The following is a 288358-nucleotide window of genomic DNA, read 5'->3' on the forward strand; positions in this document are numbered from 1 at the left end:
CATCCACTTTATTCTACTCATGAGAAGCAAGTCACTAAGGTCAATCTACACCGAAGGGGAGGAGAATTAAGCTTCACCTATTAAAAGGAGTATCAAACAATTTATGGACATATTTTTTAAACTACCAGTCTTGAGCAAAAACATGATTGAAAAGTTAGTCACTGAATATGAAAAAACTGTTTCATGTATATTTTTAATGTAATACAGGAGTGATATATGAGAGAATATCTGTTTAAAAGTTTAATAGAGCTCTTTCGTAAGTGTTAAAACTTTAAAGCGATACTAAAGCATTCTGTTATAGTAATTGGAAGGGTTTTTGAAGTGATATATAAATTTATATATATATATATATAAAATAACCAATCATGTCTTAGATTTCAGTAAATAGTTTGTAGGCTTTTAAAAATCACAGAAGATAAAATTTTGGAAGCAATCACCATGACTGATCTAACAAACCAGCTGTAATAGTTAATCCTCCTTCCTCTAATTCACCTTTTAAAATTGCTGAAGACATCACCATCTGCTGCAGCTCTATCTTACACAAAATTTTCAGGAATTTTTTCAATCAGGCCTAACTATCTTTAAGTGAAATGACTTTCCCACTTGCATTTTCCTCTGTCTTAATAAAATGTTTATGAAACTGCTCAGGATTTTTCATAAAATTTCTCAGCAATTAAAGGGTTGTTTGGGGAATTTTTCTATCCATACATTGAAAGTGTGGAGTGTAAGCCCACATGTCTGGGGTTCATTCACATTCAGCTGGGACATGAATATAGCCAACTGGTCATTAAAATATTGAGGTAATACCATACCAAGAGGTAAACAGCTTTTCTGGTTCCTGATCCCCTTACCACCCCATGACCTCTCCAGGATCCAGCAACTAAAAGAGCAATGCCTGGTACCAGTGGGGTGCTATGAGGATGTGGCGGGGTATGGGGTGTGGGGGTAGAGGGAAAGAGAGGCTCTGGACACGTCCTCCATTCTGTGTCACATCCCTTCTGATTGATGGATGCTGTGCAGTGTCTATTTAAAACATTTTGACTGAAACCCCTGTATCCATGATAATGAGAACTGTAATTACTTTTATATTATTTTGCTTAAGGGGAATAAACTGAACTTGGAATAGAGTAACTCAGCTTAATATCTAAATCTTCTTTGGGTGTTGTAGATTCTTGAGAATACAGCAGTGTCCTCTGGATTCACAGGCTGGAGGTATTTTAGACCAAGTAATAGCTCAGCTACAAAAAAAATTAAAGAGGTAGAGTTATTTCATGTTTTTAAAGATCATAATTATTTTGGGAATATTCTGAATAATACCAAAGTTAAAAGACATATTTTTCTTAGGAAGAGACATAAATCTGATCAATATTTCCATTAGAAGAAAATGTATAAACTGAAGAAAAAGTATTTTTAAAATTTGAATACATCCTCTGGTTATTATCACCTCTTTTCTCATAGTTTTAATTCTTCAAAGAATTTGTCAAGAACCTGGATTCAAATAAGGACAATATTTAAAAGATACTATTTTAAAAATATTTTTTAAACAAGGTAGCACTTCATCTAAAAATACAAAACAGTATGTTCTACATCTTATATCTGCAAAATGATCAATTAATAAAATTCTTTGGTAGGTTTGCCCTTTTATGCATTTCCTTTTTTATGTCAAACTCTACATTTATAATTTGACACAAGAATAAAAGTACTCCCAGTTACTTATAGAATTGGTGAGCATATTTAACTAGAAAGTTGGTATCACTAGTATTTTGAAACATAAACAAGAAAACAAGAGAACTGAGGATCTTTCCATAGGACCCCAAACCCTGTTTGAGTCATGATTTACTCCATAAAAATGAGTATTAAAATAAGGTTATATATTATCATCAGAACAGGGCTTAATTTTCTAAGTTATCTTTCTGTCCACATAATTATAGAAAGTGAGAGGAAACAATACAAAAGCATAGTAACTCATAAGTTTGATTGTGACTTACGAACTGCAATTAGAAATATATGTAATGCTTCACCGAACACACACACACATTGCATATATACATATATGAACTTGATAAAGAATATGCTAACATAAAGAACGCTTCAAGATATAAAAAATTATGTTGTAACCATTTACAATATTCCTGAACTGAGTTGGAAACTTTTTTCAGTTAGCTTACTGTTTGCCTTTAAATTATTTTCCTCAACAATGGTTTTCAAACTTGTTGGAATTACCAAACACTTGGAAGCCACGATGCCCTTTGCAAAGCACCATGAATTACTGATGTATTTAATTCCAGCATAAAATTATACAAGCTAGGAACAACTTTACTAGCAAAAAATATAACTTTATTATGGCTTCTACATCTCAAAATAATACTACCATCAATAAAATATTTATTAAACCATATTTCATAGCAGGATAATAAATAACACAATTTAAGCCAAGCCAACCATCTAGAAAGGCATGATTCAAAGACAAATGGGTATCAGAGACAACTGCTCAAGTTTAATTTCCTCTTCCCTGTAATTTGCTTCTGTCTGATCTTTTCTCCCAGGGTCAGACCTCTTGGCTTTTGAACTCTGACTTGAAACTTCTTTATCTTAATTTGGCCCAAGATCTGAACCTTGGCTCCTCCCTATAGATGCTGGCTTAACGCACTCCCATCCCTTGGAGTGGGACAAGAGGATCTGCAGGTGCTCTAGAAATCTAGCTGAGGTAAGGATGCAAGAAAGCAGGAAGAATGCAGAGAAGAGGAACTGCATCCCTTTTGCCTGGACCTGGCACACAACAGGTGCTCAAAAATGTATGAACTTATTGGAAAAAGCATCTCCAAAGGTGAGCTTTGGAATGAAAGGGGCAAATCAGAGTTAAGAACAGGATCTGAAGCCAAGGTAACAGTTAAACTGACAAGGCAGCTGCAGGTAAAGAGCTGAAGCTAGCCAGAGGTGCTTCTGAACCTGGCAGGGCATTAAGCCAGTTTGAACAATTTGTTTGTATCCTATCACATTTCCAGAGAACCTGAAAACCTAAGTGAAAGTAGTTCAGAACTCATAAATGTACAGCAACATATTATTCTTTTCAAAACCAAGTTCTGACAGAAAATTTGTCTAGGATAAGAAAACCTTGGGACCTTAAATTGCACATTGTCGTTTTGTGACTGCAATTTGGTAGGGAAATGAAAACAAGGGGAGTACTTTTGCCCTGTAAGCTTTGGTTATACTAGATAAGTGCCTGGCACAAAGTGGACACTCAGTATTTGTTCAATGAGTGGAGACAAAAATACAAGCCTATTAGTCATTGTTATCATTAAGTCCTGTAGAAAATTAATGTCCAGAAAAAGAGAAGTAGATTAAAATGCAGTTTTATGGAAACCATTGGTACAAATGTTTATACAGAACTTATTTTTAGGCCATGTGTCTACATTAAGGCTTATCTCTAATTTCTCGTGGTTTTCCTTTCAGCAGCTTTAAAAATAAAATATTTTGAAGTTTGACCTCTTAACCCAATCTAAATATTATGTATCTACAATGTCACACATATATATTATCTATATAAATGTATTTAGGATTCAGTTCTATAAAAGTATAGTTAAGAGTAACTTTAAACAAAGGTACAGTTATGCAAAGAAATTATAAATTGTAGGTGGGGGAACATTGCTCCCTTGAAAATTTTTTACTATGGTGAAATATTTTGTTTTTATGGAACATTTCAAATACTATAAACCCATGTGGAAATTGTGCTTGTCACCCCATTTTTCTGGTTGACTTTACTAGGGAATGTATGATGTACTTAACACTTGGGTATCTACTTAAATGGGCAGAATAGTGATACATGATTTCTCATGAAAATACCTTTTCTGCTTAAAGATAATGGATTTTGTCAGTATGGTCTAATTCATGTATCACTAATTCAAATTTTATTGTAAAGATTTGCTATATGTATATATGTACATGCACATATAATCCTTTTCTGGGCCAAGGTATTACAAAACAGCATGTTGATTTTTCCCCCCTTTTATACATGAAAACTTGGGAGTATAGTTAAATTCTGAAATCTAGTAACCCTATACATTTCTTTTCCAGCAGAAATTACCCTAGCATTGCCAAACTATGACCTTAGACAAAAACAAAGGTCTACAAAATCTATCTTCCTTTTTTCCTTCCCTCCCTCCATACCTCTTACTATCTGCACTTGAGATTACTCTCAGGTATCCAAAAATAGATTACTTTACTGCCACCTGTTACTAAGAGGAATACAGTCTAAAGCATATGTTAATTAGCAAATCTTAAAGGAATGGGAATATATGTCTTAAAAACCCCACTACACAATTACAAGTTGATTTGTAATTTCGCTGCCCACAATTATCGCTTGGGCAGTAAACAGATGACTCAGATGTACTGATGCACAAAGTTATTTCACATTTCTTGCACATACCTTAAGTCTCTGCACCCCTTTAAGTAAGCATCTGAACTTTTAAATAACAAGCTATATTATCTATTTTTCCTGAATTCTGGAAGTTGCCATGAACAGTATTGCATACCACATATATTACAGTATTGTTCTTAGCAGTGCTTCAACTTCCCTAACATTATACCGAAGGTTTTATGTCAACAATCTATGATAAAGTAAAAAAAATTATTTTATGGTATTTTCTTCCATTCATTCTTCATGATTATGTGAAGTTCCTAGATGTCCAAAAATCAAACTGGTACTACCACTTAAAAACAAAAAAACAACACAATGAATTTTTAATTTTCTGACTCTATTATCCCTTTTACACAGCATCATCCTGATACTTCCAAATGTGACTTTCTCAGGTAAATGAAATATACATCTTCAGCTTTGATATACACATCTTTTGAAAAATGTATTCCTTACTGGTCTTGTCAGAACAGCATAAATTTAACTGTATCTTGATTCACAATCATCATTATAAACATGTATTATTACACTAAATTCTAACAAAAACACGTCTTTACCTTAAGGCTTTTCAGTACAAGGCAGTCCACCCACATAGTGTATATAACCCCTGATAACTCTTGGAGTCTTCCACCAGTGAGCCACTATGCTTCCCCTGCTGCCTAACATACCCAGCCCTCACTTTGCTCTCTCTAATCTGGCTTGGACTTGGAAATGTGATGACTGAAGTTGTTACAATAATGTACTCATTATGTCAGTATAATTCTTTACAGAATTTGCAGGGGTCTCCCAGGAGGAAAAGACAACAGCTTTGGCTTATGGGCTTTGTGGCATCTATGTGGCAACAATTCTAAGTGTTTCCATGAGCTTAAATGATACCTTAATTATGTTTTCATTTTTAGCTGTTCCTACAATTTCCTAACTAGATCGTTTTAATTTCCATAAATGTCTACAGCAATGGCTACAAATTAACATGAAATTTGAATTGGTGTTCTTTGGCAGTATGTTCACAGAAAAGGTGACCAGATCTTAATATCAGGAATTACGAAGAGTTGCTGATATGTTTTCTAGGGAAAAACACTTACTATCCAGTGTTCACTGTGATAAAAAGGTTGATAGTTCAAACAATTTATTCCTGCTTTATAGTATACATAATTAAATGAAGAAGCATGTTAAACTCAAGGGAATTTTTAATCGGTTACTTGCAATTGTTATTGCAGGCAACAACTTGAACATGATTTTATTTCCAAATCCACAAAAAACAAATTTTATACAAATCAGCACTGTAAAAATGTCAATTACAGCCCCAGAGGCTTTGCTGGCAGAATAATTGTCTAAATTCTAGGATATGGGAAACAGGTTTTTTCTGGATTCATCTTTTTTTTTTCCATTTTCTTTTTTACAAAAAAATTTACAAGTGAAATGTTACTACAAAACTTTTTATAAGGAATTTTTGCAAAACATTTACATTTTACCATCAACTATTTCTGTTTTAAAATCATTATGTTGATTTAATACCCTATGCTGCACATCAATTTATGTGGGATGACACCTTAGTGACATGCATAAAAAAACACCACAAGGCATTAAAATGAAGACTTAAATACAAATATTGTTGCAATAAAACAGTTATAAAATTGAAAAATAGGACCTAAACACCATGCTTATCTAAGTTAGACAAATTAACTTTTTCTCCTAGATTACATACTTTTATTACTGCTCTCATGAGTGTGATAAATAATGACTTAACATCAAGTTCTAATGTAATCAGCAACACATACACAAACCTAACCAAAGAAAGTATACTGTAAGAAAAAACTATTCTAACACTGGAGTTCTACCATGATAAATACATAGCTTTGCACTGATAATTACAATAAAGAAAATTTTTATAACGGCGGCAAAGGGAATGAACAGTGAAATGCCATTAAATAAGACTCTACTGCACATCTGTGCCCTATTACTTATAACAGCTATATCCCACTGAGTCAAATAAAGGACACTGAAATTTATGATTCTTATAAGACAGAAAAGTGAATTCAGAATGGTATGCAGAACAGACTGTCAAAATATTTCCAATTTCCGTGGTGAAATGTGCACCTGCTAACACAAATTAATGTATTTTATATGCTATAAAGCTATCCAGATTCAGTTTGTTAAATTTATAATAGGCCTCATTGTTGATTAAAAAATAACTTCCACTTCTGATGATCATATATAGGTATGCATTAAAACTGGTTCACAGAATAATGGTGCAGAGAGCTCATACTTGGTACTAACAACAAAAAAAGTGTCACTCTGAGGAAACATGATTCAAACATTAGGCAAGTTTCTTTGCATAAAAAAATTTATAGCACTGATTGTGTAGCATAATGATAGATAAAATATATATTTGATGTTTCAGCTTCTATATAATAAAATTAAAATTAACACTACCAAAGGCTCTTCTGTACCAAACAAAACAACAAACTGATTCTGATGTTTTAAAGCCAGGTACATCAGTTGTTAAGAGTACATTAAATAAAATATACAAAACAATTTACAAAATCCAACTAAAATTTAAAGACTTTGTTACAAGTCTACAAAAGCTTTAAGAAACTTGAAATTTAAACCACAGTGTAAAAATTTTTTTCCTTTAATCTCAAAGCTTTTTTATACAAACTGAAAGCACAAAAGACCTTCAGTTTTATATAACGCTACAAAGGGCTGGCCTAAAGTGTACATAGTGTAAACAGTGAGCATTACAGTATTTCTCCTTCATTAAAAATATAAGAAACATCACAATTTTGGAAGAGAATTCACATAAGTAGTACTTTTCCTGAAATAATAGAGAATGCACAAGAAAACATGTATCTATATTTAAACAGTCCCCAAATCAATAATGTTAATAAACCAAGGAATTATAAACTTTAGTTTTCAAATGGCCAATTTCAATTTCATTACGATTCTGTATAAATACATTTTTAAAATATGAAATATCTTATTAATTTAAGCTATTGGTATAATCCAAATTCTTTTCATATGAAACTTTTGGCCATCTTTCCTATAAGATCCTTGCATAAACAATGAAATACAATTTCTTTTCTTTACTTACTTGATGGAAAATTATACTGATTTTAAAAAATAATTTTTGCTTCATAATATCACATCTGTTATATATTTGTTAGGCTGTCTGTTTAGGGAAAACTCAGTAACATAAAAAGACATTTCTGTTATAAATTCTTAATTAGCCTTTTATCACAATACTAGAAATAAAATGCAATTGGCTTATTTTTAATAGAGAGTAAAATGAAAATCGTAAAGTAGTTGAAAGATAATTTTCTGTTGGTCTTAAAAAAAAGTGTTATAATTCTTTCTTTGGCTACCAAGTCAAAGCATAAAGAATTTTGCTCATTGTCAATATAACTCATATTTACAGAATATGAAACTACAGAATGATTTATACTCTATGCAAATATTTCCAATATAAATATTTAAGATCAATTTGGTGGTTCAACCTAGGGTTAGGAATATAATCAATCCTAACTTCAAAATCTTACATGTTAAGTTGCCTGACTTTAATTTTCTGAAGCTATTATGGATTTTGTTTTAACCATTTCTTACCCCAGTATTTTCCTAAGGTTTCAATCTAAAATTTAACCTAAGGTTTAGTTCAAGTTCCTTTTGTCTCTCCATATGGAGAAGGTAATTGGCCTTCACTGATTGTCTGCATACACACTACTATAATGTAGTGGTAATAAAGATCTGAGATGCTTCTCAGATTACTTTTTTGGAACTTAACCTAATTCAACTGTTGAAGATTTCCTAACATTTAGAAAAGACGGCCAAAACTCTTTTCAGTTAATTTTTAATAATTCAAGCTAAAGAAATATAAAGTATATCCCTATCATCATCACTTGTCTGTTTTCTGTGCTACAGGAAAAAAAAATCCACATAAATTATTACTGACTGAATTTGTAACAAAATACTTTCAAAGAAAACAAGTCCAATTAAGGTCCAGCCTGCAAACTACTGAGGTCTGTGTTTTTAAGCATTTTAACACATGATGTTAAGGGAGAGGAAAATTCAGTTTATAGATTGTGTGACATATTCCCAAATCTACAACTTATAGTATGGAGGAAATACTTTTCTATCTGTTTCCAGTATATTAGTTTGCTTTTCTTTTTTTGTATTTTTAAAAATTCAACACTTCACACGTTGACCCAAAATCTTGGAATACTTAAAGAAGCCAAGAATGAAAACATGTTTTCCTACTCTGTAATCCACTTGACCAGCCCATTTCCAGATTTTCAAAGGTGTGTAAACTTAAGTGCAGCACTAGAGGTCTCTGTTATGAATAGCTCTCAGAATTCTTCCATGTTGGTTGAAACATTGGGAGTTGCTGGATTCGAATCTTGAGAAATGGCTGCAACTGTGACAATTCTTGGGGAGCCGAGCACCTCTGTAACAGATGAGTCCAGTTCTCCCGAGGTAACAATGGCAAGAGCTGTCCCACCACCTTTCTTATTCTGGTGCGTTTTGACATGTTTGGAGAGATGATCACTTCGCATAAACCTTTTAGAACATTCCGGGCATTCAAATCTCTTTTCACCTAAGCAAAAAAAAGTAAATGAAGTCATGCACTTTTTATTTAAATGAAATTATGATTTTAAGTAACCTATCTTCTGGTCATACCATACTTCTGTTTGATTTTTGATTAGTTGCATATTCCTTGTGTTATTTTAAAATGCTATCAACAAGCAGTGTAGTAGAGGAGAAAGAGCATGTGACTGGGAATGCAAAAGCTAAATTAAAAAGCCCTGCTTTTGTTAGAACTGGAAATAAAAGCGGGGGAAAGTAAAATCACTCTGGGGTTCAGTTTCCCTATCTATGATATAAGAGGGTTTCTAACAGGTGATCTCAAAAATTTCTTGTAGGTATAACAATATATAATAACTTGTAAGGCTCATCTCCTTTCTTCCTTAAAAACCACTGTCTGGATTTTGGTTATAAGGCCTAGAGGCATGAAATATTTATCTTAGAACTGTTTCAAGTAAAATCAGGTAATATTTAAACAGTGTGTTCTGTTTCCTCACAAGGCAAAAATGAGAGTCAAATACCACATTTCAAATTTAATAAAGTGTTTAGGTCTCATAAAATAAGGCTGTCAGGTTCTGGTATACAGAGTGATCCATAAGTATTCTCTCTTTTTAAGATAGCAAGATAGTTCTACTGAAACTAACTGTTTCTCTGTTTTGGAATAAAAGTGAACTAAATGTTAGCTAAAAAGGTCAGTTCATTTTTGTATATAATGGATGGGGCACATAAATATTTGGTTATTTGGTATATCATGATATCCATAATGTATCGACTATTACCTTTAATCCTTCCCTCTAATATTGTTCCTTAAGGCAATGAAATAATGTTTGACCAGTCTGATAGAACTTACGTAATAAGAAAATTCAGTTCAGCTGGCTTCTTTATTCATCCCTGTTCTTGACTTACCAATAGAAAAATCTATGAATTGAAATTTGTCCGTGTCAGATATCTTGCCCTTTCTTTTTTTGAAAATTGCATCTGCAGTATCTCATTGAAATTTTTTCTTTTTCAGTCTTGAAAAATTAAATGAAAGGATAAATAAATGGTTTAGATAAAATTCTCAGACATAGGCAGTTATGCTTTAAGGTAAAATGACTTGCATTTTATGAACAGTGACACCTACGTAAGGGCAAAAACAACTAAATGAGGGTTTAAAGCTGGAAGAAATCTTAAAGACCTTACTTTACATTTTCATTTTATAAAGTGAGTAAGTCAAGGCTCAAAAATTAATTAATTTGCTTGGGGACCATACAACTTATTATTATCAGAGCAGGATTCAAGGCACTAGATTTCTAGTTTGGGCTTTTTATGCTACATTACCAGAGTGCAACTGGAGAACTATGTTCTTTTATAGCAACAATGGCCAAGAATAATAATAAACCAGGTAGTGATAGTATGAAGGCATGAGATCATTCAATAAGCACTGAATCAATGGGTGATCAACCTGTACACAGGGGTGTTTTAATAAGTATATTTTTTAGGTATGAAATGTTTCTGAACTCAGTCATTTTTCAACAAATATTTATGGGACATCTACAGTGTGTCAGGCACCTGTGATACAAAAATGAACAAATCAGAGTCTCTGCCTTTAAGAAACTTTATTTTGAGAGTCTTTAGCAATCACTTGGGGCTACCAATACTAATTAAGAAAGAAATTCAAGACCCCAGCTACTGAGTGGCACACTGTGAGACATAGGAAATGATGTGTGGACTTTCTAGTCTGTCTGTTCTAAATCATTTGGATGTCCAGTTAATTTCAAGCAATGAAAATTGGCCAGAATCTCAAAATAAGTAAATTATGTTATAAAATAATCATTAGGAGAATGACTTTTCAGTTTATTATCCTTTTCCATAGAGAAGTGTGTTTTCTGTGGTTTCAGATAATTTCTGTATTTCCTACTTTAAGCAAACATTATCATTACACTTTACCTCAAGGAGGTACAGACTTCTTATAATTATATATACTACATATCTTTTTTACACTTATAATTACTTCAGTTATTTTTATAATTATTTCTTAGTAGGTTAATACTTTTTATAATTAATGGAACTAATCACCAAAACTGTTAGTAGAAGTTTCTTATGGTAGGCAGAATGGCCTCCCAAAGATATCCATGCCCTAATCCCTGGAACTTGTTTTATTACATGGCACAAGAGATGTAACTAAGGTTACAGAGGTTAATATAGGGAGATAATTCTGAATTATCTGGGTGAGCCCAATCTAATCATACAAGCTCTTAAAAGCAGAAAACTTTCTTCAGCTGGAGTCAGAGAGATGCAGCAGGAGAAATCAGAGAGATCAGAAGTATGAGGGGGACTTGGCCAGCTATTCTTGAAGGGGGCCACCTGGAAAGTATGAGAAGGAATGCCTCCAGGAGCAAATACTAGCAACACCCCAGCCCCCGCCCAAACCCCCTAAAAGCAAACAAGGAAATACAAATCTACAGTCTACAATGGGAAAAACTGAATTTGGTTGACAGTGTGAATTAATTTGGAAGGAGATTCTTCCCCAGAGCCCTTGGTAAGGAACCAGCCCAGCGAATACTTTGATTTTGACTTTATGAGATGCTAAGCAGAGGACCCAAGCCAAGCCTACTCAGACTTCTAAAGAAACCATGACATAATAAATGTGTGCTGTTTTAAGCTGCTAAATTTGTGGTGGTTTGTTACGGCAGCAATAGAAATCAAATAGTTTTAACAAGATATAGCCTTGGAAAAAAGCCTAACAAGAAAATAAATTATAGCTTATTTATTTATTACATGGTTGAAAAGCTATGAAATATCTTCATTGTAAATATCCAAAGCATGTCAAGGGCAAACTCCAAATTTTATCTAAGAAAATCTCAGGAATGTAACCCAAATAATTTTGGTTCAATAAACTAAATATAGAAAAATAAAAATTGCCTCTTTCACCTACATTATTAAAGAGAATGCCATGATGTATTACATGATTATTAAAATATGATGGTTTTTTAAAAGGATTTAAGTAGAAAATTCATATTTAGAGACTACATTAATTATCCAAGCATGACTCTTAATAGTCATTTCTCTCAGAAAAAAAATTGCTTAGCTTTTCAAATGGAATCATAGATTTGAATGAATCAATGGAATAAATCAGATCTTTTAGGCTTTATTTATTCACAAAGTCCATCAAGAGCCAATTATTTAGCTGTTAGTTTTGTCTATAATCTAGTTTTTAAAATGTTCACCTCAACTCTATACAGACACAATATATAAGGCACAGTTTATGAATCATTAATGTTATATCTAAGTTTGTTATTTGATAACAAACCTCTGCATTTATAAATTAAAAATTTCAGGAACAAAGTAACTGTATTAGTTTCCTAGGGCTTCCATAAGAAAATACCACAAACCAGGTGGCTTAAAACAACAAATATTTATTCTCTCACAGTACTGGAGGCTAGATGTGCAAAATCAAGGAGTCAGTAGGGCAATGTTCCCACCAAAGAATCCTTCCTTGCATCATTCCAGCTTCTGGAAGCTTGTGGCAATCCTTGGCATTTGTTGACTTGTAGCTGCATCTCTCGAATCTCTGCCTCTGTCTTCACAAGGCCTTTCCCTTATATTTCTGTGTCTTCTCCCTTTCTAACACAGATATCAGTCACTGGATTTAGGGCCCAACAGGTCCTAAATCCAAGGCATTAGGCATTGTATGACCTCATCTTAATTCATTTAATCTACAAACTTATTTCGAAATAAGGTCACATTCATAGATACTGGGGATTCAGACCTGAAAATAAATGTTTGAGAAATACAAATCAATACACTACTGGGGCATTTTTGATTGTCTAGTATTTGTTATAGCTAAGTAAAAAAACACACCCTTTGCTCAATGAGTAACTGACCAAATGTCTATGCATAGCATATATACAATTTCTTACTAAAAATTACCAGGTTTTTAAAGATGACCCACATTGAAGAAATCATTTTTTATTTATTATAAGAAAACATAGTTATTCAAACTGAGACCTGTAGTCCCTGGATTGCTCCAACCCTTCCCTCCAATGCCTCAACCTATCAGTCCCTCCTGGACACTCTTTCTTATCTACCCCAGCCTAGAATATCTAAGCAAAACTTTCCATGAAGACCCTCAATTCTCTATCATTGCCTATCGATAAAAGTAAATTATAGAGAGGGATGATAATTTGAGAGTAGTCATATGGCTTAAATTTTATTAAAGTAGCAAAGATTGGAAGGAAAGGGAAGAAAGATGAGGGGGAATGACAAGGGAAATAAGACTAAAGACGGTATAGATAATTATTAAGGTCATAGTTCTCCCGGGAACTGACAAAAAAAAGAATAGGATTAGTAGGCTGTTCTGAGAGACTGGCTGAAATTTGAGACCATAAATTTATAGGGACACAATTTGCATAATGAGTTATTTTTCATTTCCTCTTTTAGCAATTATCTATTCAAATACAGAACCTTTTGATCAAGCTCATTAAAATACTTTTTTGGGGGCAATCTTAATCTATTCCAATAGCTTTAATTATCATCTATAAATGAATGACTATATCAAGATCTAGATTCCTAAATTTAACTTTAAGTTGACATCTTCTAGATGTGCCAGAGACAGCAACATGTCACAAACAAAACTCAACAACTCTTTCATCCTTATAATTTTTCAGAAGTAACAAGGGGAAAAAAACAAAAGCCATGAGAGAGGTAAAGTCAAAAACCCCAAAATTCCCTTCTCTAGGAATCAGAAAACTGGTAGAAAAATGATAAAAATTAACCCTTTCTCACTCTGGAAATTAATCAAGGCTTGCATTAATTCAATGAGTGGTTATTAAGAAAAATGACTGTGTAAGAACAGCAAGTTTCATGGTGTTTTCACCTTTGTGGTTTCAATTTCTACTTTTTAGCATCCTGGCAGCCACCAGAGCAAGCAGAAGAGAGCATGTGTTTCAAAACCTCATTCCCAAATAATTGTCATTATTTGGCCTATGGCAGACCCAATTTAAAAGACTGTTGTACTTGAATTGGAGGCAGCCCAATGCAAAAAGTCTTTTCCCAGGGGCAGAGAAGGCTTATGTTCATTTAAAACAATTATAGGCAAGTGTTTTATCTTCCTGGATGCCCAAGGCAATAATACTTGGGACAAATAATAGACTAAACAAAAAGCTTAAAAGGAAAAGCTGAGGATAACATATATATAGGGGCTTTGAAAAGTTCTGACTTATTCTTTGAAACTAGAAGGCCACATGCCTAGGTGAGCCTGCTCAGGAGAGACCTGAAGGGCCCAAACTCTCACCTGTACCTAATCTTTGAAGTACTGCTTATGCAGGAAGTGAAGGCTAAGGCAGAGTTGTCAACTGTCTAGCTGAGAGTTGGAGGGTGACGCAACATGTACACAAAGCCTCTCAGCCAAAAGGAGAGAGTTTTACTGGTCCCAGGTATTTAAAGAAAGAATATATGAAGAAATGCTAGTTGAAAATTCTCCCAAATTTGATGAAAATCATTAATATACAATAAAAAGATACACTAAGATACAGAATAAACTATTTTAAAGTTAGAAAGAGAGAACCAAGAAAGAAGTGACTTATCAACCAAAAGGAATCATCAATAGGAATAACAGCTGACTTTTAAATCAGAGATGATAGAAGCCAGAAAGCAGTGGAATGATACAGAGCATAAAGAAAGAAAATCTTGTCTCAAGTATATTGCAATTAAAAAAGAAAAGAAAAAACCTGTCAGCAAGAATTATACATAGAGCAAAAATATCTTGCAAAAATAAGGAGAAATTAAGATATTTCCAGACATCACTAGCAGATCTGCACCTATAAGACATACTAACAAGACTCCATCAGGCTGAAATGAAGAGACACTAGACAGTAACTTTAATCCACGTGAAAAAAAAAATTACATCATATTAAGGTAACTACACAGTTAATATAAAAGACAATATAAATGTGTTTTTGACTTGTGACTCATTTCTTCTCTTTTCTGGTTTAAAATACCACTGCATAAAGCAGTAATTTTAAATTGTGTTGATGTATACACAATGCACAAAGTTTTAACTGGTGAAAGTAACAGTAGATAGGGAGGCACAACTATATAGGAGAAAAATTTCTGCATACTACTGAAATAAAGTTGGTGGTAATCCAAACTAGGCTGCTATAAAATGCAAAGTGCAATCCCCCAATGACAAGCAACCACTAATAACTAAAACAACAAAACACACACATACACAGAGTAAAAGAAATGAAAGATAAATTAACACAGTATTTATTTAACATAAAATGTCTATTGAGGAATAAGGAAACCAAAGAGATACAAAACATAAAAACAAATATGAAAATGGTATAAGTCCTTATCAGTAACTGCATTAAAAATGAATATATTAAACTATCCAATTAAAAGACAGATATTGACAGAATAGTTATAAAAAATTATCCAACTATATGCTAAGAGAGACTCACTTTATACTCAAAGACACACACACACAGGCTAAAATGAAAAGACAGAAATAAGATGATGTATCATGCAAACCCGGAACTGGAATAGCCATTCTAATACTAGACCAATAAGGTAAAAACTGTTATGAGAGACAAAGACTTTATAGTAAAGAAAGACTCATTCCCATCAAGAAAATGTAACAAATATAAACAGAGGCAACTAACAATAGAGTCCCAAACTACAAGAAGCAAGCTCACAGAACTGTAGGGAAATTCTTTAACATTCTTCTCCTGTATTCTCCACTTCAACTAGTAGTAGTAGTCATTAGTACCGATAATTTTTTCTCACATTTAATAATCAAGTCCTGTCAAACATCACTTACCTGTTCCAAATACTCATTACACCTTTCTGTCCACCAGTGTTAGTTAGGACCTTACCAACAATCCCTACTGTCTTTGCTAATTGGTCTCAAAATTATTCCCTATAAATCTGTTCTCCATCTGTTCTCCATGTGAACACCAAATGAAAAGGTGACCATCTGAATAATTGCTGAAAACTTTCAGTAGTTCCCTATTAACTATAGTTACAGAAAAAAAAATCAAATAGTATGTAACATCCTACAGGAACTGACCTCTGCCTTTTTATCTATTGCCACAAAATGATTCCAAAACACTGTACTGCTTCTGGGTCCTAATATATCACATTTTATTTGTGAGTTGGATTTATGAGTTCAGGAAAAAAATTGATTAAAAAAAGCATGTAGAGCAGTTCTGGAACACTAAAAGGGCTCAGAAATGCAAATTGTTACAGTTTATTGCCTGTGTGAATGTATTTATTCTGCAGCTCCCATGGTTCATTTTTACTCATCACTCATCACTCAACTTGGCTCAAGGAACTAAGTTTGGGGCCTTGGTAAAGAAGTCAACCAGATTCTCAAGATGGTGGCGAGAGTAGGGTGGTGGAAATCACCTCACAAAAACATATATATTTTGAAAATACAGAAAATATAACTATTTCTAAAAGAACAGAAGATGCAGTACAACATCCAGGCTACATCTACATCTGCAAGAACTCAACATCTCACGAAGAGGGTAAGATACAAAGCCCTGACCCGGCACTCATGCCAGCCCAGCTCACTGGGAGGAGGAAAAGAATCACAGTGAGGAAGGAGTGGAAGCATAGGACTACTAAATAACCAGCCCTGGTGATCTGTACCAGGAACACAGACACACATTGCAGGGTGTACTGGATATTAGAGAAACAGAAAAGCAAACTCTGAGACTAAGACTGCAAACAGGTTCCCAGAGCTGGCTCCCCTGGGACAAAAGAAAAGTGGGCACTTTAAAAGTCTTAAAGGGACAAGGGTTTAACAAGTGGACAAAATTGTCCTGGCACACTCAGCTCAGCAGGCTGTGAACTTTAAGGAATTTCAGGCACCCTAAGCCCCTGGGTGGCAATGCAGTTCTGAAGCCCCTCACAATGATAAGCAGCATGATGTTCATTCCCCCCCACCTCAACCCGCTGGCACTGCAAGCAAACCAGCTGACCCGCCACTGCTACGGAGCATTAGGGGAGCAAAACCACCCACAGCAACCACACAGTCTTCTACCAGCTCACAGCTAACTGGGCCAGCCCCAGAGGTTGGCCCCTGTGCGCAGCTACCCAGCACAGACTGCGGAGACCAGGGCAGAGTCCGAAAGGCACAAAGGGGCTTTATTCACGTGGCAAACACACACTGCTTGCCTGCAACCCCCATCAGTGCCCTAGGGAATCCCGAGGGCTGCCCCGCCCACGGCAGCTAAGGGATTAACCCAGGAGCTGTCCCGTGCATCTGGTTGACTGGCACAGGCAGAGTAAGCCAGCGCAGAGTCCAGAAGGCATGTAGGGGCTCTGCTCTTGCAGAGAACACACGCTGATGACCTGCAAACACCACCAATGCCCTAGGCTATCCCGAGGGTCACCCCGCCCACAGCACCTCAGGAGATTAACCCAGGAGCTGTCCCCTGCATTTGGTTGACTGGCACAGGTACAGTAAGCCAGCACAGAGTCCAGAAGGTATGTAGGGCCTCTGCTCACACAGTGAACATGTGCTGATCGCCCACAACCACCACCAGTGCTCTAGGCCATTCAGAGGGCCACCGTGCCCACAGCAGTTCAGGGGATTAATCCAAAGGCTGTCCCCTGCACACAATACCCAGCACAGGTAAAGGAAGCCAGTGAGGTGCCAGGAAGCACATAGGAGCTCTGTTCTCGCGGCAAACACGCGCTGCTTGCCTGCAACCACCATCAGTGCCCTAGGATATCCCGAGGGCCACCCCACCCACGGCAGCTCAGGGGATCAACCCAGAGGCTTCTCCCTGGGTACAGTTGCCTGGCACAGGCAGCGGAGACCAGCACAGAGTCCAGAAAGCACGAAGGGGCACTGTTCTAGCAGAAGAACACACACCACTCACCTACAACTCCCACCAGTGCCCTAGGCCATCCTGAGGGTCAACCTGCCCATGACAACTCAGGGGATTAACCCAGAGGTTGCTCCCTGTGTGTGGATGACCAGCACAGGCAGCAGAGAAAGGCAAGGCAACCAGCAAGCAGGAAGGGACTTTGTTCTCCCAACTGACACATGCACCACCTGCTGGCAATCACTTCTATTGCCATGAAAAGGCAGAAAAACCTGGTTCAGTCCAAAATCCCCCTAACACCAGAGGACCTGGTGAAAACAAAATCACCAATTGTTCTGAAAAAGAATTTGAAATAGAAGTCATCAGCATGCAGATGGAGCTACAGAAAAATATGCAAGAGCTAAGGGATGAATTCCGGAGGGGGATAACAGAAATGAAACAAACAATGGAAGAATTTAAGGGGAGAATGGATGAAGTGGAAGAGACCGCAAATGGAATAGAAATCAGAAAAGAGGAATACAGAGAAGCTTAGGCAGAGAGATAAAAGGATCTCCAGGAATTAAAGAATATTAAGAGAACTGTGTGACCAATCCAAACAGAACAATATGGGCATTATGGGGGTTCCAGAAGAAGAAGGAGAGAGAAAAAGGGATAGAGATAGAAAGTGTCTTTGAAGAAATAATTGCTGAGAAAAAAGATCACTTACAAAGGAAAACCCAACAGGCTATCATCAGACTTCTAAGCAGAAACCTTAAAGGCCAGAAGAGAATGGCATGATGTATTTAATGCAATGAAACTGAAGGGCCTTGAACCAAGAATACTGTATTCAGAAAGATTATTATTTAAATTGGAAGGAGGAATTGAACAATTCCCAGATAAACAAAAGTTGAGGGAATTTACCTCCCACAAACCACCTCTACAGTGTATCTTAAAGGGACTGCTCTAGATGGAAGTACTCCTAAGGCTAAATAGATGTCACCAGAGAAAATAAAATCACAGCAAAGAAAGTGAACCAACCAAATACTAACTACAGGCAAAATAAAATCAGCTATCCACAAAATCAGTAAAGGGAAACACAAAAGAGTACAGAATAAAACACCTAACATATGGAGTGGAGGAGGAAGAAAAACAAAGGAGAGTCATAAAGAATCATCAAACTGTGTTTATAATAGCATAATAAGTGAGTTAAAGTTAGATGGTTAGATAGTAAAGAAGCTATGCTTGAACCTTTGGTAACCACGAATCCAAAGCCTGCAATAGGAATAAGTACGTAACTATTGATAATCACCCCAAATGTAAATTAACTGAATGCACCAAAAGACAAAGAGTAATAGAATGGATAAAAAAGCAAGATCCAACTGTATACTGCCCAAAAGAGACTTACTTCAATACCAAAGACATACACAGACTAAAAGTCAAGGGATAGATAGAAAAAGATATTTTATTCAAACAATAGGGAGAAAAAAGCAGGTGTTACATACAGTACTCAGATCCCACAAAATAGACTTCAAAGCAAAAAATATAACAAGAGATAAAGAAGGACATTACATAATGATAAGGGGTAAGTCCAACAAGAGTATATAACATTACAAATATTTATACACCAAACACAGGAACACCTACATATGTGAAACAAATACTAACAAAATTAAAGGAGGAAATAGGAAGCAATGCATGCATTTTAGGAGACTTTAACACACCACTCACCCCAAAGCACAGATCAACCAGACAGAAAATAAGTAAGAACACAGAGGAACTGAACAACATACTAGAACAGATGGACCCCACAGACATCTACAGAATTCTGAACCCAAAAGCAGCAGAACACATATTCTTCTCAAGCATACACGGAACATTTTCCAGAATAGACCACATACTAGGCCACAAAAAGAGCAGAAGTAAGTTCAAAAAGACTGAAATTCTACCAACCACCTTCTCAGACCACAAAGGTATAAAACTAGAAATAAACTGTACAAAGAAAACAAAAAGGCTCACAAACACATGGAGGCTTAACAACATGCTCCTACATAATCAATGGATCAATGACCACATTAAAACAGAGATCAACTAATATATGGAGACAAATGAAAACAAAAGCACAACGCCACAACTTCTGTGGGACACAGCGAAGGCAGTTCTAAGAGGAAAGTATATAGCAATCCAGGCCTATTTAAAGAAGGAAGAACAATCCCAAATGAAGTCTTAAGTCACAATTATTTAAATTGGAAAAAGAAGAACAAATGAGGCCCAAAGTCAGTAGGAGAGAGATAATAAAGATCAGAGAAGAAATAATTAAAATTGAGAATGAAAAAATAGAAAAAAATCAATGAAAGCAAGAGCTGGTACTTTGAGAAAATAAACAAAATAGATAAACCCCTAGCCAGACTTATTAATCGAAAAAGAGAATCTACATACATAAACAGAATCAGAAATGAGAAAGGAAAAATCATGATGGACACCACAGAAATACAAAGAATTATTAGAGAATACTATGAAAACCTATATGCTACCAAATTTGATAACCTAGAAGAAATGGACAACTTTCTAGAAAAATACAACTTTCCAAGAGTGACCAAGGAAGAAGCAGAAAATCTAAACAGACCAATTACCAGCAATGAAATTGAACGGATAATCAAAAACCTACCTAAGAACAAAACCCCCAGGCAAGATGGATTCACTGCTGAATTTTATCAGACATTTAGAGAAGACATAATACCCATTCTTCTTAGAGTATTACAAAAAATAGAAGAGGAGGGAATACTTCCAAATTCATTCTATGAATCGAGCATCACTTTAATATGGAAACCAGGCAAAGACACCACAAAAAAAAGAAAATTACAGACCAATATTCCTGATGAACATAGACGCAAAAATCGTAGCAAAATATTGGAAACCGAATTCAAAAATACATCAAGAGGCTCATACACCATGATTAAGAAGTATTCATCTTAGGGATGCAAGGATGGTACATTTTAAAATCCATCAACATCATCTACCACATCAACAAAAGGACAAAAACCACATGATCATATCCATAGATGCTGAAAAAGCATTTCACAAAATTCAACATCCATTCATGATAAAACCTCTCAACAAAATGTGTATAGAGGGCAAGTACTTCAACATAATAAAGGCCACATAGGACAAACCCACAGCCAACATCATACTTAACAGTGAAAGCTGAAAGCTTTTCCCCTAACATCAGGAACAAGACAAGGATGCCCACTCTTCCCGCTTTTTCAACATAGTACTGAAGGTCCTAGCCATGGCAATTAGACAAAACAAAGAAATACAAGGTATCCAGATTGGTAAGGAAGAAGTCAAACTGTCACTATCTGCAGATGACATGATACTGTACATTAAAAAACCCTAAGGAATCTACTCCAAAACTACTAGAACTAGTATCTGAATTCAGCAAAGTTGCAGGATACAAAATTAATACACAGATATCTGTTGCATTCCTATACACTGACAATGAACTAGCAGAAAGAGAAATCAGGAAAACAATTCCATTCACATTTGCATCAAAAAGAATAAAATACCTAGGAATAAACCTAACCAAGGAAGTGAAAGACCTACACACTGGGAACTACAAGACACTCTTAATCTCTTAATTAAAGAAAACACTAATAAATGGAAATTCATCCCATGCTCTTGGGTAGGAAGAATTAATATTATCAGTATGGCCATCCTGCCTAAAGCAATCTACAGATTCAATGCAATCTCTATCAGAATACCAACAGCATTCTTCAATGAACTGGAACAAATAGTTCTAAAATTCATATGGAACTACCAAAGACCCTGAATAGCCAAAGCAATCCTGAGAAAGAAGAATAAAGCAGGGGGGATCTTGCTTCTCAATTTCATGCTCTACTGCAAAGCCACAGTAATCAAGACAATTTGGTACTGGCACAAGAACAGACCCATAGACCAGTGGAACAGAATAGAGTCCTGATATTAACCCAAACACATATGGTCAATTAATATATGATAAAGGAGCCATGGACATACAATGGGGGAAATGACAGCCTCTTCAACAGCTGGTGTTGGCAAAACTGGACAGCTACATGTAAGAGAATGAAACTAGATCATTGTCTAACCCCATACACAAAAGTAAACTCAAAATGGATTAAAGACCTGAACGTAAGTCATGAAACCTTAACTCTTAGAAAAACACATAGGCAAAAATCTCTTTGACATAAACATGGGCAACTTCTTCATGAACATATCTCACCAGGCAAGGGAAACAAAAGCAAAAAATGAACAAGTGGGACTATATCAAACTAAAAAGCTTCTGTACTGCAAAGGACACCATCAATAGAACCAAAAGGCATCCTACAGTATGGGAGAATATATTCATAAATGATATATCCAATAAAGGGTCGACATTCAAAATATATAAGGAGCTCACACACCTCAACAAACAAAAGGCAAATAATGCAATTAAAAAATGAGCAGAGGATCTGAACAGAGACTTCTCCAAAGAAGAAATTCAGATGGCTAACAGGCACATGAAAACATGCTCCACATCACTAGTCATGCAAATTAAATGCATGCAAATTAAAACCAAAATGAGATATCACCTCACAACAGTTAGGATGGCCACCATCCAAAAGACAAACAACAACACATGTTGGCAAGGATGATGTGGAGAAAGGGGAACCCTCCTACACTGCTGGTGGGAATGTAAATTAGTTCAACCATTGTGGAAAGCAGTATGGAGGTTCCTCAAAAAGATCAAAATAAAAATACCATTTGACCCAGGAATTCCCCTCCTAGGAATTTACCCTAAGAATGCAGCAGTTCAGTTTGAAAAAGACATATGTACCCCTATGTTTATCGCAGCACTATTTACAATAGCCAAGAAATAGAAGCAACCTAAGTGTCCATCAGTATATTAATGGATAAAGAAGATGTGGTACATATAAACAATGGAATATTATTCAGCCATAAGAAGAAAACAAATCCTACCATTTGCAACAACATGGATGGAGCTAGAGGGTATTATGCTCAGTGAAATTAGCCAGGCAGAGAAAGACAAGTTATCAATGATTTCACTCATCTGTGGAGTATAAGAACAAAGAAAAAACTAAGGGAGCAAAACAGCAGCAGACTCACAGAACCCAAGAGTGGACTAACAGTTACCAAAGGGAAAGGGACTGGGGAGGATGAGTGGGAAGGGAGGGATAAGGGGGAAAATGGGGCATTATGATTAGCACACATAATGTAGTGTGGGGGACATGGGAAAGGCACTATATAGAGAGAAGACAAGTAATGATTCTATAGCATCTTAGTACACTGATGGACAGTGACTGTAATGGGGCATGTGGGGGGTACCTGATAATAGGGGAATCTAGTAACCATAATGTTGTTCAAGTAATTGTACATTAACGATATCAAAAGAAAAAAATAAAAAATAATACAAATAAACATAAAAATAAAATACATAAAATAAAATAAAAAAGAAAAACCTTGAAAAAAAAAAGAATGCAGGAGCCCAGTTTCAAAAAGACACATACACACCTATGTTTATTGCAGCACTATTTATAATAACCAAGAAATGGAAGCAACCTAAGTGTCCATCAGTAGATGAACGGATAAAGATGTGGTACGTATACACAATGGAATATTATTCAGCCATAAGAAGGAAACAAATCCTACCATTTGCAATAACATGGATGGAGCTGGAGGGTATTATGCTCAGTGAAATTAGCCAGGCAGAGAAAGACTAGTATCAAATGATTTCACTCATCTGTGGAGTATAAGAACAAAGCAAAAACTGAAGGAACAAAACAGCAGCAGAAGCACAGAACCCAAGAATGGACTAACAGTTACCAAAGGGAGAGGGACTGGGGGGGATGTGTGGGAAGGGAGGGATAAGGGGGAAAAGGGGCATTACAATTAGCACACACAGTGTAGGGGGGTGGCACGAGGAAAGCAGTATAGCACAAAGAAGAGAAGCAGTGATTCTATAGCATCTTACTATGCTTATGAACAATGACTGTAATGGGGTATATATGGTGGGGTCTTGATAATGGGGGGAGTCTAGCAACCACAATGTTGTTCATGTAATTGTACATTAATGACACCAAAATATAAAAAATTAAAAAATTAAAAAAAGAAGTCAATCAACTTCTTAAGACTTCAGTTTAGTTCTTATTTATAAATAGACAGGGTTGCACAAAATCATTCTTAGGAGTTCCTCTGGCTCTAAACCCTAGTATCCTTGGTAGAGTTAGGAGTAAGTTCCATGATACTGAGATATACACATTGACACCAGAGAGAAAACTGTTTTAGATTCTTAAACGAAAATTAGAAAATCTTCCTTTTTTAACACTGCAATTTCTCAGATGTTTGAGAAACAAAGTCTGTCTCACTTTTAAAAAGTTAATTTTAATTTATAAACAGTGAAATTCACTTTTAGTATATAGTTCTATGAGTTTTCACAAATGCTTTGTCATGCAAGCCATCACCAAACTAAAAATATAGTTACCACTTTCAAAAATTCTTTCACAATTCTTCGTTATAGTCAAAATTTTCCCTCCTCCCTTTTGCCTAGAAAACACTTATCTGCTCTGTCTGTATAGTTTTTTCAGTAGCATAATATAAATGGAATAACATATATAAATGGGTAGCCCTTTGATGCAGGCACATTTCACTTAGCATAATGTATCTGAATTTCATCTATGTAGTTATGTGTATTTATAATTCATTCTTCCACATTGGGGACTAATATTCCACTGTATGGATACACACTGGTTTGCAAATTGGCCCTATACACAAAGGGCAGGCACAGAGCAAATTAGGAGGCAGCCCATTCCAGATTGGTAGGTGAGTTTTTAATAAGGAAGAGAACTTAACAGGGCTTGTCTTGGGTGGCTCCAAGACCATGAGATTTCTATGTCCACCCACCCATCAAATCTTAAAAGTTTATAGAGGCCTTAAGTGGGTTCAGTCACATATACCACCCAGAGAGTCTCAGCACCACCATAGTCTCGCAAGGCTATGTCCTTGAAACAGTTCCCACTGTGAGAACAGTGAACAGAATATATACTTCAAGGACAGGGGAAAGGGGGATGAGGAGCCTCTGGCTGCCCAAGTCCAGCTTACAGGCCAACCAGCAGCCATGTTCTCTTGATAATGTCCCCCAAGAATGTACCACAATTTTTTGCCCATTAATCAATTGAAGGACATTTGGGTTGTTTCAAATTTGGGGTGATGATAAATCTGCTATAAATATTCAGAGCTTTTTGTGTGAACAGTATTTATTTCTGTGGGGTGAATACTAAGAAGCAGATCGTTAGGTCATATGTTAAGTGTATGTTTAACTTTACTAGGAAAATTCCAAAATGTTTTCCAAAGGTTCTATGCCATTTTGCATTCCTACCAGCACTGTATCAGAGTTTCAGTTCTGCATTCTCACCATTACTTCTAATTATGAAGACTTTGGTGTTCTTGCTTTTAATTTTAGCCATTCTAATAGGTGTATATTGATATCTCATTGTGATTTTAATTTGCATTTCCCAAATAATAGATGATGTTGGACATCTTTTCATGTGCTTGTCACATGTACATCCTCTTTAATGAAGTGTCCCAATCCTTTGCTGATATTTTATGCTGATTTTTTTACATTTAGGCTGTTTGTTTACCTATTGGAGAGTCTTGAGAATTCTACATATATTATCTTGTGTTCTCATTCTCTTAACAGGATCTTTCAGAGAGCAACACTTTTTAGTTTTTATGAAGTCTAACTTATCACGATTCTTTTAGTATGGATTGTGCTTTTCATATTATATTAAAAACTCAAGCCTAATTTAAGATCACCAAGATTTTGTTCTATCTTTTATTCAAAAAGTTTTTAAAGATTCAGGTTTTAGATTTAGGTCTGAATGATTTTGAGTTAGTTTTTATAAAAGATACAAGGTATGTAGGTCAAAGTTCTTTATTTTTTTGCCTGTGGCTGTCCAATTCTTCCACATCATTTATTGAGACTACCCTTTCTCCACTAATTGTTTTTGCATTGTAAGTCAGTTTCTGGACTCTATTCTGTCTTATTTTTCACCAAAAATAGGTTTGTATTTCAACAAAAATAATCACAGTGTTGATTATTGTAGCTTTATAGGAAAACTTGAAATCATGTAGTTGAATCAGTGAGCTTTGTATTTCTTTTAAAATTGTTTTGGCCACTCTTAATTATTTTTGCCTTTCATATAAATTTTAGAATCAGTCTGCTATCTATAAAATGCTGCTAGGTTTTTTAAAAGGATTGCTTTGAATCTGTATATATATACTTGAGAGAACTGATACCAAAACAATATTGGGCCACCAAATCCACTGATAAGTCTCTGTCTCCTCATGAATGTAGGCCATCTTCAATTCCTTTCGTCATTTAATTTTCAGCATACCTATCTTGTATATGTTTTGTTAAGATTTATAGCATAGTGTTTCACTCTTTCTATCCTATTTTAAATAACACTCTGAAACTAAGTATCCAGTTGTTCATTGCTAGTATTTAGAAACACAATTTACTATGTATATTCACCTTCTATCTTGTACTTTTGCCAAATTCACTTATAGTCCTAATAGCTTTTTTGTAGATGCCATGCATTTTTCTAAATAGAAAATCAGGTTGTTTGTAAATAAAGACCTTCCCTCTTGATCCAAGGTTTATTCAGAAATGTGGTAATTTCCAAATATTTGGAGATTTCCTAGATATTTTGTTATTGACTTCTTGTTTAATTCCATTATGATCTGAGAATACATTTTATATGATTTTTATTTTTAGGGTGTATCTCATGGTTCTGAATATATGGTCCATCTTTATGAATGTTCCATATGCTCTTCAATAAAATATGTGTTATGTCACAAACAGCTAGAGTACTCTATAAATGTCAGGGCAAGTGGACAGAAAATGTTCTATATACTTTCTGATATTCCATCTACTTGTTCTATCAATTAAGAAAAGGGTATCTAAGAAAAGGGTATCAATTCTACAAGAGTAATTAGGGATTAGTCTATTTTTCCTTTCAGTTTCTGCTTCATATATTTTGGAGCTGTGTTGTTAGATCCATATTACAATTAGAACTGTTATGTCTTCATGTAAAGTGACCTATTCATTATTATGGAATGTCCTGCTATATCTAGTAATTTTGTTTTATTAAGTCTATTTTGCCTGCTATTAATATACCAATTTAAGCTTTCTTTTGATTCGTCTTTGAAAGTTCTATTTTTTCTACCCTTTTTAATTTATCCATATGATTATATTTAAAGTGGGTTTTTAGTAGACAGTATATAACTAGGTATTTTTAAATGCAATTTGACAATATCTTCTAATTGCTATGTTTAGATCATTTATATTAAATGTAATCACTGATTTAATTAGATTTAAATCTATCATTTTGTTGTCTGTTTTTGATCTCTGCCCTCTGTTTTTTCATCTTTCTGTTCCCCTTTCCTCCTTTCTTTTGGATTATTTGAATACTGTTTAGTAGTCTATTTTAATTTATTCCCACTTTGCCTGAATCTCTGTTTTTAGTAGTTGATATAGGGATTACAATATACACTATCTAAATTTTCACAATATATATGGCAATTTCTATATTTTCACAGTAAAACAAAGAAGCTTTTCAACTGAATAGGTTTCATTAGTTCCCTACTGTTATATTTACTATATGCATTCAAAAAAAAAAAATCCATCAGTGTTAAATTTTTACCTTAAACATATTTCTAAAAATTTAAGCACAGGAATAATAGCCAGCTATATCTACCAAGGTATTTACCATTTCTTTTGTTCTTCCTTATTAAATGCCAAATTTCCCTCCGGTATCATTTCCTTTCAGCCTGAAGAACTCCTTTTGGCCTTTCTTTGGAGCAGAGCTCATGGCACCAAATTCTCTTAGTATTTTTTCTTCTGAAAAATCCTTATTATTTTTTTGTCTTTGTTATTGAAGATATTTTCATTAGATATAAAACACTGAGTTGACAATCCTTTTCTTTTTCTGGTCTCCACGGTTTCTGAACAGAAACATTCATCATTTCAATTTTTATTCCTCTATATGTAATGTGTCATTTCTTTTCTGGCTCCTTTCAAGTTGCTTTCTTTCCCTTCAATTCCTGAGAAGATTATGACATATCTGGTCCTGGTTTTCCGTCAGTTCCTGTTTGGGATTCAATGAGCTTCTTAAATCTAATTTACTCTTAATATCAGAAGTCTTAGTCATTATTTCTTCAAATATTTCTCTACATTAATCTTTTCCTCCTCTCCTTCTGAAGCTTCAATGACACCAATTGTATTACTGTTCTACAGGTCCCTGAGGCCCAGTTCATTTTCCCCCCAATCCTTTTCTTCTTTGTTCTTCAGACTATAACGTCTGACTTCAAATTCCTGACTCTCTTCTATGTTATCTCTTCATTTGCTATTGAGCTCATCTAGTGAACTTTTAACTTTGAATACTGCATTTTTCAGTTCTAAAATTACCAGTTAGTTCTTTCATTAAAAGTTCCAATTTTGCTGCTGAAAACTGCCTTTCTTCTTATTTCAAGCATGTTTATAATAGTTACTTTCAAGTCTCTGATAATCCAACATGTAGATCATCTTGACACAATTTTACTTGGTTCATAATACATTGAATAATTTTGGACTGTATCTTGGACATTTTGGATATTACTGTTGTGGTGATTCTGGGTCCTATTACAAATCCTCTAGAAAATGTTAAGTTTTTGTTTTAGCAGGCAATCAACCCATTTAAGTTCAGACTGAAAGTTTTATTTTGCCTTCTCTGGACAGTAGTTCCAATATTAGTTCACTTTCAAAGACTTTGTTATGCTGTTTGGGTCTGCTCAGCATATTGGGAATTAGGTGGTGCTTTATAAGAGAGTCAGTATTTTAAGGGCTTTGTCATGGTTCTCTGAATCTGTTCTATACATGTGCAGCTCAGGAGTGAGACCAGAACTTACTATGTTCTATACAGAAAATTAAGAGTGACCTTTTACAGATGTCTCCAAAATTTCCTTCAGGCTTTCCAATCCCCTTTCCTGGTTTTTCTGGTATCCCTTTTCCTGGTTCTTCTGGCCAGAAAGCCAGAATTCTTGAGCCTTCCTGTAACCATCCTGCACATACACATTATTGGCATCACCTTCAGAGTAAAATGGCCAGGGAAAAAAATTAATGGTGATACTCCTCACATTCACTAGAAAGCAAAGGGCCCATTTCCTAGTTCCTCTGGCCAGGTAGATTTTCTCAGGCTTTAGACGCCTATGCTGCCCCTATTGCGGTGCAACCTACAAACAGGGCTGGGCTTTGAGGCATAGGAGCTCCTTTCCCCTTTCCTCGTTTCTCTGGCTAAATATACATGGTTTTTCTCACCATGTTTGCTACCTACATCTTCTATTCAATGCCCACAGGGTCAAAGCTGGGAGACAAAGGAGGGAAAAAAAATCTTGTGAAATTTACTTTTGTTATACATACATTGTTATACAAGTTTTGATTGTATCAAATTTCTGCAAACTAGAATAGAGATTATCAAGGAAGAGGATATATTCTAGAAGAGAGCCAATCTGTTTTCCATAGAACTCTGCAGAAGTCTGGGACTCAAAATGGGAGAGCGGAGGCATGAAATATAAAACAATATAATTAAGGCCTATACATGGACTACTAACCACATATCAAAAACTAGGTGACACCATATGAGGATTTGTATTCTAAATGTGGTCCCACTGTGTATTATTGTATTTTGGTAATTAGATATCTTCCGATGTAACACACAGTGTCTCTACCCAGTTGCCTAAAATGAAAGCTACTACTTCATAGAGCTTTTATAATCCTTCACTTATAAATGTTCAACAGTTATCATTATTAATGTGAACCAAGGATCACTGCAAAGTTCAGGGAAGACTACAGCATCAAAAACGCAGTATACAGACAAAAAAATGATACTGGAGGAAAAAGAAGTATTAAAAAAAATTCTAGCCAGAAAATACAGATTTTCAGCAAGCTCATGCAGCTACACACTAGGAACAGGATGCAATAAAAAAGAAACAATAAAGGAAAACCCCTTGGAAATTAAAAAAATTCAGTAGGAATAGTTGAAGACAAAAGATAAGAATTTCACAGAAAATAAAGTACAAAGACAAAAAGACAAAAAAAAGAGAAATGCTTTAAGATTAAAAAAAAATCAACACAGTCCAACTTACATCTAGTTTCAGTCCAAAAATAAAGAATAAAAAGAAGAGAATAAGAGAGGGGGTGAAGAGTAGGTGGAGGAGGATCCAGAGTTGAAGAATCTAACCAGTTCTCAAAATAAATGAAAATCTATGCCTACATACATATTTATGAAATTAATATAACATCAAAGATTAAAACAAGCTCCTATAATTAAAAAAAACAGGATGGGACATGTCAAAAGAACAGAGGAGGCAACATAAAATAACTTCAAATGGACAAAGATGGAATAATTTGAGCAAAAAATAATATATTGAATATAACCCCAAAAATAAAATACTCATGAGTCCATATTTAATATAAATAAGTGACTGAATAAACAAATAATTGGGGAAGAAGGTATAAATCTTCCTTACAGGAGCGTCATCACCAAAAACTGTTCAAGCAATTCAGGATATAACAAAATGACCTTTAGAATGCCACAGTAACTGCAGCAGGCAAGGAACAATGAGGAATGCTAAAACTGAAATGTTAGCATTTTCTTTAAAGAGAACAGGATATTTGCATAGACTCAAAGAACCCCACCCACCCGAAAATATTTACTAATTATTGTGGTTGTTTCAATCTATGTCCACTAATTCTTTGCTACTTCTCCCTCCAGTAGGTGGAGCTTAATGTACCTTCCCTTTTTTATCTATGGGCTGGACTTAATGATTTGCTTCTAATAAACAGAGTACAGAAAGAAAAACATAACTTCACAGTGGAGATACCTGGTATAGACTGTCTTAACCAATTCACCAAGGTCAACATCAACAATAAGAAGACATCAACATCATGATACCTGATCTGATGTGATGCAAAAGGCAATGATGTCTTTGATAGTCTTCCCAATAATAATTCATAACATCAACCTTATGAGAAAATATCAAACCCAAAATTGAGAGAGATTTAACCAAATACCTAATCTTTGTAAGTATAAAGGAAAGATAAAAAAATTTTACAGATTTCAGGACACCAAAGAGCTATAACAAATGCAATGTAGTATTCTGTACTGAATCTTGGAACAGTATTTGTGGAAAAGTCTGTAATTTAGTTAATAATATTGTACCAATATTAATTTCCTAGATTTCATAAGTTATTGTAGTTTGGAAAGGGTTAGTATTAGACGAAGCTGGGAGAAGGGTATATGAAAACCTTCTGTTTTATCTTTGTAATTCTTCTGTCATATTATTTCAAAACAAATTATAAGTAAGTAAATAAGTTATTAAAAGTTAAAGGGGCAAAATTAGGTCACCTATAAAAAAGCAAGAAAAGAGTAACAATGCACTTCTTATTAGTAAAAGAGAGGCAAGAAGGCAATAGAGCAGTGCCACTGATGCTTTCAGTGAATATAATTTTCAATTTAGAATTCTATGTTGGCTTAAACAACTATGAAGGGCAAAGCAACATAAAAACATTGTCAAAGCAAATTTACATCCCAATGTTCTATTGTAGGAAGCATTTCAGAATGTTTTCCAGAAACCAAGTAAACCAAGAACAATGAAAATGTGAGATCTGGAGAACACTGGATCTAAACCAATGAGCTGGGGAGAGATGTCTGAAGATTATTGCTGTGCAGCAGCCCTAGAGAGGAATCAGACTGTGATTCCTCCAAGAATAAGAAGCAATTGGATGGAGTTGATACTATTCTTGAAAACCTGAGTAACAAAGGAGGTGAAAAAGTTAGCCAATACAAGGGGTTGGGAAAAAGCAATTAGAAACTTCAAGAAAAAACAAAAACACAGAAAAGGGTATGTAATCACAGTGTATTATATATTCATAATATAATTATTACTTACCAGTTACTAAGCTATTAAAACAAGGAGAAAGTGCTTATTGAAGATAATGTAAGCATTTTAACACCAAGAGAGAAAAAGACAGTAAAATTTTAGATGAGAAGCTAAGGTGAAAGGGACTGGAAATAAAGGTCAGAAAAACTAATATCCATATCACAGGGTGATGAGAAAAGAGATAATATCTGGCCTGCAAACAGTTTTTTGTTTTTAAAAATTGCAAGTCATCAGATATTGCAAAGTGAGGTAAATTCTTAACTCTCAATGTAAGAAATCAATACATGGTGTCTAATATTGATAGATCAATAAGTATCAATAATAAGCCTATTAGTTATATGACATTTAGCATATTAAGTAGAAGAAAAACATAAGAATAGTTAAAATATTAAATATGGTTTTCTCTGGGAAGTAAAACAAGGGGCGGAACAAAACAGTGCTTAACATGGAAATCCCTTCTATATGATTTGATTTTTAAACAGCATATACATGTTCCACTTGGAATTTTATTTTATTTTTCAAAAGCAAAAATTCTGTAGTATTTTCAACACAGAATAAAAACAACTCATTGACTCATTTATAATAAGATGCTGAGTTTCTGGCTTAGTGTAGTGGCTGAGAATTAAATAAACATGGTTCTTGCCATGGATGGCCAAGGCTTTCAACTTAACACATTAAATGCTTAATCAACACTTATTTGTTTCAGAAGATATGGTTTCATATTCTTTTCAACAACTTTAATAAACACTTAAAAGTTATTATATTAAATCTTTAAAAGTAAATAAATATACTGACATTTAAGCTTAACATTTTTCAATTTTGTGTATGATGTATTCAAGAAATTTGAAACACTGAAAGTAAGCTTGAAGTTATATATGATTCTGAATTATTCAACCCAGTAGCAGATAATATTGGTATGGATAATTTTTTTTAAAAGAGAAGAAAATATGTGCTCCCAATCATTAATATTTCATTTTGAAGTATGTGTGTATATAAATCCTTGGATAAATTTACTTTGTTTATCTATGTGAGTATGGAGTATGACTAAGAGGCTTTAAAACTCATATTTTCTTAAATAAATTATGAAATCACAATGTGAGATTTCATAAGAAATCATTTTTCAAGTCAAAGAAATCATTTTTCTTGGCTTCCCTAACCTGTCCCACTGCTAATCCACAGTGAAAATACTGCATCCTCTTATGATGACAAGTTTTTTTCAAACTAGGAATCAACATTGTTACATGAATACTCACAACATATTTGCCAGTTTCAATGGTAAAATGGCATTAGAAGCTCCATTGTGGTCCCACACAGATACATTTTAAAACTTTTATTTTTTAGCATAATGCTAACTCAGGGATTGAAGCCAGTAGTCTAATACTCAACTTCATCTCTAATTTATGTACATATTAAACTAAATTTTTTACTTACGAGTTTTAATAGACAACTTTTTTTTCTGAGTCTACTTTCTAATCTGTAAAATGGATTTAATTTCTATCTCAGAGTGTTACTACTGTTAGAATCAAATAAGACAATATATTTGAAACATCTGATCTATGGTAGCTGACAATAAATGTCAATTCTATTTCCCCTTTTGTCCCACATGTACGTACCTTGGCAAAAAGTGAAAGACTAAGTTGAAATTTATCCAAATTATTAATTTATTTATTAAATACTGAGTTCCAAATATTTTTCAGACATATTCTAAATAGGACAGGTGTTCCACGCAGAAAAAAAAAAAAAGAACACTGCCCTACCAAATATCAAGACTTAATATAAGCCTCTGGTAATTAAAATAGTATTGTATTGGTATAGGAACTGACAAACAGATAAAAGCTTCAAAACAGCATCCACAAATTAAACCACTCTTAAAGGGGCTTTTAATATATGAGAGAAGTCTCATTATAAATCAATGGAGAAAGAATGAGCTATTCAAGAAATAGCTTTCCACATGGAAAAAAATGCAATTATATATCCCCATTTCATCCCATCATCATTAAAAAAAAAAAATTCTAGACTGACAAAAGGCCAAACTAACAAAAACAAAACTTTAAGCCATTAGAAGAAAATATTTTTTAAAATTTTAGAATCTTCAGATGGGAGAGAATTTCATTTAAAAAAAGAAAGCAAAAGAAAATACAAAACTTCCATATTATAAAAGATAGCACAAAAATAAAAGATTAGCAATATACAGGGAAACTGTAACATATAAATCATTAAGAAAAACAAGAACCCAAAAAATGAGCAAGGAAATCATCACAGAAAAAGAAATATAACTGACCAATAAACAAACATGAGAAAATGCTTAATCTCACTGATAATAGGGAAAATGCTAATTAAAAAATGAGAAATTATTTTAGATGGACAAAAGCCTTCAAAGTCTGATACTATGGAGTATTGGTCATCACAGAGCAAACTGGAAACTCTCAATAACTGCTAGTGAAAAGATGGTAACAGCCACTTCAGAGACTCTTGAGTGGTTACCTAGCAAAACCAAACACACACCACACTCTCTATGATCCAATGATTTTTCCTTTCATACATGTTCACTGTATGTTTACAGAAGCAAAGTTTGTGATAGCAAAAACCTAGCAATAATCTGAACAGTATAGCAAATGGATTAATACAAGTTTAGTAGAGTCATATGATAGAACACTATATAACAGTTAAAAGAAATACACACATATATACAATGTGTACATATATATGAACTCGGAAAGATCTTAAAACATAATTATAAGTGCAATTATGCTGTAATATGTATCATTTATGTAAAATTTCTTAACAAAAACACTTTTACATATATATCCATCAACAATATATGTAAGAGTATTAAAACTGTACTGAAAGCTTACACTTCAATGGTAACTTCTCTTTGAGAAGCAGTAAGACAAAGATGTCAACTTTATATGACTTGTTTATTAAATGACATATTAACAGCTGTCAGTTCTGAGTGAGAGTTAGGTGGGTATTTGTTTTCTTACTCTTGATACTCCAATTTTCTGGATTGTAAAAAAAAAAGCTAATAAAGGACACCAAAAGGATCATAATTAAACATTCTTTTAACTATTTAAATACTGACAAAATGTAATATGTGAATTCAACATACTAAGAATACAAGATAAGCAAATGAAATAAATTTCAGGTTATGTATTTATGCTGATAAAATCCATAAAAAGTAGAATATGTCTTGGAAATGAGGCAAAGAATTTTGATCTTAAATATCCTCCATTTAATTGATAAAGCAAATCCTCTCTTTAATTTGTCCATTTGAAAGCATTAATTTACACATTTCCAATTTGATAACTTAAACTATTGCTAAAATTTTCATCTAAGCACTGAAAAAAATAAGTAAAAAGTACAAGTCCTAAAATAAACCAACTAACCTGTATGGGTTCTTCTATGTCTCTGAAGCTCATCACTCCTTGTGAATCTTTTGCCACAAAACATCCAGTTGCACACAAATGGTCTTTCTCCAGTATGCCAGCGAAGATGTGCTCGCAGGTGAGATGTTTTGCCATAAACTTTTCCACATCCTTCAATATGACAGATATGCTGTTTCTTTTTTCCTGGTTCATTACTGCCTCTAACAAAAACAAAAAAATAAACATTAATTACACTCCCAAACACCAATCTTATAATTATAGAAAAATAAAAGAGAATCAAGTTTATTAAATGATGCTTTCTGAATGGGTTTTTTAAATCATGATGCTGTAACTGTATGTATAACTGTAAGTATGAACTCAAAACTGCTATGAAAACACATTAATCTCAGACAGTTCATCTTCTCCCTTGGACATCATGTTCCTTCCCTAGTAGGTTTTTCCTTTGGGAAAAAAATCTCTTTACGATTTTCAAGACACTTGAAAATTCTTCTCTAAAATACCAAAAGGTTGGTAATCCCCATTTGAAAGTATGAGACACCGAATTTCATTTACAGCAAGACAGCTTGAAGATTTCCATGGACCTACTCCCCTTTACTGCTGAAAATTACAAAAACAAACCTAACAAATACCACTTCAGTCTCTGGAAATGACCCTAAAAGCACATAGCAAATAAATGTTTGTTCAAGAAAATCAAATTGAATTTGGTAAGAATGGTGACAGTCTGTGGTATCTAAATCAAAACCTAAGCCCTCTCTCCCTTCCACCTACCCCTTGATACCGACACACTACAGACTGGTGTAGCCAAGAGGAGGTCTCCTTCTCCTCCCACCTTCCTGTTGGTGGGTTATCCCTCTAGGAGGGGCAAAACACCATCATTTCTCATTCTACCCCAGGCTATCTGTTGCTGAAGCTAAGTTCCAGACAAGTATGGCTGACAGGCACTCCCTTCTTCCACCCAAACCTAATTCCTGAGACATGAGCTCTAGCTTGGCTAGGGCATGATGAAATTACTGGGGATCAGATCACCCTTGACACAGCTCATTTGAGATTCATAAGTCAGGGGTTCCAAGCAAGGAGAGGCAAGCCAAGTAAACCTGAAGCTATTGTTGCCTCCTGCTACTAAGTACTCAGCTTTGAGAGAAGGGATGTCCTTCAGAGAGAAATGTGCCACACTACCCAACCCTCACTTCAAGGGCCATGACACAGAGTTTTTGGCCAACAGGAAAGCACACACAACACAGAAAAAGAGTCCCAAATCTCTTCCCAAAGGCAATGACTTCATTTGCAACCAAGTGTAGAGAAGTTCAAGCCTAAGGGGTGCGCTTAAAAACAGTGGAGACTGTTGCAAAAGGCAATTAGGAAGAGACTTAGATTCACTGAGTAAAGGGCTAAACCGTAGGCTGGCTAAGTTCCCAGAGAGTATGAAGGAAACAGTAGCTGGGAGGAGTCAGAAAAAAACTGAAGGAAGGAGTTATCTAGCTCTTAAAAGGAATCTGATTGGATCGGTCTGTGGAGCAATATGTGCTTCAGAGCTTTGTTGAAAATAATAGAGCAATCAGTTGACAATTACTAGAGCTTAAAAGATGGATCTGATCAGTGACAGGGCAGTCAGAAAGAACCCTCTGCAAACTGCTGTCATACCAAGGTTACAAGGTCACAGTCAGCATATCCAAGTCTGCACCCACTGAGGAACAACATGCTTTGGTAGGGGAGTGGGGGAGGCATGTTGGGAGGGAAAGAGGTGTTTGAGGGGGGAAGGGAGGGGAGGGTGAATGATTTCACTAAAATAGTCCAGTCAGTCACTAAATACACAAGCAAACAATATAGTAACGAGATGGGGGTGGGGGGAGGACAGGTGGACAGTACTGAGTTACTACAATATATAATTTAGACTGTCCAGTTTCTAACAAAAAATTGTGAGACATACAAAAAACAAACAAAAAACAGAAGAGGAAAGGATAGCCTATACCCTTGAAAAAAAGCAGACAGGAGAAACTGCAAGAGCAACCAGATTTAACAGGAGTTCAAAGTAACCATTAATAAATATGTTCAAAGAACTAAATGACACCATGACAAAAGCAGCAAAGCAAGGTATAATGACAATGTCACATCAGAGACTATCAAAAAAGAGGTGGGAATGATTAAAAAACACAACTGGAAATTCTGTAGATGAAAAGTACAACTGAAATAAAATCACTAGAGGGACTCAAGAGAAGGAATAAATAGCAAAAATGAAGATGGATCAATAGAGATTATGCAATCCAAAAAGAGAGATGAAAAAGAACAAAGGTAAATGACCAGTACCAGAGAAATGTGGGACACATTAATATAAAAGAGGGAAGGGGGTAGGAGGAGAGTGGGAAGGGAAAGTATGAAGAAGAAAAAATATCAAAGAAATAATGGCTGAAAACTAAAATTCACTGAAAAACATTAATCCACACATGCATAAATTTCCACAAACTCCAAGAATAATAAATGCAGAGATCCACAAATAGGTACTTTGTTCAAAAAAATCCTGAAACCCAAAGACAAGGATAAAAGCTTGAGAGAAATAAGAGAAAAATGACTCATCACTTATAAGGAAACCCCAGTAAGATTAAGAATGAACTCAGCAGAAAAGCAATGGAGGTCACAAGAAAAGTGATGGGAAATCATTCAAGGTATTCGAGAAAGCTATCTTTCAAAATCAAGGTGAAATAAAGACATTCCCAAATAAACAAAAACACAGAATTTGCTGCTAGCAGACCTACCTACTTTTCAAGAAATACTGAAGGAAGTTCTTCAGGCTGAAAGCAAGTGAACCCAAAAAGTAATTTAAATGCACATGAACAAAGAAAAGAGAATCAGCAAAGGTTATTATATAATTATAAAGGATGGTATATTTCTTCTGTTAACTGATTTAAAAAGCAATTTCATAAAACAGTATGTAAAAGTATACTGTCAAGCCTATAACATTACACAAGTGTAATTTTTAACAACATATTTCCCAATAACAGCACAAAGGAGGTGGGCAGGACCAAAGCTGTATTGGGCTAAGGAAATGACCCCAGATGGTAACTCAAAATCATCAGAAACAAATAAAGAGAACTAAAAGTGATAAAGTTAACACAGCAAAAGTTTGCCTCCTCTCCACTTCTTTAAAAGATAAAATTATGCAAAGTAATAGTTATAACAATGTACTGTAGGGTTTATAACATAGATGTAATATATGTAACAATAATACCACAAAGAGAAGCAAAAGGGACTAGACCTATATAGAGATAATGTTTATACAACTCACTAGAATCAAATTACTACAAATTTTAAAACTAATTATGAAAAATTAAAGATATACACAGTAAGGCCTAGAGAAACCACTAAGGACATAAAATAACAATGAAAAAATCCTTAACAAAAATGCCACATTACAAATTAAAATGCTGTATTATATTCACTTAATGCAAAAGCAGTAAAAGAGGAATAGAAGAACAAGAACAACAAAAAGCAAGACATGGAAAACAAAAGTAAAATGGCAGGCATAAATTCAAAAAAATCAGTAACATCGAATGTGAATGGATTATACAATCCAAACAAACAGCAGATTTTGTCAAATTGGATTTAAAAGATCCAACTATATGCTGTCCACAGATGTCACACTTAACATTCAAAGACACAAAGATATAGAGAGATTGAAAGTAAAAATATGGAAAAAGATACTGTGCAAACAACAACCACAAGAAAGTTGATGTGGGTAAAATTGTAACATTTTCAGAGTATCTTGCCTGGCTTTAGTGCATTTGCATATGCTCAGGGGTGAAGTTAATCTCCACATCAATGGGTAAAATACCTGGGAAACCGAGGGCATCTGAACCTAAGAATTTAACTGGATGGGCTGGCTTGCTTCCTCAGGAGCAGAGGGGAGAGACGGCCCTGGACTGCAGTTTGTAAGCAATAAACGGGATTTAAACTTTATTTCTCCCTTTGACCGATTTTGGTTTTTAGAAGTATTTTGCCCTGGGATTTCCTTTACCCGGACTTACATCTGGCAGAAGTCAGCAGGATGCCTCTGAACCCAAAATCTGTCATAATGGGTGCAACCTTCGGGAGGGCTGCTCCCATGAATGGTGGGGTGGCCCCAGTGGATGCAGTGGCAGAGGATGCTGCTTCACCTGTTATTATACATACCCCCAGCTGTGGGGCTTCCAAGTTGGGAACCCCTAGTGGGGAATTGGTCTAGGGTAAAGTACCTCTTAGAGGAGTGGGGCATTCCCCAGAACTGGGGAAGGGTGGAAACACCGTATTATTAGCCCTCAGAGTTGGAAGTTGGAAGACTGCTTGGAGACCTTAGGAGGTTGTGTAGCAGCTGGCATTTTAGGTTTTCTTTTTATTGGGATAGTGGAAAATGTTATACAGGAGAAAGAGAGGATTATCGAGAGGGTTAGCGAGGAGAGACAGGGACTTAGGTGGGAGAGAGACACACTTCAGCATCTCTTGGAGGAGCTGGGTGATAACCTATGGGATGCTATTGAAGAAGAGAGAGAGTTACTGAAAAGACAGGTCACACTCCTAGAAGACTCCTTAGCTGCATGTGGGGGTGGGGCAGCAGGAAAAGCCGCATTGCAGAAGGCCATGGGGGAGGGGAGGAAAGAGTAGTGCCTTCAGCCCCAGAAATCGTGGAGGAGGAGCCAATGGTGGAGAAGCCTAAGGGAGAAGAGGAGGAGGTGAGGCTACTGGCAGATCTGCTACCCAGGCCACCACTAGAGGTACCATCTTCTCCTGTTTTAAAGTCCCATCCAGCTGCAATTAAGAAAATAAAAACAAAATGATCGTGGGCTCCTCAGCGGAGGGGCAGCCCCCTCCCCAGGTTGTGGAGCACTCCACGCTCCGCCCCTATACCCAGGATGAGCTGGTGGACATGAGCATCCAGTAAAGACAGAGGTCATCAGAATCTCTGCCTACATGGCTTTAAGTCTCTAGGATATGGGGGTGGAAAACACTGTTGTGTCGGGAACTGAGATGAGCAGAATGACTTCGCTGATGACTCAACCTTCCCTCCAGCAGAGAATGCAAAATGCCCATCATAGCTCAGGGAATCAGATACTCCTGGAATGGCTGACAGGATAGTTTGGCCTAATCAGGAAGACTTACCATATTTTCCCAGTAGTTGGGAGCTCCAACAGGTACTGTGGGAATTGGATATGAAAAATATCATCTATAATATGGACCCCCAGGGCCCTGATGAGGAGGTGTTCACTATAGGAATGAGAAATCTGATGCCACATACAGCTCCCACATCTCTCTTTGGGTCCCTAGTGAATACTCTTGCCCACCCACCCCCACCTAGGGCAACCTGTAAGTGAGGCTACTCATACTTTAGCAGATCTGGGGGAGGTTAAAACAATAAGGGCATAAAGGGAAGTACGGGCCACGACTGAAAGGAGAAGTGCAGAAGGCTCTGTGAAGGTCTTAAGGACCCAGATGTGGGTTGATTTGATAAAGGCAGGGATAGTGAAAGAAAAACTCGATGGGCAGTTCAATAGAATACTGTTAGAACTGTGGTACCAATTAAAGCCAGAGCAGCAGTTCCAGCCACGACGTCCAGGACACAGAAACCAGAGTCAAGGCCTCATGCCCAGCCTGTGTCCCTGCAAAACTTCATGGGAGACAGTACTCAGGATTCACCTGAGCCCTCACCCCCACAGGATGATGATTGGGCATCACAGTTCAACTGGGAGGTGGGGTGGGGGGGAGGAGACCATCAAAGTCTCCACCTTGGGGGACATGGTGGGGACCAGAGACCACATGTAGAATTAGTAATTCACTGGTCCCGTGAATGTACAACGTGGCACTGGTGGACACAGGAGCTGAGTGTTCTTTGATTCATGGCAACCCTGAGCATTTTCCCAGGACTCCTGCTGTGATAGATGGCTATGGGGATAAGGCAATTAGAGTGAAGAAAGCCCACATCTCATTGGGGATAGGGTGTCTACCCCCAAAGGAATATACTGTGAACATCTTTCCCATCCCTGAATATATTTTGAGGGTAGATATCCTGCATGGCCTGTGGTTACAGACCACTACAGGTGAGTTCAGAATGAGGGTATGTGTGGTAAAGGCAGTTCTGAGGGAACATGCTAAGCGCCCACCTGTAGCTCTGCCTGTACCTTGGCAGGTGACAAATATTAAGCAGTATAAATTGCCTTGGGGTGGGGGGGTAGGCACAAGAAAATTGGAGAAACTCTACAGGAGTTGGAAAGGGTGGGCATCATAAAACCTACTCATAGTCCTTTTAATTCCCCAGTGTGGCCAGCGAGAAAGCCAGATGGCTCCTAGCATATGCCTGTAAACTACAGGGAATTGAATAAACTCACCCCCCCCTTTACATGCTGCAGTCGCCTCTATGGCAGACATTCTGGACACCCTCAGCCATGAACTGGGAACGTATCATTATGTAGTAGACCTTGCTAATGCTTTCTTCTCTGTTGACATAACACAGGAAAGCCACGAACAGTTTGCCTTCACATGGGAAGGCTGGCAGTGCACATTCACTGCCCTTCCACAGGGAATTCTCCACAGTCCCACCATCTGTCATGGACTTGTAACCCAGGACGTGGCCACATGGAAGAAACCACAAACAGTGCGATTGTATCACTACACTGATGATATTATGATCACAACTGATTCTCTTTCAGATTTAGAAGGGTCAGTTTCTAGACTGTTGCAACATCTACAGGAAAAAGGATGGGCTGTGAACAGCACCAAGGTTCAGGAACCTGGTTTGTCTGTCAAATTCTTGGGGGTTATCTGTGTCGGGTAAAACTAAAGTTGTTCCTGAAGCAGTTATAGACAAGGTATAGGCTTTCCCCACCCCTACCACTGTGGCAATATTACAAGAGTTTTTGGGTCTTTTGGGCTACTGGAGAGTGTTTCTCCCACACTTGACACAAATTCTGAAGCCCTTATACTGGTTGGTACGAAAGGCCATCAGATGGGACTGGGATGAGACATGTGCAGCTGCTTTTACTGCTGCCAAGCAGGCAGTCAAGGCCATACAGGCCTTGAATGTAATGGACTCGTCAAGGCCCTGTGAACTAGATGTTCATGTAACCAAAGACAGTTATGGATGGGGTCTTTGGCAGCAGCTTGAATGGCCATGCCAAACTATCGGATTCTGGTCACAACTATGGAAAGGAGCAGAGGTCCACTACCCCCTGACAGAGAAGCAACTGGCTGTTGTGTACCATGCCTTGCTGTCTATGGAGCCCACAGCCAGAACAGCTCTGACCAAGGTAATAACCACCTATCCCATTGCAGGGTGGGTGCAAGACTAGACCCAAAGGCCATGGAGTGGTGTGGTACAGATACCTACACTGGCCAAATGGGGCACATATTTACAGCAACGCAGCATCCTCTCTACTAGCACCTTAAGTGGAAAACTCCAACACTTATTAGGGTCAGTAACCTATACCAGTGGAAAGCAGATAGAACTTGCTTTTCAGCCCTTGGTAGCCGAGACTCCTTATCAGGAGGGAAAAGCCCCTATACCTCAAGATGCTTGGTATGCAGATGGCTCCAATTGTCGGCTGCCCCCACAGTGGAGGGCTGTGGCTTCCCATCCTAAGACTGAGACAATATAGATGGAGGATAGAGAGGAGAAGAGCAGTCAATGGGATGAGCTATGGGCAGTATGGCTCGTGATCACCCAGGAGCCCTCCCCCATAGCTGTCTGCACTGACAGCTAGGCTGTCTATCGGGGCTTGACCATGTGGCTACTGACATGGTATCATGCCAACTGGATGGTCGGTCACCGGCCCCTTTGGGGGCAAGAGTTGTGGCAAGACCTATGGGCCTCTGGTCAGATTAAGACTGTTACTGTCTATCATGTGACTGGCCATTTGCCTTTGGTATCCCCAGGGAATGATGAAGCAGACACATTGGCCCAGGTGTGCTGGCTAAAGGAAAGCCTGCCTCTGATGTGACCCAACAGCTACACCAGCGTTTGCTGCACGCAGGGTAAAAGACAATATGGGCTGTAGCCCATCAGTGGAGCTTGCCACTGATCTTTGAAGAAGTCAGCAGAGCCCAGAAGGAGTGCCTTGTGTGCTCTAAGAGGAACTTATACTGAGTCCCACAGCAACATGGGACAACAGTAAGGAAGCCAATACCCCTTGTCAGGTGGCAAATAGACTATATTGGGCTTTTGCCCATATCAGAAGGTTATCAGTATGCCATGACTTGTATGGACAAGGCTACTGGACTATTGGTTGCTTTTCCTGCATGTCATGCAGATCAGCAAACCACCAAGAGGGGCCTGGAGCGTCTCTTTGTAGCCTATGGCCAGCTGCAGGTGATTCAGAGTAATCAAGGCACCCACTTTACTGAACATGCATTACAAGAATGGATGCAGCAATTAGGAATAAACTGGAAATTTCATGTACCATATAATTCTATCGGGGCAGGCATGATAGAGAGGTACAATGGTTTGTTGAAATATGGCCTGAAGTCTGACACTAATAGTCTATGGGGTTGGTCAGTTCGCCTATGGACAGTGTTGTGGCATTTGAATGAGAAGACACATAAAGGAGCTTTAAGCCCTGTGGATATGCTCATACACCTTGCTGCCTCTCCTATACAACTGTACGTCCAAACCAAAGAAGAGTTATTGAAGCCAGGATATGGCCAGCAGAGTAACATCCTGCTGCCAGCCCCAACTGCATTAAACCCTGGAGACACCATTGAATGGACCTGGCCCTGGACATTTCAACACATGGACCAGCAATGTCTGGCCCTTCTGGCACCTTGGGGGAAAGGCCTGAAAGTTGGCCTTCTGTATATTCCTGGAATAACAGTTGAATGGCCCCAAAGGTCATGGTAGTGTAACCAAAACATCCAGGAGGTAAGAGCATCTTGAGGGGAAGTTTTGTTTTATCTTTATGGCCAGTGCATACACCTCCCATAGCCCTGTATATTGACCAATTTGTGATTCCCACAGGGAGGGGAGTGAAAGTCTGGTATACTAGACCAGGATGAGATCCCACTCCTGCCACTGTTTTATCACAAGACCACTCCCTTGCATGTATCCTACCTGATGGACAAGATTTGCCTATGCTGGTGTCATTAAAACATGTATCTATCACCCTTAAGGTTATTTTCTCCTACAGTCCTTGTGGCCTGAATGTGCCCCCTGGCTGCAGCTGCCACATGATGAGTGCTCTGAACCCTCAGCTACTGCCTGCCTATGGAATGGAGGAGCTATGGACTTAATCTGCATAAGACTTTGAACCTAGCTGAATCCTCTGGCTTGAGGATTATCATCATTTTATTGCTGTTGCTATTATGTCATTAGTGTGGTCACAATGCTCATTTTCTCACCAAGGGACCATTGCAGAAGAAGGGGAACAAGTAGATTGTAAGGTGAGATTTCTGGAGGGGTGGCCTGTGGATAAAATTGTAACATTTCCAGACTATCCTGCCTGGCTTTAGTGCATTTGCATATCCTCATGGGTAGAGAGAAGTTCATCTCCATGTCAATGGGTAATTACCTAGGCAACCGGGGGCGTGTCTGATCCTGAGAGTTTAAGTAGAGGGGCTGGCTTGCTTATTGGCTTGCTTCTTCTGGAGCAGAGGAGAGAAATGGCCTGGACTGCAGTTTGTAAGCAAAAACGGGTTTTAAACTTTATTTCTCCCTTTGACTGATTTCAGTTTTTAGAGGTATTTTTGCCCCAGGATTTCCTTTTCCCAAACTTACAGTTGGAGTGGCTATACTAATATCAGACAAAATAAAGTTTAAAAGTAAAGGTGTCATTAGAGATAAAGAGGTAGATTTTATAAGGTAAGTGGGCCAATCCATCAGAAGGTATTACAATTATAAACATATGTATACTTAAATAAAAAAGTAACAAGAGGGCACCAAAACAGATGAATTAAAAACTGACAGAAATGAAAGGAGAAAGACAATTCAACAATAGTTGGAGATTTTTAATACTCTATTTTCAATCTTTTCATAAAACAACTAAGCAGATCAAAAAAGAAAGGGAAGACTTGAATATCACAATAAACGAACTAGATAAACCTAACAGATATCCCCAGAACACTCTACCGAACAACAGCAGAAAATAGACTGTTCTCTAGAACACACAGAACAGTCTCCAGGATAATTATGCTAGGCCATGAAACAAAATTCAATAAATTTAAAAGAAGAGAAGTAACATGAAGTTTGCTTTCTGCCCACAATGGACTGAAAGTAGAAATCAGTTACAGGAGGCAAGTGGAAAATTTACAAATATCTAGAAATTAACACACTCTTAAATAACGAATGAGTCAAGAAGAAATAAAAAGAGCAATTAGAAGATACTTTGAGATGAATGAAAATGAAGATACAACATGGCAAAATTTAAGGGATGCACTGCAAAGCAATGCTTAGAGGGAAATTTTTGGTGTAAATGTCTGTTAAAAAAGAAGATATTAAGTCAATAACCTAACCTTCCAATTTAAGACAATGGATAAAGAACAGCAACTTAAAGCTAAAATAAAGCAAGCAAAAAGGAGGAAATAATAACTAAACAGAAACTAATGAAAGAGAGAATACAAAAACAATGCAGGAAAAAAAATCAGTGAAATTACCAAAAGCTAATTGTTTGAAAAGATCAACAAAATTAACAAGTTAGGTAGACTGACCAAGAAAAAGACTCAGATTACTAGAACCAGAAATCAAAGAGGGGTCATCACTACCTACCTTACAGAAGTAAAAAGGATTATAAAGAAATACAAAGAAGAAATGTATGCCAATCACTTAAATACTTAGATGCAATGGACAAATTCCTAGAAAGACACAAAGTACCAAAACTGACTGAAAAACAAATGATCAGAGAAACTTGTAAGAAGCAGAGATCGAATTACTAATAAAAAAATATTCCCAAAAGAAAATCTCAGCACCATTTTCACTGGTGAATTCCACAAAACATTTAAAGAACACCAGTTCTTTACAAACTCTTTGAAAAACTAAAACTGGAGGGAACATTTCCCAACTCATTCTATAAGGCCAGTATTATCCTTACCAAAAGCACTCAAAGATATTAAAAGAAAATTACAGACCATTATCTTTCATGAACATAGATGCAGAAACCCTCAACAAAATACTGGCAAAATGAGTACAGAAACATATAGAAAGAATTATATACCATGACCAAGTTGGCTGTATCCCACAAATGAAAAATACTTTAAACATTACAATCAATTAATGTAATACACCATACTGACAGAGAAAAAAAAAACTACATGATCATGACAACAGATGCAGAAAACCATGTGACACAATCCAACATCCTTTCATGGAAGAAAACACTCAGCAAAAGCAGGAATAGGAGTTTCCTCAACTTGATTAAGGGAATGTATGAAAAACTCAGAGCTAATATATCATACTTAATGGTTAAAGTCTGGATGCTTTTTCCCTAAGATCAGGAACAAAACAAGGATGTCCACTTTGACCATTTCTATTCAACCTTATACTGTACAGTCTAGACAGAGCAACTGGCAAGAAAAAGAAATGAGTTATCCAGACTGTAAAGGACGAGGTAGAATGATGACCTCTATTTGCAGATGATATGATCATATATATGTGTGTATATATATATATACATATATATATATAGAGAGAGAGAAAGCCCTAATGAATCGATTAAAAAAACATTCTAACTAATAAGAGTTCAAATAAGGTTGCAGGATACAAGATCTATATACAACAACTAATTGTATTTCTATACACTTACAATAAACAACCAAGAAAGAGTTCCTTATAATAGCATCAAAAAGAATAAAATACAGGAGGTGGAGCCAAGATGGTGGCATGAGTAGTTCAGTGGAAATCTCCTCCCAAAAACTTATATATATTTATGAAAATACAATAAATACAACTATTCCTAAAAGAGACACCAGTGGATACAGTACAACAGCCAGGATACATCTACATCTGTGAGAACTCAACATCACATGAACGGGGTAAGATACAAGCTGTGGCCAGGCGGGACCCGAACGTCCCTCCATCCCAGAACCTGGCAGGAAGAAAAGAGTTGGAACGGGGAGGGAGTGAAAGCCCAGGACTGCTAAACAACCAACTCTAGAAATCCACACCTGGAGCGCAGACACAGGGTGCACAGGGTGCTGGATATTAGAGAAATGGAAAAGCAAAACCTGCAGGCAGTTCCCCACAACCGGTGCCCCTGAGACAAAAGAAAAGCAAGTGCTTTTTGAAGTCTTAAAGAGACAGGGACCCCACAGCTTGACAAAGTCGTCTTGGCACACTTAGCCAGCAGCTGGGAATCCCAGGGAACTTTAGGCGCCCTAACTCCCCGGGGCGGCAGCACAGCTCTGAAGCCCCTCACGGCACTAAGCAGCCTGCCAGTCGTTCCCCCAACTGGCATGGAATACGACACACCGGCCCAGTAGTGAGAGTGTGGCAGTGTGCCCTGGGGGCAGCAGCACTAGGGGGACCAGGAGCGGCCCGCGTGCGCCAGCAGCAGCAGCGCCAGAGGGGCCCTGGAGAGGTCTGCGTGAGCCTGCGGCAGCGGCGACCAAGCAGCCTAGGAGCAGCCCGTGCATGCCAGTGGTGGTGGCGCCAGAGGGGCACGGGAGAGGCCCGCACGCACCTGCAGCAGTGCCAGAGGGAGCAGCCGTGCTCCCAGCAGCCGACCGGAATCCCAGCCCGATGCACAGCCACCCAGGCCAGACGCAAAGGCCACTGCTGGTATATAGCTGCCCGGCAGGGGCACCACTATCACAGAGGAGCACACCTGGCATGCCTGCCACTCCCCGCAGCGCTCTGCGCTGCTCTGACAGAGACCCCGCCCACAGAAGCTTAGGGGATTAACCCAGTGGCTGCTCCAGGTGTGCAGGTAACCGACACACACAGCGGAGAAGGGCAAGGCATCCAGCAAGCAGGAAAGGACTTTCTTCTCCCAGCTGACACACCTGCAACTTGCCTACAGCCACCACTATCACCATGAAAAGGCAGAAAATTTAGTCCAGTCCAAAATAGTCCAGACATCCCCTGAGAGAGGATCTTCAGAGACAGACCTAACCAGTCTCCCTGAAAAAGAATTCAAAATAAAAATTATAAACATGCTGATGGATCTGCAGAGAAATATGCAAGAGCTAAAGGAGCAAGTACAGAGGGAGACTACAGAAATAAAACAATTTCTGGAAGGACTTAAAAGCAGAATGGACGGGATTCAAGAGGCCATTAATGGACTAGAAACCAGAGAACAGGAACACATAGAAGCAAATGTAGAGAGAGATAAAAGGATCTTCAGAAATGAAACAATATTAAGAAAACTGTGTGACCAATCCAAAAGGAACAATATCCGCATTATAGGGGTACCAGAAGAATAAGAGAAGGAAAAAGGGATAGAAAGTGTCTTTGAAGAAATAATTGCTGGGAACTTCCCCAAACTGGGGGAGAAAATAGTTGCTCAGACTATGGAGGTACACAGAACTCCCGAGAGACGGGATCCAAAGAGGTCAACACCAAGACACATAATAATTAAAATGGCAAAGATCAAGGAAAAGGACAGAGTATTAAAGGCAGGCAGAGAGAGAAAAAAGGTCACCTACAAAGGAAAACCCATCAGGTTATCATCAGACTTCTCAACAGAAACCTTACAGGCCAGAAGAGATTGGCATGATATATTTAATGCAATGAAACAGAAGGGCCTTGAACCAAAGATATTGTATCCAGCATGATTATCATTTAAATATTAAGGAGGGATTAAACAATTCCCAGACAAGCAAAAGTTGAGGGAATTTGCCTCCCACAAACCACCTCTACAGGGTATTTTAGAGGGACTGCTCTAGATGGGAGCACTCCTAAAAAGAGCACAGAACAAAACACCCAACAAATGAAGAATGGAGGAGGAAAAATAAGAAGGGAGAGAAATAAAGAATCAGCAGACTGTGTTTATAATAGCTCAATAAGCAAGTTAAGTTAGACAGTAGGGTAGTAAAGAAGCTAACCTTGAACCTTTGGAAATCACGAATCTAAACCCTGCAATGGCAATAAATACATATGTTTCAATAATCACCCTAAATGTAAATGAACTGAATGCACCAATCAAAAGACAGAGAGTAAGAGAATGGATAAAAAAGCAAGATCCATCTATATGATGATTACAAGAGACTCACCTCAAACCCAAAGATATGCACAGATTAACAGTCAAGGGATGGAAAAAGATATTTCATGCAAACAACAGGGAGAAAAAAGCAGGTGTTGCAGTACTAGTTTCAGACAAAATAGACTTCAGACAAAAAAGAAAGTAACAAGAGAGAAAGAAGGACATTACATAATGATAAAGGGCTCAGTCCAACAAGAGGATATAACCATTATAAACATATATGCACCCAATACAGGAGCACCAACATATGAGAAAGAAATACTAACAGAATTAAAGGAGGAAATAGAATGCAATGCATTCATTTTGGGAGACTTTAACACACCACTTACTCCAAAGGACAGACCCACCAGACAGTAAGTAAGGACACAGAGGCACTTAACAACACACTAGAAAGATGGACCTAATAGACATCGACAGAACTCTACTTCCAAAAGCAACAGGATACACATTCTTCTCAAGTGCACATGGAACATTCTCCGGAATAGACCACATACTAGGCCACAAAAAGAGCAGAAGTAAATTCCAAAAGATTGAAACCCTACCAACTGACTTTTCAGACCACAAAGGTATAAAACTAGAAATAAATTGTACAAAGGAAACAAAAAGGCTCACAAACACATGGAGGCTTAACAACATGCTCCTAAATAATCAATGGATCACCAACCAAATTAAAATGGAGATCCAGCAATATATGGAAACAAATGACAACAACACAATGCCCCAACTTCTGTGGGATGTAGCAAAAGCAGTCTTAAGAGGAAAGTATATAGCAATCCAGGCATATTTAAAGAAGGAAGAACAATCCCAAATTAATAGTCTAATATCACAATTATCAAAATTGGAAAAAGAAGAACAAATGAGGCCTAAGGTCAGCAGATGGAAGGACATAATAAAGATCAGAGAAGAAATAAATAAAATTGAGAAGAATAATATAGAAAAAAAATCAATGAAACCAAGAGCTGGTACTTCGAGAAAATAAACAAAATAGATAAGGGACTCATATTTAGAAGTCTCTGGCCAGAATTATTAAGAGAAAAACAGAGTCAACACACATCAACAGAATCAGAAATGAGAAAGGAAAAATCACGACTCCAAACATTAACCCAAACATATATGGTCAATTAATATATGATAAAGAAGCCATAGACATACAGTGGGGAATGACAGTATCTTCAACAGATGGTGCTGGCAAAATTGGACAGCTACATGTAAGAGAATGAAACTGGATCACCGTCTAACCCCATACACAAAAGTAAACTCGAAATGGATCAAAGACCTGAATGTAAGTCATGAAACCATAAAACTCTTAGAAAATAACATAGGCAAAAATCTCTTAGACATATACATGAGTGACTTCTTCATGAACATATCTCCCCAGGCAAGGGAAACAAAAGCAAAATGAACAGGTGGGACTATATCAAGCTGAAAAGCTTCTATACAGCAAAGGACACCATCAATAGAACAAAAAGGTATCCTACAGTATGGGACAATATATTCATAAATGACAGATCCGATAAAGGATTGACATTCAAAATATATAAAGAACTCACAGATCTCAACAAACAAAAACAATCCAATTAAAAAATGGGGATAGGAGCTGAACAGACAGTTCTCCAAAGAAGAAATTCAGATGGCCAACAGACACATGAAAAGATGCTCCACATTGCTTGTCATCAGAGAAATGCAAATTAAAACCACAATGAGATATTACCTCACACCAGTAAGGATCACCACCATCCAAAAGACAAACAACAACACATGTTGGTGAGGTTGTGGAGAAAGGGGAACCCTCCTACATTGTTGGTGGAAATGTAAATTAGTTCAACCATTGTGGAAAGCAGTATGGAGGTTCCTCAAAATGCTTAAAATAGAAATACCATTTGACCCAGGAATTCCACTTCTAGGAATTTACCCTAAGAATGCAGCAGCCCAGTTTGAAAAAGACAGATGCACCCCTATGTTTATCGCAGCACTATTTACAATAGCCAAGAAATGGAAGCAACTTAAATGTCCATCAGTAGATGAATGGATAAAGAATATGTGGTACATATACACAATGGAATATTATTTAGCCATAAGAAGAAAACAAATCCTACCATTTGCAACAACATGGATGGAGCTAGAGGGTATTATGCTCAGTGAAATAAGCCAGGTGGAGAAAGACAAGTACCAAATGATTTCACTCATATGTGGAGTATAAGAGCAAAGAAAAACTGAAGGAACAAAACAACAGCAGAATCACAGAACCCACAAATGGACTAATAGTTACCAAAGAGAAAGGGACTGGGAGGATGGGTGGGAAGGGAGGGATAAGGGCGGGAAAAAGAAAGGGGGCATTACAATTGCATGTATAATATGGAGGGGGTATGGGACGGGCTCTACAACACATAGAAGACAAATAGTGATTTTACAGCATCTTACTACGCTGATGGACAGTGACTGTGAAGGGGTATGTGGGGGGGGGGCTTGGTGAAGGGGGAAGCCTAGTAAACATAATGTTCTTCATGTAATTGTAGATTAATGATACCAAAATTAAAAAAGAAAAGAAAAGAAAATACTTAGGAATAAACTTAAAAGAAATGTAAAAACTTATATTCTGAAAACTACAAAGCAGTGTTGAAAGAAATAAAAGAAAAATCTAAATAAATAAATACCATGTATATGGATCAGAAGACAATACTGTTAAGTTAGCAACATTCCCCAAATTGATCTAAAAATGCCACCCTCATTTAGAATCCCATCTGCCTTCCTTGGACAAATTGACAAGTTAATTCTAAAATGCACATGGAACTGCAAGTGTCCCTGGATAGCCAAAACAATATTGACAAAAAATAACATAATTCCCAACTTCAAAAGCTAGTATAATACTGAAGTAATCAATACAATGTAGTATAGATATAGAGACAGACATATAGATCAATGGAACAGAACTGAGAATCCAGAAATAATCTATGTGTCTATATGGTCAACTGATTCTTGACAAAGGTGCCAAGACCATTCAATGAATGGAGAAGGGATAGTCATTTCAGTAAGTGGCACTGGATAGACCCTTACCTCATACCACATACAAAAATTAACCCCAAAGTGATTAAAGACCTAAATTTAAACCCAAAAGCTATAAGACTCTCACAAGAAAACTAGGCATATTGTGACCTCAGATTTGGCAGACACCAAAAGCAGAAGCAACCAAAGAAAAGACTTTATCAAATTGTAAAACTTCTGTGCTTTAAAGTTCACGAATAAGGTAAGTGAAAAGGCAACTAACAGATGAGGAGAAAAATATTTGCAAATCATGTATTTGATAAGGGACTCATATTTAGAATATATAAAGAATGATTACACTCAATATAAAGACAATCTAATATAAAAATGGGCAAAAAAACCCAGACATTTCTCCAAAGATACTCAAATGGACAAAAAGCACATGAAAACATACTCAACATTAGTAGTAAACAGGGAAATGCAAACCAAATCACACTTTGATACCACTTCACATCCACTAGAACAGCTATAATCAGAAAGACAGATCATAACTAATGTTGGCAATGTTGTGGACCCTTATACACTGCTGGTGAGAATGGGACATGGTATAGCCACTTTGGCAACAGTCTGGCAGTTCCTCAAATGGTTAGACGCAGAGTTACCAAATGGACCAGTAATTCCCTTCCTAGATATACATCCAAGAGAAATGAAAACATATGTCCACACAAAATTTTGAATGTATATAATAGCATTAGGCCAACAGGTGGGAAAAATCCAATGTCCATCAACTGATGAATGAACAAGTAAAATTGTATATCCATTCAATTAAATATTTATTCATTAAAAAGAATATAGTCCTGACACACGCTATAATATGTATGAACTTTGAAAACATTATGCTAAGTGAATGAAAACAGTCACAGAAGACCACATATTGAATGATTCCATTTATAATCAATGTCCAGAATGGCAAATCTATATATAAAGACAGAAATTAGTCTAGTAGCTGCCTAGAAGTGGGAGGGGTGGAGGATGAGGGGGTGATGGCAAAAGAACACAGGGTTTCTTTTGGGGGTGACAGAAAATGTCCAAAAATTGACTATGGTGATGGATGCACAGCTCTGAGAATATATTAAAGAACCACTGCAATGTATACTTCAAATGACTCAATTATATGGTATGCAAATTTTATATCAATAAAGTTTAAAATGTTATAATAAATTTATAAAGAAAACCATTTTTTAAAAGTGTGAGGGACAAGAACCACTGAAATGTTGTTCTTAGAGTGGCTCACTTTAATTCCCTTCATAACAATATTACATTTCAGCTTGACTACAAAGGTAATGTTGTAAGGATCAAAATACACAGCCAATGGCTGGGTTTTGACCCTATTTTATGCCTTCCAGAGAGATTAAGAGTTGATAATAGAGCATTTACCTTCCTTCTCCTTCCCTACAATTAGGACAGGAACAGGCAACTCTTCGAAGCCTCTTGCCAGGCTGCACCTCTTGATCAGAAGCTTGCTGGCCTTGCTGCAAATGCACTTGTGTGAGTTGGTCAGGACTAACAGCACCTATCGTTGCATTAGCAATTCCTCCAACTGCTACAGTTACGGGAGCTATCGTAGCTTGTTGGACTTTTACACCATCTTGTCCTTGCTGCTGACCTAAAAATTGGGGGGAAAAGAGTATTATGTTTACTACTCCTAAAGAAAGGATAAAAAAATTTCCATGTGGACATTTTTAAAGCGACCATATTTGTTCTAATAGATAATCTATATAAGAAACTACAAAAACAAAGGGGGTTAATGATTTACAGTATGCAAAACCTAAAATTTAATATTCTTAGTTTAGTAGCTCAGACTGCCTCTGTACTTGGTGGTGGGACTATACATAAATCATTTAACTTTCTTGTGGCTTATTTTCTCCTTCTATAAAATGAAGACAATACTTGCCACCTATCTGCCTCACCAAAGTGCTACAAGGATTCATGAGATATTTTTTAAAAAACAGTTTGAGATCCTGAGATGAAATATGATAGGTAAATACAAAGCATTGTTATTACCATTTCCACAGTTAGCAACATATTTCATTCACTCCGAAAAAATACAGGAATGAAAAGTAACCAAACAATTAAGTTTTATGAACATTTCTCATTCCTAAATACTTTATGCAAGCATCTCTTTATTCATGAGTATAAATTACACGTTTTTTGAGATAAGTAGTTTTTTAAAATGTAAAACTACTCATGATTATTTAAAAATAAATAAATAATATAACCACTCATGATTATTACATATTGCCACTATGATCATAAAACAGACATTTAGAATACTACTTTAATTCGCTCATGTTACATAGCACAGACTTCACCTCTCAGGTCAATACATAATATCAACTTGGCTTCTTCACTCAAGGAAAAATATGATAAATAATACATATGACAAAAAATGTCTATTCACATGGTTAAAATTGATCCTGAAGCATATGTGAGTATGCCTTATAATCGTTTTCTTTCAACACAGTTCATTGTGAGAACAGAAAGTATGTGAACAGACAGAAAACACCAGTTTGTGAAGCAATGCCCTCACCTCACAGAGCTGATGTAAGAACTAATGTTAACTTTTACAAACCCCTTACAATAGTGCCAGACACAGAACCATTCATTACACGTAAGCTATTATCACTAGTCTGCATGGATTTGGTTGGCAATACAAGAATAAAACATGGTAGCAGAAACAAATGTGTGTACTGGGTGTAAAATAAAAGGGCTTATTTTAAAGCTGCATATGGAGTACTTAAAATATGTGGAACAACTAAGAAACAATAAAAATTCACAAGTGAGAAAATAGCACACATTTTCTAAACAAAATTAAATCTCTGACTCTCCCAGTCAAAGTCAACCTCACTCTCCTCTGTGCATTCACAGCACTCTAACACCTTTGGTAGCACCCAAAAGTACAATACAAGTTTTAAAATGTGTACTTTTTCACTATTTTACTAAGGATACACATTTTAGTTCTCCTGAAGTTTACATTTTAGTCTACCTTTGACTGAACATGGCATGATAGGTAAAGCAACACAAGTAATCAAAAGTTGCAAATCTGTGTTCCATTCGGTGACTGTGCACTTGGAGATCTTCAGTTTCCTCACTTCTAATAATGCTGATATCTCTAAAATCCCTGTCCCCTAAGTACTTTAAAGAGTTGTTTATAAAGACCAAGTTAATTTTCTAATGGATAAAGGCTTTGTAAATGGTAAAGCAATACATAAATGTGAAGTATACCTATTAGGCCTCAATATACATTTTTTAAAATTATCATATCATTGATATACACTTATGAAGGTTTCACACAAGCAACACTGTGCTTACTACATTCATCCTTATTATCAAGTCCCGCCCACACTCCTTTGCAGTCACTGTCCATCATGTAGTAAGATGCCACAGTCACTAACTGTCTTCTCTGTGCTACACTGTCTTCCCTGAGATGCTCACCCCACACGATGTTTGCCAATCATAATACACCTCAATTCCCTTGCCCCTCCATCCCCAACACCCATCCTCATTCCCTTCCCTTTGGTAACTGCTAGACCCTTCTTGGAATCTATGAGTCTACTGTTGTTCTGTTTCTTCACATTTGCTTTGTTGTTACAGTCCACAAATGAGTGAAATCATTTCATATTTGTCTTTCTCCATCTGGCTTATTTCAATGAGCATAATACCCTCTAGCTCAATGCATGCTGTTGCAAATAATAGGATTTGTTTTCTTCTTATGTCTAATATTCCATTGTGTATATGTTCCACTTCTTCTTCCATTCATTTTCTGATGGAAACTTAGGTTGCTTCCATATCCTCATTATTGTAAACATAGGGATGCCTATCTCCCTTTGAATCAGGGATCTTGTTTTCTTTGGGTAAATTCCTAGGAGTGGAATTCCTGCATCAAATGGTATCTTAAGGAACCTCCATATTGCTTTCCACAATGGTTGAAACTAAGTTACATTCCCAAAAGCAGTGTAGAAGGTTTCCCCTTTCTCCACATCATCACCAGCATTTGTTGTTCCTTGTCTTTTGGATGTTGGCCATCCTAACTGGTGTGAGGTGGTATCTCATAGTGGTTTTAATTTGCATTTCCCTGATAAATAGCGATGTGGAGCATGTTTTCATGTGCCTGTTGGCCATCTGAATTTCTTCTTTAGACAACTGTTCAGATCCTCCATCCATTTTCTAATAGAGTTGTTTGCTTTTTGGGTGTTGAGGTGTGAGTTCTTTATGTATTTTGGATGTTAACCCCTTGTTGGATAAGTCATTTACAAATATATTCTCCCATACTATAGGATGCCTTTTTGTTCTGCTGATGATCTTTGCTGTATAGAAGCTTTTTAGCTTTATGTAGTCCCATCTGTTCATTTTTGCTTTTGTTTCCCTTTCCCCAATGTGTTCAGAAAAAAGTTGCTCGTGTTTATATTCAAGAGATTTTTGCCTATTTTTCTTCTAAGAGTTTTGTGGTTTCATGACTTGCATTCAGGTCTATGATCTGTATCAAGTTAACTTATGTGTATGGAGTTACACAATAATCCAGTTTCATTCTCTTACATGTAGCTATCCAGTTCTACCAACAACAGTTGTTGAAGAGGCTGTCATTTCCCCATTGTATATCCATGGCTCCTTTATATTAACTGACCATATATGCTTTTGTTTATATTTGGGCTCTCTACTCTGTTTCATTGGTCTATGGGTCTGTTCTTGTGTCAGTACCAAATTGTCTTGATTACTGTGGCTTTGTAGTAGAGATTGAAGTCGGGGAGCATAATCCCCCCAGCTTTATTCTTCCTTTTCAGGATTGCTTTGGCTATTCAGGGTCTTTGGTGGTTCCATATTAATTTTAGAACTATTTGTTCTAGTTCATTGAAGAATGTTGTTGGTATTTTGACAGGCATTAAATCTGTAGATTGCTTTAGACAAGATGGCCATTTTGACAATATTAATTCTTCCTATCCATGAGCATGGGATATATTTCCATTTATTGATTTCTCTCATGAGTGTCTTGTAGTTCACAGGGTAGAGGTCTCTCACCTCCTTGGTTAGGTTTATTCCTAGGTATTCCTAGGTATTTTTCCTTTTTGATGCAATTGTAAATGGAGCTGTTTTCCGGCTTTCTCATTCTGCTAGTTCATCATTAGTATATAGGAATGCAACACATTTCTGTGTGTTGATTTTGTATCCTACAACTTTGCTGAATTCAGTTATTAGTTCTAGTAGTTTTGGGGTGCATTCTTTAATGATTTTTTATGTACAATATGATAGCATTTGAAAACAGTGAGAGTTTCACCTCTTCCTTACCAATCTGGATACCTTTTATTTCCTATTTCCTTGTGTTGTCTGATTGCTGCAGCTAGGACCTCCAGAACTATGTTGAATAAAAGTGGGGAGAGTGGCCATCCTTGACTTGTTCCCCATCTAAAGGAAAAGTTTTCAGTTTCTCACTATTAAGTATGATGTTGGCTATGGGTTTGTCATATGTGGCCTTTATAGAGGTGCTTGCCCTCTACCCATTTTGAGGAGTGTTTTTATCATGAAAGGAAGCTGAATTTTGTCGAATGCTTTTTCAGCATCTATGAAGATGATCATGTGAATTTGTTCTTATTTTTATTGTTGCGGTGGATGATGATAGATTTTCAAATATTGTAACATGCTTGAATCCCTGGAACAAATCCCATTTGATCATGATGGATGATCTTTTTGATGTATTTTTGAATTGCTAATATTTTGTTGAGTATTTTTGCATCTATGTTCATCAGGGATATTGGTCTGTAATTTTCTTTTTTGGTGGGGTCTTTGCGTGGTTTTGGTATTAGAGTGCTGCTGGCCTCACAGAATGAGATTGGAAGCATTCGCTCCTCTTCTTCTTTCTGGAAAACTTTAAGGAGGATGAGTATTAGGGCTTCTCTAAATGTTTGATAGAATTCAGCAGTGATGCCACCTGGTATGGGTGATTTGTTCTTAGGTAGTTTTCTGATTCTGTTTCTGTGTGTACACTCTCTTTTTTTCTTGATAAGTCTGACTAGGGGTTTATCTATTTCATTTATTTTCTTGAAGAACCAGCTCCTGGTTTCATTGATTCTTCTGTTTTATTGTTTTTTATTTATTCATGCTCTGATTTTTATTATGTCCCTCCTTCTACTGACTTTGGGACTCATTTGTTCTTCTTTTTCTAGATTCATTAATTGTGAGTTTAGACTATTCATATGAGATTGTTCTTCTTTCCGTACGTAAGCCCGTATTGCAATATACTTCCCTCTTAGCATGGCTTTTGAGCAGCCCACAGATTTTGTCGTGTTGTTACTATTTTCATTTGTCTTCATATATTGCTTGATAACTATTTTTATTTGGTCATTGATCCACTGATTATTTAGGAGCATGTTGTCAAGCCTCCATGTATTTGTGGACTTTATTGTTTTCTTTGCATAATTTATTTCTAGTTTCATACCTTTGTGTTCTGAGAAGCTGGTTGGTACAATTTCAATCATGAATTTACCGAGGCTCTTTTTGTGGCCTGGTATATAATCTATTCTGGAAAATCTTCCATGTGCACTTGAGAAAAATTTGTATCCTGCTGCTTTGGAGTGGAGTGTTCTGTAGGTGTTTGTTAGGTCCATCTGTTCTAATGTGTTGTTCAGTGCCTCTGTCTCCTTTTACTCTATCTGGTTGATACATCCTTTGGAGTGACTGATGTGTTTAAGTCTCCTAAAATAAATGCATTGCATTCTGTTCCCCCTTTAATTCTGTTAGTATTTGTTTATATATGTAGGTGCTCCGGTGTTGAGTGCACATATATTTATAATGGTTATATCCTCTTATTGGACTAACCCCTTTATCATTATGTGTAATATCCTTCTTTGTTTTGAAGTCCATTCTGTTTGATACAAGTACTGCAACCCCTGCTTTTTCCTCCCTATAAGTTGCACAAAATATCTTTTCCCATCCCTTCACTTTTAGCCTGTGTATGTCTGTGGATTTGAAGTGAGTCTCTTGTAGGCAGCATATAGATGAGTCTTGTTTTTTTATCCATTCAGTGACTCTATGTCTTTTGATTGGTGCATTCAGACGATTTACATTTAGGGTGATTATCAATAGGAATGTACTTATTGCAAACGCAAGCTTTAGATTCATGGTTACCAAAGGTTCAAGGGTAGCTTCTTTACTATCTAACAATCTAACTCATTCAGTATGCTATTTTAACCACAATCTAAAGGTTCATTTTGCCACCCTTCTTTTTCTTCTCCCTCCATTCTTTATATATTAGGTGTCATATTCTGTACTCTTTCTGTATTATCTGACTTTGTGGATACTTGACTTAATTTTACCTTTGCATAGTATTTAATTGTTCTATTTCCTCTACTGTAGTTTTATTTTCTCTGGTGACAGCTATTTAGCCTTAGGAGCACTTCCATCTACAGCAGTCTCTCCAAAATACACTGTAGAGACAGTTTGTGGGAGGTAAATTTCCCCAACTTTTGCTTATTTGAAAATTGTTTAATCCCTGCTTCAAATTTAAATGATAATCTTGCTGGGTAGAGTATCCTTGGTTCTAAATCCTTCTGTTTCTTGCATTTAACATATCATGCCACTCCCTTCTGGCCTGATGATAGCCTGATGGGTTTTCCTTTGTAGGTAATCTTTTTTTCTCTCTGGCTGTTTTTCGTACTCTGTCCCTGTCCTTGGTATTTGCCATTTTAGTTATTATATGTTTTGGTGTTGTCTTCCTTGGGTCCCTTGTGTTGGGAGTTCTGTGCACCTCCATGGCCTGAGAGACTATTTCCTTCCCCAGATTGGAGAAGTTTTCAGCAATTACCTCCTCAAAGACACCTTCTATCCCCTTTTCTCTCTCTTCTTCCCCTATAATGCAAATACTGTTCTGATTGGATTGGTCTCACAATTCTCTCAATATTCTTTCATTCCTAGAAATCCTTTTTTCTCTCTGTGCCTCAGTTTCTTTGTATTCTTGTTCTCTAATTTCTATTTCATTTTCTATTTCTGCTACTTCATCTAATCTGCTTTAAAATCCCTCCATTGTATGTTTCATTTCAGATACTTTATTTTTCAACGTTTCCACCTCTTTCTTAAATTCTTCCCTGAAGTCTTATATATTTTTCTGTAGCTCTGTGAGCATGTTTATGATTTTTATTTTGAAATCTTTATCAGGAAGATTGGTGATTTCAATTTCACTTGGCCCTCTTTCTGGTGCTTGTAGGATTTTGGTTTGTACCAGGTTCTTTTGACATTTCATAATTGTAATGAATAATATGTAGTAACAACTTTGTGTAGGCTGTGCCCTCTAGTGCCCAGAAGCTCTACTCTCTGGAGCTGCCCAGCACCTAGAGCAATGGTGGGGGTCACAGGCGTGTGGTGCTAGTGCCTGCTGAGAGGAAGTAGCTGTTCCTGCTCCCAGCTGCAGTGCCTGCCTCCACTGCCAGGGCCTGTGAGCTTAGCGCACAGGGAGGAGACTCTATGCTATGCCCTTGTAGCCGCCATAGGTGGGGCTGCCCTCTGGCTGGCCTGGCAGAATGGTGGGAAGCAGCAGGTTTGTGAGCTGGTGCCAGCCGGGAGGAAGGTGTGGCAGGCTGCATATCACATTATGAGGCCTCGGGGCTCTGTTGCCTGAAGCTTCATAAATTTCCCAACCTGCTGAGCTAAGTGTGCTGTGACAATTTTGTCCTCCTGTCTTTTCTCCTGAGCAGCCAGATCTGTGCAATCCTTGCATCTTTAGCAGCCCTCTTGCTGTTGGGAAGTCTCTCAGAGTGCCCACCTTTCTTTTGTCACAGAGCAGCCAGTTGTGGGTACCTGTTCTCCACAAGCAACTGGAATCTCAGTCTCTCCAAGTATTCTGCCTATCTTAGCTTCCCAACCCCACTAGTCTCCAGAGCACCTTGTAATGTAGGTTCGTGCTCTCACAGCAGATCTCCAGGGCTGGGTGTTCTGCAGTCCTAGCCCTCCACCCCTTCCCCACCAGTAAGCTGGGGTGGGGAAAGGGTTTGAGTCCCACCTGATTGCTACTTTGCTACTTTACTCTTTTCCCCAGATGTAGGCAGTCTGTTGTAGTGTTCTTACCTGTCGCTCATTCAGGATTAGTTGTATTTGCTATATTGTCATATTATATGTGGTTTTGGGAGGAGGTTTCTGTCTCTCTTCTCATGCCACCATCTTTAAGCCCCTCCCCTCTCAATATACCTTTTGAGCACATATAAGTGTTACATATTCAGTAAACCCAGATTCCTCACGGATGACCATGGCTTGCAAACTATTCAAATTACTTGTGTATCCAGAGGCAGAGTGATACCCCAAATCCCTGTTTACTGTGAAAGATGCATTTCTGGAAATGGGAGTTCTATATGAAACAGCACTACACAAAAGTTTTTAGATTGATCCCCATGGAGATACAGGTATTTTAAGTTGGCAAGTATTCTTCACATCCCCTGTAGTCATGAGATATTTCTGGCCATAATTTTTCCAGCTACTATTTATACAACAGTGGGTTATTCCTTTCACGTTGCAATATTTAAGCTGCCCTTCATTACGTAAAAGAACAGCTGGAGATTTCTGATTGGTAGCTGATCATTCCCCTCAGATCCCTTGACCATTTCCTTAATAGACTCCTGAAGCCTCCATCTTATCAGCATTTGTTAAGTGCCTGAACAACCTGGCAAGTTTTTTCAATGAATAATTTCAAGCAAATTTTATTTGAATGTCTATACTCAAGCCTGACAACTCTTTTGACTTCACCTCTAAGACCCAGACAATTCAAGTTCAAAATAGCTCAATACTATTTTTCTTTCATTTCCACTGCTACTGATCAAGTACAAGCCACTGAATTCCTCACCAAGGCCTCTAGGGTTCTGCTTAAGTTTAACACTACCGACCTCTCAGACCTCATCATGTATTAGTTTTTCCCTTGCTCACTCTTCTCCTGACACACTGGCCTTTGTTTCCAGCCCTCAAACAAATCAAGCTCATTCCCTTCTTGGAACTTCTGCTCATATTCTTCAGTCTGAGCAGGAATGCCTCTGCACAGCTGACTCCTTAGTAATATCCTAGTCTCAGTTCAAACCTCTCCTCTTTAGAAATGCCATTTCTGACCATATCAGAACGCCATTTTCTAAAAACCCATATAAGTGCAATCAGAAATAAAATTAATCAATTTTCCATAAAGCTACTAGCTGATCAACATGTGAAGATCAGCCCAGACAATTCCAAAAAAGTAAAATAGTAGAATAAAGGTCAGAAAGCTATAGTAATTAAACCAATGTGGTAACAGCTTAGAAACAGAACTAACTACATGGTCTAAAACTGATGTGTGTATATGTGAAAATTTAATATATAATAAAAATGGTATCTCAAATCAGAAGAAAAAGAAGGCAATGATCAAGTGTTCTGGCTTGGAACTATTGACTTTCAGGGTGTACATGGTGTAGGGGTTGGGCAATTGACTTTTAGATCTCAATCTCATCTCACAAAAGTAAATTGCAAACAAATTAAAAAACCAAAACTATAACAAAACAAAAAACAAAAAAAATTAGAAGAGAATACAGAAGAACTACAGGATCTTCTTAAACAAGAATCCAAAACAAAGGACAAAGGAAAAATAATGACAGATTTGACCATTATCAGATTTTTAAATTTCCTAAGCCAAGTATAATATTCCACCTTTCAACTGTTTAGGTCAAAATGAGTGCCACAATCCTTATTTTTGATATCCTATCTTTCTCTCATACCCTTAACCTACCCTGTTGACTGCTCCTTCAAAAGAGATCCAGGATCCACCACCTCCACTTCTTGCATCTTAGTTTAAGCCACCATTTTCCCTAGTTTGAATACTGCAATTCCTAACTGGTCTCCTTGCCATCAATGCTGTCCACTATAAATCTGCTCTTAACATAGTTCCCAGAAGGATCATTATAAAATGTTAAATCAGATTATGTCATTTTTCAGCTTAAAATCCTACAATGGTGCCCCATTTCATTCATTCGATTATAAAGCCACAGGCTTTATAATTGCCTACAAGGTCAATTATATAAATGGCCACTCATCATCTCTCCAATCTCGTCCCCTCCCCCCCCCCCCTTCCCCCTCCCCCCCCCCCCTCCCCCCCCCCCCCCCCCCCCCCCCCCCCCCCCCACCCCCCCCCCCCCCCCCCCCCCCCCCCCCCCCCCACTCCCCCCCCCCCCCCCCCCCCCCCCTCTCCCCCCCCCCCCCCTGGCTCACTCAACTTCAACCATGCTGGCCTCTCTACCATTCTTTGAACATACTAAGCATAGTCCCAACTTAGGGTTTTTGCATTCTGTTCTCTCTGCCTTCTTAGAATGGTCTTTTCAAGTATATATATGCTCAACTTTCTTACTTCCTTAAAATCTTTGGTCTAGTATCATGTTCTTAATGTGTCCTATCTACCCTGATTGCTCTATTTAAAAGCTAAGCCCTCACCTTCCCAACAATCCCATTCTCCTTACACCCTGCTTAACCTTTCTTTTTCCACAGATTATGAAAGGATAAATACATTGCAGTAATTTCTTAACAGTAAAAATTCAGAAACAACCTATATAACTGTGAATTGGGGGATAGCTGAATAACTATGGAATAGTTATACAATAGGAATGCTCTGTAGTAGTTTAAAAGAATGAGAAAAATCTATGTCCTAACCTAAGATAGACCTTTAAAACATATGGTTAAGTGAAACAGTCACTGATGTTTACGTTATGATATATTCCACTATAGGTATTACGTATTTCCTGCGATGATATTTACATGTAGCAAATGGGAAAAATCTGAAAGGATAGATAACAAACTGATTACAAGTGCTTCCTTCTAAAAAGAGATTAAAGTGTAGTCAGCAGGAGGAACTTTAGCCTTACTTGTACTATCTGTACTTTTTATTAATAAGGAAAATGTTTCCATGTATTACATTAGCACATTGATGACTAATTTTAAAAGAAAAAAAGTTGGTAATTATTGGACCCAATATGGCTTTTCATTACAGCTTTTGTCTACATTTATTTGATTCCTGTTACAGCTAAATATGTTTATCAAATGTTTTTTGGCCATTTGAATACTCTTTCTGAATTCAGAAATACATGTCCTTTGCCATTTATCTATTAAGGCTCAGGTCTTTTCTAATATGCAGCTCGATTTAAGGACACTGTCTTAGTGGTTAAAAGTATCTTCTGTTGTGTGTAAGTTTTAACCATACATTAAAAATGAAATCTAGCTTGGCCAACCCCTATAAAATCATCTATAAATGACATTTTAAAAAATTCTGACACCTTAATAACATTTAAACATAATGGGAACAAGGAGAAAAGTAGAATAAAAGATGAAGGTATAACATTATTATCCATTTCCTTCAACTATTACTGATTCTTTTAGCATTTCCTAACAACTTTGAGGTAAGTAGGACAGTTATTATTTCCATTTTATAGATAAGAATACAGACTCAAGATAAGTCCTTATTTCTTCCTAAGGAATAAATGATTTAAAGTTTTTTTCTTAAGTGAGTAGTCTGTTACATTGTGCAGGTAAAATAAACCCACAAGTTTGAAAACAAAACAAAAACTATTATTACTGTAAATAAACTAACTCAAGTACCAACTCACTGAGAATGACCTATTTAATAATAGTGAGGCATCAGGTACAAAGTACTATTTTAGCTACATGTGTTTCATAATTTTTTTTACACAAAAGCTTAGGAAATAAAAGTACTTACTAGAACTGATGAGGAAACAAACAAACAAAGCCTACTGATTTCCAGTATGTAAAACTTTCTGTGGAGGTCCAGAAGATCTTCTTACTGTTATGAATAATGCTAAAATGATTCTTAACTCAGTCTATTTAGGTTGATTTATTTCCTCTACAGATTAAACTTGGAAGTCTGCCTCAACAAATGTCTGGGCCTCTGAAGGTATACACAGGAAAGAATATGTCTCCTTACAATGTAAGTAATTTTCAATAAGTATACTCTTACATAGGATTTCATATGCTTTATATTTGATTTAAAACAAACAAGGAGGCTGTATATTCCTAAAATTAAAAATGTAACCAAGAATGTCTAGGGCTTAGGGGATGAGGTGTAGAAATAGGGAGTGACTACTAAATGCATCCAGGGCTTCTTAATGAGGTCATGAAAATGTCCTAAAATTACATCTTGGTGATGGCTGCACAACTCTGTAAATAAACTAAAAGTCTTTGAATGTAAATTTTAAATGGCTGTATTGCATGGTATATGAATCATACTTCAAAAAAGCTTTTCCAAAAAAAAAAAAGGTAACTAACAAAAAGCACATTCTACTTTTGTTTGTTTTACATCTCTTTAAACTAGTGGTTCTCAAATGGAGGTAATTTTGTCTTTCAGGGGATATTTGGCAACATGTAGAGACATTTTTAGTTGTTACAACTTGGAGGATTATTACTGGTATTTATTGGCCAGAGGCCAGGGATGCTGCAAAACATCTTACAATATATAGGACAGGCCCCCCAAATACAGAATTAGCTGGCCTAAAATATCAAAGTGCTCAGGTTAAGAAACTTTGCTTAAACTGAGCTTCTAAATAACTAATGTTCATGGCTCTTATCTGTTCATACTATCAACCATAACCAAAATTAAAATTATGAAAAATTAATATATGGTACATTTGCATACCTAAAAAAATTATAAACTACCTGAGTCTCTACAAAAAAACAGAAACTACATGACTCTAAATTAAAGCCTTTATGAAGAGATGAGTATAAATTTGGGAATAGGCTTTGGCACCTTTGACAGATATATAACTTGGATAAATTCCATAGTACAGCGGTAGTAAAAAGAACAATATCCAGAGTTTGGAAGTAATGCTTACTAATTACAAAATATCTCCTTGCCTTATTTAAGATCTATGACTTTGTGTTTTTTCTACAGATAAACCATAACCTGAGAATATTAAGAAATAACTGAGTGCTTTGCACTTCATACAGGAAGGTGAACTGTATTAGCTGGTAACTTCCAAGACTGTTTACATGCCATGGGTCACGTACAATTTGTAAATCAATATTAAGTTACTCAATAAGCACAACAGACAGTTTAGCAGCACCCACAGATTAAACAGAGCTTTGGGGTCAGGCAGATTTCTGTGTTTTAGATCTTTGGATGAGATCATAGTATACAAGTGAGATTTATTCATTTAGAAACATTTCCAGAGAACAGGCATACCTGAGATACTGCAGGTTTAGTTCCACACCACAATACAGAGACTATTACAAACAAAGCAAGTCAAACCAATTTTTGGATTCCCAGTGCATATAAATGTTTACATCATAACGTAATCTGTTAAGTATGCAATAGCATTATGTCTAAAAAACAATGTACATACTTAAAAAATACTTTATTGCTAAAAAATGCTAACCATCATCAGAGATTTCAGTGAGTCATAATCACTGATCACAGATCAGCATAACAAATATAGTCATAATGAAAAGGTATGAAATATAGTGAGAATGACTAAAATATGACACAGAGACAAGAACTGAGAGAATGCTATTGAAAAATGGTGCAAACAGACTTGCTTAACACAGGGTTGCCACAAACCAATATGTAAAAAATGATATATCTGCAAAGGATAATAAAGTCAAGCAGTAAAATGAGGTATGTGTGAGTGAACCTGTTATGTTGTCTTGCCAATGGGTTTCAGCCCCAGGCAAGTTCACTATGGACTCAATTGTGACCAAAGAAATTGACAGCAAAACGTTCTTTGGGGTGAAAAGGTTTATTGCCCAGCTTGTTCTCTGGCGGTAGACCAAGCACTAGCGTCTCTGCCTTGGTCCAGAGCAATGGGCCGAGCTCTCTACATAGCGCAATAATAGCTAATAGCTTATTGCCTAAAGATGTGGAAGCGAGAGCCCAGCAACAGGCCAGTTACATCATCAGGTGGTTTAAGTTCAGTGAGGATCCTGGCCATAGGAACTCCAACTTCCCCACATACGTGCTTAACACTGCTAGGAAAAAAAAGGATCAACAAGATCTGCCCTGAAACTCTCTCTCACCTGTAAAGGGGAGACAAACAATTGTAGTATATGCAACAAGAAAAGCATGCATAAGATGCGTAAGTACAGGGGAAAGTGACTTACTATCAAGAAGAAACGATGAAGGCTTCAAAGAGGAGATGAAACCACTGACAAGTGAAAAGGGTAAAGGCAAATGAGAAGGCGATGGGAGGGTCTATTTAAAGGTGTAACTGAGAGCGAATACTACTGGAGATTAGAGTTCAAGCAAGTGAGGGGCTAAAGACAGGGGTAGAAGGATAGATCAAGAAACACCTTATTAAATTTCTTACAGCAGTGACTTTCTGGGGTATGGGTGTGTGTGTGTGGGGTGGGTCCTTGTTAAGGTACCCTGCCCATCCTCCTCTCACCTTCAATCCAGAGAATAGCTGCCATATAATAATGACTTATGTTTATTGGATTTACTAAATCCAGAAGTGAACTCAACTACTTTACACTTACACTTTGTTATCTAATGCTCTCTCCCAAGGCTCTGAGTGGTTACATAAATTACCCGGGGTTACACATTTGCTATGAAGTAGCAAAGCCAACATGTGAACCTGGGTCAGTCTGAATCCAGAGCCCTGAGTTCTTTTCCAGTTGGTTATAGTATCTCCCTGGGAAACCAGGGGTATTATTTGGGCTTTGGAGGCAATAAAGTTATAAATGGTTTTTAAGTAAGAAATTAATGGGTTAAAGTTCATATTTAGGATACAACATGCCATTTACTCTGAATATTATTGTGCAAATTTTATTCATAATATTTGAGTAAGATCTGTCGATCTATCAGATCCTCCACAACACAGTATAAACATGTTTAAAACAGTGTTATGACATGACCCCTACCCAAATTAGATAGGAGAATTGCAAAATTGCTTGCCTTGACCAAAACACACATAAATTTAAGACTTAGGTTTTCATTACCTTTTATTAAAAAAAAAATTAGGTCAAGCTTAGTTTACAAATCCAAACACCTCTTAAAATGGATCAGAAATTCAGCAATGCCTAATATACACTAGGTTGTATACGTAGAGCAGGTATCTCGGGGCATACATAACTAAAGCTTGGCTATCAATTTTGATGTTCGAAAATGCTGCTCTTTCGAAGCTCCCTGAACTAGGAAGGAAAGACAACTGCAGCCACTTACAATCTGCTATTGATTGGGCATTGCAGGTGATACTTAATCTTTTTTTCTTCCCATTTAAAGTCCCAGAGAGGTTGCCATTATTGACAAAGACAAGATGTGGACCATGAAAAGCAGATGTGGAAAACACTTTTAAAAATGTACTGTGAATTTCATGAATTATCCAATACCTACTAAATTCAAGAAAGTGTGAGGAAGAACTGACATATTCCTACAAAATGATGATACTTCCTAGGAAATGCATCTAAATAGAATTATGAAGCAAGCACAGACAATGCTGACTGAAACACCAGTGGTCTTCAACTCTATACTATATAAGCCTATCAAGGTAAAAATACATTGACTTCACAACCTACTATATTTATTTATAACAATATGCATACAGTAAATGAATATCGATGCATAATTAGAAAACACAAGAGGACATTTTTAATTATCTTATTAGAAAAATGAACTCTAATGTTTTCTCTTGTTTTCTGTTTTGAAGATCAATGCCTTTGAAAACAATATGAATAAGACAAACATGGAAGTATTAAAAAATAAACAAAACCCACCTGGACACTAGTAAACATTTGCCCATGGAAATTAAGAGCTCACAACTAAGTTTGCTCAAAACCCACTAATGATAAGGTTTGAGATAGTTATAATTTGATTTGGGAATCTATCTAAAATGCTTTTTATATATTAAGAAGACAAGGCAGTACAATCAATCACAGGAGACTGTGTATTTCTCAAAAGTGTCACCTCAAGATTTGAGTACACTAAAAAACATCAGCATGTAGAACTATTTCTGACAAGAAGGAACATTAGATTAAAAACTTCATTGCAAAAATAATTTTCCCTATAAAAATCTTATATGTAGAAGTCTAACTAATGTTTAATTAATTTTAATATGCTCAGCTTGAGGAAATCTAATGGCATTTTTAATGTTCAATAGAGAATATGGAGAAAAAAGTGAATAGTAGAATTTATCACTATTCATCTAGAACTATTATATTAAAAACCAGACATTAACTGGTAGGCAACAATATTCTAGTTACTAAAAAGTGAAACTCTATACAAGGGTATACAGCATCTTCAATCCCAAGAAAAATCATAAAAACCATGTTGGGCACCGTGTTAGGCCCTTTCACATACTTTACATATAAACCTGCTGATACAGGCTATTACTCCAAAAGACAATCTACTTTCTAATACTTTGATTCCATACTCACCAATTGATTGATTATTATTTGGTTCTTCAAGTATCTTGACACCAGGAATATAAGATTAAGATCATTCCAGTAATTGGAAAGACTTATCTCTAAGCTTATATTAAAGAGAAAAAAACAGTATTCTAGTTAATAAATCAGCCTCTTGTGAATTCTGATTTTATAAACCAATTTCTCTAGGATCAGAACCTGAAAACCAGTTCCTGACACTGCAAGCGAGAAGCTAAATCACAAAGCTATTTTGACACTATCAAGAACATTTTACGAACCCATTCTCTAAAATAAGAAAACTACCTAACCATCTTAAACATAAACATCAATAATGCAATGAAAACAAATTTAAAAGGGGGCTGACAACTTTTAGAGCTTATATGAGCAAATATAGCTTGCAAATTATGCAAAAACATACAAAAATACATTGAGTCATAATGATTCAATGTGCCTGTTTAAGAACTCTGGGAAAACAGTGGTAGAGACCCCAAAATTAATGCCCAGAGATTGACAATATCCTAGTGTCATGAGGAAGTTAACAGACTTTCATAAATGCCTAGTTTAAAAAATATGGAGTAGCCAAGATGGCGGCGTGAGAAGGGCAGCGGAAATCTCCCAAAACCATAAATATTTTTGAAAATACAACAAAACAACTATTCCTAAAAGAGAGACCAGAAGATACAGTACAACAATTAGGCTACATCTACATCTGCGAGAACTCAGCACCTCACGAACAGGGTAAGACACAAGCCGCGAACCAGCAGGACCCAAACACTCAGGTGAAAGGAAAGGAGCCAGAGCGGGGAGAGGGAGGGAGCCCAGGACTCCTAAATACCCAGCCTTAGTTATCCATACCAGGAGTGCAGACACACAGTGCATGCTGTGCTGGATATTAGGGAAACGGAACAGTAAAACCTGCGAGTGGGTGCCGGCAGCCGGCGCCCCTGGGACAAAAGTAAACCAAGCGCTTTTTGAAAGTCTTAAACGGACAGGGCCTCAAAGCTGGACAGAATTGTCCAGGCACACTTGGCCCAGCAGGCTGGGAATCCCGGGGAACTCTAGGCAACCTAATACCCTGGGCGGCAGTGCAGCTCTGAAGCCCCTCAGGGCGATAAACAGCCTCCCATCCATTCCCCCTCCAGTGCAGTTGCGCCACAGCAGCCGCCCAGGACAGACTCAGAGGCCCTGCTGGCGTGCGACTGGCCAGCACAGACACAGGAAGCTGGGACAGGGTGCAAAGGGTCGCCGTTCTCCCAGGAGAGCACACCCAGCACTCTTGGAACTCCCCGCAGGGCTCTGAGCAGCCCAGATGGCTGCCCGGCCTGCGGTGGCTCAGGAAATAAAACCAGAAGCTGCTAACCATGTGCAGGTAACTGGCACAGGCAGCAGAGAAGGGCAAGGCGACAAACAAGCAGGAAGGAACTTTGTTCTCCGACCTGACACACACGTCAACTGCCTACAACTACTTCTATCGCCATGAAAAGGTAGAATTTGATCCACTCCAGAATTACCCAGACAACCCCTGAGAGGGAGCCTGGGGAGACAGATTTAATGAATCTTCCTGAAAAAGAATTCAAAATAAAAACCATACTGATGAACCTGCAGAGAAATATACAAGAGCTAAAGGATCAAGTTAGGAGGGACAATATAGAAATAAAACAATCTCTGGAAGGACTTAAGAGCAGACTGGATGAGGTGCAAGACACCGTTAATGGAACAGAAATCAGAGAACAGGAACACAGAGAGGCTGACACAGAGAGAGATAAAAGGATCTCCAGGAATGAAAGAATATTAAGAGAACTGTGTGACCAATCCAAAAGGAACAATATTTGCATTATAGGGGTACCAGAAAAAGAAGAGAGAGAAAAAGGGATAGAAAGTGTCTTTGAAGAAATAATTGCTGAAAACTTCCCCAAACTGGGGAAGGAAATAGTCTATCAGACCATGGAAGCCCACAGATCTTCAAACACAAGGGACCCAAGGAGGACACCACCAAGACACAGACTAATTAAAATGGCAAAGATCAAGGAGAACAGAGCATTAAAGGCAGCAAGAGAGAGAAAAAAGGTCACCTACAAAGGAAAACCCATCAGGCTTTCATCAGACTTCTCCACAGAAAACTTACAGGCCAGAAGAGAATGGCATGATATATTTCATGCAATGAAATAGAAGGGCCTTGAACCAAGAATACTGTATCCAGCATGATTATGATTTAAATATGGAGGGATTAAACAATTCCCAAACAAGCAAAAGTTGAGTGAATTTGCCTCTCACAACTCTACAGGATATTCTAAAGGGAATGCTCGAGATGGAAGCACTCCTAAGGCTAAATAGATATCACCAGAGAAAATAAAATCACAGCAAAGAAAACAGACCAATGAAATACTAACTAAAGGCAAAAAATAAATTCAACTACTCACAAAAGCAGTCAAAGGAAGCACAAAAGAGTACAGAATAAAACATCTAACATATAAAGAATGGAGGAGAAAAATTAGAAGGGAGAGAAATAAAGAATCATCACACAGTGTTTATAATAGCTTAATAAGAGAGTTAAGTTAGATGGTTAGGTAGTAAGGAAGCTACCCTTGAACCTTTGGTAACCACGAATAGAAAGCCTGCAATAGCAGTAAGAACATATCTTTCAATAATCACCCGAAATGTAAATGGACTGAATGCACCAATCAAAAGACACAAAGTAATAGAATAGAGAGAAAAGCAAGACCCATCTATATGCTGCTTACAAGAGACTCACCTCAAACCCACAGACATACACAGACTAAAAGCCAAGGGATGGAAAAAGATATTTCATGCAACCAATAGGGAGAAAAAAGCAGGTGTTGCAATACTAGTATCAGATAAAATAGACTTCAAAACAAAGAAAGTAACAAAAGATAAAGAAGGACATTACATAATGATAAAGGGGTCAGTCCAACAAGAGAATATAACCATTATAAATATATATGCACCCAATACAGGAGCACAACAAGTACTAACAGAATTAAAGGAGGAAATAGAATGCAATGCATTCATTTTAGGAGACTTTAACACACCACTCACTCCAAAGGACAGACAGAAAATAAGTAAGGACACAGAGGCACTGAACAACACACTAGAACAGATGGACCTAATAGACATCTACAGAACTCTACACCCAAAAGCTGAAGGATACACATTCTTCTCAAGTGCATATGAAAAACTTTCCAGAATAAACCATATATGAGGCCACAAAAAGAGCCTCAGTAAAATCAAAAAGATTGAAATTCTACCAACCAACTCTTCAGACCACAAAGGCATAAAACTAGAAATAAATTGTACAAAGAAAACAAAAAGGCTCACAAACACATGGAGGCTTAACAACATGCTCCTAAATAATCAATGGTTCAATGACCAAATTAAAACAGAGATCAAGCAATATATGGAGACAAATGACAACATCAGCACAAAGCCTCAACTTTTGTGGGACGCAGCGAAGGCAGTTCTAAGAAGAAAGTATATAGCACTCCAGGCCTATTTAAAGAAGGAAGAACAAACCGAAATGAAGAGTCTAAAGTCACAATTATTGAAATTGGAAAAAGAAGAACAAATGAGGCCCAAAGTCAGCAGAAGGAGGGACATAATGAAGATCAGAGAAGAAATAAATGAAATTGAGAAGAATAAAATAGAAAAAAAATCAATGAAAGCAACGGCTGTTCTTTGAGAAAATAAACAAACAGATAAGCACCTAGACAGACTTATTAAGAGAAAAAGGGAATCTACACACATCAACAGAATCAGAAACAAGAAAGGAAAAATCATGAGGGACCCTCCAGAAATACAAAGAATCACTAGAGAATTCTATGAGAATCTATATGCTAACAAGCTAGAAAACCTAGAAGAAATGGACAACTTCATAGAAAAATACAACCTTCCAATACTGACCAAGGAAGAAACAGAATATCTAAACACACCAATTACCAGTAACAAAATTGAATCAGTAATCAAAAAACTACCCAAGAGCAAAACCCCCTGGGCCAGATGGATTTACCGTGGAATTTTTTCAGACATACAGAGAAGACATAATCCCCATTCTCCTTAAAGTTTTCCAAAAAACAGAAGAGGAGGGAATACTTCCAAACTCATTCTATGAAGCCAGCATCACTCTAATACCAAAACCAGGCATAGACCCCACCAAAAAAGAAAATTACAGACCAATATCCCTGATGAACATAGATGCAAAAATACTCAACAAAATATAGGCAAACCGAATTCAAAAACATGTCAAGACGATCATACACGATGACCATGTGGGATTCATCTCTGGGATGCAAGGATGGTACAACATTCAAAAATGCAACATCATCATCCACCACATCAACAAGAAGGACAAAAACCACATGATCATCTCCATTGACGCTGAAAAAGCATTCAACAAAATTCAACATCCATTCATGATAAAACCTCTCAACAAAATGTGTATAGAGGGCAAGTACCTCAACATAATAAAGACCATATATGACAAACCCACAGCCAACATCATACTTAACAGCAAGCAGCTGAAAGCTTTTCACTTAAGATCAGGAACAAGACAGGGATGCCCACTCTCCCCACTGTTATTCAGCATAGTACTGGAGGTCCTAGCCACGGCAATCAGACAAAACAAAGAAATACAAGGAATCCAGTTTGGTAAGGAAGAAATCAAACTGTCAGTATTTGCAGATGACATGATATTATATATAAAAAACCCTAAAGAATCCACTCTAAAACTACTAGAACTAATATCGGAATTCAGCAAAGTTGCAGGATACAAAATTAATACACAGAAATCTGTTGCTTTCCTATACACTAATGATGAACTAGCAGAAAGAGAAATCAGGAAAACAATTCCATTCACATTTGTATCAAAAAGAATAAAATACCTAGGAATAAACCTAACCAAGGAAGTGAAAGACCTATACCCTGAAAACTATAAGACACACCTAAGAGAAATTAAAGAGGACACTAACAAATGGAAACTCATCCATGCTCTTGGCTATGAAGAATTAATATTGTCGAAATAGCCATCCTGCCTAAAGCAATCTACAGATTCAATGCAATCACTATCAAAATATCAACAGCAGTCTTCAAGGAACTGGAACAAATAGTTCTAAAATTCATATGGAACCACCAAAGACCCTGAATAGCCAAAGCAATCCTGAGAAGGAAGAATAAAATGGGGAGGGGAGATCTCACTTCCCAACTTCAAGCTCTACTACAAAGTCACAGTAATCAAGACAATTTGGTACTGGCACAAGAACAGACCCATAGACCAGTGGAACAGAATACAGAGTCCACATATTAACCCAAACATATATGGTCAATTAATATATGATAATGGAGCTATGGACATACAATGGGGAAATGACAGCCTCTTCAACAGCTGGTGTTGGCAAAACTGGACAACTACATGTAAGAGAATGAAACTGGATCATTGTCTAACCCCATACACAAAAGTAAATTCGAAATGGATCAAAGACCTAAACGTAAGTCATGAAACCATAAAACTCTTAGAAAAAGACATAGGCAAAAAATCTCTTGGACATAAACATGAGCAAATTCTTCATGAACGCATCTCCCTTGGCAAGGGAAACAAAAGCAACAATGAACAAGTGGGACTATATCAAGCTGAAAAGCTTCTGTACAGCAAAGGATACCACCAATAGAACAAAAAGGCATCCTACAGAATGGGAGAATATATTCATAAATGACAGATTCGATAAAAGGTTGACATCCAAAATATGTAAAGAGCTCACACACCTCAACAAACAAAGAGCAAATAATCCAATTAAAAGATGGTCAGAGGAGCTGAACTGACAGTTTGCCAAAGAAGAAATTCAGATGGCCAACAGACACATGAAAAGATGCTCACCATCGCTAGTCATCAGAAAAATGCAAATTAAAACCACAATGAAATATCACCTCACAGCAGTAAGGATCACCACCATCCAAAAGACAAACAACAACAAATGTTGGCAAGGATGATGTGGAGAAAGGGGAACCCTCCTACACTGCTGGTGGGAGTGTAAATTAGTTCAACCATTGTGGAAAGCAGTATGGAGGTTCCTCAAAAAGCTCAAAATAGAAATACCATTTGACCCAGGAATTCCACTCCTAGGAATTTACCCTAAGAATGCAGCAGCCCAGTTTGAAAAAGACAGATGCACCCCTATGTTTATCGCAGCACTGTTTACAATAGCTAAGAAATGGAAGCAACCTAAGTGTCCATCAGTAGATGAATGGATAAAGAAGATGTGGTACATATACACAAGGGAATATTATTCAGCCATCGGAAGAAAACAAATCCTACCATTGCAACAACATGGATGGAGCTAGAGGGTATTATGCTCACTGAAATTAGCCAGGTGGAGAAAGACAAATACCAAATGATTTCACTCATATGTGGAGTATAAGAACAAAGAAAAAACTGAAGGAACAAAACAGCAGCAGCATCACAGAACCCAAGAATGGACTAATAGTTACCAAAGGGAAAGAGACTGGGGAGGATGGGTGGGACGGGAGGGATAAGGGGGTGGGAGAAAGGGGGCATTATTATTAGCATGTATAATGTTAGGGGGGTGGGCACAGGGAGGGCTGTGCAACACAGAGAAGACAAGTAGTGATTCTACAGCATCTTACTACGCTGATCGACAGTGACTGTAATGGAGTTTGTGGTGCAGACTTGGTTATGGGGTGACTCTAGTACACATAAGGTTCCTCATGTAATTGCAGATTAATGATACCAAAAAAAAATATGACACTGGCTCTTAAATAAGTTTAAGTATTAAGTATATCCCATTCATCTTTTAGAGCCCATGTTCCACAGAAGTTCTTATGTTTTCTTATACTGTGGCAGTATTGTTACTATAGTCTATCTCTGGAAAAATGATTTTTTAATGATGAAAATATCTCCAAAAACTTCTCCAACTTATTTAATGCAAAAAAAAGAAGACATATTTAAGTGTACCCATATTGCTCAATATTATATTTTCATAATAAAAGTTCATGTTTTCATCTACAAGTATTTAGTTATAGAATATTACTATGCTGTTCTCAGGGTTACGAACCAATACCCAGCTCACAAATAAAAGAACTTAATTTGTATGTGTTTTTCCTCCTCAAAATTTAGGAAGTTGACAAATAAACCAATGTATAATACAGCTCCATTTCATGTATTCAGTTCCATTCACTACAGCAAGTGCTTATTGAGTGGCACCAATGGGTTAGAAGTATGTAGTTGAGGAAAGAACTGGGGAGAAAAGTTAAGTCAAAACAAAGACACACACATCTCTTTGACTTCTATTTCTACTTATTCTAGGCTTTATCTAGATTAATGGTTAACTCTTTTCCACTCTTTGCCTAGATATGTTGAAGTTTTATGCCATAAGAAACCCTTTCCAAGAGGCAAACAACTGAACCCAAAAGGATCTGAATAGTTCCTTTAACCAGAACTTCATATGAAAAAAAATTTCTAATTTTCCACATTCCATTCATTCTTTAACTATACTAAGTTAAAGAGACAGTGGGGGGAAAATATATATATACACACACATATATATGAAACCTGACTACCTCTATGTGGAATTTCAATTATTTTTAAAGATTTAAAGCTTGTTTTTCAGTTCTCTAGTAGTGAACAATCACCATGGATAGTCCTGAACTGCTAAGGGCCTCTATCACAAACTTTACCCTATATTAGGCTTTCTCACTTCTTAAAAAATGAAACATATTAGCTTCAATAACTTGATAAGTATGCAACTGGAAACTTATGAAGGTTCTGAGAAAGGAAAAAGGACTGCATAATCAAATCTGAGTTTTAGGAAAACTCTGAAATGTCAGGTATGTGACAGAAAACCTAGAGGCAGATAAGCCAGTTAAGAAGCCGCTATTTTACCTTCTAGTCGATGAGGTCCTGAAAAAGAACACTGATAAAATAAAGGAAGAACATGATGTAAGAATAATAATTAGAATAATAATATATGGTTGCTAGCATTTAGTGAAAATGTTCCTGTATTTTAAGCACTGTGCATATATTATACCACTAAAGTCACATGATTATTGCCATTTTACAGATGAAGAGAGTCAGATCTAGAGAAACACATGATCAAGATTTTAAGTGGCAAAAGTGAGACTTCCATCAGGATCTGTCTAATTCCAAGGTTCAGGCATATAACTGCAAACTTCAGTTAAAATCACTATGAAGATCAAATCAGTCTATAAGAATTCTGATCTGGTTCACAAGGAGGAGGATGAACCCCTTAACTGAGACAAAGGAACCCAGGAGGGGAAGCAGGTTTAGGAAGGAAAATTGGTTCTACACTTGAGATGTCTGCCATTCTCACTCTCAAAACATTTGAACTTCATCTTCATCCTCACCTTGTTCTCTAGTCATCTGACTCAACACAGACTCTCAATCCAACAACTCTGCTCTAGTTTCACTTGGAATCTTTTGCTCATCTCTTGCCTCTTTGAACTTCTGCCATATCTGGTGGCATTCTCCTCAGAAACACCTCAGAAAATAATCTGATTTCATTTGTGACTACTGCCTCAGAAAACATAGTGTTTCCCTTTAGTCTTTCTCTCCAGTCTTTCCCTCTCTACTAGCTCTATATTCCTATTAAACCAATCTCCTAAAAACCAGATTAGCCTCCTTTCATCCATGGCCACAATGTGCAATCTAGAATGTAAATTTGACCATGATATTATACTTCTTAAGGTCCCACAGCTTTCAGGATACCATTTAAATTCCTTATTATGGCAAGGGGAGAATTTAGAGCATGTGAACTCTTGGTCTTGCACATGAAATTATCAGTAGATCCCTGATCACATTTTGCTATTATGTGACTCTCACCTTATGCCTGGAATATCCTTTCTCTGCCAACCTGGCTAATTGCTGATCATCCTACCTGTGTTACTCTGTATCACTTCCTCAAGGAAACCTTCCTCACAAATACCCTCATTTGATTATACAGGTGACCCTTGAAAAACATGGGGTACTTAGCAGTGCCAACCCCCTTGCAAAGTAAAAAATCTGTGTATAACTTTTGACTCCCCAAAAACTTAACTACTAATATAGTCTGCTGATGGGAATCCTTATCATTAACATAAACAGTCAATTAACACATATCTTGCACATTATATGTATTATATGCTGTAGTCTTACAATAAAGAGAAAATTGTTGCAAATTGTCACATATCTTCAAAAACTTCAACTTATTTATTGCAAAAAATACGTATTTAAGTGTGCCCATATTGCTCAAGTGTTGAACAAGTATACTTTCGTGTTCCCACAGAAGACAGGTCCTTCTATTTAAAGCATTATCACACCATATCATAACTAATCTGATTTCTAACCCCCAAACATCCCTGCTCCAGTTAAATACATTTTAATGCCTTCTTTAGCACTGTGGTATCTACACCTAGCACAGCAGTTGGCAAATAATAGGCCTTCACTAAATATTAACTAAATAAATGAACATACTCATAGTTTTAGAAAGCCTTTATCAGTCTCCAAGATACTGTCCTCTTTGTGTTTTCATCAAACTTTTCCAAAGTATATCCTGCACATGCTAGGTCAGTATCTTCACCACTCACTCATCCATTTAAATGATTTCAGTTTTGCTGTAGCATTCCATAAGCTTTACAAAGCAGCATTATAAAGCAGCACTGTCGTTTAGAAACTTTCTGCAATAATGAAAACATTCTGTACCACAGTTGTCCAATGTGGCAGCCTCTGGACACATGTGATTATTGGCTATTGAAATGTGGTTAGTGCAACTGAGGAAATGAGCTTTTAATTTAATTAATTTTACCTTAAATAGTTACATGTAGCTGGTGGCTTTCATACTGAACAGCACAGTTATCAGGTCTTACAAATGATTCAAACATAAAACTCAGAGAACTTTTCCCAATAGTCACTTTCTAAGTCATCTTTTTAACCTTTAACACTGTTTGAGATTAGCTGTAGATATACCACCCTGTTCTCTATCTGTGACTGCTCTCACTTCTTGACTCAACTTTTTCCTTTTGTGTAACCCTAAGCCTAGTTCTCATCCTTCTGCACATCAAACTAAAAATTGTCTCTCTCATCAATTTCACATACTGCCATGATTTCAACTGCCACATCTATGTAGAAGACTTCCAAATCTAGAATGTCAACTATGATCACTCTTCTTAGATCCAATCTCCAAATACAAACTAGGTATCTCCAATGGAATGTTTTAAATTAACTCAAACTAAACAAATAACAAAATTCAAATTCATTGCCTTCTTTTTCTCAATGCCATTTCTTTTCATGATGCAATCACTCTCGTGGTCATCCAAGCTCGAACTTTTAAGAATTACCCTTACGTTACTTTTCTCTCCATATTCATGCATCAAATTTAGTCTATTGTTTTCTGAAAGCCTCTTGAATCACATACTTTATACCCAAGTTCAGATTTCCCATTCACTGGTATCTTAACTAACTTTATAGTCTCAAAACTGGCTTTCCTGTTAAATAATAAAACTAAAACACTACTTTATAAGTGAAATTCCCTTCCTTAATCATCCAAAAATAGCACACATTCACACACTCCTTCAATGACTTGTCACCTGTGCTTTTTCTGATAGTCATTCTATAACCAGACTTCTACCACCATTAACCACTTCACCTTCTACCATTTCCCTCAGAGCCTCCACTAACTTAAATGGTCTATCAATTCTTCCTTAAATATGTAAAGCACACTCCACTGTCCTCTCTTTTATACCTATTGCTTCTTCAGCCTATAAAGCCTTCCTTCTTTATTCATGATTTTTGGGCTTATCTTTCCTCTAAGAGTAAGTTCAAGCCTCCTAGGTACATATCATGATGCCTTATGCCTTTCGTTTCTTCCCTGGCTTTCAGTGGCTTCTTCCTGCTCTTCATTTCAATAATACTACTTTTTACCATTCAGTTTGATTTTAGTATATGCAACTGTACATTATTTCTGTTACTATCTTTAATTTTAATGAACATTCGGTTTCTTCAACCCAAACAGAAGCTTTTAGAAGGCAAAGACTATGTTTCATACCATCTTTATGTTCAAGGAATGTAGCCCTGTGCCTACACTTAATAAGAACTAAAGGAATAATCACAAAATACAGATATGTAGTTGAGAAGTTGTTAATAAGAAAAAGAGAGAGATCAACAACCAGGGACCCAACTAAATGGGTAAAACAGGAAAAGGGAGTGGGAAAAAAGCAATTTGACATGAGAGCAGAGAATATGGAAAATGGCAATGACAGAATCAGGCATTAGCATACTAACCATCTAAAAATAGCAAAATCTTCTAATCATCATCAAATAACTCAGGATTTTTGTTTTACAGGCAGTTCACCCAAACGAGCAATGTTCAAAATAAATACATAAACCATAAGGTTTTAATTATCTTTCCCCTACTACAGTGGCATTTATTTTAATGAAATCTGATGTATCAAGACAAGCTAGTGGCTTGTGCAGGTGGGTATAAGAATTCCTAAAACATTAGGATGATGGCTTTAATTGCATAGAGGCTTATAGCTATCTGCCCAGCCCTGAAAATACAGAACTGGCACTAAGTGCTACAAGGATACAGTATGACCTGTTCTTAAGGTCACACCTTAAAATAGTTTGGCAGTTCAGGGCCAAGATAGGCTGGGCCAACACTGGTAGGCTGTCATGGATTAGGCTAACCCCATAGACGGCTATTTTAAGCTATGTCTCTGAACAGCAAATTGAGCAACCAGGAAATACAAGCTTTCTGCTTTCAAGTGTAGATCAACTAGCCACAGAATCTCTGAAAACATAAGGGGGTCATTGTAACTACTTAAGAACCATCCTACATCCTCTACACCATGTTATCTAGTCCCATATTCAGTTGTAGGGAGTTCAGTTCTAGTTACCTCTCTTCACTTCCAATTAAGATGAGCAGAGTATGGCCACACCTTGGGGAGGAAAGAGGATTTAAAAAAAAAATCATATTGATTTGCTTAGACATGAAGTGTTTGGCATATTGGTGGCAGGGAGTGTCTTAGAACACAGGCAAAGAAAAGGGCTTTTTACTTTTTACTAACATACATGAATTCACAATCTAATTACGGTGTTTTTTTTTAAATTCATTTACAGAAATCAACTTTAAGAGACAGGAAAACTGTGCAGTTGATGGAAGAGACTAATAATTTAATTAAGCTTTAAATAATTTAAAGATATGTACAAAGAAAGGAATGAACTTCACTGTACAATTGTAATCAAAGCCTAGGTCATTTAATAAATGATCTCCACATTTCCTCTTCAAAATAGTTATAAAAACTCTTTACCTATTTTGTCCTTTTAATTTCATCACAATAAAGCTCCATGAATTTACAATGCTTCTATTACTGTTTTTAAACACAAGTGTTCATTTCATTAATTGCTCACAGCTAAGATATCTCAAGATTATTTCCACACATGTGCTGTTAACCATGATATATAGCAATAAATGGGAAATAAATAATATAAAGTAAAATAACTAATAGAAAAAGAAAACACAATACTGGATCACACATCTTTTTCCCATTTGTCACTTAAGGGAGTTTATTATTTTATATTTTTATTTTGCTCTCTCCTGGAAAATTCACGCTGCTTTATCAGCTTGGGAAGAGAAATGATGTATTCATTACCAAAGAACACTCCTGCCTGCTTGCCACTGATGATTCTGAAAAAGAAAGGAACATTCAAGTCTTCTTATTTCTAGACCTTATAATAAGTACTGCATAAACTTAATAGCTTTTTTAAAAAAACTGCATTTAATTATATTTCTTAGAAAATCTAAGAGGTTACTAACTTAAGTTCTTCCAAAGGCTGCCAGTAGATTAGTATTATGTAAAAATTTTAGTTTTAATTAGTAACAAAAAATTGTGAATGATTTAAAAAATTAAAAAACAAATAATAATATTTGGCCAGATTTACAGTATCTGGAGTCCAGGTGAGTATCTAACATCTCAGTATGAAAAGTAACTACAATGCTAAAACACAAGAAAAACTTAACTGTTTAACGTAAGCTTTATTAGCAGTTATAAAACACAAAGTCAATATGAAACTGATATATGTCACTGAATCTAATCAGATTTTAAACTATTACAGATTTTTGAGACTTTCATGCTACCAGGGGATTAATAAAATGATCATATTTTATTCAGTTAAAAAGGCAAAGCATTCCAAAAGGTGAAATCCAAAGTTTCTGTATGCTTACTACAGCTGAAATTAGTGTTTGTCCTTGAAATAACAGCAAGTTTTCAAAAATGCCCACATACTAATAGAAAATGGAATCAATTAATTAAATATAAAGCTAATTTTTTCAATACAGTTGCATATCTACTCAGTCAAATCTTTACTAATCATCATCTATATGCAAGGCACTATCAACTGGAGGAAGCCAAGATCATCACAGTACTACTGGAAGCAGTATAGCCAAACATTACTTAGCTCCCATTCGTATCAGTTTATGTTCTATTACAAAGGCTGAAAATAAAGCAGACCAGGTTTAAGAGTTGGTAAGAAAAGGATAGATGTGAAATCTGGCAGGGAATGGAAAAAAAATTTTAAATCCACGAATTCCTAAATGAACCTGACAGATTATTTTATATCATCCCTCCATAATTTAAGATTATGTATAAAGAATAAAGTTAAGTGCTTTATTATATTATCAAAATCTATAATTTCTCTTATTTAGAAAATCAGAGGATCCTTGCAGGAGCAGCTGATACGCAATTCTACAAGCTTGGAAGTAGGTAGTATATGAAATATTTTCAGGGATAGAAATCTAACATTCTCTGAGTAAGTCATACCCTTAAAAGTTTAATTACTTACATTATTAAGAATTTCTTTAACATAACCTAAATTTCTCCCTCCGATGTAATTATTTTACATTTTGTTCAGTTTACTGAGGAACTATCATGAGGGTTCATATGGAGGACCAACTTAAAGCAACTTCTTAGGCTTCTCCTCTTTCCCTATTTCTTCAAATGTGGAAAACCAAGCTTGTTTCAATATTTATATAAAGACCCAGCAATAGAGAACACAGTACAAAGCTATTACCACAAATCTTGTTTTTTTATCTCTTAATGTCTACCCAAAAAAAAGCAACCCAAAACACTCACTGAAAAACCCACTAAAAGTCTTAACTCATTTTTGGGGTCACTATAATTCATTTATCTCTCAACAATTTCTTACCATATTATCTTGGTTCACAATTTGACCCAAATTTATCACAAATGCACAAATAATAGAAAGTGTTATGTGGTGGAGACTTGATAATGGGGGTAGTCTAGTAACCATAATGTTGCTCATGTAATTGTACATTAATGATACCAAAAGAAAAAAAAAAGAAAATGTTTCCATCAAAGTACCTAGCTTAAAGGCTGCTACAAGATTCTAAGTTTGGGGATCTACACCAAAAACAAAATTATGAAAAAAAAACAGAAGACACGAGATACAAAATGGGTGAATTTGGGACATAAAATATCTGGATCCTGCTAATAAAAATATTTCATGGAATAAAACTTAACTGTATTAAATTTTAGTTTTGCTAGATGAAAATACACTGCTAAATGGACCAATTACTTAGCAACCAGACCACTGCCACTTGGGACAGGAGAAACAAAATTAACTTTAAAACCTCATTCCCTTGAGGAGAGAAGCAAGAAAAACTTGGCCATAGTTTTCTTCCTAATAAAAAAGCTTGTTAACACTTGCATGTCTACTTAGGCGTCAATGAGTTTAGACCTAGGTATCCTGGCTTTGCTGGCAACTGTAAGTGTGACATGGGCAAACTACATATCCACTTTGGTCCTTAGTTTTTTCACTTATAAACAAAAAAGCTGAACCAAAGATGTTTTGTAAAGGTAGCTCAGAGATAAGAATTTCTGTTATCTTTTGGTGAGGTTAAAAAAAATTTTTTATACACATATATACATGTACATACATGCACATATGTATTTATTTACCTACAAATACATATACCTCCATACCATTCTGAATCTCTCAAGTTAATTCTAAAGAAAACTTCAATATTTAATACTATTTCTTAATGATAAGACTGTGCCATGAGGTTATAAAATAAATTACAAGCCCACTGTTTTAAAATACAATGCTTAATAGAAAATCTGAAGTATATTCACAGTTCTTAAGAGAAGGGAGCATGCTTTGTCAAAAGGAGCCACATAAGAAGCACCAGGTTTGGTTAGGAGACAGAGGAAGGGGAGGAATTATAGGCAAGAACCTTTACTGTGATTTCCAAAGGAAGGAAGTGTGGAGGCAGGGGAAAAGGTGTGGGATTGGCTAATCTGAATAATTTCAGAGGGTTCTAAAGCCTAGGCGCTGTCCCTAGCTGTTTGATACCTAGCCCCAGAGTAATCAGGGTAGGTAGTGGCCTGATGTGTGATGGCTGATAAAGGATGTGGTTGAGGAGTGGGTTCTGGATTGGTTGATTTGTATCTGAAAAATGCAGTCAAAGGGGAGTTGTATATAATCTCTGGGAACTGGTTAACCCTGGAAGTGGGAGTCCCTCTAGGTTCAGCAAAGCCCCAGATGTCAAAGCATCAGACTATAAAAAATAACTATAGTTAACACACCAATTAAACTAAGTAATAGAGAAGTTCTCATCTCTGCTGGATACGTATTGAACAGTCATGATTACCAACATTGTACTATATGCTACAGGCACAAAAATAACCATGTAATAGAAAATGAGACTACAAAATGCTAAACACATATACATAAATTTAGAAGAAAAGAGTACGGGTAAATTTATATTTACTAACAGTTTTCATTTTTCACATGTTATTCCACTTAATCCTCAGCAAAACCCTGTGCAGTAGGCAGTTTGTTATCTTCACTTTACAGGTGATTATGACTAAGGCTCAAGAAAGCTTAAGGACATACCCAAATCACAGATAGTAACTGACAGACCAGGCAACTGGAGCCGGGTCTTGATTTCTGTCCATCACTATTTTCACCAGCACCACAATGTCAACTTAATTTTAAGTTAAATCTATACTATTATAAGTAGAAAAAATAGCTATTCCTACCTACTGAGGATTGAATGATCAATAGCCTTTACTGTAACTGGGCTAAAATACTGAGAAGCATGTAAGGTTCTTAATAACTAATGAAACAAATTCTTTACAAGGGGTACTAGTAGGTGGTATTTTGAAAGCACAATTCTTTTTTTTTAACTTCTGTATAAAAGCAGAGTGCTAGGCCTCACATAAACTAACACATGATTTCCAAAACAGCTTTTATTTCTCAGTAATGAGTAACACCTACTCTAAAAGTGCTTCTAAAAATTTATATTCACCTACCAAATGAAATCAAGCAAATATTATATTAAAAACTGCTTCTGAAAATCCTGTGTTTAAAAATAAATTCGTTTTACCATCATCTAATAGAAAAAAAAATTCTTCACAGAAGTCACCCTATAAATGCATCGTGACATTAGTTCAATCCAGCATTTAAAGAAGTACAGTTAAACTTTGAACAACATGGGTTTGAACTGTATGGGTCCATTTATACACAGATTTTTTCAATAAATACACAGTATCTGTAACTGGATGTAATAAGGCATGCAGATTCCATGGGTGATGTAGAAAAGTAAAAATGTTGGTAGTAGCCCAAATAGGGAATGAACCTATGACCTTGGTATTATTAGCACCACAGTCTAACCACAATGAGCTACTAACTGGCTGCTATCTGGACCTGGACCAGAGAAAAAAAAGAATATTTGAGTTAACTGACCCTTTTCATATACAGTAGGCTATGGAAATTAAGTTTCTGGGGAGTCAAAAGTTATACATGGATTTTCAACTGCACAAAGGGGTCAGCTCCCCTAACCTCCATGTTTTTCAAGGGTCAACTGTATTTTCTTCCCAAAGCAGCAGCTGGAATCTGACATTGAACTCCACCAGTGACAGGAGTTGTGAGGCTGAATACAGTGCTCTCCCTGCTTTAATACTTCCAGCAGAAAACTGTAAAGTTCAGCATATGAAGACACTAGCGCTCTTATGTGACCTCTTTGGACTACACATCAGGTATCATATTCTTCACCTGCTAGAATTAGTATTAAATAGTTTTCTCCTTTGAAACTGAGAACAAAGATTGACCTAACAACTCTTCTACCTCTAAATTTCTAGATTTACAATATTTTCCCTGGGGCAGGCTGACCAGAAGTCTAAATTATGAGGTACTAAGGTAATAAATAGGTAGGTTGGGATGGATTATTGTAAAGTTGAAAGATCAAGAAGGCAGCAAGGACTACAGTAAAGTCTTTGGTCTGAAGATTAGGAACTAGCTTTTGGAAAGGTTAGGAGATAATGTAAGATAAGATACCTCTGCACAAAGTTACTATGGCAATATTTATTCTCACAAGGCTATCTACGCTGATTATTAGCTAACAAAGCTGAGGCCCAACCAAACATGCTGCCTGGCTTAAAGGGCAGCTGGTCTCTGACCACATTTGCAAAGCCTATTTCCACTGTCAAGGGCATTTTGACTAGTGAGATGATGTCCCAGATGGCAATCTGAATGCCCAAGCAGACAGGCCGTGACTCACCTTTGCTTTTGCTGAAGGTTGGACAGGTGCCTAGTTTAAAGGGATGGTGTTGAATCATCTTCTAAAATATTCTACAAATCCTTAATAATGACTCAAACCTAGGTGATCTTTCTTTTAAATTGAAGTATAGTTCCTAACGATCTTATATTAGTTTCAAGTATACAAAACAGTGGTTCAAATTACCCACATTTTTAAATCTTCATCCCTACTAGTGCAGTTACTATCTGTCAACATGGAAAGATGTTACAGAACCAGTGGCTATATTCTCCATGCCATACTACCATCCCCATGACCAACTTACATTATGATTGAGAATTTTTGTGCCCCTTTATCACCTTTACCCTCCCCATCCACCCACCCCAATCTCTCCCCTATGGTAACCACCAATCACTTCTCAGTGTCGATGAGGCTACTGCTACTTTGTACATTGTGTTTTTAGATTCCTCAAATGAAATCATGGGGTATTTGACTGACCTTCTTGAAAGGACAAAAGCATTAGACTCAATATTAGATCTCGCTTCAGAGATTTGCCAATCCAAAATCAAAACCTTAAATTTTTGGAAATACTGACATATCTCAATCACAGTTTAACTGAAAAGTAATCAGTGTGATTTAAAAACTCAAAATATGGTGGAGCCAGGACGGCGGCATGAGTAGAGCAGTGGAAATCTCCTCCCAAAAACACATAGAGCTATGAAAATATAACAAAGAAAAATCTTCCTAAAAGAGAGACCACAGGACACAGGACAACATCCAGACCACATCCACACCTGCAAGAACCCAGCACCTTGCGAAGGGGGTAAGATACAAGCCCCGGCCCGGCGGGACCCGAGCGCCCCTCCCCCCGGCTCCTGGCGGGTGGAAAGAAACCGGAGCAGTTTTTTTTTTGGCGAGTGCTTTTTGGAAGCCTTAAAGGGACAGGGACCCCGTTGCTAGGGAGGGAGGGTGGTGGGTCCGGTGGGCGGGTGCCTGGGACCGGCGCCTGAGTGCCTGAGACCGGCGCCTGAGGACGGAGAAAATCGTGCGTTTTTCCCCCTTTTTTTTTCTCTTTTCGGCGAGCGCTTTTTGGAAGCCTTAAAGGGACATGGACCCCAGTGCTAGGGAGGCAGGGCGACAGGACTGGTGAGCGGGTGCCTGGGACCGGCGCCTGAGGACAAAGAATATCCCGCGTTTTTCCCTGCAGGACCAGTGGGCGGGTGCCTGAGACCGGCACCTGAGGACGGAAAAAATTGCGCGTTTTTCCCCTTCGTTTTTTCTCTTTTTGGTGAGCGCTTTTTGGAAGCCTTAAAGGGACAGGGACCCCGGAGCTAGGGAGGCAGGGCGGCGGGACTGGTGAGCGGGTGCCTGGGACCGGCCCTGAGGACAAAGAATATCCCGCGTTTTTCCCTGCGGGACCGGTGAGCGGGTGCCTGAGACCGTCACCTGAGGACGGAGGAAATCGCACGTTCCCCCCACCCCTTTTTTTTTTTTTGGCGAGTGCTTTTTGGAAGCCTGAAAGGGACAGGGACCATGGTGCTACGGAGGCAGAGCAGCAGGACCGGTGAGCAGGTGCCTGGGACCGGTGTCTGAGAACAAAGAATATCCCATGTTTTTCCCTGCGAGACCGGTCGGCAGGTGCCTGAGACCGGCACCTGAGGACAGAGGAAATCGCGCGTTTTTCCCCCTTTTTTTTCTATTTTTGGCGAGTGCTTTTTGGAAACCTTAAAGGGACAGGGACCCCGGTGTTACGGAGGCAGGGTGGTGGGACTGGTGAGCGGGTGCCTGGGACAGGCGCCTGAGGACAAAGAATATCGCGTGTTTTTCCCTGTGGGACCGGTGGGCGGGTGCTTTTTGGAAGCCTTGAAGGAAATGGAAATGGCGCCTGAGAACAACAACAAAAAAAAAATCACGTGTTTTTTCCTTTTTTTTTTTTTTTTTTCTGTTCCCTCTCTCATTGTTGCTGTTGTTTTGGTTTGGAGAGTGCTTTTTGGAAGTCTTAAAGGGGCAGGACAGGTAACTGAGACCAGAGGCAGGGAATCTGGGGATAGCTGGGCACTCTAACACCCTGGGAAGCAGGGAGCACAGAGGCCCCTTACAGAGATCAATAGCCTCCCGGCGGCTCTCCCTCCAACGGGGCTCCACCATTTTTGAGCAGCAGCCCGAGCCAGGCCACCCCCACCGCAACAGTGGAGATAAAGTCCATAGCAGCCGGGCAGGAAGCAGAAGCCTTGTCTGCGGCCAGCTACACAGCAAAAGCCACGAGAAGTCGCTATTCTCCCAGGAGAGGAAGGCCACAAACCAACAAGAAGGAGAGCCCTTCCAGCTGTCACTCGTACCAGCTCTGCAAACTATCTCTATCATCATGAAAAGGCAAAACTACAGGCAGACAAAGATCACAGAGACAACACCTGAGAAGGAGACAGACCTAACCAGTCCTTCTGAAAAAGAATTCAAAATAAAAATCATGAACATGCTGACAGAGATGCAGAGAAAAATGCAAGAGCAATGGGATGAGATGCAGAGAAAAATGCAAGAGCAGTGGGATGAAGTCCGGAAGGAGATCACACATGTCAGGAAGGAGACCACAGAAGTGAAACAATCCCTGGAAGGATTTATAAGCAGAATGGATAAGATGCAAGAGGCCATTGAAGGAATAGAAGTCAGAGAACAAGAATGTATAGAAGCTGACATAGAGAGAGATAAAAGGATCTCCAGGAATGAAACAACACTAAGAGAACTATGTGACCAAGCCAAAAGGAATAATATTCGTATTATAGGGGTACCAGAAGAAGAAGAAAGAGGAAAAGGGATAGAAAGTCTCTTTGAAGAAATAATTGCTGAAAACTTCCCCAAACTGGGGGAGGAAATAATCGAACAGACCATGGAATTACACAGAACCCCCAACAGAAAGGATCCAAGGAGGGCAACACCAAGACACATATTAATTAAAATGGCAAGTATCAAGGACAAGGAAAGAGTTTTAAAGGCAGCTAGAGAGAAAAAGGTCACCTATAAAGGAAAACCCATCAGGCTAACATCAGACTTCTCGACAGAAACCCTACAGGCCAGAAGAGAAAGGCATGATATATTTAATGCAATGAAACAAAAGGGCTTGAACCAAGGATACTGTATCCAGCACAACTATGATTTAAATAGGATGGTGGGATTAAACAATTCCCAGACAAGCAAAAGCTGAGGGAATTTGCTTCCCACAAACCACCTCTACAGGGCATCTTACAGAGACTGCTCTAGATGGCAGCACTCCTAAAAAGAGCACAGAACAAAACACACAACATATGAAGAATGGAGGAGGAGGAATAAGAAGGGAGAGAAGAAAAGAATCTACAGACAGTGTATATAACAGTTCAATAACTGAGCTAAGTAAGGCAGTAAGATACTAAAGAGGCTAACCTTGAACCTTTGGTAACCACGAATCTAAAGCCTGCAATGGCAATAAGTACATATCTCTCAATAGTCACCCTAAATGTAAATGGACTTAATGCACCAATCAAAAGACACAGAATAATAGAATGGATAAAAAAGCAAGACCCATCTATATGCTGCTTACAAGAAACTCACCTCAAACCCAAAGACAAGCACAGACTAAAAGTCAAAGGATGGAAAAACATATTTCAGGCAAACAATAGTGAGAAGAAAGCAGGGGTTGCAGTACTAATATCAGACAAAATAGACTTCAAAACAAAGAAAGTAACAAGAGATAAAGAAGGATACTACATAATGATAAAGGGCTCAGTCCAACAAGAGGATATAACCATTCTAAATATATATGCACCCAATACAGGAGCACCAGCATATGTGAAACAAATACTAACAGAACTAAAGAGGGAAATAGACTGCAATGCATTCATTGTAGGGGACTTCAACACACCACTCACCCCAAAGAATAGGTCCACTGGGCAGAAAATAAGTAAGGACACACAAGGACTGAACAACACACTAGAACAGATGGACCTAATAGACATCTATAGAACTCTACATCCAAAAGCAACAGGATATACATTCTTCTCAAGTGCACATGGAACATTCTCCAGAATAGACCACATACTAGCCCACAAAAAGAGCTTCAGTAAATTCCAAAATATTGAAATTCTACTGACCAATTTTTCAGATCACAAAGGTATAAAACTAGAAATAAATTCTACAAAGAAAACAAAAAGGCTCACAAACACATAGAGGCTTAACAACATGCTCCTAAATAATCAATGGATCAACAAGCAAATCAAAATAGAGATCAAGGAATATATAGAAACAAATGACAACAACACAAAGCCACAACTTCTGTGGGACGCATCGAAAGCAGTCTTAAGAGGAAAGTATATAGCGATCCAGGCATACTTGAAGAAGGAAGAACAATCCCAAAAGAATAGTCTAACATCACAATTATCAGAACTGGAAAAAGAAGAACAAATGAGGCCTAAAGTCAGCAGAAGGAGGGACATAATAAAGATCAGAGAAGAAACAAACAAAATTGAGAAGAATAAAACAATAGCAAAAATCAACGAAACCAAGAGCTGGTTCTTTGAGAAAATAAACAAAATAGATAAGCCTCTAGCCAAACTTATTAAGAGAAAAAGAGAATCAACACAAATCAACAGATTCAGAAATGAGAATGGAAAAATCACGACAGACTCCACAGAAATACAAAGAATTATTAAAGACTACTATGAAAACCTATATGCCAACAAGCTGGAAAACCTAGAAGAAATGGACAACTTCCTAGAAAAATACAACCTCCCAAGACTGACCAAGGAAGAAACACAAAAGTTAAACAAACCAATTACGAGCAAAGAAATTGAAACGGTAATCAAAAAACTACCCAAGAACAAAACCCCAGGGCCGGACGAATTTACCTCGAAATTTTATCAGACACATAGAGAAGACATAATACCCATTCTCCTTAAAGTGTTCCACAAAATAGAAGAAGAGGGAATACTCCCAAACTCATTCTATGAAGCCAACATCACCCTAATACCAAAGCCAGGCAAAGATCCCACCAAAAAAGAAAATTACAGACCAATATCCCTGATGAATGTAGATGCAAAAATACTCAATAAAATATTAGCAAACAGAATTCAACAGCATATCAAAAGGATCATACACCATGACCAAGTGGGATTCATCCCAGGGATGCAAGGATGGTACAACATTCGATAATCCATCAACATCATCCACCACATCAACAAAAAGAAAGACAAAAACCACATGATCATCTCCATAGATGCTGAAAAAGCATTTGACAAAATTCAACATCCATTCATGATAAAAACTCTCAGCAAAATGGGAATAGAGGGCAAGTACCTCAACATAATAAAGGCCATATATGATAAACCCACAGCCAGCATTATACTGAACAGCGAGAAGCTGAAAGCATTTCCTCTGAGATTGGGAACTAGACAGGGATGCCCACTCTCCCCACTGTTATTTAACATAGTACTGGAGGTCCTAGCCACGGCAATCAGACAAAACAAAGAAATACAAGGAAACCAGATTGGTAAAGAAGAAGTTAAACTGTCACTATTTGTAGATGATATGATATTGTACATAAAAAACCCTAAAGACTCCACTCCAAAACTACTAGAACTGATATCGGAATACAGCAAAGTTGCAGGATACAAAATTAACACACAGAAATCTGTAGCTTTCCTATACACTAACAATGAACCAATAGAAAGAGAAATCAGGAAAACAATTCCATTCACAATTGCATTAAAAAGAATAAAATACCTAGGAATAAACCTAACCAAAGAAGTGAAAGACCTATACCCTGAAAACTACAAGTCACTCTTAAGAGAAATTACAGGGGACACTAACAAATGGAAACTCATCCCATGCTCGTGGCTAGGAAGAATTAATATCATCAAAATGGCCAACCTGCCCAAAGCTATATACAGATTTGATGCAATCCCTCTCAAATTACCAGCAACACTCTTCAATGAACTGGAACAAATAATTCAAAAATTCATACGGAAACACCAAAGACCCCGAATAGCCAAAGCAATCCTGAAAAAGAAGAATAAAGTCGGGGAGATCTCACTCCCCAACTTCAAGCTCTACTACAAAGCCATAGTAATCAAGACAATTTGGTACTGGCACAAGAACAGAGCCACAGACCAGTGGAACAGATTAGAGACTCCAGACATTAACCCAAACATATATGGTCAATTCATATTTGATAAAGGAGCCATGGACATACAATGGTGAAATGACAGTCTCTTCAACAGATGGTGCTGGCAAAACTGGACAGCTACATGTAGGAGAATGAAACTGGACCATTGTCTAACCCCATACACAAAAGTAAATTCAAAATGGATCAAAGACCTGAATGTAGGTCATGAAACCATAAAACTCTTAGAAAAAAACATACGGAAAAACCTTTTAGACATAAACATGGATAACCTCTTCTTGAACGTATCTCCCCGGGCAAGGGAAACAACAGCAAAAATGAACACGTGGGACTATATTAAGCTGAAAAGCTTCTGTACAACAAAAGACACTATCAATAGAACAAAAAGGAACTCTACAGAATGGGAGAATATATTTGTAAATGACAAATCTGATAAAGGCTTGACGTCCAAAACATATAAAGAGCTCACACGCCTCAAAAAAAAACAAATAGTCCAATTAAAAAATGGGCAGAGGAACTGAACACAGTTCTCCAAAAAAGAAATACAGATGGCCAACAGACACATGAAAAGATGCTCCACATCGCTAATTATCAGAGAAATGCAAATTAAAACTACAATGAGATATCACCTCACACCCGTAAGGATGGCTGACATCCAAAAGACAAACAACAACAAATGTTGGCGAGGCTGTGGAGAAAGGGGAACCCTCCTACATTGCTGGTGGGATTGTAAATTAGTTCAACCATTGTGGAAAGCAGTATGGAGGTTCATCAAAATGCTCAAAACAGACCTACCATTTGACCCAGGAATTCCACTCCTAGGAATTTACCCTAAGAACGCAGCAATCAAGTTTGAGAAAGACAGATGCACCCCTATGTTTATCACAGCACTATTTACAATAGCCAAGAATTGGAAGCAACCTAAATGTCCATCGGTAGATGAATGGATAAAGAAGATGTGGTACATATACACAATGGAATACTACTCAGCCATAAGAAGAGGGCAAGTCCTACCATTTGCAGCAACATGGATGGAGCTGGAGGGTATTATGCTCAGTGAAACAAGCCATGCGGAGAAAGAGAAATACCAAATGATTTCACTCATCTGTGGAGTATAAGAACAAAGGAAAAACTGAAGGAACAAAACAGCAGCGGAATTACAGAACCCCAAAATGGACTAACAGGTACCAAAGGGAAAGGAACTGGGGAGGATGGGTGGGCAGGGAGGGATAAGGGGGGGAAGAAGAAGGGGGGTATTAAGATTAGCATGCATGGGGGGAGGGAGAAAGGGGAGGGTGGGCTGCACAACACAGAGAGGACAAGTAGTGACTCTACAACATTTTGCTAAGCTGATGGACAGTAACCGTAATGTGGTTGTTACGGGGGACCTGATATAGGGGAGAGCATAGTAAACATAGTATTCTTCATGTAAGTGTAGATAAAAGATTTAAAAAAAAGAAAGAAAGAAAAGGGGGATTACTCTTTGATAGGATAAAACTAACTGTAAATCAACGAATAATGCATGCTTTCAATATCCGTAATTTTGATCACTTAAAGGGTGTCAGATGATCGGCTATGGAGGTACACTTTTCTGATAATATTCCTTTCTGTTAAAAAAAAAAAAAAAGCAGTTCCTGTGTGGTGACCTCCAATGAGTTCTACACAATGGTATAAAGGGCATGTCAAAGTGTGGGCAAAGGGTCTGTTTGTGTTTATACAGAAGATCAAAGCCTAATTTGGCTACCCAGAAAATAAACTAAGATACGATATGAAGAACTTCCAACATCAGCACTCTCTGGAAGACTCCTCACAGAAGATGACCATCAAAAACCTCCACAAATATCCAGGCGATGCTGCAGTTGTAGCTGCATCCATCCCACCATTTCATGGACTTGCCATTGGAATGAAGAAGGAGATATCTAAGCTGGCCTGTGCATACAGTAAAACAACAAATTTGACTGGATCTATACTGTTGGAATTCAACCAGGAATTAGGAGAAGTGCAAGTTGTAACACTCCAAAATCTTACAACTACAGACTATCTACGGTTAAAAGAACATATTGGATGTGAACAGTTCCCAGGAATGGGTTGTTTTAATTTGTCTGATTTCTCTCAGACTGTTCAAGTACAGTTGGACAATATCCATCATATCATAGACAAATTTTCACAAATGCCTAGGGTGCCTAACTGGTTTTCTTGGCTTCACTGGAGATGGCTGGTAACTATAGATCTGCTTTGGTTATGTAACTGTATTCCTATTATGTTAATGTGTGTGTGCAATTTAGTTAGTAGTTTAAAACCTATACATGCTTAAGTTACTCTACAAGAAGATATGTCAAAGAAATAATAAATCCTCCAATGTTTTCTTCCATCTGCTACCTCTATAGCTTTTCTTCTTCCTTCCTAATTACAACCCTTAAATAGAATTCATGCCTCATATCGAATTTACCGAGTATCATAATTTCTCCAAGTGGTAAAGATACCTCAAGACAAATGCTGGGCATAGAAGCCACAGGGCATAAATCTGCAAAGAAGTAAAAAGCTAACCTTTTCAAACAATATGGCTTCTCTCTCACTTACCAACTTTACATCTCCCTGTATGGCCCCGGAAGATGACTGGTTAGCCAGAGATGGGTAAGATTCCTCAAGGGAGGAACAACCTAAGACAGGCACAGTCGCACGGGGGCCATCAGGTGAGAAATCGGGGAACAACAGTGGTGAAGCTTCGAACCTCCCCCCCCTCTGTTTTGAGAGAAATCTTCTGCATCTGTGGATGTTTTAATGCCCTTGTCTAGCTTGGATTAAGACATAGTCTACAGGCACACACCTGATCATCTACAATTGCTCTCTTACAACACTATGTTTTCTACCTTTATCTTGCGTCTACCTACCACTTCAGCATTTTATTAAAAATAAAAATAATAATTATAATAAAGGGAGAAATGTGAGATCCACATATAAATCAAGTATAAAAATCAAATGAATATTCTTATTTGACCTGATTGTTTATAGCTCATAATGCGTGATCAAAACCGAAAGTTTCTGTGATAACTGCCCTTGTACTGTTCACCATGTAAGAACTTATTCACTATGTAAGAATTTGTTCACCATGTAAGAACTTGTTCGTTATGCTTCAGAAGATTGGAGACTGACGAGAATTAGGCTTGAGATGGATTAATGATTGTGCAATGAGCATTGACTCCCCTATACAGAATTTTATTGTTGTTAACAACCATTTGATCAATAAATATGAGAGATGCCCTCTCAAAAAAAAAATATATATATATATATATATACATTTGAGAATTTTATTAAATACCTTTTCTGTCAAAAAAAAAAAAGCACTGAAAGCTGTCTGGATACTTTGATTTCAACAATCAAGTTTTCTTTGTGACTTGGGGTAGTAGGAGTTTGAGTGTGAGGAGTTGTGCTAATTTTTTAGAATTACCCCAAAATGGATTGGTATCCTTAATTATAGGGTAGTGTTGAGAGAACAAGGAAGGTGATGAGTAGGCCCACATATGTAGAATATAATCCTCTTAAATTTTTACTCAATATGCTTATAGTGAGTAAATGTATATATGTAAATGTGTACACACACCCACAAACTTACAGACAAAATTAACTCAACTACACCTTTTGAAAATAAGACTAAATTTATTTATATACTATAAATTTATCCTGGTATATCTATCTCTTATAAATTGTAAATTGGTCTTTAATTTTATTTGGTGTTCATTACTTTAAAAAGCAGGGAAAAAAACTTCTAAAACTTTTCATGGAAACAGATTTCCTTGGCCCCAAGGAATCCCAGTTCTTTTCCCAACATTCCTATGTATTAATTCTGTAACACTAGGCAAATTATTTAACTTTTTTGAGGCTTGATTTTCTCATCTATTAAAAATATCAATAATCTAAGATTGAGATAAAACAAAAACTAACATAGGCCCCATGAGTAGAGAACATGTCTATTTTTGTTTCCCCAGCACCTAGAACAATGTCTGGTATACAGGTACAGACACTCAAATATTTCTTGTTTATTATTTACCCACCAAACAACAATAATGAAGTTAAAGCACCATCCCTGTCAACTGAGTTAATGTGACATAAAAATGATATGCAGGATTATCTGAAAAATACAAATTCTTTACATAAAATTCTTTTTGGTATTTATTGTTAAAGTCATTTCTTAATGACATTTCTTTCATAAAGTAGGTAAATTCATATCTACTGACATGTCACATCCTGATCAAGAAGCAAGTCATGAAATATAGGCCTCATAAAATATATACTTTTTCATATATTTGACCATTTTATTAATTTTTATGAAATGGTATATATAAATATAACAAATATATGTTGCTTAAATTTATGATTGCTTAATTTAAATATTAGTATTATTAATGTTTTATAAAGATTAATGAAAACGAAATACAAAACTCTTCAATGGCTTATATACTTAGAATCTCTTTATAAAAACTCTTTCAAAATCGATTTGTGGAAAAACATATATTTAATAAAGAAAATGTTCTTACTGGCCTCATATTTCCCAATCAACAGAGGATACTGCAAAGGAATAAAACCTATTTTACTCTAATTCTCTGTGGCATGTAAGCAAGGGAGATGGAGAGTAGAGTGCTCAGCTAAAGATACAGGAATGAGAGCTTTATTGAATATATCACAGTAATTACAGTAAGATATTTAAAATAGTATTGCTTGGCTATAAAGTAGGTGACAGGCCTGTTCACACAGACCAGCCTTTTAACTTACTAGCCGCCTAACATACTGGTTGTATAACCTTGCACAAGATGACAGCCTTGGTTTCCCATTCTATAAATTAAAAGGTCACTATCATTAGGATTACAAAAATGTATTGAGTTAATATATATATAAAATGCTTAAGCATAGTGTCTGACACATGAGACAAATAGTAAAGCAATTCCATAAATGATCACAGGAAACACACACTGTAGTACACAGAGAGTACACAGTGAGGGTAAAGTGTAATGGTGTGGGGTTACAGAGCGAGAATGTATTTCAATTATGTGGCCTTGAGCAAGTGATTTACCACTACCACTATAGGCTTCAGTTTTTGCACCTGAAAATATTTAGTTTTACAGGGTGTTCTGGAGAGTGAATGAGTGAATATATCCAGTGGTGTACACAGTATCTAGTGTACTATAAACATGCAGTTAATATAGGCCAAAATATAAAACAAACATAAGGGTTAAAGAAGCCTTTAACTTGTTTCATTCATGACAGAAAAATGAAAGATTTCTTTCCCCACTAGAACATTATGGAAGTGGGACTTTAGTCCCATATTACTCAATCTTATAAGGAACACATCAAGCCTCACAATACAGATGCTGAGTACCTATTTGCTGACTGAATTTATGGATGCCGTATGCCAACAGGGAGTCCAGGAAATGGATGGAAGTCTATCAAGAGGTTACTAAAACCATTCACCGGCCCTATCAGTAAAATCAATATAGTACTGACATAGCACCTATGAGGAAAGAAGGTGAAAGAAATTCTGGAAATTGAAATACAATGTGTTTTAAACTATATTAATAAAATCACAATCAAATTACTGCTTCAACATATTACCATAATTTGTAGTATTTATGACAAGTATCTGCAAATGTTAAAGTTTCAAATGGTATATATGTAAATTTAAATATATGGGAAAACATGTAGGATTTACAAATTACTTTAAATATGATTTTTTCTTCTATATAAATTCAGTTAGTATGCATCATCAGGGCATCTAGTCTTTTCATCTTCCCTCTCCTCCCTCCTCTCCCTGGCCTAGAGACCCTCAACTACAACCAGATAAGGATTTCCCACCCACTCCCCTAACCCTGAACCAGGCACAGATACCCACATACCACAGATCACTCTTTGGTTCCTACACTCCTGTGCAAAACCAGCTCTACTTCTGTGAACAAAAAGCTGCGGTGACTTGACTCATTATTTACAGAACTGTACTAAACCCTCCCTGACTGCCACATCATGAGACACCTACTTAGTAACTTCAGAGGGATAGAAACAACCTGGAAACTTTAAATACCTTCAATTTCTCCTCAAAACTCCCCTTATTACTAAGATTATTACCTATAACTGTCTACCAAAACATGTGAAACAATTAGATGTTATTTTTATTTCATTTTACTAATCACCTTTCCTTTTATGAGAATAAACTTTCATTCCTTTTTAAGTATACATCCTGAACCTACTTCAAGGAGCTGTTCATTTCATTCTCCTATGAAATCAAGGTTGTCCACCTGTGTCCTTTATCCTAGTTCAGGATCTCAGGTAGTAAAGCAATGTTCACCAATGTGTGAGACAGAAAAATACTGCATGACATAGCCCCTGCCTATAGGTTTACAATTCAACTTTAACGTGCACTAATATTCCTTGACCCAAACCTGAATTTTGCAATGATTACAGAAGACCACATAACTGAGTTTCTAAACTGCATGTAAAATCTAACATAACCTGAAATGGCCCTCCTCATCCTGAGCTGGCAAACTTTTAGTCACCTTTTGAGGCCCAGCTCAGCTATCATCCTCTCCATGAAAGCATTCCCAGAACCCTGCAAACAGAACTAGTTTTTCTTTCCTCTGGGCTTCTATAATACATTACTAACAGCATTTACAAGCCCAATGCCATGCTGCAATTTAACTATGTATTCATCATATTCATTATCAATCTAAGATGCAAATGATCATAAGAAAACATTCCACTAATTGAACTATGACACACCTTTGATTATAAGGTGCATTTTAATTTCAAGGATGTTAAAAAAAAATTTTTTTAAGTATTTCTTAGAAGCAAAGAAATACAATGTCTCCACAAAATTATATATTCTGTGAAGATAGCAAACATGTCTCACTTCTTCTTTGGTTTCTCAATATCCATTATCATACTTGATACAGAGCAGAGGAAAAGAGCCAGCAAACCTGATGTTTTTATCTAATCCCTTACCACATGTTTCCTGTCACCATTCTATATACTAAGGAGAAATTTGACAATCTGTTTTATTGTATTAAGCAACTTCACTGCCATAGCCTTTCCTGAGACCATTGTAAATTCATGATTGAATTACTCCAACAATATCCTTTTTACTGGGCTCCTTATTTCTAACTTTTCCACACTTTCATCTATAGAGAAACACTTTAAAATAATATCATAGACCTTTCCATTCTATCCCTTCCATCCACTAGATTCATGTTTTTCAAACATTTTTATTATTATTTTGACAGAATCTCTTCCTCAAACAAAATGTTAGGCAACAGTCTAACATAAACACACAACTTCTCTGGCTGAAACAGAGGTGGCAGGCTGTTCCCCTTGGTGTACCCTGAGCTCTGTGAGACCACTATGAGACTAGCACTTCCCTGTGTTAGCCTACCTTCCACATGAGGGCTTTATGCTTTTCATTCCAAGTTCAGCTGCTGTTTGGCTCAAGACATCCTCACTCTTCACCTCTCTACCCTCTAAATTTCAAATGTCCACTTTCCAAACCAGTATTTGGCCTGTTGCAAGTCCTATCTTCACCACAGAAAGCATTCCTTATTTACTCCAATCCACTTGTCTCTGGAGTTCTCATACTCATTTTCCATACCTCACAACTACTACTTGAGTGTAAACCTTCATAAGCAATGAAAGCTGTCATGTAATTGTGCCAAGTATGTAAGACTTACCTCCCCAACATCAGCATTCTTTAAAGACAGATGAGTACATTCAGAGCCAAATAGAGACAGAGCACATAGCAGACATTTAGTTTACTATACTGAAACACCCTGCTTCTTTTCCACCTATAGATACACCTCTCTCCATATCCTTGGTTGCACTTCAACGCTTTCTGATATTCCTTTTATACAACTCTCTCATTTACTTCTGATAGCTTAAGCTAATATCTGTATCTAAAACTACTCATTCCCCTACTTTACTACTTTACATTCTTCTACAGTGGGTGTGTCTCACTATGTAAGATTCTACCTCTCTTCACCTATGTATAGTTTTTTTTACTTCCATGTGTAGTTTTTTTCATAATACTCAAGGCCTTTTTATACATATTATCTCATCTGATTTTTTGCAACTCTGTGAGGTATAGAGACAAGGAATTAATACCACTACTCTACAAATGAAAAAAGGAATGAACCTCCAATTATAATGTTGGAGTTCTAATTCTTAGTTCTGTTATATAATAAATTTTAAAACATTATTTTTTTTCCCTGCTGCCTTAAGGTCCCCACAAGCAGGGTCTTAGTACCCCACCCAGGTAATCAGAGGCACAGTGTGATAAGGGAGGCTCCTTCCATGAGTCTCCCTTCCTACCTTTCCCTGGGACCTAGTAACAGTTAAATGAAATCTCTTCATGCCCTTCTGTGTACTCGACCCTGAGCCCCCAACAGAGGCACCTGCCCACAGGTTCTTGATCTCTCACTGTTCCCTACTTACTTGGTTGAGCTAGCTCTCCTGGTGCTCCCTCCCATGTATCACCCTCTCGATGTACAGTGACTGTCTCTCTAGCATGAGTGAGTACAATAAACTTTTTTTCCTGTGCCTCTCCTGTGTCTCCTCTTGTGGCCACACCTGACTGGCCATTACCTAAAAGAATACAAAATACCTGTGCTCTAGGAGGCTTCTCAGTACATATGTCTGCAGTAATAATAAACCTACCACTTGAACTACACCTCTGGTCAAGCACACATACTTCCTACTCCCAACTTCAGTACCATATGTAAGGAAAAGAGATCCTTCATGTTATTTGAATTATCACTTTTTCTATTCAAAGTTTCTTCGGTCTCATATATTTTTTTAAAAGACACCTATATTCTAGATATTCTGAGCCAAACACATACTGGATTTATTTACTCCACAGCATAAATTTTCAAATTTGAAGATGTGAGTGCTTCCCAGAATTTGAACACCACAAGGATCCTACAGTTTCCAACTGCTCTCTAATTCCAGTCAGGAAAAAAGTAATCACATTGTTCATACTAAAGTAACAGCATCAGAAACATGACTATGATTAAAGAGCTACTGAGATAAAAAATCCTAACACAAATTCAATGTTGGGCACTGAACTGTATGTTTAAAATACAAACGCATTGGTAGTCACCAATAAAAGCACAAATGACATAGCAAAAACTGCACCTAAGAGCACAGTAGGTCTAACAAATAATGAAGTCTATTAATTTATGAATTAAAGCACTGCATTTACTGCTTAATAGAATTCACCTTAATTATACTGCCTTTGTAATAAGAAAAGTGGTAAATGTGATCCTCAAACTGCCCTGCCCCCAAATATCCCTAAATACTTAGTGAATCATGTAAGTTTAGGACTTACAGAGAACTCTGACCATATGCTGGATAAAGTACCCAGAAAAGGACCATGTACTCAAACATTCATAGAATCTTAAATTTCAGAATTAGAAGATGACTTGTATTTATTCAACTGATTTATCCAATCCAAATCCAAAACTTGATTTATCCAATCAACCTCTATACAAGAAATTGTTCCACATTCTACAGTGTCTCTGATTGACGGACATCCAGTCTAATAGGAAGATCACTACTTCATAAAACAAACCATTCCATTACTATACAGCACTAGTCCATCTATGTGTACATGGAAATATTCTACTAGTTTTCCCAGGGCCCAAAACCAGAACTATTTCAACTTCAAAACACAAAAACAAAAACCAGCTGTCATATACCCAAAGACAGCTGTCACACTTTCTCTAGTTTTAATAATAAAAACCCCCACTCTTCAATTACTGTTATTATGAAATGTTTTCCACTCTTCATCCTAAGAATCCTTCTTGATATGCTTGCCAGTTTGTCAATCTCCCGATTAAAATGTGCCACATTGAGTACCATGAACAATATTGCAGAATCGGTCTGACAAGAACAAAATACAGGAGCTTTACTCTACTTAGTCCATAGTAAGTCATAAATCCTAAATTATCTTCACATGTTCTACTGCCACGCCAGGTCTTGCATCTGGGCATACAATCCCTATACCCTCTTTAAATACCCTCTTTAAAGAGGATCTTATCTGTTCTATTTACCTTGCTAATTCCACCAAAGTATTCCAGCTTAATAAGATTACTTGGAATATCCTATCATAATTATTAGCAACCTCTCCCAGTTTTGTCTAATCTTTGAATTCAATAAATATCCTTCAATATGGTATTTGAAAAAAATGTTCTACAGGACTGTATCAAGGAATAACCTTTATGCCCCCATACCAGAAGACCTCTATTGAAGTAAACAATCAACATTTTTCATGTAATTGGGCAACCAGATATATGCCTTTAAAGAAATTGTGACTATCACTGTTGAAATCAAGATACATTGTTATTTCCTTTGCATACTCATCTGGAAACCCTAAAGAAAGAACATCTGAACCTGGTTTCTTAGTTAACCCATAATGGCTCCCAATAATACCTGAAATTTTTTAAATGCACAGATGCTTACTTGGTTATTCATTCAAGGATATTGTTAAAGATGGTTATCAAGCTCATTTGTCTGCACTGTAGAATGTTTTGAAAAGTGAGGTGCTTATTCATGCTATTTTTTCATGATATGGGTTTCAGATACTTAGTTTCAGAAACTAAATCTGAAAGTTCCTCCTGATCCTAGGATCGGATTCATCTGGATTATCCTGACTTCCAAAAAACAACTAATTGTACCTTATCTCCTCACTTGCCTTGAACAAATATCTAGTCATTTCAGCTGGAACTACGTTTGCCTTGCTGGTTAACTCTAGCTGAGTGAAGTCTGCCCGTTCTCTCAAGCAGTAAGTGTCTCTTGATTTGATTTAAAGCCTTACAAATTATTTAAAGTAATTTTAAAAGCCTGACTAGAGTTTCTGCTTTCCTGACATTATTCTTAAAATGTCACACTGCTTTTAATTCTTTACCCTATATCCCTCTTTCTACCTTCCATATACAGTATTTGTAAATGTGAACTTAACTTAGAGGTCCTATGCAACCACACTTTTTCTATCCACCACTTCTTTACTACTTTGAGTCATAATTGTCTGTCAGTGCCATAAATATTAGGGCTAAAATAAACCTTAACTGCATAGTCAGTATTTCAATTTTCAAAAAAGCTTATCCTTTAAGGGATTTAAGTATGTATCAGACAGAAAAGGGTAAAAAATAGCCTCTATCTGTGGACTTACCTTTTTACCTTATGTGTCATGAACAAAAGCGTTAGAATCAAAGATGACTTTAAATCATGGCCCTACGACTTACGGGAGGGCAGATTTTCTTAAACTCAAAATTAATAAAGCTCAATGAGGTTATCTGTAAAATGGGCACAATAATACGAATTGTGCAAAGATGCTGTGGATTTTAAGGAGATAATATAAACACCTAGCCCAGAATCTAACACACACATACATGTTTGTATAACACAATAAATGTTTGTATTCTTCCTCCACAAGTCTCATTAAAAAAAAATCCTTTTATAAGTATTGTTTAGAAAAAGATACAATATCTCAACAGCCTGAGGATCTGCTTAACTACATACAGAATTTACTAATCTCTTTAACTCAGAATTTGTTCATTCAAGAAAGGAAAAAATAATACCACTGAGGTTCCACCATTAAATCCAATACCAAGGTGCCTTGCCAATGGGTTTCAGCCCCAGGCAAGTTCACTATGGATTCAATGTGACCAAAGAAATGGACAACAAAACATTCTTTGGGGTGAAAGGGTTTATTACCCAGCTTGTTCTCCCAGCAGTAGATCGAGCACTAGCTTCTCTGCCTCCTCCCATAGCACTGGGCCAAACTTTCTATATAGCGCAATAATAGCTTATTACCTAAAGGTGTGGAAGCGGTAGCCTAGCAACAGGCCAGTTACATCATCAGGTGGTTTAAGTTCAGTGAGGATCCTGGCCATAGGAACCCCAACTTCCCCAAACTCCACCCCTCCAGGATTCTCGCCTTACAATCTACATGCTTTCAATCTTCCCCAGTGGTCCCTGTGTGAGAAAGCTGGAGAACTCTAACCAGATTCCACAATAGCAACAGAGGATAACAACAACTTAAAGATACTAAAAATTAAGATACAGCAAGATTTTTATACAGGTAACAAAAATTATAATAATCCTCAAGCCAGAGGAGGTTCCTAATAACAAAAAATTATAATAATCCTCAAGCCAAAGGAAGTTCCCAATCCACAAAGACTTTAGGGGCGATAAGACACATATTTTAATGACACCAACATAGGCAAATTTTGTCCATCAGGTAGGATGCATGCAAGACAGTGGTCCTGTGATAGGACTGTAGCAGGAAGGGGGTCCCTTCCAGGTCTAGTATACCATACTTTTAATCCTTTCCCCGTGGGGGTTACTGAAGGGTCTATATATAGTGCTACTGGAGGTGCATGCACTCGCCATAATGATAAAACGAAACTCCCTTGTAAGATGCTCCTACCTTCTGGCCATTTAGGATATACTACTGTGACCTTTGGCACCCACTCTGTTGTTATTATTCCAGGAATACACAGGAGGCCAGCTTCCAGGCCTTGTCCCCAAGGTGCCAGGAGAGCCAGCCATCGTGGGTCCATGTGTCGAAAGGTCCAAGGCTACGTCCACTCAATGGAGTCTCCAGGGGGTTCAGTGCAGTTAGTGCTGGCAGCAAGATGTTATTCTGGTGGCCAAACCTCGGCTTCAGTGATTCTTCCTTGGTTTGTACTTGCAGTTGTATAGGGGAGGCAGCCATATGTGTTAACATGTCTACAGGGCTCAGGGCTCCCTTTCGGAGTCTCTAGTTCAAATGCTGTAGCATGGTCCATAAGCAGACTGACCAACCCGCAGACTATTGGTATCTGACGTTAGTCCAGATTTTAATAAGTCATTGTGCCTATCATGTCTGCTATAGTAGGATTATATGGCACATGAAACTTCCATTTGATTGATTCCCAGCTGTCGCATCCATTCTTGCAGTGTATGTCCAGTAAAATGGGTGCCCTGATCACTCTCAATTACCTGTGGTCGGGCATAGGCAGAAAAGAGACGCTCCAGGCCTCTTTTGGTCATCTGCTGGTCTGAACAACGGGTAGGAAAAGCAGCCAGAAATTCAGTAGCTGTGTCCACACAAGGCATGGCATACCGATATCCTTCTGACACAGGTAGAGGCCCAATACAGTCTATCTGCCACCTGAGGAGCAGTATAGGCCCCTTAGCTATTATCCCATGTGGCTGTGAAACTCGGTGCAAGTCCCTTTTGAGCACACGACACACTCCTGCCAGGCTCTACTAACTTCTTCAAAGGTCAAAGACAAGCCCCACCAACGGGTTACAGCCCACATTGTCTGTTGCCCAGCATGCAACAAACACTGATGTAACCATTGGGCTACATCAGAGGCAGGCTTTCCTTCTAACCAAAGTATCTGGGCCAATTTATCTGCTTCATCATTTACTGGGGATGCCAGTGGCAAATGACCTGTCACATGGTATACTGTAATTATTTTAGTCTGACCACAGGCCCATAAGTCTTGCTACAATTCTTGTACCCAAAGGGGTCGGTGACCAACCAGCCAGTTGGCATGGTACCAGGTTGGTAGCCACAGGGTTAAACCCCGTTAGACAGCCCAGCTGTCAGTGCAGACAATTACAGGGGAGGGCTCCTGGCTGATCACAAGCTCAACTCTGCCCATTGGCTGCTCTTCCCCTCACCATCTTCCATCCTTATTGTCACAGTCTTAGGATGGAAAGCTATGGCCCACCATTTTGGAGACTGCCCATGGCTGGAGCCATCTCTGTACCATGCATCTTCGGGTATAGGGACTCTAATGGCTCAAAAGCAAGTTCTTCCTGCTTTTCACTAGTGTATGTCACCAGCCTCAATAAGCGTTGGGAGTTCTTCACTCAAGGGACTACTAGAGAGAATACTACACTGCTGTAGGTAAGCACCCCACTTGGCTAGTGTGGGAGTTTGTGCCACACCACTGCTTGGCTTTTGGGTCCAGTCTCATATCCACCCCAAGATGGGATAGGTGATTATTACCTTTATCAGGGCCATTCCAGTGATGGGTTCTGTAGCCAGCAAGGCATGATACATGGCAGCCAGTTGTTTTTTTCTATCAAAGTGTATCGTACCTCTGCCCCTTTCCAGAGTTCTGACCAGAATCCAACAGGTTGACAAGTTGTTTCAAGCCGCTGCCAGAGACCCCAGCCTAAACCATCTTCAGTCACATGAACATCCAGTTCACAGGGCCTTGATGGGTCTATCACACTCAAGGCCTGAACGGCCATGACTGCCCATTTTGCTGTAGTAAAGGCTGATGCACATGTCTTATCCCAGTCCCAGCTGACACCCTTTTATACCGACTGATATAAGGGCTTCAGAATTTCTGCCAAGTGCAGGATAAACACTCTAGTAGTCTAGAAGACCCAGAAACTCGTGTAGCAATGCTACAGTTGTGGAGGTAGGAAAGGCCTGGACTTTATCTATAACTGCTTCTGGTATAACTTTGGTCTTACCCAACCAGACAACCCCAAAAAATCTGACAAACCAGGTCCCTGAACCTTGGTACTGTTCACAGCCCATCTTTTCTCCTATAAATGTTGCAGCAGTCTAGGTGCTGCACCTTCTAGATCTGAAAGAGAATCGGATGTGAGCATGACATCATCAATATAATGGTACAGCCACAGCGTTGGCGGTTTCTCCCATGTAGCTAAGTCCTGGGCTATAAGTCCATGAGAGATGGTGGGGCTGTGGAGGTATCCCTGTGGGAGGATGGTGTAAGTCCATTGCCATCCTTCCCACATGAAGGCAAACTAACTGTTCCTGACTTTCCTGCTCAATGTCAATGGAAAAGCAGGCATTAGCAAGATCTACCACAGAATGGTATGTTCCTAGTTCATGGCTGAGGTTATCCATCAAGCCTGCAACAGTGGGGACAGGAGCATGCATAGGGGTTATGACTTCATTCAATTCTCTGTAATCCACAGTCATACTCCAGGAGCCATCTGGCTTTTTTACAGGCCACACTGGGAAGTTGAAAGGACTATGTGGGCTTTATAATACCCACCTTTTCCAGCTCTTGGAGAGTTTTTTCAATCTCTTTATGCCCTCCAGGCAGTTTGTATTGTTTGGTATTAGTCACCCGCCAAGGCACAGGCAAAGCTTTGGGTGGGTGCCTAGCATGTCCTCTCAGAACTGCCTTCACCACACATACTCTCAGTCTGAACTCACCTGCAGTGGTCTGCAACCATAGACCCTGCAGGGTATCAATCCCCAAAATATACTCAGGGATAGGAGATATATACACAGTATGCTTTTTTGGGGGTAGACGTGATATTCTCAAAGGGCTTGGGCTTTTTTCACTCTGATAGCCTTACCCCCATATCCATCTATGATACTGGGAGTCCCAGGAACTGCTCAGGGTTACCATAAATCAGTAAACATTCAGCCCCTGTGTCCACCAGAGCCAGGACACGTTGTATGTTCACTGGGGACCAATGGATAGCTATTTCAACATGTGGCCTCTGGTACACCCTTGGTCCCTCAGGGCAGATACCTTGACCTTCTCCTGAGGCAAACTGTGTTCCCCAATCACCTTCCTGTGTGGGCTCAAGTAATGCTGGCTCGCTCTCCAGCAGGAAGTTTTGCAAACACACAGGCCAGACTCGTGGTTCTGTCTCTGATCTCTGCCTCTTTGGTCTTAATGACTAGAACTGCTGCTCTGCTTTCAGCTGTTGCTATAGCTCTAGAAAGATCCTATTTCACTTCCCATCTAATTTCCTTCCATCTGCTCCTGCCCCTATTAAATAATCCCATATCTGGGTCATCGTAACCTTCATGGCGCCGTGTAAATTCTTCTTGTAACAGATCTTATTTCTTTCCGGGTTCTCATTTCTTCAGCCTCTCCTAAGGCTGCTACTCTATGTGTCACCTCACTAATGGGATGCCCTAAGTGAGGGGAAAGAATGGCCACTAGGGACCCAAAGAGGGATGTAGGGGCTGTTTGAAGTACAATATTTCTCATCCCAGTAGTGAAAATCACTTCATCTGGACCATAGATGGCATTTCTTATGCCTAGCTCTTGTTATTACCTGTTGGAGCTAAGCAAACATCTGCCATTTAACAGGAGAGGATGGTAGATCACCCGGATTGGGGCACACAGCACAAAGTGCAACCATAAGCCAATCGAGGAGGAGTGACTCCCTGGTGTCTGATGTGCATTTTGTAATCGCTGCCTCAAGGCGGGCTGCACTGTCAGGGAAGATAGCTTTCCCATCTCTGATCCCGACAGAACAATTCCATCCACCCCTAAGTCCCACAGACGCAGGAACCAAGCTGATATTGACTCCAAGGGCTTCTGCCTAAACTGGGAGCCCAAATCCACCAGCTCAGCCTGAGTATAGGGGCTGAGCATAGAGTGCTCCAGGACCTGGGAAGGGGGCTGCTCCTCTCCTTGGAGAACTTTCAGCTGCTGGGTCTTTATTTCCTTTACAAACCACTGGGCATGCTTTCAATACAGGAGGCGCCAGTGCCTCCAGCACCACCCCTTCATCCTTCCCCAGCTCCTCCATTTCTGGGGCTGATGACACCTTTCTCTCCCCTCCCCCAAGTGCCTCTTCTGCTACAACCTTTATCTTTTCTACTGTGCCTCGCAACAATACTAGCTCAGTCTTCAGAAGCTCTCTTATCTTCACCTCAATGCTTCGCAGCTGATGTTCTCATGCCACCTCTGCCAGTGCTTCATCTTTTTCCTTGATGGCCTCTTCCTCCTTCAGAACACCTGGCAGCACTGCTGTCTCATTCTGTAAGGAATTGTCTACCTCTCCAATAGCACCTTGCTGCCAGTGTTCTCATGCTGCCTCCTCTCACATCAATGCCATTTCCTTCTTCAGGGAATTCACAGAAATTTGCAGCTGGCATTTTCATGCTGCCACCTCTTGGGTATCTTCTATAGACCTTTTTAATACTGTGAGAAGCAGCCAACCCACAGTCCTGGCTGTCTCACGAGCACTCTGTTTCTCAAAAGACCTACTTACTCTACCAAGGGCCACCCCTACAGCCTCAGGTGTCACATCCACTTGCCTCCAGTCCTGGGGTGGGGCCCACCTCAGACCATATATCCACTGGGGGACAATCTACTGTCTCCCCATTCACAGGGCAGCCCACTGAAGCACCCCTCCCATAAGGGCAGCCTGTCTTTTTTCCTTGGTCAACAATGAACCCTGCTGACTTTCGCCAATTGTCTTGCCAATGGGTTTCAGCCCAGGGGCAAGTTCACTATGGATTCAATGTGGCCAAAGAAATTGACAACAAAATGCTCTTTGGGGTGAAAAGGTTTATCACCTGGCTTGTTCTCCCGGGCGGTAAGTTGAGCACTAGCATCTCTGCCTCCACCCAGAGCACTGGGCTGAGATCGCTATATAGCGCAATCATAGCTTATTGCCTAAAGGTGTGGAAGCAGTAGCCTAGCAACAGGCCAGTTACATCATCAAGTGGTTTAATTTCAGTGAGGATCCTGGCCATAGGAACTCCAACTTCCCCACAGAAGGAGACACAGAGAGTTGTGTTTTTCATTAGTAAGCCTGAAAATCCAGTGACAGTAGACACAAATCTATCTGGGAGAAGAGAAACTCAAGCTGGATACTCTCCCTCTCTGGTCTCTATAAACCTCAGTTATATTTATTCATTTACTAGTAAAAGATTTGGATAACAAAGCCAGAAATACAGAGAAAAGACAAACAGCAGAAATCAAGATTCTAGTCCTCACTTTGCCACCAACTACAAGTAAGTCACACAACTTTCTGGGCTTCAGTTCTTCATTTCTAAAATACCACTAAAGAATGAGGGAGGGGAGAAAAGCTCAGTTATCTCTAAACTTCCTTAGTTAACTACCATTTGTTAAGTCATTATCTCACAACTTATATAAGCAATTTTTGGTTCAACAGGTTTCTTTTGCCACAATTTGCTTATTCACTAGGTAGCAAAATGACAAGCATTATGGTCACCCAATCCAATCTTATCCCATACCTAAATCAAAAGAGTACAGAAGAGCTCACATATACACATGGTCTGGTATCAGGCCAGGTCCCCCTTTTATTTTCAGTCCTTACTGTGTCATCATCAAGTATTTAATGAAGCACTGAAACCTCAAACCCATGTTTCTACTTTCACTTATAACAGTAATTAACACACTAATTCCTTTAGACTTTAGCAGCAATAGCAAAAGGCTACAACTGGTAAGCAATAATCTCAAGAACCTTGCAAATTCAAATGTTATCACTTTATAAATTTGTTATTTCTTCAGATCTATGTATAGCACCTTTTCTCTATCTTCCTTCTTGATCAAGCTTCCTTTTTCTTCTCTTCAATGTGCTTTTATGCCTGCTCCAGTATCCCTTAAGTATTATTTGTTAGACATTACCTGACTTAAGATTTGGAAAGTAGATGATTAAAACTCTATTTTCCCTTGCTCCTCTATCCTGAAATCCCTTTCAAAGATGCCCTTTTAAAAAATTAATGTGACTCTATATTGAGTACTTTTTCATCTTCCATGAAAAATAAAAAGAGGCAACAATATTATGTCATCAACAAATTTTAAAGATCATGCTATACATCATCAAATGGGTAAAACCAACTTGGTAGTTCAGAAGCTGAATCATTTATACAGGAGACAAATTTAAGTTCCTCATAATGAATTCCAATCTATAATAAACACTATTAGAAGATTTTAGAGAAATAAAGTCACAGGAGTAAACCTGACTTCACTGAAAAAATAAATAACCAAACAAAGGAGGTATATGTGTGTGTTCATACACATAGACATGTATTATGTGTATATACATGCACTGTTTTAAGTGCCTACTAGAGAAATCCAAATTAATAGGCCATATATGGCAAAAGAAAACCATATTAGTATTAAACTTTGAGTCAGTTTTCTTTTACTAGCTCTGGAAAAATATCTGGTATACGAGGTTGATTCTACTGGATTAAGTTAGGTTGTTAAGTTAAATATAACTGTCAACTAATTTTTTTGGTCCCCATTTTCACCAGTTAAAAAGAACTGCCTTCCCCCCAACCCAAACAATTTCTGGTTTTGTTACACCAGAGGTTTCATACTTTAAATCTCCAAAGATGTAAAGGAAGGTAAGAGAATCAAGTTCTTGAAGGGCCAACATCATCATCCTCAAGTCTGAACTTCCTTTGTGTGAAAATTATCATAAAAATGTTAATTTTCACTAAAACTGACAAACATCCATCAAAGCAAAAGCATGATCTGTTACTCCAGGTGATTAGGACCAAAAATAAATCAAACTGCTGGCCAAATGAAAGTTAACTTCAGATTTAGTTATCAATGGTCCCTACATGTTCTAAATTCTTTTAAGAGATTTATCTCCTGAAGTTCATTTTATTTAGGGCTGTTTGGCTACCAGAATACATTATGGTAACAGGTAGTTTAAACATTTTCCACTTTCACAAAATGAACTATAAAACTCCCTACCTTCAAGAACTTGTGTCATTTGATTTATCCTGTATGACTTCTTTTCTTTGCATATCATCCACACCTTTCCCATACCTCCTGAAGGATGGGACATAAGGATGTACGGTGGAGAATGCTTAGCTCTTTGTTTTTCAGCTAACCAATACATTCTGTCAAAGCTGGTTACTCATACTTGTTCAAGCCCTGGTACTAGTTGTTGTGAATATTTAGAGAAAATCTTATTTCCATAAGTGAAATAAAATTAATTCCATTCTCTGGGAGGGCATGAAATAATCAAAAAGTACTAAAAAGGAAATGGGGCCACAGAGTGAAAGATATGAACTGCCAGGGCTCATTTATAAAAGGTATATATAGGAATTACTACTTGTTCTCCCTCTTCTAAAGATAGAAGTACCTAGTATCAAACTCTTAATGTCTTAAAAACTCAAAGCCAAAAGAAATTAATGAAAATAGAGCTACTTCATTAGCTTCATTAAACTACTCTAGGTCATTGCTATCTTGTCCATCACCTTCTATGGCTTAATTCAGCAAACATTTGTCAAGCACTTACTCTGCTGGGAAATAAGGTAAAAATGTATAAACTAGGCCCAACTACACTGATTTGTTGAAATCAGGATAAATTTCTGGTCTTTGACACATGGCTATCTTCTTAAAATAACTGGGCATATCTATTAGAACATATCTTTTCAACATCAACCAAATTTAAAATCTTTGGTTTCAGAAGAAAAATAATCCGACTAAGTAAAAAATTCAAATTACCTCATACAGGGTGATGGTTACATGAGTGCATACAAGTCAAAATTCATGAAGTTGAATAGCAAGATCTGTGCATCTTATTATAGGTACCTCAATAGAAAAAAGTTTAAAATGAAAAACAAAAATTTCCTCATTTAGTGTCCTCCCCAAATTATGCAAACTCTTTCAATAAAAAAATTATCCCTGAAAATGAAGTACTGAACACCTTATTGGAAGTGCTAAGCACACAGCTAGTCAACATATGCTTACAGAATAAAAACTATAAATTGTATTTGCCATAGAAATCCATTTTCTAAGGCACATATGAATTAGCTTGACACCCATCTACTCCATAATTTGCTTCGTGGTTCTTGGCAGATGACTAGACCCTTGGTTCTCAAATTTCAGTGAGATTTAGAATCACCTGGATGTTTGTTTGAAAGGCACATTCCTTGACCACACCCTCCCAAAACTGTAGTTCCAGAAACTGGATCCTGTATCTATGCCTCATTCAAGTGAATCTGAGCTAGGCAGCCAGAAGATAATACTCTTTTTTAACATTGGTTTACCTTCGCAATGGACAAGGGAAAAACTCTGGGTTATAACTGTATCAATTAGAAAACAGAAGAATTGACTATTTCTAACCTAAATTATAAATCACTCAATTCTGTTAATCATAATTCACAAACTGATGCTTAATAGACAAGATGACATAATTTTTGCTTTGACAATACAAACTGTCACTCAACTCACTGATAACAGACATTTTTCTGAAATACGTAAGATATTGTCAATGTTTAAAAAAAAAGAGTAGGAACAAAGAAAACTAAGGATTGTAATCTAACTAAACACTTATATAATTGTACTGTAATAGTTTTAGAGGAGAAAAAGTACCATACTCAAAATGCTCTTTGACTAGGTTACTGTGCTGTCAAATACAGCAGCCACTAGCCACATGTGGCTATTTATATTAAAATTAAATAAAATTAAAAAGAGTTCCTCATCTGCATTAGCCACATTTTAAAGTGCTTAATAGCACTATTATCATGTGTAGCTATTATTACATTTGGCTACTGGTTTAACATATTGGATAGAAGTGATTTAAAACATTTACATCATCACAGAAAATTCCACTGGATAGTTCTGGGTTAGAGGTAATGTGTATCTAAATAAAACACATAAGCTCTGTATTTCTGAATCAGAGAGCTGTACCTGGCAATTTCCAATTTTATATATACACCTATGTAGGTATTTACTGTAAAACTAGACTCCTAGCATAATTTTTCTGAAACTTGTTTCAAGAAAGGTCATTTTAAAGTGATATGATTATGCATTTCAGATGATCAAAATAGAGATATTTAAAGAAATCTGAAAGTATCAAAGGCAGTAAAATCACAATGAGGTTTTCACCAAATCATAATCAGTGAAAGGTAATTACTAGAAAACAAAGGGATTAGGTAAAATAAGACTGGTTGAGAAGGATTAAAATATTTAATAACACTAATTTTCCAAATACTTCGTAAGTATTCATATGCATAAACAATAACTGCTTTGTAATTGGTTTTAAAACAATCTTACCACAATTAATTCAAATTAATGACATTTTACTATCTTCATTTTTAATTGCTTTGCACCAACTTAACAATAAAAATATGTAGAACAAAACAACCGTAAGATCTACTTCAATAAAATTTTATGAGTTAAATTTTAACTCAAAATCCTAATTCTGGTGTAGCAGAAAAGCAGCCAAAAAAGTTGGACAATTTGCAACTTAATATTGTATCTCTCAACTGTGTCAATATTTAGTTTAAAACAACACTGTAGAATAAAATGCAAAAGCACAGCCAACAAGATGCCTAAGTACAAAAAGTAACTTCCAATTTAAGAAAAAGCCTTATTACAAAACTTCAGACTCACAACTGTACACTGATTCAACTTTAAACCTACTTTCTCTTAAAGAAATATAAACATCGTTTTGATTACTTTTCAGAAGTGTTTAAGTGTACTCAAATATGATTTCTAAACTACAGAAGACAATTATGACTCTAATCAGAAGTTTTGCCCTATGGAAGAATGATTTTATGCAACTGTCCATCTAACAAATTTAATACACAAAACCTAATAGTAAAATATACAAATGTGAATGGGTCACATTCATGGTTATAGAATTATGGTAGTATAATATTCCTATGTATTTTAGATTTCTTATGATTGTTTACTTGAGAGATAGAGATCAAATCTAAGAGTTAAAAGCAATAACCAATTGTTATTAAAAACTGTGTAAAAGGCTCTTAAAGGGAAAAGACTGTAGTAACTTACCTGCAACACTAGTGATTGTAACTGGAACTCCTTGCACTTGAACACCTGCAGCGCCCAGGTTGGCAACGCTCACTGTCTGAAGATTAGGCACTGATGCAAGCTGGGCAGTATTCAAAGTTATTGGGGCACCAGCAACAGCCACAGGAGCAATTTGTGCAAGAGTTGTGCCACCACTTGAAGACACTGGGGTGATGGTTAATTGTTGGGATAACCCAGCATTCTGAACTTGCAAATTTGACAGGCTTTGAATATTCTGAACCTGTACAGTTTGCCAACTGATTTGCCCTGAAGGTGTTAAAGTTGGAGCCCTGATAAGCACCTGAGTCGGATTTACTGCTTGAAGTTGAACATTCTGCAAAGGCTGCTGCTGGATGGTCTGAATTGTCTGCCCTGACTGGAGCTGAAAGGACTGTGGTGGAATAGCCTGAATGATCTGTTGCTGAGGCTGTTGGATCTGGATCTGCTGTAAAATAGGCTGGCCTACAATCTGTACCTGCTGAAGAGAATTCGATTGCTCCTGTGCATTCTGTATTCCATTAGACTGAAGCTGACTGGAACTCTGGGCTTCAGACTCAGTAGCAGCAGGTGTTTGAGATTCTTCAATAGTGCGTTCAGAACTACTGGCTGATGTGCTTGCATACTGGCCCGTATCTGCTGAGCTCACTAACGTGTCACTGCTTGTCAGAGACGTGGAAGCAGTGGTTGTGCAGGTAGTGGAGGAGGAGGGGGATTCCGGCATGGTACTGGCAGCAGTGGTGGTGGTGGGTGTGGAAACCAACTGACTCCCATTGGAAGTCCCACTGTCAGTAGTAGTAGGAGGCTGGCCAACCTGTCCAGTCCCTCCTCCAGCAGCCACATTGTTTATCACTGGCAAAGCTAAAGTCACTCCTCCAATGTTAATTGGTAGGGTTGTTACAACTTGAGCCTGAGTACCCGGAAGGGTCTGTAATTGCAGTGGTATTGAAACACCAGGTCTAATTTGGACTGGAACTGTCTGATTTGCCAGGTTTTGAGCAAGTATATTCCCAGAAGCTGTCCTGTTAGCAGCTGTGAGTATAGCTTGATTATTACCTGCAGAAATGAGCTGAATTTGACCCTGCAAATCTTGTAGAGATGAACTACTAGTTGGATTGATTTGAATTTGCTGGCCTTCCACTGTCTGAAGTTGTGGAATCACTTGGTACTGTACACTACCACTTGGATTTTGTACTTGTATGACTTGAAACTGACCAGGGGTAGAAGAATTACCTGATTTAGTTTTTGTAGGAGATGCACTCCCGTTATTACTGCTGGAAGAACTAGATGAACTAGAAGCTGGTTGAGAAACGTTATTTTCTTTTGAAGCAGGAGTGGAGGCAACAAGTTGCCAAGTGTTTCCAGCAAGTTGTGTTGTTACCAGTTCTAGCTGTTGTGGCTGATTTTGAAGTTGCACCAATCCTTGGCTTGGATCTATAATAATCTGTTGTTGTCCAGTTGCTTGATTTTCACCAGGAGTCCCTATTTTGCTGCAAGTAGCTGCCAGTAAAGCCAGAGGAGAGGGCTGAGAGTCCTACCCAAAATGGGAAGGTAAAGGAGAGGGGGAAAAAAAAGTGGTGGATTTAGTGGAGGCCAGTAAGGTGGGAGGGGTTTGTTTATTTATTTATTTATTTATGACAGATCTATATTTCAGTACTCAGGAAGTGCCAGGAATCAAAAAGAAATATTAACAAAAGCAGTAAGATAAAGGAATATGGAAACAGATCCTGTAATATAAAGTTTAAATAAAAGGAAATTTCTAACAAACTTTCTTAAAGTGCTATTTTCCTAAACTCAACATGCCCTTGGGAAAATAAACAGCCGTTTTCTAACAGTCTGAGTTCCTGATGTAATATTAAATGAGGTTATCCCTCAAACACGTGAAACCTTTATGAATTTACAATTTAACTTCCTCACTCTCAGAAAGATGTTTCAAGTGGATAAACATTTTTATTCTGTTCTTTAGTTATGGGCATTTAAAGGGCATAAGTCCCTCTTTCCCCTTATGTTTTGTGATTTTTTTTTTTTTATGTTTGCTTTTACCTGGGAGCCTGAGGTTTTGGGTTTTTTATTGTTATTCTCTGGCTCAGAGGTTTTCCCTCCTTCTGCAGCCATCGCCGCCGCCGCCGCCGCCGCCGCCGCCTCCTCCTCCTCCTCCTTCTTCTGATCTGCAACAAACCCCCCCCGCACAAACACCACGCGACAACAGGTTATTAGGATTATCATTATTCGTCTCCCTCCTCTCCTTTGCTGCCCCTCCCCGCTAACAGTGATCTGCCTAAACCCGCCATCCACGCACACCGGCAGGGGGTGGGGGAGAGGAGGGAAGGGAGGAGGGGGTATCACAAAACGTGGTTTGAAACCCGACCCATCGGCTCCAGAGCAACACCCAGAAGGTTGTTCTCTCTCAGACATTAAGACAAAACACAACCCTCTTTCCCTCCCCCTGGTACCCTCCCTCCCTCTCCTCCTCCCCTTAGAGCATCTCAGCGGCCCCGGGGGAGGGGGAAACCGTGCAGGGTCTGGGGAGGGAGGGGGGCGGTGAAGGAGACCGAGGGGGGTGGAGAATACGTACCGCTCATCCCGCATTAACAGGACAAACCCTCAGACGGAGACACTGGGATAGAGGTGGGTGGGGGTGGGGGCGAGGCGGGAGGAGAGGCCGGTCCCGCCCGCCCGCGGTGGCTCGGAGGAGGCTGTAGCTGGCACAGGCTCTGCCTCTTTTTCCGCGAATGGCCGCCGCTGGGCTGTGGCGTAGCAGCTCCTCTCTCCGCCCGAGCCCGGCTGACTCGCCCTTGATTGACAGCGGCGGCGCGGGGCGCGGGTGGCGGCGCGGGCCAGGGGCGGAGCCAGGGCGGTGCGAGCCCGGCCGACTCCCCACCCCCCTCGGCCTCTCTCCGCCGAAGCCGCCGACTCTCCACCCCTTCCCCCAGCGGATTGGCCGCCGACCTGCCGGGGGCCGGGGCGCTGGGGCCGCCTCCTCTCCACCCCCTTTCCCGGGGTAATTCGTTCAGCAGCTTTTCTTATCCTCCCGTGGCTCCTCCGGAGCTCTTTCTCTTAGCGTTCTAGCTCAGACGCGCTGCCGGTAGGCCCTCCATACAGCCAAACTTGTTGTCTCAGGATATCCCGCCCCCTACTCATTTCCCAGCGCAACCCCCCAAAAAAACCCGCTCCAGCATCTCTCTCAATTGCCACTAAAGAAAAAAGTAGGGCTGTAGCTCAAAGGAAGCGAGAGAAGCGGCAGAAGAAGCGCGCGGAGCACCAACGACTCGCTACCCCGGGGAACTAGCCGCTGCCCCTGCGCAGGGAGCATGGCTTTCCTGAGGCTCATCCGGACCCGGGCGCCCTTTTTCCCTGGCTCGGTCTCCATTGGCTGAGCCCCTGGTGACGCGCGCTCAGTGGTGGGAGAAGGGGGCGGGGCGATGCCGCAGGGTCTGTTGGCCCTTGTAGTTTCCGGAGACCGCGGCGGCCGCTCCAAGGCACCGCCTTCCCTCCCGCCCCCAACCGAGGCCCCGCTGCCGAGCGGTCTGCTGCCCGAGGGGGCGGTGGCGGCAGGGCGTGGCCGGGGCCGAGTGGGAGTTGAACTGAGCGAGGGGGAGGGGAATGGGTGTTGTTTGTCGGGGCCTATCCGCCGAGCGGGGCTGCCCCAACCACCCAGCCACCGCCTCCTCGGCTCCAAGCCGCTCCCCGCAGGGCGAGCTCACACCCGGAGCGCTCGGCGATTGAGCGGGCGGCGACGTGGGGAGGCGGAGTTTGCTGTCCTCCGGGTTTGAAAGAATCCGGCTTCTAGGAGCTGCTCTGTCGCCTTCCCTTTCTTTGCCCACCTCCCTCCGTCAGGTCCGTACTTCAAATCCAAGGCCTGCTTTCCCACAGAGAAGGATCTTCCATTTTATTTGCCGTCTCTGGCCGGCCGCTGTATCTGAGCAAAGACCCTCTTTCCAAGGTGGTACCGTGCTGCGCCGAAGAACCCGCGTAGTTGGCGGACTTCTCACTCTTACCAGTCTCACAAGATTCCCGAGGCGAAGAAAAAGCCCAGCTCCACTTGGGCCAACCGGGGTCACAGTTCAGCATATGCTTCTAGGCAGATGGAATTCACATCTGGCTGCACAAAACATTTTATTATCGAATGCACTTGAGCAGTCGCCTGACCCCAGATTTCCTCCAAAGTCCTGAAGTAGGGATGATGCCAAGGAATAGAATAAGCGCCTGATTAAGTATACTAAATAAAGGTAAAAGTGAATTGCTAATGTAAACACTGGCCTTGGGGACAAGGCACCCTTACACCCAAGTTCACAACCACCCGCACCCTTTTTACCTGGGCTCCACACAGCCTTGAGCGTTTTTTGTCTCTGCCTGAGGCCTTGTATGCTGTAAGAGTGAGGAGGTCCCAGGTGCTGCACTTGACTGGCGTTTCCTTTGCTTGTTAAAGTAATTGCAACATTGGCTGATGACAAAGCCAGCAGAGCATCGACAAAGCAATTCGAATAAAGAATTACGTAGCATTCTCTAACCCTTCTTAAAATATGATCCTAAGATCCATAAATAATCTTTCCCCACACCACGTACAATACAGAAAGCTCAAAAGTGCTTTTTGCATTTACAGATACACTATCCTTGTTTTGTTTTGTTTTTTGTTTTTCCCAATTCTCTAAGATGAATGAAGGAAGACATTTTGCAGTCTTATGAACTGGGGAATTCCTTGTAGTTTTCTTACCTTAACAAAACCTGCTTTTGTGGGGCAATATAGCTCTGAATCAAAAGTTGAAAAAAGAATGCTTATCTACTCAGTATGGATCTACAGTTTCCGAAATACTCTGCTCTATAGATAAATGTTAATACTGGTATTTGTGAAACATAGTGTAGAGGAGGGAAAATAATTTTTCCTCTTCCCTCCTGAGTTCTTAGCTGAGATCCCTTTAATGAACGATAAACAAGAGAAAAAAAAATGTATTAACATGTATACCTACCTCATTAATCTATTAACATGTATACATGGGAGAGATTAACTCTCCTAAGTGGCATAGAATTCAGGCTTAAATACCATTTTAATAGAGAAAGCGATTGGATGTAGGCCTCTTACAGGAGAGTAAATAATTTTTGGGAAAGATGAATGGGTCTATAGCAAAATAGATGGGACGTATGAGTTTGTGACAAAGTTGTCTGGGTGTGGTCTAGACTTCTAGTCTGCTCTTTATGATAAGACTCAGTCTTCCCTGGTTGATGAAACTCCCTGCCAGGGGATTTATGACAATTGGGTTCTTTTTGGAGGATCTGTCTTTAGGCAGTTAAGGTAAGTTCAGAGAAAACCTCTTTCTGCATTTGCTGTTTTTTAAATGCCTACAACTAAAGTAATTAATATGCCAAAGTAGCCTATTTTGGAGGTGGCTACCCTTCAATAGTTAACAAGCCCTGCTTTTTATGGTGGACCAAAAGCTTCTGATCCCTGGGTAAGCCCAAAGACCTGGGGCAGGTGACCTAAATGAATCACTTCTCAGACACCATCATTTTATCTGTATAATAGAAGGTTTAACTAGATGAGATAGTTTCAAAATTACAGTCATTCTTACACCACCTTCCTAATTTAAGCTCTGTACCACCTATACTATGATTTAATGTTTCTCTTTAAACAAATTTACTCTTATTCCTAACAAATTAAGAAATTGGTATCACCATGATAGATGGAAAGCCAATACCATTTTTTATGGAGGTAAGTATAAATATAAATTCAATAATATCCTCAGCCTCATACCTGGTGGTCCCAGAGGAAGCATTTGGTTTAAAAAGGTTATTTCTACACTCATATTACCCACAGAATGGTCGCTTTCAACCTTTTAATTTTAATCATGACCTAAAAGAATAGATGTATTTTAGATCATGACTACACACACACAGAGAAGAAATGAGCATTTTTACTCAAAATATTTAACAACTTTGAGCAGTGATCACTCAGATCAAACACTGCCTCCATGCTCCAAGAGTATCTTGGAGGCCCCCTGTCATGCATTACCCTTGAAGTTGCTGGATGGAGAGCTCCAGAGGGTGTGGAAACAATGTTGGGCTTGTGGATGGGGCTCAGACAAGAGTCATTTGTCCAGGGGTAACAGCTTTTAGAGCCATATCAATATGCATTAGTTGAATATAAACCAATATGTTAACTGAAACAGAGTTTCAAAAAAAAATTCTTCTTACTGCCCTGTCTCTCCCCACTTAAAGAAAAGAAAAAAAAATACTAGTAACAACCCAGAGTTTGAAAAAAATGTCCTATGGACTTTTTTTTCTCCCTTCCACCTTTGTGGAGCAGGTAGTTCATATTTCTAATGATACTGCTGAACAAGTCTAGAATCTAGGTAGATTTACTGTGCATTGCTTTGCATACCTAAATCAATTCTCAGTCTCCTTGTGGAAAAATGCTGCTGGAATTTTTCACAGATCCCTTTCAGATACAAAATACCTCCTGGTCCACACTTTCTAGGACCTAGCATTTCTCAACTGACCTTTCATTCAGTCAACAAGTCTTGAATGTTCATATAATCATGTTGCAACCACCATTCCTTATCCCCCATTGCAAGCCCTTAGCTCTTTGAGGGGTAAAGAAAGCCAGGGCTCTTTATCTCCCAAAATGCTGAGGATACATTTAGTCAGATGTAAATAAACATGCTTATGGATGAATCAATGAAGCAACTCCAGAGGATATTTAATATTATAGAAGAAAATGAGGCCCAGACAGATGACTTGAATAAAAGAAAGGTACGAATTTTGAGCATCTCCATGAAGAAGCTACTTGTGGAAATAATTGTTAAATTGCTTCATTTTGTTTTGGGGAAGCAGAAAGCAAAAGCTTTGGAGAGGCTACAAACCAGGGAAAAGTCAAAGTTTAACATCCATCTCTGCTTCAAAGTGGAATAACTGCAAGTGTAGTCAACCTGGAATTGGCTCAGTGAGCATTTTTTGTGTAGAACAAGCAGCTTTATTAGTATATCTAAGAGCCCATGCATAGTTCCTATCATAAAAAAATCAGTGTATAAAATTACATTAAAAAATAAATTATTTAAATACCAACAATAATTGTATTCAGGAAGCAGAGAATGTTTTATACATTTAATTGTAATGTAATTGGCACCCAAATATAGAACAATTATATGAAAATAGATAAAAGAGGTGACCATATGTATAGGCCTTTAAAGAGTTATTAACAGTATTTGTAACTGACACTGTCAAATAGTGCATAAAGAGCCCTTCAGACTGCTGTGTTTCTCCAAGAAGAGTTGATGGCATTGCTGTTCCTCATACATACTTAGCTCTTTCATGGATTGTTCATGTACAACTTCAGGTTTAATTCATAATTTTTAAATGTGTAAAGCTGATGATTTTAACCCAGTTACATTTATTCATTCATACTAGAACATAATTAATAGCTGTTGGTGGTTAGCAGGGCATAGTATAAACGACCTATTCAGTATTTTATATCAATTTATATGTGTCAAGGAGTAAATTGAGGCTCATTGTTGCCACAAAACAAAAGATATTTGGTCACTGTGGAAGTTGAGACATAGATACATTAATTTTCCTTAGACTATATACAAAATTAATGATTAAATATGAAGATATAAAGCACAAATGCCTGGTGTGTTTGCCAGTGTAACTTTCCAAAAAATGTCAATTGTATATGCCCAATTTATTATATTTTCTATTAATACAGGACACTTTCATTAGGTTTTTGTTTAAAGAGTATTAACACTGGAATCAAACTAGTTGGATTTAAATTCTTGTCTGTTATTAAACGTACAGCCTTGGACAAATGACTTTAACCCCTTTGAGCCTCATTCCTTCATCTATAAAATTATAAAGATGATAATATTACCATCTCATGGGGTTGTATGAAGAATCAGATGAGATTATAGTTAGGATATTCTCTGGCATGTGGAAAACTCTCATTAAATGTTACCTATCATTTTTACCATTATTATTTATACTATTACTAAGATAGTAGTTGCAACAAGCCAAACACAGAGTAAAACCCTCTCTTTCCATCCACCTCTATTCTAAATATTAATAGCAACTGATTGACAAATTCTTTCTCACTTATATCTGGTTTACACAAATTGTATATGCAAATTTGCCTTTTTTTACTTAATATATAATGGGTGTGTCTCCAGGTCAAAAAATATAAATCAAAATCAGTATTTTCATAGCATTTACTACTCCATGGTATGAATACATTAGTCAATAAAAATACCCTTCTTGATAACCACTCAAGTTGTTTATTCTCTTCATCCTGCCATTAATAATTTGCAATAAACTTACTTGATTCAAATATATTCTTTTATGTTACTATTTATTTTATTTCCAACTGTGGTTTTTAGTAGAAAAATTTCCAACAGTAGGACTGCTTTCACCAAGGGTATGCATATTTAAAATGTTCACACATACAGTAAAATCACTGTAAAAAAAGTTATTTCATATATTCACTTGGTAAATGGAGTGTGCTCATTTCCCTGTAATTTCACCAGCACTGATTATTCCTGACCTTGTGAATTACTGAAGATCTGATGGTGAACAGTGTACTCACCTGACTGCCAGAGGTTGAGCCTCTTCACATTTGCTTAGTGGCCTCTGCATTTCCCAATGCCGCAAATTAGCCATTCCTATGCTTGCCTCTTTCATTTCTTATGGTTTTCTTTATCTTCCCCTAATCAATTCCTAGGAGCTGATTATAGTGATAATATTAAACCTTTGCTTGTCATTTGTATTATGGTAATATATTTTTCCCAATCTATTGTTTTCTTGCCATTTTTCTGCTAATACACTTTAAACTCTATTTCAGAAAGCGTAACACCAACCTAAATGAATGCTTTTTATAGTTTAGTAAAATATGTTTATATACATGGATAAGTACCTTTTACACTATTCAGGTAGAAGTGTTTTCTCCACTGGAGGAGTGGATTATCTCTCTACCTACCCCTTACTTCTCCATAACCATTCCTCCCCTGTCTTTTACACACATAATCTGAAATGCCTACAAGAGTGCTTGGACCATCAAGGCATTCAATACATATTTATTAAGTCAACAAATTTTCAATATACAGCTATACAAATAAACTACCCTGTCAGAGAAAAATGGCTGGAGTTATATCAAATTTGGAAGCTATTTGGAATGGTCTGAATTAAAACATAAACTAATTAATTCACCAGGAGTGCAAGTGGAAGCATGTACACTCAAGGGAGCACCCCCAAATATTATAAGCAGTTATCCTCCCTAACAGCTGCAGGCACTGATTTGTAATAGTGGCTATGGATTCTCTCAACTATCCTAAGGAAAGCTGGTAATAATAATATTCAGGTCTATTTCCTTATTTATTTTCATTGATAACATTTTTCCTTTCACAAGGAGCTGAGTCATATGTGATAAAATAGTAAAATTTAAGCTGAACTTATAAAAATCAGGGCCAATGAAAAAGAGAAAACAAATATGCTCACCAATAGTGTCAACAGATTTATCTGAGCTTTAATTTTGACTCTAAGCTTCCTAGCAGCCAGAGTAAATAAACACAATTGGCTGTACAGTTCTCAGTATCAGAAAAATGCCAGTTTCTCAGAGAAAGTAAAGCTCTTCCAAGCTCCAAAGACTGATAGCTATCTTATGAATGCCACTTGCAGGTTAGGGGAGTGGCTTTGCCTATTTCAAGCATTAAAATGCTTAGAAGAATTAACTATATTTAATTTAAGAATATGGTTTGAAGTAGTTAATGAATTTAAATTAATTTTCTATATGAGATTATTTAGAAAAATGTTATGTGTTTTTAAGATTACTACAGCATTAATCAACGTTCAGGTAATTTTCTTATTTTATTCAAATACCTCTAGACTTAAAACTTGCTCAAGAAGACTTGACAATTGGACTTCAAAGCTTGAGGAAAAAAATGTGACTTTAATAAATTGAATGTTAATTTAAAACCCCAGAATATTTAAATCTATTGTTCCAAACTGTCCAAAAACCCCCTTTGGACATTTTAAAAATCACTCTAACAACCTTAAGATAACTAAATGAACCAACTCAAAACTAGTTATCTAAGAATTTCTGTTAATGCCAAAGATTTTAGTTGCAGTCCTTTCTATATAATGAGGAATTATATACTGAGGTTAATCTGTTTTGTGATAACCAAAGACCAAGAGCAGGCTGCCCCAAGATGTGCGGTTGTGACATGCAGATTATTTCAGAGTTGAGAACAACCAAGACTCAAAAAGACTCAGAAACGTTGACCTCCCACCTGCATAAAAATCATTTAGATAGAGGACATGCTCTAGGAAGAGAGCGATCACATTAGATAAATATATTATAACATAAACTAGGTGTGATAGACAGGGAGGGATGTGGCTAAGTCTGTTAAAATTCCCATTTGTGCCCCCTCATTGTTTTTGTGTGGAACAGCAAACATTTGTTTATCTAACTTTTACTCTTTTCATATTCCTGTGAGTTGCTTCCCTTTTCCTTTGAAGTCTCGGATGCCTACTCCCTTCTCCTTTGCTCAGGATGACAAGTATACTTCATTGTCCCTGTCTGTCTTCGGAAACCTTGTCTATGGCTTCCCCACAAGTACATATTTGAACTTTGTTTTTTGCCTCTGTTAATCTTTCTCTTGTCAATTTGAATCTTAAAGCAGCTACAAGAACCTCCAGAGGTAGAGGACATTTCTTCCTTTCCAACACCACTACATCCTTAGTGTAAGCCTATTCATTAAATAGTGAACTCAGTTTAAAGATTGGTGTAAAGGGGGGAGGGGGGACAAACAAACAAACAAAACCACTAAATAAATAAATAAACAAACCAAAAGAAAAAAATGAATAGAAATAAATAAAGAAGAGGGGAAGGATATGAAACCCAGCACTTGTTTTAAATTGTTCAGGGTTGTTTTCTGGCTTATCTTCCTGCCTGTGGGGCTATGAAAATGCAGATTTATTAAATAAGACCACCAATAATAGAGTTCTTGCAGCTTGGCTAATAGCCACTCTAGAGTGAATGAAGTCAAGTAGAATGAGCTTTGGCTTCTCTGGAACCTGGCAAGCAAGTGTTCCCACCTTAGCTCCCAAGTAGGTTATTTAACTGTAAAATCTTTATAATAATTCATACCATGTGGGTAGGAATTAGAGGAGGTAATCTCCATGGCAGGCATTTAATAATTAATTTGGATTTCTTTCTTTTCTGGTTCATAGTGTTTGTATTATCTTTTGTGAAAATTAAATCTTCATTTTACTTCTCTCCTAGTTCTAAAATGTAGTGAGCAATCTAGGAGAGTGAAAGGCGCTTTTCTGAGAAAATAATAGCTTCTGGGGTCATCGTGACCTTTTTGGGTCTCAGCATCTATATGAATTTAATGTTTTAAAGCAGTTTGCTATAAAGCTTATAGGAAGTTATTTAATAAAAATTTAATGGGGAACAAAAGACTCCAGTTATCTCCAAAAAATCTGAACTCTGAAATTTACCAACTTCTGTACCTAAAAGACTGAGTAAAGAGTTTGCCCAACAAAAGGAAAAGGCATAAGGGAGATGTAAAAGAGGGTTTATTTGGTATATATAAGATGATGTGGAAGAAAACTGGGGAGACAGGAAGGACAAGGAGAGTACCAAGGCTGAAGCCAGCAGGAAATACACTATTTGGCTTCCCTCCAAAAGGTCACATCATCCGTGTGTGTGATGGCCTCACTCAGTGTAGAAATGCACGAGCTGGGGGTGCTCCTCCACCCCCACATCACCAGAGAAGATGATGAACTTCTTGATGGGACAGAGGGAATACTGAAAAGAAGAACCTAAAGTCAAAAGTGTTTAAAGGAATTCATGGGGAAAAGGATATACATAGCAAATGTGACAAAAGAAAAAAGAAAAAAAAATCATAATTACCCTAATTCAATGACCTCTTCCTATAGTTTTTTTCCAGATGTGGTCAGTGGCTTGGGAAAACCTAGTCAAGAGTGTAGTCACAAAGTGGGTAATATGGTATAATCAGGTCAAGAGGTTTAGATACAGTCATATTATGCAAGGACAGCTGTAGGTATGCTGTCTTCCCTTAGCACAGCCTGGAATGTGCAAGGAAGCCTTCTTGCTAAGTCCTGCCAAATTCAACTCCTGACAGATCATGTGATATGAATGATATCACCACAGGAAAAGTAAGAGGCATCTCTCAAGACTATGAATTCTGGGGTAGGAAACAAAATATGGGTACAGCATGATTGTGCAAGCCGCAACAGTGAATGAAACATAATAGCAATGAATGATAGATTTCCACAGTAATAAATGCAGTCTTCAACAAATAAATATAGCAAGGGGGTTGCTTTGTTCTCTGTCAGTCAAGCCAAACCTGGAAAACTCTTTAAGAAGGATATTAACAGTTGGAAGAGAAAGTAGGCCAGTATGGCAAGAGATAAGGAATGGTTGTAAGCACTGAGGATGATTTGGAAAAGGGTACTGTAACAGCTTTCAAATAGTTTCAGACCTATTAGATGGAGAGGGATTAGGTTTCCTTTAGGTAGTTTCAGAGGGCTAAACTAAAATCAGTAAGTGGATGTTGTCAAGAGGTAGATTTTGGCATGGCATCAAAAGAACTTCTGAAGAATTAGAACTATCTGAAATGAAACACACACTCTGTAGGGTGGTGCATTCCTCTTGGTTGGAGATATTCAAGCATAGACTGAACTACCACTTACCAGGAATTGTTGTAAAAGAGGATTTATGTACCTGAGCAAGAGAAACAGGGCCAGATTTTGTGGCGCCCAAAGTTTTTAGATTTGGGGAGCCCTTTTTAAAAACAAAGAATACAAAATTATGCATAAAAATTCAAAGGCTTTGGAAGACACTTTAAGTGATGAATCCTCCAAACTTAAGCATCATGACCTTTGTAAATTCATATCTTGGGAGTCTATTGACATCAAACAAACATGAGATTTGAATTTGCTTTTAAATAACTCAATTTTGAAATAATTATTTTTTTATCTATGTGGCAGCATTGAGGTAGTAGAAAGATAGGAGCAGCAAAAATTAGACACCTTATTTCCTAAGGTTCTTAGAGTTCCTAGCTGGCCTCTGTGTTTTCATAGCAGGATAAATTTGGGTGAATTACTTAACCTCTCTGAGCCTCAATTCCTTCATCTGTAAAATGGAGGTGATGATCTCTATCTTGACATATTGTCTGGGAAAGACTAAATAAAATTAGGTATGTAAAATACTGGCATATATATATATATATATATATATATATATATATATATATATATATATATATATATATGGAAGTTGCATAATTAATGACAGCTAAATTGAAGGACTAATAAGATTTGGGTAATCATGAGGAAAAGGTTTTTAAAAATGCCATTTGGAGTTATCATCTGTCACCCTGAAGACAATGAATGACATTGTTCCACACCCCCCAATTTAAGGCATAAGCCAAGAGTTCGTGAAATGTCACCAAGCTACAATATTCACATTAGACTTATTTCAGACAACTCTAGCTTGTGAACAGACTTGAAAAGTCATCCCAGAATGGATTTGCCAAGATAAACACTTTTGTCCTCTTTGCCCTTCTTCACTCCTTCAAAGTTTGGGGTCAGAATCTAAGGACTGGGACATTTCTTGTCACTCTACTCCCCAGAAACAGTGTGGCCAAATCCAGCTATAGACACATGCACCACACTATCTAGAGGGTAGTAACTTAGCAGAATTTCCTGTGTATCACACATCTCTAGGTCACTGTTCATCTAGAAGACTTTTGCTACACTAAGGAGGTCCTCAGCCTGCAGCACTAGCATCCCCCAGAAGCTTGTTAGAAATGTTAAAATCTCAGACGTACCCTTGCATTTTAACAAGATCACTAGGTCATGTGCTGCACAGCAAGGTTTGAGAAGTGCTGATCCAGACTACACTGTAAAACTGGCTTTCCTGTCAGTGGTGTATAGTTGAGGTCCCCTCCTTCGGGCTCTCGGAATGCATTTTATTTTATGAGGTTAGAGAGGTGAAGAGCATGGGGCCTGACTGCTCTCCCTAGGGAGAAGGCCCAGTCCACCCATTTCTCATTGATCTTTCAGTCTTTGGGTTCTCTTCATTTTGTGCAACTCATGAAATAGGACATTTCAAACTTGAGATGACAAGTTAAACTGGCAGAAGTTCCAGCCATCTCTCTGTGGCTACCACATTTCTTTTTAAGAGGTGGAAGAGAAAAGATGGGACCAGGGATTAGCTCCTACTCCAAAGAGAGACCCAGTCTCTCTAAACCACTTTTCTCTCTTTCCTTTCCTGCCCTCCCCTCCCTCTTCTCTATCAACTGCACGAAATAAGCTGGGGGCAAATTCTTTAGGAATGACTTCTCCAGTCGTGGGAAGACCTAGGGTGGCAGGCCCAACCGGGACTGGGAACAGCTCTATCTTTTTCTAATGGTGTGTTCTGGATCCACCTTTCCCAGTCTTGGCTCTGGCCTTACAAAAAAGGGGAAAGAGGAGGTGAAACCTACTAGGCCTAAACCTCTAGCCTAGACAAAATTTGTACTCCATCTGTCCCAGTGCATTGGCTTTTGGGAAGGCTTATCTAGTACTGAAAGATGCACTTTGCTGACACTGACTCTGTCCATATATTAGTACTAAATACTTATTTAGCACTCACTATGCAATATATATAAGCACTTTACACATGTCAACTCATTTAATCCCCTAATAATCCTCTAAGGTAGGTACCACAGTTGTTCCCATTTTACAGATGTGCAATTAGAGGCAATCAGAGATTATAAACATTTGCAAGGTCACCCAGAATAAACTGGAAGAGAGAGGACTTGAACTCAGGCAATTTGAGCCAGAGATCTTATTCTTAACCTGCCTCTGACACATTTACCTCAGGAACCCTGTAGGGAGGGGTTTGGGTGTTCGCACACTCTAGCCAGTTAGCATCCTAATCGCATTACCATTCCCTACAGAGCTTCTTTGTCAAAGTATGCAACAGCAACAAATGTTAAACCACAGAGAGGTGTATGACTGTGGTCGTTTGTTTAGCAGACCTACCGGGCTTTACAAGAGAAAAGGAAGCACATCATGGACTCAGAAGGACTTCCTTCAGCACTGGTAGTTAAAAAAAAAAAAATGAAGGCCGTATAAGATAATCAGGATAATTCAATCAAAGTGAGAGAGTTAATCTTTCCTGAAATGATTTTCTAAGGGTAAGCTTTTTCAGGACAGAACCGGTTAATTTTGTTTCCTGTTAACCACAGTTCCTCACTTTGGGTAAAGCAAGCCTGCCATTTACAAAGTGCTTTCACAGATGTTTGCTCCCTGATCTTGACAGCACCCCAAAGAGGTTGAGTGTCTTGCCTAGAATAACACAAGAACTAAGTGGCGAGTTTAGACTGCAGCCTGGTCTCCTGAGGTAGACATAGACCAGAGCACTGTTAGCTTACTGCCTGCTCTTTTCCTTAGTGATAAAAGCAGAGTGGGAAGAAGTATGAGAGCATCACCCTTTAAATCTGGAAGTTCCCAGTCACCCAGAAGTAGCAGCTAACAAACACTAAAGACTTTATTCATGCACAAATGCCAACCTAAGAATGTCACATAGTATAATTCATCTAATTCCCACAACAAATCAATGAGAAGCACGGTATTACAATCCCCATTTTGCATATGGAAAAGTTAAATAACTTTCTCAGACTCACCCTTTTAGCAAGTGGCAGAGCCTATATTCAAACCAGTACATTTGAATCCAGAATTATTCTTTCACCCACCAATGTCTCTGGCCTCTGCAGAAACATTAGGATCAAATTGTTCAACAGAGCATCTAACAGCCTCAGCCCTTGTGAAGCATCTGTGAATGGAAAAGGGAGAGTATGCAGCATGTTTATGGTAAGAAAAAATTTTATCACAATACTCTCATTATGTTAAATCATCATTTGATGGCAAACAGAGCTCTTATCTGGGTGTCAGCATAGAATATTAATGATTAATAAATTGAAGTGTATCAGTTTATATAATCCGAACACCTTCCCTGTGAAAGGTCTATGTTTGGTAATGGGGGCTCCAAAGACAACAAACGTGCCCCTGCCTTTGAGAAGCTGAGAGAAGCTTTGAGAAGCCAGAGAGAGACAAGGCATCATCACACAAAAAAAAGGGAAGCTAGAGAGACAAGGCATCATCATACACACACACAAAAAATGTGATATATATATCACACTAAACAGAAAATATAAATAAGAGCTCAGTGCAATCACTGGACAGATGTCATAGGGCAGTAGGTAATTAAATGCTAAATGAATTTTGCAGTTGAAAAACTGCTGTAGGAGTGTAAGGCAAGGAGCAATCCCCCCAGGCTGGGGTTGTAAAGGAAAACATTGTCAGGTAGACAGAGTTTGAATTGGATCTCAAAGGATGTCAAATATGTGAATGACTCTAGGGGAGGGGAAGGCATTCCAGACAGAGAGAACAGTGTGAGCATAGGTGGGGAGGTAAGAAAATGCTGGAAGTGCACGTTTGAGGTGGGGACAGTAATCATGAAGCCTGATGGGACCTGACACCATTGCTGGGCCAGCCCCTCAGGCCTCAGCGCTGCTGCTGTGGAGAACTCTTGGTAAAGGGCCCTGGCACTTACTGACACCCAACTATCCACCTGCACCCTGCCTGCCAGGGAGCTCTTGGGAACACACCCGTCCACAGGATGGGCAACTCCTTCCAACAAAGCTTCTGTTCCTCCCATACACAGTGACTGCTTTTGTTTCTCATGCAGATTCCTTCAGAAATACAGTCCACAGAACAGTCCAAGGCCTGTGAGTTCTAAGTCTTTGGGAACTCTAAAGCCAGCAAATGCAACCACACCTCCTATCCCTGTCACTGACTGTGGAGGCTTCCTGAAATGCAAGTTCCTCCAGTCATTTACCCTTGCTGTCTTTGTGTTTTTCCCATACTGCTCCAGACATGTTCTCCATGACCGGGGCCTGCTGCTGCCCCAACATTCCCCAGAATTCCCACTGGAATGCCACTGTGTGGCAACAGCTCCCCAACCTTCTCACACTCTTCCAACTGTACCTTTCTCTGCAGTTCATGCTTCACACAGTTAGGGCCAAGGTCCTTCTCACAACACACTGCCACTGCCTTGAGTCAAAAAAAATGTATTTATGCCTTCTATGGGATATAGCAGTGAACAGAATAGCCCCAAATCCTGCCTTCAAGTTCTTGGAAGAGGGTTGCTAGGCAAAAAAGTAAACATGTAAACTTGGATGCTGATGACTCTAGGAAAAAGCAGCACAGGTATAGAATAGGAAATCCCTTCCACAGTGGGCACAGGAGGAGATCAGACAGGCCTTACTGAGCAGATGAGAGTTAAGCAGAGATCCGAAGGAGATGAAGGAGCAAGCCACTGGGAAAAGGGCTTTTCAGGCATAGTAAAGAGCAAGTGCAAGAGCCCTGAGGCGGGGACAAGTTTTGCCATGTTTGGGGATAATAAAGAAGCTAGTGTGGCTGGAGGAGGATGGGAAAGTAGCAAAGTGGTAAGAAATGAAGTCAGAGAGGAGAGGGAGGCAGGTAAGACAGTGATGGCCCTGGTGAAGATGTTGGAGTCACTCAGAGGGAGGTGGGAAGCCATGGGAGGGTTCTGAGTAGAAGAATAACATGATCAGAAATACATTGGGGAAAAAAATTAACCCAAGTGCTGCATGGAGAATAGAGAATGTAAGCAGGGAGAGTTTCTGGATTTTTCTTCCATTCTTTTGTAGAAAGTGTGCATCTTTTAGGGTCATGTCACCCAGCTGTAGCCTCTTCTTCACCTGACCATCAGCTCCATAACTCTACTTCCTCTCTGTCATTCCCTGAAGACTTTAACCTTAGCTGTTCTTTCACAGTCTCCCTAATACCTGCCATCAGCTGGGGGCATTTAGTGCACACCTGGATGCTTGGATTCTCCATTTAACTGATCGACTTTTTAGTTTGTTGACTTCCTCAATTCCAATTACTCTCACATCATTTTCCCAATTAGCCACTCAGTCCCATTTCTAGGCAAGACCTTATCATCTCCTGGGACTAATCTGCTTCTGAAATCATAAATGCTCAGTACATTCCATTCTCAAATCCCAGTCTTCTATTTTTACAGCTTTCTTATTTATTTACTCCTAGTTTAGCTGGTCCCCACATTGATGGAAAACACCAGTTCATTTGCTGTTCCTTCAATCCTTCTACACTCATTATGACTATTTTAAACATTCTTCATACTCTGCAAACCATCTACCCTCCTGCTTGCCCCTCACTGACTATGGAAATTAAGTCCCGAAATTCCTGCTACCCTATCCACCACCCCTATCTTTGCTTCTTCCTTCAAATCCCACAGGATGAGGCTAAAGCTTTAGCCTCATTCTCAGCCTCTCCCTCCCTAGGCATCTTTCTCCCATCCACTCTTGACTTTTGCTCCTCCCCTTCAGCATTTAAATTTGCTCACATCTCTTTTATCTTAGAAACACACACACAAACCACCCCAAGCACTGCCCCCAGCACAGGCCTCCTTATGCCTCTTGCCTTATCTTTCTCTCCTTCTTCACAGCCAAACTTGCTGGGAAAATATTCTCTCCCCTTTTGTGTCCACTTTTTCAACTCCCATTCAATTTGAATCCTACCTTATTCACTGAAGCTTCTCTGTCACATTCACCAGATTCCTTCTCCAAGTCTCATCTATCTGCTCCTAACCTTACTGAAGGGCCCACAGACAGGCCATGCTCATGCCTGGGAGGTTCTTCCTTCCACTACACCCCTACTCATCCTGTTTGTTTCAGGAACTCTTCTGGCTTCAGGAAAGCCATTTCTAACACACTCCACCTTCTATCGCCACAAATTGCTGGGTGAGATGTTTTGTCTGCTGGTATAGCATCTTGTGCTTAATCCTTATGTATATTTATCACATTGTATGGAAATTTCTCATTTACTTGTGAGCTTCCCTTGCTAGACCATTACTAGTTGAAGTCAAGATCGATACCTGAATCACAATTCCTCATATGTTCTATACATGCTCTTTTGAATTAAATTTACAAAGAAAGCTGAATTATGAATAACAGCATATAGAATTTGAGTTTTCATCTCTACATATTAAAGAATAATTGAAAGTTGTCAGCCAAAGTTGTGACTTGGTCAAAGAGGTAATTTATAAAAATCTTTTTCACTTCCCTGTTCTGTCTGCATCTATAAACTTCTTATTTCATAGGGCCCTATGAAACCACTATTCTACTGTGTACAGAGCTGAGCTGACTCTCAGTCTTTCTTTCCGTTTTCTAAGATAGGGAATAAAGGATGATAAGCTGAATGGAGAAGGGGTGATCTTTGGCATTTGAATTTGAGACATATGTGGGACAACCAGGTGGAAATGTCTAGTGGGCAGCCAAACAACTGGGGTTGATGCTAAGGGAAGGTCTGAGCTGGGGACACATATTTTGCCTCAGCAAAATATGCAGGTCCACTGAAGCATCAGAGAATGTGTGCTCACCAAGAGAAAGCATGTAAAGCAGCAAGAATAGAGGGCTGGTACATCACATGGAGCCCCTGAGAACAGAGCCATTTGAAGGTTGGACAATGGAAGGATGGCCAGAGACAGGAGACGAGAAAGGAACCATCAGAGAAAAGAGAAAGAAGCCCAGGAAGGGCATGCGGTGACTGAGGTCGGCACCTGACTTTTAGCCCCTTGGGGCAAGTCCACCAGCTATTTCCTTTCCCTGCCCTCCAGGCTCTGAGCTGAAGAATTCCGCTGTTGCTGACTTGATACTCCTGCACCTGCGCCACATTTAGTTTTCATTGTTTCTCACCACTGGATAGAAACAGTTCAGTTTTGGCCAGTTCCTACCACATTTACCCCAACAGCTATCCTAAACCTTCACTTTCCAAAGGACTCTACTCATTCTCCACTCTCACTCTTTTCTCAGTAGCAGCTTTCTGAGATATAACCATTCAATTCACCTAAAGTGTATAATTCAATGTTTTAAAGTATATACTTAGAACTGTGCAACCAACAGAATCCATGGTAGGACATTTTCTTATGCCAAGGAGAAATGCTGTATGCTTCAGCCATCACCACACAAACCCTATCGCCTAGATGCCCAGCCTGAGGCAACCACTAATCTACTTTGTGTCCACAGATTTGCCCGTTCTGGGTATTTCATATAAATGGAATCATACAATATGTGGTCTTCTGTGACTGGCTTCTTTCTCTCAGCATAATGTTTTCAAGGTCCATCCATGTTGTAGCATGAATCAGAACTTAATTTTTTTAATGAAGATTATGTATCTGAATAATATTCCATTGTGATGATACATTACATTTTATTTATCCACTCATCAGTTGATAGCCATTTGGGTGTTTCTACCTTTCAGCTATTATGAATAATGCTTCTACGAACATTTGTGTACAGGTTTTTGTGTGCACATATGTTTTATTTCTCTTGTGTATAAATCTAAGTGTGGAATTTCTAGGTATATGGTAGCTCTACATTTAATAATTTGAGGAACTGTTGGACTCTTCTCCAAAGACTGTCCCATCCTAAATTCCCACCAACAGTATAGTATATGAGGGTTCCAATTCTCTACATCCTTGACAACCCCTGTTGTCTCTTTTTGATTCTAGCCATCCTAGTATATATGAAGTAGTATCTCATGGTTTTGATTCTCCTGATGGCTAGTGTTACTGAACATCTTTTCATGTGTTTATCATTGGCCATTTGTAAACCTGCTGTGGAGAAATGTCTATTCAGATCCTTTGCTTATTTTTTAATTGGATTGTCCTTGTACTTTGAAGTTGTGTGCTAGTCTGTTTGGGCTGCCGTAACAAAACACCATAGACTGTGTGGTTTAAACAGCATACATTTATTTTCTCACAGCTCTGGAGCCTGGAAAGTCCAAGATCAAGGTACTGGCAGGGTTTGGTTTCTGGTGAGAGGTCACCTCCTGCCTTGCAAATGACTACTCTGTTCACATGGTCTTTCACTGAGGGGAGGGGAAGTTTTCTGGTGTTTCTTCTCTTTCTTTTATTTTTGATTTTGGTATCATTAATGTACAATTACATGAGCAGCATTATGTTTACTACACTCTCATCATCAAGTCCCCACCACATACCCCATTACAGTCACTATCCATCAGCATAGTAAGATGCTATAGAATCACTACTTGTCTTCTCTGTGTTGTACAGCCCTCCCAATGCCCCCCGCAACATTATGCCTCCTAATAGTATTGCCCTCTTTTTTTCCCCTTTCACAACCATCCTCCCCAGTCCCTTTTCCTTTGGTAACTGTTAGTCCATTCTTGGGTTCTGTGAATCTGCTGTTGTTTTGTTCCTTCAGTTTTTTCCTTTGTTCTTATACTCCACAGATGAGTGAAATTATTTGATACTTGTCTTTTTCCACCTGGTTTATTTCACTGAGCATAATACCCTCTAGCTCCATTCATGTTGTTGCAAATGGTAGGATTTGTTTTCTTCTTATGGCTGAATAATATTCCATTGTGTATATGTACATCTTCTTTATCCATTCATCTACTGATGGACACTTAGGTTCCTTCCATATCTTGGCTATTATAAATAGAGCTGTGATAAACATAGGAGTGTATATGTCTTTTTCAAACTGAGCTGCTGCATTCTTAGGGTAAATTCCTAGAAGTGGAATTCCTGGGTCAAATGGTATTTCTATTTTGAGTTTTCTGGGAAACCTCCATACTGCTTTTCACAATGCTTGAATGAATTTACGTTCCCACCAGCAGTGTAGGAGGTTTCCCCTTGCTCCACATCCTTGCCAACATTTGTTGTTGTTTGTCTTTTGGATGGTGGCGATCCTTACTGGTGTGAGGTGATATCTCATTGTGGTTTTAATTTGCATTTCTCTGATGATTAGTGACATGGAGCATCTTTTCATGTGTCTGTAGGCCATCTGAATTTCTTCTTCGAAGAAGTGTCCAGATTCTGTGCCCATTTTTTAGTTGACTTATTTGCTTTTTGTTTGTTGAGGTGCGTGAGTTCTTTATATATTTTGGATGTCAACTCTTTATTGGATATGTCACCTATGAATGTATTCTCCCATGCTGTTAGATACCTTTTTGTTCTATTGATGGAAACCTTTCCTGTACAGAAGCTTTACAGGTTGATATAGTCCCACCTGTTCATTTTTGCTTTTGTTTCCTTTGCCCGGGGAGATGTTCATGAAGAAGTAGCTCATATTTGTATTCCAAGAGATTTTTGCCTATGTTTTTTTCTAAGAGTTTTATGGTTTCATAACTTACATTCAGGTCTTTGATCCATTTCGAATTTACTTTTGTGTATGGGATTAGAATGATCCAGTTTCATTCTCTTACATGTAGCTGTCCAGTTTTGCCAACACCAGCTATTGAAGAGGCTGTCATTTCCCCATTGTATGTCCATGGCTCCTTTTTCATATATTAATTGACCATATATGTTTGTGTTAATATATGGACTCTCTATTCTGTTCCACTAGTCTGTGGCCCTGTTCTTGTGCCAGTACCAAATTGTCTTGATTACTGTGGCTTTGTAGTAGAGCTTGAAGTAGGGAAGTGAGATCCCCCCTGCTTTATTCTTCCCTCTTAGTATTGCTTTGGCTATTCTGGGTCTTTTGTGGTTCCATATGAATTTTAGAAGTATTTGTTCCAGTTCGATGAGGAACACTGTTGGCATTTTGATAGGCATTGCATTGAATCTGTAGATTGCTTTAGGCAGGATGGTCATTTTGACAATATTAATTCTTCCTAGCCAAGAGTATGGGATGAGTTTCCATTTGTTGGTGCACTTTATAATTTCTCTTAAGAGTGACTTGTAGTTTTCAGGGTATAGGTCTTTTACTTCCTTGGTTAGGTTTATTACTAGGTATTTTATTCTTTTTGATGCAATTGTGAATGGAATTGTTTTCCTGATTTCTTTTTCTGCTAGTTTATATTAGTGTACAGTAAAGCAACAGATTTCTGTGTATTAATATTGTATCCTGCAACTTTGCTGAATTCCGATATTAGTTCTAGTAGTTTTGGAGTGGAGTCTTTAGGGTTTTTTTATATGTACCCTGTCATATCAGCTGCAGATAGTGACAGTTTGACTTCTTCTTTACCAATCTGGATGCCTTGCATTTCTTTGTTTCGTCTGATTGCCATGGCTAGGTCCTCCAGTACTATGTTGAATAACATTGGGGAGAGTGGGCATCCCTGTCTTATTCCCGATCTTAGGTGAAAAACTTTCAGACTCTTGGTGTTAAGTACATTGTTGGCTGTCGGTTTGTCATATATGGCCTTTATTATGTTGAGGTACTTGCCCTCTATACCCATTTTTTTGAGAGTTTTTATCATGAATGGATGTTGAATTTTGTTGAATGCTTTTTCAGCATCTATGGAGATGATCATGTGGTTTTTGCCCTTCTTTTTGTTGATGTGGTGGATGATGTTCATGGATTTTCAAATGTTGTACAATCCTTGCATCCCTGAGATGAATCCCACTTGATCATGGTGTATGATCCTCTTGATGTATTTTTGAATTCGGTTTGCTAATATTTTGTTGAGTATTTTGCATCTATGTTCATCAGGGATATTGGTCTGTAATTTCCTTTTTTTTGTGGTCTTTGCCTGGTTTGGTATTAGAGTGATGCTGGCTTCATAAAATGAGTTTGGAAGTATTCCCTCATCTTCTATTTTTTGGAAAACTTTAAGGAGAATGGGGATTATGTCTTCTCTATATGTCTGATAAAATTCAGCAGTGAATCCATCTGGTATGGGGGTTCTGTTCCTGGGTAGTTTTTTGATTACCGCTTCAATTTTATTGCTGTTAATTGATCTGTTTAGATTTTCTGTTTCTTCCTTGGTCAGTCTTGGAAGGTTGTATTTTTCTAGGAAGGTGTCCATTTCTTCTAGGTTTTCCAGCTTGTTAGCATATAGATTCTCGTAGTATTCTCTAATGATTCTTTGCATTTCTGTGGGGTCCATCATGATTTTTCCTTTCTCATTTCTGTTTCTGTTTATGTGTGTAGATTCTATTTTTCTCCTAATAAGTCTGGCTACAGGTTTATCTATTTGTTTATTTTCTCAAAGAACCAGCTCTTGGTTTCACTGATTTTTTTCTATTGTTTTATTCTTCTTAACTTTATTTATTTCTTCTCTGATCTTCATTATGTCCCTCCTTCTGCTGACTTTGGGCCTCATTTGTTCTTCCTTTTCCAGTTTCAATAATTGTGACTTTAGACTCTTCATTTGGGATTGTTCCTCCTTCTTTAAGTAGGCCTGGATTGTGATATACTTTCCTCTAAGAACTACCTTCGCTGCATCCCACAGAAGTTGGGGCTTTGAGTTGTTGTTGTCATTTGTCTCCATATATTGCTTGATCTCTGTTTTAATTTGGTCATTGATCCATTGATTATTTAGGAGCTGTTGTTAAGCCTCCATGTGTTTGTGAGTCTTTTTGTTTTCTTTGTGCAATTTATTTCTAGTTTTATACCTTTATGGTCTGAGAAGTTGGTTGGTAGAATTTCAATCTTTTTGAATTTACTGAGGCTCTTTTTGTGGCTTAGTATGTGGTCTATTCTGGAAAATATTCCATGTGCACTTAAGAAGAATATGTATCCTGCTGCTTTTGGGTGTAGAGTTCTGTAGATGTCTGTTAGGTCCATCTGTTCTAATGTGTTGTTCAGTGCCTCTATGTCCTTACTTATTTTCCATCTGGTTGATCTGTCCTTTGGAGTGAGTGGTGTGTTGAAGTCTCCTAGAATGAATGCATTGCATTCTATTTCCTCCTTTAATTCTGTTAGTTCTTGTTTCACATATGTTGGTGCTTCTGTATTGGGTGCATATATATTTATAATAATTATATCCTCTTGTTGGACTGCCCTTTTAATCATTATGTAATGTCCTTCTTTATCTCTTGTTACTTTCTTTCTTTTGAAGTCTCTTTTGTCTGATACAAGTACTGCAACACCTGCTTTTTTCTCCCTATTGTTTGCATGAATATCTTTTTCCATCTCTTCACTTTTAGTCCGTGTATGTCTTTAGGTTTGAGATGAGTCTCTATTAAGCAGCATATAGATGGATCTTGCTTTTTTATCCATTCTATTACTCTGTGTCTTTTGATTGGTGCATTCAGTCCATTTACATTTAGGGTGATTATCAAAAGATATGTACTTATTGCGATTGTGGGCTTTGGATTTGTGGTTACCAAAGGTTCAAGGGTAACTTCTTTACTACCTAACCATCTAACTTAACTCTCTTATTAAGCTATTATAAATACTATGTGATGATTCTTTATTTTTCTCCCTTTTTATTCTTCCTCCTCCATTCTTTATATGTTTGGTGTTTTATTCTGTACTCTTTTGTGTTTCCTTTAACTGTTTTTGTGAATAGTTGATTTTATTTTTTGCCTTTAGTTAGTATTTGGTTGGTCTGCTTTCTTTGCTATAATTTTATTTTCTTTGGTGAGATCTATTTAGCCTTAGGAGTGCTTCCATTCTAGAGCAGTTCCTTTAAAATATCCTTAGAGGTGGTTTGTGGGAGGCAAATTTCCTCAACTTTTGCTTGTCTGGAAATTGTTTAATACCTCCTTCTTATTTAAATGATAATCATGCTGGATACAGTATTCTTGGTTCAAGGCCCTTCTGTTTCATTGCATGAAATATATCATGCCATTCTCTTCTGGCCTGTAAGGTTTCTCTTGAGAAGTCTGATCAAATAGCCTGATGGGTTTTCCTTTGTAGGTGATCTTTTTTCTCTCTCTGGCTGCCTTCAATACTCTGTCCTTGTCTTTGATCTTTGCCATTTTAATGATTATATGTCTTAGTGTTGTCCTCCTTTGGTCCCTTGTGTTGGGAGATCTGTGGGCTTCCATGGTCTGAGAGACTATTTCCTCCCCCAGCTTGAGAAAGTTTTCAGGAATTATTTCTTCAAAGACACTTTCTATCCCTTTTTCTCTCTCTTCTTTTTCTTGTACTCCTATAACGTTCCTTTTGGATTGGTCACACAGTTCTCTTAATATTCTTTCATTCCTGGAGATCCTTTTATCTCTCTCTGCCTCAGCTTCTCTGTGTTCCTGTTCTCTGATTTCTTTTCCATTAACAGTCTCTTGCACCTCATCCAGTCTGCTCTTAAGTCCTTCCAGAGACTGTTTCATTTCTGTCTGAAGTAGGTTACCTCCCTCAGACTTCATCCCTTAGTTCTTGCATATTTCTCTGCAGGTCCATCAGCATGGTTGTGGCCTTTATTTTGAATTCTTTTTCAGGATGATTGGTTATATCTATGTCCTCAGGCCCTCTCTCTGGGGCTGTCTGAGTGATTGTTGACTGGACCAGATTATTCTGCCTTTTCATGGCAATAGAGGTTGTCATAGGCAGGTGGCACATGTGTCTGCTGGGAGAACATAGTCCCTTCCTGCTTGCTGGTCACCTTGCCCTTCTCCACTGCCTGTGTCAGTAACCCACATACAGGGAGCAGTTTCTGGGTTAATGTCCTGAGCTACCATGGCCTAGGACATTGCAGAGGGTTGCAGACACTCCGAGTGTGTTTTCTGTGAAAACAGCACTACTTTGTGCCTTGCTCCAGCTTCCTCTGTCTGTGCCAGGCAGCTACGGACCAGCTGCAGCCTCTGGGTCTGTCTCACATAGCTGCATGCTGGGAGGAGACTCTGGGTGGTTGCTGTGGGCAGGGCTGCTCTCTGGCTGCTCTGCCGCTGTGGCGGGTCAGCCAGTTTGCTTGCAGCGCCAGCCAGGGGGAATGAATAGCAGACTACTTATTGCCATGAGGGGCTTTGGGGCTGGGTTACCCCCTGGGGGTTGAGGCACCTGAAGTTCCTTAGGATTCCCAGCCTGCTGGGCTGAGTGTGCCAGGATGATTTTGTCCAGCTGTTAAGTTCCTGTCCCTTTAAGACTTTCAAAAAGCACCTGCTTTTCTTTTGTCCCAGGGGAGCTGGCTGTGGGGACCCGCTCACAGTCTCCATCTCAGATTTTACTTTTCCGTTTCTCTAATATCCAGTACACCATGCACTGTGTGTCTGTGCTCCAAGTGCAGATTACTAGGGCTGGTTATTAAATAGTCCTGTGCTTCCACTCCCTCCCCACTCTGGTTCTTTTCCTCCCACTGGTGAGCTGGGGTGGGGGAAGTGCTCCAGTCCCACTGGATCATGGCTTTGTATCTAACCCTTTTCGTGAGATGCTGAGTTCTTGCAGATGTAGATGTAGCCTGGCTGTTGTACTGCATCTTCTGGTCTCTCTTTTAGGAATAGTTGTATTTGTTGTATTTTCAAAAATATATATGTATTGGGAGGAGAATTCCACCGCCCTACTCACGCCACCATCTTGAGTCTCCCTGGTGTGTCTTCTTATAAGGACACTAATCCTATGGTTCAGGGTCCCCTCTTATGACCTCATTTAACCTTATTATATCCTTACATGCCCTGTCTACAAATACAACCACACCAGGCATTCAACATATGAATTTTGGGGGACACACATTCCATCTATAACAGGTTGTAAGAATCTTTATATGTTCTAGATACAAGTCCCTAATCAGATATGTGACTTTTAAATATTTCTCTCCTTTCTTCAGGTTGTTTTTTCACTTTCTTGATGATATTCTTTGAAGCACAGATGTTTTAAATTTTTATAAAGTCCAGTTTATCTAATTTTTTTGCTGTTGGTTGTGCTTTTGGTGTCATATTTAAGTAATCATTACCTAATTCAAGGTCATAAAGATTACTCCTTTGGTTTCTTCTGTGTTGTTATACTCTCATAATTTGGTAGTCAGGGGCTTCCTAACTTCAAAGTAATGACATATTGGGTTTGAGCTGTGACTCCTCATTTACCAGTTGTCTAACCTTTGGAAAATTGTACTCACTTTTCTAAGCTTGTTTCCTCTTCTCTGAAGTGGAGTGAGATAATAAAAGCAACCTATTGCATAGGAAAGTTTTTAGCCTGCACTGAGTTACTGTTTTTCAAAGCTCCTGACACAGTTTATGGCACATATAAGTGCTCTACAAATGTCCACTGTTGAAGACTGCCAACTGTAGCTCCTCCTCACTTGTAGCTTAAACATCTCTGTTTTCTTCTTCACTTCTAATATCAGAGCAAGGGTGCAACTGACTTTCAAGCTATTTATTGCTAATAATATATCATCACAATTATATTGTTTAATGTACAACGTATTATCTAAAGCTGTGAGTAATACTGCCCAAGGTCTAACTTTTGGGTACATTCCTATATGTGTGTTTTGCAGGATGTCACACTATATTGATCATTTTAGCATTACTACACAAGCTGTGTTTTTCCAGAAATGTAATTATGGCAATTTTACATTGCATTATATAAGTCAGAATGTAATACAACTATTAATTTGGATAACAACACCCTACTTATATAGAATAGATGAAAAACTCACCAAAACATTTTGTTGCCATATAATTATACAGTCATTTATGGAATAAATGACCAGCTAACAGTATAATGTACTCTAACACCATGATAATTCTTTATGAACTTGGTTGGGAGTTATTCACAGCTCCTTTGGGAGTTATTCAGAATAATAATTCCATTTTCTTCTGACAGGTCAATAATGTGAATCATCATAAAAGGTATTTCAAGAGTCTGACTAGTGACCTTCATTTCCAGTTTGCCCTGGATCAGTGGTTCTCAGACTTCAGTTCCATTAGAATCACTTGGAGGGTTTTAAAAACACAGATGCTGGGCCCCATCCCCAGATTTTCTGCTTCAATAGTCCTGTGGGAGGCCTGAGAATCTACATTTTTAACAAGTACTCAGGTGTTACTGATGCTGCTGGTTGGGTTCTGCACATTGAGAACCACTAGTTCGAGTATGCAGTTAACAAGCCCTGAGGCTATCTAGCTAGCATTTCTAAGTTGGCCAGCATCTAGGGAATTCCATGAGTCTTCTAGATGCCCTCAAACTCTGCTGGAGCTCCCTAAAGGATCCATGGAACTCTAGACATCTCACAAATCCTTTACTTCTAGATAAAGACAGAAACACTTGAAAAACCTGTGGAATAGCATTTCTATATAGAAAAGCTTCAGTCCCTTGGAAGCTCTCCTGACTGTTGAGTCCAGACCATAAGGTTATCCTCCAGTCTAACTAATTATGTGCTTGGTCCAGTTTATTTTGTTTTGACATATTCCTTGTAGCATAGCAGACCCTGTAACTGGTTTTTAGCATCCCACCCATGTTCAATTATTTCCTTATAAAAAAACAGGTTCTATATACACTTCTAAATGTACAGCCATTCCAGTGAGTTTTATATTAATTGTCGTTTGCTTTCTGGTCCCTCTCATACTAACATTTTTGGCTGATTAACAAGTTTTCTTCCTTTCCTTTCTTCAGTACTTGGTTTTGTTTTTTCTGCCAACAGAGGTAGGTGTGTGTCTAATACTTGAGCATTTCTCCTGGTCATGCTTTAGAATTGGAGTACAACCATCCCAAGTAAAAATTAGTGGGGCAAGATTCACTTTCATATGGACTCACAATATGGAAAATTATAGTTTCAAGGCTGCAATATCTCTGCAACACGCAGAAGACCAAGGCAGAAAATAGAGCCAATAGAAGAGAACTTGATAATATTGTTGAGCATGGATTAAATCATGTCCGATAACAAATATTCTTGTCATTCTGAATTATTTGAGTCAATAAATATCTATTTTAAATAAGCTAGTTTAAGTTGGGTTTCTGTCATTGCTAAAAATTCTGACTGTATACTTCCTGAAATTAACTACTGTATATGGAAAAAACACTCCTGGGTTTCTCCTTCTGGTCACCAAATGTGTAGGAATTTTTCCCCTGTACATAGCAATTCTCTGATTCTCCAGATACCAGCTGAGTATCCTATAATTTAACTCAATTCTGACATTATATTTAGTTGGAGTTAGCATTAGATCCCACAGATAATGGTTTCAGTCCCACAAGACTATTCCTTAGACTCAGGTCCCAAACAACTCCTGTCACCTGGGCTTCTGACCTTTTGATTGGTTATGAATCAGAGGTTTCCAGGACCCCTTCATCAAGTTCAGTTATTTACTAGAATAGTCAAAGAGCTCAGGGACACTTCACTCAACTACTGCCTATTTATTACAAATGTTCAAAAGAAATAATAGGCCAAAAATAGAGTCACTTGCCCCCACAATAGCAAACCAAGACTTCATTGAGGGAATGTGATCTTAACTAGTGTAGCTATGGCCAGAGGGGTTCCCCGCTCCGGGCAAGTTCACTCTAGAGACTCTTTGACCAAAATATAACTGCAATATGTGGCAGGGTGGTGGTATAAGGGTTTATATCAAGCTTTATTCTCATGGTGGCAGGTTGAGTGCTAGAGTCACATCTGCATCAGCAAGTCCCTCTCTGTCTCCATCTCTGTCTCTGTCTCTGCCTCTGCTCCAGTCTCTGCTCTCAACTCCAGCCTCCGGTCTCCTGCTCTCTTGCTCTATTTCTGGCACTAGGCAGAGCTCTTTATATAGCAACACCAGCAATAATGTCTTACTGCCAATGGGTATATAAGCATGCACCTGTGCAGTAGGCTAAACATTACATCATTGCACATACACAGTGGGCAAGTATATTAGGATCAAGTGAGGATCCTGGCCAGGGTAACTTCCATTTTCCCTACAACCAGTCAATGTGGAATTTTCTGATCAGCACTAGTGAGGTAATCTGCATGACAGACCCACACTGTCCCCCCAAAGGAAGGTGGCCTTGCCTGAAAAAATCATTTATGTTCTTTTACAACAAATTCCTTGTCACACCGTTTTCTTCCTGTGAATGTCTTCCATTTTTGTATAGCTCCTAGGCACTCCTTTCTATTTGCTAGATGAAATGCTGCCCTATTTATGAAGTGTTGAATAAAACCAATTAGATCTTCAAATTACTCAGTTGACTTTTTTTTTTTTAACACAAAGGATACTTCAAAGGATACCAGTGAACATCCTGAGAGAAGAGATGTGTATGGCAGGGTATAGGGGAAGGGGCTGAAAAAGATTCTTTGCTTGAGTAAACTTCAGTCAGGCTCCCCTGAACCCTCTCTCCAGCAAGACTCATCCCTGGTGCTGTACTTCTTCATAGAATACAGTTTTAGCAAGAATCCTGCTAAATCCAGTTTAGAGAATCCCCCATCCTTGATATCTCATTGCCCAAAGGAACAAATTCCTCATCCCCATTATTTACCCTGGCAATATCTGAACCACCCAGGCCTGCCTTTAGCAAGAATCCCCCAGACTTGATTTCCCCTCTTACTAATTTTTCATTCACCACTGCCCCACACCGTAATTTGCAGTTTGGATATAAATCTCTACCTGTTCTGGTTATATTTGGAATGAAACCCAGTTTTATACTAGAGTTTCTCTTCCTCTATTACAATAATTTTTTAAATAAAAGGTATCTTTACCCCTTTAACTTCTGTTCCAGCTTTTGTTCTCTTTAATGGGACAAAAGAACTCCCATGGCCTAAGTACACTACCACTTCAGCACTTCTGTGTGTTGAGCAATCTAGAAGCTCTCTGAGCCATTGTCTTTGTGTGTTCTTCTGGAGGCTTTATTATATGGGCATGATTGGTTAAATCTTAGCCACTGATGACTAACTCAAACTCCTGTTCCTCCCCACTTCCCAAAAGTTAGAGCGTGGGGCTGAAAGTTCCGTTCTTAGTTCCCCTGAAAAGCAGAGTCCATCCTAGGGAATTTCCAAAAGTCCCGTCATTAACATAAACTCAGGTGTGGTTGAAAGGGGCTTATTAGGAATAATAAAAGACACTTTCATTTTTATCTCTCTGGAGCTATTTCAGTAACTGAAGCTATCTGAGGATAAAAGACCAAATATTAAAGCAAAAGATGCTCCCATTGCTCTAATCGCTGAAGAAATTCCAATGGTTTTAGGAGCTCTGTGCCAAAAATGAGGGATGTAGATCAAATATATATTTCTTATAAATCACAACATCACAACTACTAATCAAAGATAATTTTTCATTGGAAAAGGTTAAATTATGTACATACATTATAACCCTATTACATTTATATTCTTCAAATGAAATATTGGCTGCCATATTTTGAGACTTACTCAGTTACTAGTATTATTAATAACAAAGACATCTAAGTAGCTTGGCCATGGTGGCAAAAGTCATGAAGAAGGAGCAAAAGATCTCAAGAGCGTCATTGATTTATTGTCATAATTGTTAAGATAAATATCAATATGACTTTCCTAATATACCACTGACAATGACTATGAAAATTAAGGGAAACATCACATTGGGAAGCCTGCAGGAGAAACTCTCATGCTCACCACTCCTAGTAAACCTCAGATGCCATTGGAAGATTCAAACACCATACTATTTTAATTACTTTACCACCCAGCAGGAGGAATAAGGCTTCTATCTTTCACCATAGCCCAGACAATGAGAGATGGTCACAATTCAGCCCATGAGAAGCCGTGATACTTGGGCTTTCCAGTTTACTCCAATGGACATTTTCCTTACAACAGCCCTCCTAACTCAGCCCTTTCCTCTATAAAAGTGTTCCTCTCCTTTGTTCTCTGGACATGCCTATGGTTCTGCTATAGCTTCCATGTCCTGGACTGCAATTCTCCACTTATTCCTGAATAAACCCATTTTTGCTGATAAAATAACTGACTTTTATTTTTAAGGTTAAAATAACCCAAGATGGCATTTGTAATATGGAATTCCTCATAGGGTAAAAAAAAAAAGTATATCCTCACAAAGCTCTTAGTTACATGCACCATTGTTTAACCAATGTAAATTCATACTGCTTATGGAAGTGTGATTGGGGTATTTACATTTATCTTCATAACAGTGGACCACTTACCTGAAGTATTCTGAAGAAATTAGAGTTAAGCAACTTGCAACAAATGGCAGCTACATGTGGTTCATTTGAGACTGATGATAGCACCTACCTTTGAATTTGGCTTTTCAAGTGTTCTTTCATGAATTGCCAATATTATATATTACATACCCACATAATGAACAAATCAACACAACTGTTTGTACAGAGGTTAAGCCTTAATTTTTTTTTTGCTGTGTAAGTGAATATTTTCCATTTTAGCTTGCAGGTCCTCTCATGATACCCAGTCCTCTGAACCCAGTCTCACAGCCAGCTGCATACAGAGCCTAGTACCTCTGTGATATTTAATTAAGGGAAACCTCACTAGCATGGTGTCAGGAAGCCTATAGGAGTAGGTCTCATGCCTACCACTCCTCATAAATCTCAGATCCCACCAAAAGAGACAGACACTGTACTGTTTTAGCTACTTTAACACCCAGCAGGAAAAAGGCTTCCTCCTTCCACCTAAGCCTAGCCAGCCAACAGAAAATAACAAGAAATATCAGTCAAAATTTCAATTGTTGATATTTAAACAGTAGGTGAAAAAAATAAGGAAAAATGTCTATATAGTTTTCTTCTTTGATTTTAAGATATTTAATAGTAAATGCCACAACTCATCTGCATGTCTATTTATAAAATGAATCAAGAGCCTATTATTTTGGTCCAAGGTGTACACCTCAACAGATAACTATGTCTGGTTTTTAAAGCTAAGGAGAATTTGTAGATTTAAGAATTGTACATGAAGACTCCCAGAAAGAAAAGCTAAATACAGTAGAGCTTAAAACTAGGAATGTTGAGCATTTCTCCCTTCCCCACCCCCACCAATGTGACTCATGTAGTGTTAATGAGTCAAGGGCTTAGCATCACCTACAGTGGATGGAAGCTTTCCTTCTTTCCTTTTGATAGGGCATAAAGTCACCAACCCCCGCCCCACCACAAACAACCGAAAAGCAACTCATCATTAAGAATTTATACCAGGAAAGGCAAAAGGAGAAAATATCAAAGAAGTTTTGTTCATTTGCCCTAACATCTATAATTATGTCCTGGTCCAGTTAATTGGGGTGGCAGAATATTTTGAAATTAGCTTCCATTGAAGGGACGGCTCACCATTGCTTTAGTAGAGACATGGTCCAAATATTCAAATTATAGGTGAAAGATTTAAAAGAGGTAGACTTTAAAATAAGCTCTAAAATAAGGCATGGGGGAACTTCCCTTTCAATGTGCATTTTTCATTATTTTTGCAAGGGAATTAGGATGGCTTAAAATGTTTTACGATGAATTCTTTGTCAAGGTCAAAGAAAAAAATGCAATATTTATACTCTTAAAAAGTAACCTCTTCATAAGTGTTGTGTGATTTCTGAAGATAAATACTCTGAAGATACAGATAAAATCAAATATTCTATAAGAAAATCTAAGATTTTGACCTACATTTTGCCATAATGATGGTATAAAATAGCAGCCAAAATGAGGTTTTGTTGTTGTTTTTGGTATTGTCATAATTTTAAAGAATCTGTAAGTATTATTGAAGTTTGCAACTAAAGGTGGGGACTGTAATTTCTGTGCGGAATCATCACTAGCATGCCAAATGTATAGTCCCACAAATTAATTCTTTCCTGTATTAAGTTTTGCAATGAAGTCCACTGAGTAGATTCTTTTTCTTTCAAATACATATTTAAATGACTAACATTAATAAAGGGAAGCAATTCATTATATGAAATATTACCTTACAGAAGACTTATCACAAATGCATTCATTTCCTAAACTGAAAGCCTCTATAATGTTTTATAAATATAACACTGATTGTATTTAATTATTTTAATTTGGTCAGCAAAATATTTTACCACTTAATACTATTTGCTGTTTTATAATATAGTTACTTTCTGGGTGATTTCTTTCTTGCATTTACCAAGATGGGGGTGCTAACTGTAATCCTGGCCTATTATTATTATATTTATTTTAATGCATAATATGTGTCTAGGTGGCTACTCTTTCCTTTTTGATAACATCCGATTTTGCTATGTGCCCCGGTTCTAAGCCCTAACTTTTTGGACACAAAATAGCCAGAAGTGGAAAATGTAAACAACTTTAACCATTTAAGTTTCTATTTAATAAATACACCTCTAATTTAATACTCTTATGATGGTATCTATTTGTTGATAAACCATCATCTAACCTGAATACTTCAGTTCTCTTTGTTTCATGTTGATTTGCTTAATTCAACTGAACTTATTCATGCCAGTTTTTAAGTTATTTCTTTAACAAGTGGGTGAATTAAAGGTCAAAGAAAGACAGCAATCCAGTCACTCAAAGGTACAATAAAACCATAAAACCATTAAGCAAAGTAGTTCCAATACAAGTTAACAACTGAGGTGGCCAAGAAAAAATTAGGTGCTAGGAAACCTAGTCTAGGGGCAACTGTTTAAATATTCAGTAGTAAACTTGACTCTGCACTCTGGGGCCATCCAATAGAAAATGGAACTGTAATGTGTCATGGACTATATGTAACTGTGTGTCAAAATGAACAAACTTCCCTACCTTGTACTTTGGTAGCTGCATATCCCACAGAGATCTTAATAGGTATAATAAAAGGCATTCAGAAGTTATTTTAAGGGGAGGACAATTTTATCCCACTAAAAGTTTTATCCTAATGAAGAGCATAAAATGCTAACTCATGGTTCTGTGAATTTCCTGTAGGGAACTACTGTCATCTGGGTTGACAGATTACCAACTAATTGCCTTGTACAGACAGAAAGTTTAAAGAGTCTAGAGTATCGGTTTTTAGACATTTTTCTTCATATAAACCCTAAAATAATTTTGAAAAATGACACGCCCTTGAACATATCAAAATACCTAAAATTTTCCACGAAAAGTAAAAGGATGTAATTTTTAGCAAACTTTAACTATTGCATTTTTAGATTGATGCTTTTACAGTACATTTAAAAGTATAAAAGATAATTTAAATATCATACAGATTTGATACCATCATTATTCACTTAAATTACATGCACCAGGTTTTCTTCAGTAGTTAGAAATTTTACCTTGTTACTTATTTTCTTTGAACTCATATGTCAATTCTACTTCCTCCATAGAATTATCTTTGGGGATGAATTATCATTGAAATAACTATTGACATTCAATTACTCAAAGTTCAATTGTATAGATATCTTAAAATTATTTTAATTATAATTGGTAAATATGGCTGTCTCTTTTCACTCAAACTGCCTTCCTTCATACTTCCGGTTGTGTTGGGTATTTTTGGTGTGGTTGTGGGCATTTTGAGGGAACCAGCTAAAAGCAAGTTGAATTGGGGACAAGTTTGGTGTATGTTTAATAAGTTATATATATATGAGATTGACAATCATTTCTGCAACAGGTAAGTAAACAACTAGACATCTCAGAGTGGGAGCAACACTTAAACAACTCAATCAACTCACCTGGAATCTTGACACAAAGGTTCAGGGCTAGAGGTTGAATGATGGTATTGAGTATAGCACTAGCACCAGTAGCCCATAGGTGGTTGAAAAGAAACAAAACTTAGAATTAATGGAGTTGGAAGCTACTCTGTGTAAAACTGTTAGCAAAGGATTTGGTTTTCTTAAACACCTGGTCAAAACAGAAGTTCTCACTTATCAGAAATATACTTGATAATACAGTGAATTATAGTTTTTCCCCACTTTTTGATAAAAGTCATACAAAATAGAATTTCTTTGTCACAAATGTGTAGCAATGCTACAATCAGCATTTACGTGGGTGAGAAAAGTCAGTCTTATAAATATAAATGTGAATAATTTAAAAAATTGATCAAGAATGTTAGGAGAAATATCAAATTATATTCCTACTCTTTCCATAAAATTAATATATTGAAATCATTATGTAACAAAGAGGCCATCAAAGAATATGCAGGAAAAAAATGTTTATACTTTAAAAAATTTAGAGATGTGTAAGGCACTGCTCTGATCTGAATATTTGTGTCCCCCAGTGTTCATAGGTTGAAATTCTAATGCCCAAAGTAATGGTGTTAAGAGGCAGGGCCTTTTGGAGGTGATTAGGTCATAAGGGCAGAGCCCTCATGAATGAATTATTATTCCCATAAGAGACTCCACAGAACTTCCTAGTTCCTTCTACCATGTCAAGACACAGCCAGAAGGTGCTGGCTATGAACCAGAAGAAGGCTCTCATCAGAACTTGACCATGCTGGCATCTTGATCTTTGACTTTCTAGACTCTAGAACTGTAAGAAATTACTTCTGTGATTTATACGCTACCCAGTCTGCAGTATTTTTCTTATAGATCAGACTGAATGAACTAGGGCTGGCACTTAATTAAAATATTGTAATATTTCTAGATTTAGAAATTTTGCATCTCAGTATAATATTTGTAATGTTTTATAATTTTCCATTCCAAATAAATACTCATATCCATACCTAAATTTTTATTCCTTTTCTTGACGAGCCCATCCTCCCCCTCAAATTTTATAAGCCTCAAACTTCATAAAAGCTACCTATACTTTGCTCTGGTTTTTGTGCCCCACGGGTGATCAATTATTTCTTTATTTAATTATTTTTTTAATTTCTAAAATTCACATAATACAAATGTATCAAAGATCTCAAGAGGATGATAATGTTTTATAGTTACCCAATTCTTTCTGTAGAAGGAACACCATTACCAGCTTCTTTTTAACCTTCCATGAGTACTCTATTTAAAAGTGTGTAGGTTTGAATGCACATTTGGTCAATTTTTAAAAATATAATATGAAAGATGTGTGTTTTATTCTGGATTTAGTCATATTTGGTCTAATTATGTGCATTATATTTGAAATTCTGTGAGTTTTGAAAAAAAGGCAAAAATATAATTTTGTATTGACAAGAAAGAACTCAATTGGAATTTTTTATTAAAATTTGGATTCACGCTTAAACAGTGGTCAGGCTAAAATAAAAGAGGTTCCTACAGCATATCTCAATCCAGAGTATCCCAAAATGTACTAGAATAGTCTTTCTTCATGTACAAAATTAAGGAATAAAGCATCAGAGAGAGCCTTGATTAGGGATGCTTCACAGATATCAATTATTTTGGGCTTATGAATGTTTTTTCTTTTCTCTCAACTTTCTAACTTGAAAAATTTCAAATGATTGTGAAGATTCCATGTGGAGAACAATGAATATTCATTTATCCTTCACATAGATTTATCCTTCACCAAGATTGTTAACATTTTACTCATTTGTTTTCTCTCTCTTTTTCTAATTAGTGAGAATAATATTAAGTTCATGTTATTATATTATTATTATTCTATTATTATTAAATGCATATTGCTGAATCATTTGAGAGTAAGCTGCAGAGCTATACCACTTGACAAAACCCTCAAGGTCATAGACAGGGCATTATAGGCTTTGTTGAATCATGAGAAAATGTTATTATCTCTCACTGCCTCACAGAAGCCATTGTGCTTAAATGTGAAAAAGGTTGCTACCCACCTCTTCGCTCAGTGTGCTAGAAAGAGGCTCAATTTTTATCTCATTCACAATTTTCACTATTTGGCTTAACTCTGAATTAAGATACAGAGACATATTTTTACCTTCCTGCTGTTCTTAATTGAGAAAGCAGCCTGGGGATTGGCCCTTGGGTAAAAGCCCCATATATTCATGTACCAATGTGCTTTCTTGTAGCACATGTCATGAGTGTCTAGCATACACTTTCCAGTCCATATCATGGTTTAAAAAAAATAATTAAAACAAAACAAAACAAATCTCTTCTCCAACAGCATGATGAGCCAAGGGGGATCCCTGGATAATTCTCCCCGGAAATGACCATCTGCTACTGAGCGATCCTCCTTTCATCTGCAAGATGAACTTAACACACTGTACCTGGCAAATTAGAATCATTAGGCTTTGGGGTCATTTCCTTGCTAAGAAATAACTTCTGTGTATTTCAGCAAGAGTATGGAGCAACTGTATAGGGTTATTTTTCTCTTTCAATACTTAAAAGATGTCACTTCACTGCTCTTTGCATAGAAGCCAGAGGGTAAGTCTACTGTAACTCTTGTCCTCTTTCCTCCATATGTGTTATGAATTGAATGTTTGTGTCCCCCTGCCCCAAATTTATATGTTGAAATCTTAACCCTCAATATAATGATAGTAGGAAGTGAGGGCCTTTGAGAGGTAATTAGATCATGAGCAAGGAGCCCTCATGAACAGGATTGGTACCCTTATAAGAAGACAGGAGCGCTTGCTCTTGCTCTCTCTGCAACATGAGGATACAATGAGAAGATACCCATCCCTAAATGAGGAAACAGGATCTCATCAGACATCAGGTCTGCCTCTAGAATTTTGAGAAATACATGTTAAGCTACTCAGTCTATGATATTCTGCTGTAACAACCCAAACTCACGAGGGCAGTATATAATGTGTCTTTTTTCTCTGGCTGCCTTCAATATTTTCTCTTTACCTTTGATGTTTATAAGTTTGAATATGAAGTTTCTAGGGCTGTGTGTTTTGTTTTGATTTATTGATTTATTATTTATCTGGCTTGGGGTTTTCTGATCCCTTTAGCTTAAGGCTTTTGTCCATAGGGGCCAAGTGCTAGTAGGAATTCCTGTCATTCCTAGAGTGGTGACAACTCCCCTCATCTATACCTGTATCCCAAGTCAGGCTTTCACTGGTTTCCTGCCATGTTTCTAATCTTTCTCATGAACATCAAACAAAAGTAGATCTATGAAGAAGTGCTGATGAATGGGTGTGCATAGAAGCATCTGCAACTTCCATGGGTTTTAAAATACTATGCTAGCCAATTCTCATACTTGAACATTTTATAAAAAAACTGTATAGAATTCTTCTTACCTATTTATATGGCAGCCATATATTTCTTTTGTGCCTGGCCCCAGGTGAGTCAATGCTTGCATCCTGAATCTTCCTGTATTTTCCTGTCTTTCCTTAAAGAGTTCAGACTAAATGGCTGTCTGAGATCTTGACTCTAGAAAAGTTGTGATTTTGAGAATTGTCCAGCTTTTATTTTTTTGTTATTTGGCTAGAGTGATACTTCTTCCATCTTTCAACACTCATAGCAGAAAACTGAAGTCCAAAAATCAAGAGAAATTGTGCATTCCAAACAGAAAAGGATTTAATAATTTAGCTAATATTTTACTATTGAGAATAAGTATTCTCCTTCAAAAGTGCTGACTTTACAAAAGTGCTATAAATTTAAATTTTAAAGGATTTTTAAAGAAAAATCTAAGCATTTGTTTTAAGTATTTTTATCTTAATGTTTCTATGAAAGAGGATTACTATTTAATACTTTTAGATGCAAATATTCACTTTCTATTTTCCATAATTTGATTGATGTGATCATAGTATCAATATATGTATTAGTGAGGTTTTCAAATAAATATCTGCAAATCATACACCAATAGTGATCATCAAAATAAACTGTGAGGGAAAATATGTAAAAAAAATTACCTCATAACAATAGAAATAGAACTTTCTTCTTAGCATCATTCACAGCTACTTCATTAAACTTTTTTTCTCCTCCAGAGATCATTGATACACTTTCTATGTGACTTTCTATTTTAAATGCATTTATTGATAAATTAGATAAATGAATATTCTATGACATCAGTACATAATTTTTGAAGCTTATTCTATTGGACATTCGTTCTGTGTTCCCATTCAATGAACATTCAGTGGTTAAATCAATTTGTCCACTTCTAGGTTAAAGAACATTAAACAGGTTTGTTGTTTTTTAAATAATGAGACTACTCAGAGCGTTAACATGTGATTATGCATTGTAAATCTCATAGGCTATAACCTTCAGAGTTTCCAAACTGTATGTAATCTCCACATACTCTGATAAATGCTGCATATCTTTAAATAGAAAAAAAAAATTGATGGGTTATGTTGCTCCTTTACGGAGCAAACATTTATTTTCAAATAGATTCCATTCTTTTAAAAGAAAGCAGAGAATCATTATTTAAAAAAATACTTGCTTCATTGCCATAGAAATTAAATCATTTTAAGTATAAAATATATTAAAACCTAAGTAGCAAAGCATATTTTAAAAAGTATGAGTACAAAAAGGTTAATATTATATAAAAATATGAATTTACAAGACAAATGCTAAGCTCTAGGAGTAATTGAACAAAGGATATAGATAATCCACATAAATAAAAATATTATTTAAAACTATTGTCCCTAGTAATCAAAGTAACATTTTGGTACTATGAACATGAATTTGCCCAAATTAAAGAACATCCAAGCAAACAAATACAGTTCTGATCAGTTGTATTCAAACAAGCTTTTTTGGAGAGTACTAAAGGCAATACTTATCAATATCCAAAATCAAGTCCATCTGCTCACTGAGTAATATTATTATTGGGAATTTTGTCAAAGGCAAAATCCAACAGAACAATAAAACTATGTTCGTGATCAAATACATGTTCACTGTGATTTTCTTTATAATACTAAAAATTAGAAACAACCTCAATTATAATAGGCAATGGTAAATTGAATATTGTTATGCTAATTTAGTGGATGATTATAATTTCTATTGTGCATCTAACGTAGACAGCTCAGACTTTCTGAAAACAATGATAAAAATGAGGTTAATTAGGTGTGCTTCAGTGGGTTTACAAAACCCTACATCAACTATGAATAATACTTCATGTTTATGTGGAAAAGATTGTTATTGGATGATTAATTTGGGTGGGCTATGGGTGGCCTTAGGGTTGGTGGCCAGATAAACTAGCTGCCCCCAAGCTGTGACCTAAGTAATAATTTTGATAAACTAACATGGAAACAATGTTGTCTTGCACTGGAGTATAGATCTACATAATCTGTTAATAACCTATTATACTGTTAGAAGGATAACTACCAAGTAGTGGTCAAGGAAATAGATAATTAGTAACATAAAAAAGGGTGGTATAACCATGAAGAGGGTACAAAATTCAATGGACTCTAATTAAAAGCAATTAGCTAGATTCTATGCAATTCCATCTAAATCAGTCAATAAAAGGTCAAAAAACATTGCATAAAGGTGAAATATGAAGTATACCCAGATAATACATTTTAGGGTGTGTAAAACTACACGGTGGCTAAAAGCATGCTTTTGGGGTTCCTGTTGATATGGCAAACAGCACTGACTTGGAAAAAGCAGAGATCTGATCCCACATTTGAGTCTCCAAATTCAGCCCAATTACCCAGACCTGTAGCTGTATCTTAATTTTGAATCTTTACCCAAGGAACCTGGTACTGCTAGAGACTAATTTTTCACTTTTCAGTTGAACAAATGACTTTGTAAAACCAGAAAGTTGTAGAAACAAGTGTAGAGATAATGAAATAAATCTGTAGAAAGTGTCAATACTGAAGTTATCAGTTTATGTGGAACATGTTTTAAATCATAATAATTTATATTTCTTATGTGAGATTTTGAAATGTTCCAGAGATGCCACGTTAGAGAATGTCTGACATGTTAGAAGGTCTAATTATTTGCCTTGTTCTTTTAATTAGAAATGCCTGATTGATACTTTGACTTAAATTTGACATGCATTAGAGGATGTAATTAATTAAGATTATAGACAGTATTTGAATGCTTACCAAAGTTGCAAATTGTTTTATTTTTAAAAGCTGCTTAAGAATTTATAAAGATTTGTAAACTGGTCTTATTAAGAATGTGATATATTTGAGAAAAAAATATTAAATTTGCATATCTAAGATAAATGCTTAACAGAATTTAGCAAGGTAAGTTTTTAAAATGGGTTTTAATAATGACATGAGATTATCTAATATACTAAATTTACTAGCTAAAAATTAAACAGTAAGGGTAATTATGCATATTTTTAATAAAAATTATGCAATTCATAAATCAAGTACCAAGACTTATAAGTTGAAGTTAGGATTTAAGCAAAATTTAGTGTTTTAATTAACTACAGTTACAAATTGCATATTTAGACAGCTCTAAGTGGTTCATTTTGCATATAAAAGCCCTCCCTTGGACATTAAAATATTCACTGACATGCTAAGCCCAGTGATGATTGTCAATTGAACATGACAACATGACAAATGTATAAGTCACTCTGGAAAACCCATTCCATTATACCATTTGCATTTAAATAGTGACATTTCTTGCATTTTAAATAAATGTTAAATTAAAAAGTACCATATTTACTATAGAAAAAATTTAAGATAAAGAAAAGAAACAAATAAACATTATTGTAACTTGCCAAAAAATAACCACTGCTAATACCAGCTCTTAGTCTTTTTATATATTTGAGCATTAATGAAATTAGTGACCTACCATATGACTGTAGTTGTGGTTTTTTTGTATGTTGCTTTTAAATTTTTAACTTTTTTTAATATGACAATGTTTGCAGATTTTATATGTCAAGAAGAGACAACAAGGAGGCTTGGGTGACATTTGATGCTATGTGATGGAGGAAGCATGGGGTTTGCTGTTAAAAAGGGAGTTAAATCCTGATTTCAATGTTTACTAGCTGGGAAGACCTTGGACAAGTTTCTTAACATCCCCTAGCCTCAGTTTTCATACATGAGGTGGAGACAATAATAATTACCTAATTTGCTCGTTGGGGAAATGAAATATTTATACTGAAAGTATATTGGGTAGCATCTGACACTCAACAGAAAATGGTCATTTTTATGTTTGGTATCCTAGAGATTGGTTTCAGTAGTGATTTTGGGCTAAATCTGTGCTCTGAGGTGCCTCTGAAGCTGAGGAATGTCAGTCACGGAAGAATTCTGTGTTCTCTTAATTCCACTTTTAACTAGTTAGAGCTGTGACTGCCCGCATGCTGTAATAGCTACACAATGAGAATACAGGCTGACTCAAAGTAAGAAATTCAAAATAAAGAAACAAACCGAGGAAAGAGAGGTTAGGGAGGATAATAATACCTGGGTTTATATAAAAGTATTTGTTCTAACCACTTTTATACATAGTCAGAGACAAATAATTTAAAAGGACACAAACAGGTGCTCTGGAAAGCTCAGCAAGCCCTGAGGGACCTGGAGAGTAATACTAATAGAGTGGCCTTCAGTTTTCAACAGGAAAATTGGAGGCTGTATTTGTGTGAGTCCAATTAGTACTGCTAGTCAAATTTTCAAATTGCCGAATATAAATCAGTTTTTAAAAACAAATTATTCATGTAATCCTAATAATTTTCCATGTCCTGTTGTGGTTGAGAAAAAACGCTTCCCATTTCCTTAGAAGAGCAGCAGTTTTTAAAAGACAAATGAGCCTCACAAAAAGGCCTCCTAGAAATGATGAGGAGAAGCCAACTTAATCTCCACAAATACATTTTTATTTACAACTGTTCACAACTACCACCTTTGCTGAGAAACTCTTGTACACTCTACCTGAGGCTACACTCATCCAAACTCTTTTGACAAGCTTTTGGCTCTTACTTATTGTGCTTACATCAGTGTCTGAACATTGTAGATTGTGCTGGAAAGACTGTGTAATTACATGGGCTTGCTGAGCTGAGTTACCTCACCTATTTCATCACTATTCTTTTCTAACAGGGGAAAAGGAACTCAAGATATAAGACATCAGTGGGAAATTGACACTGTGAATATTAGAGAACCAATGACACTATATTAAATTTCAGAATGAAAGAAGGATACTGATGGCAAAATTCACTTGCTTCCACTTTCAAAGGTCAACAGGTAACATCCTAGGAAGTAGAGTGATTTTTCAAGTGATCCGTAAATACTTCATGTGTTTAGAAATGAATGTTGTAACCTAATCATTTTGGTGACTATAAATTTTCAGACATCATTGCCCTCTGTCTTCCCTCTTATATTTGAAAATCTGCACAATGTGTAGACTACAATAGGTTTACAGCTAAAGCAGACTATCAAAGTGAAGCTTCTGCATTTTACTTTATTAAATGTCATGACACAATTTTTACTATATGCAGATTAAAAGGATTTAAAGAGAACAGAGTTTTGAACACAAATATATTCCTTTCTTATTTAAAAACAATATTTACCTTATGAAGTCCAATAAGTTGTTTCCAATCAATTAGTGTAACAGGGCTAAGTGTTGAAAGAAAAAAGTGAGAATGGTATTAAAATTTTAAAACAATTAATTTTGGTATCAAATAACATTCTTGAGGTAATCTGATGTCTTCACTTTTGAAACTTCTAAAAGCAATGCCTTTTCTACATTGACATGCAATGATTCTTTATAAAAATTAAGGAAAAAATAAATACATTAAAAATTATTAAAGTGTGCAAGTCACATGATTTTAATCTATTAAGCAGTACTAGGGCTGCTTTAAAAATGTTGCATGATTAGTAACATAACAAAGTAATAGATTGTTTTCTCCTAGGTAAAAGTCCTTTTGAAATCAATGGCTTTGCCTTCCCTCAGATCAGTAAAAATAATTTTCACTTCATTAGTTAGAGATAGAGAATTTATTATTCTTACTATTGTGATTTTGTCAAAGGTAGCTTACCTTGGTCAACTCTCAGGTCATCAATTTCAGTGGATGAGGTTCTGAAGTAAATTAGGGATTCTAATCTTTAAGAGGTTTCAATGGACTGGGTCAGTCTACTGAGAGGTACCTTCCAATAAAAAAATACATATTTTCAAACATTCCTTTTTAAAAAGTTCCCTCTTAAAATCAGAACATTTTTGTTTGCCTTGATTTCTATTTTGAGGAATCAGATGTGTTCTCAGAGGTCAAGCACTCATGTTTGTCTTCTGAAGATGATTTACTCAAGGTCACATGATCTAACTGGTTAGCTGAGTGAGTCAAGCCCAAGGGTTAAACCTGTGCTAGAGCCAATACACTCCATGAAGAGAAACTGACAGCCCAGGGCCATGTGCCCAAACACTAGCACTTTAACCTGTGCTGTCAGCCACTAAGAAACCAGGGAAATGAAATTGAAGGCTTGGTCGATCCTACCAAAAAAAAATGGAAACCAGCCCATGTTTCTCCCTAAATGTGTTTGGCGCAGAGCAGTCATTTTCATACACACAGGACAGCACACTCATACATGCAGTTCTAGATCTGCACCTGCTAAAGCCCCGGGCCTTGGGATGGACTGTCTCAAGAAAGAACTATAGCCCCCAATGAATGAAAGTGGTTTTCTTATCTTTTACACACAAGGCAACATTTTGACTGCACAGCTTAGTTGAGGATTGAAATAAAGAACAAAAGTGTGTGAGGTGAAGAAAGGAGAGAAGGAGCATAGTCAGTAGGAGTTGGCAGACTATGGCCTGAGAGCCAACTACCTGTTTTAGTAAAAGTTAAAAAAAAACTGTGGTAAAATATACATAAAATGTACTGTTTTAGCCATTGTTAAGTGTACAATTCAGTGGCTTTAAGTACATGCACAATGCCATACAGTCATTACCACGATCCATTTCTAGAACTTTTTCATCATTCCAGACGTAACTCTGTATCCATGAAGCATTAACTCCCCATTCCTCCCACCTTCAGTACCTGGTAACCACTATTCTTTCTGTCTCTATGGATATACCTCTTCCAGATGCCTCATATAAATGGAATCATACAGTATTTGATCATGTCTAGCTTATTTAACTTAACATAAATGAGTTTCATCTGTGTTGTAGCATGTGTAAATAAAATTTTACTGCACCCAGCCAGGCCCATTTTTTTACATATTGTCTATGGCCACTTCCACATTACAGTGGCAGAGTCAAGTACTTATGCCAGAGACTTTATGGCCTGCAAGGCCTAAGATATTCACTATCTGACACTGGAAAAAGTTTGAATGGTCTGAACTGCTGGTTTAGATAAAGAACCATAAACACCTCATTCTTTAAAAGCCAGTTTATATTGTCACTTGCCTATGGCAATTTTGGCTCTTTTCACAGTCTGATAAATATGATTAATGAACTGTTTATAATACTGTTGTCATTAATAAACAACCCCACATGTCAAGATTTAAAATTCTTCTTTCCTCAGGACTGGTTACAGCGAAAGGGCTCATTTTCACATTTTGCTGATACACATTTTACGTAATGAGGACATGTGAGACAGCTGATTAGTGAATCTTGGTGAGAAAGTTCTCAAACATGATGGACAGTCACAGAAACTAAAGTGCTTAATGTTTCCTTGGCTTTGTCCTCTCTAATTGTGACTTTGTATGAAAGATCACAATGTTTATGCAACACGTAATGATAAGAAGCATATGTTTTTGCTTGAAAGTCTGAAAAATTGTCTTCAATGTGAACTGTGTGGTATTATTCATTATTTTATTGGGTTACACTAAAAGTGTTTAAGAGTCTCCTAACTAGTGCCACTAAATTATGTGTTGATAAGTTCAGGCTATCCTGAGAAGGATATTTTTTCTGTTACCAAAGTAACCAGGAAGGAAATTTATATTGTAGTTGTAAAGTACAGATGAAGTGGTAGGTAATGCTATTTCCCATGAGGTTAGGATTTGATGATCAGTTCCAGGTTAGCAAAATGCTGTGTTCTTGGGCAATACTAGAGATAAGAAAGCACCCAGTTTTATCACATATGATGAAAATGAAAAGATCTGAGAGCCACTTTATGGAAACCATCAAGATAATAATAACAAAAACAGTCACAGCAACATTTACATGTGTAAACAGCAAAAGCATTATATGATGCTGACTGTGCCAGGCACTATACCAAGGACTTTACATTTATTAACTCATTTGATCCTCAGGCAAACCTGTGAAATAGGAACTATAGTTATTGGCCCCATTTTACAGATGAGGTATTTGAGGTATAGAAATGGATATTTATGATTTTACTATTTGGTTGGAGGTGGAGGATGGATATTGACCAACTGCTGTGCTTATCCTGTTTCAGTAGTCACTTGTTCCATCCAGAAACCCAGAGGGTCCAGTTCATAGGGGGAGGGGCATAAAATGGGGGAAGATCTTGACTAAAGTGACAGGTTGGTGACCCTTCTCTCATCCTGAGTGCCCCTGTCCCTGTGTCTGTGCCTCTAGGGTTGTCTCCATCTACCTCACAAGGTATCTTCACCTTGTAACTCTGGCGCCAACTTTTGTCCCTCCTCCCCTCCCCCAACATATACACCTCACTGCAGTCACATCAGACAACTTGGAATTCTTCCCATGCACCTTTCCTACATGACTTCAAAACCATGTTTTCATTGGTATGCTGTGAGGCTATGAGCAAGTTACTAAACTTCTTTCTTTTTTACCATCTCTTTTTTCCCTTTTAAAATATTTTGGTAAAATATACATAACATAATATTTATCATTAGTGACATTTAGTACATTCAGAATCTTATACAGCCATTGCCACTAGCTAGTTCCAGACATCTTCATCACCACAAAAAGGAAACTCCAAACCCTTTAGGCAATCATTTCTCATTCCCTCCACCCTGTAGCCTCTGGCAACCGCTGATCAGCTTTCTGATTCTAGGGTGATGTTAATTTCTTCATGGTGATATTAATGTGGCAAAAATTGTTCTCCCCACTTTAAGTGGGGCTATGAGGATATTTCTGCCTGGCAGAGGTAAGAATATATATAGGTAAGCTGTTATTGGTCTATATGTGAGAGAGAGCCAAGATGGTGGAGGGACATATGCAGTAAGAATTTTCAAGGTCAGGAGACCAGAATGCATTGGGATATGAGTGAGGGTTAAGGATGAAAGGATGTGGCCAAAAATGCGTCATCTGTGAATAAAGGTCCAGTCACCTAGAAAAGATAACATGGTCTAAAAAAATGGTTACTCCAGAAGGACAGAAAACTTTCAAATGCAGAGCCTCTACATTTTAGAAGAAAACCACTTTGGCTTGGATAATAGAATGGGTCCAGAACCTGATGAGAAATTCCCAAGGATACTCAATTCTCAGGGTTGGGAGAGTCAACAGTGGACAAGGGAAAGAGAAAAAGGAGTACATGGTAAAAGAATGAGAGATGTGTAAAGCTGCAAGAAGAGCAGGAAAATGACATGGCACCTTTGTTAAGTTGAGTGCACATAGTTTATGGCCCATATACATCAGCAATGAGAGAATCTGTGACATGTTGAGAACCAACAGATAAATGCTAAGCCTGAAAAAGGAAAGTTTGTATTCCCAGGGGGGGTGTGTAATGATAGGAAATCTTCTGAATGGAGATACCTGCCTGTTTACTAATTTAATTTGCACATAAGTCAATTACCCAAAAGTGGTCTTTTACTTTGTTTATATCAGGGTGGTTCAACTCTGAACCCCACATAAAACCATAGATCATGCCTAGAAATTTCCTTCATATATCTTCTAGCTTTGCAGTACAGCTAAAATAAACCCTAGAATGCTTCTCTGACCCTCAGCCACTGTGTTGGGAGTTACTATAATATGATGTAGAGAACAGTTTTTGTATCACAGCTATAGATTTGAAGCCAGTACCACAAATTACTGGCTCTGATGCTTTACACATATTTCTGATCTTCACTGAGCAAATTTCCTCTTCTGTAAAATGAAAATGGCAGAACAGTAATACTTATGATCGGTTGGTGGTTATTATTAGTGATAATTTATAGAAACCGTCTATGGTAGTGCCCTACAATATTCATAAGCAATGCTATCTTTAGAAGTCTTTAAAGATGTCCATTATTACTACAAAACTCATTATTGTCTTGTTGTTTCAATGTGCTATTTTCTCTCCTCCAAGGAATCAGTGGGAAAAAGAATTCTGTCATTCTTCACCTTTCTTCAGCGAGTACAGGGTAATATTTCGAAAACAACTTATTATGAGGACATCTGACTGTTTTATGGTATTTTTATTTTCTTTTTCCTTCTTCTAGTGGTATGGAAATAGGCTGAATTTTCTCATTTTTCTTTTTTGAGTCCAGTCATTTCCACCTGGCAGGTAGGAGCAAATGTTACTCACTTCCCTGGAATAGAACAATAGATGACCCGCACAGTTCCACTAAGGACTATTTTAACTTGTCCTTCAGGTTCGTCTTGGATATAAAATATAAAGGCAGTAACAAAAAGTATCTAAGAATGACAGCTGAAAATGTTCTCTTCCTTATTCAAAGAGACTTCTTGACTATGAAATCTCAACCATCTATTCCTATTAGAACATGTCAGACTACTGGTTGAAATAATAGATATGAATTAACTCCCATTTAACTGCATCGCTTTTTGATCAAGTTTTTCACTTTTAATATAGTGACTTGTGGCAGTCAATTTTGTGAATGATTTTTATGAATCTCTTCTCAGCTTCAAGAAAAGAACTACCACTTTACACTGCTCATATTTCCCCGTCCTCTTCCTCAGTGACTGAATGATAGTTTTTAGAGAGAGTTGTTATTTTGAGTGCCTCATGCAGATTGCAATAATTCACTTGTGAGGTGCTTACATGGGGAAGCTGGCAAATCACAAAATTCTTCCCTTTCCTCCAGGAATTAGCTCCTGAAACTCAGGAGGGAACTGAGATTACTTTCTGATACCTCTTGGAATTATGTGGCATCATACGTGCTACTCCTCAGGGGAGAAAGACAAACAAATCCCTACATCTTTTGTGGGGAAAAGAGCAGATGCATGAACAGACTTCAATCTAGCTAAGAATACACCTTGATTTACAACCTTATATACATATATATTTTTAAAACTTCACAACACACATATCCAGTTGCCTGACATTGAAGGAGTTTCTCTAGGAGTCAATTTTCTGTACTTTGCAGGCCCCAATAACTTCCCTTTTCTTCATGCAGCCCCACAGAAGCTCACAAAATGGATTAGACACTGAGTAACCTAGATCTTTCAGCCTCTGCCAAAGAACTGCAGGACAGTTTCCACGCAAAGGCTGAGTTTCTCATAAAGGTGGCTGATGACTCTGCTCTAACTGGTTGTGGCCATGGGTAACTGCTGCTCTGAGAGCAAGAAGGAAGCCACAGTTCATCTGATGTGGCTTTTTTGCTGAGGAACATGTTAGCATTGACAGATGGCAAACCACTGTGCAAAATCCTAAGTTGCTTGTGGCTAGAGAGCCATCACTTCCTCTGATGTGTTTCTTCTGCACTGTTGAATGCAGAGTATGCCAAAACATGGAAAATTAGGATCAGGTGATTGATTTCTTTACAAATGGAGACTACAAACCCCATTATGTATTATGTGTATGTGTGTAGATATATACACACACATACACACATGTAAAATTGGGTTTATGTGTGTGTGTATATATGTATGTATGTGTATATATATAAAATGGGGTTTATGCATGTGTGTGTATATACATATATATATATATATACACGTTATATATATATATATATATATTTTAAACTATGGTTTGCTATGGTTAATTTAATCATCTATGTTCAAATTATAGGTACCATAATTCTTTACTCTTAATGCTTCCTAATTCATTTATATGTATGCACATGCACACAAAGATGTATTAAATCCCTACTATGTGTAAACCATAGACAAAGAACTTTTCAGGAATCAGATATAGTCCCTGACCCCAAAACCATGGGAAGAGGTTGAGGCAAGAGCTAAAAAAAAGAGCTGTGGAGTGTAGAAGTCTGAAATCAAGGTGTCTGCAGGCCATTTCCCAAAGGCTCTAGGGAAGAATTCTCTTTTGCCTCAGCTGCCGGTGGTTGCCAGCAATCCTGGGAGTTCCTTGGCTTGCAGCTGCCTAACTCCCATCTCCACCTCTGTTCTCACAGGGCCTTTTCTCCTATGTCTGCTCTGTCTGTCTGAACTCTCCCTTCCCTTTCTCCTATGAACACACCAGTCATTGCATTTTGGGGCCTACCTTAGACCTCATCTAAACTAATACACCTGCAAAGCTTATTCTCAAATAAAGTTGCAGTCTGAGGTTCCAGGTGGACATGAATTTGTGGGAGATGCCATTCAATCTAGTACAGTCATCTAGTATAAAATGTGGCTCTGTAGAATATTCCTTTACCGGATAATATAGACATGTTAAGCATTATGATCAACATATTTAGTAAAATTGCAAAAAATGCTATTGATATGCTATAGAGAAAAATGAATAATGCAAGAGTTAGAGTTTGGAGAGCTAGTGTGCTATTCTTGGAGTTCACATCCTTTGTGCTTCAGTCACAGGCACCAGTTAAGCTACAACTGGAAAAGCCTTACTTTGAACTCACATGAATCCAGCTCTTTCGCAACCACTTGTTCCAAAAGACTTAAGGCAGATGAAAATCTGCCCTTTATTGAACTTACAGTTTAGCAGAGAAGTCAGGTATCAACCATTAATTATGCAAATAACTATTAAGTATGCTTCTAATACATGCTTTGAGGGAAGAGTACAGGTGCAAAATGGGTGGAGATCTAAGCAGGCTCCCTTGAGGAAGTAATGTCTAAGCCAAAACCATAAGAGAGGTTAGCCAGGTGAGTCTGTGCAGGCTGGGCCCTGTACATCCCCAGGGGGCATCTTATACCTGGTAGTCTAAGTGAATGGCTCTCTCTGGGTTTTTGCAGAGCACAATCTGTAAAGCTGAACATGGTAGCCCTGTTTGATAACAGGTAGGAATTAGATGAAGAATGTTAAGCAAAAGTGGTCGGGGTGGTGACGCTGCTGAGAAAGCAGATAGACACTCTAGGGAGAGGGAGAAGCGTGTCACAACACTGTGACACGAGAGGGTGCTTCAACCTTCCTGGCTACCTGACATGGTAGAACTAACTCAACTCTCAAAATCTCAATTGTTTTATTGGTAAAACTGAGGATAATAGTGCTCAACTGGCAGTTCTTGTGAGGCATTGATGGTCTGTGAAGTAGCACAGTGCCCAGTACAGAGTAGTATTTAGTGTGTTTCCTTCTTTTATTTCCTAGAAACATGGTGAACTTGGGGGTCACCAATGTGCTATTTAATAAAGAGTAACTACTTAATTCACACCTCTACCACCAACACTCGAAGTTTTAAGACTACCAATGACTGCTAAATAAGGCTTGCTTTCCAGGCAGCCTGTGTGGGAAATGAAGGCCACATCTGGCCAAAATGAACACGTTACTCTAGGTCTGAGATGACCCAAAAGAATCAGGACACTGCCCCTCCTACTGCACTGTTCTCCTCGCCCACATTTGTCGATCTTACCTCCTGCTCAACCTGATGCTTTGATCTTTCAGAAGGCGGGTTATGCTGTTCTTTTCCTAGGTTCCCACTCTATTTTGTTTCAACATTTTAATTTATTTTATTGTGGTAAAATATACATAACATGGAACTTACGTTTAAACCATTCTAAGTGTATTATTCAATACTACTAAGTTCATGAACAATGCCGTGCAGCCATCACCACAATGCATTTCCATAATGTTTCCATCATCCCAAACAGCAACTCTGTAAACATTAAACAATAACTCCCCGCTTTCTCCTCCCTCGGCCTCTGATAACCTCTATTCTACTTTCTGTCTCTATGAATTTTCCCATTCTAGGTACCTCACAGAAGTGGAGTCATACAATATTTGTGCTTTTGTGTCTGGCTAATTTTGCTGACATAATATCTTCAAGGTTCATCCATGTTGTAACATGTGTCAGAATTTCCTTCTTTATGACTCAGTATTTCATTATACGTACATATTGCATTTACCCCTCTTTGTGCAGTTATCTCATTTTAATGTGATTGTTTGCCTGTGTCCACTAGATAATGAGCATCTTGATGGCAGATGCAGTAGGCAAAATTTCTACAAAGGACTTCCACAAATGTCTGCCTGAGTGCCTGGGATATGTGAACATTGATGAGCTATCACTCCTGAGATTGCTTTGTTATACAGGAAGATTAATCTGCATTAGCTGGGGATGTCCAATGTAATCACATAAACCATTAAAAGCAAAGTTTTCTCTGGCTGGTAGCTGAAGAGGAAGGCAGAGTGGTATAAAACCTGAGGGGTATCTGACATACTGTTGCTGGCTTAAAGATGGAGGGACCATGTGAAAAGAAATGCAGGAGTCTTTAAGAGCTGAGAGAGGCCCTGATGACAGCAAAGAAACTGGGACCTCACCCGTATAAATGCAAGGAACTGAATCCTGCTGACATGAACAAACTTGGAAATGGATTTATCCTCAGAACCTACACCTGAGATCCCAGTCTGGCTGACACCTTGATTTTGGCCATGTGAGATGCTGAGCAGAGATTCCTGCCATGCCATGCTAGACTTCTGACATACAGAGCTGGGAGCTAATAAATGGGTGTTGGGTTAAGCCACTAAATTTGTGGCAATTTGTTACTGAGCAACAGGAAACCTCTAGCAGGTACTCTGCCTCTTCATGTTTAACCCTCTGTAATGCCTGGAACTGATTAGCTTCCCAGAAAATACTAACAATATAATTGAGTGAAGGAGGAGGTGGGAAACAGAGATGACAGAGAAGGAGAAAATGGAAAAAAAGGATGGGAAATGGAGAGAGCTGAAGAAAAGAAAGATCAGTTATTGGGGAGAGCATTTGAAAAGGGTGTTTCACTGAGAAGTACATGATGGAAATGTGTCCAAAAAAATCTGCATTTTATCCTTCACCTTTTCCAGAAATTCTGAGGTGTCAAGGCTGTCTTTCCTTTTGCTAGCTGTTTTGATTATTTGTGTAAACCAGCCATTTGTTTAGTGTCCTATTGGCACAGCTTGTGACCTGAATGAAAAGAGATCATAAACAGATTTTATTTTAATTAAGAAGAGTTTAGATTAAAGGCATGAACAGTCATTTTCTGATCTCTTATGCGTGCCCAATAGTAAAGAATGGCCTGCTGGTAAAAGTCCCCAAGGGCAGTAAGTCAAGGGAAACTGGGACATTAATGTGTCTAGAGTTTGAAGGAGCTTGGCATAAATAATTATAAATTACTTTGGTGAAAATATGTGCCTTGTTCAACTCTAAGAGATAATGAATTGATACCCCATATGACCACATATTTGGGTTTTGAATAATGTTAAGAGAGGTACCTAACATATCACTTTTACAGGTCCTCATGTGAATAGGAGGATAATTTCCTTGACGTAAAATATCTTCCTTATCCACATACTAGGCCTTGTCACTTCACCATTAGACATTCATTTATTTAAACATTGATGCTAACCTTTATGAAATACAGCTATATTAATAGAAAGAGTAAAATGTAAGTCCATTACCCTTAAAATATTAATAAAGTATATCAGATGATTTTTCTCTCCCTTGAACATAAGCAATGAGAACCTGTTTGCATGGGGGAACACTACAGAGAACTAGCATTGAAGTCAACTTTATTTTTTATTTTTTTGAATACTTTGTACTGCAAGCCCTAGATGGGAAGATTGTAATTGAGTTTCAACTTAAATTTCACCACCTGATCTGCTGCATGTCCAAAGGCATATTCAGATGTCTAAGCAAGGAAGATTGCTATAGAGTTTAGTCACTTCCTTTATCTAATTAGATACACATAGTGATCATGCTTATCAAGATGTTTATTTAAAAATTTTTTTTCTTTTACCATCAGTGCCATTCCTTTATTTCCTTATTCAAAAATTGTAAACCATATTTTTTTCCCACCATTATTGAGGTACAATTGACAAATAAGATGCTTATTTTTCACATGGACAGAATGACAACTTCATCTAGCTAAAGAAAAATAGGAGCATCTTCAGGCATGTAAGTGAAGAGTCCAGAAGGGCACAGACTTCAAGCGAGGTGGAGGGCTCCTGTGTCCAATGCTCATAGAAACCTTCGTCTCTTTGCCCTCCCCTCTTTCTTCCTATCAGCAACTTTCTTTCTTCTTTCACTCTTACTCTATTCACTCCCACCTCCAATCTCTTCTCTCTCTCAGTCTTAAATCTCTTCTTCACTGTGTTGGCATTAATCTCTGGAAATTTCTTTCACCTGTATAACAGCTGGTATCCCACAGTGCTCCAGGGATATATTTTGCCTTATAGTCTATAGTTTCAGAGAGACAGGTGCAACATGAGTACTGGGATCAACTGGCCAAGGTTTGCCACCTTTCCTGTCCCTGAACGGGGAGATTGGTTTCCTGTTTTCCACATGAGAATGAGGTTCTATTACCAGAAGAAGAGGGGAAAGAAAAATGTCCTATAAAGCTGCAACTTCTACAATCTGTTTTCTGGAGTCTTTTTTGATTCATGGGACTAATCAACACTTAGCTTCATTTCTTTATAGCAGAGAACAAAGTTTCTATTTCACATTGATGTTACATTCTTTCAACACTTCTACAGTCGAAGTAGAAGAGAAGAAAAAAGATGAGGGAAAGCAGTGCTGAAATTTCATTGTCATCTCTTTAAGAATAAAACTGCTGAATCACTGTCCTTCAAATAATGAAAACATATTTTCAAAACTAGAAGCATGCACTGTTTTGATGAAGTTGCAGTTCCGAATTCCAATTTGATAGCTGTATTCTTAGAATTAAAAGGTAGTTACAGAGAGAAAGGCAGAGCCAAGATGGCAGCGTGAGTAGAGCAGCAGCAATCTCCTCCCAAAACCACATATACCTATGAAAATATAACAAAGACAACTCTTCCTAAAATAGAGACCAGAGGACACAGGACAACATCCAGACCACATCCACACCTGCAAGAACCCAGCGCGTCGCGAAGGGGGTAAGATACAAACCCCCACCCAGTGGGACCTGAGCACCCCTCCCCCCAGCTCCCGGTGGGAGGAGAGGAGTCAGCAGGGAGGGAGAGGGAGCGCAGGACAGCTGAACACCCAGCCCCAGCCATGGAGATAAGAGCGCAGACACAGTGCATGCGTGGGGTCCTGGACACAAGGGAAACAGGGCGGCAGGACCGGTGAGCGGGTGCCTGAGGCCGACGCTGGAGAACAAAGAAATGGGAGGGGCCTTTTTTTTTTGGCTAGTGCTTTTTGGAAGTCTTAAAGGGACAGCGACCCTAATACTAGGGAAACAGGGAAGCAAGACCGGTGAGCGGGTGCCTGAGACTGCTGCCTGAGGACAAAGAAAATTGTGTGTTTTTCCTTTTTTTAAAAAAAGTATTTATTTAATTTTTTTTCTATTGTTGTTGCTGTTGTTGTTTTGGTTTGGAGAGTGCTTTTTGGAAGTCTTAAAGGGGCAGGGCAGGACACTTAGTCCAGAGGCAGGGAATCTGGGGATCTCTCGGCACTCTAACCCCCTGGGCAGCAGGGAGCAGGGAGGCCCCTTACAGAGATAAATAGCCTCCCGGTTGCTCCTCCTCCAACGGGACTGCACCATTTTGGAGCAGCAGCCCGAGCCAGGCCACCCGCACAGCGACAGCAGAGATAAACTCCATAGCAGCTGGGCAGGAAGCAGAAGCCCTGTCTGCACACAGCTGCCCAGCACAAGCCACTAGAGGTCACTATTCTCCCAGGAGAGGAAGGCCACAAATCAACAAGAAGGAAAGCTCTCCCAGCCGTCACTCGTACCAGCTCTGCAAACTATCTCTATCACCATGAAAAGGCAAAACTACAGGCAGACAAAGATCACAGAGTCAACACCTGAGAAGGAGACAGACCTAACCAGTCTTCCTGAAAAAGAATTCAAAATAAAAATCATGAACATGCTGATGGAGATGCAGAGAAAAATGGAAGAGCAATGGGATGAAGTCCAGAGGGAGATCACAGATGCCAGGAAGGAGATCACAGAAGTGAAACAAACCCTGGAAGGATTTATAAGCAGAATGGATAAGATGCAAGAGGCCATTGAAGGACTAGAAACCAGAGAACAGGAACGTATAGAAGCTGACATAGAGAGAAATAAAAGGATCTCCAGGAATGAAACAATACTAAGAACTATGTGACCAATCCAAAAGAAAAAATATCTGTGTTATAGGGGTACCAGAAGAAGAAGAGAGAGGAAAAGGGATAGAAAGTGTCCTTAAAGAAATAATTGCTGAAAACTTCCCCAAACTGGGGGAGGAAATAATCGAACAGACCACGGAAATACACAGAACCCCAAACAGAAAGGATCCAAGGAGGACAACACCAAGACACATAATAATTAAAATGGCAAGGATCAAGGACAAGGAAAGAGTTTTAAAGGCAGCTAGAGAGAAAAAGGTCACCTATAAAGGAAAACCCATCATGAACATGCTGACGGAGATGCAGAGAAAGTCATCAGACTTCTCTACAGAAACCCTACAGGCCAGAAGAGAATGGCATGATATACTTCATACAATGAAACAGAAGGGCCTTGAACCAAGGATACTGTATCAAGCACGACTATCATTTAAATATGATGGTGGGATTAAACAATTCCCAGACAAGCAAAAGCTGAGGGAATTTGCTTCCCACTAACCATCTCTACAGGGCATCTTACAGGGACTGCTCTAGATGGGAGCACTCCTAAGAAGAGCACAGAACAAAACACACAACATATGAAGAATGGAGGAGGAGGAATAAGAAGGGAGAGAAGAAAAGAATCTCCAGACAGTGTATATAACAGTTCAATAAGCGAGCTAAGTTAGGCAGTAAGATACTAAAGAGGCTAACCTTGAACCTTTGCTAACCACGAATTTAAAGCCTGCAATGGCAATAAGTACACATCTCTCAATAGTCACCCTAAATGTAAATGGACTTAATGCACCAATCAAAAGACACAGAGTAATAGAATGGATAAAAAAGCAAGACCAATCTATATGCTGTTTACAAGAAACTCACCTCAAACCCAAAGACATGTACAGACTAAAAGTCAAGGGATGGAAAAACATATTTCAGGCAAACAACAGTGAGAAGAAAGCAGGGGATGCAGTACTAATATCAGACAAAATAGACTTCAAAACAAAGAAAGTAACAAGAGATAAAGAAAGACACTACATAATGATAAAGGGCTCAGTCCAACAAGAGGATATAACCATTCTAAATATATATGCACCCAACACAGGAGCACCAGCAGGTGTGAAACAAATACTAACAGAACTAAAGAGGGAAATAGACTGCAATGCATTCATTTTAGGAGACTTCAACATGTCACTCACCCCAAAGGATAGATCCACCGGGCAGAAAAAAAGTAATGACACAGAGGCACTGAACAACACACTAGAACAGATGAACCTAATAGACATCTATAGAACTCTACATCCAAAAGCAACAGGATATACATTCTTCTCAAGTGCACATGGAACATTCTCCAGAATAGACCACATACAACCCGCAAAAAGAGCCTCAGTAAATTCCAAAATATTGAAATTCTACCAACCAATTTTTCAGAACACAAAGGTATAAAACTAGAAATAAATTCTACAAAGAAAACAAAAAGGCTCACAAACACATGGAGGCTTAACAACATACTCCTAAATAATCAATGGATTAATGAACAAATCAAAATAGAGATCAAGGAATATATAGAAACAAATGACAACAACAACACAAAGCCCCAACTTCTGTGGGACGCAGCGAAAGCAGTCATAAGAGGAAAGTATATAGCGATCCAGGCACACTTGAAGAAGGAAGAACAATCCCAAATGAATAGTCTAACATCACAATTATTGAAACTGGAAAAAGAAGAACAAATGAGGCCTAAAGTCAGCAGAAGGAAGGACATAATAAAGATCAGAGAAGAAATAAACAAAATTGAGAAGAATAAAACAATAGCAAAAATCAACAAAACCAAGAGCTGGTTCTTTGAGAAAATAAACAGAATAGATAAGCCTCTAGCCAAACTTATTAGGAGAAAAAGAGAATCAACACAAATCAACATAATCAGAAATGAGAATGGAAAAATCACGACAGACTCCACAGAAATACAAAGAATTATTAAAGACTACTATGAAAACCTATATGCCAACAAGCTGGAAAACCTAGAAGAAATGGACAACTTCCTAGAAAAATACAACCTCCCAAGACTGACCAAGGAAGAAACACAAAAGTTAAACAAACCAATTACGAGCAAAGAAATTGAAATGGTAATCAAAAAACTACCCAAGAACAAAACCCCAGAGCCGGATGGATTTACCTTGGAATTTTATCAGACACACAGAGAAGACATAATACCCATTCTCCTTAAAGTTCTCCAAAAAATAGAAGAGGAGGGAATACTCCCAAACTCATTCTATGAAGCCAACATCACCCTAATACCAAAACCAGGCAAAGACCCCACCAAAAAAGAAAACTACAGACCAATATCCCTGATGAATATAAATGCAAAAATACTCAGTAAAATATTAGCAAACAGAATCAAATATCAAAAGGATCATACACCATGACCAAGTGGGATTCATCCCAGGGATGCAAGGATGGTACAACATTCAAAAAACCATCAACGTCATCTACCACATCAACAAAAAGAAAGACAAAAACCACATGATCATCTCCATAAATGCTGAAAAGGCATTTGACAAAATTCAACATCCATTCATGATAAAAACTCTCAGCAAAATGGGAATAGAGGGCAAGTACTTCAACATAATAAAGGCCATATATGATAAACCCACAGCCAACATTATACTGAACAGTGAGAAGCTGAAAGCTTTTCCTCTGAGATTGGGAACTAGACAGGGATGCCCACTCTCCCCACTGTTATTTAACATAGTACTGGAGGTCCTAGCCATGGCAATCAGACAAAACAAAGAAATACAAGGAATCCAGATTGGTAAAGAAGAAGTTAAACTGTCACTATTTGCAGATGATATGATATTTTACATAAAAAACCCTAAAGACTCCAGTCCAAAACTACTAGAACTGATATCAGAATATAGCAAAATTGCAGGATACAAAATTAACACACAGAAATCTGTAGCTTTCCTATACACTAACAATGAACCAATAGAAAGGGAAATCAGGAAAACAATTCCATTCACAATTGCATCAAAAAGAATAAAATACCAAGGAATAAACCTAACCAAAGAAGTGAAAAACGTATACCCTGAAAACTACAAGTCACTCTTAAGAGAAATTAAAGGGGACACTAACAAATGGAAACTCATCCCATGCTCATGGCTAGGAAGAATTAATATCGTCAAAATGGCCATCCTGCCCAAAGCAATATACAGATTTGATGCAATCCCTCTCAAATTACCAGCAACATTCTTCAATGAACTGGAACAAAGAATTCAAAAATTCACATGGAAACACCAAAGAGCCCGAATAGCCAAAGCAATCCTGAAAAAGAAGAATAAAGTAGGGGGGATCTCACTCCCCAACTTCAAGCTCTACTACAAAGCCATAGTAATCAAGACAATTTGGTACTGGCACAAGAACAGAGCCACAGACCAGTGGAACAGATTAGAGACTCCAGACATTAACCCAAACATATATGGTCAATTCATATTTGATAAAGGAGCCATGGACATACAATGGCGAAATGACAGTCTCTTCAACAGATGGTGCTGGCAAAACTGGACAGCTACATGTAGGAGAATGAAACTGGACCATTGTCTAACCCCATACACAAAAGTAAATTCAAAATGGATCAAAGACCTGAATGTAGGTCATGAAACCATAAAACTCTTAGAAAAAAACATAGGCAAAAACCTTTTAGACATAAACATGAGTGACCTCTTCTTGAACATATCTCCCCGGGCAAGGAAAACAACAGCAAAAATGAACAAGTGGGACTATATTAAGTTGAAAAGCTTCTGTAAAGCAAAAGACACCATCAATAGAACAAAAAGGAACCCTACAGTATGGGAGAATATATTTGTAAATGACAGATCCGATAAAGGCTTGACGTCCAAAATATATAAAGAGCTCATGCATCTCAACAAACAAAAAAACAAATAATCCAATTCAAAAATGGGCAGAGGAACTGAACAGACAGTTCACCAAAAAAGAAATACAGATGGCCAACAGACACATGAAACGATGCTCCACATCGCTAACTATCAGAGAAATGCAAATTAAAACTACAATGAGATATCACCTCACACCCGTAAGGATGGCTGCCATCCAAAGACAAACAACAACAAATGTTGGCAAGGCTGTGGAGAAAGGAGAACCCTCCTACACTGCTGGTGGGAATTTAAATTAGTTCAACCACTGTGGAAAGCAGTATGGAGGTTCATCAAAATGCTCAAAACAGACCTACCATTTGACCCAGGAATTCCACTCCTAGGAATTTACCCTAAGAACGCAGCAATCAAGTTTGAGAAAGACAGATGCACCCCTATGTTTATCGCAGCACTATTTACAATAGCCAAGAATTGGAAGCAACCTAAATGTCCATCGGTAGATGAATGGATAAAGAAGATTTGGTACATATACACAATGGAATACTACTCAGCCATAAGAAGAGGGCAAGTCCTACCATTTGCAGCAACATGGATGGAGCTGGAGGGTATTATGCTCAGTGAAACAAGCCAAGCGGAGAAAGAGAAATACCAAATGATTTTACTCATCTTTGGAGTATAAGAACAAAGGAAAAACTGAAGGAACAAAACAGCAGCGGAATTACAGAACCCAAAAATGGACTAACAGGTACCAAAGGGAAAGGGACTGGAGAGGATGGGTGGGTAGGGTGGGATGAAGGGGGGGAGAAGAAAGGGGGTATTAAGATTAGCATGCATAGAGGGGGAGGGAGAAAGGGGAGGGCTGTACAACACAGAGAAGACAAGTATTGATTTACAACATTTTGCTATGCTGATGAACAGTGACTGTAAAGTGGTTTATAGGGGGGACCTGGTATAGGGGAGAGCCTAGTAAACATAATATTCTTCATGTAAGTGTAGATAAAAGATTTAAAAAAAAGAAAGAAAAGGGGGATTACTCTTTGATAGGATAAAACTAACTGTAAATCAACGAATAATGCATGCTTTCAATATCCGTAATTTTGATCACTTAAAGGGTGTCAGATCAGCTATGGAGGTACACTTTTCTGATAATATTCCTTTCTCTTAAAAAAAAAAAGCAGTTCCTGTGTGGTGACCTCCAATGAGTCCTACACAATGGTATAAAGGGCATATCAAAGTGTGGGCAAAGGGTCTGTTTGTGTTTATACAGAAGATCAAAGCCTAATTTGGCTACCCAGAAAATGAACTAAGATATGATATGAAGAAGAACTTCCAACATCAGCACTCTCTGGAAGACTCATACCAGAAGATGATCATCAAAAAACCTCAACAAAGATCCAGGTGATGCTGCAGTTGTAGCTGCATCCATCCCACCGGTTCCCTGGACTTGCCATTGGAATGAAGAAGGATATATCTAAGCTGGCCTGTGCTTTCAGTAAAACAACAAATTTGACTGGATCTATACTGTTGGAACTCAACCAAGAATTAGGAGAAGTGCAAGTTGTAGCACTCCAAAATCTTACAACCTCAGACTATCTACTGTTAAAAGAACATATGGGATGTGAACAGTTCCCAGAAATGGGTTGTTTTAATTTGTCTGATTTCTCTCAAACTGTTCAAGTACAGTTGGACAATATCCATCATATCATAGACAAATTTTCACAAATGCCTAGGGTGCCTAACTGGTTTTCTTGGCTTCACTGGAGATGGCTGGTAATTATAGATCTGCTTTGGTTATGTAACTGTATTCCTATTATGTTAATGTGTGTGTGCAATTTAATTAGTAGTTTAAAACCTATACATGCTTAAGTTACTCTACAAGAATATATGTCAAAGAAATAATCAATCCTCCCATGTTTTCTTCCATCTGCTACCTCTATAGCTTTTCTTCTTCCTTCCTAATTACAACCCTTAAATAGAATTCATGCCTCATATCGAATTCACCGAGTATCATAATTCCTCCAAGTGGTAAAGATACCTCAAGACAAATGCTGGGCATAGAAGCCACAGGGCATAAATCTGCAAAGAAGTAAAAAGCTAACCTTTTCAAACAATATGGCTTCTCTCTCACTTACCAACTTTACATCTCCCTGTATGGCCCCGGAAGATGACTGGTTAGCCAGAGACGGGTAAGATTCCTCAAGGGAGGAACAACCTAAGACAGGCACAGTTGCAGGGGGGCCATCAGGTGAGAAATTGGGGATCAACAGTGGTGAGGCTTAGAATCTCACCCCCCTGTTTTGAGAGAAATCTTCTGCATCCGTGGATGTTTTAATGCCCTTGTCTAGCTTGGATTAAGACATAGTCTACAGGCACACACCTGATCATCTACAATTGCTCTCTTACAACACTAAACTATGTTTTCTACCTTTCTCTTGCATCTACCTACCACTTCAGCATTTTATTAAAAATAAAAAAAAAATAATAATAAAGGGAGAATGTGGGATCCACATATAAATCACATATAAAAATCAAACGAATATTCATATTTGACCTGATTGTCTGTAGTTCATAATGCGTGATCAAAACCGAAAGTTTCTGTGATGACTGCCCTTGTACTGTTCACCATGTAAGAACTTATTCACTATGTAAGAATTTGTTCACCATGTAAGAACTTGTTTGTTATGTTTCAGAAAAAAAAAAAAAAAAGTCACATAGCACATCATTCCATTTGTATGCCAAATATACAAGCCCACAGAGACAGTAAGCGAAAATGTGCTTGCCTGGGGCTGGAAGGGAGGAGCACTAGGGAGTCTTGGGTTTTCTACCGGGGTGATGTGATGTTTGAAGATTAATTTAAGTGGTGGCTGTAAACTATTACAAATGTAAATGCCATTGAATCACAAATTGTAAAATGGCTAATTTCATTTATTTGTCATGTCAACTCAAAAACACATATAAATAAGTGTAAACTTTTTGCACCAAAGTATGAGTAAGAATAATACATTGTGTATAGTTCGATTTTTCCCAGAAATGGTATGATGCATTCCCTTTAGTAACTCTGGCAACATAATTCTCTGATTGCCGTCTGAAACATGAAAGGTACGTGACCACTCCATAAGAGAGAAAAGTACATTCGTATATATTTTGCATCCACTCATGATATAGAATAAATCACCATAGCATATTTTGGATTTAAGAGTTTAGTAAATTTTTCAAGGTTGCTAGCAAACATAAACAGAACAAACAAACAAAGCATGAAACCCAATATAGTTTTCTTTTACGTCAGAAATGTAACAAGTGTACCAAATATCATGTCTCCAGTTTTTATTGCATTTGAGCTCCTAACATAGGTGGTGGACAAAAAGAAAGGATAAATATTCCAAAACACAAAAATGTGATTGTCATTACTCACTGATGATAAGATGGTGTGCAACAAAAATTATTTTAAAAGTTATTTCCTGACTTAGTCAATGTAATTTCAGAAAATGTGCGATTTACAGTAGCAATAATACATTGGAATAAGCTCAAAAAAAAAATCAAACGAATATTCATATTTGACCTGATTGTTTATAGTTCATAATGTGAGATCTAAACCGAAAGTTTCTGTGAGGACTGCCCTTGTACTGTTCACCATGTAAGAACTTATTCACTATGTAAGAATTTGTTCACCATGTAAGAACTTGTTCGTTATGCTTCAGAAGATTGGAGACTGATGAGAATTAGGCTTGGGGTGGATTAATGATTGTGCATTGAGCATTGACTCCCCTATACAGAATTTTATTGTTGTTAACAACCATTTCATCTATAAATATGAGAGATGCTCTCTCAAAAATAAATAAATAAATAAATAAATAAATAAATAAATAAATAAATAAATAAATAAATGGGAACCGTGATATCCATCCCTAGGGGTTGGGTACATAAATAATGCTACGCTCACACATGGTATCTGATGTAACTGTTAAAATACATTTTTGAAGAATTTTAATTAGGAGGAAAGAATGCTCAAGTAAAAGAAAAGATCACATAAAATACTGTGTGTATAGCGTAGCACAGAGAAGGCACATAGTGGATCTCTGGCAACTTGCTGCAGTGATGGACAGTGACTGCATTGGGGTATGGATGGGGACTTGATAATATGGGTAAATGTAGTAACCATGTTGTTTTTTCATGTGAAACCTTCATAAGAGTGTATATCAATCATACCTTAATAAAAAATTAAAAAAAAAAAGGTAGTTACATCTTGTCAAGAAGTAAGTGCTGGAATAATATTTTTTAAAACAGAATGAAGAGTTCCAGGTTTGGATCTGACTCCAACTCTTTAAGAGATCTTTGTTGTACAATCTCTTCTCAAATAAAAAAATGTATGTATTAGTGACCATTTATAAGATTAATGAAGATCAAAGACCTCTACATCAGTAAGACTAGCATTATAACATTTCTGATGCTGAATAAAAATGGATTTGTCTTCTTTTTCCACTTCGGTGTGCTTCTGTGGATTCATCAAGGAATGTGTTCGGTACACTCCTGGTGTTGAGTACAAATAATCTAAGTGGAGAGAGGACAGGTTGCTCCCAGAAAGGATGAAGTAAAGTTCAGTCTTACCAGGGAAGACACAGCAAAGGCTTTCTCACCACTCCCTTAAAAAAAGTTGTTCTTTATTTAAAAGAATCCCCAATTTAAAAATATTTAAATCTAACAGACCTAAAATTACCCCAAAATAGTTTCTAAATGTTTACTGTCATGCCCTCTTAGTGCTGACAAAGAGTGTTGCCCTCTCATTTTAACAAATATGTTTCATTTTGAAAGAATTTTATGCTCCCCAAATTTGCAAAAACAGTACAGGTTTTCCATATACATTTCATCCAGCTTCCTCTCATATTAACATCCTGCATAATTAGAGCACAATGATCAAACTAAGAAATTAACACTGGTATAATACTGCTAAGTAAACCACAGACTATTTGGATTTTCCCAGTTTTTCATCTAATGCCTTCTTTCTGTCCCAGATACAACTGAGGATTACATGTTGCACTTTCCTGTTACTTCTCCTTGATTTGTTCCAACCTGTGATGGCTCCTCAGTCATTCCTTCTCTTTTATGATCTGAACACTTTTGAAGAGTACTGGTCAGTGATTTTGTAGAATGTCCCTCAATTTGGGTTTATCTGATGTTTTCTTATGATCAGGTTAGGGCTATATAGTTTGGGAAGGATACAAGGGAAGGTTTCCCTTCTTAGTGCACATCAGGGGCACATGAGGTCAGTAAATCTTTTTGGTGATGTTATCCCTAATTACTTGGTTATGGTAGTGTCTGCTGGGTTTCTTCACTGCAAAGTTATTATTTTTTCCTTTATAATTACTAACTATCTTGAGGGAGATATTTTAAGACTGCACAAATATTCTGCTGCTCTTCTGATTACTAATTCTGACATCCATTGGAGGATTTTGTCCACAACAATTGTTACATATTATTGACTGGAATGCCTCTGTAAAGATCTGCCCTTAATTTATTTATACATTCAATTATTTATTCATACTGGTATGGATTCATGGGTACTTGTTTTATTCTATGGATTATGATCCAACAATTCCAGTTATCTACTTTGTTGCACAAACTATTCCAGATTTGGCCATTCTCAGATTGTCCAGTTTTCCACTTCTTGTGACTAGGAATGAAGGTAAGGAAGGGGGGCCATGTGTTTTGAACCCTAGAAGATCATCTGATAAGCACTTTGCATGAGTTTCTCATATAGTTCTCACAACAGTCCTGTGAAGCAAGCAGTAGTACTCCAAGTTTACATGGATTGTAGATCTAATGCTCAGATAGGCTAAGCAGCTGGCTCAAGGCCACAAAGAAACCTGGGATACAAATAGGACTTACACCTGCATTTATCTGACTGTAGAGCCTTTTCCTGCTGTACCACAGTGTCTGGCTGCGAGATTCAGGCCTTGCCTTGGGGCAATGTTCCAGCAACTGAGTGCTTAGTATACACACTCTCGCTCTATCTAGTCCCCCTATTCTGGACTCCCATCTCCCTTTTTCTGGGTCTCTTTTCCCTTCCTCCCAGAGGGACTGAAATTATAGAATCACAAACTATGAGGGCTCTAGAGGACCTCAGAAAAATTCTGCCCCAAATCTCTCACAATGCAAGTGAGAAAAATGAGGCTTCATCTGGGGGACACAGGTGGGTGGGTAGTGAGCTGAGACTGGAGCCCAGGTCCCCTGACTTCTAGTTCAATGTTCTCTCCCTCACATGATCAGAGCCCAGCTCTCTATGGACAGTTAGTTCTTGGTTTCTGAGCTTAGAAAAATGCATTGTAGAAGCTGAAGTTTTTCTGGAGCACATCAGAAGTATAGAGAAACATCTGTTCATTCATATCACTATACTAGTATCTCTATGAATATAGCCCATAAAAGGACTCTACATTTCTTTGAAAAAAAAAAGAATCATGGTTTTGATCGATGGGGTATCAAGTAGACCTTTTCAGCCATTAGGGAGAACTGATTCCCGGGCATCTTGGAATCTTCTTACCCTATTTGAATCTGGGAGGTCCCAACTAAGTCAGATGTACCAAAGCAGCATAAAGAAAGAAGAAACCAGAGATATGTGGAAAGAGGGAGGGAAGAAAAGACTTTGCTGTCAGTTAATCACTTGAAGACTTTGCTAAATTTTAGGTCACCTACATTAAAGCTGTCAAAAAAAGTGTTTCATAGGATATTGGCTCCTCCTACTCCTCACCTCACAAAAAGGAATATTTTTTAAATGTTAATGTTATATTTAGAGTACAGACACTAGTCAGTCTTAACAATGACTACCTATTATATCTCTGGGTTTCAGAACCTGGGTGATGCTTTTTCCTAGTAGCAGAGAATAAACACAGTCAAGGAAAAAGCTTGAGGCTGTCATGATACTCAGCAGCTGATGCTGGGAGATAAGCCCAGTGAACTGTATACAAGTAGCTGGTAGCTGCACTGGCAAAAATAATGATGGTCCCATTGATCAGCTAAGCACTAGGTACCTAGGCATTAGGGCAGGGGCTTTACATACATATTCTCTGTCATCTACATGACAAACGTGCATGTCATTTCCATTATATTTTGCAGAAGAGGAAGCTGAGGTCAGAGAAGCCAAGTTACTTGGCTAAGGTCACGTGGTTAAAGTGCCAGCTCCACCCAGTGTGACTCAAGTGGCACTCAGCATGGGAGGCAGGTATTTCCTGGAAGATGGTATGTGGTCTCAAACCAGGCAGACAGATCTTGACAGTGGGGTAGAGAAGCAGGCAGTGTTCTGGAGTCTTTTGGGCTGCTAGTATTATCAGGAGAGTCTTTAGTTTGTACCAGGGTAGCATTCAGAGTAAAGATTTCAGCCTTCAAAAAAAGTGACAAAGATCAGGAAGTTACAGCATGGTGGAAAAAGCTAGGGCTCTTGAGTAGGCCACATCTGGGCTAGAGATGAAAAAGACAGTCATCTGTGACCAGGGGCAAGAAACCTAACCTCTTTACATTGCAATGTTCTCATCTGTCACCTGGGAATAATTGACATCTTTCTCATAGAATTTTGTGATAATTGGGATCATAATAGATGTGAAAATATAAGGCAGTTCCATAATAATGCAAATTTCAAATGTACTGCAACTGGTAGCTGTCTCCTGGGCCCTGGAACTCAAGCTGCCTGGCTACAATGTGGACTGGCTCAGATCATTTCATCAACCTTACAATAAAGAAACTCACATTTTACCTAGTTGAATTTTGGGGACCCCACTTATAATCTTATGGTGGGGATTTACTTAATGGTACCTGAAACACTGTAAACCTTTATTAAATGTACAATGATAATGATAATAATAAAGGGAAAACAGAAGAGAAAAAGCTATTTTTCAGGAGTCCAGGCCTGAGTTCATAAATATGAGCCCAAATTTAGGGCTAAGTCCTAAGGCCAGAGTTTTAATTCAGGAGAGCCACAGGGGCCTCAGTACTGGGATGGGAGGCTGTTGAAGTCCTCTTTGCCTTGTGTCAATAATGACAGCAAATGTGGCTGGCTGACCCTTCAGGAAGGGAAATCGGTGCCACCAGGGGAGTTAAGAGAAATGAGATGAAGATTGAGCCGTCTATCAGTGCTAAAGACATTTTAAACCAGAGAGACACTGACAGGGATGAAACTACTCCATAGATTATAGCACAAAACTCTCCTGACAATATTTTTGAGGCTGTTGACAATTGCCCGAAAAGAATCAATCCTTGGTTGTACCTGATCTGCCTAATAAAATGTTTAAATTGTGACAGTTTAAAACTTATTCCTAGGACCTCAAGTAGCTTAAAAGGAGAGTTCTTTTTTTTACAGCTAAATCACAATAATTGGTTTTAAACTGAATGGAAATGCACTGATTATCAATTAAGCGATGGAATTGATAAAAATGCGGCACTTGGCTATTTGTTTTCAAGCTTTTCTTTCTTCCTGATACTCCACATTTACTTCTATCAATCTAGTGATTAGAAAAACAAAGTTCTGGTAAATGATGAAAATGCGATACAAATAAGAGCTATGGAGCAAAAACTGTATTGTGCCAAGTAATGATGTTCTTCTGTTCATTTCAATGTGTTCATCAGCAAGTGCACATAGCAATTTTCATTATAAGCTTTTACTAGAAATAAATACGGGCCCAAATTTAGGGGAAAGCCATTGCTTATTTCCTCTTCCCAGGAACTCCATTTGGCTGCATCTTCAAATATGTGACTTCTACATTCTGTTGATACTGTTAGAGCCAGAAACCTACAGAGTAATTAGTTTAGGTTTTGTCTACACAGCACCAACATAAGCAATTGGAAAGTGAAAGATTCAGCCAAATAAATGGGCTTTGTGTGTGGAGGTTCCTACATGACTTTAAATAGCCAGTTAGCTCTTTTTTGTTCAGGAAAAGGAAAATGCATTTGGACTAATTGGCTCTTCACGGTGTGGACCACAATATCAGTAATTGGCCTAGGAGAGTTAAGTACTTGGAGTATTTCTTTGTGATGGAATGGGGAAGAGGAGGGAGAAGATTGCAACAGGGGAAAGGATTAGCAGGTCAGCTAGGAAAGGCCAGAGGAAGGGTAGGAATGAGGTATAAAGGTGTCAGGGCATCTACCAGACATCTCCATGCGTTAACAGTATTATCCTCGGTTCTTTACATTTGTACCTCTTCCTCACTGGCATGGTTCTCCAACTTCAGTGTGTATCACAGCCACCTGGGAGGTGTGGAAAAACACAGATTGCTGGGTCTATTCCTGGAGTTTCTGATTGTGTAGATCTCCGAGAGGGCTCAAGAATCTGCATTTCTAACACATTGCCATGTGATGCTGGTACTATCCCTGAGACTGTATTTTGACAACCACTCAAGCATTCTAAACTTCATTTTAAAGAGGAATAGTAGGTGAGAGGCTAATTCCTCCAAGGCAACATGTGCTCTGAGTAGCGAGTGGAGCTGAGATTGAAACTCTTGTCTGTCTGATTCCACGTTCCATGCTGCCTCTCCAGGTGCCAAGGTTGATAGCGGCCTGATAACCAAAGCCAATGGATATTTTAAAACTGTTGTCTTACTTTATTCCTTCATGGCACAGACACTGCTGACCTCGTTTCTGACAATATTACCTCTCTGGTATTCTATGGGTCCATTCTCTTTATTCTCTACTCCTTCTCCAGCAGACCTTTAAATGTTAATGTTTACAGGGCTCTATCAACCTTGTTCTCTCATTTTTAGTGGGATACTATTTTGGTATATGAATAGATGTCATTTTCCTGGCATTTGGTGAGTGACCATCCCCTTTGAGAGCTATACTTGAGGCATTGATTGCTTCATGGTGTGCTGGCATAGAGGAACCAGAGAAAAAAGTAATTGAATCCTTGGGTTATGCAATTTTAAAAGTCAAGGGTAAGGTGACAATTTTATAAAATGTTTGAAAATCTATATGACAGGTAACTTGCTTATGGTCCTTGCTACATGAGGACAACATACATTTGTCAGATGGTAGGAGAAAGGAGCAGAGAAGGTGACCACATAAACTTACCTGGGGGTGGAGCAGGATTTGAAAGGGTCACCAGACTGAGAGGAGTCAGCAGCCCAGAGACTGTCCAGGCTGCCCTCCAGCAGGCCCCACTGGGAGCCAGTGCCAGGAAGCCAAAGGGAGTGACCTAGTGACCCAGAGCACCTGGCATCCATTCATGACAGGCCGGAGGGGGCTCCTTTGTGACCCCCTTGCTGGCTGACAAAAGAGTACGTCTCATTGACAGGATCTGCACATGCTCATTGGCCCTCCCCCTTGTATAGTCCCTGTTCTACTCCTCCACGGAGCTATTTCTTCCGGTGACCTAGGACTTTTAAAACGTGGTGAAGGGTATAATTGTAGGTACCCAGGGTGTGAATGCTGCTGGACAGAAAATAACTGATATGGGCTCACTAAGCAGATATTCTTCATTCTAATAGTGCAGCTCAATGAGTTAGGAAGGGCTATAGAAGTTTGTTGGCTGGGTTGGCTGAAATGTGGACCAAGAGGTGACCCGCAATGAGTAAGTCAGAAATGCCAACTCTGCCTTAATTTAGTGTAGAGGAAGGAATTCAAAGTCTTAGGAAGACTGGAATGTTAGAGTAAATTTGTTATTTAAGACCTACTCACCCACCCTGGAAGGGCCCAGAAGACCTAATTTCACTATTACTGTGAGAAATAAACTTGTGATGGGAGCTCCAGCATCCTCGAAGAGCTCTGTGATTGCTCTTCTCTGTAGGCCAGACCTTAACAGTGGGCACTGTGTCCCTGAATTGAGAAACCTAAATGCAATGGGGCGATTGGATCCTGACTATAGAGGCCAAGGGTAGCACTCAGTTGCTGAAAGCAAGGTGGGCATGGTTACCACAATGGACAGCAGTCAATGCAGCACTCGGAATAGCTTGACTCCCACGGACCTGTGGAGCTGGCTACCTGATCATGGTGATCCTAGGAGTGCACAGACAGAAAGCCTACTAAATTCTTACTTGATCTATATAAGAAGAAAGACTGTAGGTCAAGTGAACAAAAATCTAACCTAAATCGTAAAAATAGAGACTCGATTAATTCCCAGGCTCAAGCCAGTAAAGAGACTTGGAGCCTTTCAATGACAGAAAGGCCAGTTCCATTGGTATACTGCCAAAAATTCATCCTGTTGATCTTTCTACCTGCCTTTCCCAAAGGAACCTATGGCCTTTTACTAGAGTAATTGTGCACTGGGGAAAAGGAAATCATCAGACCTCTAGTTCACTACTGGACACTAGCTCTGAACTAACACTAATTCTAGGAAATCCACATATTACTGTGGTCCACTAGCCAGAGCAGGCACTTATGAAGGTTATGTGATTGATGGGGTTTTACCCCAGGTCCATCTCACAGTGGACCCAATGGATCCCTGAACCCATCCTCTGGTTATTTCTTTACTTCTGAAATGCGTACTTGGAATACACATACTCAGCAACTAACAGAATCCCCTCATTGGTTCCCTGATCTGTGGATTATTACCAGGAAAATAGTAACCCAAAAGTCATAGAGAATTCCTAGAGGAATTGCAGAGGTTATTTTCCCCATCAAGGACTTGAAGGATGCAGAGATGGTGATTTCTACTACATCCCCATCCAACTCACCTTGGGCCTGTGCAGCAGATAGATGGATCTTGGAATATGACAGTGGATTCTTATAAGCTTAACCAGCTGCTGACTCCAACTTCAGTTGCTGTGCCAGATGTGGTTTCGTTGAGAGAATTAACACATCTCATGGTGTCTGGTATGTAGCTATTTCTCTGGCCAATCCTTTGGTTCTGCATACCTGTCAATAAAGAGCACCAGAAGCAGTTTGCTTTCAGCAGGCAAAGCCAGCAATGCACCTTCAGTGTCCTACTCCAGGGTCTATCAACTCTCCAGCCTATGCTGTAAGTCAGTTCCCAGAGATGCCAATCGCCCTTCCTTTTCCCAAAATACCACACTGCTCCGTTACTGATGACATTGTACTGACTGGACCTACTGAGCAGGAAGGACCAGCTACTCTAAACAACATGATATTTGAATGTCAGTGGGTGAGAGCTAAACCCAACACAGATTCAGGCCTTCTACCTCAGAAAGAATTATAGGGAATCCAGTGGTGTGGGGCATGTCAAGATACTCCTTCTAATGTGAAGGATAAGTTGTTACATCTGACCCAGTGCCTACTGAGCTTTGGATTTTGAAGGCATCTTATTTCCTTTGCGGGTGGGTTACTCCAGCCCATATACTGGGTGATCTGAAGAGCTTCTACCTTTGTGTGGCCCAAACAAGAGAAGGCTCTGTGACTTCCAGGCTGCCGTGCAAGCTGCACTGCCACTTGGGCCAGAGGATCCAGCAGCTCCCATGGTGCTGGAAGTGGCAGTGGCAGACAGGGTGCTGTTTGGAGCTGTTAACAGGTCCCAGCACAGATCTCCACAGTAACTTCTCTCCTTTTGCGAAGTTGCTCTTGGCCCGTCACTGGGTCTTAGTGGAGACTGAACGATTAACCATGGACCACCAAGTTGCCATGCAACCTAAGCTGCCCATCATGACCTGTTATCTTACTGAAAAATCGTAAGGCTGGAATGGCAGCGGTGCTCTGTCAGCAGGCAGAAATGGTATATAAGTGATCAGGCCCAAGCAGCCTGTGATGGCACAAGTTACATGAAGACATGGCCCAAATGCCCACAGTCCCACCCTGGCCATGTCCTTCACTCTGCCAGCCAGCACCTATGGCCTCCTGCAGAGTTGACAGAGGAGGTGGAAACTCAGGGCTGGTTTATAGATGGTTCAACGTAATATATCAGCACCGCCTGAGAGTGGACAGCTACAGCACTGGAGTCCCTTTCTGGGATATCCTTGAAAGGCAGTGGTGGATGGAAACCCTCCCAAGTGGCTAGAACTTCAAGCATTGTACATGGCTGTTCACTTTGCTTGGAAGGAGAAATGACTATAGACATGTGAAAACCTATAGATTTATGGGCTGTGGTTAATGATTTGGATGGATGGTCAGGAACTTGGAAGGAACATGGTTGAAAGATTTGTGACAAGGAAATTGTGGAGAGAGGTCTATGGATAAAGCTCTTTGCAAGGAAAAAAAATGAAAATATTTATGTTCCATATGAATGCTCACCAAAGGGTAACCTCAGTGGAGGATTCTAATAATGACATGGATAAGATGATCCATTCTGTGGATACCAGTCCGCCTCTTTCCCTGTCTACCTCTGTCATTGTCCAATGGGTTCATGAACAAAATGTCCATGGGAAAGAGATGAGATAATGTGTAGGCTCAGCAACACGGACTCCTACTCACTAAGGCTGATCACCTACAGCCACTGCTGACTGCCCAGTCTGCCAGCAGCAGAGACCAGCACTGAGTTCCCAATACGGCACTATTCCCTGGCATGATCAGCCACCTGCCTGGCGGCATGTTGAATATATTGAATTACTTCTATCTTGAAGGGGCAGTGTTACATGTTTACTAGAATAAGCAGTTACTCTGGATACAGATTTGCCTTCCCTGCACACAGTTTGTGTTATTTCTAACATGGAAATTTGCTTTACTGTTTTTTAGTGAAGATCTGCTGGTGATGAATTCACTTTTTGTTTATCTGACAATATCCTTATTTTATCTTCATTGTGGAAGGATATTTTTCTGGGATGTAGAATTCTTAGTGTAAAGTATTTTTCTTCAGCACTTTGAATATGTCACTTCACAACCTTCTGGCTGTAATGGTTTCACATGATACATGAGACATTAATCTATCATTGTTTCCCTGATGGAACTGGTTGTTTTAACTGACTCAGGATTTTCTTTTATTGTTTGCTTTCAGAAGTTTAGGAGTGATTCTGTGTTTATTATGTTTTGGCTGAGTTTCTTTGACCATAAGTTAATCAAATCAAATTGGGAAATTTTCAGCCATTATTTCTTCAAATATTTTCCCTCTCCTTTCTGTAGGATTCCAGTTAGTCATATGTTACATCACCTGCTATTGGCTCACAGGTTTTAAGGCTCTATTCATTTTTCTTCAATCTCATTTCTCTCTCTTCAAAATGGATAATTTCTATCAAGAAATTAATTAATCTACTTTTCAAAAATAGTTTTTAATTCTTAATCTACTGGTGACCCCAGGTAGTGGATTTTTTCATTTGTTATAATTTTCACTTAAAGAATTTCGATCAATTTCCTGTTCAGATTCTTATCTTTTTTCACTGATATTATATATATTTTTAAATTCTTCACACATATTTTACTTTAATTATTTGAACATACATATGTAGATGTATTTAACTGCTTAGAAGTCTTTAACTGCTAAGTCCAACATCTGGGGTCACTTTCTATTGACTGCTTTTTTCTTATCTATGGGTCTCATGTTGCCATTTGTGTGATTAGTGTTTTTTGGTTGAAAACTGGATTTTAAGTGATGTGTTGTAAAAACTCTTAATTCTCTTGCATTTTTCTGAAGACTTGATTTTTTTCGGTTCTAGTAAGCAGTTAGTTTGCCTCAGAACACATTGCAAACTTTGTCTCCCCTGTGTTTTTCAGCAAATGATATCTCAGCCCTGACCTTTTGGTTTCCTGCCACTGTTTTTTCGGCCTTCATGGAGTATGCCCGGTTGTCTGTGTGATTTGGTGATCAGCAAAGGATGAGGCAGGGATGGACTCACCCCCGCTTCTGTGAAAGGAATTTCATTGCTGGTCTTGGGCTCTGTACTCTGACACTTCAAATCTGTAAGGCTTCAGTTCTCTCCTGCTTGAGCTACACTCTCAGTTAAATAATAATAATAATAATAAAAAACCCCAGCAAACTCATAGATCGATCACTGTGTGGATCTATTTATTTGCAGAAGTCAATTCCTCTCTGGTCTCTGGTTGTTTTGTTCTATTGTTTTTCCTGGGCCACTTGAGACATTCTCACAATGCATACTTAAGCTGTCAGCTAGGGACTTTGGTAGTTCATGCTCCGAATTTGGGTCTTCCTTGTTTTGTAGTTCTCTTGCTGCTTGGATTTCTCCTTTAAAATTCCACCTACTTTTCCAGGCTTAAGCTTTGCTCTCTGACACCTTAAGCTGGTCTGGCTGTAATTTCCATTGCTTCTGTTTTCCGCATAACAGCTTTGGGGGTTGGCAAGGACCCACAGGCCAGAAGCCACAAACTGAGAATTACAATTCTTCCCAATAATTGTTTTTCAAAAATAAATTATCCAATGGCTTCTATCTGCTTTTGGATGCTTTCCAGTATCTTATATTTTTTAAAAATTCCATTAAAAATATTTGTAGACTTCTTCCATCATTACTAGAAGTCTAGTGAATTGGTCAATTTAAAATATCTACCAGGGTGCTCTAAATTTATTCTCTGTATGGAAAAGAAGCCATCTTTTACTTTTATTTACAAACAAAAACCAACAAATTATGGCATTGCACAAGAAGATTCATAAGATGAAGCATTCTCTAAGTTATTTAGAGGTATTTCAGAATTAACACTAGTCTTCATAAGTACACTGGAGTCTGACACTATAGGCCTGATAAAAATGCCTACTTTAGCACAATAATTTCAATGTGGAGGTTATAAGGAAAGCTTACTATTGACTACATTCTATACTATCTTCATTAAAGATGATTTGTTTTTAGGTTAGAGTTGAGAATATAAAACATGTCTTCCTTCATTTTGAGTATCTTTCCTTTTTTAAGAGTTGCACTCTTTTTGATGAACTATCACAACAGGAATATGAGGTATACTACTCTTTTTAAAATCTCTAGGTTTCTGAGGTTGTGTTTTCTATTTCCTGTTTGTATAGAAATTGGCTGAGACTTAGAAAACCGCCTTAAATAGACTGATAGGACTAGTCATTCACAGCTGAATGCTCCGGATGAACTGGCCAAGAAGGCACATTATAATAGTTGAGAGTGAATGCTTCAATAATAAGGAAAATTCTTCTGCATTATTTGAATATTTCTCAACATGCCAATCTATAACCTCTTAAACCACAGTATTCTAACATTGCTGCGCTTCTGAGTTTTTCAATTTTCAGATTTTAAAACTAGCATTGGATGGAATATTTCATTTTCAACTTACTGCTCTAAACATCTGAGTATCATCTATTTGAAGCACCTTTGAAATTACTGGAAAAATACTAACTCCATGCCCTATTCCACCCACAGATAATAAAGTCAGTTTGGGAAGTTACTGTCCCTGGGTGCAGCATAAGATATATCCAAAACCAGGGTAGTTATATGGATTTTAATAAAGATCAAACAGTTGCATTAACTGTAGTGTATGTCTCCTGGATTGTTTTGAAAATTAAAACCCTAAGTGTCCTTAAATTCTCCAGACTTCAGAGGTTACCCTTCCCTTTAAGACTTAAATAAGAATAATCAGAGGTCCTATTCCATAGGTTATCAAGAAGTAGAGATGTGTCCATACATGTTTATGAGGATCCTAGAGAAGGGCACAGAAACACAACTCATCACACCAGTCTTGCAATATGACTGTGCTAGAGATGCACTAAAAATGGTTTCACCAGCCATAGGATAGTCTGCACAAAGCTGTCACTGCCTTAGAGACACGACCAAGACAAGTTAGTTCCCAAGGTATGTCAATACTGAGGTTTGTCTCTCATTTTACAAAAATATACAGAAATGATAGCAAATATGATATATACTTAATGATTGCCAATAAAAAATGCAGTATAGGCAGAGAAATAACTTAATAGAGATGCAGTTTGTCTAAATGAACATTAAAGGAACCCAAAGAACTCTGCTTCACATCTCGGGGAGTAAGGAGACTTAAAACAGCAAATTTAGTGAAGAGTCAGTGTGTCTGTATTTCAGAGTAAAGTACATAATTTTACAAATATTATTTTTATACTTTATTCTGAAATAGATTATTATGGGTGTAGCTCAGGGAACTGATGTTTAAAGACATCTAAAAAGGCAAAAATACTTTAATACAAACTGCAGGTAAAATAGTGACGTATACACATGAAAACCCTCTAATTCTAAAAGATATGGAGGTGCTTATAAGAAAAAGAAAAATTCAAAACATCCCAATATATTCTCCAGGTTTCAAAATCTTCCATGTAATTTTTAAATCTTTACTCACAAAATATATTCTCTTTTAAATTGCATTATTTATGTTGTTTATCAGTAGTCTCTCTCCATGGCACTGCCTATAGGAAAGTTAGACATAAATTGGGATGTACACAATGGGGTCAGTACTGAGACTTAATAGTCTGAAAATCCTAAATCCTAAAAACACTAGCATCAATAGCTCATTATAAAAGTAGAGCTGTCTAGATTTCTAATTTCTGATTGAATTTGAAATGCAAATAGAAAAACAATATGCAGTCAACACATTATAACCAATTTACAAAGTAAAGATTAGATATGAGTGTTTGTATTCAATACAAAAAGGATCAGATAAATAGAAAACCTATAGGGTAAGTCAAAACTTAGATAATTATTTTTAAAGAAATACAGGACTAATAATGACAATATGGAAAGTATAGAGCAGCGACAGTTAATGCTCTGATGTTTGATTCCAGTATTTATTCAATGGATAGTTTTTAATAATTTTTTTTCATATATAGGAATAAGTACATGTGAATTCTATGAACTGCTTCTTTCATTTAGTTTTATATGCATGTTGTTTTTAATTTTTACCCAATTCTTGTAATTGTATGCTATTTCTGGCTAGCATCTGGTGGTTTAAGTTATTCCCCTATTAACTACAACCAAACTTAAAGTTGTTTTCAGTTTTATGGTAATATAAATAATTATATAACAAACATCTTTGTGCATGCAGCTCTTTTTCATATTTAGGATTCTTTCCTTAGGAAAGATTTATAGAATGATAATTAGTATAATATCTTGATTAAAATTAGTAAAAGCTTTCTCAAATGAATATTTCAAATTATACTCTACTTGCAGTACCAGGTCTTTGATTAAAAACCCCAAAGGACAAACCAAACCATCAGGAGTGAAATAGGGTAGGGGAGGGGCAATTGTATCTCATTGATTTCATTTGAATTTTGCAATTATTAGTGAAATTGAACACTTTTTGACATATTTGTTAACTAGTTGAAGCTTCTCCTTCATAAACTATGTTTTCTATATATTTAATTAGGGTGTTGATGGTCTTTTTTAAAAAAACCCAATATTTGTGGAGACAAAATGTTAATATGTGGCTTTAGACAAGGTTACAGGTAGTTGAGGTAGAGGCAGATACCAGAGCCCAAGTAACATCCAGAATTATATGTGCTGATAAAACAGAAGTCAGAGCAACAGCAGAAATCAAAGAAATAAAGATGTGAGGAATTAAGGTTTATGTTAGAAGCCAGTTTGTTGGTATTCTGTAGCCTCATGAGTTAGTTAAAATAATGCATATGTTGGGTGCTTCATCTTAAAGTGACAGTGTAGGGTGACAGAAGAAGTGTAAAAACTGAAATACAAAGTCCTAATATCTGTCAAGTGTACTTTCTGCCTCTATATGCACACCCCATTGCAATGTGCATTTGCAATTCCCTCCATTAGACCTGGAGTCCATTTTTCAATATGTGACTTTGTGCTTTGTTGTGTGACTTGCTTTAGCCAATAGGAAATTCTATGCTTTAAAATTTCTCTTACATTTTATTATTCATTGAGTACCTACAAGAAAAGGAAAGACATTAACAAACAAAGAGAGGCAATGGGCATCAGTGTATGTTTTTGAGCAGAATAGAGACACTTGAACTATGACTTTTAAAGTAACTCTGATGGATGTATAAAGGAGGGATTACAGAGGGAAGAAATTGGAGGCAAGGAGACCTATCAGGAGGTGTAGGTAAAAGATACTGAGGATCTGCAACAGTCAGTGCAGATGGCATTACCACTGAGGGGAGAGATACAAGTTATTTTGAAGGTACCATTGAAGGGGACTTAGAACGTGATTAGATATGATAGGTGAGGGAGAGAACCAAGTCAAAGAACAGCAGTTTCTAAATAATTGTCCTGGGAGGTAGTGCTGCAGCACGGAGGTGCTGACAAGTCATTCCTCTAGAGATAATTAGGAGGCACTGAAGAATGTGCCACGGACATCTGATAGGCTCCAGTCACACTGTTCCGATTCTTCAGCTGGTTTGCTCTGATTTTGCCGTGTGCCTGCTCCAAGAGTCTATTCTAGGACTCAGAATGCTAATGGGACATTTGTGGGAAAAGAGAGAATCATTTTAACTTGAACTTATATTTCAAAATCAGAGTTAATTTGTTCTATGGTTTTGACACTATGGCTAATTTATTTTCCTTATATTGCCTAACCCTAATCATTATTTCCTGTTCTAATAGTTATATGGTACAAGTGAATAAGTAAAATAGATATGTTTTAGAATTTCTCTCTTACATTTTATTATTCATTAGTACCTACAGAAAAGGGAGGACAGTAACCAGTAAAGACCAAGGTTAGGGCTGCCAGATTAAGTAAATAAAAACATAGGGGACCAGTTAAATTTCAATTTCAGATAGAAACACAAATTATTGTTCTGTTTAAGCATGTCCCATATAATGTTTGGGATATACTTATACTATTAAAAATTTATTTTAAATCAAAAATTCAAATTTATCTAATGACCTATACTTTCCCTGCCAGTGCTACGTGAGATGTCTTTTATGGAACATTCCTTTCTGAAATGCTGATGCAAATTAAATGGAAAAATTGTACTATGGACTACAAAATTAGGAAAATGCTGGAAAAAGCAAGGTGAAACAGAGTTCCTTTCCTTTAGGATTTCTAAGAACCTTGAATCAACTACTACACATAGTAAGTCTCCTAAAAGAAGATAGTATGAAGCATTTCCCACCTTTTATTTAACCAGATGTTTCCTTAATGCTTTATAAGGATTGTGGTTAATGTATCTGTTTCTCTGCCAATGTAAGTAACTGATGATGTGATGTGGTCCACATGGCAAAAGATATTGATTGATTAAGAAATGTAGGTTCAAGGGAGGGAAGGAGAAGGAGATTGAGGCATATTATGTTTAGTACACATGGTGTGGGGGTGTCATAGGGAAGACAGGGTAGCACAGAGAAGGCAAATAGTCAATCTGTGGCATCTCACTACACTGATGGACAGTGACTGCAATGGAGTATGGGGGAGACTTGATAATATGCATCAATGTAGTAACCACATTGTTTTTTCAGGTGAAATCTTCATAAGAATGTATATCGATAATGCCTTAATAAAAATAAATAAATACAAAGAAATGTAGGCTCAAGTTTCTGGCCCATCAGTCACTGGGTGTTTGAAACTGAGCACATTGACTGAGCTTCACTTCCCCCTCTAGGGATAATATAACACCTAATTCACAGGATTCTGTTTAGGCTTAGAAGACGCAGGGCATAGGAAAGCACTTTGCACACGAGAAGGCACAATGCAGATGCCAAAAACAATGTAACTGAGAGTAGAGAAACAAAATGAAGGATTAGACCTGGGGAGGAATTTCTCACAGGGACTGGAGCTACAAATCTGGCAGCACACCTGTTCCTGGGGCCCCTTGGCCATAAGATCCTAATTTGCAGGCTGTCTGATGCACTGTATCTGACTCACACCAAATGCCTCATCAATGTCTGATATCGCTGGGTGTTTGCCAGTTGTGCCGTCTAGGGGAGCTTCCGTCGCAATCGTTGTGACAGAAAGTTGCTCTCTGGGACAGATTTCACCTAGTTCTGTCCCTGAATACATCACTGCATCCTATGAGGATTGATAAGAACACACAGGGAGCAGTCTGTCGGGTTCTCTGAAAGCCAATTTAGCTGATTTACTTGTTCCCATTAATTATTTAGTTTCAGCTGACTGCTTTTCATTGTCATAACAACTGTAGTTGTTTCTGTATAAAACTCATAATGAAATTTTGAGGGATATTCAATTTGTCCTCCCCCAGCTTCTTACTGCAGCTGGAAACTGATCAGAAATGAAAGGGAGACAGGGCAGAGAGAGCGGAGACATAGGGGCTGACCTGAGTATGAGCAATCCCTATGAAGCTAATCTCCACAAATAAATTATTGGTAGATCAGTCATTTTTTATTGGCTTTTAGGAAACTGATCTAAAACCAATCAAAATATTACCAAAGATTGTGGGGGATTCATGGTTTCTTTTGTTGAAAAGCCACTGCTCCTTCCATTTTGAAGCTTAAATAAAGTCTAGGGAGACACCACAGGAAGCTTCTTGGCTCCAAGACAGAGTGAGCTATAGCTCTTCATATGTACATATATTCTCGACCTTTTATATCATCAGCCAACACAAAATTAGGAAAGTGACTAGGAGACAATGATTCCCGAGTATATTTCTACTCGGGAAATGGAGGGTTCTGTGATCAAGATTTGGTAGAGTGAATAGTCATTACATATATTATAACACATACTTATAAAACTACTTTAAACTTAAAAAAATAAAGGGAAGTGTGGGGATTTCAGGCTTCTTTTGGTTATTAAGGTTTATTACTGCTTATTTCTTAAAACTGCTCATGTTGTTCCTGTCCTGCCTTCCCATCGTTTAGTTTTGACTCCTAGGTGATTTTGGTCTCTGGTTGCACTGTCTGTGAAATGGTTTTTAATGGTGACACTCAGAGGGATTTCCTTTCTCTGAATGCTATTAGAGATCTAACAAAAAGGGCACGAGTTAACTTGCCAGCTTAAATGCATAACCGTAGCTGCATAGAACAAATGAAAAGAGAACATATGTCATAAGCTGGTGTTCATATGACCTTTAACATTTTAGTGATATATGGCTGCTGTGAATATACTGAACTATAACCAAGAGAAAAGAATGTATCTTCTCTCTTTAAAGCATCATACTCCTGAAAGCATTATCTTACCTAATTTGTTAACGGTAAAAGCTTATACCAGTAAGGGCTTGCAAAAGGACGACAGAATGAAAGAATTTGAATGTATTTTGCCAAAGGGAAATTTACCATCTGCCTGTCTTCATGAATCACATATGCTGAGAATAATATTTTAGAACATTCTGACAACAAGATGTAGTAATTCATAAATGAATATTACTGATGCTGCCCTTTTTAAAACATTCTGTGGAATAAATCAGTACAGCAGTTTATAGGATTACAAGCCGAAGACTTGAAATAGGAGAATAATAAACTATATTATTGGCTTTTTGTAATTGTAATAAAGATTCCAAATCTTTAAAATGTAATTACTTTGATTCAAATTTCACTGTTCCCATATGCATTCTCTCAATGTGCCCCTGAGATAGGAATGATAAGAAAATAGATCATTAGGTCAAGACTGCAATAAAATCTTATTGGCAAACATGGTCAGACATGCAATTAAAGAGCACAGAAATGTGTCATTGACTGCATGGTTTCTCAGAAAGCATTCTCTATAACACAAATCTTGAAGATGATATCAATGGAAGACTTCAATTTTCATTGTGTAGAGCTAACTCAAAAGACTTGGAAAAAGCCAAATATAATTTCAATTATAGAAATTCAGTTAGGAATTTGGGAACAACCAAATTATTTCCTAGTAATGGTACAATAATGTTCTTACCTTTATATATCATAAATTTAGAATGAAAACTATTCACAGTTGACAATTAGGAAATAGGTATTCTGTCCCAAAAATTGGCTGGGAAAGAGTGTCAAAGAAAATGTAGACAAGAAGGGTTGCATAGACAGTGGCAATTCTTCTATCATAAATCAGGTGATTTAAGCCCGCTTGCACGTTGGCTGAGAAACCAGATCTGAAACGATGTCCTCTTCCCTCGCTAGGTCAGTGGGGGCACTGACACTGACACTTTCTTGTTGGCTAGTAAAGGGTCTTAAAGATGGTTTTCTGATGACAGCGGTATTACAAGAAAGACAAGGGCGTGGTCAGGGAGGAGGAGGACGACCGGGACAGTTGCCGTCTTCCAAAACACAAAGTCTATTTTTTCTTCTTTGAAAAATGAGTAAGAGGAAAGCTTCTGCAAAGGAACATCGGCATTCTGGCGATCTTTATGCATGTTCCTACCATTATTTCATTCTTCTATGAGGCTTAAGTTTTTTTCAAGGAATAACAGCATATTAATTAGATATATTTATCTGTTGGATCTGGCAAAGAAAAGTCCAGCAGTTTCATAATTATCACTATAAGATATGGTAGAATATATGGTATATATTTATCCTATATCTTACATAGTATAATTATAGCTTCTTTCTGAAAATAACCATTTTCATGACAATTAAGTGGGACTCGGGGAGCTTTTCTGTTTTCTTAGTCCCTGGAGGTATGTATAGTCTCAAGTGATTTTAAAAAGAACATTATTATTTTACCTTGCTTTTTTTTCCCCACAATCTTTAAGGAGGAAAGATATTTAATAGTGCCTGGATGTGGAATGGAATCAGTATGAATCCCTTGCTGTTAGAAATTCCAAAAGGAATCAAAGTCCTGTGAAAGCTTTTTGTTAATTTAAGAAGTACTAGATAATATTTTAGAAGCTTCCAGGAAAGAAAAATTGGGGGACAAAACTATTCCCAGAGTGCAGCTCTCAAATTATTGTCTGAGATGGTACTTTTCAAAAAATTGTAGGAACACAGCTGGAGTTAGAAGAAATGTGAATATTTTAATAATTATTTTCATTTTTCTTATTACTAGTGAGTGTGGAAAAATGGTCACAAAATTCATTTAGGAACAGGTTTCTCATGCATGTGAGTTGTAGACTAAATCCTCGGCCTGGTAAATTATTTGTATTTACCTAAATTGCAAGAGTAAATGAGTAAAGATTAAATGACAAGGAGTAAATAGATTAAAAACAGAAAAAAACACTACTTTGGGGTTAATCTGGCAAATAGCAAGTATATGAAGAAAAGGTAAAGAAAGAGCCATGTAAAAAAAAATGTGACCTAATATATTGTGGTAAATAATAAGCTATTTGTGATTTTGACCTAAGAAGGTATGACATATTATTCTATTTTAAGCTTTAAAAATATGCATAACTGTTTCAGGCTAATAGGATTAGGTTCTTATTTGAGTAATAAACTGTATTCCTGCAACTGTACCATAAGATACACTATTTAAAATTTAAGCATAAAATAGTATTTTAATGAAGCCTTGGTAAAATTTGAATGAAAATTAAGTATGAATATTTGAATATGTTTATGAACTTGAGGGTGGATTAGATTATATTTACATAAATGGAAAGGAGGAAACCTAAAAAGAAATTACTAATGATTTGGCAATACAGAATATTATGACTCTTAATATGTCAAAATACACTGTAAGTAAACTTGAAGTGACTATTTGGGGAAAAATAGAATACACAAACATGAGCCTGTGATGACCTGCATTGACACAACCTGGTCAATTTGTTTAAAAACTCTACTTTATGAGAAGAGGCTGGCTAGGAAATGAAGTTTACATCACAGGGTGAGTCACTGTATTTACCTGACTATTTGGTTAATGATGACCCTTCTTGAAGCTAAAATCACACATGGTGCAAAATTATTATGTTGCACCCATCATTCCTGTCACCAATTCTCCAATGGTATTTTCTCCCCAAATTTTCTCTATTCATCTGAACAATTAGCACTGCCAATGTTGTATCATATAAATTGTGATATTTTGTGTTTTTATTTTCATCTAGTTTAAAATGTTTTCTAATTTCCCTTGTGATTTCTTCTTTGACCCATGAGTTATTTAGAGATGCACTGTTTCATTTTCAATTATCTGGAGATTTCTGTTGTCGATTCCTAATTTAATTCCAGTGTAGTTGGACAGCATACTTTGCATAATCTCAATTGTTTTAAATTTATTAAGCCTTTTTTTTAATAGCTTAGTACATGGTATCTTACCTCAGATCATTTTCCATGTGTACTTGAAAAGAAAGTGTATTCTATTGTTGCATGATGTTTTCTATACATATCAGTAAGGTCAGGCTGTTTGATAATGTTAAGTCTTTTTTTTTATTAAGGTATTATTGATATACACTTTTATGAAGGTTTCACATGAACAACATTGTGGTTACTACATTTACCCATATTATCAAGTCCCCACCCATACCCCAATGCAGTCACTGTCCATCAGTGTAGCAAGATGCCACAGATTCACTGTTTACCTTCTCTGTGCTACACTGTTTTCCCCATGACCCCCAACACCATGTGTGCTAAACATAATACCCCTCAATCTCCATCTCCCTCCCTCCATACCTGCCCTCCCATACCCCTCCCCTTTGGTAACCAGTAGTCCCTTCTTGGAGTCTGCGAGTCTGCTGCTATTTTGTTTCTTCAGTTTTGCTTCATTGTTATACTCCACAAATAAGGGAAATAATTTGGCACTTATCTTTCTCCACCTGGCTTATTTCACTCAGCATAATATCCTCCAGCTCCATCCATGTTGTTGCAAATGGTAGGATTTGTTTCTTTCTTATGGCTGAATAGTATTCCATTGTGTATATGTACCACCTCTTTATCCATTCATCTACTGATGGACACTTAGGTTGCTTCCATATCTTGGCTATTGTAAATAGTGCTGCAATAAACATAGGGGTGCATATGTCTTTTTGAGTCTGAGAAATTGTATTCTTTGTGTAAATTTCAAGAAGTGGGATTTCTGGATCAAATGGCATTTCTATTTGTAGTTTTTTGAGGAACCTCCATATTGCTTTCCACAATGATTGAATTAGCTTACATTCCCACCAGCAGTGTTAGGAGGGTTCCCCTTTCTCTGCATCCTCACCAGCATTTGTTGTTCTTAGTCATTTTGATGCTGGCCATCCTTACTGGTGTTAGATGATATCTCGTTATGGTTTTAATTTGCATTTCTCTGATGATTAGTGATGTGGAGCATCTTTTCATGTGTCTGTTGGCCATTTGAATTTCTTCTTTGGAGAATTGTCTGTTCATATCCTCTGCCCATTTTTTAATCAGGTTATTTGCTTTTTGGGTGTTGAGGCTTGTGAGTTCTTTTTTTGGATGTTAACCCCTTGTTGGATATATCATTTACAAATATATTCTCCCATACTGTAGGATATCTTTTTGTTCTATTGACGGTGTCCTTTGCCATACCAAAACTTTCTAGTTTGATGTAGTCCCACCATGTGTTCATTTTTGCTTTTGTTTCCCTTGCTAGAGGAGATGCGTTCAGGAAGAAGTTGCTCGTGCTTATATTCAGGAGATTTTTGCCTTTGTTGTCTTCTAAGAGTTTTATGGTTTCATGACTTACATTCAGGTCTTTGATCCATTTCAAGTTTATTTTTGTGTATGTGGTTAAACAATAATCCAGTTTCATTCTCTTGCATGTAGCTGTCCAGCTTTGCCAACACCAGCTATTGAAGAAGCTGTCGTTTCCCCATTGTATATCCATGGTTCCTTTATCATATATTAATTGACCATATATGGTTGGGTTTATATCAAGGCTCTCTAGTCTATTCCATTGGTCTATGGTTCTGTTCTTTTGCAAGTATCAAATTGTCTTGATTACTGTGGCTTTGTAGTAGAGCTTTAAGTTGGGAAGTGAGACCCCCCTGCTTTATTCTTCCTTCTCAGGATTGCTTTAGTTATTTAGGGTCTTTTGTGGTTCCCTATGAATTTTAGAATGATTTGCTTTAGTTCATTGAAGGTATTTTAATAGGAATTGCATTGAATCTGTAGATTACTTTAGGGAGATGGCCACTTAGACAATATTAATTCTTCCTATCCATGAGCAAGGAATGTGTTTTTATTTATTGGTATCTTCTTTAATTTCTCTCTTGAGTGTCTTGTAATTTTCTGAGTATAGGTCTTTCACTTCCTTGGTTAGGTTTATTCCTAGGTATTTTATTCTTTTTGATGCAACTGTGAATGGAATTGTTTTCCTGATTTCTCTTTCTGCTAGTTCATCATTAGTGTATAGGAATGCAACAGATTTCTGTGTATTAATTTTGTAATCTGCAACTTTGATAAATTCAGATATTAGATCTAGTAGTTTTGGAGTGGAGTTTTTAGGGATTTTTATGTACAATACCATGTCATCTGCAAATAAGGACAGTTTAACTTCTTCTTGACAATCTGGATGCCTTTTATTTCTTTGTGTTGTCTGATTGCTGGGGCTAGGACCTCCAGTACTATGATGAATAGAAGTGGAGAGAGTGAGTATCCTGGCCTTGTTGTCAATCTTAAAGGAAAACCTTTCAGCTTCTTGCTGTTAAGTACAATGTTGGCTGTGGGTTTGTCTTATATGGCCTTTATTATGTTGAGGTACTTGCCCTCTATACCCAATTTGTTGAGAATTTTTGTCATCAATGGATGTTGAATTTTGTTGAATGCTTTTCCAGCATGTATGGAGATGATCATGTGGTTTTTGTCCTTCTTTTTGTTGATGTGGTGGATGATGTTGATGGATTTTTGAATGTTGTAACTTCCTTGTATCTCTGGAATAAGTACTACTTGATCATGATGATCTTTTTGATGTATTTTTGTATCAGTTTGCTAATGTTTTGTTGAGTATTTTTGCATCTATGTTCATCAGGGATATTGGTCTGTAAGTTTCTTTTTTTGTGGTATCTTTGCCTGGTTTTGGTATTAAAGTGATGCTGGCCTCATAGAATGAGTTTGGAAGTATTTCCTCTTCTACTCTTTGGAAAACTTTAAGGAGGATGGGTATTAGGTTTTCACTAAATGTTTGATGAAATTCAGCAGTGAAGCCATCTGGTCCAGGGGTTTTGTTCTTAGGTAGTTTTTTGATTACCAATTCAATTTCATTGCTGGTAATTGGTCTGTTCAGATTTTCTGTTTCTTTTTGGGTCAGCCTTGGAAGGTTGTATTTTTCTAGAAAGTTGTCCATTTCTTCTAGGTTATCCAGTTTTTTGGCATATACTTTTTCATAGTATTTTCTAATAATTCTTTGTATTTCTGTGGTGTCCATAGTGATTTTTTCCTTCCTCATTTCTGATTTTGTTTATGTGTGTAGATGCTCTTTTTTTCTCGATAAGTCTGGCTAGAGGTTTATCTATTCTGTTTATTTTCTCAAAGAACCAGCTCTTGCTTTCATTGATTCTTTCTATTGTTTTATTCTTCTCGATTCTATTTATTTCTGCTCTAATCTTTATTATGTCCCTCTTTCTACAGACTTTGGGTGTCATTTGTTCTTTTTCTAGTTTCATTAATTGTAAGTTTAGAGTGTTCATATGGGATTGTTCTTCTTTCCTGAGGTAGGCCTGTATTGCAGTATACTTTCCTCTTAACACTGCCTTCACTGCATCCCACAGATTTTGCGGTGTTGAATTATTGTTGTCATTTGTCTCCACATATTGCTTGATCACTGTTTTTATTTGGTTATTGATCCATTGGTTATTTAGGAGCATGTTGTGAAGCCTCCATGTGTTCGTGGGATTTTTCATTTTCTTTGCGTAATTTATTTCTAGTTTCATACCTTTGTGGTCTGAGAAACTGATTGGTACAATTTCAATCTTTTTGAATTCACTGAGGCTCTTTTTGTGGCATAGTATATGATATTTTCTTGAAAATGTAACATGTACACTTTTGTATTCTGAATGTGTATTCTGCTGCTTTTGGGTGTAGAGTTCTGCAGATGTCTGTTAGATCCATCTGTTCTAATGTGTTGTTCAGTGCTTCTGTGTCCTTATTTATTTTCTGTCTGGTTGATCTGTCCTTCAGAGTGAGTGGAGTGTTGAAGTCTCCTAGAATGAATGCATTGCATTCATTTCTCCTTTTAATTTTGTTAGTATTTGTTTCACATATGTAGGTGCTCCTGTGTTGGGCACATAGATATTTATAATGGTTATATCTTCTTGTTGGATTGACTCCTTTATCATTATGTAATGCCCTTCTTTGTGTCTTGTGACTTTCTTTGTTTTGAAGTCTATTTTGTCTGATACAAGTACTGCAACTCCTGCTTTTTTCTCCCTATTAGTTGCATGAAATATCTTTTTCCATCCCTTTACTTTTAGTCTGTGTACGTCTTTGAGTTTGAAGTGAGTCTCTTGTAGGCAGCATATAGATGGGTCTTGCTTTTTTATCCATTCAGTGACTCTATGTCTTTTTATTGGTGCATTCAGTCAATTTACATTTAGGTTGATTATTGATAGGTATGTATTTATTGCCATTGCAGGCTTTAGATTCATGGTTACCAAAGGTTCAAGGTTAAGTTCCTTAGTATGTAAGAGTCTAACTTAACTCACTTAGTATGCTATTACAAACAGAATCTAAAGGTTCTTCTTTCTCCTCCATTCTTTATATATTAAATATTATATTCTATACTCTTTGTCTATCCCTTGATTCATTTTAGGGATAGTTGATACAATTTTGCACTTGCTTAGTAATTAACTGTTCTACTTTCCTTACTGTGATTTTATTACCTCTGGTGACAGCTATTAAACCTAAGGAACACTTCCATCTATAACAGTCCCTCCAAAATACACTGTAGAGATGGTCTATGTGAGGTAAATTCTCTCAGCTTTTGCTTATATGGAAATTGTTTAATCCCTCCTTCAAATTTAAATGATAATCTTGCTGGATACAGTATTCTTAGTTCTAGGCCCTTATGCTTCGTTGCATTAAATACATCATGCCACTCCCTTCTGGCCTGTAAGGTTTCTGCTGAGAAGACTGATGATAGCCAGATGGGCTTTCCTTTGTATGTGATCTTATTTCTCTCTCTGGCTTCTTTTAATAGTCTGTCCTTATTCTTGATCTCTTGCCATTTTAATTACTATATGTCTTGGTGTTGTCTTCCTTGGGTCCCTTGTGTTGGGAGATCTGTGCACCTCGATGGCCTGAGAGACTATCTCCTTCCCCAGACTGGGGAAGTTTTCAGCAATTACCTCCTCAATGACATTTTCTATCTCTTTTTCTCTCTCTTCTTCTTCTGGTACCCCTATAATGCGAATATTTTTATGTTTGGATTGGTCACACAGTTCTCTCAATATTCTTTCATTCTTAGAGATTCTTTTTCCTCTCTGTACCTCAGCTTCTGAGTATTCATCTTCTCTAATTCCTATTTCATTTACCGTCTCCTCCATCTTATCTAATCTGCTTTTAATGCCCTCCATTGTGCTCTTCAAAAATTGGATCCCTGACTGGAATTCATTCCTGAGTTCTTGAATATTTTTCTATATGTCCATGAGCATGTTAATGATTTTTATTTTGAAATCCCTTTCAGGAAGATTCATGAGGTCGATTTTATTTGAATCTTTATCAGGTGTTGTATTCATAATTATACTCTGAACCAAGTTTCTTTGGTGTTTCATATTTGCATATGGTGCCCTCTAGTGCCTAGAAGCTCTACTCTCTGGAGCTGCTCAGCCCCTGAAGCAATTTCAGGGGTTCCAGGAAAGTGGTATTGGTGCCTGGGGTGAGGAAGGAGCTGTTTCCTGCTTCCTGGCTGTTATGCCTGCCTCCACTGCCAGAACCAGTGGGCCGAGCACACAGGTATAAGCCTCTATGCTTTGTGTTTGTGGTTGCTGTAGACAGAGCTTCCCTCTGGCTGGCCTAACTCCAGGGTAGGGTTTGCTGGTTTGTGAGCCAGGTGGGGCTGGCTGGGAAAAAGGTGCAGTAGGCTGCGTATCATGGAAGGGGTCCTTTGAGCTGTGTGACCAGTCAGGGAGCTGGAGCACCTGAATATTGAGAAAGTTCTCAACCTACTGGACAGAGTGCACCAGGGCAATTTTGTCTACCTGTCCTTTCTCCTGAGCAGTAAGCTCTGTGCAGTCCTTGCCCCTTTAGTAGCCCTCTTGCTATTAGGAAGTCTCTCAGACTGCCTGGTCAAGTGAAAAAATACATGGTTAACATAAGACAATCAAGAAGGAATGGAGGAACAAAAAGACATGAGATATATAGAACACAATAGTATAATTTGCTTAGGGTTACACAGGGGTTGGAATATGAAGAGGTTGAGGGGCTGCTTTTGAGGTAGTGAAAATATTCTAAAATTATGGTGACAAGTATACTAAAAGTCATTGAATTTTCACTTTAAATAATGAATAATGTGGTATGTAAACTATATCTCAGTGAAGATGTTAAAAATAGAAAGTATGAACATAGAGTTGTGGCCAATCATTACATAAGACAAAAATAGCATGATCAGAATAGATTCCAGTTAGGCAGTGAAGAAATATGCAGTATACAAATAAGAGCTATATGGAATGATCTGCAAACTGAATGGAATATAGTATTCCATTAATAGCTATCAGATGCTAAAATTAAGAGATTATGAATGAATTAAAGAATGAATGAATTATGAAAGGCATAAAAACTAAGGGAGCATAGGTTATTAAACTGAATTCCAGCTGTATGATTTGACATGGAGTCTCCTGCTGACACAAGGACCTTTAAAAACAGTTCATTGTATTCATGTGATTCAGATAAAAGCATCCTAGATTTAATATAAACCTTGCTCCCACGCATCAGTCTTAAATCTCACTGATGAAGAACCATTTCTTGGTTCCTCATCCCTGTACCTTTTCTGTGTTCCATGGCAAATCTGCTTCATTAGTTAAATGACCTTCCATAGAAGGAAGATAAAGACATAAGCCTAGAGATAACAATACAGTGTGACATCTTCGTATTAAAGTCAAAAGAATCTGACTGGTTATAGTTTGAAAGTGATTTAAAAGTTTTATGCATCTGAAGCAGAAAGGTTTAAGAGAATTTCATTAAGCATATAAACAGTAGCAGAATGTTTGAGACAACTTGAAATTTTTATTTTCAAATTTAACTTAAGAAAGGAAGATTTGAGTATTAAGTTTTAAGTGTGTCTTGTCAAATACTTTCAGTATTTAAAAAGGAAATGTTCAAACTAAATGCAGTTTTAAAATATTTAACTAATTTAATTATTTATGTTTATAAATGGGACTAATTATAATGGGATTTTAGTCTATTCAACTTGAGTTAGTCAAACATTGATCAAGGAACTAGTGAAAGTGATTTTATACCTATTTTTAATGTAATTTCTATATTTAATCACATATAAACTAGTGAGAACTGGTAGACTAAGACATTTAGAAGAGCAGAATTTGGCTAGGGTGGTTGTGTGGCTAAAGAGTTTCTTTCTTTCAATGGCAGGTGACCAAAAAGAGCATTCTTGGAGCATATTTCAACACACAGAGGGCAAGAGCTCTATGTATAGCATCAGCACAATTGCGACAGCCACAGTGATATAGGTTAAAAAAAATTCACTAGCTGTAAATGAGCTCATAATTAGGGCAGAACATCCATACATTTCATCAGTGGGCTTTGAGAAACTGAAGAGAGAAAGGAGAATTTTTTGCAGTTAGTATTTTAGCATGGATACAAAAGAAAATTATTAATTACAGTATCATAAGGAGGCCATATTATGATATAGAGAAAGTCCAATAAGCAGAGAGAAGACTAAGACAAGTATAAACGCTGTTCGAACTACTTACTCATGATTAGGAGCAATGTGTTGGGGAGTTAAATCTCACTTCTTACTATCCTACTATATTACATATACATGTAGCACAACTGTGTATAGTTCATTCAAGATGTCGTTTTTGTTCTTATTATTTTATTTTATTAGGCTTTTAAGAAAACCTTCAAACACCTAGTGTTCATCACTCTTTTGTGATTAGAGCTTAGACAAGATAATATGTTGAATTTCTTTTCTAATTAATAATAACTTTGTTAGGGTAAGTCAGAGGAAAATCCTTCTAATTTGATGAAAAAGGATTTCACTTCAACCCCAAGGAAATGCTGCAGTGTTGAATTTCAGAGTCTCATGAATTTTTGTCTCTGCTTTTGTTTTTACTGTTTAGGGTATGCTTATTAACATTGTCACTAATGTTCTTAACCTTGGGAGGAGAGAGGCAAGGATCAAAATGGTTAAGAGCCTAGGCTCTGGAGGTTCCCTAGAACCCAGTTTAATGACTTTGGACAAATCAACTTGGCTTCTCTAAACCTTAGGATACACATCTGCAAAATGAAAGCAATAATGATCCCTGCCTTATGAGACGGTTGTCATAATCAAGTGGACCAAGGCTTCAAGAGTATTTAGTAAAATGCCTGGGCACAGTAAATGCCAAAGATTAGTTATTATCATTAAAGTTAAGAAAACAAAGTATACATTAATAAATGTTTGGAGGATCATTATTATCATTACATGTGTTAATTTGTAAGGTGTTTCATTTGTCTTATATAATTTTCATATTAATTGTCCCATTTTATTCTCAAAGGTACAGAATGGAATACATTGATTGGAATGTTATAGAACCAACCTAAAGGACTGGCCCAGAAACAGAGTATTTGCTTCCAGAGGAAGTTAAGAGAGGGGAAAAGTGTTCAAAAGATATCTTTCAATTGAGAAAGGTATCAACCAAAATATTTTAGATGTACTTAATTAACATCCTGCCATACCTCTCCTCTCCATATCCCAAAATTTCAGGCAGAAATTTAAGTTAAGAGCACAAGCATTCTAATCCTTGCCATACTACTTTGCAGCTATGTGGCTATTATGGGTTGAATTGTGTCCACTCCCTAAAATATGTTGAAGCTTTAATCCTCAGTTCCCCAGCATGTGACATAATTTGGAAATATGGTCTTGCAGATGTAATTAGTTAATATAAATTCAGACTATAATAGGCTGGGCATCTAATCCAATATGACTAATGTCTTTATAAGAAGATAGCCATGTCATATATGACAAGCCCGTAGCTAGCATCATACTCAATGGCAAAGAGCTGAAAGCTTTTCTTTTAAGATCAGAAACAAGATAGAAATGTTTCAAGGCAGACTCTCACTATTTTTATTCAACATAGTATTGGAAGTCCTAGCTAGAGCAATTAGGCAAGAAAAAGAAATAAAAGGCATTCAAATTGGTAAGGAAGAAGTAAAACTGTCACTATTACAGATAACATGATACCATACATAGAAAACTGTAAGGACTCCTCAAAAAAAACTGTTAGAATACATGAACTCAGTAGTTGCAAGATACAAAATCAAATACAAAAACCATTGCATTTCTATACACTAATAAAGAACTATCAGAAAGAGAAATTAAGAAAACCTATTTATAAATTGCATTGAAAAAAAAACAAACCTAGGAGCAAATTTAACCAAGGAGGTGAAAGACCTGTACACTAAAAATTGTAAAACACTGATGAAAAGAACTAAAGAAGACCCAAATAAATGGAAATATATAATTAATATTGTTAAAAGTCCACAGTACCCAAAGTGATCTTTAAGTTCAATGCAATCCCTATCAAAATTCCAATACCATTTTTCATAGAAATAGATCTTCCTAAAATTTGTATAGAACCTTAAAAGACCCTGAATAACCAAAGCAATCCTGAGAAAGAAGAAAATACACCCTGATTTCAAACTATATCACAAAGCTGTAGTAATCAAAACAATATGGTATTGGCATAAAAACAGATACATAGATCAATGGAACAGAATAGAAAGCACTGAAATAAACTCATGAATATGTATGTGATCAATTAATTGATGACAAAGGAGCCAAGAATATAAAATGGTGAAAGAACAATCTCTTCAATAAATGCTGTTAAGAAAATTAGACAGCTACATGCAAAAGAATGAAACTAGACTATTCAATCATCCCATACACAAAAATTAACTCAAAATGGATTAAAGACTTGAATGTAAGACCTGAAACCCTAAAAATCCTGGAAGAAGATGTAGGTTGTAAGCTCCTTGATATCAGTCTTAGTAATGAATTTTTGGATCTGACTCCAAAAGCAAATGTAACAAAAGCAAAAATAAATAAGTGGGACTACATCAAACTGAAAAACTTCCGTTCAGCAAAGGAAATCATCAACAAAATAGATAGGCAACCTACTGAATGGGAGACAATACTTGAAAATCATATATCTAATGAGGAGTTAATATCCAAAACATATAAAGGACTCATGCAACTCAGTAACAAAAAACAAACAATCCAATTTAAAATGGGCAGAGGATCTGAACACTTCCAAAGAAGACATACAGAAAGCCAACAGGTACACGAAAAGATACTTAACATCATTAATCAACAGGGAAATGCAAATCCAAACCACAGTGAGATATCATCTCACACCTGTTCAAATGGTTATTATCTAAAAGATAAGAAATAGCAAGTATTGGTGAGGATATAAAGAAAAGGAAACCCTCATGCACTATTGTTGGAAATATGAATTCACACAAGGCACTATGGAAAACAGGATGGAGGTTCCTCAAAAAATTAAAAATAGAAATACCATATGATCCAGCAATTCTGCTTCTGGATATTTATCCAAAGAAAATGGAAACACTAATTTAAAAAGATACATGTGCTCCCATGTTCATTTCAGCATTATTTTCAATAGTTAAGATATGAAAATAATCCAAGTGTCCATTGATGAATAAAGATGTGATACAAACACATATACAATGGAATAATACTATTAGTCATAAAAAATGAAATCTTACCATTTGTGACAACATGGATGGACCTTGAGTGCATTTTGCTAAGTTAAATAAGAAAAGTCTGATGCTCAGAGGCCTTAAAAGCTGTCAAAACAGTATTAGGCAGGAGCGGGAGCCAAGATGGCGGCGTGAGTAGAGCAGTGGAAATCTCCTCCCAAAAACACATAGAGCTATGAAAATATAACAAAGAAAAATCTTCCTAAAATAGAGACCACAGGACACAGGACAACATCCAGACCACATCCACACCTGCAAGAACCCAGCGCCTTGTGAAGGGGGTAAGATACAAGCCCCAGCCCGGCGGGACCCGAGCGCCCCTCCCCCCAGCTCCCGGCGGGTGGAGAGAAACCGGAGCAGTTTTTTTTTTTGGCGAGCGCTTTTTGGAAGCCTTAGAGGGACGGGCCCCCGTTGCTGGGGAGGCAGGGTGGCGGGACCGGTGAGGAGGTGCCTGGGAACGGCGCCGGAGGACAAAGAATATCCCGCGTTTCTCCCTGCGAGACCTGGGGGCGGGTGCCTGAGACCGGTGCCTGAGGACGGAGGAGGTCGCGCGTTTTTCCCCTTTTTTTTTTTTCTCTTTTTGGCAAGCGCTTTTTGGAAGCCTTGAAGGGACGGGGACCCCAGTGCTAGGGAGGCACGGTGGCGGGACTGGTGAGCGGGTGGCTGGGACCGGCGCCTGAGGACAAAGAATATCCCCCGTTTTTCCCTGCGGGACCGGTGGGCGGGTGCCTGAGACCGGCACTTGAGGACAGAGGAAATTGCGCGTTTTTCCCCTTTTTTTTTCTCTTTTCTGCGAGTGCTTTTTGGAAGCCTAAAAGGGACAGGGACCCCGGTGCTAGGGAGGCAGGGCGGCGGGACTGGTGAGCGGGTGCCTGGGACCGGCACCTGAGGACAAAGAATATCCCGCATTTTTCCCTGTGGGACCGGTGGGTGGGTGCCTGAGACCAGCACCTGAGGACGGAAGAAATCGCGCATTTTTCCCCTTTTTTTTCTCTCTTTTTGCCAAGTGCTTTTTGGAAGCCTTGAAGGGACAGGGACCCCGGTGCTAGGGAGGCAGGGCGGCGGGACTGGTGAGCGGGTGCGTGGGACCAGTGCCTGAGGACCAAGAATATTGAGCGTTCCTTCCCTGCGGGACCGGTGGGTGGGTGCTTTTTGGAAGCCTTGAAAGGACAGGGACCCTGGTGCTAGGGAGACAGGGCAGCAGGACCAGTGCGCGGGTGCCTGGGACCGGCACCTGAGGAAAAAAAAAAAAATCGCGTGTTTTTTCTTTTTTTTTTCCTTTCTGTTCCCTCTCTCATTGTTGCTGTTGTTGTTTTGGTTTGGAGAGTGCTTTTTGGAAATCTTAAAGGGGCAGGACAGGTCACTTAGACCAGAAGCAGGGAATCTGGGGATGTCTGGGCACTCTAACCCCCTGGGCAGCAGGGAGCACAGAGGCCCCTTACGGAGATAAATAGTCTCCTGGCTGCTCCCCCTCTAACGGGGCTCCACCATTTTGGAGGAACAGCCCCAGCCAGGCCAAGCCCACAGCAACAGTGGAGATAAACCCCAAAGCAACTGGGCAGGAAGCAGAAGCCCTGTCTGCGCACAGCTGCCCAGCACAAGCCACTAGAGGTCGCTATTCTCCCAGGAAAAGGCTACAAACCAACAAGAAGGGAAGCTCTTCCAGCGGTCACTTGTACCAGCTCTGCAGACTATCTCTATCACCATGAAAAGGCAAAACTACAGGCAGACAAAGATCACAGAGACAACACCTGAGAAGGAGACAGACCTAACTAGTCCTCCTGAAAAAGAATTCAAAATAAAAATCATGAACATGCTGACAGAGATGCAGAAAAAAATGCAAGAGCAATGGGATGAGATGCAGAGAAAAATGCAAGAGCAGTGGGATGAGATGCAGAGAAAAATGCAAGAGCAGTGGGATGAAGTCCGGAAGGAGATCACAGATGTCAGGAAAGAGATCACAGAAGTGAAACAATCCCTGGAAGGATTTATAAGCAGAATGGATAAGATGCAAGAGGCCATTGAAGGAATAGAAGCCAGAGAACAGGAACGTATAGAAGCTGACATAGAGAGAGATAAAAGGATCTCCAGGAATGAAACAACACTAAGAGAAATATGTGACCAATACAAAAGGAAAAACATTCGTATTATAGGGATACCAGAAGAGGAAGAAAGAGGAAAAGGGATAGAAAGTGTCTTTGAAGAAATAATTGCTGAAAACTTCCCCAAACTGGGGGAGGAAATAATCGAACAGACCATGGAATTATACAGAACCCCCAACAGAAAGGATCCAAGGAGGACAACACCAAGACACATAATAATTAAAATGGCAAGGATCAAGGACAAGGAAAGAGTTTTAAAGGCAGCTAGAGAGAAAAAGGTCACCTATAAAGGAAAACCAATCAGGCTAACATCAGACTTCTCAACAGAAACCCTACAGGCCAGAAGAGAATGGCATGATATACTTAATGCAATGAAACAGAAGGGCCTTGAACCAAGGATACTGTATCCAGCACGACTATCATTTAAATATGATGGTGGGATCAAACAATTCCCAGACAAGCAAAAGCTGAGGGAATTTGCTTCCCACAAACCACCTCTACAGGGCATCCTACAGGGACTGCTCTAGATGAGAGCACCCCTAAAAAGAGCACAGAACAAAACACACAACATATGAAGAAGGGAGGAGGAGGAATAAGAAGGGAGAGAAGAAAAGACTCTCCAGACAGTGTATATAACAGCTCAATAAGCGAGCTAAGTTAGGCAGTAAGATACTAAAGAAGCTAACCTTGAACCTTTGGTAACCACGAATCTAAAGCCTGCAATGGCAATAAGTACATATCTTTCAATAGTCACCCTAAATGTAAATGGACTTAATGCACCAATCAAAAAACATAGAGTAATAGAATGGATAAAAAAGCAAGACCCATCTATATGCTGCTTACAAGAAACTCACCTTAAACCCAAAGATAAGCATAGACTAAAAGTCAAGGGATGGAAAAACATATTTCAGGCAAACAACAGTGAGAAGAAAGCAGGGGTTGCAGTACTAATATCAGACAAAATAGACTTCAAAACAAAGAAAGTAACAAGAGATAAAGAAGGCCACTACATAATGATAAAGGGCTTAGTCCAACAAGAGGATATAACCATTCTAAATATATATGCACCCAATACAGGAGCACCAGCATATGTGAAGCAAATACTAACAGAACTAAAGAGGGAAATAGACTGCAATGCATTCATTGTAGGAGACTTCAACACACCACTCACCCCAAAGGATAGATCCACCGGGCAGAAAATAAGTAAAGACACACAGGCACTGAACAACACACTAGAACAGATGGACCTAATAGACATCTATAGAACTTTACATCCAAAAGCAACAGGATATACATTCTTCTCAAGTGCACATGGAACATTCTCCAGAATAGACCACATACTAGCTCACAAAAAGAGCCTCAGTAAATTCCACAATATTGAAATTCTACCAACCAATTTTTCAGACCACAAAGGTATGAAAGTAGAAATAAATTCTACAAAGAAAACAAAAAGGCTCACAAACACATGGAGGCTTAACAACATGCTACTAAATAATCAATGGATCAATGAACAAATCAAAATAGAGATCAAGGAATATATAGAAACAAATGACAACAACAACACTAAGCCCCAACTTCTGTGGGATGCAGCGAAAGCAGTCTTAAGAGGAAAGTATATAGCAATCCAGGCACACTTGAAGAAGGAAGAACAATCCCAAATGAATAGTCTAACATCACAATTATTAAAACTGGAAAAAGAAGAACAAATGAGGCCTAAAGTCAGCAGAAGGAGGGACATAATAAAGATCAGAGAAGAAATAAACAAAATTGAGAAGAATAAAACAATAGCAAAAATCAACGAAACCAAGAGCTGGTTCTTTGAGAAAATAAACAAAATAGATAAGCCTCTAGCCCAACTTATTAAGAGAAAAAGAGAGTCAACACAAATCAACATAATCAGAAATGAGAATGGAAAAATCACGACAGACTCCACAGAAATACAAAGAATTATTAAAGAATACTATGAAAACCTATATGCCAACAAGCTGGAAAACCTAGAAGAAATGGACAACTTCCTAGAAAAATACAACCTCCCAAGACTGACCAAGGAAGAAACACAAAAGTTAAACAAACCAATTACAAGCAAAGAAATTGAAACAGTAATCAAAAAACTACCCAAGAACAAAACCCCGGGGCCGGACGGATTTACCTCGGAATTTTATCAGACACACAGAGAAGACATAATACCCATTCTCCTTAAAGTGTTCCACAAAATAGAAGAAGAGGGAATACTCCCAAACTCATTCTATGAAGCCAACATCACCCTAATACCAAAACCAGGCAAAGACCCCACCAAAAAAGAAAATTACAGACCAATATCCCTGATGAACGTAGATGCAAAAATACTCAATAAAATATTAGCAAACAGAATTCAACAGTATATCAAAAGGATCATACACCATGACCAAGTGGGGTTCATCCCAGGGATACAAGGATGGTACAACATTCGAAAATCCATCAACATCATCCACCACATCAACAAAAAGAAAGACAAAAACCACATGATCATCTCCATAGATGCTGAAAAAGCATTTGACAAAATTCAACATCCATTCATGATAAAAACTCTCAGCAAAATGGGAATAGAGGGCAAGTACCTCAACATAATAAAGGCCATATATGATAAACCCACAGCCAGCATTATACTGAACAGCGAGAAACTGAAAGCATTTCCACTGAGATCGGGAACCAGACAGGGATGCCCACTCTCCCCACTGTTATTTAACATAGTACTGGAGGTCCTAGCCACGGCAATCAGACAAAACAAAGAAATACAAGGAATCCAGATTGGTAAAGAAGAAGTTAAACTGTCACTATTTGCAGATGATATGATACTGTACATAAAAAACCCTAAAGACTCCACTCCAAAACTACTAGAACTGATATCGGAATACAGCAAAGTTGCAGGATACAAAATCAACACACAGAAATCTGTAGCTTTCCTATACACTAACAACGAATCAATAGAAAGAGAAATCAGGAAAACAATTCCATTCACCATTGCATCAAAAAGAATAAAATACCTAGGAATAAACCTAACCAAGGAAGTGAAAGACTTATACTCTGAAAACTACAAGTCACTCTTAAGAGAAATTAAAGGGGACACTAATAAATGGAAACTCATCCCATGCTCATGGCTAGGAAGAATTAATATCGTCAAAATGGCCATCCTGCCGAAAGCAATATACAAATTTGATGCAATCCCTCTCAAATTACCAGCAACATTCTTCAATGAATTGGAACAAATAATTCAAAAATTCATATGGAAACACCAAAGACCCCGAATAGCCAAAGCAATCCTGAAAAAGAAGAATAAAGTAGGGGGGATCTCACTCCCCAACTTCAAGCTCTACTACAAAGCCATAGTAATCAAGACAATTTGGTACTGGCACAAGAACAGAGCCACAGACCAGTGGAACAGATTAGAGACCCCAGAAATTAACCCAAACATATATGGTCAATTAATATTTGATAAAGGAGCCATGGACATACAATGGCAAAATGACAGTCTCTTCAACAGATGGTGCTGGCAAAACTGGACAGCTACATGTAGGAGAATGAAACTGGACCATTGTCTAACCCCATATACAAAGGTAAACTCAAAATGGATCAAAGACCTGAATGTAAGTCACGAAACCATTAAACTCTTGGAAAAAAACATAGGCAAAAACCTCTTAGACATAAACATGAGTGATCTCTTCTTGAACATATCTCCCCGGGCAAGGAAAACAACAGCAAAAATGAGCAAGTGGGACTACATTAAGCTGAAAAGCTTCTGTACAGCGAAAGACACCATCAATAGAACAAAAAGGAACCCTACAGTATGGGAGAATATATTTGAAAATGACAGATCTGATAAAGGCTTGACGTCCAGAATATATAAAGAGCTCACACGCCTCAACAAACAAAAAACAAATAACCCAATTAAAAAATGGGCAGAGGAACTGAACAGACAGTTCTCCAAAAAAGAAATACAGATGGCCAAGAGACACATGAAAAGATGCTCCACATCGCTAATTATCAGAGAAATGCAAATTAAAACTACAATGAGGTATCACCTCACACCAGTAAGGATAGCTGCCATCCAAAAGACAAAGAACAACAAATGTTGGCGAGGCTGTGGAGAAAGGGGAACCCTCCTACACTGCTGGTGGGAATGTAAATTAGTTCAACCATTGTGGAAAGCAGTATGGAGGTGCATCAAAATGCTCAAAACAGACCTACCATTTGACCCAGGAATTCCACTCCTAGGAATTTACCCTAAGAACGCAGCAATCAAGTTTGAGAAAGACAGATGCACTCCTATGTTTATCGCAGCACTATTTACAATAGCCAAGAATTGGAAGCAACCTAAATGTCCATCTGTAGATGAATGGATAAAGAAGATGTGGTACATATACACAATGGAATACTACTCAGCCATAAGAAGTGGAAAAATCCAACCATTTGCAGCAACATGGATGGAGCTGGAGAGTATTATGCTCAGTGAAATAAGCCAAGCGGAGAAAGAGAAATACCAAATGATTTCACTCATCTGAGGAGTATAGGAACAAAGGAAAAACTGAAGGAACAAAACAGCAGCAGAATTACAGAACCCAAAAATGGACTAACAGGTACCAAAGGGAAAGGAACTGGGGAGGATGGGTGGGCAGGGAGGGATAAGGGGGGGGAAGAAGAAGGGGGGTATTAAGATTAGCATGCATGGGGGGGAGGGAGAAAGGGGAGGGTGGGCTGCACAACACAGAGAGGACAAGTAGTGACTCTACAACATTTTGCTAAGCTGATGGACAGTAACCGTAATGTGGTTGTTAGGGGGGACCTGATATAGGGGAGAGCATAGTAAACATAGTATTCTTCAGGTAAGTGTAGATTAAAAATTTAAAAAAAAAAAAAGAAAGAAAGAAAGAAAAGGGGGATTACTCCTTAACAGGATAAAACTATTGGTAAATCAAAGATCAACGCATGCTTTAAATATCCTTAATGTTGATCACTTAAAGGGTGTCAGATGATCAGCTATGGAGGTACTCTTTTCTGATAATATTCCTTTCTCTTAATTAAAAAAAAAAAAAAAAAGCAGTTACTGTGTGCTGACCTCCAATGAGTTCTGCACAGTGGTATAGAGGGCATGTCAAAGTGTGGGCAAAGGGTCTGTTTGTTTCTACGCAGAAGATCAAGGCCTAGCTTGGATACCCAGAAAATGAACTAAGATACGATATGAGGAGGAGCTTCCGGCATCAGCACTCTCTGGAGGACTCGTGCCGGGGGATGATCATCAAAAAGCCTCCACAGGGATCCGGACGATGCTGCGGTTGTGGCTGCATCCAGCCCACCATCTCCTGGACTTGCCATAAGAAGGAGGAGGGAGATGTCTAGGCTGGCATGTGCATACAGTGAGACAACGAATTTGACTGGATCTGTACTGTTGGAACTCAACCAGGAGTTGGGAGGGGTGCAAGTTGTAGCACCCCAAAATCTCATGACTATAGACTATCTATGGTTAAAAGAACATATGGGATGTGAACAGATCCCAGAAATGGGCTGCTTTAATTTGTCTGATGGTTCAAGTACAGTTGGAAAATATCCATCATATCATAGATAAATTTTCACAAATGCCTAGGGTGCCTAAATGGTTTTCTTGGCTTCACTGGAGATGGCTGGTAATTATAGATTTGCTTTGTTTATGTCACCGTATTCCTATTATGTCAATATGTGTGTGCAAATTAGTTAGTAGTTTAAAACCTATACATACTTAAGGTACTATACAAGAAGATATGTCAAAGAAATAATCAATCCTCCCAAGTTTCCTTCATATGCTACATCTATAGCTTTTCTTCTTCCTTCCTAATTACAAACTTTAAATAGAATTCGTGCCTCATATCGAATTTACCGAGTATCATAATTCCTCCAGGTGGTAAAGATACCTCGAGACAAGTGCTGGGCATAGAAGCCACAGGGCATAAATCTGCAAAGAAGTAAAAAGCTAACCTTTGCAAACAATATGGCTTCTCTCTCACTTACCAACTTTACATTTCCCTGTATGGCCCCGGAAGATGACTGGTTAGCCAGAGACGGGTAAGATTCCTCAAGGGAGGAACAACCTAAGACAGGCACAGTCGCAGCGGGGCCATCAGGTGAGAATTTGGGGATCAACAGAGGTGAGGCTCAGAACCTCACCCCCCCTGCTTTGAGAGAAATCTTCTGCATCCGTGGATGTCTTGCTGCCCTTGTCTAGCCTGGATTAATACTTAGTCCATAGGCACACACCTGATCATCTGATCATCTACATTTGCCTTCTTACAGCACTAAACTATGTTTTCTACCTTTATCTTGCATCTACCTACCACTTCAGCATTTTATTAAAAATAAAAATAATAATAATAATAGGAGAAATGTGGGATCAACATATAAATCAAGTACAAAAATCAAATGAATATTCATATTTGACCTGATGGTTTATAGGTCATATTGCATGATCAAAACCGAAAGTTTCTGTGATGACTGCCCTTGTACTGTTCACCATGTAAGAATTTATTCACTTTGTAAGAATTCGTTCACCATGTAAGAACTTGTTCGTTATGCTTCAGAAGATTGGAGACTGACGAGAATTAGGCTTGAGATGGATTAATGATTGTACATTGAGCATTGACCCCCCTATACTGAATTTTATTGTTGTTAACAACCATTTGATCAATAAATATGAGAGATGCCCTCTAAAAAAAAAAAAAAAAAAAAAAAACAGTATTAGGAAAAATAATAGAGTGAAATCCTGTGATCATGTGAATTAAGATATTGAGCAGTTGGTGAGTGGCTTTCATTCTCTGCCCAACTTGCATTTTCAAATTGGAATGGACAAGGCAGGCAACTCAGTCTTAGGAAATAGCCGGAAAAGTAGAGCCTTGCAACTCCAATATTTTTCTTGCTCAATCTCCCAAGACAGACAAACAAATTAGGCACCAGCCAATGGGGAGACTCTTGGAATGCTGGTTGAGTTCTGGAAGTCCCAGTCGGTCAGAGAACCAGAATTATTATCATTGATGTTAAGCCAGATTAGACAATCACTACCAGGTTAGTAACACAAAATCATGGCTAGGACCAACAGTGTTGATTCATGCAGCTAGATCCCTACACCTCTGGACTAGCTATGTGGGCAGATTTGCCCAAATATTCCCTTGAAATAATGCAACTCTGAATTTAATGCAGTTTGAATTTTTGGACTCCTCTTATCTTTTAACATTTAGAAAAATCTGTGAGTTTATTAAGAGTCTTGAATAAATGTTTGTAGTGTATTAATTACTTTATCATATGAGTATTTGGAAATTCTTTCTGAGAGTCATTTAGCTGGTACTTTTCTATTCTGAAACAGAAACCAATCACATAGCTTGGGAATGTGGGTATCTGTATGCGTACAGCTCTTTTCTTTAAATATCAACAGATACATATATTGCACTCAAAATTAGAAAGACATAGGACTTTTTTTCTCAAGGAAATGCAAATTAATGGTCCTTAACATACAGATTAGTGCCTCCATTAACACACAGATTAATGCAGTTTTCACCCACTTAGCTATTGTACTCTGAAATGAATCGCCTAGATATTTGATAGATTTTTTTTCCCTCCCCCAATTTATCTGGATGTTTGGGCATAACATGGACATAGGCTTAAAGGGAGATGTTTGATTTGGAACTTAATTCTTAAGGAACAAATTAGCTAGATTGTATGTTGCTAAAATAAGACAAATTAAGAGTGACTTGGATTTCCACCCAAATAGCAGAATTAGAGGAGGAATAAATAAGTGACCAGGCTGTTCTAGTTTCTAGAAGCAGGAACCATAAATGATTAGATGGAGACTATCTAATCAGTAATGAGATCTCTATCCTTCCTCCTAAAGCTCTGGGATTCCTTTTATTTTCTAGAGTTATAGAAATTAAAGCATGTAGCAAATGTTTAGGAGTTCTAATTTTAGCCATGCAACTGGTATTAGAATCTTGAAGACTGAGTTGTCTCAAAGGGTTGACAAATTGAAAAGATCAGCAAAATTAATCACTAACAACTGAAAACATCTGTGTTGGAGGACCTGGAATTTCACCGATAGGGTTCCTCATAGAAGGCTCAGTTTGTTGAACTTCACATGCATTATATTCTACAAAGTTACAAAGTGGCATGCAAAGTACATTCCACAGTAATATCAAGGGCTTGATCCTTCCCTCTGATCTGCTATGAGCAAAAGCACATTATCTAAGGGGCACTGAGAAAAAGTGAGAGAGACTGAGACTGAGCCTGCCTAGGACTGTTGTTTCTAGCCTGCCACCTATGCCAGAATATTTTGAGAAGAAACATGGAGGATCATTTTGTATCTTGATATACCACTTGATTTTTCACTTATCTGTACATTACTGCAATTGATCACTGTATTATTAGCAGAGCAAGATAACGGTACATTCTTTAAATCAGAAATACATCTCCACATACATATTTTCAAGAGCATAGATGGTTCTTCAGAAAGACCACACTCTGAAACATTCTAGCTGACATTCTGGTCTTTACACAGCAGGGACCCCTGCATATCTATATGCCATGTAAGAAGAACCTTCGCTCAGATATCTTAAAACTGCATGATTTTAAAAAAGCAACCTGAAGTTTAAACCACATGAAATTGCTAATTTCAACTCTTTTTCACTAAAAAAAGTGGTAAATTTATATGGTTCCATCCAATATTGTTCAAAGGTTGGGAATAGGAAGAGGGAGAGAGGGGAGTTCATTTGTTGATTCTTTTCTCTTTGAGAACATGTAAGTAAATTGAATGAAATGTTCACCTTGGTTCAGAATCACATTATTGATTCTAAACATGAGGTGCTTACTCTTTCTACCTCAATTAAAGAATCTGATAAACTTTATTCTGTTTTAGATGCATTTTTAATCTTACCTAAATAAACCATAAACCTAACTTATAATATTTGCCTTTTCAATCTTAGAATGGCCATCTCTCCATTTTATTTTAGAGCTCTGAATGCACTAAACAAAGGTACACCAATATGTCTGAAAAGAAATATTCTTTCATCTACACCTGAAACTGTTTAAATCAATTACAGCTTAAAAGGAAAGAAAAGCCAGATATCTGTGCTTTTCTTTCCTCTTTGTAGCCCCTCTGCCACTACAGAATATAGAAATTTCTGTCTTTCTCATCTCTTTTAACTCAGCAAATGCTGTGGACCATTTCTGAAAAAGAAGCAGATTTCCCTTAGCATCATCTTGCTAAAGGAATTTCAGAGCTCTTTCTGGAGGTGACATGCTTTAGGGTTCTTGAACATCCACATTCATAATAAAAAATGGTATCTGCTGTTTAATGGACTGTTAAGGATACATTTGTGGATTGAAAATTAAATTCCATCTTTTAGTTAGCTCCATCCTCTCCAGAGACTGTCTCCAGTAAAAAGTATTTGATTTGCTAAAGTTGTGTAGCATTTTCTGGCTAACAGCTATAATTAGGATTCTCAGAGGGGAATGAGGGGGAAGCAAAGAGGTGAGAAAAAGAAGATGAAATTTCAGATACCCTTTGGGAATTTGTTTCCCATGAGATTTTTTTCTTTTCCTTTTTCTTTCTTTTAAAAAGAGACTTTTAAATTTGCTTTTGACTCAGAATCAGCAATTTTTATCTATTATGATTTTTAACTCATTTCCATTTGTCTCTTATTGTCACAAGGGAGACCCTATTTATGGAAATACTAACTTTGAAATTTTCTGTGAAAGCATTAGAAAAGCAAAACTGAAATTTTAACTGGGTTTTTTTCCTTTATTTTCCACATAATTTGAAAAGAAATCTTTTTATTTTATTGCCTTCTTCCTGGGTTTTCTTTGTCAGTTTGTGCCCTGTTTAAAGACTTTTATAGCATGAGATGGTGTTAAGTGTGATTTAGCCATATGAAGGAGAGTTAATATTAGCAAGAGTAATAATTTTCTTCTACTTAAACAGTATCAGTTCAAGGATCTTAGCACAGTGTAGCTAGTTTTGTTTGCAAGTACTGAGGTCTTTATTTTAATGATGACGGAAGACCACAGAGAAGTTAGACATCCTCCCTGGGGTTTCAAATAGAATCACTGATAGTCTCAGAAATGTATTTGGAAGGTAAATTATTCTAAAAGACCGTATGCCATCAAATATACTCACAGAATAATAGCATTCAAAGACTCTTAAAAGTGGTGTGGTTGAAAGCCCAGACTGAATCAGCATTTCATTTCTTCTAAAACATCCTGATCTAGTGTTGGTCTTTTTGCTATTTGTATGTTTGCTTCTGGGCAGCCTTTTTTATGTAGTGAATCACAAAACATCAAGGCATTGCAGTCACATAGCAAGTAACTGTAAACAGAATTGTAAAAACTAGTTTGCTGATACACAGTCTACACGCAAGTCCCAAATTGGAGGTGGATTCTCTTGGAATTTTTTTTTCATTTTTGCAAAATGCACACACCATAGTATTTACCACTTTAACCACTTTTAAGTGTTCAGTTCATCTTATTAATTAAATTCACACTGTTGTGTAACCTTCACCAACATCCATTTCCAGAAATTTTTTATTTCCCAAGTGGAAACTCTGTACTATTAGACACCAAATCCTTTTCTCCACTTCCCTGCAGACCCTAGCAATCATTCTACTTTCTATTTTTGCCTATTCCAGACACCTCATTTAAATGGCATCATACAATATTTGCACTTTTGTATTTGGCTTATTCCACTTAGCATAATGTCTTCAAGGTTCATTCATGTCTTGGCATATATCAGAATTTTATCCCTTTTTAAGGCTGAATAACATTCCACTACTCACATACACACATACATACACACAAACACACATTGTATTTTATTTATCCATTCATCTGCCAAAGGACATGTGGGTTGCTTCCTTTCTTGGCTATTGTGAATAATGCTGCAATGAGTATGGGTGTACAAATATCTCTTCAATATCTTGCTTTAATTTCTTTAGGGTATATACCCAGTAGTGGAATTTCTGGATCATATGGTAATTTTGCATTTCATTTTTTGAGGAATTGCCATACCATTTTCCAGAGTGGCTGTGCCATTTCACATTCCCACCAGAAATGAACAAGTTCCAATTTCTCCACATCCTTGCTAACACTTTTTATTTTCTGCTTATTTGTTTTTTGATAATAGCCAGCCTACTATGTATGATGTAGCATATTATCGTGTCCTAAGATTTACTTTGTTTGGCTATATGGGTAGACCTTCACAATGCTTTACAAAAGTTTAATTTAGTTGGCAACATTGAAGATCAAAAGCATAGAGATAAAATTGGAAATGTATGCTTTCTTATGAAAAAATCAGATGACCTGGTAGCAGGGCTCTAATCTTGCATGGCTATCACTGGCTATCACAGCTTCCCCCTCTGGATATGATAGAAGATACACTACTAAATTTTCCACAGACTCCACCATGCCTTATTGTAATCCTCCTTTAACAACCCACATACTAACTTAGTTAACTCCTAAGCTTATAGACATTTAAGTTTGCAACCAACTTCTAAGCTGAAAAGTATTATAAAGACAAGATAGTATTTTGAAATGTGAAATATAGAACATTGAGCAGGAGGCTTTTATTCTGGGTTACATTCCTCAAGAATAAAAAATAGGATCTATTTGAAGGACTAGTTAGAAGATTATAGCAAGATGAAAAAAAATATTTTCAACATTAAATCATTGAGAGAGATTTATTGAGCACCTATGTACCAGGTATTATTCTAAGCATTAGAAAGATGTCAATGAGCAAAATATTCATTATTTGTCCTTTTTTTTAACACATATATTCTATTAGGAGCAGGAAGCCAAAAAATAAATCATAAGCATGGTTAAATAGTGAATAAGTAAATTATATATTAAGTAAAAAAAAAAAAAAAGCAAGCAGGACATAACAGTATTAGATTGAATTATATACCAGGTAGAAATTATGCCTACTTAATAATAAAGAAAGAAAGAAAATTGGAAAAATCTTAATATTAGAGTTTAATATTTTGTATCTTTTCAATGTATTCCAAAATTTCACTAACACTATTTTAATTGGTTGATTTAAAAATAAATTTAGAACTTTGAGAAGAAAATGGTGGCGTGAGAAGTATAGGTAGAAAAATCGTTCTGGCACACTCAGCTCAGCAGGTTGGGAACTTTAAGAAGCTTTAGGCACTCTACCCCCTAGCTGGCAATGCAGTGCTGAGGTCCCCACACTGTACTATGCAGCCTGCCACTCCTTCCTCCTGGCCAGCACCAGTTTGCAAACCTGCTGCCCCTGACATTGTGCTAGGCCAGACAGAGGGTGACCCAGCCTATGGTAGCTACAGGGGCATAGCACAGAGGCTCCTCCCTGCACACTTGGCTCACTGGCCCTAGCAGTAGAGAAAGGCACTGCAGCTGGGAAGAAGGAAGGAGCTCTTTCCTCCCAGCAGGCACTGGTGCCCTGTACCTGCGACCCCCCACTATCAGGCCAGGTGGTGGGCAGCTCCAGAGAGTAGAGCTTCTGGGCACTAGAGGGCACTGCCTACACAAAGCTATTATTCCAAATTACTCATTACAAATATGAAACAGCAAAAGAACCTGGTACAACCCAAAATCCCACAAACACCAGAAAGAGGGATAAATGAAACTGAAATCACCAATCTTTCTGATAAAGATTTCAAAATAAGAATCATAAACATGCTAATGGAGTACAGACAAATATTCAAGACTTCAGGAAGGACTTCAAGAAAGAGATAGAAACTTTGAAAAATACAGTGTCTGAAATGAAACATACAATGGGGAGATTTTAAAGCAGATCAGATGGGGTAGAGATAATAAATGAAATAGAAATTAGAGAACAGTAATACAAAGAAACTGAGGCACAGAGAGAAAAAGAATCTCTAGGAATGAAAGAATAATAAGAGAACTGTGAGACCAATTCCAAACAGAGCAATACTGGCATTACAGGGATATCAGAAGAAGAAAAGGAAAAAGGGATAGATAGTCTCTCTGAGGAAATAACTGCTGAAAACTTCCCCAATCTGCAGAAGGTAATAGTCTCTCAGGCCATGGACGTGCACAATCCTCCCAACATAAGTGACCCAAGGAAGACAACACCAAGACATGTAATAATTAAAATGGCAAAGATCAAGGATAAGGACAGACTATTAAAAGCAGCCTGAGAGAGGAAAAAAGACCACATACAAAGGAAAACCCATTAGGCTATCATCAGATTTCTCAGCAGAAACCTTCAGGCCAGAAGGGAGTAAAATGATGTATTCAATGCAATGAAACAGAAGGGCCTCAAACCAGTATACTCTACCAGGCAAAATTATCATTTAAATTTGAAGCAGGGATTAAATAATTTACAGATTTACCTCCAACTAACTGTCTCTACAGGTTATTTTAAAGGGACTGCTATAGATGGAAGTGCTTCTAAGGCTAAATAGCTGTCACCAGAGAAAATAAAACCACATAGTAAAGGAAGTAGATGAATTAATTACTTAGCAAATGCAAAATTAAATCAACTACCCTCAAAGTCAGTCAAGGGATACACAAAGAGTACAGAATAGGACATCTACTATATAAAGAATGGAAGAAAAAGAAAAAGAAGCAAGAAAAAGAAGAAAAAAAAGGCTTTAGATTGTGTTTGAAATAGAATACCAAGCAAGTTAAGTTAAACTGTTAGATAGTAAAGAAGCTGCCCTTGAACCTTTGGTAATCATGAATCTAAAGCCTGCAATGGCAATAAGTACATACCTATCGACAATCACCCTAAATGTAAATGGACTGAATGTACCAATCAAAAGACATACTGAATGGATAAAAACACAAGATCCATCTATATGCTGCCTACAAGAGACTCACTTCAAACCCAAAGATTTATACAGACTAAGAGTGAAGGGATGGAAAAAGATTTTTCATGCAAATAATAGGGAGAAAAAAGCAGGAGTTGCAGTACTTGTATCAGACAAAACAGACCTCAAAACAAAAGAGGTAACAGAGACAAAGAAGGATATTACATAATGATTAAGGGGTCAGTCCAAGAAAAGGATATAACCATTATAAATATCTATGCACCCATTCATAGGAGCAGTTGTATGTGAAAGAAATACTAACAGAATTAAAGGGGGAAATAGAATGCAATGCATTCATTTTAGGAGACTTCAACACAAAACTCACTCCAAAGGACAGATCCATCAGACAGAAAATAAGTAAGGACACAGAGGCACTGAACAGCACACGAGAACAGATGGAACTAACAGACATCTACAGAACACTCCACTCAAAAGCAGCAGGATACTCATTCTTCTCAAGTGCACATGGAAGATTTTCCAATTTAGATCACATACTAGGCCACAAAAAAATGCTCAGTAAATTCAGAAGGATTGAAATTGTACCAACCAGCTTCTCAGACCACAAAGGTATGAAACTAGAAATAAATTATGCAAAGAAAACAAAAATGCCCACAAACACATAGAGGCTTAACAACATGCTCCTAAATAATCAATTATCAATGACCAAATGAAAACAGATATCAAGCAGTATATGAAAACTAATGAAAACAATAACTCAATACCATAAAATCTATGGGATGCAGCAAAGGCAGTTCTAAGAGGAAAGTATATAGCAATACAGGCTTACTTCAAGAAAGAACAGTCCCAAATGAACAGTCTGTTCACAATAGCATTACTTATAATATTCAAAACATGGAAGCAACCCAAGTGTCCATAAGTAGATGAATGGATAAATAAGAGGTGGTATATATAAACAATGGAATATTATTCAGCCATAAGAAGAAAACAAATCCTACCATTTGCAACACATATGGAGCTAGAGAGTATCATGCTCAGTGAAATAAGCCAGGCAGAGGAAGACATTAAATGATTTCACTCATCTGTGGAGTACAAGAACAAAGAAAAAAACTGAAGGAACAAAACAGCAGCAGACTCATAGAACCCAAGAATGGTTCTAACAGTTACCAAAGGGAAAGGGACTGGGAGGATGGGTGGGAAGGAGGGATAAGGGGAATAAGGAGCATTACAATTAGCACACATAATGTAGGGTTGGGGGCATGGGGAAGGCAGTACAACACAGAGAGGACAAGCAGTGTCTCTACAGCATCTTACTATGGTGATGGACAGTGACTGCAGTGGGGTATTGGGTGGGGACTTGATAATATGGGTGAATGTAGTAACCACAATGCTGCTCATGTGAAACCTTCATGAGATTGCATACCAATGATATCTTAATAGAAATTTTAAAGATAAATTTTGATTTTTGAAAAGAATAAAGGAAGGTAGTCCATTTAGTTGTTGGGCACCAATTTTTTATGACAGACTAAAAATAAATAAAAAGCTATTACTTGTCCATCTGGTGCCCTAAATTCAAGGGCAGAAATTTTATTTCTGGGCCTAAATTTGTGAATATTTATTTTTCCTATACTGACAAACAGTGCAAAAATCAACAGACAACTTGAGTTTCAGGAAAACCTTTTCCTCCAGAGACAAGGATCTCAGGGTTTAGAACAAGGGTTTTTTTTTAATTATTCCAGTGGCAAGGCAATAATTTGAAATCCACATGTTTGCATTGTGTGTCTTTAATATTGATAAGAATGCTAAGTCTAGTAGAGCTACTCGGCATGTATATTTTTCCTTATTTTTCAGTTAGCCGTATGGTATCTCACTTTAACATACTTTTGAAAAATATTTTTAGGAGCATAGTATATTTATAGAGTTGTATGTATATATATATATGTGCATACATATATACTTTTGTTACATGTGTTGATTTTAACTATGCTTTATCAAGTCATATTTATGTATATACACATGTATACGTATATATGACTTGATAAATTTTCACCAACCAAATGCTCTTCCTTTTGACATTCACACTACTGTTCCTTCTCATCACTTGGATCCTGAATTAAACATCATTTCCTCAGAGGGAGCACTTCTAATCACCCAATCCAAAAGATGGAGTCCTCTTCCATCAGAGTGGTTCTCAAAGTATGTCTGGGGATTCCAAGGGTCTTTAAGGTATTTGCAAGGAGTCAATGAGGTCAAAACTGTTTTCATAATAATACTAAGTCATTTTTTGTCCTTTTTTTCCCCTCATTCCCTGACGAGTATACAGTAGAGTTTTCCAGAGGCTACATGATTGGTGCTTACATCTCTTTGATGGCTACTAATGGGATGTCTGCTTGACTGTTCTTGTGCATTAAATTTTTTTCCAGTTTTATTTCTGATACCGTAAATTCTGACAGATATAACCCACACTAGGGTGTCAGCAATTTTTAAGAATATAAACGGTTCCTGAGACCCAGTAACTTTAAGAACTCTGCTCTATTGCCTTATCATATTAGTCTGCATAGCCCTTTACCATCAGATGTTTTTCTTACTTTTTAGCCCATTTACTATATGCCTTTCTCTAGACCATTAGCTCTGTGAGAGGAGAGACCTTGCCTACTTGTTTCTGCTATATTTTAGAGTTTCAGATAGGGCCTAACATGTAATAAGTTACTCAATAAACATTTTTAAATGAATGATCAGGGACAGGAAAAGAGTACATAGGGACAGGACAAGAAAAAAACATTTTTGAAGATAAAAAACAACCCCAAATGTGTATAACAATGTTAAATATTGTTTTTATCTAGAGAAATAAATTCAAATGAAATTATTAAAAAGATTTCAATTATTAATAAAGATTTAAAAGTGGTAATACACAGTGCCGATGAGGGAATAATGAGGCAGGGATTCTCAATTCCTGCTAATGGGAATGTCTATTGTTTCACTGTTTTTAGAAAGTAGTAAGAGCCTTAAAAATATTCCTATCCTTTTTGATGCAATAATTACACTTCTGGTGATATTTTTAAAGGAAATAACTTGAAATACCAAATGTGTTATTTATAGTAATGGGAAAATGGGGAAAAACTAAATGTTCAAATGCTTGAATGGTTATGTCAATTATAATATAACCATGTAATGAAATATTTTGCAGCCATTGAAAATAACATTTGTAAATCATGCTTAATAGCATAGAGACAGGGTTATATTTATAATTTAAATGAAAAAAGGCATGATTAAAATGTATAAACACTCATCTCAATTCTAAAAAATATTCACTGAAAAGTACTGGCATGAAATACATCAAAATTATAATAATGGTTATCTCTAGGTGGTAGGATTATAGATTATTTTTATTTTCTTTATGTTTTCCAAGTTTCTTGCAATAAACCTCCATTATTATAAAAACAAGAAAGTTATTTTAAATTATAGTACAAATGCTAACAATTTAATAGACAAATAAAATATTTAAAATTTTATCTCAATTGCTAAACCATTATAGAGATAAAACTGGAAAGACAAAATGGTATCAAAATCAGGATTCGATCTTCTTGAGCCAATCTGCCTGAGTTTGACCTCTGATATGAGTAACTTACTATCAAGTCATTTAAACCAAAATCTCAGTATCTTTATAAGATGAGATAATAATATTACTTACCTCAGAGGGTGGTTGTCAGGATTAAATTTGACATATATTTATGTCTTTTAATCCAGTAGTTGGTACCTGGTAACACTCAATAACACTAACAATTATTATTGCTGTTACATATTTCAGAAAATATGTTTTCTGAAACATATTTCAGAAAAGAAATATAAGCTCTCTTGGCTTCAGGATTGCTCAGCCAATCAATTAACGCTGACAAGACCAAAGAGGTTTGTTTGTCATAGCTTTATAGTCCCTATAGACTTTGAGAAAATAAACCAAAGAGGAAAGAAGTATTTCCAAAGGAATACAACCCTGTGTTTTAAATTGGTAAAAGTGGTGAGAAACCATTGTATGGAAATTGGTAAAAGCTGATAAACCCCAATGAGGTGTTGCTGGCCTTTCAACTTTAAGGCTTAAAGGTGGTTATAAAAGATAGGCTTAGTGACAAGAAAGCTCTGATTCTCAAAGACTCCCGGCTATGCTTGGGGCAGTTAGCAACTAGGGGAGAGTTTTATCACTGGGACACATCACAGTTACCTTTGTCTTACATATGCAGCTATGTAGCTCATCTCCTCCAGCACCAAATGCTGGGGAAGCCCAGGCCAGCAACTTGGGCACCATCTTTAATATCTCTCTCTTCCTCTTCTGCAGTGTTCAATTTACCTCTAAATCCTGCTGCTTTGACCCTTTAAACATCTCCTTCTAATCTGTCTACTTCTTCCTGTCCTCAGTGTCATTACCCTAAAACTACAGTCACTCTGTTGTGTCTGCCTTCATCTTGCTCCTCTTCAATCTATTCTCCTTACTACACAGATGTCTTTCAGGAATTGAGTCCCATCGTGTCCCCTCTGAGGTGAAAGTTTTACAATGGTTTCTCACCACTACTGCACTTTGGATAAGGTCTAAACTCCATTTCACCTTAGTACCCTTCCTATCTCTAGTATTCAAACACTCTAATTGTTGAATTACAATCAGATCCTCAAGAGCAACAGGCTCTCAGTTCTATGTTGTTCCCCTGAAACACTCTCCATGCTCAAACCCTATTCTCCTACCTCCCCCTATTTGTATGTTATGGACTGAATGTTTGTGTCCCCCCAGAATTGTTGAAGCCAGTCCCCAGTGGAGTATATTTGGAGATAGGGATTTTAGGAGGTAATGAAGGTTAATGAGGTCATAAGAGCAGGGCTCTTATCTGACAGCATTAGTGTCCTTTTAAGAAGAGACAACAGAGGGTTCTCTCTCTCCCTCCATCTACACCCCATGTCCCCATGTGAGGACACAGCAAGAAGGCAGCCATCTACAAGCCAAGAAGAGAGCCCTCGCTTGAAAGCAAATTGGTGGGAATTTTGACCTTGGATTTTCCAGTCTCCAGAACTACAAGAACTAAAGTTCTGTTGCTTAAGCTACTCAGTCTATGGTCTTTTATTGCGGCAACCTGAGCAACCCTATTCATACCCTGAACACTGCCATGTCTCCTTCCATCATTCAAAAGACCTCAGCTGAAGCATTTTTTCTGGAGGAAATGTTCCCTAAATAACTCATCAAGGTATGGTACCCACCCCCCGCCATCCTTTCTGACGATATGTTACTGAAGTCCTACCTCTCATCCCAAAATTCTGACTCCATGTTTCACGTTTGGATTCCCCACTGAACTAGACCCCATGAAACCAACCAGCCCAGCACTGGACCCTCAGCATATGGCACCCAGGTCTGGTACCAGTGATGTCTCTATGAATATTTTGTTGAATTGGTTTGTTGAAAGGGCATGCTATTTCCATCATTCTCACTCTTTCCTAGTGATTGAAAAATGGGTATTGAAATTTTTGAAAAGTATGTTGAAGAAAGGGTCCAGAAATAACAACGTTAAGGGCAGCAAATTGATTTATAGGAAAGTGGCATTTTATACAATTTGCAAATATTTATGAGACTATAATCAAATAAAGGAATTGTAAAAGGATCTCTAAGTCCTTTCAAAGTACTGTATAAATTCTGAGTCATCTTATAAGTGGCTAAGGATTAGGGTTTTGGAGTCAGGCTGCCTCTAGTGGGACCCTATTTTCCCATTTACCAGATGGTTGATCCTTATAAATTTACTTAATTTCTTTGCTACCCATTTCCTTAGTTGTACATAGGGAATAAAAAAAAATAGTACCTGCCTCTTTGAATTGTTGGGAAAATTAAATGAATAAATGCAGGTAAAAGTTATTAGACTAACAGCACATGCTAAGTACTTGATAAATGCTAACTATTTTAATTTTGTAAATTAGTAAAACAGTTTCAAGGAAAGGCAATGCTTGAATTTGTTGCCCATCAGGCCACAGATTAAAGGCTGGGACTATCATGTTTTAGGCATTGTTAAGAATTATTGGTTTCCATGGCTCTCTTCTAAAGTTGCCATCTCCGACACACAATATTTTATTTTATTTAAACCCCACTGTGTTCTAAAAAGGATTTCAGGAGGCTTACAGATGAACATAAAACACAAGTAGCATGAGTTAAAGGCAGAGTGAAAGAAGAGAGAAAAACAAGACTGAGGACAAAGTCAGGCTAGGAATAAATAATATATTACTAGAAATTATGAGCATGTTAAGGCTTAAGATGAAACACTACATCAAAAGAAGCTAGGGTAGGAATGTTATTTTAATTTCTCTTTCATTCCCCCCTCCTTTCTTGTTTCTTCTTCAAGGTGATTTAAATGTTCTTTTAATTTTCAAAACCCAAACAATTTAAAAAACTTTCAGCATCAAATAATTCTCTACTTCTGGATGAAGACTGATTTTTCTATATTGTGGTTTGTGAAGCTATATTTAGACTTGTAAATAGGCACACATATTAGTTAATGGGGATGAAAGTATTTAATGTTGATTCAGCCCCTATTATCTGCTGGCTACCAGTCCATGCTTTCACCCAAGCTGTTTTTTGATTCCTCAACTCTATGAAATAATTAAATATCCATTTTATAGATGAGGCACAGAAAAGAGAAGTGATTGGCTCACTTTACATTATGATAAATAGTTAGAACTCCAATCTGTGCCTGTCTCTGATGCCTTAACTTCTATCATCAGATCTTCAAGAGATAAAATGCATGTTTGCCCAAAGACATCCAAACAGTCTAAAGAGTCCTTTGAACACTCAGCTTTTTTATTTAATTTTCCTATTGAGAAATTTTCTTGATAAGTAGTTATATCATTGCTTGGCTTTGTTTACATAATTTGCCATAGTGGCAGCAGAAGAAAAATTAGGCGTGGCTGTGAACCAGATCTTAGCAGAGATAGGCAGGGCTGCAGGAATCAGTCAGAAGGTTCGAGGTCATTTTGTTCAAGTGTAAAAAATAAAAGTAAAAAAACCCCAATAGATGTCAGAGAAGCTAATGGATGCTGAGATTCAGGAGTAAATATAGTAGCATTAAGTCTACAGCAGGATCAGAGACCTTTAGTAATGTACTTGGAGTCAAGGGGTAAATGAAGATGTTAAAGGCATTATATTTGTTTAGTTTGTTTTATTCACATGTGAACACTAGGGAAGGACAGTGACCAGAAGTATGAGCACTTCCTCCAGTAACAGGTGACTCACACTCAAAGAGCACAAAGGCAGAAGAAGTTAAAACTGGGATTATCTCTGGTCATTCCGTCTCATCACACACCCTGCCCCCCAACCAGCAAAACAGAAGGTTTTCATTAATTTACTATTACACAGGAGCAGTTTGGATTAGCTCATTGATATCACTAAACCTTATTAACTACGGTTAGTTCAATTCTCTGAATTGTTTTGTTTCATAGTTTTCACATGCTATGACTTTGCACATGACTTTCAATCTGTCTTGATTGTACCATTCCTCCCTTGACCAACTATTCTGAAAAATTCTTACATGTCCTTCAAGACTTAAAACAAAAAAACTGGAGATGCACCACACTTTTTATTACAGATCTCTGGAGTTTGGGGTAAGGCAGGAGTTGACAAATGATGGCCAAATCCAGCTGGCTGACTGTTTTTATTAAAAAAAACTTAATGGGCCACAGCCACACTCCTTCATTTGTGTCCTGTCTGTGGCTGCTTCTGGGCTACTGGCATTGCTGAGCAGCTGTGACAAGGACCGTCTGGCCCACAAAGCCTAAAGTATTTACTATTTTGTTCTATACAGAAAAGTTTGTCAACCCTCTGGGTTAGGAAGAAAGTACTATCATTTCGTATTTTTCCATGTCAAAGACCAAGCAAAACTAAAATATATATGATGTGGTGATATTTTATTTCTTGTGTGCTTTTCTGTGTTACATCAATTTTCTCTAAAAACAGAGTTTTAATTTAAAAATATTTTTAAAGATGCAACTCAAATGGCGTTTCCTCTGTGAAGCCTTCTGTTATGGTCTGCTCCCTCTATGCTTCTACAGAAGCATTAGAATTTTCTGATTAGTAATTATCATTCTGCATGGCAATTACTGTTTCCATGTCTGTCTCTGACAAGCCCATGAACTTCGTAATAACAGAGAGATCGGGCTGAGCCTTTTTTTAGGTCTAACCCAGAACAATGATTTGGTAGCATGATTAGAAAAAATACTTCCTTACCATTATAGTTTGCAGAGTTTGTTCATATTGCCTATTTAATTTTTTCATAATTTATGCAAATATCACCTAAGCAGAGTTTCCCTGAATACCCTATAGAAAAAGGCAACCCATTATACTCTAACCTCTTTATTCAACTTCATTATTTTTACAATCCACCTATAATTACTTGACATAGTAAATGTTAATCAATTTATGGTCCCTTTCTCCCCACTTCCCAAGAATGTAAGGTCTCCATGGGTAAATACTTGGTCTCTACAATTCACTGCTATATTCTTAGTGCCTACAACACTGCCTAGAGCATAAGATTGGTAGAGCTCTTCCTATACTCTTTTATAAATACTAAAGAAGATGGAATGGAAGACGTAAGATGGAAGACATTTTTTGTTTTGTTTTTAAGAGGAAGAGGTTTTATTTGAATTACATATAATTGTCTTGTTTCTCTTTCCTTTTAAAATAGACTAGCTTACACACTTAAATTTTCCTATAAAAAAGTCATTTTGGGGAAAGATCATTTTCCAAGCTATGGCCTTTTTTCCAAAATATCTTTTTATTTGCATTTAGTTAATTACTTATTTATTTACTTTTTTTGTGGTTTTAAGCACGTTTTTTTTCCCCCAGCTTCAATGAGAAGCTAAATATACAAATAATAAATAAAACTGTAAGATACTGAAAGGGTAAAAACATGATGATTTATATATGAATTTGTGAAAGAATTCCCCTTATTAAGTTAATGAACACACCCATTACCTTACATATTTACCTTTTTTGAAGAAGTTAAAACTGATTGCCTATAGTCACACTGACTGTAATTGTTAGAGCAAGGAATAATAAATGGGGCAAGAGACAAGAAATGGAAAATGGAAGAAAGAAGAAATAACGTTTTTTGAGGACCAAATGTGTCAGGAGGAACATCTGGTTAAAAAGTAGAAAACAAAAACCATGTATGTCTCATAGTAAGTAGTGGAAATAATATTAGCAATACAGTTATTTCAGAGTCTAAAATGCTGTTGAATATAAGACGCTCCTTTATTTTACGTACCACTAAGAAAGAAAAATATTTCTGAATGCTCTATGATATCCCATTGCTTAGCATATGCATCCTAATTTCAGAGTAAAAGTGGGGAAAAAAATGTGAGTTAGAATCAGTGTAATAGAATTCACCACCACCTCCTCTGTCTGCCTGCCTCACTATAAACAACTATCATTTCTCAGTTTCCTATTGGCTTTCAAAGCTGCCCTGGTAGTCTTCAATCTGTATAACAATGTCTGCTTTACAGAAGAAGAAACTAAGTCTTTCAGCAGTTAGGTCATTTTCTTAAGATCACAGCACTAATCTTGGCTTTAGGGTCCATGACCACCATGTCCATGTGACAAAAATCCAGCAACAAGATACTAGCAGTATATGCCCGCAATTAATTTTTTGAGAACATTTATTAAATAAGTATTCAATGATCATCTTCATAAGACCTGTCTTAAAAATATTACAATATTGTTATCATTCCAAAAATGAACAGTAACCCTTTTATATTATCTGATATTCAAATTTCAAGTCCTTGGTTTAAAACATTTTTAAAATTACAACTTTACTGAGATACACTTCTCATGCCATAAAATTCATCCTTTTGAAGTACATAATCCAATGATTTTTTTTAGTCTATTAACAAAGTTGTATACCCATCACCACTATAGAATTTCAGTACATTTTTATCAACCATAAAAGAAATATCCCATACCCATTAGTAGTCACTCCTTATTTACCTATGAACTTCCAGGCCTAGGCAACCATTAGCCTATTTTTTTTCCTATGAATTTACTTATTCTGGACATTTCATATAAATGAAATCATGCAAAATCTAGCTTCTTTCACTTCATAGGTTTTCAAGGCTTATCCATGTTATAGCATGTATCAGAACTTCATTCCTTTTTGTGGCTGAAGATTTATGCCACTGCATGGATGTACATTTTATTTGTTTATTAGTTGATGGACATACGGGTTGTTTCTACATTTTGGCTCTTATGAATAATGCTGCTGAACATTTGTGTATGAATTTTGTGTGGACATATGTTCTCAGCTCTTCTGGGTATATATGTAGGCATGGAATTGCTTGGTCATATGGTAACTCGATGCTTAACATTTTGAAGAACTGCCACTGTTTTCCACAGTGATTATACCATTTTACATTTCAACTGCAATATGTGAGGGCTGTAATTACTCTATATCCTCACCAATACTTGTTGTTATTTGCCTTTTTTATTATAGCCATTCTGCTGGCTGTGAAATAGACTCAGTGTGGTTCCATTAATTTCTTAAGTAGCAGTTTCTAAGTCTGCAAAATATATATATAACTAATCATCATGACTGTGGTCTCTGGAACTTTGGCAAATTGTCCTTAAAGCCATATGTGTACACATCCACTTCTATTGAACTCTCAGGGCTCGATCTGATGGACATTAAAAACACTCCCGTAGAGTAAGCTGGTAGGAAAACCATCATCTTTAACAGCTATAAACTGCGAAAAACAGCCAGCCAAACATAAATCATCCTATTCACAGTTTAGTGCTTTATTACCAGGTCACTCTGCCCGTGGATAAGGAATGGGAGAAATAAGAGATGCAGAAAAGACTCACTGAATTCTATACTCCATTAGAATATCTAAATTTAAGGCAGAACCTGCACCTACAATACATCTCTTTATTATTTGTCCCATTCACTTTTAAAGCCAAGAAGGTAACAATAAAAAGACTCTGTATCATGTAAAATGACACATTTTATTTTTCATATTTGTTTCCCCAAAGAGGGAGCACTGCAAAGAAATACCATCTCTGAGAGCCGAAGCACTGCCATCATTTATGAACTCTCTATGGGGCTGGCAGAAAAGCAAGTATTTCAGTTCTCAGAAATCAAGACACATCTAACTGTTAACACAGAGTCTTGTTATAAATAGTGTATGTACCTGTGTATACAGATCTGTTTTATATTAGATACCTCAGCCATAAGAAATCATTGTGTGCTGCTGTTTGTCAACCAGAAAGACTGTAATGTAATGTCTGTGTAAGGAGTCCCTTTTGGTGAACCAATGGACAGATACAAAAGGACAACAAAACATCACCCTCCAAACACCCAAATGAGGTGAACGAAGCATCCACATTCTCATCCTCCCCACGCCTATGACATGAGCGAGCTCTTCAATACCTACTTCCAAAAAAGGAAGGGAAACAGAAGGTGGTCTTCTAAGTGGTTAAGCTGCAACCCTTAAATGGGTATTTCACCTTCTCAAGTAGGTATCACTAAATATTTTTAAGTTTTTCCCATCAATCTACTGTCATGTCTATATATTGATTGAGCTTCTGGAACTAGTTGATTTCTTGATGCTTCTTGAAATTCCCATGGTGTTAATCAGTTTGCTGCCTATATGTTGGGTACCTACTATGTGTAAGGCCCCAGGCAAGGCTGTTCTCTTGCTGCTCTGGCTGATATCAGCCATGAGAACTTCCTTGCTATCTAGGATGATCTGACCAGATAATTGTATTACTCAATCCCTCACCTATTTCAGACCTTTCCAAAGGCCACTTCACAGCTTAGAAACACTCTATCTAAAATTGAAAACCTCCCTTCCATACCTCCAGCTCAAACCAATTTCCTTCCTTGTCTTATTTTTCCTCAAAATACTTATTATCCACTAATTTAGTTCTTATCTATCTATTATTTCTTTTCCCCAATATAATGTAAGCTCTATGAGGGTGGGGATTTTTGTTTGTTTTCTTTTTTTCCCCTCATTGTTTTATTTCCAGGGCCTGAATATCCCTTGGCACTTAGAGTTCTGTAATATTTCTTGAATAAATGGATGAAAATGGCCACTATAAACTGGGTTCACAGTCTTTGACTTCCCAGGTGCCTTTTAATTTTTTTTTCAAACACATTTCTATTAGCTCTTAACATTGGTTTTAACTTTGGGTAAACTCCTCATGCATTTTTTTCCAGTTGTTGATTTGAGTTTTGTTCTAGAGCTGCTGCTCTTCTCATTCTGTATGTTCTCCCTTGTTTTCTAAGCTGCTCCTCAGCCTTCATCATGCTGGTGAAGCCCAGCACTAAGCCCTAGCCACTAAGTCCTGCACTCCACAGCATATAGGCCATCTCTGAGTATGTGCCCACAAACTGAGTATGTCCCAAACGGAAATTATCACTCCCCAGCAAAACCTGCCATGGCCTATATGCTCCATCATGATTAATAGCATCACTAACACACAGTCTCCTGAGCTAGAAGTGTCTGAGTCCTCCTTCCTCCTCTCTGACGATCTTATGAATGCTCCCTCCCCAACATCCTTGACCCCAGTATCTCCACCATCCACACTGTCACTATCTTAGCCAGGCCCTTACCTCCCTGTCCCGAGGCAATGGCAACCTTCTCTATGTCAGCATCAGGAGGGATCCAGGAAACCACAGGGCTTTACCACACCTATAGCTACATTTGGAGGAGAGAGGCTCAGGTCTTTCAAGGGGAAGTCACAATAGCTTATGTGGAATTTGTGGGGTGGAAGCTGCCTCCGTATATGATTGACCCTATGATCAGACAGAAGCTAAACATAACTGCATGTGGGCTGACACAGAAGAGTGGGGGGCTAGTCGTCTCAGAGGCAGCTGGTGAAAACAAGATAAGCAGCCCCTGACTTGGGGAACCCCCTTACTCTAACAGCTGGGTCTCCGTGTGGTTAGCAGCTGACCTGACGTTCAGAGCTAGGCCATGGTGTTCTCAGAATTCCCAAATTCCGTATCTGTTAGGGTCATTTTTTGATTGCAATAAATTGACACCAAAGAAAACAAACTTCATGATCTTATCTAAGCATGGATGAAAACAAGGTCACTGTATAAACCACCAAACACCAAACATCCCCTCTCCAGGCTAATATGAGTGATTACTGCTTCAGTTTCATTCCAGTCTTCCCTTCTTTTAGATATGACTTAAGATATGGCCCAGTCACAAAATGACTCCCACTTTCTGATAGCATCTGATCCAAAGCAAAGTTGTGCTTCTTTAAGGCCTTCCCCAAATCCCCAGCTCAAATCCCACACAAAATCCCAGCACAGCCTGAGATGCCTCCCGGTGGCCCATGCTGTGTATCCCCCTTGTTGCCAGGAGCAACGTGCCCAGCTGGTCCAAGTCTACATTTGCTCCCGGTAGACTGTGGCTGGAGGGCATGGGCCCTGGTGTGGCAACTCTGCTCCATATTTTATTAAATTAACCAAGCCATTTCTTTTTGGCAATATTAGATGCTGGGTAGGCAAAGATAAGATGGGTGACTCAAACCCAGGCTATAACTCAATTGCTAAAGGACATTTTGAATTAATCAGTCTCAAGAACCCTAGTACCACAGTGAACACATGGTTGAAAAAAGGTATCACTGGTTATTTCACATCCCCATAGGTTATTGAAAAAAAAAAACCTTAAGGTTTCAGATAACTTGTGCTTTTAGATGTGTTTGAAAGTTGAAAAGAGGAAGAAATAGCCAGCTACTTTTGATATTGGCCTAACATTCTGGCTTCATTGACTTGAAAGCATTTCTGGAGTTCTCACCACTCTGCAAGCATTTTTCTAGGCATTGTAGATAGAGTAGTAAACCATTTACACAAGCTCTCTCCTTCCTCTTTTGGACTTCTATTATAATTGAGTATGAAAGACAATAAAAATAAGTGCATAAATTTGAACAAAGGAAAATACCAGAAAATAGTAAGTGATATGAAGATTGTCAAATTAAGGAGAGTTAGGGTGGCTTAGTTCCTCTAAACTGGATGATATCAATGAAGGCCTATCTCAGGAGGTGACATTTAAGCAGAGATCTGAATATTGAGAAAGAGCCAGTGGTGCATAGGTCTGAGAGAGCACTTCCTAGGCAGAGTGACCATCTAAAGCAAAGGCTCTAGGGAACTATGAGGATTATCTTAGTCGACTTGCGTTGCTGTCACAAAATACTATAGATTGGGGGCTTAAATAAACATTAGTTTTCAAAGTTCTGGAGGCTGGGAAATCTAAGATCAAGGTGCCAGATCTGGTATATTTTCCCTATCAATATTGGAAACCTAAGAAATACAACCACAGTATACAATAAAGATTGCTTTTCCTGGGAGCATGAATATGAAGTTATACTTTAAGTCATGAAAGAATGTGCTAGCAATAAAGCTGATTTTCATCAGAGTTTTAATGTATGGATATTTAATCTGTGTAATTTTTTTCAATTAAAATGTTTTGAATTGCAGACCAGGAAAATTCCACCTTCTCAGTCTTAATACTCCCCCCAGACATTGATATTCTTGGCTGCCACTTATGGGGCTAGCCTTCATAGTTGTTTATGAATCTGTCCCAGTCTAACTGATGATTATGAACAAACAGGAAAATGGTATTTTAAGGCAATCAACTTAATTCTGGAATAAATAGCCATTGCATTTGTTCTACTTAAATCCCCAAGTCCTCTTTACCAGGATACATTACCTTCAAACTACTCTATGCAAAAGGTTTGGATACTGCCATGTACTCAGTGAACATACAACACCGTCACCAACCATTTGTGGGAAATCTTGTGTGGTACATTACTGATCAGTCAGAAGGAAACTGCAGTAGTGCTTACATAATAATAGCATACCAAAGGTGAAGTTTATTTCTCTTTGCCAGATTCCTATGTGTCTGGAGGTGGGCTATCCACAAATAAGGTCTCCCATGAGGTCAAGCTATTTAAATAAAATCCAGCTATTCTAGAGAAATAGCAGAATAAGTCCCTTAATAGAGAACCAAAAACCCCATAAACACCAATATTTTGTTGGAGTGTAAAGCTTCTTAGAGGTTCTTGTGGAATTCATAGACATTTAAGCCTGATAATATAAGAGAATGGGGGAAGATTTTTCTGAGAAGACAGGTCTTAACATCATGGATACTCTGAGAAGAAAAATTATAGTTGTGTAGGAAGAGGTAAGAAATAAACTTATTTCTCTATTACTCTAAAAACTTCTGCTATTACGAACTAGGCCGAGCCAAGGCTACCCAGACTCAAAGAAACAAATAATGGCAATGGCTATGTCTATGGGGTGTCATTCATGGATTCAGTAGAGAAACTGTAACCATCTGGCAATTTCTGAATGGAAAAATTACTTGAGTAGAGAAAATTGTGACAATAGTAGAGAAATACCTTAGGACATCCTTAACTTGACTGTACAACAGATGCCCCAAGAAACTTCAAAATAAATCAGTTAATTTAATAAACTCATTGTGGCAGGTTGAATTCTTGACACCAAACAAGCTCCCCAAAGACATCCACATCCTAATCCTTAAACATCTGATTATGTCACCTCAGAGACTTTGCAGCTGTGATTAAGTTAAGGATCTTGAGATGGGGAGATAATCATGGATTATCTGACAGGCCCAGTGAAATCACAAGGGTCCTTATACAAGCAAGGAAAGAAGGTCAGAGTCAGAGGAGATGACTGAAGCAGAGGTGCAGGTCATACGGGTTCATGAGTCAGGGAACGTGGGCAGCTTCTAGAAACTGGGAAAGCAAGGAAATGGATTCTCCCTTACAGCTTCCAGAAGGAACACGGTCTTGCCTTTTCATTTAGACTTCAAACTCTGGAATTCTGGGAGAATCAATTTGTGTTGCTTTATGTCACCAAACCTGTGGTAATTTGTAACAGTAGCACTACACAACTAATATATACATTAGATCCCACTTCACTAATCATAAAGGTAACAGCTCCTTATTGCCACAAGATAAAACAAAGATATGAAGAAAAAAAAATACCCCACATTCTCCATTCCGTACCTTTTTAAACCCTACGTCCCCAGCTTCCTGAGGTTTTCTACACATACCCAGCGCTGGTAGTTCTAGCTCTTCAGTTAACTACTTTTAGTTTAGAGCAGTTCACTTTAAGTATTTAAGGCATTTTAAGTAGTTAAACTGAACCTGCTAACATGTTCTCTCACTGACGCTGGCAGATGGCGACAAATTATCCCCTTCTCCCTATCGAAGCACCTTTGAAGACGGATTTGCAGCAGTTCCCATCCAGAGGTGGATACAATTTCCCATACTAACTCTGGGCTTGGCTAGATGACTTGTTTGGCCAATGGAACAACAGCAAATACAGCAGATGCTGTTGGAAGTTCTTCTGCTATTATGAACTAGGCCGAGCCAAGGCTACCCAGACTGAAAGAAATGTTTGCCCAACTCATAGAATCATGCAAATAATAACCATTTGTAGGTTTAGGCCACTGTTTCCAGATGATTTATTATAAAGTAAAAAGAAACTGATCCATTAATCTCAAGTTGCTAAAGGAATGTGATTTTTCTGTGTCTGAATTTATGAATAAAATGGCATGCAGAGATAACCTGTATCAGGCTGAGGCTCCCAGTGGCCCAATCCCAATGAGTCACATTCAAAGACACAATGGTAAAACAAACAAACAAATAAATAGAATTAAAAGCAATTAGAATCTTTTCTGAAGTTGCCTGAGAAAATGCCAAAGGGGAATTACATTAATAATGCACTTAAAACTTCTTAAAATCCTCTGTCCCTGTTTTTTTTTCCTCAGTATCTCCCACATATGCAGGCTGCTCCCAAATCCAAAATCTTTCGCTTCTGTATTCTAAGTTCTCTAAAATTGTTTTCACATCATGCCCATGCCCCTGTTTGAGCCTACTTTTTCCCCCTTCTTTCTAGAGTTAAGTATCTGCCTTTTCCAATATAAATTAAGTATTTCTTTATTTTTCAACTTGCCTGTAATCCTGACGCCAACTTCATATCAACTGACATCAGAAACAAAGTTGGAAGGATGGAAACAGAATAATCCTTTTAGAAGTGTGTGTGCATGCAGGGGGACGGCAGGAATCAGGGAAATCTGTGAAGAGTCATGTAATAAAAATATTTCTGCCTGTGTCTCACAAGAATCTGTGGTAAGTAAAGACACTGATAAAACTGTTAAGTTTGAATAAAATGGCTGAGAAGGTTACAGCACATTAATTTAAAAGCTTTCTGAAATAACAATAATACAGAACTAAACTTTCAGATGATCTCAGCTGCTCATGGGGATTGTTGGTGATTGTCAGTGAAGGATTAAGATGAGCCACCCTTGGGCAAGAGATTATAAAGTAAATCTTGTTACTGATAGACAAACATGTTTACAATGTATTGTTAAAAATTTAAGTAAAAACGTTAGATGAATAGAGTAACAGGCATAATTTCTAAGCCACTAGAGTGGGAAAAATCTAAGATAATTCAATTAATCCAGTTCAAAATAAGAACTGTTTCAATTGGAATAACATTGATCTTAAAAGTCAATCTGGGATGAGTTAATGTCTTTGTATTGTGAAGGCTTTCTTAGGCAAATCTTTTAAAATCTCCAAAAAAATTTTATAGTTTTCTTATAATTGCTGTACATTTTTACATTTTTTTCTAGGTGTGTTATAAATTGCCATAAATATGAACATAATCATAGGTTTTTATATATTTTATATTTATTTTTAAATGATTACTTTTCATATTTCTCCAGCACTTCAGTGAAATTCTTAATGATTCTAACAGATTTTTCACTGGCTTTCTAAATATATAATTTTATTGATTAAAAGAATTCCTCTCCTTCCTCCAATAGTTACTTCTCTTATTTCTATTTCATATCATATGAATCAGCCAGAATACCCGGAAAAATTTATGTAGTATTTAAGATGGGATGTCTGTTTCTTTTTATTTAAATTTGTTGGGAATGCCTTTGGTATTTCACCATCAAACATGATGTTGGCTCTTAGCTAAACACAGAATCTATGTACTCAAATTGAGGAATTACCTTTTTTGGTCAAAATTTAAAAGAATTTTAAAGAACTTAATGAGTATTGATTGTTGAATTTACAATTATCCTTTAAAGCAAATAAAATAAATTGAAACATTTTTAATATAACTTGAATGTACCCAATTAAATTAAAGCTCTCTCATGAGTAGTACAGAGCTTAATAGCTCCACGAAATGTAGAAAATTTATAATAAACAGCAGTGTGGAAGTACAACAAGAATCTGTGTTCCTACTCTTTTTCTCTTCATTTAAGCTTAATTACTCAAATTCATGCTTTTTAATAATATTCAATAATTTTTGAGTTTTTGTCACAAAAATTTTTTTCTCTGTAGGTTACAATACATCAAATTTGATTAATGCAGAAAGCTCTGACAGATATTTTAGTGAGTTAATTTGTACCTATTGATGTTTGAAATTCATATACTTAGTTGACATACCGATTGCATCTATAAAATACTGAGAAATAAAAATACAAGCTTGTTCTTAGTTAACATGTTTTTTTTGCATCAGAACCATAAAATTCAGCATTTATGAATTTTGTTCATATGTTGTAGTTTTATTGGAAGTAATAAACTGTTGTGACATTGTTCTGACTTTAAAAAGCAACAATCTAAAGATGTGGTTTGCTTAGCTTCTCTGGTTTCACCTCTTAGAAAAGATACTTTTCAAGTAAATCTTTTTTCAGTATCTCAATTTGAAGATTTGCTTGTAATTACTTTTGCAGAAAATTTGTAGATTCTGTCTACTATTTAATTAATTTATTGATAGAGCTTTTTGAACACCTACTATGTGTTCTACATGCTTGAGATAGTTCATGAGTGAAAGAGACAGATCTCCATCCTAGAGAAGTTCATAGGCCAGCAAACAAACAGGAAATATGTAAGTGAATTATGTGGTATGTTAGATTCTGTACATGAAGTGTTACAGGGTGTTGCGATGGGGAAGAAGTGCAGAATGCACTCAGTACAGGCCTCCCTGGGTTGAGGTTTGAGGAAAGACTTGACAAAGGCCAGGGAGATGGCCAAGCAGATGTTTAGGGGAAGAAAGTTTCCAGAAAAAGGGAAAAGCTGAAGTCAATATCCTAAAGCTGAATTATGCTGGCTTCTTTAAAACAGCAAAGAGACCACTGCAGATGAAATAAAGTGAGTGGAAGAGTAGAAGCCAGAAAAGTAAATAGAGGGTGATTCAGAATTACACAAGAATCTTGACTTTCATGGGGGCTTGACAAAGGCTTTGAGCAGAAACTTGACATCATATAACTTACCGGGGATCATTCTGGTTGCAGTATAAGAACTGCTGACAGAGGGGCAGGGGTAGAAGCAGTGAGACCTGTCAGGGAAGGTATTTCAGGGTCTAGTGCACAGGTGACAGTGGCTCTGACTGAGACAGCAATGCTAGTGGTCAGATCCTGGGTTTGTTTTGAAGAGACAGTGAATAGGATTTCCTAACATACTGGAGGGGGGTTTTGAGAGAGAAGAGTCAGTGGAGGATTCCATGGGTTTGGGCCTGGACGGAGGGATGGCATTGGCACCAGTTGCAAACGGGGAAGGCTACAGGCAGAGCACACAAGGAGCGGAGTGGAAGTCAGGAGTCCAGTTCTGGACATGTTGAGCTCAAAATTTCTATTAGTCATTTAAGTAGACATGTTGATTTTATATGTATGCGTGTGTGTGTGTGTATGTATGTGTGTCTAGAGCTATATGTGTCTAGAGGCAGATTTATAAATTTGTAGTCACCCGAATACAGAAGATAAATGAAACCATGTTTCAGTCTTGGTCTTTGTATCATGGGTGATACACAGAAAAACGTATTTAACAGATACAGAAATTAAAAGTATAAAAATGCCCAAGAACTTAGATTCAGGATTTTTCTATGCCAGGGACACTGAGTACACACTCAAAGCACTGACTTGTGTGTGTATGTGTACATGTATTGACTTACATTCTAACATTAACACACAAACATAATTACGCTAAAAATTCATAAAAATAAAACTTTATCACAAACTTATCTGTAAGTTTCAACCGTCTCCATTATTCATGTTTTCTTCTGGATCTTGTCCTTTTATTTATTTTCATAAGATGCAATTTTATTTTAATAACATTTTGTTTTCATGTAACAGCATATAACATTTTCTGATTATCTTTCATTTTTTCTAATTATTACTTTGAGGGCTTCATGGTCTATTGAGCTAATATACCATAATTTCCTTACCTAAGAGCACTATACAAACTTGGCTAAAGAGTGCTCTTACAATTCTGCAAAAATAACAAACCAGGCTTAGGAGGAAAGACTGAAGGAAGTGTACCATAGTATCATGTCTTCTGCTGTAGCCCAGATGTAACCTCCTCCAGGAAGTCTTCCCAACACTCCAACTGGATTGAGTGTCCTTCCTCTATGTTTCTAGACCTTATCCTTCCTGTGACACTGTAGGGAGACTGTCTCCTGCAAGATTGTCAGCTCCCATGAGTGAAATGACTGCTGTGTGCTTGTTCACCATCATCTACCTGCTGCTCAGGAAACCTGTGCATGATTGGAAATGTGGAGGAAAGAATGTATGTTTGGATACTAAGCTATGAATGGGTGGTAGAACATCGACATCTCAAAATTTGTGTTCCTATTTCCCAAATGTCCTTTGACATACACATTTTAAAATATATAAAATGGGTCTCATGTGAACAAAAATGTGCAGAGTCAGAAAAACAGAAAATCTCGAGAGACTCTTTTTCCTTTCTAAAATGCAAATCCCTCTGAGTAGCACCAGCAGTGAGTATGGTATGCTATTTCCAGCTTTCCGCTTTACTGCAGCCTCGCTTCCAGGCCCTCTTGTGGTGGGGTAGTATAAGGCCAATACAGTTAGACCAATACAGTTCTTGACTGTAACTTTGGGGCCTTTTGAACATTTCCTATTTAAGTCCAAGGGTTGCAGCACTGACAAAAAAAAAAGAACATGGCCCATTATCTTATTTCAAAATCTTTTCAGCCTTAAATGCCAGTAGCTAGATTGATACTTATCACTTTCTGAAGTACAGGCAGTAAAAATAAGAGTTATAAATGTCACCTTTGATGTGTGTTTTAGTACCTCTGATCATCCCCAGTGGAGGAAACCAGCAGGTTTTTAATATGAAGTCCCTTGCTTTACCCAGGGCCCTATAAAGACTTGTATTAATTGGTAGCTTTTGGAAGAATCTGTGGGGGGAAAGCAAATCCAGGATCACTGAAAACCTACTGGGTTTAGAGTCAAAAGATCTGGATCTGAGCTTCAGCCCTGCCACTCTGAGTTATGATACTATATGAACAGGTTTTGAGAACAGGTAAATTTCTTAACCTGTATCTCAATCATCTCATTGACAAAATGCCAGGATTTTATAAGGATTCTTGTGAAAAGTGCATGAAATAAGGCACGTGAGAACTCAGAGATATCTAGGCTCAAAAGAATTAATTTCTTCACTCTTAAATTTCATCCCATTGATTGTGTTCCTGAGACTGGCAGCAATAGGAGATGTATCCAAAGGGACCTCAGTACTTAATTCATTTTTTAAAAAATCCCAAAGGGTGAGTATCCAAGAAGGACTATTTTGGGTGTTGGTTCAGGGATCTTTCCTACAAATAGATGGAAACTGTCCATCACATAAGTAGCTTACCCACTGATATTGATGGCCAAGCCTCAGACCATGTACTCTACTCATTTCTGACATTCTGTGAAACTTGCATGAATTCTCATCAGTACCTTTGGTCTTTGAGAGGGAGTGGCTCACAGTCTTCCTGGTTTTACTGCTAGGCACCTGCTCATAACAGAAGCAGTCCTACAGTATGAACTCAGAAGCATGCACTAACATTTTAGCTAAAACCTCAGCTCTACTGACAACAGTGTGTCTGGGAGCGCATCAGTCGACTCTCACCTCAAGTTCTGATATTCACTGAGCTGGGCCAACTAATGGTGGAGCTTATGTCTAGAGCAGAAATCATTTGAAAAATGGACTTGGAATTAGCATATTGGTACTAGTTCTAATTAAACAGTCTCTGAGCATAGATAAAAGAGCATGAGTCTTGAGGATATATTTCAAATCTTCATATTTAGTGTTTCTGGACACACCAAGAGATTATTGAAGAAGAAGAGGAATGACAGGAAAGAGATTTATAGTTAACTCCTCTCTCTAAGTTTTATTGAGTTGGGAAACAAAAAAATCTAACAAATTTTTTTTTTTGGTCTTCTTTTAAATCTGCTTCACCTAAAAATTCCTATTCAAATATATTCAAGAAGATTCATTTCAGGTTTCCTTCATATAGGTGGATTAAGATGAGAAGTCTGTAACTTGGAATTTGCAAGTCTTTAGACACAGAAGTCTAGCATTTAAATGAGAATCTGCCTTTTATAACAATGTAGGGTACACTGTTTTCACTCCCCTTGACCTTGAGGTCCCCAATCAAGAAAAGGGCATTTCCCTCCCACATTTATTGGAATCTTACTACTTGCCAGACACTTTGCATATGCCACCATATTTTAGACTCCCCAACAGCTCTCTGAGGTAGGTACTTTATTCTCATTTTGCTGTTAAGAAAAATGTAGCCCAGGGAGATTAAAATTAAGCCTAAAGTCACTCAGTTGGCAAATAGCATGCCCTCAATTTGAACTCTGGGTATCTCACTCCTGAGTTGGAGCTACTGTCCCTTAGTGGCAGTGATAAGAGATAGGTTCAGAAGTCCTGAAAAATGGATCTGAGTCCTTTTTCAGGAATGAGTGAAGAGGAAGAAAGTAGCAGGATAAGAAAATTTGAGAATGGATACAAGGAACTAGGCTGGGTACTGGAATTCCCCTTCCTGGAAATTCTCCTTACTAAAACACGGAACTGCCCACCAATGGGAATGGTTCAATGCAGGATGGCATATTCAAACAGCAGAGTCCTTTATAGCCCTTAACAAGACAAAATGCAGCATATGAGGTCTGTGTGTCATCTAGTAGTTAGTGTCTTTCCTTCTCTAAAAAACGAGGGGAAATAACTGTACCTACTTCATACAGATGTTGTGAGAATTAGCACTGTAACTCATGTGAAATGCTTAAAATGGTGCCCAGCACACGGAGAGCGCTCAGTAGCTGTTTGCTTTTATTATCCATATGACATGAAAAGATGTCCATAATATACTGACCTGTGAATCAGGGTATACAATGTGATTCCAGTTTTGTAAATATGTACATGTGTAAAGGAAATTTCTGGAAGCATATACATAATGTTAAGAGTGTTAATCTCTGGGTCTCTGAAATTATTTTCTTATAAATATGATCTATATTATATTTATATAATATATATTATATAGATGTTTTTTATTATCAGAAAAATATTGATTTCCATTTTGATAAAAACAATAAAGATAAATAAATAACCCTCAGGGGGAAAAAAGTGCCACCACAACCGTAGCTTCTTCCTTGTTTCTGAGTTCCAAGGCAAATTAGTAAAGAGGAAGATAATAAGATATAAGTTTCAGTTCTGTTATCTTAGCCAAGTCATCTAACCTGGGTCTCAATACCTTGCAGATTATTATAGAAAACCAAACAAGCAAACATCTGAAAGCACCTAAGCCCTCATAATGAATGATTATTACTACTCCTGGTCTCTTCTGCAGGGTTTAAAAGGAGCATTTGTTTCCAGGACTTATATTGTGACAACCAGAGTTTTGCAAATAATAATAACAATGACAAAATATTGTCTAAACCTCAATGGCTCTTATTTTTTTTAACAGAGAGAAAAATCAAATTTAATTTTTTCATCAGCCTACTTTTGGTATTAAGACTCATTGACTTAATTAAATTCATTCCAATCTTAGCCAGTCCTGGTCATACATAAAATTCCCTTCCAAACACTCAATGGCTCTTTTTATTTTATTTTATTTTATTTTTTTATAAAGCCCTTACAGATTTTATTTATTTAATCCTCATAAAGTGCTAAGGTAGGTAGGTAACATTTCCATGTTGAAACACTTTAAATTATACTATGCATAATAAGCTCATGTGAGAAGGATTAAAGAAGAAATGACTGCTACTTTTTAAACCTTAGTAGGACAGTCTCTAGTCTTATTCCATTCCAAATTCTATTCCAGACTATATTAAGATACAGTTTGAAGGTCCTGTTCCTATAACTATTTCTTAAGGAATCTATTTCATCTATTTAAGACACCATCCTAACTTTTCAGAATAACAGTAAAATTCTACTTAAATATTTATCCTTTGTTTTTTTTTAATATTTGAAAAATGCTTAAAAGTGTAATGAAAAACATAAGAAGTATCTGTTTTCCCAATATTCAAGATAACATCTGCTAACATTTTGGTACATTTAACATTTCTTTCAGACCATCCGAATTAAGTTTAATAGTTTATTTGCTTCATACTAATCCTTGAATATTTATACTTTCTTAAAAATGAAGCTTGGTTTTTATTTAAAAAATAAAAAAGTAAACAGGGACAGGGTGCCAAACAGTAATTATTATGAAATTAAATCAAACAATTTTTATAATTTTTTACATTGTAATTTCAGAGTTGCAAGTGGAAAAAGACAAAATGAAATACATTTATTGAATAAATATTTACTGGGGCAAAGTAAAACCTAGTAACAAAAGATTATGTACTGTAAGGGTGGATTCTCACCTGCTCAATCTCTTTGGTTTTTGATGCCATTGCTTTAGAGCGACTGGTCGGTTGACTGTCCTCAAATAATCCGATGCCTCTGGGGCATGTGACTCGGGCTCCTCCGGACGGTCTATGAACAGCGGGGCTGTGGGCTCGGCCTCATACTCAGCAATTTCCCGCAGGTCGCTCTCGTCTGCCTTTTCCAGCTTCTCTGTGGCCCACTTGCTGGCAGCCTCAGCAAGTTCCTTCTCAGTCAGCCCGCTGGGCTTGTCCAGCGCCTTTGATGAAGTAACTGCTGAGGAACTTGTGGGTGAGGTGTCTCTTGATGTTTTCAAAGACTGAACAGGTCTCTCTTTATCTCTTTCCGGCTTTCCTTCATTCTGCCGTTTGTAGGAGGCACCAGCACACACGGACTTTCTATGTTGAGATTGATGGAAAGAGTACGTTTTGCCTCTTTCTGGAGAGTAGCTTCTACTGCTGACACTGGAGCCAGATCTGCTGTGTGGAGAATCCTTTCGGTCTACAGGCGATTCTCTGAAAAAAGGAGCATCTCTTTTATGTGGAGACCGGTCTCTCATATAATGGGAAGAGTAGAAACTTTTTCTTCTAAAGTCCCTGTATTCAGGCTGTCGGCTTACAGAATGATCATCTCTTGTCCACCTGTAGCCAGACTCATCTCTGTGAGGTGGACCACTTGTTCAATCATGAGAAGAACCGCGGCCCTCATCATACTCCCGGTCCTCAACGTGGCTATAAAGCCTGTTCGCGCCTCCCTCGCCAGGCCTGCCCAGCAGTGGTGGTTTCTTTGGTATGGTATTAACTACCCTGTGGTAGCCTTCACTGGGGTGACTTCGAGGAGGTACTCGGTCTCTTGGAAGCCTTTCGTACTCATATCGTCCCTCAGACCACATTTCATCTCTTCTGTAAGCCACTCTCCGGCAGGGAGGGGGCGCTCCCCGACCTGCGCCGCCCGGACCCGCAACGCGGCCGCCCGCCCGCCGCCGCTGTCTCAATGGCTCTTTTTAAACAAAGTTTATGTGTAAGGGTTTCAGGGTTTCTTTTTTAAATCCTCTTCTGAATGGATATTACCTCCAACTATTGAGATGACTAGAGGACATTTAGTGCCCATACGCACGGTATCTGCATGAGGAAATGAACCATGGATTCTCTGATTCCCAGTCATGTACTCCAGAATTACCTCTATCCTTTGTGCAATACATACTATTAAGCACACTATTAAAACCACAGTCAACTCATCTGGAATTAATAGGAACATAGAGACAGAGGTGAACAAGAAATTTCTCTCTGTGTCTGTCAGGGCTTATCCTAAAGTCCCTACTGATTAAAAAAATTAATGCTCCAAGACATCTCTAATCAAAATAAATCATACTTTATAACTAAACAAATGTCACAATGGAAACATTGAGTGTAAGGGGTATACAGAAGGGCAGAAGTTAGAACTGTTAGTCCCATGGTAGTTTTTACTCAAAATGTTTGAAGCCTTAGGCCTCTCAAACTTAAGACATGACTTATTTGGTTCAACTCCTAGATGCAAAAAGTAATGTAACTGGTAAATATTTTATTTAAAATTCAGCTATAGCAATAAATTTATCTATTTCAAATCTGTTAGACTAAAAGCTGACTGCCCTCTGGTGGGCTGTTTCTAAAATATTTAGCACCTCTTCAACTCAATTGCTTTACAAAATACTGTAGTGACACGAGATTACTTTACAATTCAATTTATGAAAATAACAAAATTATTTGGGAGAAGGAGAAAACTTTGGAAAGTTAAATACTCTATCATTGTGAAAGCAAATTATAACTTGAGTTAACAAATTTCTAATTTTTTTTTACATGTTTTTTCTTTGAGGGCAAATTTGTATTATTTTCAAGCTTCAATTCAAGAGGTGGAAGCAGAGCAAACAATTTTTGGAGCTCCATTTTCATTTTTGACATATCTAACATTTCGATGTGCATTGTTTTTCAGTTGTTAAGCAATGGAAAAAATAAAGTGTTTACCACACATGGGTTCTATTTCCTGCCATTGTTTTGAGTATAATTTTACTGTTTGAAAAATGAAATACAAATGAGATAATTATATTCTTGACAAAAAAAGGGGGGGACTATATTGCTTCAGGAAAAAAAAGCTAAAAAATACCACATCGAAGTATAAGAGCTAAGATATATATAAATAGGAAAATATATTTAAGAAGTCTTTTGGAGTCTTAAAATAGTCCAGTGCACTGTCAGTTCTGTGACACAACAGGATCTCATTCTCTTCTGTTTGCAATTCCTCCTAATTCAGAGGCTCCAGTGAGTTGCAATCTCAGGCATGCCAGCTAAATGAACTTTGCAGTCTTCATCCAGCTATTTGGATTGTATATAGTAAGAACCTCCAAGGCATCCCTAGCTTCATTTTGCCAGACAACAATCACTAACTAAAATTCCAACCCATGTTTTAAATTATTTCCTCAGCACATATCTCATACTTATGCAAACAAATTGTATAAATAATAGTGGAATTCACATGAACAAAGTTATTTCAAATAGAAAAAGATTGGGTATATAGAAGCAAGGAATCAGCTAACTACTTTAAAAACCATCTCTTAGAGTCTCTGTAAAGAAAACAAAAAAAAGAGTACTGAGCAATTTATCTGGTCAATTTCATCAAGACTGATAACATATCTGGAAAATTCAACTTAACATCCCCCCTCCACTTCTTGGTAGCACTCTTTCTTGGCAAAGGCATAAAGATTATTAACTCTCAATTACATTTAGCATTTGCAGATGAAATCTTAAAAAAAGAAGGAGAGCTCTCCTTTTGTAGCAGTGGAATTGAAGATTGCAATCAAATTATTATATTAGGTTAATTTTGTGGTTGCAAATACGGGTTTAAAAAAGAGCAGCTAGCAGAATATTTAAATACATACAGATCCCCCAAATTCAACCTCTCAGGCAGAAGCATTTGAAACACACAAGAGCAACTAGTGTTATTTCTCAATAACAGTCAAGAAAGTCACACAACTTAAAATGTTAACTGCATTTTGGTGCATGTGAACATTTTTTTCGTATTTGCTTTTAAACTAATTACCATATGAAACAGCCTTAAAATATGAAGATGCCACTTCTGTGAGTTTGATTCCCCACGCCTCAGTTCAATACAAAATAAATGGAAATATAGAAGTGAATAGGTGAGTGCCCATCAGTGAGTTACTGCTTGAAGATAGTACTAACATTTACTGTTACATAAAGGCTCACCAAAACATAGTTTGAAAGTGATAATGGCAAAGCAGGTTATCCATTTTTCCCTGCTCTACAGAGACACACTAAAGCTAAAGGCTGTTCTCTGAGGTTTTGCGGACTCCCCTCACCTGGACACCACCTCCCTCCTCCTAACCCTACCCTTGAGCCTGAGGGAATCAGAAATCTGTTCAGTCAAGTTTATTAGTTTTTCATTTAAAATCTATTTAATCTATAGATCCAGAGCATTTAGATCATTGTTCATAGCAACTTTTTAATTCAGTTTCAGAAATATCTGAGAGGAAATACATGTATATATGTAGGTGAATCTGTATCTACAGAGAGTAAAAGGTCATCTTACCTAGCATTTCCAGGTATGTAGAACCTGAATAATTGGCATTGTGTGTGTGCAAATATATGTAATCCTACAATTGCCTCTGTACCTTCAATTCATCTTCACTCTATAAATCCATTAAATCAATATTTTTAGAGCTTAAAATGTGATTTTCACATCACAAATGTGTACTGACTCATTGCAGCTTTGAGGCTTCTGATGTCTCCACGTATTCTTTGCTGCACATTCCTTTTTCCATCAACAGAGGGCACTCTGTCGTTTGCCAAGGAACTCGGCTATGTAAAGGGGCCAAGGACTCCGAAAGCAGCCTGTGACAGACGAGGTTGCACAGTTTGCTCCAATAACAGGTAGAGAGCTCTTCCAACTGGTCAGTGTATAATTTATTGGAAATGTTACTGATCGTTGAAACTACATACCTGAATGAAAGAGAACCCTGTGATTTTTCAAAAGTCGGATGCAAGTGACTTTTAAGTCAGTGGTGTGTTATTATTTGAGTATCACCCAGTTAGTATTGAAAATCATCATATGCATAAAACCCAGATGCACCTCAAATACAAACTCACCTTGCAGAGAGAGAGTGACAGCTTTATTTATGTGGCCTGACCTTGCACATAGTGCGGGAGTGTCTTTAGTCTACCTGCTTTGGTACAACTTAAATATATTATAGCTGTTTTTTATTTGATCCAAGAAAAATGAAATAATTCCTCATATGGTAATCTATCTGGGTCATAATTGATACATTATAGAGGTCCTAGCTTTTTTCTTTGCCACAGGTTATAGAGAAAATTTCAGGTGCTGGTGCTATTAATTTTTCACCAGTCAAGGGCACTAAATTTAAACTGAAAACCTGAAAGAATGAAAAAAGATGCACTTCAAGAAAATTAGATTTTCTCCAGGGATTTGTCCAAGATCTACATTTACTGGTATGAAATTTATTAGACACTTCAACACAACGAAGTAATCATAACCAGGTAGTACAAGGATTGCATTTTACTATCTGTGGCAGAAAAGTTTTACAAATATCTTAAAGCCATTTGTAAAAGCCACAGTAAGAAATCCTAATAGACACCAAAATCAACATACTTGACAGAAATGTGTGTGTTATCATGACCCATTATTTTAAATGAGAGTATTCTATCTCAAGAACTGGAATGATACCACAAATAATAGAATAAATGGGCATGTAAAAGTCAAACAGCATGACAGAAACTGCTCACACTGGATAAAAAGAGCTTTTTAGGATACAGATGTGTTCTAAAAATCCTGTTCTGAGAAAATATGCTCCCTTACTACAAAAGAAAAGAAATGCAAGATTTTCTTAATGTTAAATATACATTTATGAAATATTAAGGATGATGAAGCAAATATTTAACAACTAGGATACTGTACACAGCTAACAATAATTCCTTTATCTTTTACCGACTAGAAGATAAGTGCCGTTTTCCTTCTTTTGCAAATATATTTGCCAGCAGCTGTTTCAACATTTATAAAGACCATTTCCGCTGATTGCCAAATAACCATAAATTCATTTACACATATTTTTGAGTTGGAGGCATAAAAATAATTACATGTTTGATTAAATCCACTTATGCCTTCATGTCTTACTAAATCTATAATAGATATGAATTGTTACAATGTATTACATCTAAGTGATAAATAATACAATGTAGATGTAGAGTCCAGCTTTCCTACAACAGAATATGCGGCAATAATTTACACAAATACAGTTGGGATACATTATTAAAAATAATTTATTTTAGAAATTGTTAATGGAATGTCTGACACATAAAAGTAGGACTTCATCTAGAAAACTGAAGAAACTGTCCCTGTTTATCATTGCTTCACTATCTAAAATACACATTAAATAACTATTTAAATAAGCTTGTCATTAGAAAAGAATAATTAAATTGAAAACTCCAATTCTTAATATGCAAACTGTGGAAAATCATGTATACACTTGAAATTTGCTGAATTCTTGCGTATCTTAGCTGCTCCTCCCACCAACCTCCTTCCCACCCCTACCCCATCACTGCGTTTACCCTCACCCACCTTCTCCACCACTTTGAACCAAGGTAATTTAAATGATTATAGTATCTGGAGAAAGGTTTTAAGAGACTGTTCAAAGTTAAGAATGACAATGCTTAGAAACAGTAGTTTGATTCCACTCTTAACTCCCTGCAATAGAGATGGAATTTTGCTTTCTTTTGACTGAGACTCAGCTTATAATAACTTTATTCATATAATATTTAATCATATTTGTTATACCACAACACTTGGTAACACTTCATTCTGAGTGTCCCAGCATTATCAGTTCATTTGGTATTGACTGAAATACACAAATCCTGATGAACTCATTTGGTATTCATGTGGATACTTACAGAAGTGCTTCCAGAGGAATTCTACAGCATTTCAGCATTAAACACAGTCCCTAATTTTCTTAGGAAAATAGGAATATACTGTATTTCTTAAGTACTATGTCTTTCAAAAGCACATACACTGGGCTGATTATTAAGCCATACATAAAATTATCTGTATACATCTTTACGAACATACCATTTTATATGCAAAACAGCTAAGAAACCAAAATCAGTGTCTAGATTCTTGTGGATCATGATATATTTTCTTAATATCAGCATTTTGTGAATGCAGAGAGAAGTGATATTTATAATCACAGTTCTCATGCAAAGAAGAAAACAACCCCTACACTGATTTCCAGAATGTCAAAGACAGATAACGTCTTCTTTAAAAATACAAATAGCAAACACCCAGAGAATGAAAGCCATCTAACAGAGGGAGCTTTGAGTTCTTGTGTCCTTTCCCCTTGCCTTCCCAGGTCCCAGAGGTGCCTGTGGCTCTGTGGACTTTGCTCCTTATATCTGATACTGTGGTATGCCACTTGTGCGATGTCATTTACTCAACAAGGAAAAATACCAGCCCCCTTAGCAGCCTGAGGTGGCAAAGAGAAGTGGCTTATCAAATATTAGTACAAAGCCATTTCAAAGAGAGATCTCCTAAAACTGACTAACCTTCTATCACATCCAGGTTTCTAAAGTTATACAGGCTTTTAATATGTTCACAAGAGCTGCTGATCTCATTCTCTTTTCTGCCAGCAGAGATCATATTTCTCAGCCCTATCGTGCCCCTTAAAGAAAAATAATGATACCAGATTTGAGTGTGTGTGAGATACAGTCATGAGTTTCAGCTTCAAGCACCAGGGGTGTCCTATGTTAATATGAGGAAGGTTTCTTAAATTTATTTGTCTATTTGCTTTCTTTTTTTTTGGCTTACCACTTATCTGAAAGCTGAAATCAGGTATAGCCGTTAGGAAGTAAACCATTAAGAGGGACATTTCCCCTCCCCACTTGATTGTGTAATTTCAAGGTGGGGTGGGGGAGTATGAGGAGAATTATTTAACTCTTAAGGCATCTGATGTGTCTTAAAATGGGAATCTCTAAATGCCACTTAAGCCTCAGCATTACTTGTTCATTACTACTCAGTTATTATACGAATAGACAAACACAGCTTCAAGAACGACATCTTTACCAGGGAAGTACTTTCTCTCAGTGCTGTGATGGACTTGTGACAATCGTAATACTTTCTCTAAGAATGCTAATTTTAAAAATATTTAAAAACAACATAAGTATTGCACTATTCCAAAACAGGAAATGAAAAGGAGGAGCATGCAGTTAATGAAGATACCTATTTTCTAGTACATTTAGAGATAATGCAGTCATTTTCAATGAACCGCCAAGCAGGGAGAATAGAAAATTCAGTTTACAATCCTAATGTAGTACAGGAGACAGATCTGGTTTTCTCTCTTATGGTTTGTAACTCCTGTTACATTTAATAGGAACTGTACATCAAGACGTGAGGAGAGACAGCAGATTCCTGTTCTGTAGCTTGGAGAATTACGGACTATTCAGAATGTCTCTGACACCTGGATACAATGGGACAGGTTAAAAATGTTGCCTCCTATGAATTCTAGGCTTTTGTTCATTTCAACATTCAAGGCAGCCCTTCATATACAAAAGTACTTTAAAGGTATGCATTTATTTTTCATTTGTTTGTTTAGGTTTATAGTCCTTTCTCTGAGAATAGTTCTTACTGATCTTTGCACTGAAATATTTTCAGTGCGCCAATGCCAGTTCCCTTGATACTGCCTGTTTAATAGTGGCAGATTCTGTTTTGCCACTGATGGCAAACAATTTAATTAGGAACACAAAATTGCTGCCTGCCTTATTTCCCCCCTGCAAGTGTCTGCTCCTTGTCTAAGAATAAGAAACTAGCGTTCTAAAAATCTCTTTCTTTAAGTTCTCTAATGAAACTTCCCAATTCTACTTGTTTCCCTGAGCTCTCTCTGTAACAATTTATTTTTTCTAAACAGACCTTTAGGTATGAAAGGCCGTTTGTAAATTATATGGTACTGGCAATATCATGAAATATCATGACTGCAGTTTATGGGCAGATGAAGGGGGATGAGTTGCAACAAGAATAAATTACACAAACTACATTGGGGGAGGAATGGGAGATCCCTGGTGCCAGCAAAATTATTAAATTTTAGAGTGGCACTTAATGAGGACACTAAACTAAGTGATCTTACAAATGGAATGGATGGATATAGCAAATGGAATTCTCAGGGAATTATCTTCCATTATCTTACAAAGAAATGAGGGGATACCATATCACAGGCCAAGATCAGAAAAGTACAGGTGAATTGAATATTAGTAAATAAAGCAGTTCACTGAAAACAGCCATCCCTCTAGAATCATCCTGAATGTACACCATAAAATCACTGGTGAAAAGAATGTAATTTATGGTTTGGGGCCATATATTTTCTACCTAATTTTGCCTTTTCACAAATGTGTCTGGCCAAAAGCATAAAAGCTTGCATTGTCTCTGTTATTAATACACAGTTATGGGGAATACTGAAATTAGAAAATCAGTCCTAAACTATGGATTTCTCTCTCTACGTTACTTACCTGTGAAATACGGTAGTAATTCTAAATAACTATAGAAACTAAGTGAGGGATCAGTAATACATGGTTGAATATAAATTAGAAAATATAGGCATATGTATATGTGTATGAATTTTGCTTGCAGGTACCATTGTTATTGAGGTAAAATTAACATGCAGTAAAATGCACTCTTGTGACCACTACTCAGATCAATATTTTCATTACCCTAGGAAGTTACCTCCTGCCCTTGTCTAGTCCATACAGCCCCCCAGAGCTAACCACTCCTCTGACTTCTCACCAAAGATTAGTTTAGAATGTTCTTGAACTTCATAAGTAATTAAATACATGAAATCATAGATATGTACACTTCAGTGTGTGGGATATTTCACACTCAGTATAATTTTTGATGCTGTCACCATCCTCCATTATTAGGGATTGAGAGGGTTGGGGAGAACAAGGATAAGAAACCCTGAAAGCATCAAACAGCCTCCTCTCCTCTTCTTTTTTCTTTTCTGCTCTGTTCTACATCATCGGGACTCTGTAGCTAAGAACGTGGGCTTTGCCATCTCTCAGGCTGGGAATTAATTTTAGCTCCATCACTACCACTTGTGTAAACTTGAGTAAGTGACTTAAATTCTCTGAGCCTTAGTTTTCTAATTAGAAGAATGAGATCAGTAACTAACATGGGGTAGTTGTGAGGGCTGAACAAGATAATCCCCATCAAGTGCTCAGTATAGTTTCTGGACACTAATTGATATTATTAAAACCAATCTGGCATATTCTAAGTCAAAAAAGAAGAGCTCTTTGATGGGCTGCTCATGAGGACAGCAGGCAGAAGGATCAGGACTCCAGCTCTGCAAATAATGGCTCTATTTTAAAAAATTAAACCAGCGTGGCCACATCCCAGTAGGGCAAAAACGGTTGCTGATATATGTGCTTTCCTAGATACACCTGTGTCATTATTGGTCATTTTTGAATAAAGGAAATACTATTGGTAAAAATATATTTACATGGATTTCACAATTACCAGTGCATACTTACTTTGAGACAACTGCTGATAGGAATAGATAGATTTTAGAATTTGAAGGGAAGTTACAAGTCATATGTTATAGACATGTTACATATAGGCATTTATCCTCATGCTACATAGACAAGGAAGGTGAAGCAAGTCAGGTCATTTATTTAAGGTCAATGGAAAAAAGCCGACATTTCTGCCACACAGGTCAATGGTTCTCAAAATATGGTTCTTAAACCATCAGATACAGCATGGCCTCATGCTGATGGAACTTGTTAGAGATGCAAATTTTCAGGCCATACCCAAGACCTACTAAATCAGTCTCTGGGGACAGAGGCCAACAATCTGTGCTCTGGCATGCCCTCTGGGTGATTTTTACCTGCTGAAGTTAGAACTTCACTCTAGGACCTTGTTACCAAGTATTGTCTGTGGACTAGCAGAATCCACTAACCTGGAAGCTGGTTAGAAATGTAGACTCTCAGACCCAAGATCTACTAACTTCTATGCTTTAATAAGATGCTCAGGTGACATGTATGACATTAGAACTAGGAAGCATTGATCTACACTAGCAGCCATGGTCAGAAACATCTGAGCATAAACTGCCTACCAGGATTTATGCTGTTTTCTGCCATCAGAGCAGCCCCAGAGGATCTGCCAAAACAACTACACCACCACCAAAAATCAGTGGGTTCCTCCTGTGGGCCAGATCCTATGCTAAGCAACCTCTGTGGAGCTGTTCATGCTTCAAAATCCTTTAGTACAGAAATAATTATCCTCATTTTGTTAACAGAAAAATAGTCTCAAGGAGCTCTTCTTTATCCAAGATCATGTCATTAGTAGGTGAAGGAGTTGGGGAAGAATCTTGGCTCTTCTGGACCTTGTCCATGAATGAGACTCCAGCTTACGGCTCCCCCTGGGAACAGTGTAGTTACTGTGTATTTTTAAATAAGCACTGTGATAATTACGTAAAGCAGGACCTACTTATCTGCACTTAAACCCATTTGCAGAAATTATAACAAGCCTAAGGGTATCCATGGGTATGATATCTTGAGTATTATCACTGATAATTTTTGAAAGGAGAGATAAAAGGCAGCTTTAAGACAGTTAGCCAGGCCAATGGGTCCTGAACTTCCTAGAGGGAAGAATTATTCTCTCTCTAACCCCAATCTGTCATACACCACTACTTTTGTAACATACAATAGAATGATTAATCAAAAAATAAAAAGACACAAAAAATACAACCCAACTTTTAAAGAGCTTCAACAGATGTAAAATTATATTGTCAAGTCGCTATAAAAATTTCGAAATGCTTATTCTTACTGCACTTATATTGTCATAGAGAAGTAACAAACAGTTTGCAGACTGCTATTGTTCCAGAAATACACTGTAAGTATCAAAAACTAGGCAATCTATAAGTTAAAAATGAAGTATAGTATGGACCAGTTTTAAACTACTTTAAAATAAATGAAGCAAATTCTGTGACTCCACATTTCATCCCCAGAAAGGTATGAAAGACCACTGATACCTTCTTCAGAGTCAGCCCTAGGAAAATTGGGTAACATTTTGATGTATTCATTCATTTATCCAGCCAACACTTGATGATAATTATGTGTCAGATTCTTGGGATACAAAACTGATTAAGACATGGTCCCTATTTTTAGGTGCTCACATGGCAGCAGATAATGACTTCCTTTTTGCATACTGTGTATCTATCTGTACATCTATATCCTTCATCTTTAAAAAAAAGAATTTGAAGTGGCTTACTTTACAGTACAATATTTAAAGATAAAATCAAAAAAGTTTTATATTATATAGGATTTATTAGTATCTCAGTCTAATGGAGGCCTTTCACACCAGCCTGTGGTATAATTAGGATAGGTGTTACTGTGTCCATTTTAAAGATAGGCAAATAGACTGAGAGGGATTTCCTCATGTGCTCAAAATCACGCGGCTTGTGCGGGACAAAGCAGGGACTCGCATTCAGGCTCACTGCCTCCAAGCCCAATGCTCTGTTTACAGCAACCCAGTCACGGGTGTTTTTCTCTCACAGCTCTTCATCCACTGTCCTCCTTGGCTTTACTTTTGGATATCTGCCCGTCCCCAAGCATCATGACCTGAGGACCTTCCTGGAGGTGACAAGGCTCTCACCTGGGCTTCTACCCACATTTCTTTAGAGCTAAGAGTCTTTTACTCTTGTTTTTTTTCAAATTCCAATTAAACTGACCTATACCCTATTCACTCTTCAGCTTACTCCAAACTGAATGACACACACTTAAAAAAATTTGAAGATATGTCTCTCCTGAATGGTATCCAATGGCTATTTCCTTTCTATCTGGGGGAAGACCTAGCTAAGAATATGAGATGGTAGAAGTCTGTCTTCATTACTTCCTCTCTCTTAGTGCTATGTCTTTATTCCCAAATCAGTTACCTACATATTAATACTCTTTTTTCTTCATTCCTTTAGTCAGTGCATTCAAGTAAAGGTGTAATGGCAGCTAGCAACATATTGACCACCCAGAGGTATTTATGCATGTCGTTTTCTTCACTATTGTATTGCCATAGCCCAGCATCACATTTCTCACACAGTAAGTGCTCAGTAAATATTAACTGAATGGTGTTAAATGAATTTGTAATTTGGTAAAAAGAAATCTTCTCTTTCCTAAAGAGAAGGCTGATAGGAGCAGAAACCAATACATAAGCTTCCATCACTTGCTTGGCACCCCATTCAGTGCTCCCATGCTTTTTATTTAATTCATGCCAACCTCATCCATTTCCCTGCCCCCTTCCAATCTATCCTCTGCACATCTGTCTGAATGATGGCTCCATAATTTACATCTGATCATGCCATTTCCTTGCCTTAAATGCTTTCTGTATATTTCTATTGCTTTCAGTTTATTTATAATCCAAAAACTTCATCAGATGATACACAAGACAGCAGAAATGACAAAATACAGGGTTATTTGGAAGATGCAATTGATAGGAACTGGGATCCAACTGGATAGAGGAATGAAGGCATTGGTGGTGATGTTAAAGACTGGGCTGGTGAGAAAGGTACTGGAACAAGCTGCATTAGGGAAATGCCTGCTGTTTCCCCTCCACCTGCTTCTCTGCCTCTTTAGAAAATGCACACAGTCCACAAAAACTTCCTTAGACTCATATTATAATGTGGTGGAATTCAGGGATGGTAAAACTTAATTGTAAGACCTTAATTATATATATATATACAGTTAAAAAAAATTTTTTTTTAATATGCTACCTTCCCCATGTTTGTCAGTTTTAGATATCTGGTTTTCTCTTAGTGAGGACAATGAAATCCTTCAACCTGTATGTTCTATGTATTTTCTGTGTAAGAAAAGGAATGGATAGGGACAAAAGGTTATTTAGATGGTGTCTCATTTCTTTGTGGATGTTGGTTATGAACAAAACACCAGAACAGAATGGGTGGCGGAAGTGCTAAGAGCAGAAGCAGGTCCTAGGGGACTGTCAGAAGCCAAGTAAAAGGATGGCAAGGTACAGACTGCGGGGATTAAAGGTGCAAGACCTGCCATCAGAACTAGCTAGGTCCTCTCCACCACATATTGATTAACTGGATGATCTTGGACAAGTTACTTAACTCTACCATCTATAAAATGAAAGCTAAAGTAGCACCGACCTCATAGACATCTGGGTTAACTAAGATTTTTCTCAACACAATGCTTAGCCTCCAGAAACACCCAATAACTATCAACTATTATTGCAATAATTGCATGCCTCAGCAATAAGAAAACCACGATTGTCTCTATGGTCCGGAAACAGGGAACTTAAGCTTCCACAATGCTCTTTCTACCTAGAAACACCTCTCTCCAAGTGGAATTTGTGTTCATTGTGGTCTTTGCCTCCAACTGATATAATTAAGAGAAAACAGAACTAGTTGGTGTCCTTTTCAAGTAGCAGAAAAAGCTTTTCATCCCTATTAAAATAATCAATAAAAAGGAGAACAGATTTCTGGGACCGTGAGAAACCAAAATTGATTTATGAACTGTGCTTTTTAAAGAAATGCCACAGAATGAAGAGTGTTCTGCATGCTTCCTCCTGCACCAAACAGAAAGCCAGGTCATGGAGACAGAGTTTATGGGAGGCTGAGAGGGCAAATCTGGGGCATTCTGATTCTGACAGGTACTTTCTAAAGCTCTGAGACAACAGCTCCAATTTCTAGAACAGTGGGGTCCAGAGTTGAGCCTGCACGGAATCCTTGGAGGCCTTGAAATGCAGATTTCTAGGCTACAGATTTCAACCCGCAGTGTCTGGCTCATAGGTCTGGGGTGGGACCCATCTTTTGTACTTTAACAAGTTTCCAAAAGCGATGCCAGTGAAGCTGGTCTGGGACCGCACTTTAAGATCCCCTGCCTTAGAACTGAGAGGTCATTCACCCGCTAAAAAGAACTCCAAAATATAGGCTCTCCTTGATGAGCTGTCTTATTTTTTAAATGCTCTTTTCTTCTTGGAACACCCTCTATTTATGGCCTTGATATTTCAACCATGTCCGCAACATGTCCCTTGGCCCTTCTGCCTCCTTGGCAGTTTAAATGCCTCCTGCGTCACCACCTCTCCCTCTTGCCAGCACACTCTGGGTGGTGCTTTGGTGCACTGCATTTCTCCTGCTTCATCCCATTGCAAGTTTTGCTTGTTTTATATCTGGAATCTTCCTTTGCTTTTATTTTTGGCCCAACAGTTCTGCCAAAAGTCCTTCCTCTTTTCCTATATACAGAACATAAGCACATCTAACAGAGCTAACTGTAACAGTAAATGTCATCAGACTATGTTTACACCTAACACACTATCTTTTTAGAGCAAACCCAAAAGAAACCCTAAAGCTAAAATATCAACCCTTGAAACTGGTGCTTTAGGTTATGTGTAATTCACTGACTGATTTATCAATTGTCTTTGATTTTCCTTATATCAAGGGGTATTTGTGCAGAATACCTACTGAAATTGTGTTGGCATTTTTTACTATCTAATTAATTTCCTGTTTTGGTTTTAGGGTAAACTTTAATTTAAACTCTGTTATGGCCAAATACAATATTTGAATATCAATTTGCAATACTATCTCACCTGGATCTCCCACTGTGCCCAATTTTGTATTTTAATTTTTAGAATGATCAAGTACAGTTTTTTTTAATATGTTGCTCAACTATAAATATTGGCCAAGAATAAGAATCCTAGTGAAGTTTTAGCTTTAATTTAATTTTGTTCTCTTTTCAGTTGAGAAGATGAAATGGATATACTTGCATTTTAGTTATTACAATTGACTGTCTTTTTTATAGCTGTGAGAAAAATGAACAGTTTGCTATATTCATCAAGGAGAAACCATGATGTGTGTGTGTTTGCATGTGTGCATTTGTGTGTGTCTGCAAAAATGCTGTATTTGTGCTACGCTGTATTTAACCACAATGACAGTGACTAGCATATAATAAAAGATTACATTAATTTGTGCTCTGCTTTAGAAAAGTGAACATTTAAGTCAGCTCTGCAGTTTCAGGGAATAAGTTTCTTTCCTAGGGAGGCAAAGAAGGAAATATAAATAAAAACTCAATTGCAAAGGAGAATTAACAAAGATGATCTGGTAACTGGATAAAAGAAAAACATAGATGTCCTCTTACTACTTGAATTTGCCCTTAAATTCCAAAGATATTTGATGTTAGCCAGCCACTGTACTTTGAACAACCACACTTAGGAAAAAAGAAAACTCAAACTAAAGTGTCTTTTTACTAAACAGGGACAAGGTGGGAGAGTGGTGAGTAAAGACAAGAAGACAAGTTAGGTAGAGGGAATTACGAAAAAAAGGAAGGGCAGGAAGGCTCTAAATAACCCTTTCCTCTCTTTGGCTTATACTTCAGATCCCTTATAAGTGAATTCTCTACATACAAAATTTGAAAATTCCTTTTTTGATGAATATTAAACCATCTCTGATGAACTCAGTCATCAAATTTAGTTTAAATGTTCTAAGAACATTTTCACACTTAAAAAAAGCTTTTCAAAAGGCTGTTTTGGTAAGAATTCCCCCATATTTGATTTTTCCTGGAAACATTTTAACCTTTAAGTTTAGCAAAGGTCAGTTGTGGTAACATATTCTGTGATGAGAACATGAGAGTTCAGGCACACTGATTTTGGTGGCAGTATGAATTGGTATAACATCTATGGAAAGTGTTTTGCAATATCCATGAAGAGAAAAGAGTATATAACCTTTGATCTAGCAATTCCTCATCTATGAATTTAACTTATCTATATAACTTCACATGTGGAAAGATATTATGTTCCAATGATGTTCACTGAAATGTCACTTGTAATAATATTTATCAATATGCAACTGAATATAAATTTTCTTTATTCATTATACAACTATTAAAACCAACTGAGTATGTAATGATATGGAATTATCTCAAAGAGATATTAAGAAAGCTACATGTTTGCATCTGCTTTACATATAAGGCCTCTGAAATGATATAGAAGAAGCTGGTGTAAGTGGTCATAAGTGGTGAAAGTGCTTTGTAAAGCAGGGAGTCTGAGGTGGGAGGCGAATTTTATCACATGCTTTTTGGGACCTTTTGATTTTTATACTACAAGTATCTACTTCCTATTCAAAACAAATTAAATAGTTTAAAAGTCCACAGAACTCTAGTCACCAATAAGCTTGAAACTGGGTTAATTCAACTTATTTCAATGACTTCACAACCCAAGAATCGAGAGTCTAAATCATACACTTCTGAGTATGATTAAACTTATACACCAAAGGCAACATAGCCCAGGCCAAGTAAACTCAGGGCCAGATAAGTATTTCTTTTTAACAACGTTATGTCTCAAACATGCATTTGTAAAACTAAGATGGACCCATCCTTTGCTTTTCCTGACATGCTTAGTAAGTTTAAAGCCTGTCTCTGGAAGGCAAAATAAAGGAAGCCTTGTAGCCATCATTAAATGTCTTCACTGTAAGATTTATTGCCATAATTGTGACAGAGAAAATGATTTTTTTTTCCTGGCAGCAAAATAGTCTTAAAAAGAAACTAGGTATTGTTTTTCTTTTCCAAGCAAAGTATAGATACCCCCAAAATTACATGGTGTCACAGAGCATGCCATAGTTAGAAAAAATGATGCACTGCCTTTTCAGTCTCATTAAGAAAATTACACAGTTAACTCTTTGTACTTTTGAAGGTTGTCTCTGTCTGATAAACTTTGTTATTAGAACAACATTCAGATGAAAATTGTATATTGAAAGTAACTCATTTTGGAGTTAACAAAGTAGATTCTGAACTAAAACAGAAATAATACAAATTCTACAACTGTGGCCCAACATTCCAAGGTCTTTTAATGTAGCTATTGGTGGAGGGAATAAGAAACGTAGTAAGTACTCTATACTTGCCCAAGTAATTTACAAGTGGGTTATTAATGTAGGAAAGGACAGGACCATGCCATTTTCTGCACTACTATCTGCACAGACTAATATCATGGGGTTCATGCTACTCTCTCACTCCCTCATTCATTTTTATCTGGCCTATCAGTCACCAACCACTGGTCTCATTGCTAGGTGCTGGGAGGCCCCAAAATAAATGAGGCACACATTCTGTCCTTCAAGAACTTATAGGTTAGTGAGAGGGGGGTTGAGGGGAAATGAACACAGAAAGAGATAAATGTAAAGCCGTGTAATAAGTGTAATAGGAGGGGCAGGAGGAAAGTCATATAATTCAGCTTGAAGAGTGCAGGGTTTGTGTGTCTTGGGGAGGTGGAGTAGGGAAGATCAAGAAAAATTACTGGGAGGGTGTGATAATTTAAACAGAGTTTCAGTGATATGTGGAAGTTAGCCAGGTATTGTGTGTGTGTGTGTGTGTAAGTGGGAAGCAAAAGCAGAATTGAAAGGAGAGAACACAACACTACAAGGTCTGGAGGTGAGAAATATCAAGGGGTGGGGTGAAGGACAGCTTCCAGCAGCTGTGTTCCTGTAGCACATGGCTAAGGGCAGGAGGGAGGAAAGGTATGTGTGAGAGGAAAGCAGGATCCTCATAGGAGAGCCCAGTAAACAGAGTATTTGAGCAAGGTTGGACTGTGAAGAAAATGCAGCAGAAATCATACACTGGTTCCCCTTGAAATCTATTTACTTCAGAAATGGAAACCACAACTTCGGATGCTAACTGTACCATTTGGGTTAAGGAGGGGACAGGTAGCATAATAAATTGAGACAATGATAATAACTAGGCTGTTTTGTTGATTAACTGTAACTTTAAAAAAGATTATTTCCTCCATAGCAAATATTGCTTGTATGGAATTGGCTACCACCCCGCAGTTTACATCTGAAAGCACGATTTACGGGAACTTCATTGGTCTTCAGGTTGCTGATGTCTGGAGTCTGAGGGCTTTATTAGTGCTTTTTATTTGGAAATGCTCCAAAACATCTGGATTTTTAAAGACAAAAAATATTGAATATTCTGTAAAAAGAAAAATTCACTGTTCATACTAAAAGCTGTGATGGTGTAGGATAAAGTAACATGAGATGATATTTTTGAACATAAATTTGTTCTCTCAATATACATTCTTTTTATTGTGGTTAAATACATCGTGGTAAAATTTACTGTGGCCTCTGTCTCCAGCAAGATAACCTGGGCTTCCTGATAGCAGGGGAGCTGGGCTCCAAGAGAGCAAGAATCCAAATTGTCAGATTTCTTCAGTCCAAAGCCTCGAGCAGACTTCCTATTCTTTTTTCTTTATTGGCCAAAGCAAGTCATAGTGTGAGTCCAAGACAACTGTTGGGGAAATGAACTCCACCTCTTGGTGGGGAAAGAGTGACAAGAAATTTGTGACCATGTTCAATTTACTGCATAATTTATACTGAAAATTGCAAATTTATGTACCTAAAAACAAAACAAACTCTTTCCATATTAGGTTGTCTGTAAGGACCACTTGCTGTTCTTTGTTTCTTTAACTAAAAAGTCTTTCCATGGGGCTGAGGACTGGGGGCTATGGGGAGATGGTAACTTATTGGCATGTATTGTGATAACTGACATGTTTATTTTTATTCCTATAGTTTTGTTTTAAGCTCCCTGATGATACTGTTGTTTTCTATCTTCTGCCAATTATTGTTTTACTGGTATCTTTTGCAGTTACTGGGAAGGGAGAAATTTTGAATTAATTCTATAGTGACCTAGACATATTTCATGTATCCTGAATCCTGTATTTCTTTATTTTTGAGATCATAAAAAATAAACAATGTTTTACATAACATCTGGCCAAGAACTTAGTGGTCCCTTAAGTTTTCATAGCCTGACTGAACTCTAGTTCCAAATTTTTATTGTGTTGCAGCTTAGTGTTATACATTATTTTTATCACTTGAATATACTTTTCAACAATAGTTCTAGGGTTTCTCATTCAATTCTGTGGTTTATTCAATTCTGTAATTTAGTTCTCTAAATTTTACATTAGTTTCAATGTAATGTAATTTAGTTCTCTAAATTTTACATTAGTTTGAACTAATTTTACATTAGTTTCCCAATTAGTGTCAGTCTTTGTGGACTTGACACTGTGTTCCTGTGTTATTTCTCATTTCTCTTTTGGTCAGCTGGGTCCACCTTCAAGTAATTTCCTTAGGAAGGACACAGAGTGATATGCCCTTCAATCCTTGCCTGACTGAGAGTCTTGGCATAGGCACACAATCCAGATGTTATAAGGAATTCTTGCTTCTCAATATTTTTATATCCCAAAATTCTATTGATATCATTTTTTCTTTCAAAATAATGTTGGAAAAAAAGAAGTTTGAACACTCTTACTGTTGCTTCTTTCTGAAAAGTAATTATGCAATGTCCTTGAACTTAAATTTTAAAAATTATTTGTTTAGATATAGGTCCTTCTTATTAATTTTGCCTAGATCCTGATAAGTCACTTTTAGATATAATTGTTCTTCACCTTAGGAAAGTTTGCGTCTATTATATTTTGACTATTGCTTCCCTCATATTGCTCTGGTTTCTGCATTTGGAAAATTATCATTTAAGTCTGACCTTAAATGTCTGCCTTCTATGTTTTTTGTTCATCTTACTTCTCTGCATGTTTTTCCCTCTGCTTACGGGAGGGTGTCTCAAGCGTGTACTCCACAGCACAGATATGAATTTGCAAGTTATTTATGGCTGTCCAACAGTGAAACAAATTTACATTTTCCATCACATTTTTTCCTTGTACTATTTTCTTCTTTTAGCTATAATATCTCTGTCTTTATCTCAGTTTGATTTTTCCTGTGGTTGCCTGCTCTTCTTTCAAAGAGTTTTCTTTCTGACTCCTATTGAAGGGAAGCAGAAAATGTTCCCTCATTTTTACCAGCTTATTGTGGGATAAGTCAGGCTCTTCTTCTGAGGCTTTGAGGGCAATATTTACTTATTAACCTTCTTTTCCACAAGAATGGGTCGCCAGATTACTAAAATGCAGCAAGAGAAAATCAACTAGAGGCAGAAAAAGGAAGAACAGGGAGAAAGACTGTAAATAAGTCTAGGGATAGAGCTATATAAAATGCCTACCCTCAAGGCACACATTCTGGTATTGGTGGACACCTATCTCTGACCATCCTTGTAAGCAACAAATGGCAATACACCAGCACATCAGACAAAGAAGAACAATTTTTAATAGAAGCTCATTGCTTCCAGACACTAAGATGAGGAAAAAATAGTCTATAAGGCCCCACATATATGAGATTCTCTGCCCATAATGACTAAATCTTCAATAATACCTGGAAGAGAGTTATATGGTCAATGTCACATTTCTAATGATTTTACCCCAAAGGCAATTCAGTATGCAGGTTGTTCTCTTTGGCAATTATCTGGAGTGTGATTGTTCTCTGTTCCCAATTAAATTGACCAATTTTACCCGATTAAACCACACCTTAGTAAAATGTCAAACAATATGCAGGGTTGATACTCCCTTGTGAAATTACTGGAGCCTAGCAAAAAAACATATGACTGAAAAAAAAACACACATAAAACAATTCTATCTTCATGAGCAGAATAAAGCCTCTTCTTAGGAAATAATTTACATCTCCTTTAATGCACAGACAAATCGGAAGTGAAGCCCCAATGTTCTACTTCTAGACTTTGGCTGCAACAATCTTAGCATGGAAATCTTTAAGGCAGTTGTATTCGAACAATCAACTGAAGCCATACCAATTTGATTAAGTATTCAGAATGGATTACTTTGAATAATGCTACTTCCTGGAGTCTCTAAAAAACTGCTACCTAAATACAAAGCAACTAAATGAGCTGATTATTAAATATAAATAAACTAAAACTTGGGGAGTATTAAAAAATTTTTTTGACTTAAAGTAGTTGAGAGCCACTGGGAGAAACTATAGATAAAAGAGCCAGGTGTCCATTATGGCTACACCTTGATCATGACAATGAGACTTTATCTTTTGTGTATTCTAAAATTCTTATTTCTTGTCTATAGGACATTCTTTCCAAAAGATATTAGACAACAGCTGCAAAGGCCTTCCTTAAATCTTTGCAGGGCTTTTAAAGGTTTTCCCCCCTTCTAATTTAGGGTTCTCCTACAGGATAGTGATAGTAAATAAAAAATCAGAGATATCACAAAAACCCACTGGTTCGATCATTAGCTTCTAAGTATTTACACACTTTCTGGCTTTGTGTTCTTGGGTACATTTTCCCTAGAAAGATCATTTATGAAAGAGTTTTTTCTAAAATGGCCTAGAAATATCTATTTGTCAATAGGCAGAACAGTCTCTTCTAGAGATTTAAGGTCAGGATAATCCTGCCTGGAAGAGGTCAGTGGGAAAATCACACTGTGTGCTTTCCATGCCAGCCCAAAAAGGACAGATGGTAGATAGATAGATAGATAGATAGATAGATAGATAGATAGATAGATAGATTAGATAGATGATAGATAGATAGATAGATTAGATAGATGATAGATAGATAGATTAGATAGATAGATGATAGATTAGATACATAGATGACAGATGATTGATAGATAGATAGATAGATAGATAGATAGATAGATAGATAGATAGATAGATAATTGTGGAGGAAGGATAAAATAAGGCTTATTGTGTGGCTTAAAGGTTAAAAGAAATCTTAAAGGACACTGTGCAGTCCAAGGGGGCAGTGGCAGTGGGGTAAGGCCTGATGGAATGAGCATAAGGCTCACCTACTGGCAGCTTCTCTGAGTCTCTTCAGAGCTAACAGCAAAGGGGTGGTTTCCCCAATAGGGGAACCTAAGCAATCTCCCTCCATGGAGCTCTCAGTTCTCACCTTTCGGAAACCGACTATATATTACTACAATGACTCCAGCACAGCTGTCCTCATAAGCAATGTTTTCCACAGCAGAATGCTGTGTGTGTGTCTGTCTTAAAGAATACAATACTCAGCAAATTTTTCATGCCTTTTCAAGTGTCAATGCAAATATGATGAAAGCTATCCAAATGCAATCCACTTATCCGTTGCCTGTCCAATGCAAACTGTGCTCTGGTGTGGATCTGGCCCAAATTAGAATGAAATGGTAGTCTTCTGGGCTGAGAACATATATGCTTGTGGGTGCATAGAGGGGCTGATGAAGGCTACAGCCCGGAGACTGCTCCCATATCCCTAAGTGCTGCTGCTTAAGGGTGTTTTTCAACATTGTGAACGTCGTTCCTATTATGTGACAAGATGACAAATATTATCCAATGAACCACAACACATAAAAGGGAAAAGTAACATTTTCTCACCTTGGGAGGGCTTGAAAGGTCTATCTAGCTGCACACGCTGGCTTATATTATTTTGCCAGGAAGGTTTTACCCTGGAGATGGGTTCAAAGAGCAGAATTTTAACTAAGAAGGAGGTTGGGATAAAAAAAAAGGGTTTCTCAAGCAGCCATCCTGGGCAACACAAGATGAACTTTGATGAAATATTCTAAAACTAACTTTCTAAAGGGGGCTTCTGGTCTCCTTGCTTTACATCTGTACTTGAATAGATAAACAGATGAAACTACATTCCACAGTCAAAGCAGAATCTCCCAAAATACAATGAAGAGATGAAGTGCTCTAATAAACTATAGGCTTCCAAACATCTGGTTCTCCATCCTAACCCTACCTGGTTATCACTATTGTTTCTGCAGGCTGCAACTAGATTAAAAAACATATCATCACTACGATCAACAGTCATTTTATAAATCAGCTCCATGTATGGATGCAGGCTCAGCAAATCTGCTGTCAGTCAACTGAGCTGTCCCCTTAAAAGTGCAGGCTTGACTGAGTGATTTAGTTTTTCAGAACCTGATCAAACAAATATCATCCAGAATGGCTATTTTCTCTCACTCAGGGTTGTTTGTTTAAGTTCAACAAGTGTCGGGGGAATTTAATGGACCATGTGATAGCAAAATCAGCTGAGTGACTCTTTGCTGTTCCTGTTCTTAAAAGGAGAAAATAGTATTTGTAGACTTTGGAATAAATTTGGGGGGACGGGGCTGGTCAAATTGTGTTCTGGTAAAAACTTGGTATTGTTTAGAAGCTGTGATTTTAAAATGCACTATTTTAGCTCCTAGGTAACCTCCAACTCTAAAGGTAATTTTCCACAGAACAATATTCATGTTTGTGGTAAGATTAGATCTTGGTTGCTTAGAAGGACAAGGGATTGACAATGAGCTCTGGAGGTGATTTTTGTGATTCCATGGGAAAAGAAAGTTCATAGAAGAGTGAGAACAAAGTTTCCTGTTTCAGAGCATTAAGTTTTGCCTCTGTAACTGTAGAAAAGTCATCAGTTTTCAGAGATTCCTCTATATAAAGGTCTTAAGTTGTTAGTTCTGTATTATCTTTAGAATTTCAAGGCTAAAAATAAAAGGTGCATATAAGTACTGATTTAGTGCATAGGCTCTGGACCACACTGTCAAGGTCATATCCTCCATCTGCCCATCATCTATTAGCCATTTGATGCTGGATGACTTACTTAACCCTCTGAACCTCAGTGTTTGCAGCTCTAAAAAGGGGATAATAACAGCAACACAGAAGGCTGGTGTGAAGATTAGTTGAACCTATGCATGCACAGCCCACAGCACAGCGCCTGTCACACTGAGATCACTCAGTAACTGGTAACCATTATTTTGAGACCTGACAAAAGTAATCTTGAGGGATACAGCACTTGAAGAGGTGCTTCATCCATGTGAATTAAGTAAAATCAGCTTGGTTAAGGGTCTGAGTACCTGATGTCCACATTTTTGCCTTGCTTGCCTGCCCTTTAATTTTCTACCCATTGATCATCGCATACTTCTCAACATAATCCAGGGTGGGATAATTCTGCTAGAGGAGAGCCCAGTGGGAACAGGAGGGCTTCCCATGAAGATTAGCAGAGCAAACAAATAAATAAAAAGAAACCTGTCTTCTGGCTTAGTGTAGACACTTAGTTGGGGAATTGGTGTAAGTTTCTACTGAAACAAATTTTTGTATTATGTGAGATATTGATTATGATTTTCTTGGCCATAATTAGTATGGAGCATCAATGGGTGAGGATAGACATGTGTGTGCATATGCCTAACCCACTATGCATGCACACACCTGTACTGGTGCACACATGCAAAATTTCCTTCAAACATCAGTTCTCTTCCATTTACAATAAATTCTGTCCTCAATTCTGCATGACATTGTTGGCAAAAGGACACGGTTTCTAGTTATGTGTTTGAGGCACTGACAGCAGCCCCTCGATTCAAACATTGATTTGCTGGTGTTTCTGCCATCTTCTATAAAGTAAAGATCATGTCCTTTGTATCAGAGATAGAAAAGTCCTCAAAGAAGGAGTTGATTAAAAATGAGCATTTTAGTAAAAAATACTTGCTATTCCTCTGTCACTGCCTGAGATGGGGAGATGTGGCGTCAATTTAGTGAGCTTCAATCGCAGCTGACTTTGGAAGGAATAATGTACTCATGTCCCCCTGGATGCATATCGAATCAGGAGCACTCTCAAAGGCTGCTATTTCACAGACTGTAACCTGATCAGACTTCCAAACAGAGTGTCCCCTTAAAATAGGAAGAGGCAAATCTCTTGATCTGGGGAGACCAGTGATTTAAGGGCTTCCCAATTCATTTCTAAAATGTATGTGGGAGGGTCTTCATTTTCAGAATATTCTTAGCAAGTTCGACAGCAGGAGGAGGTGGGAAAAGAGCCAACATGGGCAACTGCCTTTACAGGGAGATTCCAGAGATGTAAGAAAGCCTCTTGTCCTGTGCACCCCACACATACTCATTCTAGGCCTAAAATGCTACCATTTAATCTACCTTCTAAACTCGTTTCCTTTGAAGTCACAAGTTTGGTAGAGAGGAAATAAGTAGCTGAGGTGGGGAGAAGCTAGGGGAGGGACAGTACAGACACACATCTCCCTCTTCAGAGTTTTGTGCAGTACTGGTTTAGAGGCAGATGAGTGTGACCTTCAATGAATGAGACTATAATGACCCACTCAGTGGGTCCAATTAAAATGAGTACCAAATTGAAAAGCAATGTATGTGAAAGTAAAATTAGTCAGTTCTATTTTATGGAGCCCTTTGGAGAAACACCCTACATAAGACCTGAGCCCCTGACAGTACCATATAAGGACTTTTTTCCTTCTCAGAGGAAGCACATATGATAAAGAGACTGCACATATCTCAAGCAAGGCATCCCAAGACCTCATCCATGAAATGACTTGTCTCATTGCAGAAGAAGAACCTGTAACACAACTAAACACCCTGGTAAAAGCCCCTCTTCTTCCTGAAATCACACATTCTTGCTTTTTGTATTTCTATAAAAGAATAAGCAAACACTTGTCCATCCATGTTCCAAGTGAGGCACAGGAACTGTCCCACTGGCTGTCTCCATGGCCTTTATTCCTACCTTGAATTAGAAAGCGAGTTGAGCACATTTTCCCCTCGTTTGGACTGATTACCCAGCAGTGACAGCAGGTCCTGAGTCCCGAGGGACTCAGTGACATGTCCCAGTGTCCTCTGTGAGCTTTGAGGCCCTGCTATTCAGACAGTTGAAGAGCCCCACTTCCAGGCAAGGACAGGAAAAGTCTTCAGGAACACTTGCTTACAACTGATACAGAATGAAAAGTGAATGAGACCCTTGAACTGGTCTCCATTTCTTGGCCTCATTATGTCTTCTGGAAAGCAATCAAACTTCATGTGAAGTTTTACTGAGTGTCAGGGTTGAGTCTAGAAACCCTGTATGTTAGGCTAGTCTGGAAAGGCTTGGTCAAGGTGTGAGAGAATAGCTGGCAGATAAACATGCATATAACCTATGGGTAGGGGATCCATCTTCTTATGAATATGTCCCAATCGTAACTCTACTGAATGATGCACATTAGAAGAAAAGGTAGAAATGTCATGCTGGGACCTGGATACATGAGAGGGACTCTCGAAGGACAGTGCTCAGCACAAGTAGGAGCGATTTATGGATGGCCACTGACCTACCTCCACTGCTCTTGGCATTCTTCCCTGAGTGTGTGTACACAGTTTCATGTCTCCTGGACTTGAAGGGAAAGATTCTTAAGAACTGAGAGCTTAAAAGAATTTTTGAAGTTTGTATTTCCAATTCACTCTTCCATATTTTTATTCAGTAAGTGTTTATTTACACCTAACTATGTGCCAGGCATTGTTCAAGTGCAGGGGATTCCGTGGTAAGAGAAAAACAGAAAAGCAGCTTCATCTTTGCCCTCATTCTAGAGGATGCACTAGGCACTAATAAAACAGTCATACTAGAAAATTTAAAAGTCCATCCTTGGTTGGTACTAGACAGGAGGGGGATAGTGTGTATGTGAAGGTAAAAGATGTAGGTGACTGACATAGTCTGATGGGTACAGGAAAGTTACTTGAAGAAACAAAGACCCCGATGGAAACTGAAGTACGAGTTGGACTATTTAGGTAAAGAGGTGGGAGGCAGCCAATTCCAGGCAGAGGGAAGAGTGAATACAAGTGCTCTGTGGCAGGAAGGATCATGGCCCATTTGAGGGACTGGAAAAGGCCTGGGGGTTGGAGCGCACGGGAGCATGGAGGAAATGTGGCTGGTGGGGCAGGTCCAGATCATGTAGGGCCTTGTAGGATATTTTAATTACATTGTTTGCTCTTAAATTAGCAGGAAGCCTAGAAATATTACTAGCTTTTAACAACCGGTAGTACCATAAAATGGACAGGACATATATTTTTTAATGCTCAGGACTCCATACAATGCTGAGTGTTTCCAGAAAACAGTGTTCGTCTCAGGGCCGTCACACGGTGCTCTCAGGGTTTTGTGCTGTGTATGCGTATCTTACTCTGTTCTGACCGAATGGGCCTCGGGGGCAGTGGGGATGCGGAAGCCTTGGTTAGATGTTCTCTGATGAGCATACAGGGTTGTTTCCTCTAAGTGGAGAATCAAAGGACACACTTGAAATTGAAAGTAGTGTGAAAGGAATCTAAATTGGTTAAATGTCAGACACATCCATGATTTATGTCTCCTTTACATCTCATTGCTGATAAAGCTAACACTCCTTGGTTGGTTGGTTGGTCGGTTGTGTGTGCGTGTGCATGCGTGTGTGTGGTGTGTGTGTGTGTGTGTGTGTGTGTGTGTGTATCTACAGGAAAAAAAATTCCAAGGTAAGGAGACCAGAGGTCCACTGCCTTTTTTCTCCTGACATAATGATAAGGTCAGGGAAACATCTGGCCTAGGAAAAATGAGAACTTCATGCCAAGCACTCAGCAAACTCCCTATTAATTTTTCTTTCTTTTTTAAATTACAGAAGCTATATATACTCACTGTAGAAAAGGTAGGAAACTTGTACAACCAAAAAGGGGAAAACTGAAAATTCCCAATTCTATTAACATTTTCGTAAGTACATATACTGCCAAATGTTTTTTTTCCTATGTGTGTGTACACCTTTAAATTTTCTAATACACCCATATTATTGAATGAGAAACACGTTCATTTTTAGTAGAAAAACTAAAATTCATTTCCATTCACAACAGAAATTAACCTGGAAGCAATGGGAAATGTATAAATTACAGACTCCATTGTGAGATGAGAGTTTTCCTGTGAAACCCCAAATTCACGACAAACAAGTCTGGCTTCAAATTTTCAACATAATTATTTCTTTTCAAGTTATTATTAATTTTAGGCAGCAATGAGGATAAAAGCATATTATGATAAAAGGTAAGTAAATGTCTTTAGATGTTTGCTAATCAAAAAGAATTCTCCAGATGCCCAAGTGGGGATTTCTCACTTATATTTTCAGAGACAGGGAAGTCCTGGCTCCTGTTGACTCTTCTTATGCCAGAAAATAATCTGCAGTGTAGTTACTTTCATTTCCTAGGGCTGCCATAACATATTATTGCAAAATGGATGCCTTAAAACAAAAGAAATGTATTCTCTTATAGGTCAGAAGGCTAGAAGCCCAAATCAAGGTGTTGACAGAACTGGTTCCTTCTGGAAGCTCTAAGGGGAGACTCCGCCCATGCCTTTCTCTGGCATCTGGTGGTTGCCAGCAATCCTTGGTCCTTGCCAGCAATCCTAGCTACATCACCCCAGTCTCTGTCTCCACTGTCACATGGTCTTCTTCCCTTTGTGTCTGCATCCAAAGCTCTTTCTTTTCTCTTAAAAAGACACCAGCCATTGGATTTAGGGTCCACTCCTGTGCAGCATGACTTTGTCTTAACTGGATTACATCTGTATAGACCTCATTTTATAAATAGGGTCACATTCACAGGCACCTGGGATTAGGACTTGAGCGTATCTTTTTGGGGGGACACAATTCAACCCACTACACCTGTATATTACATAAACCAGTGTATAATTTATTTGATTCATTACTAGCAGTATATAGGAAAATTTAAATTGCAAAGCAGTTTTGTTTTCATTAATGATACAAGGATCCTACCTGAAATTCTCCACCTCATATCAAAAATTTAATACTAAAAACAAAACAAACCAAAACAAGTACTTTCCTTTAGCACATACTGTGGAAATAGACTAGGCCAACATCAAATGAAATCTGGGAAACAGAAAGGGCAGAGAGCAAATACGTGAGTCCTAAGAATATTATCTTCATATATTAATTAAAGGATGAATTAATGTATTAATTTAAGGATAAAAAATGCAGGTAAGAGTATGCTGTAGTGACTGAACCTTCATTCTAAGAAATACTGCTGTGCACCTAAAAATAGGGTAAAACAAGTATGAGTTACTCTACAAGTTTTGTAGCATTGGGATGGAGTCTATTTGAAAAAAGGGCGTGAAAAAGCTCATTTTCTTTTTAGGTGGGATATTTTAACATAATGTCTGGGTTTTCTGGAACTTTGGGAATTGGTATAAATGGTGTGATCACAGATCCAAGAAATTACTGTAAAGTTGTCTTAATTCATACTGAATTGGATTTAGGGCCTACCCCAGTGATTAATTTTTCCATAATTTTTATATAAAATGTTTTTTAGAAGTTAAACTTTCTGTAAGGTGGAATTTTGCAGATTGAACATTTGCCCCCAGATTCACACTGTTGGACATTAAATATAGTATCATGAAAGCTGTGATTAGGAAGGCACATGATATAAGAGGAGGGAGGCCCTTTGCATCCCTGTGCATCTCCTTCCTGGCTTTGCTTTTCCAGCCTCCATCCTACGATCCTCCACTCTGTTCTACCCAGCCTGTCTGTTGTACTATTTCTGCAAAAACACATTCAGCTCTTTGAACCTAGATTCCTGGTGTTGTAATGCGCTGCTGGGAGAAGAAAAAATCACACAAATGAAGGAATGTAATGGCCCAACAAGTTAATGGTTAGCACCATTAAGCTCTTCTGTGTTGCCCTGAGATGCTCTGAATGATGTTGGCCAGGGTCCTCACTTATTCGTCTTGGGCATTTTCTGCAATGTCAGAATTTCAGAAGGATTCGCCCCAGCATTTACAGGATCCCTTCTTTAATTCAGGTGATATTAAACAGGCTGAAAAGGCTTTAGAATCTATTCTCAGTGATTTTAATAATTATAAAATACTCCATTTGGAGAAAGCACTAGTAATAGCAGGTGAAAATAGTTGACAAATATAAAATACAGTAAAATGACAATTCTCTCCTTATTCTGCTGCATGAATTGCATATTAAAAGGGACCTCAACAAAAAAGTATTGAAGTCTCAAGCTTTAGCTTAAAATTATGTGTTTACTCATGTTTAAAGGTGGTCTATGCTTTAGACTTGAAGTTTATTTTGGGGCCTTGCTGTTGTTTGTCGTTATAAACAGTGACAAGTGTGAAAGAGAGGGAATGCAACGGGCCCATTCAAACACACTCTCTGGTTTCCTTTCCTTTCACTGATGGGCAACAGAGAAAATTGCTTTCTATTGTCAGCAGTTGAGGTTTCATGGTTGCCCCCCCCTCCACCCATAAACCATTAATAATTTTTTGTTAGATTGCATAATTTATAGTATCAGTTTTGAATGCATAATGTAATACTGTATACTGAAGGGTAGTTTTTCTTCAAATAGGTTACCGAAAATGAAATAAATACCTAGATTAAATTTCCATACTAGGAAGAGAGAAATGAAATAATTTGCTGAGTTGCAAAAATATGTAACAGACATTGTGGTGATAATCTAAATTCTAAAAATATTACCTCATTGTTCTAGTCATCTCAGATGATTTCATTCTAAAAGCAATTCCTCAAAAATGTAGCTGCAATATTTGAACAGAAATATTTTTAAGTAAAATGAGTTGAGAAATAATCTTTCTGAATATTAATAAAATGAGGCAAAATTTAGGAGCATGCAGTGTAATGTAGAAATGTGACTGTATATATTTTAGTGTCTCAATTTTGTGAATCAAGGGCCTACAGAACCTTGAAAATACGACATTATAAGAAAAGAGGTGGAAAAATTTTGCTTATCTTTGTATTTGACACTAAGCTTTATTCTAACAAAAAAGTTACTAGAGGATTACTTATATTTCTAGAAACTTGTTGGTATTTCTAGAGATTTGTAGATTTTCTGTAGTTGAAAAAAATACAATTCACGTTTCATATTAAGAGGCATCTACTAAAATGAGTATATATTTTTTTCCAAATGACCATCTGCTCCTTTTTCATGTCTCCTATAAACCATTATTATTTAGTCCTTCTCCTTTTGCTATTATTACTATCATATTTTTCATGGATCCAAACCCCTTACTTTTCTCAGTTTTGTCTTCCTGAGAAATTATCAAACTTCAACTGTGGTAGCAGAAATGGTGGTATTTCATGGTAACAGGATTATGCTCATCAGGACGTGTGCTATGTTTCTTAGTGTAACCTCACTTTTTCCCCTTTGGGAAGGAATGAAGACAGGAGTAAAGGGAAGAAATGGAAAGATTAAGCATAGACAGTACTAAAATTAAAGGGTGGGTTAATGACTCTTAGATGCTTTCAAGACAAGTATAAATCAAAATCAGTAGGGGAATCTGAGTTGTAAAAGTAACAAGTTTTGATGATGTATATAAATGAGTTGTTCCATAAAATCCTTCTCTTTAGAGCTACTGATGATCTTTTGAGGTTATTTTTGATATATATGTTTACTTTTAAAATGTACTTTCTGCTTATTATAAATGTTTCAATACTTCTATTTGGTTAGTAGATGCTCTTAAACATACAGAACAATTTTAACTAGATGGTTTATTTAATGTGACTTGTAAAAATTGTAAATCATTAGTTATTTGATAGTTTAAAGTTTTTCCCTATTCTGAAGTACTCTGTAAATAACACTATCATCATCATAATAATAATTAATCCCCTTTAAGATGGGACTCTAGGGAAAAAATTAAATGCTGAATTTATCTAACTTCTTTTATTCTCTTCCTAAATGCCAGGTTGATTTACAAAAGCTTAATGTTGCTGATGTTTGTCCAGGTCTATAAATTCACTGCATTTCTAAATTTAGAAATTCTTTGCTAACATGATTAAAATATTTCCTAATATGTTCACCTAATCTTGCGTGGGTTGCCCACAAAATAAAGGGACTTACACACTCAAGCCAGAGAAATCATACATAATCATGATAAGCTTCGTAATGCTATTGCTGTTTTGATAGAGAAAACCACAAGTAATGCAAAGAGCAGCCTCTACTCTCCTGGGCAGGTGTGTAATAAGCACATATAATTAAGCCAAAGATACATAATGGTTTGTTGTTGGATATGCATTTACAACAGCTGACTCCGCTCTTAATGTGTGGTTCATGAGCTAGGTAATTTTCTTAGGTCCCACTCCTTGAACACAATATTCCTCATGGACTCATATACAAAGCAGTTCTGTGCCTTTTACACAACCAATTCTCACTGCTGCCTGTAATTTAGCATCTTTGCCATATCAGCATTACCTAAAGATGATTAAAAAGAGCATGTAAATTCACAAACTAGTCATTTTATTCTTCAACTTAAATAATTTAGAAATGCCCCCCAAAAGGAAAGTTACCAAAATGTAAGCTTTTCGACATGGTTTCCATCTTAGTGAAATATATCAACCATGCATTTAATCACTGTTATGCATAAAATATGGTTTATGGCTCTGCTCTATATATCACATAAACTTCTTTGTATATTATGAATCTGAGTTCTTTAAAGGGCATAAAGCAAATCTGAAAAACTAGTAAGGTTTTTTAAAGATCAGTATAGAAACAGGCAGCCCTGCATAAACTATTTTGTTATTTTTAATTCTATACTTCCCCTGAGTGTTTTTATAATTCAAAACACACATATTTATGCTGTCTTTGGATTTTGAATTGGACAAGCAAAAATAAGAATGATGAGTCTGTATAAATAGTGCATGAATTTCTTTATCTTAAACACTTTTAATCCTTTTTTCCTTTCTGTCACAATATTGTACAACATCATGATATTACTGTAAGAAATATCACCATATATACACAACCAAGATGATGCACAGTGCCTCTTACCGGGAATGGTCAAATGAGTCTGTCTACTAGGCTGATAATGTGGAAAAAAATAGAATGTAAATTTGTCTTTTATTTTTTAAAAAGGTGGTATCTTGCACATGTAGTGAATATAGTATGTGGTAAAAATGGCCATGATAATATCAAAGCTCAATAGCATTTTCCCATAAATTACTGTGCAGGGTACCATTAATCATTGTATTCAAGTGCTATGTATCACCTGTTTAATTCAGTTGGTTCTGATTTATACATCATTTCAAAGAATGCAAAGGAAACTGGAGCTAAAAGTTTTACTTTTGATATTAGCTCTATGGCTCATCTCCTTCTAGCCATATCAAGCCTAGTTTGCATCTAATTTTAGTCATGGACTTTAAAAACTGGAATTCAGTCCCTACCCATTCAGTTAGTCAGTTAATCATCGTCTTATAGCTGTTATTTTGGTTTCTCATGAAATAAACTAGTCACTTCCCCCTCTTCTTTTTTGACATGTGTGTATGTGTGTGTAAGGGGGCAGTATGTCCACAGTGTATATATTTGGTTAAGACAAAAGACTTGTGGTGTTTCTTTTTTCAAAAATAGAACTCATGCACCTTTCCGCCACCATGGAAACATGTAAACACATGCCTCTGTTTGTTCCCACTCTCTTTCTCCTTTCAAAGGCCAGCGGGTTCAGATGTGCCCTGATGCTCCTTCTTTCTCCCTTTCCACCACTGGTTACTATCAGAGTCACAGTCTCTCTCCCACCTGAACCACTTCTTCAATCTTTCTCTTACTAAGAGACTTACCCTACTGGCACTCAGTCTCATTTTGGTCAAATTATAAAAATCCACCCCGACTCTCCAGCTTTCTCCAACTTTCACCTTGTATTTTTCTTTTCCTAATGTCTTCTACACAAAGTGATTCTACTCCTTCACATATCAATTATTTATCAGCTAACTCTGATCTACCCAAGCCACCAACCTGCTTTTATAAATTAGTTTCTTCCACACTCTACCAAGTCTACTTTGTGTGTAATTTTCCCCAGTAATGTGCAAAACTCCAAGTATGACAGCAAGGTATCTGATACTGCAGTGTTTAAAATATGACTTTATTCGGCAAAATCTTGGCTAAGAAATGCACTGAAAGTTAGAATAACCTATGTAAATGTCATGTAGCAACAAGAAGTTTGAAGACACAAACTTTTCTCCTTGACAGAGGCCCGTTTTCATTTTGTAATTCCTTAAGGGTAGACTGGTTTCTTTCTGCAAGTTTCTAACAGGTGCTTGGAGTATAAATTTTATTTTGGATTAAAATCAATAAACATTACTACTGACATAAAAATGAAGATTGATGCCAAAATAAAAACAAACACTATCACATGCTCATTGTCTAAAGACCAGAAAATACAGATTAAAAAAAAAAAGTTAAAGTGATCTGTTGACCATTCACTGATAACTATGGTTAACTATGTTAACATTGAAAACTGTGATTATAAGCCTTAGTTAGGTGCAAATGCAAATATTAAAATTTTTAAAATGTCATTATATGTTGCAAATGTTTTACAACTTGCTTGTTGAATGGGTAACTAATATATTTGAAATGCATTTTCATGGTAAACATTTTTTTTTATAACTTTTATAATATTTCAAATATGTTTAAACAAAATATAGTCAGTAGAAAAGTATTCACCATCCAGGCTTAATAATGATTGACACTTTGCTATTTTGCTTCAGATTGTTTTAAAAATAAGAATGAAATGTTACAGCTATGGTTGAAGGCACTCCTTCAACTTGCCATAATTCATTTCACCCCCTTCCTTCCCTGAACTGTGGATTTTCCATTCATATTCTTATTCTTTTACTATGTATGTATGTGGCCATAACAACATATAACATAGCTTTGTGTATTTTTTAAGTGCACACAATTGATTTTAGGTGTATGTATCTTTTAGTACCTCTTGCTTTTTTTCTTAATTATCATCTTTTTGATATCTATGTTAACATATGTGGTTCTCATTCATTTTAGCTGACTTACAGTATTTAACTGTATGAATAATCTGTTTCCATAACATCATTTTCATTGACTGCAGGGAACATATTTTAGTGTATCACACTTACTTAAATAATCTCATTATTGTTGGACATTTAAGTTTTATCCAAACTTATATAATACTATTTAGCCCTTACAGAAATATTCTTATAGCTATATCTTTGGTTATATCTTTCATTAGTTTCCCAAAACAGATTCCTAAAATGGTTATTGCTAGACTAAAGGCATGCATATTTAAATTTTTTCTCTCCACATGTCCAAACATATATAGAAAAACATATAAATTTATATTTCTGCACTCTCACATCAATGTATAAGAACATGTTTTCTTTTACAGTTTGATATGAAGAATTGATTCTATTTTGTCATTTGATTATTAAGATATAAACTTTGTTATTAGTCACTTGTATTTCATTTACAATTTGCATATGTCCTTTGTCCATTTTTCTACTGGTCTGTTGATCTGTTTTTCCTATGTATTAAAGTAAAACTCATAAT

General features: G+C 37.6%; 1 protein-coding gene and 1 pseudogene across 11 annotated transcripts; both read right to left on the reverse strand.

Moving 5' to 3' along the window:
* Positions 1–975: 975 nt before the first annotated feature.
* On the reverse strand, positions 976–119331 carry SP4 (Sp4 transcription factor). Of its 11 annotated transcripts, none has more exons than XR_005062273.2 (7): positions 118577–119323; positions 118045–118169; positions 115987–117535; positions 53747–53975; positions 35184–35383; positions 12454–12595; positions 8865–9002 (listed from the first exon to the last, which is right to left on the reverse strand). XR_005062273.2 is itself a non-coding variant. In XM_037021980.2 (7 exons), the coding sequence occupies exons 1-6, from the start codon at positions 118581–118583 to the stop codon at positions 12473–12475; spliced, it is 2229 nt and encodes a 742-aa protein (XP_036877875.2). In that variant the 5' UTR covers positions 118584–119325; the 3' UTR covers positions 8865–9002; positions 12454–12472. The 11 variants fall into 11 exon arrangements, 9 of the variants coding, with proteins under 9 accessions (XP_036877889.1, XP_073094817.1, XP_036877870.1 ...); XM_037021980.2 differs by having other exon boundaries at positions 12454–12591; positions 118577–119325; XM_037021994.2 differs by lacking the exons at positions 8865–9002; positions 12454–12595 and adding an exon at positions 976–1238 and having other exon boundaries at positions 118577–119325.
* A 134030-nt stretch (positions 119332–253361) lies between these two features.
* On the reverse strand, positions 253362–254353 carry LOC108403476 (periphilin-1 pseudogene; annotated as a pseudogene).
* Between the last annotated feature and the right edge of the window lie 34005 nt (positions 254354–288358).

The sequence above is a fragment of the Manis javanica genome, chromosome 6 (genome assembly GCF_040802235.1).
Source record: "Manis javanica isolate MJ-LG chromosome 6, MJ_LKY, whole genome shotgun sequence".
In the NCBI taxonomy this organism is placed as follows: domain Eukaryota; kingdom Metazoa; phylum Chordata; class Mammalia; order Pholidota; family Manidae; genus Manis; species Manis javanica.

Excerpts from the sequence above, each read along its gene's own strand:
- SP4 (XM_037021975.2), bottom strand. Across the intron at positions 35,384-53,746 it reads TGTAGGGAAGGAGAAGGAAG|AGGCAGTAATGAACCAGGAA; the intron begins GTAAATGCTCTA and ends TGTTTTTGTTAG. Across the intron at positions 9,003-35,183 it reads ACATAGAAGAACCCATACAG|GTGAAAAGAGATTTGAATGC; the intron begins GTTAGTTGGTTT and ends TTTTTTGCTTAG.